The sequence below is a fragment of the Podarcis pityusensis genome (assembly GCF_964106645.2).
Source record: "Podarcis pityusensis genome assembly, chromosome: 8".
Taxonomy (NCBI): Eukaryota; Metazoa; Chordata; class Lepidosauria; order Squamata; family Lacertidae; genus Podarcis; species Podarcis pityusensis.
Window position 1 is genome coordinate 1,190,336 of NC_138033.1, and position 246,620 is coordinate 1,436,955.

Sequence of the window (246,620 nt, forward strand, 5' to 3'; positions counted from 1 at the left end):
CCTATGGCTTCTTTATATAAAGTTTTCTTCTCTACATTAATGAATTGGTAGCCTGCGATTGAATACTAGTTGAAAATATCTATGTACAAGTGAGCAGGGATGAAACTGGACTGCAGATATGAAATATAATTTCAAATGGAACTGTGTGTGTAAAAACAAAAAGGAAAAAGGGAGGGAAGCTCTATTTTACAAAATGTTTACGATGGAAAATTAGAGCTAACTCTTCCCCATCCTGTATTATATACAGACTGAACTGATTAATGCTAAAAGGACTTGGAATTTAATTTAATTGGATAAATGCGCATTTATCTTAGGCCAGACAGAGGGATGTAAGGAATCTGAAAGTTGTGAGGGAGCTGATAAGGTTCATTACTGAGTCATTTGCAATTCTGACAGATCCCTCTCTTTCCCAGGTGTAGAAGAAAAATGGCAAAAACTGATTATTTATTGGGATAGTGTGATTTTTGCAGCTGCTGTTAAAGTTGCCAAACAACGAAGCACAGGACAGAGCGATGGAGAATTTCTGAAACCACAATGGGATATTAGTTCCGCCCAAGGAATGATGGAGAACAGCAACAACCAGGAAAAGATAAAACATTTTACAAGGACAGGAAATAACATCACGAACAGAAAGATTGCCACACACAGGAAGAGTAAGGATATCACTGGAGTGCCTCACTCGTAGTTTTATATATTATTTGATGTTTCCATACGAATGGAAGTCATTAATACTGCAGTTGTTGTATAAAGGATGGTTATCTTGACAGGAGTGTAATTGAAATTAATAAGATTTTGGAATGGAGAAATCAAGAAAATCATCAAACCATTGTAATTTCGTAATTTCACATTGTTATAAGGAGGCTATTATTGGACTGTAATTGTAAACTAATCAAATTACTATCATAAACGTCTCCCCTGCTGAGTACATTTGTGCTCATATAATATAATATATGTATAATATATATATAATATAATATAAACATATAATAATTCTGCAAAAATACATCTCCCCCCCCCCCGAGCTCTGGGCTCCAGGTGTCTCCCCCAAAAGATGTAAAGAACTCAGAGATTAGTTTCAAAACCACGAGAATGTGACAAAACAAGGGAGAAAACACTCCTTCCTCCTTACCCAGAGGCCTCACTCTGGCATCCAACGGAGTCTTCTCTGCCTCAGAAGACTCAAGACCCATTTCTGCCAAAGGATCCTTCCTCTGAAAGAGCAACAAGGATTCAAAACAGAGAATGGGGAGAAGGGTTAGAGAAGGAATGGCAGAGGCAAGCGCTTTCGGGGGACAGAGGTGAAAGCTGCTTCCTGCTTCTGCTAGACTGGTGTCTGGGGTTGGCTGCCAGGACCATGAAACATTGGTCCTCAAGGATCTTCACTGGCTCCCAGAACGTTTCCCAGCACAATTCAAAGTGTTGGTGCTGAACCTTAAAGCCATAAACGGCCTCAAAGGCCCAGTATACCCAAAGGAGCGTCTCCATGAACTGAGGTCCAGTTCCGAGGGTCTTCTGCTGATTCCCTCACTGTGATAAGTGAAGTTACAGGGAACCAGGCAGAAGACCTTCTCCACAGTGGCACCCACCCTGGGGAATGCCCTCCCATCAGGTGAGAAGGAGATAAGAAAATGCATAACTTTTAGAAGACATCTGATGTCTTCTTATGCTTTTATATGTGCTGGAAGGCACCCAGCCACATGGGTGTCATTAACAATAATAATAATAATAATAATATGCTTTCCAAAAAAGGATAGGCCATTAGGAATTGATTTGGGAATACTCTCCCTCCTCTTTGGAGCCCCTTGGGAGGTCTCTCTCACCTGCTGCTCTGCCTGCTTCCTCTCCTCTGCCTGACTCAGGAGGAAACCTTCGGCCAGGGCCACCGCCTGGGAACTGGTCTCCACTCCGCATTCCCTCACCCAGTTCTCCATCTCCAGAGGAAGGACAGCCAGGAACTGCTCCAAGATCACCAGGTCCAACATCTCAGCTTTCGTGTGCCTTTCCGGCTTCAGCCACTGATGGTCAAGGTGGTAGAATTGGCTACAAACCTCTCGGGGTCCTTTGGCCTCCTGGAAGCAGAACTGCCTGAGCTGCTGGCTCTGCACCTCTGAGCAAGGGGTGTCCTCCTCACCTGGGTTCTTCTTCACAGAGTTTTCCCAGAATTCCCCACTGCTCCCCGTTTCCATGGCATGGCCTCTTCCTGCTTCAGGGCCAGCTGAGTCTTGCTCATCCATCTGGGCTCTCCGGAAGTCTCCAAGAGATCGGAAGGAGCCCCTTGGTCCTCTGCCAAGTTCTGTGGGTACTAATGCGAGGTGCAGAAAATCGTATGAATCAAACACACTATTCTGTTGTAAGATGAAGAGGAGAAGAATGTTTCCTGAGGAAGCGTGGCTGAGTCTTGCTAGGAACCAGGGCTGGATTGCACCACAGCTCAGACTCCAAGATGTCTGGGGGGGGGAAGGGGGAGGGAGAAGTCATAACTGTGAATGACAAGTGCGTGTAATCTGGAGCCAAGGCAACAGTGGGGGTCCCTCCCCACAACACTTCATAGTCCAGAGATTCGCCCCAACCCAGCCATCTCTGCTTGGGTGGCTTGGTGAGCAGCAGGGCCCATGTCTAGCTCCAGCCACCATCCCTTGGGGACTTCCTGCTCTGGATCCGAGGGGACGGTGGCAAGGCCCTCTGGGTGGAACTGCCCTGGAGGACGCCTCAGAAACTGGACTTTCCATCAAATAAAGAATTAGGGAGGGAAAATGGCCGACATACAGAGATTTATGAATAGAGAGAGAAGGGAAGCTTCATGGTATTTCCCTCTTAATATACTTCTCCCTCATAATAATGTCCCTCATAATATCCCCTTCTCCCTCATAATAATGTCCCTCTTAATATACTTCTCCCTCACAATTATGTCCCTCTTAATATACTTCTCCCTCATAATTATGTCCCTCTTAATATACTTCTCCCTCATGTCCCTCTTAATATCCTTCTCCCTCATATTTATGTCCCTCTTAATAAACTTCTCCCTCATGTCCCTCTTAATATACTTCTCCCTCATAATTATCTCCCTCTTAATATACTTCTCCCTCATGTCCCTCTTAATATACTTCTCCCTCATAATAATGTCCCTCATAATATCCCCTTCTCCCTCATAATAATGTCCCTCTTAATATACTTCTCCCTCATAATAATGTCCCTCTTAATATACTTCTCCCTCATAATTACGTCCCTCTTAATATACTTCTCCCTCATAATTATGTCCCTCTTAATATACTTCTCTCTCATGTCCCTCTTAATGTACTTCTCCCTCATAATAATGTCCCTCTTAACGTACTTCTCCCTCATAATGTCCCTCTTAATATCCTTCTCCCTCATAATAATGTCACTCTTAATATCCTTCTCCCTCATAATAATGTCCCTCTTAATATACTTCTCCCTCATAATAATGTCCCTCTTAATATACTTCTCCCTCATAATAATGTCCCTCTTAATATACTTCTCCCTCATAATAATGTCCCTCTTAATATACTTCTCCCTCATAATAATGTCCCTCTTAATATACTTCTCCCTGATAATTATGTCCCTCTTAATATACTTCTCCCTCATGTCCCTCTTAATATACTTCTCCCTCATAATTATGTCCCTCTTAATATCCTTCTCCCTCATAATAATGTCCCTCTTAATATACTTCTCCCTCATGTCCCTCTTAATATCCTTCTCCCTCATAATTACGTCCCTCTTAATATACTTCTCCCTCATAATTATGTCCCTCTTAATATACTTCTCTCTCATGTCCCTCTTAATATACTTCTCCCTCATAATTATGTCCCTCTTAATATACTTCTCCCTCATAATAATGTCCCTCTTAATATACTTCTCCCTCATAATTACGTCCCTCTTAATATACTTCTCTCTCATGTCCCTCTTAATATACTTCTCCCTCATGTCCCTCTAAATATCCTTCTCCCTCATAATAATGTCCCTCTTAATATACTTCTCCCTCATAATAATGTCCCTCTTAATATACTTCTCCCTCATAATAATGTCCCTCTTTATATACTTCTCCCTCATAATAATGTTCCTCTTAATATACTTCTCCCTCATAATAATGTCCCCCTTAATATCCTTCTCCCTCATAATTATGTCCCTCTTAATATACTTCTCCCTCATAATTATGTCCCTCTTAATATACTTCTCCCTCATGTCCCTCTTAATATACTTCTCCCTCATAATAATGTCCCTCTTAATATACTTCTCCCTCATAATTATGTCCCTCTTAATATACTTCTCCCTCACAATTATGTCCCTCTTAATATACTTCTCTCTCATAATAATGTCCCTCTTAATATACTTCTCCCTCATGTCCCTCTTAATATACTTCTCCCTCATAATTATGTCCCTCTTAATATCCTTCTCCCTCATGTCCCTCTTAATATACTTCTCCCTCATAATTATGTCCCTCTTAATATCCTTATCCCTCATAATAATGTCCCTCTTAATATACTTCTCCCTCATAATAATGTCCCTCCTAAAATACTTCTCCCTCATAATAATGCCCCTCTTAATATACTTCTCCCTCATAATAATGTCCCCCTTAATATCCTTCTCCCTCATAATTATGTCCCTCTTAATATACTTCTCCCTCATAATTATGTCCCTCTTAATATACTTCTCCCTCATGTCCCTCTTAATATACTTCTCCCTCATAATAATGTCCCTCTTAATATACTTCTCCCTCATAATTATGTCCCTCTTAATATACTTCTCCCTCATAATAATGTCCCTCTTAATATACTTCTTCCTCATAATAATGTCCCTCCTAATATACTTCTCCCTCATAATAATGTCCCTCCTAAAATACTTCTCCCTCATAATAATGTCCCTCTTAATATCCTTCTCCCTCATAATAATGTCCCTCCTAATATACTTCTCCCTCATAATAATGTCCCTCTTAATATACTTCTCCCTCATAATAATGTCCCTCCTAATATACTTCTCCCTCATAATAATGTCCCTCCTAATATACTTCTCCCTCATAATAATGTCCCTCCTAATATACTTCTCCCTCATAATAATGTCCCTCTTAATATACTTCTTCCTCATAATAATGTCCCTCCTAATATACTTCTCCCTCATAATAATGTCCCTCTTAATATACTTCTCCCTCATGTCCCTCTTAATGTCCTTCTTCCTCATAATAATGTCCCTCTTAATATCCTTCTCCCTCATAATAATGTCCCTCCTAATGTCCTTCTCCCTCACAATAATGTCCCTCTTAATATACTTCTCCCTCACAATAATGTCCCTCTTAATGTCCTTCTCCCGCCTCCCTGTCTTCCAGTCCCACCTCCCTGGCCAGGGCCTGAGGTCCCTCTGGCTCCCTCCCGGACCCCCAGCCTCTCTTCCCTCCCCTTCCCGCCTCCCGGGGCAGGGAGTTCCCCAGGCTTCCCCCGAGAGGAGACCCACCAGAGCCCGGCAGGCGAAGGCGAGGCCGGAAGGGACGTCAGAGGGGAGGAGGAGGAGGAGGAGGAGGAGCGGCCCGCCTTCCTTTCCTGTCCTCTCTAGGAAGCCAGCTCGGCTCCCCTTAACCCTTCTCTCTCCAGGCGGAGGAGCACGAGGCGTCGCGCAGGCGCAGAGCTGCCCCTTCCGTGGGGGGGGGGGAGGGAGGAAGCAGGACCCAGAACCCGGACTGGGCGCGTGTGCGTGTGAAGGGGGAACCCGTGTCCGGGAGGAGGAGCCCGTCTCTCTGCCTGGGCCTGCTAAGGGGCGTCTGGGCGGGGGAGCGGGGAGCCTTCCAGGGGGGGCGCAGGGGCCAGATGGGGGACCCGGGGGTGTCTCTTCTCCGGGGGGGCGAGTCTCTCTTGGGGGCCCCTGGGGGGGCTGCGGGGCAGAGAGCCCTGTCCCAGCAAGAGGGGGGCCTGGGGGGGGCTGGAGGGGCAGCTGGAGGGGGGAGACATTGCCAGACATGGCTGGGGGGCCATTCTGTGTTCTCCCATCTGCTGCTTTGTGTCTGTATTTCAGCCATAAATATCCTATGTTCTTCTCTGTTAGTGAAGTCGCCTTTGAAGCAACACAGGAGCAGCCAAGGGGGTTTTCCTAGGAAGCCTTTTATTCCCCTCTGGTGACATTCTTATAAGTTTGTGGGTGCCCAACGCCCATAAAATACCTCATAAATGTTGGAATTGGATTTAGACTTGGGTTGCCAACACCGGGTGCCAGACCCGTGTGGATTAAACGGTGTGTTTGACGCTCCTCATCCTCTGGAATCAGCGTGTCTTCACAGCTCCTTCAACCAGGCAAGGAAGGACGCCTGGATCCAGAATTGGCCCCCACGGTCACTGAGGGCCTCATGGTTGAAACTGTGTTTAGGGAAGACAATCTTACTCGGCTACGAGGGACGCCAGAGAAGAAGGGTTGCCATGTGTCCTCTTTTCCCAGGACACGTCCTCTTTTTCAGGGGTAAAAGTTCTGTCCAGGTGGATTTTTTGGTCAAAATGTCTCTGGCCAGACGTTCTGGAGGAGACATAACTGGGGGTGGAAGACTTGCGTTCCTCTTCTCTTCTCCTGCCCCCCCCCCTCAGCAAAACATCTCACAGCTTCTCTAACCTACATATAGTAGGAGTACTTAAAAGGAGAGTCATCATCGCATCCTCGTTTTTGCTCCTCAAAATCTGCCCACCCTCCCAGAGAAGGGCAACCAAGGAGATGGTCCTCTTCCTTCTGTGACGGCAGGTTGCTCTTGCTCCTTGTCCGCCTTCCAAAATGAAGAGCAGAATCCTAAAGTTGGAAGGGACCCCAAGGTCCATCTAGGCCAGGGGAGGCAACCTAAGGCCCGGGGGCCGGATGCAGCCCAATCGCCTTCTCAATCCGGCCCCCGGACGGTCCGGGAATCAGCGTGTTTTTACATGAGTAGAATGTGTCCTTTTACTTACAATGCATCTCTGGGTTATTTGTGGGGCATAGGAATTCGTTCATTCCCCCCAAAAAATATAGTCCGGCCCCCACAAGGTCTGAGGGATGGTGGACCGGCCCCCGGCTGGAAAAGCTTGCTGACCCCGGATCTAGGGCTGTTTTTAAATGTCCCAACGCTGCCTGGCACTGGTCCCTCCAAATGCTCTTGTCTGGCTGGTCTTTCTTCACCCAGTCATGTCAAGGAGCAGCATGGGGGCTAAAAGGAGGAATAAATGGAGGACAATATCCCACTCCCCCCAGAAAAGCTCTTCTTTCTCTTTCTGTGGAGGGTCTAGGCCCCTCTTGAAGGACCTTTACCTTGCTCCAATCAGGTTGTATATTTCCACCCCTTGGGACGGGACCGAAATATTTGACTTGCCTCATTTTGAAAACTGGCATTTTGAAGCTTGGACCATTCGGCCTGCACACCATCAGCTTTTACAGTGGTACCTCGGGTTAAGTACTTAATTCGCTCTGGAGGTCCATTTGTAACCTGAAACTGTTCTGGGGCCTCCTGAAACTGTTCATGTGCCGCCGGAACATGATTTCTGTTCTCATCCTGAAGCAAAGTTCTTAACCCGAGGTACTATTTCTGGGTTAGCGGAGTCTGTAACCTGAAGCGTCTGTAACCCGAGGTACCACTGTACATACTTTACATTTGCTGAGGCAAAATCTCCACCCCCAACATTGCTTGCGGCAGTTCTGCCCTCGCCTTAATCTCCTCCATTTTGAAAGGAAGCATCTCTTTTTCATGGGCCATCTTGGCCTCCCTGTCTCTTTCTTCTTGGGCTCATCTCTCTCTCTCTCTCTCTCTCTCTCTCTTTCTGCCTGTATCTCTGCTAGATGAAGGGCAGCTGCCATTCTGGCCTCTTCTCTTTCTTTCTCTGCTTCAACCTTAGACAATTCCAATCTTAGCCTCATCATCTCTAATTCAATATATTAGGATTCTCCTCAGACGCAGCAGCTGGGTCATCCTGAGTCTCTTTGGCTTGGCGCTTGCTGGTCATTTTCTGACAGGAATTTTTTCTCTTTTTAATCAAACAACTTCACTCCTTTATTAAACTGGTTGTTCTGTGTCTCTGGGTACGTTTCTGTGTGGGTTTTTACTTCGTATCACGGCTCTTTCCCCCCCGGCACCCTTGGGCCTGCCCTTCAGGGTTGTCGTTTTGAGACCCCACTTCCTCCCTGGGTTTCCAATTATTACTTTTTCTGGAAGGGACTGAGTATTACTGCTCCCCCTGAGTCTCCTTTGATTTCATCTCCCAATGTAGAGACTTCAGTTACTGTTTTCAGCCTAAATGAGCAGGAACCTCTTGGAAACATTGCTCTCAACTGATCAGCTGTTTGAGCTCATCTAACTTTCATCCCATCTGTCCAGAGCTTGGTCAATTCGGCTACCCAATTGGGCCTAAGTCTCTCCTGGTTTCCTTTTAATTTCACGAAAGGCTTTTTGGCTTTGTTCTGCAGTCAGTCCAAAGCGCACTTTCACTCTCTCTTTAAATGTGAGGGAATCAGAGGTTTCATCCTCTCTGAGATCTGAGTATATTTCACTCAAAATTCCACATATCTGTGGACGTAAGTGCAGCACCCAGTTTTCCTCATGAATGTTTAAGTCTGCCAGTCCGCTCAAAACTAAATAGGATCTGTGTGGGTTTTAACTTCATATCCCACCTCTGCCCCAATTAATATGCGAAGACGCAAGGGCTCTTTCCCCCCCGGCAGCCTTGGGCCCGTTCTCTCTCTTAAATATAGTGCACCCACCTCACAGAACACAATTTCCACAAATGCCCTCCAACTACGTCGGATTATCTTGTGGGGGACTTGCGTGAGGTAAAACTTACTAATTGGGAGTCTCAGGCAGGATTTCTTCAAATAAACATTAACGATTTTATTTAACAAGGAAGTTTATGACACGAGTGGATAAAACGTAGGATATTTCAGTTTACAATGGGGGTGGGGGTGGGATGGATGTTTAGTTGGGAATTTGTTTGATTTTAATGGATTTGTAATTTTTATAGTTTTTCATTTGTATTGTTTTTTTTGTTTTCTGGGGTTTTTTATTGTTTTAAGGTCTTATTTTGTTCTTAAGGGGAAGGGTCAGGGCTGCCGGGGAGTGGGTCCCAGCCAACAAAATGGCTGGGGTATGTTCCACAGAGGGGGATGCGCTGGGACAACCGATCTCAGTGATCACGGGTAGGAGGAGGAGTTACGCTAAGACCAGACCATGTCATTACAGAGGAGGCAGGTTTAGTCGTTGTCTGAGGACTATCCCTGCCTCCGGGTCTGGTCCTGTCCGGACGGATACTAGAATCAGCAAGGGATACCCACATAGCCTGAAGGTGCTGCTGTGCAATGCCAGGTCAATGATTCATAAGACCACTGCCATCCATGACTTGATCATGGATGGAGGATTTGACCTGGCTTGTGTAACAGAGACTTGGTTGGGTGAAGCAGATGGGCCTGTTCTTGCCTCTGCTTGTCCACCAGGTTTCTCTTACGCACAGCAACCCAGGCCTTGTGGGCGGGGAGGGGGGGTTGCAGTGATTTTTAGGAAGTCATTAGTTTGCACCAGGCGTCCTATTGGGAAGACCCAGTTCTCTGAGTGCATGTTCTGGAAGTTGGGCAATAGGGGCAGTACAGGATTCCTTTTGGTGTACCGACCTCCCCGCTGCACCAAGGATTCCCTGCCCGAGCTGCTTCAGGTCGTGGCGGATGTCCTCCTGGAGACACCTAGTTTGGTTGTCCTAGGGGATTTTAATATCCATGCCGACACGACCTTACAAGGGGCCGCTCGGGACTTCGTGGAAAGCATGGCCTCCATGGGGCTGTCCCTGAATAAGTTTGGCCCAACCCATAGCCGCGGACATGCCTTGGACCTGGTGTTTACCTCCATGGATGTTGGTGTTCTGACACTAAGTAAAAGCGAAACAAAAGAAGTGCCATGGTCAGACCATTTCCTGGTGCAACTGGACTTCTCCGCGACCCTTCCCCTCTGCAGGGAGGTGGGACCGATTCGGATGGTCCGCCCCCGCCACTTAATGGATCCAAATGGTTTCCAGAGAGTGGTAGGGGATGCTTTATCCCATGTTGATGGCCTTTCAGCTGATTCCCTGGTGGCCTGCTGGAATGCGGAGTTAACCAGGGCTATTGACTGTTTGGCTCCGAAGCGCCCTCTCCGATTGCATGGAGCCCGGACAGCCCCGTGGTTTTCCACGGATCTGAGGGCAATGAAACAATCGTTGAGACGGCTAGAGCGCCGGTGGCGGATGACCCATTCTGAAGCTGACCGGACACAGGTTAGAGCTCAGTGTCGAGCCTACCAAGTGGCGGTAGCGACGGCGAAGAAGGCTTTCTTCGCCGCCTCTATTGCATCTGCAGAAAACAGCAGCAGGAGACTTTTTCAGGTGGTCCGCAATTTAGCGGAACCACCTGCTACATCGGGGCCCAGTACGGGCCACATGATCTGCAATGATTTTGCAAAGTTTTTTGCAGATAAAGTCGCTCAGATTCGGGAAGAGGTAGACGCCACCGTGGGAGCAGGGCCGGGGCGGGAGAGTGCTAGAGTCCTGTCTAGTCAAATTGCGTGGGATCAATTCCAATCTGTTACCTCCGAGGATGTGGACAGGCTGCTTGGACGAGTGAAACCAACCACCTGTCTCCTTGATCCTTGCCCATCCTGGCTTATAAAAGCTAGCCGGGAAGGGCTGGGCGATGGGCTTCGTGGGGTGGTGAATGCTTCCCTCCATGAGGGAGCTTTCCCAGACCCGCTGAAAGAGGCGGTTATTAAACCGCTTCTTAAAAAACCATCTTTAGATGCGGCCACGATGGCCAACTATCGCTCAGTCTCAAATCTTCCATTCTTGGGCAAGGTGATTGAGCGAGTGGTTGCTGAACAACTCCAGGCACGCCTGGAAGAAGCGGACCATTTGGATCCCTTCCAATCGGGATTCAGGCCTCATCACGGGACTGAAACTGCCTTGGTCGCGCTGGTTGATGATCTCCGGCGGGCTAGGGACAAAGGTGAGAGCTGTTTCCTAGTTCTGCTGGATCTCTCAGCGGCGTTTGATACCATCGACCATAACATCCTTCTGGACCGTCTTGAGGGGCTGGGAGCTGGGGGCACTGTCATACAGTGGTTCCGCTCCTTCCTCCTGGGCCGTGTTCAGAAAGTGGTGGTGGGGGATGAGTGTTCAGACCCCTGGGCTCTCACTTGTGGGGTGCCTCAGGGTTCTGTCCTCTCCCCCATGCTTTTCAACATCTACATGCAGCCGCTGGGAGAGATCATCAGGGGGTTTGGGCTGGGTGTTCATCAGTATGCGGATGATACCCAGCTCTACCTCTCTTTCAAATCAGAACCAGTGAAGGCGGTGACGGTCCTGTGTGAGTGTCTGGAGGCGGTTGGAGGATGGATGGCGGCAAACAGATTGAGATTGAATCCTGACAAGACAGAAGTACTGTTTCTGGGGGACAGGAGGCGGGCAGGTGTGGGGGATTCCCTGGTCCTGAATGGGGTAACCGTGCCCCTGAAGGACCAGGTGCGCAGCCTGGGAGTCATTTTAGACTCACAGCTGTCCATGGAGGCACAGGTTAAATCCGTGTCCAGGGCAGCTGTGTACCAGCTCCATCTGGTACGTAGGCTGAGACCCTGTCTGCCCGCGGACTGCCTTGCCAGAGTGGTGCATGCTCTGGTTATCTCCCGCTTGGACTACTGCAATGCGCTCTACGTGGGGCTACCTTTGAAGGTGACCCGGAAACTACAACTAATCCAGAATGCAGCAGCCAGACTGGTGACTGGGAACGGCCACCGAGACCATATAACACCGGTCTTGAAAGACCTACATTGGCTCCCAGTACGTTTCCGAGCACAATTCAAAGTGTTGGTGCTGACCTTTAAAGCCCTAAACGGCCTCGGTCCAGTATACCTGAAGGAGCGTCTCCACCTCCATCGTTCTACCCGGACACTGAGGTCCAGCACCGAGGGCCTTCTGGCGGTTCCCTCACTACGAGAAGCCAAGTTACAGGGAACCAGGCAGAGGGCCTTCTCGGTAGTGGCGCCCTCCCTGTGGAACGCCCTCCCACCAGATGTCAAAGAGAACAACAACTACCAGACTTTTAGAAGACATCTGAAGGCAGCCCTGTTTAGGGAAGCTTTTAATGTTTGATGTATCATTGTATTTTAATATTCTTTTGGAAGCCGCCCAGAGTGGCTGGGGAAACCCAGCCAGATGGGCGGGGTATAAATAATAAATTATTATTATTATTATTATTATTACAATGTTATTTCCCTTCAAGGTTTTCTCAGTTGTTTCTCACGTAATACTTTGGTTCTTAACAAGGTGGCACTTTCTGCCAGTTACCCTACTCCCGAGATACTCCAAGCCAAAGACCCAAGGGATCTCTGGTTTGGGAGTCTTCTCTTCCTAGAAGGATCTCTCCCCTCCTGACTGGGATGAGAGCTCAGCAGCCGGTCTCTTTCCAGCTCCTCCTTCTCCTGGCTCAGCCTCCCAGTTCATTCCTGGCCTGATTTACTCTCCCAGGACACCACACACTGTCCTTCCCACTAAGCTCAGAGACTCCTTTCTCTAGCTGGTGATCTTTTCCTCAGAGTGGATGTTTCCACCCAGAACCAGCTCCTCTCACTCCCCATCTTCCCCACCTCCCTCCAAAGCTCCTAGCCATGGGGTCAAATGGGCCCAGGTCTCCCCACTCCAGGGCTCTTAGTCTCTCCGCTAAACCACATGGGGTGTCTTTGGGTGTAATAATAATAATAATTTATTATTTATACCCCCGCCCATCTGGCTGGGCCTCCCCAGCCACTCTGGGCGGCTTCCAAAAAAATATTAAAATACTGTAATACATCAAATATTTAAAGCTTCCCTAAACAGGGCTGCCTTCAGATGTCTTCTAAAAGTCTGGTAGTTGTTGTTCTCTTTGACATCTGCTGGGAGGGTGTTCTACCACTGAGAAGGCCCTCAGCCAGAAGGCCCTCGGCGCTGGACCTCAGTGTCCGGGTAGAATGATGGGGGCGGAGACGCTCCTTCAGGAACACTGGGCTGAGGCCATTTAGGGCTTTCAAGGTCAGCACCAACACTCTGAATTGTGCTCGGAAACGTACTGGGAGCCAATGTAGGTCTTTCAAGACTGGTGTTATATGGTCTCGGTGGCCGCTCCCAGTCACCGGTCTGGCTGCCACGTTCTGGATTAGTTGTAGTTTCCGAGTCACCTTCAAAGGTAGTCCCACATAGAGTACATTGCAGTAGTCCAAGCAGGAGATAACCAGAGCATGCACCACTCTGGCGAGGCAGTCTGCAGGCAGATAGGGTCTCATCCTGCGTACCAGATGGGACAGAACCCTGAGGCACCCCACAAGTGAGAGCCCAGGGGTCTGAACACTCACCCCCCACCACCACTTTCTGAACACGGCCCAGGAGGAAGGAGCGGAACCACTGTGTGACAGAGCCCCCAGCTCCCAGCCCCTCAAGACGGTCCAGAAGGATGTTATGGTCGATGGTGTCAAAAGCCGCTGAGAGATCCAGCAGAACTAGGACACAGCTCTCACCTTTGTCCCTAGCCCGCCGGAGATCACCAACCAGCGCGACCAAGGCAGTTTCAGTCCCATGATGAGGCCTGAATCCCGACTGGATCTGTATCTGGGAAGGGACTGCAGCAGAGCTGTGAAGTCACTGAGGGGGGAAGAGGAGACAAGAAGAGCAAGCTTTCTCTTGGCTAAAAACCAAACACCCCAGAAGGAGCAGGAAAGGCCCAGAGGGGGAGAGGCTCTGCAAGGACATCTCCCTGGCGGGCCTTTTCCTCGCCAGGCTCTCCGGGCACCAGATAGGCTTTCATTTTAATGCCAAGGACGCCCTGAAAGGACTTAGACCAGTCATGACGTGAAGGAGGTATTGAAGGAATAAATCATAATTTGGGTCAGCTCTCCTCCTCCTCCTGTGCATCTGGCCAGAGCCATGGCTGCTTTCCTGAGGCCTTTCCTCTGCTTCTGCCCCCATGAAGGTTCCCTGATGGGAGGCTGTGGGGGCTGCAGACAGGCCAGCCCTTCAAGAGCAAAAGGGGGCCATCTTGGAGGGGGGTAGGCATAATATTAAGCCTTACTGAGAGCGTCCGAAATCCCCCGATTCTCCTCCGTGACTTCCTTATGGAGGGCTCTCTGGTCAGGATCCAGCAATGCCCATTCCACGTCTGTGAAATAGAAGGCTACATCTTCAAAGCACACTGGACCCTAAAAGAAAAAGGTGAACTGTTACACTTTGTTGTTTTCTGCCTCTTAATTGATGTTCTGTATTAACTGGATTTTTTTCCTGCACATTTTATGGATGCATATTTTGATGTGTTAATGGAATTACCGGTATTCATTGTGTATTTTAATGAGGGGCATTAAGAAACTGGTGTTCTTCAAATCATTCTTCTAATCCTGTGCACAAACATTCCCGTGCGCCTACAGGTGCGCCTTCAAACAAGGAGGAGTTGCCATGTAAATGTGGACGTTTGCACCCATTTGACATACTAGTTGTGCAAAAATACATCTCCCTTTCTCTGGACTCTTGGTCCCCTGTGACTTCTCCAATAAGATGAAAAGAAATCACAGATTAGTTTCAAAATCCACAAAATGTGACGAAACAGAGAAAGAACTCCTTCCTCCTTACCCAGAGGCCTCTCTCTGGAGTCCAAGGGAGTCTTCTCTGCCTCAGAGGAATCCAGACCCATTTCTGCTAACAGATCCTTCCCCTGAAAGAGCAACAAGGATTCAAGAGAGAGTGGGGAGAAGGATTAGAAAAGGAGCAGCAGACGCAAACAATTTAGGGCTGTCCAATATCATTCCTCGGATGCTTTCCAAAAAAGGATGGGCAAATTAGTAGAGAATTGGGGGATACTCTCCCTCCTCTTCTAGAGTTGGCTGCAAATCTCTCGGGGTCCTTTGGCCTCCTGGGAGCAGAACTGCCTGAGCTGCTGGCTCTGCACCTCTGAGCAAAGGGTGTCGTCCTTTCTCACAGTGTTTTCCCAGAATCCCCCACTGCTCTCATGGTGGGCTGCAAGGCCTCTTCCTGCTTCAGGGCCAGCTGAGTCTTGCTCATCCATCTCTGTTCCCAGGAGATCGGAAGGAGTCCCTAGGTCTTCTGCCAAGTTCTGCCTGTCCTAATGAGAGGTGCCAGAGAATCCTGTAAAGCAAATGCATTCTTCTACTACCAGATTGATACACAGTCAGGAGAAGAGAAATGTTCCCTGGGCCAGCATGGATGAGTCTGAATCACAGCCCAGACTCGGAGTTCAAGCACCATATTCCCATATTCTGAAGACAGACTTCTGTCTTTGTTCTGAGGGCAACTCTCTCCCCCTACAGAAGCATGGCTGCCTCCCACTGGGGGGCCTGGAGCCATCGCTAGCCCTCTGCTCCTCCCTGAATTGGCCTCATCCTCTTCTCAAGCCATCTCTTCCTCCTGTGGCAGGGAGTTCCATGGGTCTAACTGCGCACTGGGAGATGGAAGGACTTTGTTTAGCACAGAGGCCAAGTTTTTATTTCTGCCTCCAGATGTTTCCATCTGGCTGCCACCTGGGCTAAGGAACGTGGCTGATTCCTCAACCCCATCAGGGTTCCTTTGCAGGCCCTTTTCTTCCTGACTCAGTGACCCCTCCCCAAAGGAGCAAGACAAGAGTTGCAGACCTCCTGTTACTTGCAGCCTCCCTGGCTTTGCAGAGAGAAGGGGGGCACAACCTCTTAGCCCTGGCTTGGGGATCCCCTTGCAGGAGCTGAGCAGAATCCCCACGGATCCCCATCATGACTCCCTGGCCCTCGTGGCTGTTCTTCTGAGCCCTTGCAAAGCGGAGCTCTCCCTGCTCCCTTCTCTCTCTCTCTCTCTCTCTCAGGAGCCAGGGCCCCAGAGGGGTCTTCTTGGGGGGACCCTCCCCTGCAGCCCTGGGACCCCCCATCTCCCCAAAGCGACTGACCGGATCCCAGAAGGCGCCCCCAGGCAGCACTTGTGGAGCAGAGAGACAAAAGCTCGGATGGGGGCGGAGCTTGTGCTCTGGGGAGCCTCCTCCCTTTATTCCTCTCTAGGAAGCCAGCTGGGTGCCAGGGGGCGTGGCGCAGGTGCAGAGCTGCTCCATGGGGGGGGACTTTGGGGGCCTGGTGAGCTTCTCCCTCCGCGGGGAACAGATTTCTGTACATCTCAAGAGCAACAAGAATATATTCCTTCCCACCCTTTCCTTGAGAAGCCAGAGGAAAACTCTGCAAGGGTTTGGCTCCAGGGTCCCTTGAGAGAGAGTTGGTTCCGACTCTGAGCAAAGAGGAAGGAAAAGGGGGTCCTGCAAGGAGAGGATGAGGCGAAGACCCCCTTTTCTAGGGGTGGGGGAGAGGGATTGGGCTCCCAGGTCAAGAGAGCACCTTGTATCCTGGCACCTTGTATCCTCCCGACACACACTTTGTGGCATCTCCTTTCGGCAAAGGGTCAAAACATAGTTCCAACTTGGGCCAAGGGGAGTCTGGAGATGAGGAGGTTCCTAGCTTTGGAGAGACCTTGAAATTTGATTTTAAATTCATTTTGGATTATATCGAGGACTGTGGGGAGTGGGACTGTGGGGAACAGGTGAGTTGGATGAAGGGTGATGAAGACAATTTTGGGTTGGAATCCCCCAGAGACCTACTCCTCAATGAGAAAGGAAAGAAACTAAGACAGAGACCAACAAAAGACAAGGAAAAGGGCAAGTACAAACAAGATGAAGAAGAATTGCAGAAGGGACATGGAAGAGATTTAAGGGCCTCGGACACAAGGCTTCCAGGTTGATGGACTAGATGGAAGGGACAATAAGGACTGACATGACCCGAGACCAGGAAGAAGAGACGCTGGATGATGATTGGAAGAGAATTTATAATGGAAATTTCTTATTTTAGAATCAGCTAATGAATATTAGGGAAAATGTGGGAATGAAACTATATGACTCTAGCAGAAATGATATCAGGAGCTATGTATATTTGAAATTTAAGATTTAAGTCTTAAGGCACTTAGGGGTAAGATAAGGTTAAATAAATTAAGGTAATCTGAATAACAGAATATGGGGAAAGATGGTAAGGATTTGTTGAGTTAATTATTAGGTTAAATTGTTAAGATAAATTTTATAACAAAAAATGAGAAAGATGGAAAGAATTTGCTGAAATAATTACTAAACTAGAACACAAAAATGGAGGTGTGAGGAGGTCAATGAAACAAGCAAATGGAAATTATGGATATGCAATTTGCGATTTGTGTTTTTCCCCCCTTTTTTTCTTCTTTTTTACTTTTGCTGTATTGTCGTATTGGTTTTCATATTTTGTGCTTTTCTCTTTTTTTATTGTTTTCTTTTTTTGTTTTTTTGCATTGTAGTGTTGTTTTTGATTTTTTCTTTTTCTTGTAATTTCAAAATTCTCAATAAATATTATTTTAAAAAAACAAACAAAAACAAAACATAGTTCCAATTTGAAAACCACCTCCAGGACCAGGCACCCTCAATAAGCTTTGGACTACAACTCCCAACCGGGCCTGCCAGCAGAAGGCAGGGGGGATGGAAACAGCCGTCCAAAAGGTCCGGCCAGCTCCAGAGGCGACCCAAGGCTGCTCTCCAACGGGGCGCTGCTCCAGGCATCTGAGTTGCCCAGTTCAAGCAAGCTGGCGGGACTAAGAACCGGGGTTCCTGAATTGCAGGGGTTGGACTAGATGAGCTTGGAGTGTCCTCTTCCAGGATTCCTCTTCTGGCTGCCAATGCCACGGCTGGAATGTCTCCCAAAACTGCCCCCCCCTTTCACAAGGAGCTCTCCCCCCACCCCCCCGTGTATTAAACTACCCTTTGACTGGCAGCCATCTTCAATCTCCTTGCTGGACAATCTCAATCAAAGATGCATTAGATTCTCTGAAATATACACAGGAGTCCTGTAGTGACTTCATGCTCTTTATTGCAGCTTGTAAAACAGTGATTTAATTGCCCCCCAAACCTCAGGCTTCTATATACATTATTTACACAATCAGTCCCGTCTGATTGGCTGATTCTGCTTCCCTCCTGGAGCCTGATTGGTCTTTTCCTGCAGGCCAATCAGTTGTTGCATTCTAGGATTCTACTTGCCTATTGTTCAAGAATCCAAGCTTAGTACATAACCCCCCTCCCCTCTAAGTTCCCGTTGCGCCCAGAAGGTTAGCATTCGTAGTCGTTGAGGTATGCCGGTCACCTATGTATGCCTTGTGGTCTTGGGTGTCTCTCGGTAGGGGTTCCTGGTTCTGGCTCTTGTTCCAGGGCTGCCGGCTGTGATGGGATCGTTGGGTTGGACGCTGCTCAGCCTCGGTCACTTCTGGACTTCCTAATTCTGCCTCCCTTTCCTGCTCCTCCTGCTCTATGGGCCTCACCCTTCTGCTATCCCCTTGGGATTCCTCTGCCCACCCCTCCTTGCAGTTTCCCCCCAGGAATCATCCGGAAGTTCAATAGTCCCAAGAAGGCTTGGAGTTCTGCCTTACCCTTAGGTGCAGGGGCGTCGCATATAGCCCTCACCTTGTCCCTGATCAGGTGGACTTTAAGACTCCGCCAGGGTGGCGAGGACATGGCTGACCATTGGCACCGGGTATGCATGAGCCATAAGGGCCTTCTTTATGTTACGTTTGTAGTCTACGCAGATGTGGATTGAGCCATTGGGCTTGACGGGTGTGATGATTGGGGTTTCTCGGGGGCATTAGGCACGGGCTAGAGCACTCCTTGCTCCACAAGCCAGTCTAATTCCTCGCCAATGCGGGGTTTTGAGGGCGAACGGGACCTGGTGGGCCTTGAACTTGATGGGTCGTATGGCGGGGTCTAGTTGTAGGCCAACGGAGGGGCGGGGCAGTATATCACCCCAATGCCCCATCGAAAACCTCTGGAAACTTTGCACATGGCATCCACGTCCACGTGGGAGCTGGTGCAGTTCACCCCGGTGATGGCTAGCCCCAATGGCCCAAACCACGCCAACCCCAGTAAGCTAACGTAGCGCCCCTTGGCCACAATCAAGTCCAACTGCCACTTCTGCCCTCGATATTGTACATTGAATGTTCCCACCCCCATCGTGGGGACCTTGCGTTTGTGGAAGTCTCCCGGAGGGTGAATGGGGCTGGCCAAACTTGGAGCCGCCAATGGGACACAATTCCTTAATGTCCATGCCAAGATTATGGACAGGGCTGAGCCTGTATCAAGCTCCAGGCGGCACGGGGCTGCCTCTATCTGTGCCTCGATGTAAATTTTGTCCGCATTAGAATGAGGCAGCTGATATACCTGACAGTCTGTGATCTCCGTCGAGTTGCCTTGGTGTGTCAGACCACAGGGCCTGGGACTCTTGGGTGGGCCATCTGGTTCGAGGCGTCGGGCAGGGCAGTCACGGCACACCCGGGCGATGTGTCCCACTTTTCTGCATTGTCGGCATTCTGCGTTGGGAAATGGCAAATCGTCTGCTTGTGGCTCTCCCCGCAACTTGCACAGTTCCCGTCTTCCGGACGAAGCTGTCGTGGTGGGCATGCAGCTTATGTGCGCTGCTGCACTCAGTGCATGTCCTCCCGGTCGGATTCTGAGTCGTCGGTGAGGTCCTCATGGTGGATCCCAGGTTGGGACGACATGTTTGACTGGAATCCTTGTGCTGACCTCTCGGCAGCTTCAGTTGCTAAAGCCTCCTCTAGGGCAGCCTGGAGCGTCAGGTCCTTCTTGGCGTAGAGGCGCCACTGCAGCTTCTCGTCCCTCAGGCCGCCCACGAAGCAGTCGCCAAGCATGTTCTCCAGCTCTGTGACGTTGCAGAGCCGAGCAGCCTGGCAGAGGGAGGTCACATTCCTGGTTATGGTTTCTCCGGAGACCTGCCGCTTTGCCTAGAAGGCATTTCGATACGCTACCCCTGAGGGTTGTTGCGAGAAGTGCCCCTTCAGCCGTTCTATTATCGTGTCGCAATATTTGTGGGAGCGAGGAGGGCTCAGGCGATCTTGAACGTTTCTTCTCCACAGATGCTGAAGAAGGTTGCCCTCTTCTTGGCTGTGTCTCATGACGTCCTTTGCCTCCAGGAGGAACTGGAAGCGGGTGGTGTATCCTTCCCAGTCTCCTGAGGCTGGGCTGAACGGCATGAAGCGGTTGTCTGTCGCCATTCTGGGTCCTTGGGTCCTGGAGCTGTAGCCTGGATGCGCGATGTGATGCTGTGTTGCCTTGGCAGCTGTGTGCTTTGCGCGGCAGACAGCTCAGCAGGATCCCACCTTCATCGCCAGTGAAATATATTCAGAGTCCTGTAGTGATTTCATGCTCTTTATTGCAGTTTGTAAAACAGTGATTTAATTGCCCCCCAAACCTCAGGCTTTTATATACATTATTTACACAATGAGTCCCGTCTGATTGGCTGTTTCTGTTGGGATCCTGCCAGGGAGACAGAGGCATCAGGCCTCCACGTCGTCTCCAGACGATCTCCGGTCTCCCGTTGGAACAGCATCAGTCAATTAGCGACACGACCCTCAGACGCATTCCAAGACTCATGCACGCCCTTCTCGCAGAGTTTCCACAACGGAAGATTCACCCAGGAGAGCATATTTACAGCTTTATTCAATGTTGGTCAGAACAAAGGAAAAACATGACTGCTTGCATTCATGTCAAGGAAAACAGCCAGAACAAAAGCTATATACAAAACGGAAACTCCCAGTGAGCAGGAAGTAAACAGGCATGTGACGCAAAACAGCCTGTTCCCTTTCTTAAGGAGGAACGGAAATATCCTAACATATTCTGCTTCCCCACTGGAGCCTGATTGGTCTTTTCCTGCAGGCCAATCAGTTGTTGCATTCTAGGATCCTACTTGCCCGCATGCCTTGAGGCCCCAAGATGGGCGGAGGAAGTCCTGGAGGGCAGCTGCTGGCTGGGACTTTGATTGGGGCAGGGTGGGGGCACAGGGAGAGGGAGACAGGAAGACTGGCCAGGGGGTGGCACTGGGGGGATTTATTCACATTGGTTTTCTACCCAAAAAGGACCACCCCGGCTGTGAGGAGGGTGGCACCTCCTCCATGAATTCCTCTTCCACTCCCAGCCTCTCCGCTCAAACCTTTGCTAAAATCCTGCTCTCCTCCCTCCTCTCCGTCTCAGAGGCTGGGCTTTCTGTCTCATCTCAAGAACCGCCAAAGCGCCTGCAATTGCCTCTTATCTTCCACCCAAACCGTCCACATCAATCCTAAGCGTCTCCTGTTCTGATTTCCATTTTTTGTCTTCCAGCTTTTCAGACTTCTCCCTTCCTTCCTTTCATGGAGATATCTAGTGCTTCTGTTTTCTTTGTCAGTGTCTCTACTTTAGTGATCAAATTTGTCTCCATTTCATTATTTTTATCAATTCGGGCTCATAGCTTCTCCAAATTTAACACAGGCCTGGTGTAAACTGTTTTTGAACTGCCATATTCAAAATCTCCCTCTCCCTTGTTCTCAAAGCAGCCTATTTTCCAGCGGCACCTTATCAGTTTGTCAAGGTCACAGAATAACTCTTTCCCAAGAGATCCCGTTTCCTGCATTTTTCCAGCCCTCCCTCTTCCATCCAGCCTGATACCCAACACACATAAGATGTTTAACATAAAATCCAATTTCTTAAATTAAGATTCGAATTAAACAAATAAACCAAATAATTACTTTAAGAGAGGAACCATAAAACAGAAAAAAGAAAGAGGACATAGCAATTTAGATGTCCAGATAAGAGTGGTTGTCTTGCAGGAATTCAATTCTCTTTAAGTGGCTCAGAGTAGAAGAAATATTTTCCTTCAAAGAGAAACGAACTTGTCCATACCTGTCTTGATTTTAGCTTTTTCAGCCAGTCCTTTTAAGAGCTCCAATTCTATTTTTTAAAAGAACTTTGAAAATGAGACCAGACTTTCATAAATCCCTCCGATCACACTCTTGGCACTGAAATAGTTTCTACCCTGTGTGAATTCTCTGATGGGAAATGAGATTGTTGCTTTGACTGAAGCTCTTTCCACATTCCACACACTGATAGGGTTTCTCCCCTGTATGAATCCTCTGATGGGAAGTGAGATGGGAACTATGACTGAAGCTCTTTCCACATTCCATGCACTGATAGGGTTTCTCCCCTGTATGAATTCTACAATGGGAAGTGAAAACCTGGTTTTGACTGAAGCTCTTTCCACACTCCAAGCAGTGATATGGTTTCTCCCCTGTATGTATTCTACGATGGGAAGTGAGACTTTCTTTCCAGGTGAAGCTCTTTCCACATTCCATGCACTGAAAGGGTTTCTCCCCTGTATGAATTCTTTGATGGGAAGTGAGCTTGGCCCTCTGACTGAAGCTCTTTCCACATTCCACGCACTGATAGGGTTTCTCCCCTGTATGAATAATTTGATGGGAAGTGAGATCTGAGCAATTTCTGAATCTCTTTCCACATTCCACGCACTGATAGGGTTTCTCCCCTGTATGAATTCTCTGGTGGGCAATGAGATAGCGTCTGTCAATGAAGCTCTTTCCACATTCCACGCACTGATAGGGTTTCTCCCCTGTATGAATCCTTTGATGGGAAGTGAGCATGGCCCTTTGATTGAAGCTCTTTCCGCATTCCACGCACTGATAGGGTTTCTCCCCTGTATGAATGCTTTGATGGGAAGTGAGATTGGCACTCCGAGTGAAGCTCTTTCCACATTCCACGCACTGAAAGGGTTTTTCCCCTGTATGAATTCTTTGATGTGCAGTGAGATGGGAGCCCTGACTGAAGCTCTTTCCACACTCCAAGCAGTGATAGGGTTTCTCCCCTGTATGAATCCTTTGATGGGAAGTGAGTTGGGAGCTCTGACTGAAGCTCTTTCCACATTCCATGCACTGATAGGGTTTCTCCCCTGTATGAATCCTTTGATGGGAAGTGAGATGGTCCCTCTGAGTGAAGCTCTTTCCACATTCTATGCACTGATAGGGTTTTTCCCCTGTATGAATCATTTGATGGGAAGTGAGATCGTGGCTTTGACTGAAGTTCTTTCCACACTCCAAGCAGTGATAGGGTTTCTCCCCTGTATGAATCCTTTGATGGGAAGTGATTTGGGAGCTCTGACGGAAGCTCTTTCCACACTCCAAGCAGTGATAGGGTTTCTCCCCTGTATGAATCCTTTGATGGGAAATGAGTTGGGAGCTCTGACTGAAGCTCTTTCCACATTCCATGCACTGATAGGGTTTCTCCCCTGTATGAATCCTTTGATGGGAAGTGAGAAGGTCTCTCCGATTGAAGCTCTTTGTACATTCTACGCACTGATAGGGTTTCTCCCCTGTATTAATTCTTTGATGGGAAGTCAGACTTTCTTTCCTGGTGAAGCGCTTTCCACATTCCAAGCACTGATAGGGTTTCTCCCCTGTATGAGTCCTTTGATGGGAAGTGAGTTGGGAGCTCTGATTGAAGCTCTTTCCACATTCCATGCACTGATAGGGTTTCTCCCCTGTATGAATTCTACGATGGGAAGTGAGATCGTTGCTGTTACTGAAGCTCTTTCCACACTCCAAGCAGTGGTAGCGTTTCTTCTCAAGGGGATTTCTTTGATGGGAAATGGAATGGGAGCTCTGACTGAAGCTCTCTCCACAGTCTGAATCCTGATATGGATCCTCCACTGTGTGGATTTCGTTGTAGTCTCCCTTGTTCTTCATTTCCAATTCATCACCACCTGAAACTAAGAGGCAAACGGATTAGAGTCTCGGGAAGAAGTGCAGCCCCAAATTATGGAACAATGCTAATTAATGCTTGGGACAGGGGAAGAACCGAAGGGAGTTAGATGTTACAATGTTCCTTTTGTTCTGTAAAAATGTCTAGTTTTGTATACAAATCAAGTTGAATATTATATGTTTTCTCCCTCTAGTTTTTAAAAGTACAGTTTAACCTGGTAACGTCATTTTTTTCAAATTTAAATATGGATCTGTACTATCTTCATAAATAAAATGTGCTTTCATTATTATTTTAAAGGTTTCCAAAGCGGGAAAGTTCCCTGTTCAAAATTAAGATATACGGTGGTACCTCGGGTTACATACGCTTCAGGTTACATACGCTTCAGGTTACAGACTCTGCTAACCCAGAAATAATGCTTCAGTTTAAGAACTTTGCTTCAGGACAAGAACAGAAATCATGCCCCGGCGGCGCAGTGGCAACAGCAGGAGACCCCATTACCTAAAGTGGTGCTTCAGGTTAAAAACAGTTTCACGTTAAGAAAGGACCTCCGGAACGAATTAAGTTCTTAACCCGAGGTACAACTGTATTTAATATGCTACGTTGTTCAATATGCAGTAATAAATCTAAACAAATTGTAAGAGCTTGAGAAATATTTGGGAACATTGACTCTGGACTGACTTGGTCATAGTCAGCTACCTTGTGGTAGGGGAATGAACTTCTGTGTGCTGAAAAACACATTTTGTATATTGAACAAATGTGTGTAGCAGCTGCCAAATTTAAATTTTTTTAGTGGCTAAAAATTTAATTATGATGTGCATCACCTTAAACCAATTTGGATGTTTTCTTAAATTCTCAACATCACAGAATGCAGCAGAAACTTGTCATTTCAGTATTATTATTATTATTATTATTATTATTATTATTAAAGTTTCCTTACACTGGTATCTCAGGTTACATACGCTTCAGGTTACAGACTCCGCTAACCTAGAAATAGTACCTCAGGTTAAGAACTTTGCTTCAGGATGCGAACAGAAATCGTGCTCTGGCAGTGCAGCGGCAGCAGGAGGCCCCATTAGCTAAAGTGGTGCTTCAGGTTAAGAACAGTTTCAGGTTAAGAACAGACCTCCAGAACGAATTAAGTTCTTAACCCGAAGTACCACTGTACTTAAATGTTACATTTTTGAGAGAAGTTACAGGGGACGAGGCAGGGGGCCTTCTCGATAGGGGAACCCACCCTGTGGAACGCCCTCCCATCAGATGTCAAGGAAATAACTATGCAACTTTTAGAGGACTTCTGAAGGCACCTCTGTATTGGGAAGTTTTTAATGTTTGATGTTTGATTATGTTTTTCTATTTGTTGGAAGTTGCCCAGAGTGGCTGGGGCCACCCAGTCAGATGGGCAGGGTGAAAATAATAAAATTATCATTATTGTTACTACAGGGTTCACTGCCTGAGATTCAAAAAGCCTGTCTCTGTTTTGGGATGGAGTTTGTTTGGTTCAGTCGTGGAATCTGTGCCATCTCCAATGTCAAGCTACTCTCTGGTCAGCCAGAGAGAGACAGAAGCAAGAACAAAGCAGGAAACTTGACTGAAGCTACTTCAACACCCCAAATCACTCTGAATCCTACGTTTAAGGCCTGGGCAGTTCAGACAGCCTGATCATGGTTTTAAACGGCAGAACTGGAGGAAGAATATTCACAGGGAAAACAATCAATAGCCATCCCTCCAAGGTTTGCTGTGGGAGTGTTAACATCCCAGGTGCTGTGGGTGGCGCTGTTGAGCCCCATTGAAATATCAGAGGTTCGTCACATAGAGAGATGTCTTGAATTACAAAACAGATAGGATGAACCAATAGGGAGCCTTACCGAGAGAGTCCAAGATCCCACGATTCTCCTCCATGACTTCCTTATGGAGAGCTCTCTGGTCAGGATCCAGCAACCCCCACTCCTCGTCTGTGAAATGGACAGCTACATCTTCAAAGCACACTGGACCCTAACAGAACAGGAAAAAGGCTGTCCTCTTAGAGAACATTCACTTGGCTCTGTTGTTTTCTACAGCGGCCAGACCCCTCTCTGCCTTCCTCATCCCTCTCTCCTGCTGCAGCTTCTGCCTCGGAGTCTGGGCTGCTCTCTGCCACAGACTCCCTCTGCTCCCTGAGCCCTCTTCCCTCTCCAGCTTCAGACCCCTCCTCCTCCTCCTCCCAGTCGGCTCCCTCTTCTCTGGCTCCTCCCACCATTCCTCTGCATCCAACTGTGTCCAGCCAGTCTGCATCCAAGCAGTCCTTCCCCACAAGGCTCCTTCCCCCTACCTGATCTGGGTCCACAGCTGCTGCCTCCCCTCCACCACCATGAAAAGATGAAGGAGCAGGTCTTGGTGGCATCATTCCGTCACCTGGGAGAGACCAAGGAAAGTGGAAACCGTGAGCGCCTGCTTCTCTCAGAGGTGAAACAGTGCATCTCTATGTACAGATGGGGCTTGTCCAAGTCTCCCCTGCTAGCTTCCGGTTCCACTCTGCTTTATTGGAGGCAGCGGGAGATCGTTGGCAAAGGAAAAACAAGGATGACTGAGGGTAATTCTCCTTGCAAGTTGCCCCCAGGGACAGGGGGGAACGGGCTTCACTCCCAGTTCGTCTTGGTACCAGGCTCTGGCTCCGGCATGGATTGCGAGAGGCAGGGAGGCACTGAGTGCAAAAGCCCTTCGCCTGTGAAAAACCCTCCTTTGCCGCCATTAAGAAGCAGAGGTTCTCCTGTCAATTAGAGCTCAATTTGGACTAATGTACAGGCGTTGCTGGAAGAGATGAGATCATAAAGTGCGGAATTGAACCAGCTGCAAGGTCTTTAAGGTTTGAATTTGGGAATAAACTTCATTTGCTGCAAAAGATGGTTGGTGGGGGGAGGGGAGCCTATGGCTTCTTTATATAAAGTTTTCTTCTCTGCAATTATGATTTGGCAGCCCGCCATTGAATACTAGTTCAAAATATATATGTACAGGTGAGCAGGGATGAAACTGGATTGCAGATATGGAATATAACATCAAATGGATCTGTGTGTGTGAAAACAAAAAGGAAAAAGGGAGGGAAGCTGTATTTTACAAAATGTTTACGATGGAAAATTAGAGGTGACTCTTCCCCATCCTTTATTATATGCAGACTGAACTGATTAATGCTAAAAGGACTTGGAATTTAATTTAATTGGATAAATGCGCATTTATCTTAGGCCAGACAGAGGGGTGTAAGGAATCTAAAAGTTGTGTAGGAGCTGATAAGGTTCATTACTGAGTCATTTGCAGTTCTGACCGATCCCTCTCCTTCCCAGGCAGAGAAGAAAAATGGCAAAAACTGATTATTTATTGGAACAGTGTGATTTTTGCAGCTGCTGTTAAAGTTGCCAAACAACGAAGCACACGACAGAGCGATGGAGAATTTCTGAAACCACAATGGGATATTAGCTCCGCCCAAGGAATGATGGAGAACAGCAACAACCAGGAAAAGACAGACAGAACATTTTACAAGGACAGGAAGAAATATCACGAACAGAAAGATTGCCACACACGGGAAGAGTAAGGATACAGCTGGAGTTGGAAAGAAGCTTATATCACACTCATACCGAAAACAGAGACTGAAAAGACTCAGCTCAAGAACTACCGCCCTATATCATTACTTAATGTGGATTACAAAATCTTTGCAGACATTTTGGCAAAAAGATTGAAAAAAGTATTGGTGGAAGAGATTCATAAGGACCAAGCAGGCTTTCTCCCAGGAAGACATTTGTCAGACAATGTGAGGATTATAATAGATATTATGAAATTATTAGAAGTGAATATAAACACTAAAGCAGTATTGATATTTGTGGACGCGGAGAAAGCTTTTGACAACATTTCTTGGAGTTTTATGAAGGAGAATCTACATGGGATGGGGGTAGGCCAAGGATTTGAGAATGGTATGGGTGCAATATACTCTGAACAAAAGGCAAAGTTAATTGTAAATAATATGGTTAGGGAAGAATTTAAGATAGAAAAAGGGACACGAAAGGGGTGCCCAATTTCCCCATTACTTTTTATATCTGTCCTGGAGGTTTTGCTAAATATGATTAGAAGAGACCAGCTGGTTAAAGGGGTATAGGTCGGAGCTAAACAGTACAAATTGAGGGCCTTTGCAGATGACTTGGTACTTACTTTACAAGAGCCAGACACTAGTACGAAAAGAGTTTTAGAATTAATTCAAACATTTGGTCAAGTTGCAGGATTTAAGCTGAACAAACAAAAAACTAAGGTTTTGGAGAAAAACTTAACAGTTACTGAAAGGGAGCGGTTCCAGAATGAAACAGGATTAACTGTGGCAAAGAAGGTGAAATACTTGGGGATTAATATGACAGCTAAGAATGTGAATTTATTTAAAGATAATTATGAGAAATGCTGGACAGAAGTAAAAAAAGATCTAGAAATATGGTCAAATTTGAAGCTTTCCTTGTTAGGTCGAATTGCTGTTATTAAGATGAATGTTTTGCCCAGAATGTTGTTTTTATTCCAAACATTGCAAATTGTGGACAAGATGGATTGTTTCAAGAGGCAGAAAGACATTTCGAAGTTTGTCTGGCAGGGCAAAAAACCCAGAATAAAATTTAAGATTTTAACAGATGCAAAGGAAAGAGGGGGATTTGCCCTGCCGGACTTAAAACTGTACTATGAATCAGCAGCTTTCTGCTGGTTGAAAGACTGGCTACTTCTTGAGAATACAGATATTTTAGATTTGGAAGGGTTTAACAATGTTTTCGGATGGCATGCATATATATGGTATGACAAGGTGAAAGCTCATAAAGTCTTTAAAAACCACATTGTTAGGAAAGCATTATATAATGTCTGGACTAGATATAAAGATTTGTTGGAAAATAAAACCCCAAGGTGGTTGTCGCCAATGGAGGCTAAAGCCGTGAAAAAGCTTAACATGGAGGCCAAATGGCCAAAATACTGGGAAATTTTGGAACAAGAGGGTGATTAACTGAAATTACAGAGTTATGAGAAATTGAAGCCTAAAGTACGAGATTGGCTCCATTATTATCAATTAATGGAGGTCTACAAACAGGATAGGAAAATTGGCTTCCAGGTGGAGAAATCAAAATTAGAAAGAGAACTGTTAGAACCCAATACTAAGAATTTGTCAAGAATGTATAACTTGCTGCTGAAATGGAATACACAAGATGAAACAGTTAAATCAGCCATGATTAAGTGGGCACAAGACATCAGTCATAATATTATGTTTGCTGACTGGGAACAGTTGTGGACCACTGGTATAAAATTTACGGCATATAATGCCTTAAGAGAGAATATTGTGAAAATGATTTACAGGTGGTACATGACCCCAGTCAAGCTAGCAAAAATCTACCACTTGTCTGATAATAAGTGTTGGAAATGTAAAGAGACTGAAGGTACTTTTTATCACCTTTGGTGGACGTGCCCGAAGATTAAGGCTTTCTGGGAAATAATATATAATGAAATGAAAAAGGTACTTAAATATACCTTCTTTAAGAAACCAGAGGCCTTTCTCTTGGGCATTGTCGGCCAATTGGTGCCAAAGAAAGACAGGACTTTTTTTATGTATGCTACTACAGCAGCAAGAATTCTCATCGCAAAGTATTGGAAGACACAGGATCTACCCACTCTGGAAGAATGGCAGACGAAGGTGATAGACAATACGGGACTGGCTGAAATGACTGGCAGAATCCGAGACCAAGGGAAAGAGACGGTGGAAGAAGATTGGAAGAAATTTAAAATTTATCTTAAGAAATATTGTAAAATCAATGAATGCTAAAATGTTGAGGGTATAGAAATAAGGGGATTACAGCTGTAAAAGGTTAAATAAAAGAAAAGAACAAGGGAAAATTAGATAAACCTAAGGGGGAGGATTTGCTGAAACTAATTCGGAAACTGGGATGCAGAAAGGGGAGGTATGGGGAAGTCGGTGAAGTAAGGTTTAAGAAATAAGGATTTGAAATTATACATGTTTGTTTATGTGTTTGTCTGTCTGTATTGTGTATTGTTTATGTTTATATAAATTGTGGAAAACCAATAATTTTTTTTTATTTTAAAAAAAGGATACAGCTGTAGTGCCTCACTTGTAGCTTTATATATTATTTGATGTTTCCATACGAATGGAAGTCATTAATATTGCAGTTGTTGTATAAAGGATTGTTATCTTGACAGGAGTGTAATTGAAATTAATAAGATTTTGGAATGGAGAAATCAAGAAAATCATCAAACCATCGGTTTTAGCATGCGGGGAGGGGCACCTATATTATATAATTTTGTATAAGATTGGTATTAGTAATTGTATTGTAATTTCGTATTGTTATAAGGAGGCTATTATTGGATTGTAATTGTAAACTAATCAAATTACTATCATAAACGTCTCCCCTGCTGAGAACATTTGTACATTTGTACCCATTTCATATAATAGTTGTGCAAAAATACATCTCTCCCCCCGCTCTGAGCTCCAGGTGTCTTCCCTCAAAAGATGCAAAGAAATCACAGATTAGTTTCAAAACCAAGAGAATGTGACAAAATGGGGGAGAAAACACTCCTTCCTCCTTACCCAGAGGCCTCACTCTGGCGTCCAACGGAGTCTTCTCTGCCTCAGAAGAATCAAGACCCATTTCTGCCAAAAGATGCTTCCTCTGAAAGAGCAACAAGGATTCAAAACAGAGAATGGGGAGAAGGGTTAGAGAAGGAATGGCAGAGGCAAGCGCTTTCGGGGGACAGAGGTGAAAGCTGCTTCCTGCTTCTGCTAGACTGGTGTCTGGGGTTGGCTGCCAGGACCATGAAACATTGGTCCTCAAGGATCTTCACTGGCTCCCAGAACGTTTCCCAGCACAATTCAAAGTGTTGGTGCTGAACCTTAAAGCCCTAAACGGCCTCAAAGGCCCAGTATACCCAAAGGAGCGTCTCCATGAACTGAGGTCCAGTTCCGAGGGTCTTCTGCTGATTCCCTCACTGTGGTAAGTGAAGTTACAGGGAACCAGGCAGAAGACCTTCTCCACAGTGGCCCCCACCCTGGGGAATGCCCTCCCATCAGGTGAGAAGGAGATAAGAAAATGTCTTCTGATGCTTTTATATGTGCTGGAAGGCACCCAGCCACATGAGTGTCATAAATAATAATAATAATAATAATAAGCTTTCCAAAAAAGGATGGACCATTAGGAAATGATTTGGGAATACTCTCCCTCCTCTTTGGAGCCCCTTGGGAGTATCCAGAGGAAAGTCTCTCTCACCTGCTGCTCTGCCTGCTTCCTCTCCTCTGCCTGACTCAGGAGGAAACCTTCGGCCAGGGCCACCGCCTGGGAACTGGTCTCCGCTCCGCATTCCCTCACCCAGTTCTCCATCTCCAGAGGAAGGACAGCCAGAAACTGCTCCAAGATCACCAGGTCCAACATCTCAGCTTTCGTGTGCCTTTCTGGCTTCAGCCACTGATGGCAAAGGTGGTAGAGTTGGCTGCAAACCTCTCGGGGTCCTTTGGCCTCCTGGGAGCAGAACTGCCTGAGCTGCTGGCTCTGCACCTCTGAGCAAGGGGTGTCCTCCTCACCTGGGTTCTTCTTCACAGAGTTTTCCCAGAATTCCCCACTGCTCCCCGTTTCCATGGCACGGCCTCTTCCTGCTTCAGGGCCAGCTGAGTCTTGCTCATCCATCTGGGCTCTCCGGAAGTCTCCAAGAGATCGGAAGGAGCCCCTTGGTCCTCTGCCAAGTTCTGTGGGTACTAATGCGAGGTGCAGAAAATCGTATGAATCAAACACACTATTCTGTTGTAAGATGAAGAGGAGAAGAATGTTTCCTGAGGAAGCGTGGCTGAGTCTTGCTAGGAACCAGGGCTGGATTGCACCACAGCTCAGACTCCAAGCTGTCTGGGGGGGAAAGGGGGAGGGAGAAGTCATAACTGTGAGTGACAAGTGAGTGTAATCTGGAGCCAAGGCAACAGTGGGGGTCCCTCCCCACCCCACTTCATAGTCCAGAGCTTCGCCCCAACCCAGTTATATCTGCTTGGGTGGCTTGGTGAGCAGCAGGGCCCATGTCTAGCTCCAGCCACCGTCCCTTGGGGACTTCCTGCTCTGGATCCGAGGGGACGGTGGCAAGGCCCTCTGGGTGGAACTGCCCTGGAAGACGCCTCAGAAACTGGACTTTCCGTCAAATAAAGAATTATCGAGGGAAAATGGCCGACATACAGAGATTTATGAATAGAGAGAGAAGGGAAGCTTCATGGTATTTCCCTCTTAATATACTTCTCCCTCATAATGTCGTCTCTCTTAATATCCTTCTCCCTCACAATAATGTCCCTCTTAATATACTTCTCCCTCATGTCCCTCTTAATACACTTCTCCCCCATAATTATGTCCCTCTTAATATACTTCTCCCTCACAATAATGTCCCTCTTAATATCCTTCTCCCTCACAATAATGTCCCTCTTAATATCCTTCTCCCTCACAATAATGTCCCTCTTAATATACTTCTCCCTCACAATTATGTCCCTCTTAATATCCTTCTCCCCCATAATTATGTCCCTCTTAATATCCTTCTCCGCCATAATTATGTCCCTCTTAATATCCTTCTCCCTCACAATCATGTCCCTCTTAATGTCCTTCTCCCTCACAATCATGTCCCTCTTAATGTCCTTCTCCCTCACAATCATGTCCCTCTTAATATACTTCTCCCTCACAATCATGTCCCTCTTAATATCCTTCTCCCTCACAATAATGTCCCTCCCAATGTCCTTCTCCCTCCTCCCTGTCTTCCAGTCCCACCTCCCTGGCCAGGGCCTGAGGTCCCTCTGCCTCCCTCCCGGACCCCCAGCCTCTCTTCCCTCCCCTTCCCGCCTCCCGGGGCAGGGAGTTCCCCAGGCTTCCCCCGAGAGGAGACCCACCAGAGCCCGGCAGGCGAAGGCGAGGCCGGAAGGGACGTCAGAGGGGAGGAGGAGGAGGAGCGGCCCGCCTTCCTTTCCTGTCCTCTCTAGGAAGCCAGCTCGGCTCCCCTTAACCCTTCTCTCTCCAGGCGGAGGAGCACGAGGCGTCGCGCAGGCGCAGAGCTGCCCCTTCCGTGGGGGGGGGGGGAGGAAGCAGGACCCAGAACCCGGGACTGGGCGCGTGTGCGTGTGAAGGGAGAACCCGTGTCCGGGAGGAGGAGCCCGTCTCTCTGCCTGGGGCTCCGGGGCTGCGAAGGGGCGTCTGGGCGGGGGAGAGGGGGGTCTTGGGGGGGCCAGATGGGGGACCCGGGGTGTCTCTTCTCCGGGGGGGGGGGCGAGTCTCTCTTGGGGGCCCCTGGGGGGCTGCGGGGCAGAGAGCCCTGTCCCAGCAAGAGGGGGTCCCGGGGGGGCTGGAGGGGGGAGACATTGCCAGACATGGCTGGGGGGGCCATTCTGTGTTGTCCCATCTGCTGCTTTGTGTCTGTATTTCAGCAATGTATGTTCTTGGTGAAGTCGCCTTGGAAGCAACACAGGAGCAGCCAAGGGGGTTTTCCTAGGAAGCCTTTTATTCCCCTCTGGTGACATTGTGTGTTCTGAACACGCTGGCATTCTTATACCCCCAAAATTCCTGCATTCAGTAAGTCTTAGAATTTGGCTTAGACTTGGGTTGCCAGACCCGTGTGGATTAAACGGTGTGTTTGACGCTCCTCATCCTCTGGAATCAGCGTGTCTTCACAGCTCCTTCAACCAGGCGAGGAAGGACGCCTGGATCCAGAATTGGCCCCCACGGTCACTGAGGGCCTCATGGTTGAAACCGTGTTTAGGGGAGACAATCTTACTCGGCTACGAGGGATGCCAGAGAAGAAGGGTTGCCATGTGTCCTCTTTTCCCAGGACACGTCCTCCTTTTCAGGGGTAAAATTTCTGTCCAGGTGGATTTTTTGGTCAAAATGTCTCTGGCCAGACGTTCTGGAGGAGACATAACTGGGGGTGGAAGACTTGCGTTCCTCTTCTCTTCTCCTGCCCCCCCTCAGCAAAACATCTCACAGCTTCTCTAGCCTACATATAGTAGGAGTATTGAAAGTGAGAGTCATCATCGCGTCCTCGTTTTTGCTCCTCAAAATCTGCCCACCCTCCCAGAGAAGGGCAACCAAGGAGATGGTCCTCTTCCTTCTGTGACGGCAGGTTGCTCTTGCTCCTTGTCCGCCTTCCAAAATGAAGAACAGAATCCTAAAGTTGGAAGGGACCCCAAGGTCCATCTAGGCCAGGGGAGGCAACCTAAGGACCAGGGGCCGGATGTGGCCCAATCGCTTTCTCAATCCGGCCCCCGGGAATCAGCGTGTTTTTACATGAGTAGAATGTGTCCTGTTACTTAAAATGCATCTCTGGGTTATTTGTGGGGCATAGGAATTTGTTCATTCCCCCCGCAAAAAACAAATATAGTCCGGCCCCCACAAGGTCTGAGGGACGGTGGACCGGCCCCCAGCTGGAAATGCTTGCTGACCCCGGATCTAGGGCTGTTTTTAAATGTCCCAACGCTGCCTGGCACTGGTCCCTCCAAATGCTCTTGTCTGGCTGGTCTTTCTTCACCCAGTCATGTCAAGGAGCAGCATGGGGGCTAGAAGGAGGAATAAATGGAGGACAATATCCCACTCCCCCCAGAAAAGCTCTTCTTTCTCTTTTTGTGGAGGGTCTAGGCCCCTCTTCAAGGACCTTTACCTTGCTCCAATCAGGATAAATATTTCCACCCCTTGGGACCCAAATATTTGACTTGCCTCGTTTTGAAAACTGGCATTTTGAAGCTTGGACCATTCGGCCTGCACACCATCAGCTTTTCCAGTGGTACCTCGGGTTAAGTACTTAATTCGCTCTGGAGGTCCATTTGTAACCTGAAACTGTTCTGGGGCCTCCTGCTGCCGCCGGAACATGATTTCTGTTCTCATCCTGAAGCAAAGTTCTTAATCCGAGGTACTATTTCTAGGTTAGCGAAGTCTGTAACCTGAAGCGTCTGTAACCCGAGGTACCACTGTACATACTTTATATTTGCTGAGGTAAAATCACCCCCAACATTGCTTGCGGCAGTTCTGCCCTCGCCTTAATCTCCTCCATTTTTAAAGGAAGCATCTCTTTTTCATGGGCCATCTTGGCCTCCCTGTCTCTTTCTTCTTGGGCTCATCTCTCTCTCTCTCAGCCTGTATCTCTGCTAGATGAAGGGCAGCTGCCATTCTGGCCTCTTCTCTTTCTTTCTCTGCTTCAACCTTAGGCAATTCCAATCTTAGCCTCATCATCTCTAATTCAATATATTAGGATTCTCCTCAGACGCAGCAGCTGGGTCATCCTGAGTCTCTTTGGCTTGGCGCTTGCTGGTCATTTTCTGACAGGAATTTTTTCTCTTTTTAATCAAAGAACTTCACTCCTTTATTAAACTGGTTGTTCTGTGTCTCTGGGTACGTTTCTGTGTGGGTTTTAACTTCGTGTCACGGCTCTTCCCCCCCCCCCGGCACCCTTGGGCCTGCCCTTCAGGGTTGTCGTTTTGAGACCCCACTTCCTCCCTGGGTTTCCAATTATTACTTTTTCTGGAAGGGACAGAGTATTACTGCTCCTCCTAAGTCTCCTTTGTCAGTGTTTGTAAAAAGCAAAAAAAAGAAGGAAAGGGTTCTGACCTCCCTTTGTCTCCTCAGTCTCCTTGTCGGCACAAAAAGAGTCCACGAGAATATCCTTGCAGAGTTTTATTCTTAAAAGTCTTTGTGCAAAACACGACTGAATACCTATACACACCAGTACTAACCAACCAACCCAAACACCAGCCTCAGCAACAAACTAACATTTCTCACTTATATATACAACTTGGTGCAGACCGCTGAGTCATGCTGACCCAGCTTTATTCGCATTAAAGAAACAGCGGCCATTTTAGCCGTGACACCCCTTCTGTTTCTTAAATGCGAAAAACCCCAACAGAAACAATACATACATGCATTACATACATAAACCCAGTTTTGTCATCAATTCATTATAGCATGTTGCTGGCAAAGGCTTGGTAAACAAATCAGCACTATTATCTTGTGATTGACAATACTCCAGTTTGATTACCCCATTCTGTACACAATCTCTCACATTCGCATGACGGATAGCAATATGTTTTGATGCGGATTTCATTATTTCCGAGCCCGCTAATGCAATGCACGATTGGCTATCTTCATACACTTGGATAGGCAAGTCTACTTTACAATCTAGATCTTTTAGTATCTGTATAAACCACATGATTTCATTGCATGCTAGCAACAGGCTCCCATATTCTGCCTCACATGATGAGGTCGCAACAAATCCTTGTTTCTTTGACCTCCATCCAATTAGGGAATTGGCAAACATCATAACCATTCCACTTGTAGATTTTCTGGTAGCTACACAGCTTCCCCAGTCCGCATCAACAAATACTTCTAGTTTTTCATCTTGTGTACTAGATATCTTTCAACATACATTTAATGTCCCCTTTAGATATCTGATAAGCCTTTTCAAAGCACACCAATCAGCAGTACTAGGTTTAGATACACGTTGGCTCAGAACATTTGTAGCACATGCAATGTCTGGCCTTGACTACTGGCTTAAATACAACAGTGATCCTATTTTTGAGTGATACAACTCAGGCTGATCAAATTCATCATCACACCGTGTCTTTGGGAAATCTGGTGTCATGGGAGTCTGAACTGGCTTGCAGTTTTCCATGCCAAATTGTTCTATTAAATGAAGAATTTTCTCTTTCTGGCTCAATAGGAAGCTTCCATCTGCTTCCTGCCTTACTTCTACTCCCAAGTAATTGCTTACAGGCCCTAAGGCTTTAAGCTTAAAGCTCTTTTCCAGTTGACTTGTGAGCTTCTGGATCTCATCTGTGGAACTCCCTGCCACAAGCAAATCATCAACAAAGACTAAGAGCATTAGATATTTGTTGCCTGACCCCTTGGTGTACAGGCATGGATCAGCCACTCCTTTTAAAACCAAGTTTTACAAGGGCTTCATTTAAACACTGGTTCCAACACTTTCCACTTTGTTTGAGACCGTAAACAGCCTTTTTCAAACGCCAGACTGCACCATTTTCCCCTTCAAACCCAGGGGGTTGTCTCATTAACACTTCGTGGTCTAAATTTGCATGCAGCTATGCAGCATCAACATCAAAATGGTGCACTGCTAGTTGTCTTACAGCAGCAATGGAAAGCATTAAACGAAAAGTTTCACTCTTTACAGTGGGAGAAAACACTTCATCATAACTCTCCCCTTTAATCTGAGTGAACCCTCTGGCTACCAATCTGGCTCGAAAACGTGGTTCCCCAGATGCAAGGGTTTTCCTTTTGTAAACCCACTTGCATGACACCACTCTGCCACCAGGTGGTGGCATTATGACCTCAAACACTTTGTTACATTTAAAAGAGTCCATTTCTGCTTTCATAGCTTGTTCCCACAAAGCATGTTCCCCAGGGGGTAAGTCTAAGACTTCATTATAACTCTGTGGTTCCACACAACTCACATTGCATACTCTCACTCCTCCTAGGGTCAAACGCTGAGGAGGTACACCCTTGTTTGAACGCTGGGAGCGCCTAGGCACAACTACTTCTTCTTCCCCCCTTATCTCTGGCTCTTCTTCCTCTTCCTCTAGAGAAGTATTATCTATTGCCATGTCTTTTGGGGAAATATGTGCCTCCTCCTCCTCCTGCTCCTGTGTTGCCAATGGCTGAGAAGAAGCCTCTTCTCTTACTTGCAGGGGCAGTAGGCGGTCAGGGTTGGCATGGATCGCAGTCCATCTGTCCTGGTCAGCAAAGTCTGCACTTCGTGACAGAACCACGTGTCCTGGGCGTAGATTGAAACACCACCCTTTGCCATAGGACTGATATCCCACAAACCGCAGTTTCTGCGCTCTAGCGCCCCCTTTCTGGTGCTGAGCTTTGGGGATATTTATATGTGCCCAAGCACCCCAGTTATGGAGCATTGTCCACTCTGGTTCTTTCCCAAACAATACACGATAAGGAATATCTTTTATAGAGCTAGACCAGGTTCTATTAATCAAAAAGTTCGCTGTCAGAAAAGCCTCGCCCCACAGCCTATGGTTGTGGCCCAATCCTGCATCCACTAGCAGGCAGTCCTTTACTGACTGTATTACAGCCCCACGTCTTTCACACAGACCATTTTCAGCAGAGCTATAAGGGTTACTCAAACGGTGAGTGATCCCCTTACGTCGCAACCATGTCCCAAATTGTTTGTTCAGAAATTCTCCACCCCTATCTGTTTGCAACTGCACAACAGGGCGAGCGAAGAGCTTTTCAGCTTGGGCAACCCATTCTCTGAATGTGGGGAAACACTCAGATTTCTGCTTCAACAAAAACAACCAACTAAAACGTGATTTATCATCTATTACCAGAAAAGCATATCTGGCGCCCCCTTTAGTCTTCTGTGGAAAAGGGCCTATCACGTCACAATGGACAAGTTCTAAAACCTCTTTAGATACTCTGTCACTTTTAGAAGCCACAGGCTTCCTCTTAGATTTGGCCATTTTACATACATTGCAATCTAGGAAACAGTTACAGCTATTTACTTTTCGGTTCTTGCACACCTTTTGCATCTCTGAAAGCACACGGAAATTGGCGTGACCCAGTTTTCTGTGCAGTTCATGTACACACCCCTTATGAACTGGCAAATTATCCTGAACCACCTGGGCTGCTTTAACAGGCTTGTCCTGCATTATATATAACCCATTTTCCATCTTTGCATGGCCACATACCTGAGTTCCATTCTTTATCAGACAGCCATCCTGCGTGAACTTAACACTATACCCTGCATTAATCAAACAGCTTACAGACAGTAAACAATAGTCCAAACTGCTGACAAACAGAGTCTCTGGTAGAGTAGTGTTCAAGCACTGCAGGAAACATGTTCCCTGGCCATCAATCTTGCTTCTACGACCATCAGCAAGATAAATTGAGTCTTTTCCATCAGCTGGCTTCTCCAGGGTCTTAAAGTCCTCCCGACTATTGCAGATAATCCTGCTGCTGCCAGAGTCCAGCAACCATGTTCCTCGAGGTATCTTCCTCTCCTCTCGAGAAAATGCAGAAACAAACTGAGCAGAATGCGTGTTCTTCTTCTCTGAAGAGAACCCCTTCTGCTTACGTTTCTGTGTCGATTGCTGTCTCTGCTCCATGTCATCTCCTGGAAGTCTTGCCCTGCATTGACGTTGGAGATGCCCGGGTTGGTTGCATCTATAGCATCTCCTCACCGCCATGGCCAAGTCCAAACCTTGGCGTTGCTCCATTGGCGGATTCTGCTGCTGGCCCCCTCGACTGTAACTCCTCCGCTCTTGGAGTTCAGCCTGTCTATCTGACCTTCTTTCTGCTTCTTCAGTCAATCTGCCAACCACATACTCAAGGGTCAGATCTCGGGGACGCATACTCTCCATGCTGTTAATCACAGGCAACCAGCTTTCAGGCAAACTTGAAAGGATAATGTAGGTTTGGTCAGTCTCATCATAACGCTTACCTCTCTGTTGTAGTTGAAGAAACAGAGATTTCAGTGTTTGAAGATGAGTTGCCAAACTCTCACCTTCTTTCATAACAGTCCTGAACAGCCTTCTGGTCAGAGAAATGATAGTTCCAGCAGTTTCTCTGACATGCATTGCCCTTAATAAATTCCAGCACTCAAACGCTGTGCTAGCATTTGCTACATGCAATAACTGAGAGTTGCTCAAACACAACATAATTTGGGCACGGGCCCTTTCATCTAGCCGTTTTTTCTCAGCAGAGTCCCGTCTCAAAACCTCAGTTTCAACACAGTCCCATAGTCTATCTCCTTAACAACTGCTGCATTTTAATTGACCAACTCAGCCAGTTGCTCTCTGAGAGAAGTTCAAAAGGGATGCCTCCCCCAATATTTACAACTTGGGAAGACTGGAAATCTGCCATCTCTGCTGGTGCTTGCTGAGCCCCTTCTGTGGGGTCTCCAGCAATCTCTCCTGACTCTCTTTAGAGTCCAACTGGATGGTCCTGGCTGGCACTCACCGGCTTCTAGCTGCTGCCTCTGTTGACCATCAGGTCCCGCCTGGCTCTGCAACTGGTGTAGCCACTCTCTGAGTCGCCTACTGTGGTCCTCTAGCAGTTCAAACTGTTCCAGTAGCCGACGCTGAGTGCTTTCCTGATCCTCAGATCCTAGCCGCTCCAGCGTCGCTGCAGACAGTTACAGCTTGCCACCAACTGCTCCAACGCACAGCCACTGGCTCCGTACACCACCAGGACTCACCAGCTCCCTGCTGAGATGCCGCCAGTCGTTTTGCACTCTGCACATGCTCAGAAACACTGGGCCCATAACCTGTCAGTGTTTGTAAAAAGCAAAAAAAAGAAGGAAAGGGTTCTGACCTCCCTTTGTCTCCTCAGTCTCCTTGTCGGCACAAAAAGAGTCCACGAGAATATCCTTGCAGAGTTTTATTCTTAAAAGTCCTTGTGCAAAACACGACTGAATAACTATACACAGCAGCACCAACCAACCCAACCCAAACACCAGCCACAGCCCAAACTAACATTTCTCACTTATATATACAACTTGGTGCAGACCGCTGAGTCATGCTGACCCAGCTTTATTCGCATTAAAGAAACAGCGGCCATTTTAGCCATGACAGGGCCTGCCCTTCAGGGTTGTCGTTTTGAGACCCCACTTCCTCCCTGGGTTTCCAATTATTACTTTTTCTGGAATGGACTGAGTATTACTGCTCCCCCTGAGTCTCCTTTGATTTCATCTCCCAAGGTAGAGACTTCAGTTACTGTTTTCAGCCTGAATGAGCAGGAACCTCTTGGAAACATTGCTCTAAACTGATCAGCTGTTTGAGCTCATCTAACTTTCCTCCCATCTGTCCAGAGCTTGGTCAATTCGGCTACCCAGTTGGGCCTAAGTCTCTCCTGGTTTCCTTTTAATTTCACGAAAGGCTTTTTGGCTTTGTTCTGCAGTCAGTCCAAAGCGCACTTTCACTCTCTCTTTAAATGTGAGGGAATCAGAGGTTTCATCCTCTCTGAGATCTGAGTATATTTCACTCAAAATTCCACATATCTGTAGGCGTAAGTGCAGCATCCAGTTTTCCTAATGAATGTTTAAGTCTGCCAGTCCGCTCAAAACTAAATAGGATCTGTGTGGGTTTTAACTTCCTATCCCACCTCTGCCCCCAATTAATATGCGAAGACGCAAGGGGTCTTTCCCCCCCCCGGCAGCCTTGGGCCTCTTCTCTCTCTTAAATATAGTGCACCCACCTCACAGAACACAATTTCCACAAATGCCCTCCAACTACCTCAGATTATCTTGTGGGGGATTCGCGTGAGGTCGTCGTCATTTAGTCATTTAGTCGTGTCCGCCTCTTCGTGACCCCCTGGACCAGAGCATGCCAGGCCCTCCTGTCTTCCACTGCCTCCCGCAGTTTGGTCAGACTCGTGCTGGTAGCTTCGAGAACACTGTCCCCCCATCTCGTCCTCTGTCGTCCCCTTCTCCTTGTGCCCTCCATCTTTCCCAACATCAGGGTCTTTTCCAGGGAGTCTTCTCTTCTCATGATGTGGCCAAAGTATTGGAGCCCCAGCTTCACGATCTGTCCTTCACGTGAAGTAAAACTTACTAATTGGGAGTCTCAGGCAAGATTTGTTCAAATAAACATTAACAATTTTATTTAACAAGGAAGTTTATGACATGAGTGGATAAAACGTAGGATAGTTCAGTTTACAATGTTATTTCCCTTCAAGGTTTTCTCAGTTGTTTCACACTTAAGACTTTGGCTCTTAACAAGGTGGCACTTTCTGCCAGTTACCCTACTCCCGGGATACTCCAAGCCAAAGACCCAAGGGATCTCTGGTTTGGGAGTCTTCTCTTTCTAGAAGGATCTCTCCCCTCCTGACTGGGATGAGAGCTCAGCAGCGGGTCTCTTTCCAGCTCCTCCTTCTCCTGGCTCAGCCTCCCAGTTCATTCCTGGCCTGATTTACTCTCCCAGGACACCACACACTGTCCTTCCCACTAAGCTCAGAGACTCCTTTCTCTAGCTGGTGATCTTTTCCTCAGAGTGGATGTTTCCACCCAGAACCAGCTCCTCTCACTCCCCATCTTCCCCACCTCCCTCCAAAGCTCCTAGCCATGGGGGGAACTGGGCCCAGGTCTCCCTCCTCCAGCTCCAGGGCTCTTAGTCTCTCCGCTAAACCACATGGGGTGTCTTTGGGTGTAATAATAATAATAATTTATTATTTATACCCCCGCCCATCTGGCTGGGCCTCCCCAGCCACTCTGGGCGGCTTCCAAAAAAATATTAAAATACTATAATACATCAAATATTTAAAGCTTCCCTAAACAGGGCTGCCTTCAGATGTCTTCTAAAAGTCTGGTAGTTGTTGTTCTCTTTGACATCTGCTGGGAGGGTGTTCTACCACTGAGAAGGCCCTCAGCCAGAAGGCCCTCGGCGCTGGACCTGTGTCCGGGTAGAATGATAGGGGTGGAGACACTCCTTCAGTAACACTGGGCTGAGGCCATTTAGGGCTTTCAAGGTCAGCACAAACACTCTGAATTGTGCTCGGAAATGTACTGGGAGCCAATGTAGGCCTTTCAAGACTGGTGTTATATGGTCTCGGTGGCCGCTCCCAGTCACCAGTCTGGCTGCCACATTCTGGATTAGTTGTAGTTTCCGGGTCACCTTCAAAGGTAGTCCCACATAGAGCACATTGCAGTAGTCCAAGCAGGAGATAACCAGAGCATGCACCACTCTGGCGAGGCAGTCTGCAGGCAGATAGGGTCTCATCCTGGTAAACAGCTGCCCTGGACACAGATTTGACCTGTGCCTCCATGGACAGCTGTGAGTCCAAAATGACTCCCAGGCTGCGCACCCGGTCCTTCAGGGGCACAGTTGCCCCATTTAGGACCAGGGAGTCCTCCACACCGGCCCGCCTCCTGTCCCCCCAAAACAGTACTTCTGTCTTGTCAGGATTCAATCTCAATCTGTTAGCCGCCATCCATCCTCCAACCGCCTCCAGACACTCACACAGGACCTTCACCGCCTTCACTGGTTCTGATTTGAAAGAGAGGTAGAGCTGGGTATCATCCGCATACTGATGAACACCCAGCCCAAACCTCCTGATGATCTCTCCCAGCGGCTGCATGTAAATGTTGAAAAGCATGGGGGAGAGGACAGAAACCTGAGGCACCCCACAAGTGAGAGCCCAGGGGTCTGAACACTCATCCCCCACCACCACTTTCTGAACACGGCGCAGGAGGAAGGAGCGGAACCACTGTGTGACAGTGCCCCCAGCTCCCAGCCCCTCAAGACAGTCCAGAAGGATGTTATGGTCGATGGTGTCAAAAGCCGCTGAGAGATCCAGCAGAACTAGGAAACAGCTCTCACCCTTGTCCCTAGCCCGCCGGACATCATCAACCAGTGCGACCAAGGCAGTTTCAGTCCCATGATGAGGCCTGAATCCCGACTGGAAGGGATCCAAATGGTCCGCTTCTTCCAAGCGTGCCTGGAGTTGTTCAGCAACCGCTCGCTCAATCACCTTGCCCAAGAATGGAAGATTTGAGACTGAGCGATAGTTGGCCATCGTGGCCGCATCTAAAGATGGTTTTTTAAGAAGCGGTTTAATAACCGCCTCTTTCAGCGGGTCGGAAAAGGTTCCCTCACGGAGGGAAGCATTCACCACCCCATGAAGCCCATCGCCCAGTCCTTCCCGGCTAGCTTTTATAAGCCAGGATGGGCAAGGATCCAGGAGACAGGTGGTTGGTTTCACTTGTCCAAGCAGCCTGTCCACATCCTCGGAGGTAACCAATTGGAATTGATCCCACGCAATTTGACTAGACAGGACTCTAGCACTCTCCTGCCCCGGCCCTGCTCCCACGGTGGAGTCTACCTCTTCTCGAATCTGAGTGCCTTTATCTGCAAAAAACTTTGCAAAATCATTGCAGGAGATCATGTGGCCCGTACTGGGCCCCGATGTCGCAGGTGGTTCCGCTAAATTGTAAACCACCTGAAAAAGTCTCCTGCTGCTGTTTGAGAGGCAGTGTGGTGTAGTGGTTAAGAGCGGTAGTCTCGTAATCTGGGGAACCGGGTTCGCGTTTCCGCTCCTCCACATGCAGCTGCTGGGTTGTTATGATATGAGTACTACGCAGCTGCGAACAAGCAGTTCGATGTTTACATCACATGATGGGTCTAAGTGTGGGACAGGATGTTCCAGGCGATTCTCAGGGTTATGTACTCTGTGTAATAGGAGACCTTCCTGTTGTTTGTGTCCAGGAGGACTTTCTCAGTTGCTCGGAGGATTCTGAGTGAGCAGACATGTTTTTGTACAGTGTACAGTCAGGAATAAAACAGAGATGAAATAGACCACTTTCTGACTGTTTTCTTTCTCCTGCTGCTATGCAAGGGGGAAGGGGGTGTGCACCTTTCATCAGGGAGGTGTCGCCTATTCAGATCTCCCTGGTCTGCCAGGATGCCAGCCAGGGTAGGTTATCGGCAACAGGCCCCGACAAGCCTGGGAAGAGGAGCCAGCCTTTCCCGAGGGGGCCAGTTTCCAACATGGGTGACCTTGGGCTAGACACACTTCTTTGAAGTCTCTCAGCCCCACTCACCTCACAGAGTGTTTGCTGTGGGGGAGGAAGGGAAAGGAGAATGTTAGCCGCTTTGAGACTCCTTAAAGGAAGTGAAAGGCGGGATATCAAATCCAAACTCCTCCTCTTCTTCTTTCTGCAGATGCAATAGAGGCGGCAAAGAAAGTCTTCTTCACCGTCGCTATCGTCCCTTGGTAGGCTCAACGTAGAGCTCTAACCTGTGTCCGGTCAGATTCGGAATGGGTCATCCACCACCGGCGCTCTAGCTGTCTCAACAATTGTTTCATTGCCCTCAGATCCATGGAAAACCACGGGGCTGTCCGGGCTCCATGCAATCGGAGTGGGCGCTTCGGAGCCAAACAGTCAATAGCCCTGGTTAACTCCACATTCCAGTGGGCCACCAGGGAATCAGCTGAAAGGCCATCAACATGGGGTAAAGCATCCCCTACCACTCTCTGGAAACTATATGGTGGGGGCGGACCATCCAAATCAGTCCCACCTCCCTGCAGAGGGGAAGGGTCACAGAGAAGTCCAATTGCACCAGGAAGTGATCTGACCATGGCACTTCTTTGGTTTCGCTTTTACTTAGTGTCAGATCACCAACATCCATAGAGGTAAACACCAGGTCCAAGGCATGTCCGCGGCTATGGGTTGGGCCAGACTTATTCAGGGACAGCCCCATGGAGGCCATGCTTTCCACGAAGTCCCGAGCGGCCCCTTGTAAGGTCGTGTCGGCATGGATGCTAAAATCCCCTAGGACAACCAAGCTAGGTGTCTCCAGGAGAACATCTGCCACAACCTGAAGCAGCTCAGGCAGGGAATCCTTGATGCAGCGTAGGATATTCTCCTAGATGTAGTGTAGGATATTCTCCTAGGTGCCCCAACCTGCCACTTCCCCTGAGCTTATTGCAGCCTGATGGCAAGAAACAGGCGTGTGTGTCCTGTTTGTTAGCAAGTAAAGCAACACCCTCCCTGGTCGGATGGAGGGACTCGCCTCTTGAATGGTGGAAAGGACCATCCAGCCACGTAGCTGGTCAGGGGCCCAGGCCCCTCCTGAATCTTCTTCTGAGTGTCTCAGGATGGGTGATGAATTTCGGGGAATTGGATTGGCCGGCAGTGCCCCTCTGCATTTGTCCCTGCCCTGCCCCAGCGCATCATGGCACAACAAGGCAAGCTTGTCTTCCCAATGTTCCTGTAAGTGAGGAGAAAATGCTTGCCATTTCTGTTTGCCACTGAGCAGTGCTTTGGAGTCCCAAGACTTTGTTTACATTCCACACATTCCATACTGTTGGAAGTCTCATGGGAGATGGATGGGATGTTAGTGGTTTCCTGTTCCTTTGTTCCTTTGTTGTTCAGTTGCTCTCTGCTCTCACAGAGAGGGGATGTATTTTTCTGTCTGCGTAGCTAGATAATAAAACTCCTAGCAATGTAGCCCAAACCTCTCGTCTCTTCCCTGTGCTGGAAACTCTGCTGAATGGGGAATGTGCCTGGAGCCTTATCTTTTTTTTTTTTTTTAATAATATTTTATTAGGTTTTATCAATAGAAAAGTTTAGAAAAATACAAAGACAAAAAAAATACAAAATTACAAAATACAAACATAGAAGAAGAAGAAGAGAAGAGTTTGGATTTGATATCCCGCCTTTCACTCCCTTTCAGGAGTCTCAAAGCGGCTAACATTCTCCTTTCCCTTCCTCCCCCACAACAAACACTCTGTGAGGTGAGTGGGGCTGAGAGACTTCAGAGAAGTGTGACTGGCCCAAGGTCACCCAGCAGCTGCATGTGGAGGAGCGGAGACGCGAACCCGGTTTCCCAGATTACAAGACTACCGCTCTTAACCACTACACCACGCTACACCACAGAAATTAAACACAAAGAAAGAAAAAGAAAAAACACATATACCGTATTTTTCGTCCTATAGGGCGCACCAGCCCATAGGACGCACCTCGTTTTTTGGGGGGGGAAATGAATTTTAAAAAATTATTCCCCCCCCCAGCCCTGGCTGCTGCCCCAAGCCTTGCGCTCACCTGCCCGAAGCACGGGGCACCCTCCGGAGGGCTCCCCGTGCTTCGGGCGACAGGCTGCCGCCCCAAGCCTCGCGCACCCGGCGGGACCTCCTGCCGGGCGCGCGAGGCTTGCAGACACTCGCCCGAAGCAGGGGGAGCCCTCCGGAGGGCTCCCCGTGCTTCGGGCGACATGCTGCCACCCCAAGCCTCGCGCTCCCGGCGGGACCTCCTGCCGGGCGCGCAAGGCTTGCGGACACTCGCGGGGGCTGCAGGCTGCTGCCCGCAAGCCTTGTGAGCCCGCGGGAACTCCCACCGGGCTTGCAAGGCTTGCGGATAGCTTCCTGAAGCCTGGAGAGCGAGAGGGGTCAGTGCGCACCAATGCCTGTCGCTCTCCAGGCTTCAGCGAAAGCCTGCATTCGCCCCATAGGACGCACACACATTTCCCCTTCATTTTTGGGGCGAAAAATACGGTAAAAGAAAACAAAAACTCCCTCTTTCTTGATTTCTCATCTTTAGTTAACTTATTTTCCTGACTTCCTCACGTCTCCCTTTTTTGTATCCCTTTTAAAAATTGGTTCAGCAAATTCATATTCTATTAGTTTATCTATTATCCATCCCATCTTACATTTTACCTTGTTGCTAGAACCCCTTCAATTCATTTCAATGTCATCAGCTTTCAAAAATTTTACAATATTTCTGCAAATAAGTTTTAAATTTCCTCCAATCTTCTTCCACCAGCTCTTCTCCCTGGTCTCGGATTCTGCCAGTCATTTCCGCCATTTCCATGTAGTCTATTAGTTGCATCTGCCATTCTTCCAAGGTGGGTAGGTCTTGCGTCTTCCAATGCTTTGCAATGAGAATTCTTGCTGCTGCTGTAGCATACATAAAAAAAGTTCTATTCTTCTTTAACACCAATTGGCCAACTATGCCCAGGAGAAAGGCCTCTGGTTTCTTCGGGAAAGTATGTTTAAATACCTTTTTCAGTTCATTATATATCATTTCCCAGAAAGCCTTAATCCTTGGGCACGTCCACCAAAGGTGAAAAAATGTACCTTCAATTTCTTTACATTTCCAACATTTGTTATCGGGCAAGTGATATATTTTTGCAAGCTTGACTGGAGTCATGTACCACCTGTACATCATTTTCATAATATTCTCTCTTAGGGCATTACATGCCGTAAATTTAATCCCGGTGGTCCACAACTTCTCCCAGTCAGCAAACATAATATTATATCCTATATCTTGTGCCCATTTTATCATTGCAGATTTTACCGTTTCTTCCTCAGTATTCCATTTCAACAGCAGATTATACATTCTTGAAAGTATCTTAGCATTGGGTTCTAACAATTCTGTTCCAACTTTGATTTTTCCACCTGGAAACCAATTTTTTTATCCAAGTTATAAACCTCTCTTATTTGAAAATAATGTAACCAGTCTCGCACCTTCTCTTTAAGTTTGTCATAACTCTGCAATTTCAGTTTGTCACCTTCCTGTTCTAAAATTTCCCAATATTTTGGCCATTTAGCCTCCATGTTGAGTTTTTTCAAAGCTTTCGCTTCCATAGGTGATAGCCACCTTGGGGTTTTACTCTCCAGAAAATCTTTGTACCTTGTCCAGACATTAAACAATGCTTTCCTGACAATATGGTTTTTAAATGCCTTATGTGCTTTTACCTTGCCATACCATAGATATGCATGCCACCCAAATATGTTATCATACCCTTCAAGATCCAAAACATCTGTATTCTCAAGAAGTAGCCATTCCTTCAGCCAGCAAAAAGCTGCTGACTCATAATAAAGTTTAAAGTCTGGCAGGGCAAACCCCCCTCTGTCTTTAGCATCAGTAAGAATCTTAAATTTTATTCTGGGCTTTTTGCCCTGCCAGACAAATCTAGATATATCTCTTTGCCACTTCTTGAAACAGTCCATCTTATCAATAATTTGCAATGATTGAAATAAAAATAACATTCTCGGCAATACATTCATCTTAATAACAGCAATTCGACCCAGCAAGGAAAGCTTCAAATTCGTCCAGATTTCTAGATCTTTTTTCACCGTGCCTGGAGCCTTATCGGATGCTCAGGTCGTCAATCATGTTGAGGCGATTCCGGAAGATGAGCTTTATCAGAGGAACTACCAGGGAAGAAGTTCCCTTGAACTCAGTGCAATGAGTTCTGGGCAGACCTGCAGAATTCTCCAGTTCTAGGATTCCACGACACCCCAGATCACTCTCTGTATCTGGGAAGGGACTGCACCAGAGCTGTGAAGTCAAGGAGGGGGAGAAGAGGAGACAAGAAAAGCAAGCTTTCTCTTGGCTAAAAACCAAACACCCCAGAAGGAGCAGGAAAGGCCCAGAGGGGGAGAGGCTCTGCAAGGACATCCCCCTGGCGGGCCTTTTCCTCGCCAGGCTCTCTGGGCACCAGATAGGCTTTCATTTTAATGCCAAGGACATCCTGAAAAGACTTAGACCGGTCATGACGTGAAGGAGGCATTGAGGAAATAAATCATAATTTGGGTCAGCCCTCCTCCTCCTCCTGTGCATCTGGCCAGAGCCATGGCTGCTTTCCTGAGGCCCTTTCTCTGCTTCTGCCCCCATGAAGGTTCCCTGCAGACAGACCAGCCCTTCAAGAGCAAAAGGGGGCCATCTTGGAGGGGGGCAGGCATAATATTAAGCCTTACTGAGAGCGTCCGAGATCCCCCAATTCTCCTCCATGACTTCCTTATGGAGGGCTCTCTGGTCAGGATCCAGCAATGCCCAGTCCACGTCTGTGAAATGGAAGGCTACATCTTCAAAGCACACTGGACCCTAAAAGAAAAAGGTGAACTGTTACACTTTGTTGTTTTCTGCCTCTTAATTGATGTTCTGTATTAACTGGATTCTTTTTCTGTTTTTTTTATAAGATATTTATTCAGATTTTTTTAAAATAGTACAGTAAAAATGAAAAAAATAACAAAAATACAAAATAAAAATGGTTAAAAACACTCAGATTTCCATTACTTATTTTCCTTTAGCTTGTTTCCCGGACCTCCTCATACCTCCCTTTTTTGTATTCCACTTCCATCTGTTGGTTCAGCAAATCCTTACCCTCTTTATTTATCCTAATCTTTGATCTTAAAAATAATAACGTTAAATTTTTACCTATTAATAACCCTTTTTTCATATTCCTTAAAGCATTACAGCTGGAAACCACTTAATTTCTATCCAACATCATTCTAACATTCATTAATTTTACAATATTTCTGTAGATAGTCTTTAAATTTCTTCCAATCTTCTTCCCCCGACTCTTCTCCCTGGTCTCGGATTCTGCCAGTCATTTCTGCCAATCCCATATAGTCCATCACCTTCATCTGCCACTCTTCCAGTGTGGGTAGATCTTGCGTCTTCCAATACTTTGCAATGAGTATTCTTGCTGCTGTTGTAGCATACATAAAAAAAGTTCTGTCCTTCTTTAGCACCAATTGGCTGACAATGCCCAGGAGAAAGGCCTCTGGTTTCTTCAGGAAGGTATATTTAAATACCTTTTTCAGTTCATTATATATCATTTCCCAGAAAGCCTTAATCCTTGGGCACGTCCACCAAAGGTGAAAGAATGTACCTTCAGTTTCTTTACATTTCCAGCATTTATTATCGGGCAAATGATAGATTTTTGCAAGCTTGACTGGGATCATGTACCACCTGTATATCATTTTCATAATATTCTCTCTTAGGGAATTACATGCCGTAAACTTCATACCTGTGGTCCATAACTGTTCCCAGTCAGCAAACATAATATTATGTCCAACATCTTGTGCCAATTTAATCATTGCAGATTTCACCGTTTCATCCTGAGTATTCCATTTCAACAGCAAGTTATACATTCTTGACAAATTCTTAGTTTTGGTTCCGACTCTCTGAGCAAAGAGGAAGGAAAAGGGGGTCCTGCAAGGAGAGGATGAGGGGAAGACCCCCTTTTCTAGGAGTGGGGGAGAGGGATTGGGCTCCCAGGTCAAGAGAGCACCTTGTATCCTGGCCCTGAAAAGACACCCCCCCACACACACACTTTGTGGCATCTCCTTTCGGCAAAGGGTCAAAACATAGTTCCAACTTGAAAACCACCTCCAGGACCAGGCACCCTCAATAGGCTTTGGACTACAACTCCCAACCGGGCCTGTCAGCAGAAGGCAGGGGGGATGGAAACAGCCGTCCAAAAGGTCCAGCCAGTTCCAGAGGCGACCCAAGGCTGCTCTCCAACGGGGCGCTGCTCCAGGCATCTGAGTTGCCCAGTTCAAGGGAGCTGGCGGGACTAAGAACCGGGGTTCCTGAATTGCAGGGGTTGGACTAGATAAGCCTGGAGTGTCCTCTTCCAGGATTCCTCATCTGGCTGCCAATGCCACGGCTGGAATGTCTCCCAAAACTGCCCCCCCTTTCACAAGGAGGTCTCCCCCCCCCCCCGTGTCTTAAACTACCCTTTGACTGGCAACCATCTCCAATCTCCTTGCTGGACAATCCCAACCACAGATGCATTAGATTCGCTGAAATCTACTCAGGAGTCCTGTAGTGATTTCATGCTCTTTATTGAATCTTGTAAAGCAGTGATTTAATTGCACCCCCCCAACCTCAGGCTTTAATCTACATTATTTACACAATTAGTCCCATCTGATTGGCTGATTCTGCTTCCCTCCTGGAGCCTGATTGCTCTTTTCCTGCAGGCCAATCAGTTGTTGCATTCTAGGATCTTACTAGCCTTTTCTTCTAGGATCCAAGCTTAGTACATAACCCCCCTCCCCTCTACGTTCCCGTTGCGCCCAGAAGGTTAGCGTTCGTAGTCGTTGAGGTATGCCGGTCAGCTACGTATGCCTTGTGGTCTTGGGTGTCTCTGTAGGGGTTCCTGCTTCTGGCTCTTGTTCCAGGGCTGCCGGCTGTGACGGGGTCGTTGGGTTGGACGCCGCTGGTCCACTCGGTTGTGGTTCTGGTTCCTGTGGCTGCTCGGCCTCGGTCACTTCTGGACTTCCTAGTTCTGCCTCCCTTACCCGCTCCTCCTGCGGGTTTTCCTTAAAACAGGGTGGGGGGTAGAGAGGGCTTAGTCTTCCAAACAACCCTTTATCCATTAGTTAGTAGACAAGCTTCCCAGTGCAAGGAGAGGAAAGCAGACCTCTGAGCCCAGCCTGCCCCCCACCAAATCTTGCCCGCATGCCTTGAGGCCCCAAGATGGGCGGAGGAAGGCCTGGAGGGCAGCTGCTGGCTGGGACTTTGATTGGGGCAGGGTGGGGGCACAAGGAGAGGGAGACAGGAAGACCGGCCAGGGGGTGGCACTGGGAGGATTTATTCACATTGGTTTTCTACCCAAAAGCCACCATCCCCGGCTGTGAGGAGAGTGGCGCCTCCTCCATGAATTCCTCTTCCACTCCCAGCCACTCCGCTCAAACCTTTGCTAAAATCCTGCTCTCCTCCCTCCTCTCCGTCTCAGAGGCTGGGCTTTCTGTCTCATCTCAAGAACCGCCAAAGCGCCCGCAATTGCCTCTTATCTTCCACCCAAACCGTCCACATCAATCCTAAGCGTCTCCTGTTCTGATTTCCATTTTTTGTCTTCTTTTCCAGCTTTTCAGACTTCTCCTCCCTTCCTTTCATGGAGATATCTAGTGCTTCTGTTTTCTTTGTCAGTGTCTCTACTTTAGTGGTCAAATTTGTCACCATTTAATGATTTTTATCAATTCGGGCTCATAGCTTCTCCAAATTTAACACAGGCCTAGTGTTAACTGTTTTTGAACTGCCATATTCAAAATCTCCCTCTCCCTTGTTCTCAAAGCAGCCTATTTTCCAGCAGCACCTTTTCAGTTTGTCAAGGTCACAGAATAACTCTTTCCCAAGAGATCCTGTTTCCTGCATTTTTCCAGCCCTCCCTCTTCCTTCCAGCCTGATCCCCAACACACATAAGCTGTTTAACATAAAATCCAATTTCTCAAATTAAGATTTCAATTAAACAAATAAACCAAATAATTACTTTAAGAGAGGAACCATAAAAAAGAAAAAAAGAAATAATGTGTCCAAGAGGACATAGCAATTTAGACGTCCAGATAAGAGTGGTTGTCTTGCAGGAATCCAGTTCTCTTTAAGTGGCTCAGAGTAGAAGAAATATGTGAAGGGTTTCAGAACTTACAGGGTTAAGAGTTCTGAGTGACGTCTCACATCTTGAGGCGTGGCTGCTATACACATACGGGAGTGGTTTTCTCTGTGTGTGTTATTCTTGTCCGCTCTGCGAGAGGAGAGATGTGTGCTTTGTCGCCGGGTGTCTGAAGTGGAATTTACGATGTTATGCAACACGATTAAAGGCTGTTGAAGATAAGAGAACGGCTTGCGTGTGTCCTGATTTATTACCCACACACTGCAATCGCTTCTGACCGCTGTGTTCGCTCTGCTAAACCGGCCAAAGAGGCAGGAGGACGTTTGGATCGGCACAGACAGCTTGCAGGCACAGCGAAAGTGTGCCGGGCTCCATTTTGGCCCTCTTGGCCGCCATAGGTTATGGGCAGCTAGCCAAAGCTTTGAAGCTGTTGCAGCGGAGACGTCCCGTGTGTGGGGGAAGCCAGCTGAGAAGACGCTGGAGCCAGCTGGAGCTTTGCTTTCCTTTGAGGCTGAAAGGAGCTCGCTGGGAGGAGAAGCTGATCTGCCGGGAGCCGGAAGGAGCTACTGCTGTTGTTCGTGAGTACGCTCAGCCCCGAGGGAGGAGATGGCAGACAGCCATGAATCATATTCCGTCCCCTTCGAAAAATTAAATGGGCAAAACTGGCAAGAGTGGAGCAGGAAGCTGAAGGCCTGGCTGGTAGCCAAGGGGCTGTGGGAGGCGGTCCAAGGGCCTCCACTACCACCAGCAGCGGCCGGTGCTTCGGCAGCAGAGGTTGCAGCTGCAAACGCTTCGCAGAGAAAAAACCAGAAAGCCCTGGGAGCTATAGTGCTCAGTTTGGAGGGTTCACAGCTACCGTTGGTCGAGGGTCTTGAGACTGCTCAGGAAGCTTATGCAGCGTTAGAGAGAGTGCACCACAGGACCACGGCTGGTGCAAAGATCCACACTACTAGACGCTTGTTTGAGATGAAGTTGCGTCCAGGTGGCAACATCAGACAGCATGTTACTGAGATGCTCTCTGTTTTCAATGAGTTGAGGCTGTTGCAAGTCAACTTTTCAGAGGAGCTGAAAGTTTATATTTTGCTCAGCTCTTTGGACAAAAGTTATGACAATTTGTGTCTAACTTTGGAGTCGATGAGTCCCGCAGATCTTACTCTGCAGTACGTGACAGGACGCTTGGCTGACGAACAGGAACGCCGTGTCAGAGAGGGCCGAGCTGGCACAGGGAGCCCATCCGGTTGCAGAGGGGGGGCCAAGCCAGATGAAAGCTCTGTTCAGGCTTTTTCCACTCGTCGATGTTATGTCTGCAATTCCACCAGTCATTTAAAAAGATCCTGTCCGCAGAGAAGCAGAGAGGCCGGGCAGGATGTCTCCAAGGTCGTTTCCCATGGGAGCCAGTCCAGGAGAGGAGGCCAGCGTGGGAACGCGAAGGGAGGACGTGCCTCAGAGAGTGGAGACAGTTCTTATCATCTTACTGCTTCCATGGCAACCCTAAAGAACAACTCCAGTGAGGGCAGGGTGATGCAATGGGTAGTCGACTCAGGAGCGAGTCATCACCTGATACCAGCGCCACCTGCTGGCGAGCTGCGAAACTGCAGGGCTGTTTCAGCTGGGACAATTGTTGAATTTGCTGATGGGTCACAAAGGCCATTGTCTAACGTGACAAATGTTTATGTTTCCTTTTTACAGGCGGAGCTGGAAGTCTACGTTGTGCCAGAGATGCATTGTTGTCTGTTATCTGTACCTGCTCTTGTAAAGGAAGGGTACAAGGTTTGCTTTGAAAATGATGTCTGTTCCATTTCCAGGGGGGGAGACAACTTGTCAACGTGGAATGCAAGAACAATCTCTTTGTTCTGGAGACACCTCTGGAGGGTGGGGGGAATGCCGGAAGAGCACAGGCGCAGTGTGCTAGTGTTCCCAGTCATGATTCTTGTGTTCACTTATGGCACAAGAGAATGTCGCACAGCAGTTTGGAAGATGTTCAGAAGTTGCCCAGCTGCACTAAGGGTTGCAAACTCAAAGCGTGTGGAAAATCCCTAGAGTGCAAGGCATGCAGAAGGGCAAAGGTACAAAGGTGCAGTTATCCCAGGGTGGAGAGGGTAACCACAAAACCTTTTGAGCTTGTGCACACAGACCTGTTTGGTCCCATGGAGTGTCCGAGTCTGGGAGGGGCCAGGTTTGTGCTGACGCTGACAGACGATTTTAGTCAGAACGGTTGGTCTTTCTCGCTGAAGACGCAGGGCAAGGCGGCGCAACTGATCAAAGATTGGGTTGCGGAGGTGGAACTGAGGTTCTCCACCAAGGTGCAAGGGTTCAAGAGCGACCGTGGGTCAAAGTTTACTGGGTCTGCTCTGAAGGAGTTTTTCAAGCAAAAGGGAATATGTCACAAGGTTTTAAGATTTAAGATAAATTTATTGTCATTGTCCGTATATACACAGTATACACAACAACGAAAATCAAACACCCACCCAAAGACCGGGTTCACATACACATTTGCACGTATCTCCAACACTCTCATCCTATTCAGACATAATCTATAAAAACATATCATACTCCAGAATGTAACATAACCTATTAAAGGCATAACATAACCTAAAAACCTGTCTCATTCCTTCCTACTCCCTGCTTGCTATTTCTTGCAACTGGCCCTGAGATCATTATTTAGTGCAATCAGAGCTCTTGGATAGAAACTATTCAGAAGGCGTGTGGTTCGTGTTTTCATTGTCCTATATCTTCTGCCCGAAGGCAACAGTTCAAAGAAGTTGTGAGCAGGATGGGTGGGATCTCTCAGGATATTGTGTGACTTCTTCAAAGTGCGAGACGTGAAGATCTCATCCAGGGTTGGTAGTTGGAGCCCAATAACATTCTGGGCAATTTTAATTATTCTCTGTAAAGCTTTTTTATCCGTTTCAGAGCTGCTCCCATACCACGATAATATACTATAGGTTAAGACACTCTCGATGGTACTGTGATAATAGGACAGAAGTAGGTGCTGAGATAGATTCAGTCCCCTGAGCATTCTCAGGAAATACAACCTCCCCTGCACCTTCCTCACAACCATATTAATATTTGCAGTCCATGAGAGGTCCTCAGAGATGTAAATGCCCAGGTATTTAAAACTACCAACCCTCTCCACCTCCTCGCCATTTATGTGCAATGGTAAAAATACACTTTTCTTTCTCCTAAAGTCAATTATGAGTTCTTTGGTTTTTTTGGTGTTAAGCATAAGATTGTTTTCTTTACACCATTGAATTAACCCCTGTACTTCTTTCCTATAAGCAGTCTCATCGTTCTCACTAATGAGCCCCACCACTGCTGTATCATCCGCAAATTTGATGATTGTGTTGGACTTATACAGTGGGGTGCAATCAAATGTGTACAGGGAATAGAGAAAGGGACTTAGCACACATCCCTGAGGGGCTCCTGTGCTTAATACTAGAGTAGAAGAATAGTAAGGGCCCATTCTCACTGTCTGCGGCCTATCAGTCAGGAAATTCCTTACCCACAGACAGATCTTCTGATGTATACCCAAATTGGTCATTTTAAGAAATAACCTGTCTGGCAGAATTGTATTGAAGGCAGAACTGTAGTCCACAAACAACAGCCTTGCGTAGGTTCCCTGTCGTTCTAGATGACTCAGTACAGTATGGACAGCGATGGAAATAGCATCATCAGTAGATCTATTTCTTCTGTATGCAAACTGGAACGGGTCTAGAGTGGATGGAAGACCAGCCTTAATATGATCTAGCACCAATCTCTCAAAACATTTCATAACGACAGGTGTTAAGGCTATTGGTCTATAGTCCAATAATAAAGGTATAGTAAAGGTGACGGGTGCTGAGTCTCCTCAGGAGAGAGGCGTGGCAGAGCACAGGAGTAAAACACTGGCTGAAGCTGTCAGGGTTCTACTGTGTGACTCTGGGTTGCCTCAGAGCTTTTGGAGTGAGACGTGGAAAGCTGTCAATTTTACGATGAACAGGTCCTATAACCAAGTTATAGGTGACACACCGTTTTTTCTGTTGCACCGGAAAAAGCCACAGGTGCATTTCTTCCGTGTGTTTGGTTCCAAGGCTTGGGTGCCTATACCAATGGCTCAACGGAAGGTGGTCCGAGGTACCAGAAAATGATCTTCTGTGGGTATGAACCTGCGACAAATGGGTGGAAGTTTGCATACCCAGAAGGTGATCAGACCAAGCTTCTGATCAGTAAGCATGCTGAGTTCTGTGAGCAGGATAGTTGGTCAAGACTCAATGATGGTCCTGACGTTCTCTCAGAGTGTCTGTCTGATTCTGAGGAAGGAGAGGCAGAGCTGAGCCTGTTGCTGAGGACCAAGTCTCTGATGAGGGTCAAGAACAGGGTTGGGTTTCTCCGCAGGCTGTTAAGAGAGAACCCAAGAGTGAGCCTTCGTCTCCTGTTAGCAAAGTCCAGAAGGCCCAAAGACGCAGCAAGTCAGAGGGGGAGTCTTCTGATGTAGAGGACACGCTTGCTGACCTCAGTGGGTCAGGAGGAGCACCTGAGTTTGTGCTCAGACGGTCAACACGCACCACAAAGGGGGTTCCACCTGAGAGGTTTCAGGTCACCAGTGCGTGGGTTGGTTTCGCGCAATGCGATTCTGGGAGGTCTGAAGGGGTTCAACAGTTGCCTGGGACAGATGCCAGAGGGCGGCAAAAGGCAATGGGAGGTGAGTTGAACTCAAAAAGGTCTGTAAATGGGTGTTCACGCTTACCCTCAGGATGCGAGACGAGAGGGGGTGTGAAGGGTTTCAGAACTTACAGGGTTAAGAGTTCTGAGTGACGTCTCACATCTTGAGGCGTGGCTGCTATACACATACAGGAGTGGTTTTCTCTGTGTGTGTTATTCTCGTCCGCTCTGCGAGAGGAGAGATGTGTGCTTTGTCGCCGGGTGTCTGAAGTGGAATTTACGATGTTATGCAACACGATTAAAGGCTGTTGAAGATAAGAGAACAGCTTGCGTGTGTCCTGATTTATTACCCACACACTGCAATCGCTTCTGACCGCTGTGTTCGCTCTGCTAAACCGGCCAAAGAGACAGGAGGACGTTTGGATCGGCACAGACAGCTTGCAGGCGCAGCGAAAGTGTGCCGGGCTCCATTTTGGCCCTCTTGGCCGCCATAAAATATTATCCTTCAAAGAGAAACGAACTTATAGAATCATAGAATCCTAGAGTTGGAATAGACCACAAGGGCCATCGAGTCCAACCCCCTGCCAAGCAGGAAACACCATCAGAACACTCCTGACATATGGTTGTCAAGCCTCTGCTTAAAGACCTCCAAAGAAGGAGACTCCACCACACTCCTTGGCAGCAAATTCCACTGTCGAACAGCTCTTACTGTCAGGAAGTTCTTCCTAATGTTTAGGTGGAATCTTCTTTCTTGTAGTTTGGATCCATTGCTCCGTGTCCGCTTCTCTGGAGCAGCAGAAAACAACCTTTCTCCCCCCTCTATATGACATCCTTTTATATATTTGAACATGGCTATCATATCACCCCTTTGTTAGGATATTTCCGTTCCACCTTAAAAGGGAGCAGGATGTTTGTGTCACAGCCTGCGTATTTCCTGTTTCACAGGATGTTTCTGTTGTGTCTTTGCTTTCGTTTCTCTCTGTGTCGTAGACACTGAAGCAGGCAGTCATGGTTTTCTTTGTTCTGATCAACGCTGAATAAAACTTGTAAATAATGCTCTCCTGAGTGCAACTTTGGCTGTGCATTATCTGCTGATAGACAGTGTGCATCGGCTCTAGATGTTGGGCTATTTCTGGAGCTCATGTCACTAATAGCTGATACTGCGTGACTACGGGAGATCGATGGATTGTCCGGCAGCCGGCTTGGGGGCCATGATGGACTTTATCTCCCTGGCAGTATCCCAACACCCTTAACCTCCTCTTCTCCAGGCTAAACATGCCCAGCTCCCTTAGCCGTTCCTCATAAGGCATCGTTTCCAGGCCTTTGACCATTTTGGTTGCCCTCCTCTGGACACGTTCCAGTTGGTCAGTGTCCTTCTTGAACTGTGGTGCCCAGAACTGGACACAGTACTCCAGGTGAGGTCTGACCAGAGCAGAATACAGTGGCACTATTACTTCCCTTGATCTAGATGCTATACTCCTATTGATGCAGCCCAGAATTGCATTGGCTTTTTTAGCTGCCGCGTCACACTGTTGGCTCATGTCAAGTTTGTGGTCAACCAAGACTCCTAGATCCTTTTCGCATGTACTGCTCTCAAGCCAGGTGTCACCCATCTTGTATTTGTGCCTCTCATTTTTTTTGCCCAAGTGCAATACTTTACATTTCTCCCTGTTAAAGTTCATCTTGTTTGTTTTGGCCCAGTTCTCTAATCTGTCAAGGTCGTTTTGAAGTGTGATCCTGTCCTCTGGGGTGTTAGCCACCTCTCCCAGTTTGCTGTCATCTGCAAATTTGATCAGGATGCCCTTGAGTCCATCATCCAAGTCGTTGATAAAGATGTTGAATAAGACCGGGCCTGTAGGGAAATGGTTGCTTATGCATAAGCGCATGGGCGAAAGTTTATTGCAGGGTTCAAGCAAGAAGCGTTGCTTGGAGTATGAACAGCGCGTGAACAGCTCATGCGATCTCAATGATTGGTCCACGTAGCATAGCCTGATGGTGGCATGATACCCATGTATGGTATTGTCTTTATCTGCCGGCTGATACAATGTTCTATTTTTTCCTTAGAGAGAATTTTTTTTACGGTACAAAATAAATGTTGGGCTGCAGCAGCTCCTGAGACTGTTAGATTCCCTCAATCCATCTTGGCGTGAGACTGATTATTACTGATGACGAGCAGGTTCTCGTCACGGGCCCAAGACAGAACCCTGTGGCACCCCACTAGTCACTCTTCTCCAGCATGAAGAGGAACCATTGATGAGCACCCTTTGGGTTCGGTCAGTCAGCCAGTTACAAATCCACTGAGTAGGTAGCATAGTCAAGACTGCAAACCTGTCTTGATTTTAGCTTCTTCAGGGAGCTCTAAGTCCTTTTAAGAGCTCCAATTGTGTTAAGAACTTTAAAAATGAGACCAAACTTTCATAAATCCCTCCGATCACACTCTTGGCACTGAAATAGTTTCTACCCTGTGTGAATTCTCTGATGGGAAATGAGATTGTTGCTTTGACTGAAGCTCTTTCCTCATTCCACACACAGTTAGGGTTTCTCCCCTGTATGGATTTTGTGATGGGCTGTGAGACTTTCATTCCTGGTGAATCCCTTTCCACATTCCAGACACTGATAGGGTTTCTCCCCTGTATGACTTCTTTGATGGGAAGTGAGAGAGTCGCTCCGACTGAAGGTCTTTCTACATTCCAAGCACTGAAAGGGTTTCTCCCCTGTATGACTTCTTTGATGGGAAGTGAGCTTGGCCCTCTGACTGAAGCTTTTTCCACATTCCAAGCACTGAAAGGGTTTCTCCCCTGTATGAATTCTTTGATGGGAAGTGAGAGAGTCGCTCCGACTGAAGGTCTTTCCACATTCCAAGCACTGAAAGGGTTTCTCCCCTGTATGAATCCTTTGATGGGAAGTGAGCTTGGCACTCTGACTGAAGCTCTTTCCACATTCCAAGCACTGAAAGGGTTTCTCCCCTGTATGAATTCTTTGATGGGAGGTGAGAGAGGAGCTAGCAGTGAAGCTCTTTCCACACTCCAAGCAGTGATAGGGTTTCTCCCCTGTATGAATCCTTTGATGCAAAGTCAGTTCAAAGCTCGTCCTGAAGCTCTTTCCACACTCCACGCACTGATAGGGTTTCTCCCCTGTATGAATCCCTTGATGGGAAGTGAGCTTGGCCCTCTGATTGAAGTTCTTTCCACACTCTAAGCAGTGATAGGGTTTCTCCCCTGTATGAATCCTTTGATGCAAAGTGAGTTCAAAGCTCATCCTGAAGCTTTTTCCACATTCCACGCACTGATAGGGTTTCTCCCCTGTATGAATTCTTTGATGGGAAGTGAGCTTGGCCCTCTGATTGAAGCTCTTTCCACACTCTAAGCACTGATAGGGTTTCTCCCCTGTATGAATCCATTGATGAGAAGTGAGAGAGTCGCTCCGACTGAAGCTCTTTCCACATTCCACGCACTGAAAGCGTTTCTCCCCTGTATGAATTCTTTGATGTGCAGTGAGATGGGAGCCCTGACTGAAGCTCTTTCCACACTCCAAGCAGTGATAGGGTTTCTCCCCTGTATGAATCCTTTGATGCAAAGTGAGTGCAAAGCTCGTCCTGAAGCTCTTTCCACATTCCAAGCACTGAAATGGTTTCTCCCCTGTATGAATTCTTTGATGGGAAGTGAGAGAGGAGCTGTCAGTGAAGCTCTTTCCACATTCCACGCATTGATAGGGTTTCTCCCCTGTATGAATCCTTTGATGGGAAGTGAGATGGGCCCTCAGATTGAAGCTCTTTCCACATTCTACACACTGAAAGGGTTTCTCCCCTGTATGAATCCTTTGATGGGAAGTGAGATGGGCCCTCTGATTGAAGCTCTTTCCACATTCTACACACTGAAAGGGTTTCTCCCCTGTATGAATCCTTTGATGGGAAGTGAGATGGGCACTCCGATTGAAGCTCTTTCCACATTCTACACACTGAAAGGGTTTCTCCCCTGTATGAATTCTACGATGGGAAGTGAGATCGTTGCTGTTACTGAAGCTCTTTCCACATTCCACGCACTGATAGGGTTTCTCCCCTGTATGAATTCTACGATGGGAAGTGAGATCGTTGCTGTTACTGAAGCTCTTTCCACACTCCAAGCAGTGGTAGTGTTTCTTCTCAAGGGGATTTATTTGATGGGAAGTGGAATGGGAGCTCTGACTGAAGCTCTCTCCACAGTCTGAATCCTGATTTGGCTCCTCCACTGTGTGGATTTCGTTGTGGTCTCCCTTGTTCTTCATTTCCAATTCATCACCACCTGAAACTAAGAGGCAAACGGATTAGAGTCTTGGGAAGAAGTGCAGCCCCAAATTATGGAACAATGCTAATTAATGCTTGGGACAGAGGAAGAACTGAAGGGAGTTAGATGTTATAATGTTCCTTTTGTTCTGTAAAATGTCTAGTTTCGTATACAAATCAAGTTGAATATTATATGTTTTCTCTCTCTAGTTTTTAAAAGTACAGCTTAACCTGGTAATGTCATTTTGTTCAAATTTAAATATGGATCTGTACTATCTTCATAAATAAAATGTGCTTTTATTATTACCATATTTTTCGCTCTATTGGACGCACCGGACCACAGGACGCACCTAGTTTTTAGAGGGGGAAATCAAGGGGGGAAATATTATTCCCCCCCAGCTCCAAAGGGCCACGGACACGATGCGCACAGCCTGTCCGCTTCTCCCAGAGCTTCTCGGGGCTGCGGGGGAAGCCCGGGTCCCCCCCCCCAGTCCCAAAGAGCAAAGAAACCAAGACAGCAAGCGGGATCCATAGCCGCACAACCTCTCCAGCCAGGAGCTAAACCTCTCCAGCGTGGCTAAAGAAGGCAAGGCAGCAAGCGCGATCCATCTCGCTCGCTGCCTTGGCCTCCTCTTTAGCCTTGCGCAGCGTCTTTAGCCTTGCGCAATGGGATGGATCGTGCCCGCTGTCCACCAGGGCTGGACTAGATGACTCCTGGGGTTCCCTTCCAACCCTGCAATTCTATGACCATGGAAGGTGTTGGGGGTCTCCACCACTGGAGGCTTTTAAGCAGCGGTTGGGGGACCATCTGCCTGGCGTTCTTTAGCTGTGATTCCTACATTGTGAGGGAGCTGGGCTAGATGACCCTCGGGTGGCCCTCCCAACTCTATACAGTCCTACAATTCTGCGGCAGGAAATACCACAGCCACTTCACACAATGCCCACTCCCAATTTTCATCAGAGAGACATGTGGCTTCAGTGTCTAGGTAGGTACCCCCCTACCTGCCACTCTTCCCCCTACCCCACTTAAGCCGAGGGAATACCTGCCCAGAGAAGCTCCCAGGTGAGGCAAGGGTTAAGATCTACCTCTGGTAAATGGTTTGTATCCCCCCTCTTTCCCTTTTCTCTTCCTCTTCTTTGCTATTTCCTTCTTTTGTGTTTTGTTTAATCTGTTTTTATTGTATACTAAAATAAAAGCTGCAAAGTTTCCTTTTTTATAATATCCCCCCCTTCAAACTAAAATGTTAGATAAAAACACTGATCCAGAGGAAAAGAAGGGGGTGGAGAAAGGATGGAAAAAGAAAAAGAGGTAGAGATAGAGAGATTTTTAAAAAGCTGGCTTCTTTAGCCTTGCACAGCCTCCCGCGGCTGGAGAGGCATGCAAGCTTTTCCCCAGGAGGGAGAAGGGACTGACTGGCCGCGTCAGTCCCTTCTCCCTCCTGGGGAAAAGCCTGCAAGAGCCGCGCAAAGTTTGTGTGTGGCTCTTGGGGGCTTTTCCTGCCTGCCTCCCCCCCTGCATTCGCTCCATAGGACACCCAGACTTTCCCCCTTAGTTTTTAAGACGGAAAAAGTGCGTCCTATGGAGTGAAAAATACGGTATTTAAAAGGTGGCCAAAGCGGGAAAGTTCCCTGTCCAAAATTAAGATATACAGTGTTACCTCGGGTTACATACGCTTCAGGTTACATACGCTTCAGGTTACAGACTCCACTAACATCGGCAGCAGGAGGCCCCATGAGCTAAAGTGGTGCTTCAGGTTAAGAACAGACCTTCAGAACGAATTAAGTTCTTCACCCGAAGTACCACTGTACTTAAATGTTACATTATTGTGAGAAGTTACAGGGGACGAGGAAGGGGGCCTTCTCGATAGGGGCACCCACCCTGTGGAACGCCCCCCCCCATCAGATGTCAAGGAAATAACTATGCAACTTTTAGAAGAATTCTGAAGGCACCTCTGTATTGGGAAGTTTTTAATGTTTGATGTTTGATTATGTTTTTCTATTTGTTGGAAGTTGCCCAGAGTGGCTGGGGCCACCCAGTCAGATGGGCAGGGTGAAAATAATAAAATTATCATTATTGTTACTACAGTGTTCATTGCCTAAGATTCAAAAAGCCTGGCTCTGTTTTGGGATGGAGTTTGTTTAGTTCAGTCGTGGAATCTGTGCCATCTCCAATGCCAAGCGACTCTTTGGTCAACCAGAGAGAGACAGAAGCAAGAACAAAGCAGGAAACTTGACTGAAGCTACTTCAACACCCCAAATCACTCTGAATCCTACGTTTAAGGCCTGGGCAGTTCAGACAGCCTGATCATGGTTTTAAACGGCAGAACTGGAGGAAGAATATTCACAGGGAAAACAATCAATAGCCATCCCTCCAAGGTTTGCTGTGGGAGTGTTAACATCCCAGGTGCTGTGGGTGGCGCTGTTGAGCCCCATTGAAATATCAGAGGTTCGTCACATAGAGAGATGTCTTGAATTACAAAACAGATAGGATGATCCAATAGGGAGCCTTACCGAGAGAGTCCAAGATCCCACGATTCTCCTCCATGACTTCCTTATGGAGAGCTCTCTGGTCAGGATCCAGCAACGCCCACTCCTCGTCTGTGAAATGGACAGCCACATCTTCAAAGCACACTGGACCCTAACAGAACAGGAAAAAGGCTGTCCTCTTAGAGAACATTCACTTGGCTCTGTTGTTTTCTACAGCGGCCAGACCCCTCTCTGCCTTCCTCATCCCTCTCTCCTGCTGCAGCTTCTGCTCGGAGTCTGGGCTGCTCTCTGCCACAGACTCCCTCTGCTCCCTGAGCCCTCTTCCCTCTCCAGCTTCAGACCCCTCCTCCTCCTCCTCCCAGTCGGCTCCCTCTTCTCTGGCTCCTCCCACCATTCCTCTGCATCCAACTGTGTCCAGCCAGTCTGCATCCAAGCAGTCCTTCCCCACAAGGCTCCTTCCCCCTACCTGATCTGGGTCCACAGCTGCTGCCTCCCCTCCACCACCATGAAAAGATGAAGGAGCAGGTCCTGGTGGCATCATTCCGTCACCTGGGAGAGACCAAGGTAAGTGTTAACCGTGAGCGCCTGCTTCTCTCAGAGGTGAAACAGTGCATCTCTATGTACAGATGGGGCTTGTCCAAGTCTCCCCTGCTAGCTTCCGGTTCCACTCTGCTTTATTGGAGGCAGCGGGAGATCGTTGGCAAAGGAAAAACAAGGATGACTGAGGGTAATTCTCCTTGCAAGTTGCCCCCAGGGACAGGGGGGAACGGGCTTCACTCCCAGTTCGTCTTGGTACCAGGCTCCGGCTCCGGCATGGATTGCAAGAGGCAGGGAGGCGCTGAGTGCAAAAGCCCTTGGCCTGCAAAAAACCCTCCTTCGCCGCCATTAAGAACAGAGGTTCTCCTGTCAATTAGAGCTCAATTTGGACTAATGTACAGGCGTTGCTGGAAGAGATGAGATCATAAAGTGCGGAATTGAACCAGCTGCAAGGTCTTTAAGGTTTGAATTTGGGAATAAACTTCATTTGCTGCAAAAGATGGTTGGTGGGGGGAGGGGAGCCTATGGCTTCTTTATATAAAGTTTTCTTCTCTGCAATTATGATTTGGCAGCCCGCCATTGAATACTAGTTCAAAATATATATGTACAGGTGAGCAGGGATGAAACTGGATTGCAGATATGGAATATAACATCAAATGGATCTGTGTGTGTGAAAACAAAAAGGAAAAAGGGAGGGAAGCTGTATTTTACAAAATGTTTACGATGGAAAATTAGAGGTGACTCTTCCCCATCCTTTATTATATGCAGACTGAACTGATTAATGCTAAAAGGACTTGGAATTTAATTTAATTGGATAAATGCGCATTTATCTTAGGCCAGACAGAGGGGTGTAAGGAATCTAAAAGTTGTGTAGGAGCTGATAAGGTTCATTACTGAGTCATTTGCAGTTCTGACCGATCCCTCTCCTTCCCAGGCAGAGAAGAAAAATGGCAAAAACTGATTATTTATTGGAACAGTGTGATTTTTGCAGCTGCTGTTAAAGTTGCCAAACAACGAAGCACACGACAGAGCGATGGAGAATTTCTGAAACCACAATGGGATATTAGCTCCGCCCAAGGAATGATGGAGAACAGCAACAACCAGGAAAAGACAGACAGAACATTTTACAAGGACAGGAAGAAATATCACGAACAGAAAGATTGCCACACACGGGAAGAGTAAGGATACAGCTGGAGTTGGAAAGAAGCTTATATCACACTCATACCGAAAACAGAGACTGAAAAGACTCAGCTCAAGAACTACCGCCCTATATCATTACTTAATGTGAATTACAAAATCTTTGCAGACATTTTGGCAAAAAGATTGAAAAAAGTATTGGTGGAAGAGATTCATAAGGACCAAGCAGGCTTTCTCCCAGGAAGACATTTGTCAGACAATGTGAGGATTATAATAGATATTATGGAATTATTAGAAGTGAATATAAACACTAAAGCAGTATTGATATTTGTGGACGCGGAGAAAGCTTTTGACAACATTTCTTGGAGTTTTATGAAGGAGAATCTACATGGGATGGGGGTAGGCCAAGGATTTGAGAATGGTATGGGTGCAATATACTCTGAACAAAAGGCAAAGTTAATTGTAAATAATATGGTTAGGGAAGAATTTAAGATAGAAAAAGGGACACGAAAGGGGTGCCCAATTTCCCCATTACTTTTTATATCTGTCCTGGAGGTTTTGCTAAATATGATTAGAAGAGACCAGCTGGTTAAAGGGGTATAGGTCGGAGCTAAACAGTACAAATTGAGGGCCTTTGCAGATGACTTGGTACTTACTTTACAAGAGCCAGACACTAGTACGAAAAGAGTTTTAGAATTAATTCAAACATTTGGTCAAGTTGCAGGATTTAAGCTGAACAAACAAAAAACTAAGGTTTTGGAGAAAAACTTAACAGTTACTGAAAGGGAGCGGTTCCAGAATGAAACAGGATTAACTGTGGCAAAGAAGGTGAAATACTTGGGGATTAATATGACAGCTAAGAATGTGAATTTATTTAAAGATAATTATGAGAAATGCTGGACAGAAGTAAAAAAAGATCTAGAAATATGGTCAAATTTGAAGCTTTCCTTGTTAGGTCGAATTGCTGTTATTAAGATGAATGTTTTGCCCAGAATGTTGTTTTTATTCCAAACATTGCAAATTGTGGACAAGATGGATTGTTTCAAGAGGCAGAAAGACATTTCGAAGTTTGTCTGGCAGGGCAAAAAACCCAGAATAAAATTTAAGATTTTAACAGATGCAAAGGAAAGAGGGGGATTTGCCCTGCCGGACTTAAAACTGTACTATGAATCAGCAGCTTTCTGCTGGTTGAAAGACTGGCTACTTCTTGAGAATACAGATATTTTAGATTTGGAAGGGTTTAACAATGTTTTCGGATGGCATGCATATATATGGTATGACAAGGTGAAAGCTCATAAAGTCTTTAAAAACCACATTGTTAGGAAAGCATTATATAATGTCTGGACTAGATATAAAGATTTGTTGGAAAATAAAACCCCAAGGTGGTTGTCGCCAATGGAGGCTAAAGCCGTGAAAAAGCTTAACATGGAGGCCAAATGGCCAAAATACTGGGAAATTTTGGAACAAGAGGGTGATTAACTGAAATTACAGAGTTATGAGAAATTGAAGCCTAAAGTACGAGATTGGCTCCATTATTATCAATTAATGGAGGTCTACAAACAGGATAGGAAAATTGGCTTCCAGGTGGAGAAATCAAAATTAGAAAGAGAACTGTTAGAACCCAATACTAAGAATTTGTCAAGAATGTATAACTTGCTGCTGAAATGGAATACACAAGATGAAACAGTTAAATCAGCCATGATTAAGTGGGCACAAGACATCAGTCATAATATTATGTTTGCTGACTGGGAACAGTTGTGGACCACTGGTATAAAATTTACGGCATATAATGCCTTAAGAGAGAATATTATGAAAATGATTTACAGGTGGTACATGACCCCAGTCAAGCTAGCAAAAATCTACCACTTGTCTGATAATAAGTGTTGGAAATGTAAAGAGACTGAAGGTACTTTTTATCACCTTTGGTGGACGTGCCCGAAGATTAAGGCTTTCTGGGAAATAATATATAATGAAATGAAAAAGGTACTTAAATATACCTTCTTTAAGAAACCAGAGGCCTTTCTCTTGGGCATTGTCGGCCAATTGGTGCCAAAGAAAGACAGGACTTTTTTTATGTATGCTACTACAGCAGCAAGAATTCTCATCGCAAAGTATTGGAAGACACAGGATCTACCCACTCTGGAAGAATGGCAGACGAAGGTGATAGACAATACGGGACTGGCTGAAATGACTGGCAGAATCCGAGACCAAGGGAAAGAGACGGTGGAAGAAGATTGGAAGAAATTTAAAATTTATCTTAAGAAATATTGTAAAATCAATGAATGCTAAAATGTTGAGGGTATAGAAATAAGGGGATTACAGCTGTAAAAGGTTAAATAAAAGAAAAGAACAAGGGGAAATTAGATAAACCTAAGGGGGAGGATTTGCTGAAACTAATTCGGAAACTGGGATGCAGAAAGGGGAGGTATGGGGAAGTCGGTGAAGTAAGGTTTAAGAAATAAGGATTTGAAATTATACATGTTTGTTTATGTGTTTGTCTGTCTGTATTGTGTATTGTTTATGTTTATATAAATTGTGGAAAACCAATAATTTTTTTTTATTTTAAAAAAAGGATACAGCTGTAGTGCCTCACTTGTAGCTTTATATATTATTTGATGTTTCCATACGAATGGAAGTCATTAATATTGCAGTTGTTGTATAAAGGATTGTTATCTTGACAGGAGTGTAATTGAAATTAATAAGATTTTGGAATGGAGAAATCAAGAAAATCATCAAACCATCGGTTTTAGCATGCGGGGAGGGGCACCTATATTATATAATTTTGTATAAGATTGGTATTAGTAATTGTATTGTAATTTCGTATTGTTATAAGGAGGCTATTATTGGATTGTAATTGTAAACTAATCAAATTACTATCATAAACGTCTCCCCTGCTGAGAACATTTGTACATTTGTACCCATTTCATATAATAGTTGTGCAAAAATACATCTCTCCCCCCGCTCTGAGCTCCAGGTGTCTTCCCTCAAAAGATGCAAAGAAATCACAGATTAGTTTCAAAACCAAGAGAATGTGACAAAATGGGGGAGAAAACACTCCTTCCTCCTTACCCAGAGGCCTCACTCTGGCGTCCAACGGAGTCTTCTCTGCCTCAGAAGAATCAAGACCCATTTCTGCCAAAAGATCCTTCCTCTGAAAGAGCAACAAGGATTCAAAACAGAGAATGGGGAGAAGGGTTAGAGAAGGAATGGCAGAGGCAAGCGCTTTCGGGGGACAGAGGTGAAAGCTGCTTCCTGCTTCTGCTAGACTGGTGTCTGGGGTTGGCTGCCAGGACCATGAAACATTGGTCCTCAAGGATCTTCACTGGCTCCCAGAACGTTTCCCAACACAATTCAAAGTGTTGGTGCTGAACCTTAAAGCCCTAAACGGCCTCAAAGGCCCAGTATACCCAAAGGAGCGTCTCCATGAACTGAGGTCCAGTTCCGAGGGTCTTCTGCTGATTCCCTCACTGTGATAAGTGAAGTTACAGGGAACCAGGCAGAAGACCTTCTCCACAGTGGCCCCCACCCTGGGGAATAAGGAGGTGATAAGGAGATAAAAAACTGCATAACCTTTAGAAGACATCTGATGTCTTCTTATGCTTTTATATGTGCTGGAAGGCACCCAGCCACATGGGTGTCATAAATAATAATAATATCTGTTCCTAGATGCTTTCCAAAAAAGGATGGGCCATTAGGAAATGATTTGGGAATACTCTCCCTCCTCTTTGGAGCCCCTTGGGAATATCCAGAAGAAAGTCTCTCTCACCTGCTGCTCTGCCTGCTTCCTCTCCTCTGCCTGACTCAGGAGGAAACCTTCGGCCAGGGCCACCGCCTGGGAACTGGTCTCCGCTCCGCATTCCCTCACCCAGTTCTCCATCTCCAGAGGAAGGACAGCCAGGAACTGCTCCAAGATCACCAGGTCCAACATCTCAGCTTTCGTGTGCCTTTCTGGCTTCAGCCACTGATGGCAAAGGTGGTAGAGTTGGCTGCAAACCTCTCGGGGTCCTTTGGCCTCCTGGGAGCAGAACTGCCTGAGCTGCTGGCTCTGCACCTCTGAGCAAAGGGTGTCCTCCTCACCCAGGATCTTCTGCACGGAGTTTTCCCAGAATTCCCCACTGCTCCCCGTTTCCATGGCATGGCCTCTTCCTGCTTCAGGGCCAGCTGAGTCTTGCTCATCCATCTGGGCTCTCCGGAAGTCTCCAAGAGATCGGAAGGAGCCCCTTGGTCCTCTGCCAAGTTCTGTGGGTACTAATGCGAGGTGCAGAAAATCGTACGAATCAAACACACTATTCTGTTGTAAGATGAAGAGGAGAAGAATGTTTCCTGAGGAAGCGTGGCTGAGTCTTGCTAGGAACCAGGGCTGGATTGCACCACAGCTCAGACTCCAAGCTGTCTGGGGGGGAAAGGGGGAGGGAGAAGTCATAACTGTGAGTGACAAGTGAGTGTAATCTGGAGCCAAGGCAACAGTGGGGGTCCCTCCCCACCCCACTTCATAGTCCAGAGCTTCGCCCCAACCCAGTTATATCTGCTTGGGTGGCTTGGTGAGCAGCAGGGCCCATGTCTAGCTCCAGCCACCGTCCCTTGGGGACTTCCTGCTCTGGATCCGAGGGGACGGTGGCAAGGCCCTCTGGGTGGAACTGCCCTGGAAGACGCCTCAGAAACTGGACATTCCGTCAAATAAAGAATTAGGGAGGGGAAATGGCCGACATACAGAGATTTATGAATAGAGAGAGAAGGGAAGCTTCATGGTATTTCCCTCTTAATATACTTCTCCCTCATAATGTCGTCTCTCTTAATATACTTCACCCTCATAATAATGTCCCCCTTAATATACTTCTCCCTCATGTCCCTCTTAATATCCTCCTCCCTCATAATAATGTCTCTCTTAATATCCTTCTCCCTCACAATAATGTCCCTCTTAATATACTTCTCCCTCATGTCCCTCTTAATACACTTCTCCCCCATAATTATGTCTCTCTTAATATACTTCTCCCTCACAATAATGTCCCTCTTAATATCCTTCTCCCTCACAATAATGTCCCTCTTAATATACTTCTCCCTCACAATTATGTCCCTCTTAATATCCTTCTCCCCCATAATTATGTCCCTCTTAATATACTTCTCCCTCACAATTATGTCCCTCTTAATATCCTTCTCCCCCATAATTATGTCCCTCTTAATATACTTCTCCCTCATAATTATGTCCCTCTTAATATACTTCTCCCCCATAATTATGTCCCTCTTAATATCCTTCTCCCTCACAATAATGTCCCTCCCAATGTCCTTCTCCCTCCTCCCTGTCTTCCAGTCCCACCTCCCTGGCCAGGGCCTGAGGTCCCTCTGCCTCCCTCCCGGACCCCCAGCCTCTCTTCCCTCCCCTTCCCGCCTCCCGGGGCAGGGAGTTCCCCAGGCTTCCCCCGAGAGGAGACCCACCAGAGCCCGGCAGGCGAAGGCGAGGCCGGAAGGGACGTCAGAGGGGAGGAGGAGGAGGAGCGGCCCGCCTTCCTTTCCTGTCCTCTCTAGGAAGCCAGCTCGGCTCCACTTAACCCTTCTCTCTCCAGGCGGAGGAGCACGAGGCGTCGCGCAGGCGCAGAGCTGCCCCTTCCGTGGGGGGGAGGGAGGAAGCAGGACCCAGAACCCGGACTGGGCGCGTGTGCGTGTGAAGGGGGAACCCGTGTCCGGGAGGAGGAGCCCGTCTCTCTGCCTGGGGCTCCGGGGCTGCGCAGGGGCGTCTGGGCGGGGGAGAGGGAGGTCTTTGGGGGGGCCAGATGGGGGACCCGGGGTGTCTCTTCTCCGGGGGGGCGAGTCTCTCTTGGAGGCCCCTGGGGGGCTGCGGGGCAGAGAGCCCTGTCCCAGCAAGAGGGGGTCTCGGGGGGGGGGGCGGAGGGGCAGCTGGAGGGGGGAGACATTGCCAGACATGGCTGGGGGGGGGGCATTCTGTGTTGTCCCATCTGCTGCTTTGTGTCTGTATTTCAGCCATAAATGTATGTTCTTGGTGAAGTCGCCTTGGAAGCAACACAGGAGCAGCCAAGGGGGTTTTCCTAGGAAGCCTTTTATTCCCCTCTGGTGACATTGTGTGTTCTGAACACGCTGGCTGAAATATACTCAGAGTCGCAAAGTGATTTCATGCTCTTTATTCAGCTCATAGTGGTGAGGAGGAATGAATGAATGTCCCCTCACAGTATCTGCTTTATATACATTATTTACACAATGGGCTGCACATGATTGGCTAATTCTGGAATTCTACTGTAAGCCAATCAGGTTGTGGATTCACTTCTATCTGGAGCAGGATTGGGTGGTTCCTGCCAACCAATCATACTGCTGCATTGTTCTAGGACCAATCAGACTGCTGCCTTTTGGATCCTATTGTTCTAGGACCAATCAGACTGCTACAGTTTGGATCCTATTCAACTCAGTACATAACACCCCTCCCCTCTAAGTTCCAGTCCTGCCCGGGAGGTCGCATTCATAGTCCTCAAGGTATGCCGGCGGCCTACGTGTGCGTTGTGGCCTGGGGTGTTCCCTGGTCCGGGCTCCGGGTTCTGGCTCGTGTTCCAAGGATGCTGGCTGTGATGCGGCTGTTTGGTCTGGTGCAACCGGCTCGCTCAGTCGTGGTTCTGGTTCCGGTGTCCTTTCGGCCTCACGGGTCCTCTCTGTATTTACTGATTCTGCCTCTCCTGCTGGCCCCTCCTGCTCTATGGGCCTCACTGCCCCGCTGTTCCCTTGGGACTCCTCTGACCTGTCCTCCTCCTGGTTTTCTCCCGGGAATCGTCGCCGTATCTGGTCGCAGTGGCGGCGCCAGCATTGCCCCCCATCCGTTAGCACCTCGTACGACACGGGGCCAGTGACCCTGGTGATTGTGGCGGGTACCCATGCTGGGCCTGCCCCAAAATTCTTTGCGTACACTGGGTCCTGGGCCTCGAAGGTCCGGGGGTTCCTGCCTTCCCCCACCACTACCTCATCCTGAGCTCTATCGGGGTGAAGGCGGTCCAATCTGATTGCAAGGCGCCGACCCATTAGTAGCTCAGCGGGGCTCCGGCCAGTCGTTGAGCTGGGGGTGCTGTGCTGTGCTAGAAGGAATGTGGCAAGGCGGTACTCCCAGTCCCCTTGCGTCATGCGGCGAAGGGTGTCCTTGGTGGTCCGCACCATGCGTTCTGCTTGGCCATTGGTGGCAGGGTGGAACGGCGCCGAACGGATGTGGCGGATGGCGTTCTGCGCTGTGAAGGTTTGGAATTCTCCTGACGTAAATGCAGTCCCGTTGTCTGAGACGAGAGTGTCAGGGAGCCCGTGGGTTGCAAACAGCCTGCGTAGTACCCGGATGGCTGCGGACGTGGAAGTGGACGGTACCAGTGCGACTTCCAGCCATTTGGTGTAGGAGTCCACCACTATGAAGAATGTTTTCCCCTGAAAGGGGCCAGCGAAATCCACATGCAGGCGTGACCATGGTGCTCGGGCGGACTCCCAGGACTGGACTGGGGCCCTTGGGGGATCTGGGCGGGATTCTTGGCAGGCCTGGCAGTGTTTGACCCAGGCCTCTATCTCTCCATCGATCCCCGGCCACCACACATAACTCCTGGCAAGGGCCTTCATTCTTACTACCCCTGGATGTGTCTCGTGTAGGGCTGTGAGGACCCTTTTGCAGAGGGGCTGGGGAACAACGACTCTGCTTCCCCATAACAGGCACCCCTTGTGGGCCGACAGTTCATGTTTGCGGGTTGTGTAGCCGGCGAATTCTGGCCCGGGGCTGCTGCTGGGCCATCCCCTCCACACCCAGTCCAGGACCCGGGAGATGACCCTATCTTTCTTGGAATGGTGTGCAACTTCTTGTGCCTGAATGGGGCGGTCGGGAAGCAGCTCCAGGCTCATAACCTCTTGTGCAGGTGCTGGGTCAGGGCCTGTTTCCGGTAGTGGTAGCCTGCTGAGGGCGTCCGCATGGCCCATCGCCTTCCCAGGTCGGTGAATCAGTGCATACTGGTAGCTGGCAAGGAAAATTGACCACCTGAGGACGCGAGGAGACAGCACTTGGGGGGTCTGCTTTTCGGGGGCAAACAAGCCAAGCAACGGCTTGTGGTCAGTCACCACGGTGAAGGGCCGCCCGTACAAGAAATCATGGAATTTTTTTACTCCCTTTACGATTGCCAGACCCTCCTTGTCGATTTGCGAGTAGTTCCGCTCGGTTGTGTTGAGTGTCTGGGAAAAGTACGCCACCGGTACCTCTCTTCCATCCGGGAGTTGGTGCCCCAGGACAGCTCCAATGCCATAGGGTGAGGCGTCGCATGCTAGCACCACCGGCAGCCTCTCGTCGAAGTGTGCCAAGACCGAGTTTGAGACAAGCAAGTCCTTGACTGCCTGGAATGCGGCCTCCTGGCGCTGGCCCCACACCCAAGGGGCCCGCTTGTCCAGGAGTCTGTGTAGGGGCTCCGCTACCGCCGCCTTGTGGGGAAGGAAGGAATGGTAAAAGTTCAATAGTCCCAAGAAGGCCTGAAGTTCAGTCTTGCTCTTGGGCGCTGGGGCATCACAAATGGCCCGTACCTTGTCCCCAGTCGGGTGGACCCCTTCTGCGTCCACCATAAATCCCAGAAAGTCCACCTGAGGCACTCCTAGTAGACATTTTTCCCGCTTCACCTTGAGACCCGCCGTCTGGAAACGGTGCAGAACGGTGCGGAGGCGGTCCTCAAACTCCTCTGGTGTGGGGCCGGCAATCAACACATCATCGAAGAAGGGGGTGACGCCAGGAATCCCTTTAAGGAGAGAGTCCATTATATTCTGGAATATGCCTGGTGCCACGCTGACACCGAATTGCAGCCGCTTTACCCTGAACGCTCCTCTGTGCGTCACAATCGTCTGTGCCTCTGCTGTGGCCTCATCTACTGGCAGCTGTTGATATGCTTGGGCCAAGTCCAGCTTGCCAAAAATTTTCGACCCAGCCAGGGTGGCAAGGACATGGCTGACCACTGGCACTGGGTATGCGTGGGCCGTGAGGGCCTTGTTTATGGTACATTTGTAGTCTGCGCAGATGCGGACCGAACCATTAGGCTTGACGGGTGTGACGATTGGGGTTTCCCAGGGAGCATTAGGCACCGGCTCCAGCACTCCTTGCTCTACGAGTCGGTCCAATTCCTCGTCTATACGGGGTTTCAAGGCGAACGGGACCCGGCGGGCCTTGAGCCTGACCGGTCGTACTGCGGGGTCAAGCTGTAGCGCAATGGGGGGGCCCGTATACTGTCCCAATTTCCCATCGAAAACCCCTGGAAATTCCTTGCATATGGCGTCCACGTCCACTTGTAAGCTAGTGTGGTTCACCCCGGTGACAGCTAGCCCCAGTGGTCCAAACCATGCCAATCCCAGTAAGCTAATGTAGGGGCCCTTGACCACAAGCAAGTCCAGTTGCCGCGTCCGCCCTCGGTATTGCACCCTGAAGGTCCCCACCCCCATTGTGGGGACCTTACGTTTCTGGAAGTCCCGGAGGGTGAATGGGGCCGGCCTGAGTTTGGGACCCCCAGTGGGACACAGTTTCCTTAAGGTCCTTGCCGAGATTATGGATAGAGTTGAACCCGTGTCAAGCTCCATGCGGCATGGGGCCCCCTCTATCTGTACCTCAACATAAATTTTCTCTACGTTGGGGTGGGGCAACTGGTATACCTGGAAGTCCGTGAGCTCCGTCGAGTTGCCTTGGTGCGTTGGGCCCCGGGACCTGGGGCTCTTGGATTGGTCATCTGATGCCTGGTGTCGGGTGGGCCGAGCCCGACACACCCGGGCGATGTGTCCCGATTTTCTGCACTGCCTGCACTCTGCGTTGCGGAAACGGCAGGTCCTCCTCTCGTGACTCTCCCCGCAGCTTGCGCAGTTCCCTCCTTCTCGTCGAGGCAGCTGTGGTCTGTGCGCTGCTTGAGTGCGCTGCTGTACTCGGTGCACCTCCTCCCTGTCGGATCCTGAGTCGTCGGTGAGGTCTTCATGGTGGACCCTCGGTTGGGATGGCAGGCTCGGCCGTGCCTCTTGGGTCGACCTCTCGGCAGCTTCTGTTGCCAGGGCCTCCTCCAGAGCGACCTGGAACGTTAGGTCCTTCTTAGCGTAGAGGCGTCGTTGCAGCTTCTCATCCTTCAGGCCACCGACGAGGCAGTCACGAAGCATGTTCTCCAGCTCTGAGAAGTTGCAGAACCGGGCGGCTTGGCGGAGAGAGGTCACAAACCCAGTTATGGTTTCCCCAGGGGCTTGCCGCTTTGCGTAGAAGGCATTTCGACGAGCCACCACTGAGGGCTGCGGCGAAAAGTGCCCCTTCAGCTGTTCCATTATTGTTTTGTAAGGAACAGTAGCGACGTCTTCAGGCGCAAGGAGAGCCCGGGCGATTTCAAACGTCTCCTCTCCGCAGACGCTGAAGAATATCGCCCTCTTCTTGGCGTCTTCTTCGTCGGTGACCCCTTTGGCTTCTAGGAGGAAGGTGAAACGGGAGGCGTACGCTTCCCAGTCTCCAGATGCTGGGTTGAATGGCGAGAAGCTGCTGTTGGCTGCCATTCTGAGTTCCTTGTGCCCCGGAGCTGAAGCCTGGATACACGGTGCGAGGCAGCGGTGCGGCAGTTGGCGGTGCTGCGGTGCTGTGTGTGGCAGTCAGCTCAGCGGGATCCCATCCTCGTCGCCAGTGAAATATACTCATGGTCGCAAAGTGATTTCATGCTCTTTATTCAGCTCATAGTGGTGAGGAGGAATGAATGAATGTCCCCTCACAGTATCTGCTTTATATACATTATTTACACAATGGGCTGCACATGATTGGCTAATTCTGGAATTCTACTGTAAGCCAATCAGGTTGTGGATTCACTTCTATCTGGAGCAGGATTGGGTGGTTCCTGCCAACCAATCATACTGCTGCATTGTTCTAGGACCAATCAGACTGCTGCCTTTTGGATCCTATTGTTCTAGGACCAATCAGACTGCTACAGTTTGGATCCTATTCAACTCAGTACATAACACTGGCATTCTTATACCCCCAAAATTCCTGCATTCAGTAAGTCTTAGAATTTGGCTTAGACTTGGGTTGCCAGACCCGTGTGGGTTAAATGGTGTGTTTGACGCTCCTCATCCTCTGGAATCAGCATGTCTTCACAGCTCCTTCAACCAGGCAAGGAAGGACGCCTGGATCCAGAATTGGCCCCCACGGTCACTGAGGGCCTCATGGTTGAAACCGTGTTTAGGGGAGACAATCTTACTCGGCTACGAGGGATGCCAGAGAAGAAGGGTTGCCATGTGTCCTCTTTTCCCAGGACACGTCCTCCTTTTCAGGGGTAAAATTTCTGTCCAGGTGGATTTTTTGGTCAAAATGTCTCTGGCCAGACGTTCTGGAGGAGACATAACTGGGGGTGGAAGACTTGCGTTCCTCTTCTCTTCTCCTGCCCCCCCTCAGCAAAACATCTCACAGCTTCTCTAGCCTACATATAGTAGGAGTATTGAAAGTGAGAGTCATCATCGCGTCCTCGTTTTTGCTCCTCACAATCTGCCCACCCTCCCAGAGAAGGGCAACCAAGGAGATGAAGACTCCATCCTCTTCCTTCTGTGACGGCAGGTTGCTCTTGCTCCTTGTCCGCCTTCCAAAATGAAGAACAGAATCCTAAAGTTGGAAGGGACCCCAAGGTCCATCTAGGCCAGGGGAGGCAACCTAAGGCCCGGGGGCCGGATGTGGCCCAATCGCCTTCTCAATCCGGCCCCCGGGAATCAGCGTGTTTTTACATGAGTAGAATGTGTCCTTTTACTTAAAATGCATCTCTGGGTTATTTGTGGGGCATAGGAATTTGTTCATTCCCCCCCCCCAATATAGTCCGGCCCCCCACAAGGTCTGAGGGACGGTGGACCGGCCCCCGGCTGGAAAAGCTTGCTGACCCCGGATCTAGGGCTGTTTTTAAATGTCCCAACGCTGCCTGGCACTGGTCCCTCCAAATGCTCTTGTCTGGCTGGTCTTTCTTCACCCAGTCATGTCAAGGAGCAGCATGGGGGCTAGAAGGAGGAATAAATGGAGGACAATATCCCACTCCCCCCAGAAAAGCTCTTCTTTCTCTTTTTGTGGAGGGTCTAGGCCCCTCTTCAAGGACCTTTACCTTGCTCCAATCAGGATAAATATTTCCACCCCTTGGGACCCAAATATTTGACTTGCCTCGTTTTGAAAACTGGCATTTTGAAGCTTGGACCATTCGGCCTGCACACCATCAGCTTTTCCAGTGGTACCTCGGGTTAAGTACTTAATTCGCTCTGGAGGTCCATTTGTAACCTGAAACTGTTCTGGGGCCTCCTGCTGCCGCCGGAACATGATTTCTGTTCTCATCCTGAAGCAAAGTTCTTAATCCGAGGTACTATTTCTAGGTTAGCGAAGTCTGTAACCTGAAGCGTCTGTAACCCGAGGTACCACTGTACATACTTTATATTTGCTGAGGTAAAATCACCCCCAACATTGCTTGCGGCAGTTCTGCCCTCGCCTTAATCTCCTCCATTTTTAAAGGAAGCATCTCTTTTTCATGGGCCATCTTGGCCTCCCTGTCTCTTTCTTCTTGGGCTCATCTCTCTCTCTCTCAGCCTGTATCTCTGCTAGATGAAGGGCAGCTGCCATTCTGGCCTCTTCTCTTTCTTTCTCTGCTTCAACCTTAGACAATTCCAATCTTAGCCTCATCATCTCTAATTCAATATATTAGGATTCTCCTCAGACGCAGCAGCTGGGTCATCCTGAGTCTCTTTGTCTTGGCGCTTGCTGGTCATTTTCTGACAGGAATTTTTTCTCTTTTTAATCAAAGAACTTCACTCCTTTATTAAACTGGTTGTTCTGTGTCTCTGGGTACGTTTCTGTGTGGGTTTTAACTTCGTGTCACGGCTCTTCCCCCCCCCCCGGCACCCTTGGGCCTGCCCTTCAGGGTTGTCGTTTTGAGACCCCACTTCCTCCCTGGGTTTCCAATTATTACTTTTTCTGGAAGGGACAGAGTATTACTGCTCCTCCTAAGTCTCCTTTGTCAGTGTTTGTAAAAAGCAAAAAAAAGAAGGAAAGGGTTCTGACCTCCCTTTGTCTCCTCAGTCTCCTTGTCGGCACAAAAAGAGTCCACGAGAATATCCTTGCAGAGTTTTATTCTTAAAAGTCTTTGTGCAAAACACGACTGAATACCTATACACACCAGCACTAACCAACCAACCCAACCTCCAGCCTCAGCAACAAACTAACATTTCTCACTTATATATACAACTTGGTGCAGACCGCTGAGTCATGCTGACCCAGCTTTATTCGCATTAAAGAAACAGCGGCCATTTTAGCCGTGACACCCCTTCTGTTTCTTAAATGCGAAAAACCCCAACAGAAACAATACATACATGCATTACATACATAAACCCAGTTTTGTCATCAATTCATTATAGCATGTTGCTGGCAAAGGCTTGGTAAACAAATCAGCACTATTATCTTGTGATTGACAATACTCCAGTTTGATTACCCCATTCTGTACACAATCTCTCACATTCGCATGACGGATAGCAATATGTTTTGATGCGGATTTCATTATTTCCTAGCCCGCTAATGCAATGCACGATTGGCTATCTTCATACACTTGGATAGGCAAGTCTACTTTACAATCTAGATCTTTTAGTATCTGTATAAACCACATGATTTCATTGCATGCTAGCAACAGGCTCCCATATTCTGCCTCACATGATGAGGTCGCAACAAATCCTTGTTTCTTTGACCTCCATCCAATTAGGGAATTGGCAAACATCATAACCATTCCACTTGTAGATTTTCTGGTAGCTACACAGCTTCCCCAGTCCGCATCAACAAATACTTCTAGTTTTTCATCTTGTGTACTAGATATCTTTCAACATACATTTAATGTCCCCTTTAGATATCTGATAAGCCTTTTCAAAGCACACCAATCAGCAGTACTAGGTTTAGATACACGTTGGCTCAGAACATTTGTAGCACATGCAATGTCTGGCCTTGACTACTGGCTTAAATACAACAGTGATCCTATTTTTGAGTGATACAACTCAGGCTGATCAAATTCATCATCACACCGTGTCTTTGGGAAATCTGGTGTCATGGGAGTCTGAACTGGCTTGCAGTTTTCCATGCCAAATTGTTCTATTAAATGAAGAATTTTCTCTTTCTGGCTCAATAGGAAGCTTCCATCTGCTTCCTGCCTTACTTCTACTCCCAAGTAATTGCTTACAGGCCCTAAGGCTTTAAGCTTAAAGCTCTTTTCCAGTTGACTTGTGAGCTTCTGGATCTCATCTGTGGAACTCCCTGCCACAAGCAAATCATCAACAAAGACTAAGAGCATTAGATATTTGTTGCCTGACCCCTTGGTGTACAGGCATGGATCAGCCACTCCTTTTAAAACCAAGTTTTACAAGGGCTTCATTTAAACACTGGTTCCAACACTTTCCACTTTGTTTGAGACCGTAAACAGCCTTTTTCAAACGCCAGACTGCACCATTTTCCCCTTCAAACCCAGGGGGTTGTCTCATTAACACTTCGTGGTCTAAATTTGCATGCAGCTATGCAGCATCAACATCAAAATGGTGCACTGCTAGTTGTCTTACAGCAGCAATGGAAAGCATTAAACGAAAAGTTTCACTCTTTACAGTGGGAGAAAACACTTCATCATAACTCTCCCCTTTAATCTGAGTGAACCCTCTGGCTACCAATCTGGCTCGAAAACGTGGTTCCCCAGATGCAAGGGTTTTCCTTTTGTAAACCCACTTGCATGACACCACTCTGCCACCAGGTGGTGGCATTATGACCTCAAACACTTTGTTACATTTAAAAGAGTCCATTTCTGCTTTCATAGCTTGTTCCCACAAAGCATGTTCCCCAGGGGGTAAGTCTAAGACTTCATTATAACTCTGTGGTTCCACACAACTCACATTGCATACTCTCACTCCTCCTAGGGTCAAACGCTGAGGAGGTACACCCTTGTTTGAACGCTGGGAGCGCCTAGGCACAACTACTTCTTCTTCCCCCCTTATCTCTGGCTCTTCTTCCTCTTCCTCTAGAGAAGTATTATCTATTGCCATGTCTTTTGGGGAAATATGTGCCTCCTCCTCCTCCTGCTCCTGTGTTGCCAATGGCTGAGAAGAAGCCTCTTCTCTTACTTGCAGGGGCAGTAGGCGGTCAGGGTTGGCATGGATCGCAGTCCATCTGTCCTGGTCAGCAAAGTCTGCACTTCGTGACAGAACCACGTGTCCTGGGCGTAGATTGAAACACCACCCTTTGCCATAGGACTGATATCCCACAAACCGCAGTTTCTGCGCTCTAGCGCCCCCTTTCTGGTGCTGAGCTTTGGGGATATTTATATGTGCCCAAGCACCCCAGTTATGGAGCATTGTCCACTCTGGTTCTTTCCCAAACAATACACGATAAGGAATATCTTTTATAGAGCTAGACCAGGTTCTATTAATCAAAAAGTTCGCTGTCAGAAAAGCCTCGCCCCACAGCCTATGGTTGTGGCCCAATCCTGCATCCACTAGCAGGCAGTCCTTTACTGACTGTATTACAGCCCCACGTCTTTCACACAGACCATTTTCAGCAGAGCTATAAGGGTTACTCAAACGGTGAGTGATCCCCTTACGTCGCAACCATGTCCCAAATTGTTTGTTCAGAAATTCTCCACCCCTATCTGTTTGCAACTGCACAACAGGGCGAGCGAAGAGCTTTTCAGCTTGGGCAACCCATTCTCTGAATGTGGGGAAACACTCAGATTTCTGCTTCAACAAAAACAACCAACTAAAACGTGATTTATCATCTATTACCAGAAAAGCATATCTGGCGCCCCCTTTAGTCTTCTGTGGAAAAGGGCCTATCACGTCACAATGGACAAGTTCTAAAACCTCTTTAGATACTCTGTCACTTTTAGAAGCCACAGGCTTCCTCTTAGATTTGGCCATTTTACATACATTGCAATCTAGGAAACAGTTACAGCTATTTACTTTTCGGTTCTTGCACACCTTTTGCATCTCTGAAAGCACACGGAAATTGGCGTGACCCAGTTTTCTGTGCAGTTCATGTACACACCCCTTATGAACTGGCAAATTATCCTGAACCACCTGGGCTGCTTTAACAGGCTTGTCCTGCATTATATATAACCCATTTTCCATCTTTGCATGGCCACATACCTGAGTTCCATTCTTTATCAGACAGCCATCCTGCGTGAACTTAACACTATACCCTGCATTAATCAAACAGCTTACAGACAGTAAACAATAGTCCAAACTGCTGACAAACAGAGTCTCTGGTAGAGTAGTGTTCAAGCACTGCAGGAAACATGTTCCCTGGCCATCAATCTTGCTTCTACGACCATCAGCAAGATAAATTGAGTCTTTTCCATCAGCTGGCTTCTCCAGGGTCTTAAAGTCCTCCCGACTATTGCAGATAATCCTGCTGCTGCCAGAGTCCAGCAACCATGTTCCTCGAGGTATCTTCCTCTCCTCTCGAGAAAATGCAGAAACAAACTGAGCAGAATGCGTGTTCTTCTTCTCTGAAGAGAACCCCTTCTGCTTACGTTTCTGTGTCGATTGCTGTCTCTGCTCCATGTCATCTCCTGGAAGTCTTGCCCTGCATTGACGTTGGAGATGCCCGGGTTGGTTGCATCTATAGCATCTCCTCACCGCCATGGCCAAGTCCAAACCTTGGCGTTGCTCCATTGGCGGATTCTGCTGCTGGCCCCCTCGACTGTAACTCCTCCGCTCTTGGAGTTCAGCCTGTCTATCTGACCTTCTTTCTGCTTCTTCAGTCAATCTGCCAACCACATACTCAAGGGTCAGATCTCGGGGACGCATACTCTCCATGCTGTTAATCACAGGCAACCAGCTTTCAGGCAAACTTGAAAGGATAATGTAGGTTTGGTCAGTCTCATCATAACGCTTACCTCTCTGTTGTAGTTGAAGAAACAGAGATTTCAGTGTTTGAAGATGAGTTGCCAAACTCTCACCTTCTTTCATAACAGTCCTGAACAGCCTTCTGGTCAGAGAAATGATAGTTCCAGCAGTTTCTCTGACATGCATTGCCCTTAATAAATTCCAGCACTCAAACGCTGTGCTAGCATTTGCTACATGCAATAACTGAGAGTTGCTCAAACACAACATAATTTGGGCACGGGCCCTTTCATCTAGCCGTTTTTTCTCAGCAGAGTCCCGTCTCAAAACCTCAGTTTCAACACAGTCCCATAGTCTATCTCCTTAACAACTGCTGCATTTTAATTGACCAACTCAGCCAGTTGCTCTCTGAGAGAAGTTCAAAAGGGATGCCTCCCCCAATATTTACAACTTGGGAAGACTGGAAATCTGCCATCTCTGCTGGTGCTTGCTGAGCCCCTTCTGTGGGGTCTCCAGCAATCTCTCCTGACTCTCTTTAGAGTCCAACTGGATGGTCCTGGCTGGCACTCACCGGCTTCTAGCTGCTGCCTCTGTTGACCCTCAGGTCCCGCCTGGCTCTGCAACTGGTGTAGCCACTCTCTGAGTCGCCTACTGTGGTCCTCTAGCAGTTCAAACTGTTCCAGTAGCCGACGCTGAGTGCTTTCCTGATCCTCAGATCCTAGCCGCTCCAGCGTCGCTGCAGACAGTTACAGCTTGCCACCAACTGCTCCAACGCACAGCCACTGGCTCCGTACACCACCAGGACTCACCAGCTCCCTGCTGAGATGCCGCCAGTCGTTTTGCACTCTGCACATGCTCAGAAACACTGGGCCCATAACCTGTCAGTGTTTGTAAAAAGCAAAAAAAAGAAGGAAAGGGTTCTGACCTCCCTTTGTCTCCTCAGTCTCCTTGTCGGCACAAAAAGAGTCCACGAGAATATCCTTGCAGAGTTTTATTCTTAAAAGTCCTTGTGCAAAACACGACTGAATAACTATACACAGCAGCACCAACCAACCCAACCCAAACACCAGCCACAGCCCAAACTAACATTTCTCACTTATATATACAACTTGGTGCAGACCGCTGAGTCATGCTGACCCAGCTTTATTCGCATTAAAGAAACAGCGGCCATTTTAGCCATGACAGGGCCTGCCCTTCAGGGTTGTCATTTTGAGACCCCACTTCCTCCCTGGGTTTCCAATTATTACTTTTTCTGGAATGGACTGAGTATTACTGCTCCCCCTGAGTCTCCTTTGATTTCATCTCCCAAGGTAGAGACTTCAGTTACTGTTTTCAGCCTGAATGAGCAGGAACCTCTTGGAAACATTGCTCTAAACTGATCAGCTGTTTGAGCTCATCTAACTTTCCTCCCATCTGTCCAGAGCTTGGTCAATTCGGCTACCCAGTTGGGCCTAAGTCTCTCCTGGTTTCCTTTTAATTTCACGAAAGGCTTTTTGGCTTTGTTCTGCAGTCAGTCCAAAGCGCACTTTCACTCTCTCTTTAAATGTGAGGGAATCAGAGGTTTCATCCTCTCTGAGATCTGAGTATATTTCACTCAAAATTCCACATATCTGTAGGCGTAAGTGCAGCATCCAGTTTTCCTAATGAATGTTTAAGTCTGCCAGTCCGCTCAAAACTAAATAGGATCTGTGTGGGTTTTAACTTCCTATCCCACCTCTGCCCCCAATTAATATGCGAAGACGCAAGGGGTCTTTCCCCCCCCCGGCAGCCTTGGGCCTCTTCTCTCTCTTAAATATAGTGCACCCACCTCACAGAACACAATTTCCACAAATGCCCTCCAACTACCTCAGATTATCTTGTGGGGGATTCGCGTGAGGTCGTCGTCATTTAGTCATTTAGTCGTGTCCGCCTCTTCGTGACCCCCTGGACCAGAGCATGCCAGGCCCTCCTGTCTTCCACTGCCTCCCGCAGTTTGGTCAGACTCGTGCTGGTAGCTTCGAGAACACTGTCCCCCCATCTCGTCCTCTGTCGTCCCCTTCTCCTTGTGCCCTCCATCTTTCCCAACATCAGGGTCTTTTCCAGGGAGTCTTCTCTTCTCATGATGTGGCCAAAGTATTGGAGCCCCAGCTTCACGATCTGTCCTTCACGTGAAGTAAAACTTACTAATTGGGAGTCTCAGGCAAGATTTGTTCAAATAAACATTAACAATTTTATTTAACAAGGAAGTTTATGACATGAGTGGATAAAACGTAGGATAGTTCAGTTTACAATGTTATTTCCCTTCAAGGTTTTCTCAGTTGTTTCACACTTAAGACTTTGGCTCTTAACAAGGTGGCACTTTCTGCCAGTTACCCTACTCCCGAGGTACTCCTAGCCAAAGACCCAAGGGATCTCTGGTTTGGGAGTCTTCTCTTTCTAGAAGGATCTCTCCCCTCCTGACTGGGATGAGAGCTCAGCAGCGGGTCTCTTTCCAGCTCCTCCTTCTCCTGGCTCAGCCTCCCAGTTCATTCCTGGCCTGATTTACTCTCCCAGGACACCACACACTGTCCTTCCCACTAAGCTCAGAGACTCCTTTCTCTAGCTGGTGATCTTTTCCTCAGAGTGGATGTTTCCACCCAGAACCAGCTCCTCTCACTCCCCATCTTCCCCACCTCCCTCCAAAGCTCCTAGCCATGGGGTCAAATGGGCCCAGGTCTCCCCACTCCAGGGCTCTTAGTCTCTCCGCTAAACCACATGGGGTGTCTTTGGGTGTAATAATAATAATAATTTATTATTTATACCCCCGCCCATCTGGCTGGGCCTCCCCAGCCACTCTGGGCGGCTTCCAAAAAAATATTAAAATACTATAATACATCAAATATTTAAAGCTTCTCTAAACAGGGCTGCCTTCAGATGTCTTCTAAAAGTCTGGTAGTTGTTGTTCTCTTTGACATCTGCTGGGAGGGTGTTCTACCACTGAGAAGGCCCTCAGCCAGAAGGCCCTCGGCGCTGGACCTGTGTCCGGGTAGAATGATAGGGGTGGAGACACTCCTTCAGGAACACTGGGCTGAGGCCATTTAGGGCTTTCAAGGTCAGCACAAACACTCTGAATTGTGCTCGGAAATGTACTGGGAGCCAATGAAGGCCTTTCAAGACTGGTGTTATATGGTCTCGGTGGCCGCTCCCAGTCACCAGTCTGGCTGCCACATTCTGGATTAGTTGTAGTTTCCGGGTCACCTTCAAAGGTAGTCCCACATAGAGCACATTGCAGTAGTCCAAGCAGGAGATAACCAGAGCATGCACCACTCTGGCGAGGCAGTCTGCAGGCAGATAGGGTCTCATCCTGGTAAACAGCTGCCCTGGACACAGATTTGACCTGTGCCTCCATGGACAGCTGTGAGTCCAAAATGACTCCCAGGCTGCGCACCCGGTCCTTCAGGGGCACAGTTGCCCCATTTAGGACCAGGGAGTCCTCCACACCGGCCCGCCTCCTGTCCCCCCAAAACAGTACTTCTGTCTTGTCAGGATTCAATCTCAATCTGTTAGCCGCCATCCATCCTCCAACCGCCTCCAGACACTCACACAGGACCTTCACCGCCTTCACTGGTTCTGATTTGAAAGAGAGGTAGAGCTGGGTATCATCCGCATACTGATGAACACCCAGCCCAAACCTCCTGATGATCTCTCCCAGCGGCTGCATGTAAATGTTGAAAAGCATGGGGGAGAGGACAGAAACCTGAGGCACCCCACAAGTGAGAGCCCAGGGGTCTGAACACTCATCCCCCACCACCACTTTCTGAACACGGCGCAGGAGGAAGGAGCGGAACCACTGTGTGACAGTGCCCCCAGCTCCCAGCCCCTCAAGACAGTCCAGAAGGATGTTATGGTCGATGGTGTCAAAAGCCGCTGAGAGATCCAGCAGAACTAGGAAACAGCTCTCACCCTTGTCCCTAGCCCGCCGGACATCATCAACCAGTGCGACCAAGGCAGTTTCAGTCCCATGATGAGGCCTGAATCCCGACTGGAAGGGATCCAAATGGTCCGCTTCTTCCAAGCGTGCCTGGAGTTGTTCAGCAACCGCTCGCTCAATCACCTTGCCCAAGAATGGAAGATTTGAGACTGAGCGATAGTTGGCCATCGTGGCCGCATCTAAAGATGGTTTTTTAAGAAGCGGTTTAATAACCGCCTCTTTCAGCGGGTCGGAAAAGGTTCCCTCACGGAGGGAAGCATTCACCACCCCATGAAGCCCATCGCCCAGTCCTTCCCGGCTAGCTTTTATAAGCCAGGATGGGCAAGGATCCAGGAGACAGGTGGTTGGTTTCACTTGTCCAAGCAGCCTGTCCACATCCTCGGAGGTAACCAATTGGAATTGATCCCACGCAATTTGACTAGACAGGACTCTAGCACTCTCCTGCCCCGGCCCTGCTCCCACGGTGGAGTCTACCTCTTCTCGAATCTGAGTGACTTTATCTGCAAAAAACTTTGCAAAATCATTGCAGGAGATCATGTGGCCCGTACTGGGCCCCGATGTCGCAGGTGGTTCCGCTAAATTGTAAACCACCTGAAAAAGTCTCCTGCTGCTGTTTGAGAGGCAGTGTGGTGTAGTGGTTAAGAGCGGTAGTCTCGTAATCTGGGGAACCGGGTTCGCGTTTCCGCTCCTCCACATGCAGCTGCTGGGTTGTTATGATATGAGTACTACGCAGCTGCGAACAAGCAGTTCGATGTTTACATCACATGATGGGTCTAAGTGTGGGACAGGATGTTCCAGGCGATTCTCAGGGTTATGTACTCTGTGTAATAGGAGACCTTCCTGTTGTTTGTGTCCAGGAGGACTTTCTCAGTTGCTCGGAGGATTCTGAGTGAGCAGACATGTTTTTGTACAGTGTACAGTCAGGAATAAAACAGAGATGAAATAGACCACTTTCTGACTGTTTTCTTTCTCCTGCTGCTATGCAAGGGGGAAGGGGGTGTGCACCTTTCATCAGGGAGGTGTCGCCTATTCAGATCTCCCTGGTCTGCCAGGATGCCAGCCAGGGTAGGTTATCGGCAACAGGCCCCGACAAGCCTGGGAAGAGGAGCCAGCCTTTCCCGAGGGGGCCAGTTTCCAACATGGGTGACCTTGGGCTAGACACACTTCTTTGAAGTCTCTCAGCCCCACTCACCTCACAGAGTGTTTGCTGTGGGGGAGGAAGGGAAAGGAGAATGTTAGCCGCTTTGAGACTCCTTAAAGGAAGTGAAAGGCGGGATATCAAATCCAAACTCCTCCTCTTCTTCTTTCTGCAGATGCAATAGAGGCGGCAAAGAAAGTCTTCTTCACCGTCGCTATCGTCCCTTGGTAGGCTCAACGTAGAGCTCTAACCTGTGTCCGGTCAGATTCGGAATGGGTCATCCACCACCGGCGCTCTAGCTGTCTCAACAATTGTTTCATTGCCCTCAGATCCATGGAAAACCACGGGGCTGTCCGGGCTCCATGCAATCGGAGTGGGCGCTTCGGAGCCAAACAGTCAATAGCCCTGGTTAACTCCACATTCCAGTGGGCCACCAGGGAATCAGCTGAAAGGCCATCAACATGGGGTAAAGCATCCCCTACCACTCTCTGGAAACTATATGGATCCATTAAGTGGTGGGGGCGGACCATCCAAATCAGTCCCACCTCCCTGCAGAGGGGAAGGGTCACAGAGAAGTCCAATTGCACCAGGAAGTGATCTGACCATGGCACTTCTTTGGTTTCGCTTTTACTTAGTGTCAGATCACCAACATCCATAGAGGTAAACACCAGGTCCAAGGCATGTCTGCGGCTATGGGTTGGGCCAGACTTATTCAGGGACAGCCCCATGGAGGCCATGCTTTCCACGAAGTCCCGAGCGGCCCCTTGTAAGGTCGTGTCGGCATGGATGCTAAAATCCCCTAGGACAACCAAGCTAGGTGTCTCCAGGAGAACATCTGCCACAACCTGAAGCAGCTCAGGCAGGGAATCCTTGATGCAGCGTAGGATATTCTCCTAGATGTAGTGTAGGATATTCTCCTAGGTGCCCCAACCTGCCACTTCCCCTGAGCTTATTGCAGCCTGATGGCAAGAAACAGGCGTGTGTGTCCTGTTTGTTAGCAAGTAAAGCAACACCCTCCCTGGTCGGATGGAGGGACTCGCCTCTTGAATGGTGGAAAGGACCATCCAGCCACGTAGCTGGTCAGGGGCCCAGGCCCCTCCTGAATCTTCTTCTGAGTGTCTCAGGATGGGTGATGAATTTCGGGGAATTGGATTGGCCGGCAGTGCCCCTCTGCATTTGTCCCTGCCCTGCCCCAGCGCATCATGGCACAACAAGGCAAGCTTGTCTTCCCAATGTTCCTGTAAGTGAGGAGAAAATGCTTGCCATTTCTGTTTGCCACTGAGCAGTGCTTTGGAGTCCCAAGACTTTGTTTACATTCCACACATTCCATACTGTTGGAAGTCTCATGGGAGATGGATGGGATGTTAGTGGTTTCCTGTTCCTTTGTTCCTTTGTTGTTCAGTTGCTCTCTGCTCTCACAGAGAGGGGATGTATTTTTCTGTCTGCGTAGCTAGATAATAAAACTCCTAGCAATGTAGCCCAAACCTCTCGTCTCTTCCCTGTGCTGGAAACTCTGCTGAATGGGGAATGTGCCTGGAGCCTTATCTTTTTTTTTTTTTTAATAATATTTTATTAGGTTTTATCAATAGAAAAGTTTAGAAAAATACAAAGACAAAAAAAATACAAAATTACAAAATACAAACATACAGAAATTAAACACAAAGAAAGAAAAAGAAAAAACACATATACCGTATTTTTCGTCCTATAGGGCGCACCAGCCCATAGGATGCACCTCGTTTTTTGGGGGGGGAAATGAATTTTAAAAAATTATTCCCCCCCCCAGCCCTGGCTGCTGCCCCAAGCCTTGCGCTCACCTGCCCGAAGCACGGGGCACCCTCCGGAGGGCTCCCCGTGCTTCGGGTGACAGGCTGCTGCCCCAAGCCTCGCGCACCCGGCGGGACCTCCTGCCGGGCGCGCGAGGCTTGCAGACACTCGCCCGAAGCAGGGGGAGCCCTCCGGAGGGCTCCCCGTGCTTCGGGCGACATGCTGCCACCCCAAGCCTCGCGCTCCCGGCGGGACCTCCTGCCGGGCGCGCAAGGCTTGCGGACACTCGCGGGGGCTGCAGGCTGCTGCCCGCAAGCCTTGTGAGCCCGCGGGAACTCCCACCGGGCTTGCAAGGCTTGCGGATAGCTTCCTGAAGCCTGGAGAGCGAGAGGGGTCAGTGCGCACCGATGCCTGTCGCTCTCCAGGCTTCAGCGAAAGCCTGCATTCGCCCCATAGGACGCACACACATTTCCCCTTCATTTTTGGGGCGAAAAATACGGTAAAAGAAAACAAAAACTCCCTCTTTCTTGATTTCTCATCTTTAGTTAACTTATTTTCCTGACTTCCTCACGTCTCCCTTTTTTGTATCCCTTTTAAAAATTGGTTCAGCAAATTCATATTCTATTAGTTTATCTATTATCCATCCCATCTTACATTTTACCTTGTTGCTAGAACCCCTTCAATTCATTTCAATGTCATCAGCTTTCAAAAATTTTACAATATTTCTGCAAATAAGTTTTAAATTTCCTCCAATCTTCTTCCACCAGCTCTTCTCCCTGGTCTCGGATTCTGCCAGTCATTTCCGCCATTTCCATGTAGTCTATTAGTTGCATCTGCCATTCTTCCAAGGTGGGTAGGTCTTGCGTCTTCCAATGCTTTGCAATGAGAATTCTTGCTGCTGCTGTAGCATACATAAAAAAAGTTCTATTCTTCTTTAACACCAATTGGCCAACTATGCCCAGGAGAAAGGCCTCTGGTTTCTTCGGGAAAGTATATTTAAATACCTTTTTCAGTTCATTATATATCATTTCCCAGAAAGCCTTAATCCTTGGGCACGTCCACCAAAGGTGAAAAAATGTACCTTCAATTTCTTTACATTTCCAACATTTGTTATCGGGCAAGTGATATATTTTTGCAAGCTTGACTGGAGTCATGTACCACCTGTACATCATTTTCATAATATTCTCTCTTAGGGCATTACATGCCGTAAATTTAATCCCGGTGGTCCACAACTTCTCCCAGTCAGCAAACATAATATTATATCCTATATCTTGTGCCCATTTTATCATTGCAGATTTTACCGTTTCTTCCTCAGTATTCCATTTCAACAGCAGATTATACATTCTTGAAAGTATCTTAGCATTGGGTTCTAACAATTCTGTTTCTAACTTTGATTTTTCCACCTGGAAACCAATTTTTTTATCCAAGTTATAAACCTCTCTTATTTGAAAATAATGTAACCAGTCTCGCACCTTCTCTTTAAGTTTGTCATAACTCTGCAATTTCAGTTTGTCACCTTCCTGTTCTAAAATTTCCCAATATTTTGGCCATTTAGCCTCCATGTTGAGTTTTTTCAAAGCTTTCGCTTCCATAGGTGATAGCCACCTTGGGGTTTTACTCTCCAGAAAATCTTTGTACCTTGTCCAGACATTAAACAATGCTTTCCTGACAATATGGTTTTTAAATGCCTTATGTGCTTTTACCTTGCCATACCATAGATATGCATGCCACCCAAATATGTTATCATACCCTTCAAGATCCAAAACATCTGTATTCTCAAGAAGTAGCCATTCCTTCAGCCAGCAAAAAGCTGCTGACTCATAATAAAGTTTAAAGTCTGGCAGGGCAAACCCCCCTCTGTCTTTAGCATCAGTAAGAATCTTAAATTTTATTCTGGGCTTTTTGCCCTGCCAGACAAATCTAGATATATCTCTTTGCCACTTCTTGAAACAGTCCATCTTATCAATAATTTGCAATGATAGAAATAAAAATAACATTCTCGGCAATACATTCATCTTAATAACAGCAATTCGACCCAGCAAGGAAAGCTTCAAATTCGTCCAGATTTCTAGATCTTTTTTCACCGTGCCTGGAGCCTTATCGGATGCTCAGGTCGTCAATCATGTTGAGGTGATTCCGGAAGATGAGCTTTATCAGAGGAACTACCAGGGAAGAAGTTCCCTTGAACTCAGTGCAATGAGTTCTGGGCAGACCTGCAGAATTCTCCAGTTCTAGGATTCCACGACACCCCAGATCACTCTCTGTATCTGGGAAGGGACTGCACCAGAGCTGTGAAGTCAAGGAGGGGGAGAAGAGGAGACAAGAAGAGCAAGCTTTCTCTTGGCTAAAAACCAAACACCCCAGAAGGAGCAGGAAAGGCCCAGAGGGGGAGAGGCTCTGCAAGGACATCCCCCTGGCGGGCCTTTTCCTCGCCAGGCTCTCTGGGCACCAGATAGGCTTTCATTTTAATGCCAAGGACATCCTGAAAAGACTTAGACCGGTCATGACGTGAAGGAGGCATTGAGGAAATAAATCATAATTTGGGTCAGCCCTCCTCCTCCTCCTGTGCATCTGGCCAGAGCCATGGCTGCTTTCCTGAGGCCCTTTCTCTGCTTCTGCCCCCATGAAGGTTCCCTGCAGACAGACCAGCCCTTCAAGAGCAAAAGGGGGCCATCTTGGAGGGGGGCAGGCATAATATTAAGCCTTACTGAGAGCATCCGAGATCCCCCAATTCTCCTCCATGACTTCCTTATGGAGGGCTCTCTGGTCAGGATCCAGCAATGCCCAGTCCACGTCTGTGAAATGGAAGGCTACATCTTCAAAGCACACTGGACCCTAAAAGAAAAAGGTGAACTGTTACACTTTGTTGTTTTCTGCCTCTTAATTGATGTTCTGTATTAACTGGATTCTTTTTCTGTTTTTTTTATAAGATATTTATTCAGATTTTTTTAAAATAGTACAGTAAAAATGAAAAAAATAACAAAAATACAAAATAAAAATGGTTAAAAACACTCAGATTTCCATTACTTATTTTCCTTTAGCTTGTTTCCCGGACCTCCTCATACCTCCCTTTTTTGTATTCCACTTCCATCTGTTGGTTCAGCAAATCCTTACCCTCTTTATTTATCCTAATCTTTGATCTTAAAAATAATAACGTTAAATTTTTACCTATTAATAACCCTTTCTTCATATTCCTTAAAGCATTACAGCTGGAAACCACTTAATTTCTATCCAACATCATTCTAACATTCATTAATTTTACAATATTTCTGTAGATAGTCTTTAAATTTCTTCCAATCTTCTTCCCCCGACTCTTCTCCCTGGTCTCGGATTCTGCCAGTCATTTCTGCCAATCCCATATACTCCATCACCTTCATCTGCCACTCTTCCAGTGTGGGTAGATCTTGCGTCTTCCAATACTTTGCAATGAGTATTCTTGCTGCTGTTGTAGCATACATAAAAAAAGTTCTGTCCTTCTTTAGCACCAATTGGCTGACAATGCCCAGGAGAAAGGCCTCTGGTTTCTTCAGGAAGGTATATTTAAATACCTTTTTCAGTTCATTATATATCGTTTCCCAGAAAGCCTTAATCCTTGGGCACGTCCACCAAAGGTGAAAGAATGTACCTTCAGTTTCTTTACATTTCCAGCATTTATTATCGGGCAAATGATAGATTTTTGCAAGCTTGACTGGGATCATGTACCACCTGTATATCATTTTCATAATATTCTCTCTTAGGGAATTACATGCCGTAAACTTCATACCTGTGGTCCATAACTGTTCCCAGTCAGCAAACATAATATTATGTCCAACATCTTGTGCCAATTTAATCATTGCAGATTTCACCGTTTCATCCTGAGTATTCCATTTCAACAGCAAGTTATACATTCTTGACAAAGTCTTAGTTTTGGTTCCGACTCTCTGAGCAAAGAGGAAGGAAAAGGGGGTCCTGCAAGGAGAGGATGAGGGGAAGACCCCCTTTTCTAGGGGTGGGGGAGAGGGATTGGGCTCCCAGGTCAAGAGAGCACCTTGTATCCTGGCCCTGAAAAGACACCCCCCCCCACACACACACTTTGTGGCATCTCCTTTCGGCAAAGGGTCAAAACATAGTTCCAACTTGAAAACCACCTCCAGGACCAGGCACCCTCAATAGGCTTTGGACTACAACTCCCAACCGGGCCTGTCAGCAGAAGGCAGGGGGGATGGAAACAGCCGTCCAAAAGGTCCAGCCAGCTCCAGAGGCGACCCAAGGCTGCTCTCCAACGGGGCGCTGCTCCAGGCATCTGAGTTGCCCAGTTCAAGGAAGCTGGCGGGACTAAGAACCGGGGTTCCTGAATTGCAGGGGTTGGACTAGATGAGCCTGGAGTGTCCTCTTCCAGGATTCCTCATCTGGCTGCCAATGCCACGGCTGGAATGTCTCCCAAAACTGCCCCCCCTTTCACATGGAGGTCTCCCCCCCCCCCTGCGTCTTAAACTACCCTTTGACTGGCAACCATCTCCAATCTCCTTGCTGGACAATCCCAACCACAGACGCATTAGATTCGCTGAAATGTACTCAGGAGTCCTGTAGTGATTTCATGCTCTTTATTGAATCTTGTAAAGCAGTGATTTAATTGCACACACACCCCAACCTCAGGCTTTAATCTACATTATTTACACAATTAGTCCCATCTGATTGGCTGATTCTGCTTCCCTCCTGGAGCCTGATTGCTCTTTTCCTGCAGGCCAATCAGTTGTTGCATTCTAGGATCTTACTAGCCTTTTCTTCTAGGATCCAAGCTTAGTACATAACCCCCCTCCCTTCTACGTTCCCGTTGCGCCCAGAAGGTTAGCGTTCGTAGTCGTTGAGGTATGCCGGTCACCTACGTATGCCTTGTGGTCTTGGGTGCCTCAGTAGGGGTTCCTGGTTCTGGCTCTTGTTCCAGGGCTGCCGGCTGTGACGGGGTCGTAGGGTTGGACGCCGCTGGTCCACTCGGTTGTGGTTCTGGTTCCTGTGGCTGCTCGGCCTCGGTCACTTCTGGACTTTCTAGTTCTGCCTCCCTTACCCGCTCCTCCTGCGGGTTTTCCTTAAAACAGGGTGGGGAGTTGAGAGGGCTTAGTCTTCCAAACAACCCTTTATCCATTAGTTAGTAGACAAGCTTCCCAGTGCAAGGAGAGGAAAGCAGACCTCTGAGCCCAGCCTGGCCCCCCACCAAATCTTGCCCGCATGCCTTGAGGCCCCAAGATGTGCGGAGGAAGGCCTGGAGGGCAGCTGCGGGCTGGGACTTTGATTGGGGCAGGGTGGGGGCACAAGGAGAGGGAGACAGGAAGACCGGCCAGGGGGTGGCACTGGGAGGATTTATTCACATTGGTTTTCTACCCAAAAACCACCCCCCCGGCTGTGAGGAGGGTGGCGCCTCCTCCATGAATTCCTCTTCCACTCCCAGCCACTCCGCTCAAACCTTTGCTAAAATCCTGCTCTCCTCCCTCCTCTCCGTCTCAGAGGCTGGGCTTTCTGTCTCATCTCAAGAACCGCCAAAGCGCCCGCAATTGCCTCTTATCTTCCACCCAAACCGTCCACATCAATCCTAAGCGTCTCCTGTTCTGATTTCCATTTTTTGTCTTCTTTTCCAGCTTTTCAGACTTCTCCTCCCTTCCTTTCATGGAGATATCTAGTGCTTCTGTTTTCTTTGTCAGTGTCTCTACTTTAGTGGTCAAATTTGTCACCATTTAATGATTTTTATCAATTCGGGCTCATAGCTTCTCCAAATTTAACACAGGCCTAGTGTTAACTGTTTTTGAACTGCCATATTCAAAATCTCCCTCTCCCTTGTTCTCAAAGCAGCCTATTTTCCAGCAGCACCTTTTCAGTTTGTCAAGGTCACAGAATAACTCTTTCCCAAGAGATCCTGTTTCCTGCATTTTTCCAGCCCTCCCTCTTCCTTCCAGCCTGATCCCCAACACACATAAGCTGTTTAACATAAAATCCAATTTCTTAAATTAAGATTCGAATTAAACAAATGAACCAAATAATTACTTTAAGAGAGGAACCATAAAAAAGAAAAAAAGAAATAATGTGTCCAAGAGGACATAGCAATTTAGACGTCCAGATAAGAGTGGTTGTCTTGCAGGAATCCAGTTCTCTTTACGTGGCTCAGAGTAGAAGAAATATGTGAAGGGTTTCAGAACTTACAGGGTTAAGAGTTCTGAGTGACGTCTCACATCTTGAGGCGTGGCTGCTATACACATACGGGAGTGGTTTTCTCTGTGTGTGTTATTCTTGTCCGCTCTGCGAGAGGAGAGATGTGTGCTTTGTCGCCGGGTGTCTGAAGTGGAATTTACGATGTTATGCAACACGATTAAAGGCTGTTGAAGATAAGAGAACGGCTTGCGTGTGTCCTGATTTATTACCCACACACTGCAATCGCTTCTGACCGCTGTGTTCGCTCTGCTAAACCGGCCAAAGAGGCAGGAGGACGTTTGGATCGGCACAGACAGCTTGCAGGCACAGCGAAAGTGTGCCGGGCTCCATTTTGGCCCTCTTGGCCGCCATAGGTTATGGGCAGCTAGCCAAAGCTTTGAAGCTGTTGCAGCGGAGACGTCCCGTGTGTGGGGAAAGCCAGCTGAGAAGACGCTGGAGCCAGCTGGAGCTTTGCTTTCCTTTGAGGCTGAAAGGAGCTCGCTGGGAGGAGAAGCTGATCTGCCGGGAGCCGGAAGGAGCTACTGCTGTTGTTCGTGAGTACGCTCAGCCCCGAGGGAGGAGATGGCAGACAGCCATGAATCATATTCCGTCCCCTTCGAAAAATTAAATGGGCAAAACTGGCAAGAGTGGAGCAGGAAGCTGAAGGCCTGGCTGGTAGCCAAGGGGCTGTGGGAGGCGGTCCAAGGGCCTCCACTACCACCAGCAGCGGCCGGTGCTTCGGCAGCAGAGGTTGCAGCTGCAAACGCTTCGCAGAGAAAAAACCAGAAAGCCCTGGGAGCTATAGTGCTCAGTTTGGAGGGTTCACAGCTACCGTTGGTCGAGGGTCTTGAGACTGCTCAGGAAGCTTATGCAGCGTTAGAGAGAGTGCACCACAGGACCACGGCTGGTGCAAAGATCCACACTACTAGACGCTTGTTTGAGATGAAGTTGCGTCCAGGTGGCAACATCAGACAGCATGTTACTGAGATGCTCTCTGTTTTCAATGAGTTGAGGCTGTTGCAAGTCAACTTTTCAGAGGAGCTGAAAGTTTATATTTTGCTCAGCTCTTTGGACAAAAGTTATGACAATTTGTGTCTAACTTTGGAGTCGATGAGTCCCGCAGATCTTACTCTGCAGTACGTGACAGGACGCTTGGCTGACGAACAGGAACGCCGTGTCAGAGAGGGCCGAGCTGGCACAGGGAGCCCATCCGGTTGCAGAGGGGGGGCCAAGCCAGATGAAAGCTCTGTTCAGGCTTTTTCCACTCGTCGATGTTATGTCTGCAATTCCACCAGTCATTTAAAAAGATCCTGTCCGCAGAGAAGCAGAGAGGCCGGGCAGGATGTCTCCAAGGTCGTTTCCCATGGGAGCCAGTCCAGGAGAGGAGGCCAGCGTGGGAACGCGAAGGGAGGACGTGCCTCAGAGAGTGGAGACAGTTCTTATCATCTTACTGCTTCCATGGCAACCCTAAAGAACAACTCCAGTGAGGGCAGGGTGATGCAATGGGTAGTCGACTCAGGAGCGAGTCATCACCTGATACCAGCGCCACCTGCTGGCGAGCTGCGAAACTGCAGGGCTGTTTCAGCTGGGACAATTGTTGAATTTGCTGATGGGTCACAAAGGCCATTGTCTAACGTGACAAATGTTTATGTTTCCTTTTTACAGGCGGAGCTGGAAGTCTACCTTGTGCCAGAGATGCATTGTTGTCTGTTATCTGTACCTGCTCTTGTAAAGGAAGGGTACAAGGTTTGCTTTGAAAATGATGTCTGTTCCATTTCCAGGGGGGGAGACAACTTGTCAACGTGGAATGCAAGAACAATCTCTTTGTTCTGGAGACACCTCTGGAGGGTGGGGGGAATGCCGGAAGAGCACAGGCGCAGTGTGCTAGTGTTCCCAGTCATGATTCTTGTGTTCACTTATGGCACAAGAGAATGTCGCACAGCAGTTTGGAAGATGTTCAGAAGTTGCCCAGCTGCACTAAGGGTTGCAAACTCAAAGCGTGTGGAAAATCCCTAGAGTGCAAGGCATGCAGAAGGGCAAAGGTACAAAGGTGCAGTTATCCCAGGGTGGAGAGGGTAACCACAAAACCTTTTGAGCTTGTGCACACAGACCTGTTTGGTCCCATGGAGTGTCCGAGTCTGGGAGGGGCCAGGTTTGTGCTGACGCTGACAGACGATTTTAGTCAGAACGGTTGGTCTTTCTCGCTGAAGACGCAGGGCGAGGCGGCGCAACTGATCAAAGATTGGGTTGCGGAGGTGGAACTGAGGTTCTCCACCAAGGTGCAAGGGTTCAAGAGCGACCGTGGGTCAAAGTTTACTGGGTCTGCTCTGAAGGAGTTTTTCAAGCAAAAGGGAATATGTCACAAGGTGACGGGTGCTGAGTCTCCTCAGGAGAGAGGCGTGGCAGAGCACAGGAGTAAAACACTGGCTGAAGCTGTCAGGGTTCTACTGTGTGACTCTGGGTTGCCTCAGAGCTTTTGGAGTGAGACGTGGAAAGCTGTCAATTTTACGATGAACAGGTCCTATAACCAAGTTATAGGTGACACACCGTTTTTTCTGTTGCACCGGAAAAAGCCACAGGTGCATTTCTTCCGTGTGTTTGGTTCCAAGGCTTGCGTGCCTATACCAACGGCTCAACGGAAGGTGGTCCGAGGTACCAGAAAATGATCTTCTGTGGGTATGAACCTGCGACAAATGGGTGGAAGTTTGCATACCCAGAAGGTGATCAGACCAAGCTTCTGATCAGTAAGCATGCTGAGTTCTGTGAGCAGGATAGTTGGTCAAGACTCAATGATGGTCCTGACGTTCTCTCAGAGTGTCTGTCTGATTCTGAGGAAGGAGAGGCAGAGCTGAGCCTGTTGCTGAGGACCAAGTCTCTGATGAGGGTCAAGAACAGGGTTGGGTTTCTCCGCAGGCTGTTAAGAGAGAACCCAAGAGTGAGCCTTCGTCTCCTGTTAGCAAAGTCCAGAAGGCCCGAAGACGCAGCAAGTCAGAGGGGGAGTCTTCTGATGTAGAGGACACGCTTGCTGACCTCAGTGGGTCAGGAGGAGCACCTGAGTTTGTGCTCAGACGGTCAACACGCGCCACAAAGGGGGTTCCACCTGAGAGGTTTCAGGTCACCAGTGCGTGGGTTGGTTTCGCGCAATGCGATTCTGGGAGGTCTGAAGGGGTTCAACAGTTGCCTGGGACAGATGCCAGAGGGCGGCAAAAGGCAATGGGAGGTGAGTTGAACTCAAAAAGGTCTGTAAATGGGTGTTCACGCTTACCCTCAGGATGCGAGACGAGAGGGGGTGTGAAGGGTTTCAGAACTTACAGGGTTAAGAGTTCTGAGTGACGTCTCACATCTTGAGGCGTGGCTGCTATACACATACAGGAGTGGTTTTCTCTGTGTGTGTTATTCTCGTCCGCTCTGCGAGAGGAGAGATGTGTGCTTTGTCGCCGGGTGTCTGAAGTGGAATTTACGATGTTATGCAACACGATTAAAGGCTGTTGAAGATAAGAGAACAGCTTGCGTGTGTCCTGATTTATTACCCACGCACTGCAATCGCTTCTGACCGCTGTGTTCGCTCTGCTAAACCGGCCAAAGAGACAGGAGGACGTTTGGATCGGCACAGACAGCTTGCAGGCGCAGCGAAAGTGTGCCGGGCTCCATTTTGGTCCTCTTGGCCGCCATAAAATATTATCCTTCAAAGAGAAACGAACTTATAGAATCATAGACTCCTAGAGTTGGAATAGACCACAAGGGCCATCGAGTCCAACCCCCTGCCAAGCAGGAAACACCATCAGAACACTCCTGACATATGGTTGTCAAGCCTCTGCTTAAAGACCTCCAAAGAAGGAGACTCCACCACACTCCTTGGCAGCAAATTCCACTGTCAAACAGCTCTTACTGTCAGGAAGTTCTTCCTAATGTTTAGGTGGAATCTTCTTTCTTGTAGTTTGGATCCATTGCTCCGTGTCCGCTTCTCTGGAGCAGCAGAAAACAACCTTTCTCCTTCCTCTATGTGACATCCTTTTATATATTTGAACATGGCTATCATATCACCCCTTAACCTCCTCTTCTCCAGGCTAAACATGCCCAGCTCCCTTAGCCGTTCCTCATAAGGCATCGTTTCCAGGCCTTTGACCATTTTGGTTGCCCTCCTCTGGACACGTTCCAGTTGGTCAGTGTCCTTCTTGAACTGTGGTGCCCAGAACTGGACACAGTACTCCAGGTGAGGTCTGACCAGAGCAGAATACAGTGGCACTATTACTTCCCTTGATCTAGATGCTATACTCCTATTGATGCAGCCCAGAATTGCATTGGCTTTTTTAGCTGCAGCGTCACACTGTTGGCTCATGTCAAGTTTGTGGTCAACCAAGACTCCTAGATCCTTTTCGCATGTACTGCTCTCAAGCCAGGTGTCACCCATCTTGTATTTGTGCCTCTCATTTTTTTTGCCCAAGTGCAATACTTTACATTTCTCCCTGTTAAAGTTCATCTTGTTTGTTTTGGCCCAGTTCTCTAATCTGTCAAGGTCGTTTTGAAGTGTGATCCTGTCCTCTGGGGTGTTAGCCACCTCTCCCAGTTTGCTGTCATCTGCAAATTTGATCAGGATGCCCTTGAGTCCATCATCCAAGTCGTTGATAAAGATGTTGAATAAGACCGGGCCTGTAGGGAAATGGTTGCTTATGCATAAGCGCATGGGCGAAAGTTTATTGCAGGGTTCAAGCAAGAAGCGTTGCTTGGAGTATGAACAGCGCGTGAACAGCTCATGCGATCTCAATGATTGGTCCACCTAGCATAGCCTGATGGTGGCATGATACCCATGTATGGTATTGTCTTTATCTGCCGGCTGATACAATGTTCTATTTTTTCCTTAGAGAGAATATTTTTTTACGGTACAAAATAAATGTTGGGCTGCAGCAGCTCCTGAGGCTGTTAGATTCCCTCAATCCATCTTGGCGTGAGACTGATTATTACTGATGACGAGCAGGTTCTCGTCATTTGGTGCCCCGTGTGTTTGATTCCGGACTTCGCGACGCTACAAACCTCTCAGCACTCACCTCGCCCGGCAAGGGTTTCAGGCGCCTCTCATCCTCTGTGGATCCTGGTGAGTACTCCCTCTCTTTTTTTTCTTTTTCACTTCTCTCGCTATCATGGGGCAATCTCTTTCTGCACCGCAGAAGAAATTTTTTGATGAACTTAAATTTCTCCTGGCCAGTAACAACCTTGTTGTTCTGGATGCCGCTCTTAAGGCACTTATAGAGGCTCTGGACACTCACTGCCCCTGGTACCCCCAGGATGGCACTTGGGACCTAAAAGACTGGGAAAAGATAGGACATTTTTTCCACAACCATCCTCAAATTGATGTCAAAGTTTTGCATGCCTGGTGTAGTCTACAAAGCTATGTCGAGCTTAACTCCTGCAAATATCCTCCTAGCTGCCACATCAGCTGTTTTACCTATCTTCCCGGCTCTTCCTTCGTCTTTGCATCCCACGTTGCCTTCTTCGGAACCACCGGTTTATGTACCTCCTAAACCGCCGGATCTCTCTCCTTCGGCTCCTCCTGTCCCACCACCGCCTCCTCCACCTCCTTCGTTTTCTACACCACCCACTACCACTCCTCTTCAAGAATCTCTCCGTGCCGCTGCTCCGTTGCTGGCTTTTGATTCTGCTACCCCAAATCTTTTTCCTGTCCTTGTTCCTGCCGCTCCGGCAGGTGGGCCACCTCGGCATGAACAGTTCGATTTGAGATTTATAAAGGAACTGTATTTCTCTGTCCGGGACAATGGCTTGCAGTCCCCTTATACCCTGGGACTTTTCGGTACCCTTCTCCAACAAGATCTAATCCCAGAGGACATTAAGTTGTTGGCCCACACAGTAATGCAGCCTCATCAAATGATTTTGTTTGTACAAGCCTGGCACTGGGCTTGTCAACGTCGCATTGACGGTATTCGCAATAATCTCAACAACGCTGCGCAGGCTGCTCACCAAGCCGCGATTGCCGCTGCTGGCGCTGGGGCTGCACCCCCAGCCCCTGTTATGTTGACCCAAACTGATGTTCTTGATGGGTTAACGGGTGGGGGCAATTTTCTTACTATTGCCCAACAGTTGGCCCTTGATCCTATGTATTGGGCAGCCAGCACCGCCGCCGCCCAAGAGGCTTTGTCCTCGGTTCCTGATGACAAAAACGAGCGCGGTGGCCGTTGGGGCAGCGTCAGACAGGGCCCTACAGAGCCTTATGGACAATTTGTCGATCGCTTGTATAACACCCTTAAGTGGCAAGTTCAGGACGTGGCAGCCCAAGAAGTGATTGTCCGCCAGCTTGCGTTTGATAATGCCAATGAGGACTGTAAGCAAGCACTGCGCCCTTTGATGACAACTCCCAATATAGCCATTGCAGATATGCTTAAAGCCTGCCAATCGGTGGGGACTGAGACACATAAAGCTCGCCTGCTAGCCACGGCTTTGTCCTCCACCGTGTCCCAGAATCCTGCCAAGGATAAAACCTGTTTTGGATGTGGCAAAGTGGGCCATTTTCATGCGCAGTGCAGATCAACCACACAGCAACGTCGCCCTAGCACAAAGTGCCCCATTTGCAAGAAGGGTTTCCACTGGGCCAACCAGTGCCGCTCCTCAGCAAAAGCAGCAAAACCAGCGAAACCAGCCGACGGGAAACCGGCAGTCGGGCCCACCCCGGGCCCAGGCTCAACAATAGGGGATCCAGCGCATTCTCCGGTCATCCCACCTCCGGCTTTACCGCACCTCTTTTTAACTCAGGACTTACGCCTGCCAGTCCCCTATGTGCCGCAACAAGTTCGAGTGTCAGTAGGGGCTGGTTTTTCTTCTTCAGCACAGTGCCTTGTTTTTCCATTGTCAGAGGTCTTACGGCAAGGGGTCCACCTTGTTCCAGATGTTTTACATGGGTTACAACAAAATGACCCCTATGTGACTGTATTCTCTGATCGCCCGGTGCATCTGCGATCTGGCTCTCCTGTAGGAAAAATCATATGCGTCCCGGGGTCAGCCCAGAACCATGACCCTCTCGTTGCCGCTACTTTTTCAGTCACGGAGGAGCGACCAAAGATCCAGATGACCTTTGGGGGCCGCACGATTGACGGCGTTCTGGATACCAGCGCTGATTGCTCCGTGATCGCCTCCAAGGATTGGCCCCCTGCTTGGCCCACCGAACCAGCTTCTACTGTTGTCGGCGTTGGAGGCTCCGCCTCGGCCCGCCGCAGCAGGAACCCTATTTTGATCCAAGGCTCACAAGGTTTTGAGATGACCATCTTACCACTGGTTCTGGACATCCCTGTCTCCCTTTGGGGGCGAGATCTGCTTGCCGCAGCGGATACCACCATTTCTACAAATTTATGCTGAGGGCCGCCCCTGCCATGCCCCAGACTGCGCTTTCTTTGTTGGACGACTGACACCCCCGTGTGGGTAGATCAGTGGCCCTTGCCTAAAGAAAAGCTTGCAGTGGCGGCCCAGCTAATTGCAGAACAACTCGAACTGGGGCACATCGAACCTTCTACCAGCCCGTGGAATACACCCATTTTTGTCATCAAGAAGAAGGCCTCTGGCAAATGGCGCTTCCTTCAGGATCTCCGAATGAGCAAAATGCAATGAGCAAATGCAACCAATGGGGACCTTACAACCTGGCATTCCGAATCCTAATATGTTGCCACAAGACCATCAGCTTGCAGTCATCAATCTCAAGGATTGTTTTTTCTCTATCCCTTTGGCGTCACAGGACAGACAACGGTTTGCTTTCACATTACCTGTCCTAAATAATTCTCAACCCACTCAACGCTTTCAATGGGTTGTCTTACCTCAAGGAATGCGGAACTCTCCAACTTTGTGCCAATATTTTGTGGACAAGGCACTTCAGCCGTTCCGCGAGCGCCACCCAGCGGTCATTTGCTATCATTACATGGATGATATTTTGCTCTCAGCACTGCATGTCTCTGACGAGCTTCTCAAGGATTTAACCCATGCTATGATGAAGGCAGGGCTGACAGTAGCTAAAGAAAAAATTCAGCGGACCCTGCCTATTATGTATTTAGGACACAAGTTGACTGCAGCTGCTGCCATTCCAGTTGCGCCTCAACTACAGTTCCCTGATCATCTTAAATTGGTGGATTTACAACAATTTCTTGGACAGCTGAATTGGATAAAGAGTTACTTGGACCTGCCCACCTCCACTCTGTCTCCACTATTTTCTGCCCTTAAAGGACATAAGGATCCAGCAGACAAGGTCACAGTTACCCCTGCAATGGAAGAGGCTCTAACAACCGTGAACAACCATCTCCGCAGATGTATGGTGGACAGGATCCCTTCTCTTTCCATGGCAGTTATCACTTGCAGTGTTTGCCACCCCACTCCTTCCAACGGCCATATTGTACACCACTGGCCGGAAGCCTGGGACTGTGTCTATTGTGGAATGGCTTCATTTGTCTCATACTCCCCCGCGTAATGTATATGCTACACCCAATAGCGTCATGGATCTTGTTGCCAGGGGCAGACATTGAGCCCTGGCTCTCTCCAGACTGGACTTATTATCAGTCTATCTACCCTTCTCTCAGGAAGAATTTATGCATTTGATGATGACAGTCGTTTGTACTCAAATAACTTTTGCTGATTTTGGGGGGGAAATTGTTCACAATCCTCCCAGAGACCCTCGTCTATCTTTCCTTACAGGGCTGAGATATGTCCTCCGAACTGCTTTATCCCCCTTGCCCCTGCCCTCCGCCCTCACGGTTTTTACCGATGGCACCAAGTCCAGAGGGGTGGTGGTGTGGGAAGAGGAGGGGGATTGGAAAAGTTTGTACACTCCTGGGCAGTCCTCAGCACAACGTGCTGAGTTGGCAGCTGTAATTTTAGCTTTCCAACAGTTTGCTGATATCCCTTTCAATCTCATTGTGGATACTCAGTATGTATATAATCTGTTGAATGTGTTACCGCTGTCGTATATTACTCCTGCTATTGATGATAATTTGTTTACATTGTTCTCCACTTTGCAGGGCTTGGTACAAGCCAGAATTTGTCAGTTTTATGTAGCACATCTTAGATCACATACTGGTCACCCTGGCTATTTGGCAGAAGGTAATGACTGGGCAGATCAAGCTTTGAAGGATGGCATCTTTTCTTTATTTTCTGACCCATTTGAGAGTCATTCAGTATTTCATCAAAATGCTAAGGTGTTAGCTAAATCCTTTTCATTACCTATTTCTCAAGCTCGAGACATTGTGTCACAGCGCGCTGTGTGCTCTAAATCACCCACAGTCATCCCTTATGATGCAGTCAACCCTAGAGGTCTGCATCCCCTGGCAATTTGGCAAATGGATGTCACCCACACGCCATCTTTGGCTCCATTTTCTAAAGTACATCTCACTGTGGACACTGCCTCTGGCTTTATTTGGGCCACTCCCCTAAAAGGAGACCACTCGTCATGTTATTCAACATTTGACGCGTTGTTTTGCTGTTATGGGAAAACCCCATACTTTAAAGACTGATAATGGTCCTGCATATGTTTCTCAGGCCTTTTCCACATTTTGCTCTCTGTGGGATATAAGGTTGATTCATGGTATCCCTTTTAATTCTACAGGACAAGCAATCGTTGAGCGTGCCCACTTGACTTTTAAGACCCTTCTCAACAAGCAATTGGGAGGCCGCTCGGCTACTGTTTCTGAAATACCTAATATTGTACATCAAGTGTTGTTTACCTTAAATCATCTGTTGTACCCTCATAATAGGAATTTTACGCCTGCTGAACTTCACTTTAGGAAGGAAGAAGTGTTGCAGCGCCCTTTAGTGTCTTACAGGTTGCTTCCAGATCCGCAGTGGAAGGGTCCAACTTCTTTGATTTCCTGGGGTCGCGGATTCGCTGCCATTGACGTGGACGGAGAAACACGATGGGCTCCAGCCCGGTGCGTTCGACCTTGGCGCTCTTCTGTTGCCTCGTCTTCGGCCAAGGAGACACCAGCGCCTTGAAACCGTATTTTACGCTGTCTGCCAGTGATGACCTCCCACCTGACCTCAACCCGCATTGCAGTTGGAGACATCGCCACATTGATGCGTCCTGGATAGAGTCACCTTCCACAGCTGTTCCAGTGTTTCACGGCACGTTGAAAGGCCATCTTCGTCCCTACCGCATTGGCCCCCCTTCCCCCTGGGAAGCCACCGTGACTACCAATTACCATTACAGTGGTGCCTCGCAAGACGAAATTAATTCGTTCCGCAAGTTTTTTCTTCTTGCGAGTTTTTCGTCTTGCGAAGCACGGTTTCCCATAGGAATGCATTGAAAATCAATTAATGCGTTCCTATGGAAACCGCTTGCCAGGCTGGCGGTGCGGAGAAGGGCTTTTCTCCCCACCGCAAGCCTTCAGGACAGGTACGGGAACAGAGGGGAAGGGGCGCAGCGCTTGGCAGGGGGTTGGACTCGATGGCCCTTGTGGTCTCTTCCAACTCTATGATTCTATGATTCTATGATTCCTCTGTTCCCGGGGCTTGCGGTGGGAGGAGGGTTTTTCCTCCCCACCGCCAACATTCAGAACAGCATTCTGAATGTTGGCGGTGGGAAGGAAAACCCTCCTCCCACCGCAAGTCTTCAGGACAGCCTTCTGAAGGCTGGCGGTGGGGCGGAGAGCCCTCCTCCTGCCGCCAGCCTTCGGAGCAGCCTTCCGAAGGCTGGCGGTGGGGCAGAGAGCCCTCCTCCCGCCGCCAGCCTTCGGAGCAGCCTTCCAAAGGCTGGCGGTGGGGCAGAGAGCCCTCCTCCCGCCGCCAGCCTTCGGAGCATCCTTCCGAAGCCTGGCGGCGGGAGGAGGTCTTTCCGCCCCACCGCCAGGCTTTGGAGCAGGCTTCCGAAGGCTGGCGGCGGGAGGAGGTCTTTCCGCCCCACCGCCAGGCTTTGGAGCAGGCTTCCGAAGGCTGGCGGCGGGAGGAGGTCTCTCCGCCCCACCGCCAGCCTTCGGAGGAGGTCCGAGGACAGTGGGGAAGACGCGCTGCGCTTCCCCGCTGTCCCGGAGATTTCCCTATGGGCTTTCGTCTTGCGAAGGAAGCCCATAGGGAAATTCGTTTTGCGAAGCGCCTCCAAAACGGAAAACCCTTTCGTCTAGCGGGTTTTCCGTCTTGCGAGGCGTTCGTCTTGCGGGGTACCACTGTATAGTTTTGCCGCCTCTTGTTTGGGAAATGAGCCTGGCTTTGAAGGATGCCCTCGCCGGACTGGCATCGCTTGGGTTTTGCCCCCCAATAGCGGTCATTCCATCTGCGCCATCACGTTTCATTGGGTTTGGACTTTTGGCTCGGCAGTACAAGGAGCAGTAAATGAGGCCGATTTACAGCAAATGGGCTCCTGTGTCTGCAAAAATGGTTGTGTGGCTTCTTCTGGATTGTGGTTTTTACATGCCAATAATCGAGCCACGAAATATCATGCAGGTTGCTCGGAAGCGGCCATTGGAGTGATTTACCATTCTCATCCTTATTGCCTCCCCAAGCAACCAGTATGGCATCGTCCCGATTGGCCACACAATTCTACTTCACACGGGTGGAGCCCCTCTGTGGACACTGTGAAGCGCCGCCTTCGTCGTGCTGCTCCTTTGCAGAAGGCCCGGAAGCCTGAACCTTATGATCAGATTTGGAGTAATAATACCTATGTTAGGGACATAAATCATTTTGCTTCTATACTTAATCTTTCTGAATGTTGGGTGTGTATGCATATACCTCCTCAATCAAAGAGGTCTGGCATATTATTGCATGGTATTCCAGTAAATGATTCATATAAGATTAGTAATAATATGAAGGATAATCGTACAAGTTCACCCCCTGTGTTTTTGTTGCTTGTAGAAGTAGCGTCTCATTGTTTTCGTTTCAATCATAATAGTAGTAAATTTTAAGGTCATTATCCATATTGTAATTGGACCTATGAGTATATTAATGGGTCTTCTTGTTTTCTTAATGTTACCGCTATGAGTAGCAGGCCAAGAGTTTTAGTTAATAATGTCACAACCAACATGACTTATGAACAAGAGGCTGCGTGTAGAGATTTTTATGTTTGGTTGGATTGGATGAAGAAGAGCAGCAAATCTACATGTTTCCTTCAATCTGATTTATGGTTATTCTGTGGCACAAGAGCCTACAAAGAAATCCCCTTTGCTTTTTCTGGAACTTGCACTTTAGGAGTAGTCATACCCCTGGTGTATAAAATGGACAAGCTCCCAGCGGTCCGTTTGCGTAACAGAAGGGAAGTACAATCACCTGTTTCTCGATATATAGGGACAGCCATCTCTAGGTCCCTTATGCCCTCTTTAGGTGTAGCCATGAATTACCGTGATCTGCATAGATTGGCAAACTGGACCGAGGCTTTGTTTAATTCTACCATCTTGGCCTTAAAAACAATTAACAAAGAAATGTCAGTAATAAGAGATGTAGCTCTTCAAAATCGTTATGCCTTAGATGTAATCCTTGCCTCCAAAGGTGGAGTTTGTGCCTTGATTCATTCTCATTGTTGTATGTATATATCTGATCAATTGGCCAATATTTCTGCTACTATTGATTATATGGAACAAATGATAGCCCATAATCCTTTGAATCCACCCGAAGGTTTTGGTTGTCTTCTTGGTTACCTAATAGAGCATGGTTAAGAAAACTTTTGCTAATTGGAATTTTGCTTGTTGTAGGATTCATTGTGTTGTGCTGCTGCATTCAATGCCTGCCCTCTTTGTTTGCCCAATGTACTACGTGGTGGTACAAACCACGACCCGCCACAGGGATGACGAGAGGAATTTATGTTGCAAAATATAAGCGTTTAGGCAATGAGATAAATGATTCTGATTAGGTTTTGTTAAATTTTTTACTTTTCATAAAACAAATAAGAAAAGAGGGCATGTAGGGAAATGGTTGCTTATGCATAAGCGCATGGGCGAAAGTTTATTGCAGGGTTCAAGCAAGAAGCGTTGCTTGGAGTATGAACAGCGCGTGAACAGCTCATGCGATCTCAATGATTGGTCCACGTAGCATAGCCTGATGGTGGCATGATACCCATGTATGGTATTGTCTTTATCTGCCGGCTGATACAATGTTCTATTTTTTCCTTAGAGAGAATTTTTTTTACGGTACAAAATAAATGTTGGGCTGCAGCAGCTCCTGAGACTGTTAGATTCCCTCAATCCATCTTGGCGTGAGACTGATTATTACTGATGACGAGCAGGTTCTCGTCACGGGCCCAAGACAGAACCCTGTGGCACCCCACTAGTCACTCTTCTCCAGCATGAAGAGGAACCACTGATGAGCACCCTTTGGGTTCGGTCAGTCAGCCAGTTACAAATCCACTGAGTAGGTAGCATAGTCAAGACTGCAAACCTGTCTTGATTTTAGCTTCTTCAGGGAGCTCTAAGTCCTTTTAAGAGCTCCAATTGTGTTAAGAACTTTAAAAATGAGACCAAACTTTCATAAATCCCTCCGATCACACTCTTGGCACTGAAATAGTTTCTACCCTGTGTGAATTCTCTGATGGGAAATGAGATTGTTGCTTTGACTGAAGCTCTTTCCACATTCCACGCACTGTTAGGGTTTCTCCCGTGTGGATTTTGTGATGGGCTGTGAGACTTTCTTTCCTGGTGAAGCTCTTTCCACATTCCACGCACTGATAGGGTTTCTCCCCTGTATGAATCATTTGATGGGAAGTGAGCTTGGCCCTCCGACTGAAGCTTTTTCCACATTCTAAGCACTGAAAGGGTTTCTCTCCTGTATGAATCCTTTGATGGGAGGTGAGAGAGGAGCTAGAGCTGAAGCTTTTTCCACACTCCAAGCAGTGATAGGGTTTCTCCCCTGTATGAATCCTTTGATGGGATGTGAGTTCAGACCTTGTCCTGAAGCTTTTTCCACAATCCAAGCAGTGATATGGTTTCTCCCCTGTATGAATTCTACGATGGGAAGTGAGATTGTACCTGTGACTGAAGCTCTTTCCACACTCCAAGCAGTGATAGGGTTTCTCCCCTGTATGAATCCTTTGATGTAAAGTCAGTTCAAAGCTCGTCCTGAAGCTTTTTCCACATTCCACACACTGATAGGGTTTCTCCCCTGTATGAATTCTTTGATGGGATGTGAGATGGGCCCTCTGATTGAAGCTGTTTCCACATTCTACGCACTGACAGGGTTTATCCCCTGTATGATTTCTTTGATGGGAAGTGAGAGAGGAGCTATCAGTGAAGCTCTTTCCACATTCCACGCACTGATAGGGTTTCTCCCCTGTATGAATCCTTTGATGGGAAGTGAGATGGGAGCTCTGACTGAAGCTCTTTCCACACTCCAAGCAGTGATAGGGTTTCTCCCCTGTATGAATCCTTTGATGCAAAGTCAGTTCAAAGCTCGTCCTGAATCTCTTTCCACATTCCACGCACTGATAGGGTTTCTCCCCTGTATGAATCCCTTGATGGGAAGTGAGATTGGCACTCTGAGTGAAGCTCTTTCCACACTCCAAGCAGTGATAGGGTTTCTCCCCTGTATGAATCCTTTGATGCAAAGTCAGTTCAAAGCTCGTCCTGAAGCTCTTTCCACATTCCACGCACTGATAGGGTTTCTCCCCTGTATGAATCCTTTGATGGGAAGTGAAATTGGCACTCCGAGTGAAGCTTTTTCCACATTCCACGCACTGAAAGGGTTTCTCCCCTGTATGGATCCTTTGATGGGAAGTGAGATGGGCCCTCTGATTGAAGCTCTTTCCACATTCTACGCACTGAAAGGGTTTCTCCCCTGTATGATTTCTTTGATGGGAACTGAGAGAGGAGCTAGCAGTGAAGCTCTTTCCACACTCCAAGCACTGATAGGGTTTCTCCCCTGTATGAATCCTTTGATGGGAAGTGAGAGAGGAGCTAGCAGTGAAGCTCTTTCCACACTCCAAGCAGTGATAGGGTTTCTCCCCTGTATGAATCCTTTGATGCAAAGTCAGTTCAAAGCTCGTCCTGAAGCTCTTTCCACATTCCATGCATTGATAGGGTTTCTCCCCTGTATGAATTCTTTGATGGGAAGTGAGATGGGAGCTCTGACTGAAGTTTTTTCCACATTCTAAGCACTGATAGGGTTTCTCTCCTGTATGGATTCTACGATGGGAAGTAAGATCGTGGCTGTGACTGAAGTTCTTTCCACATTCCAGGCACTGATAGGGTTTCTCCCCTGTATGAATCCTTTGATGGGAAGTGAGATGGGCCCTCTGTTTGAAGCTCTTTCCACATTCTACGCACTGAAACGGTTTCTCTGCTGTATGATTTCTTTGATGGGAAGTGAGTTCAAATCTCGTCCTGAAGCTTTTTCCACATTCCATGCACTGATAGGGTTTCTCCCCTGTATGAATCCTTTGGTGGGACGTGAGCTTGGCCCTCTGATTGAAGTTCTTTCCACATTCCAAGCACTGATAGTGTTTCTTCTCATGGGGATTTCTTTGATGGGAAGTGGCATGGGATCTCTGACTGAAGCTCTCTCCACAGTCTGAATCCGGATATGGCTCCTCCACTGTGTGGATTTCGTTGTGGTCTCCCTTGTTCTTCATTTCCAATTCATCACCACCTGAAACTAAGAGGCAAACGGATTAGAGTCTCGGGAAGAAGTGCAGCCCCAAATTATGGAACAATGCTGATTAATGCTTGGGACAGAGGAAGAACTGAAGGGAGTTAGATATTATAATGTTCCTTTTGTTCTACAAAATGTCTAGTTTCGTATACAAATCAAGTTGAATATTATATGTTTTCTCTCTCTAGTTTTGAAAAGTACAGGTTAACCTGGTAATGTCATTTTGTTCAAATTTAAATATGGATCTATACTATCTTCATAAATAAAATGTGCTTTTTTTATTACCACATTTTTCGCTCTATTGGACGCACCAGACCACAGGACGCACCTAGTTTTTAGAGGGGGAAATCTAGGGGGAAAATATTATTCCCCCCCATCCCCAAAGAGCCACGGACACGATGCGCACAGCCTGTCCGCTTCTCCCAGAGCTTCTCGGGGCTGCGGGGGAAGGGTTCCCCCCCCAGTCCCAAAGAGCAAAGAAACCAAGACAGCAAGCGGGATCCATAGCCGCGCAACCTCTCCAGCCAGGAGCTAAACCTCTCCAGCATGGCTAAAGAAGACAAGGCAGCAAGCGCGATCCATCCCGCTCGCTGCCTTGGCCTTCTCTTTAGCTTGCGCAGCATCTTTAGCCTTGCGCAATGGGATGGATCGTGCCCGCTGTCCACCAGGGCTGGACTAGATGACTCCTGGGGTTCCCTTCCAACCCTGCAATTCTATGACCATGGAAGGTGTTGGGGGTCTCCACCACTGGAGGCTTTTAAGCAGCGGTCGGGGGACCATCTGCCTGGTGTTCTTTAGCTGTGATTCCTACATTGTGAGGGGGCTGGGCTAGAAGACCCTCGGGTGGCCCTCCCAACTCTATACAGTCCTACAATTCTGCGGCAGGAGATCCACAGCCACTTCACACAATGCCCACTCCCAATTTTCATCAGAGAGACATGTGGCTTCAGTGTCTAGGTAGCTACCCCCCTACCTGCCACTCTTCCCCCACCCCACTTAAGCCGAGGGAATACCTGCCCAGAGAAGCTCCCAGGTGAGGCAAGGGTTAAGATCTACCTCTGGTAAATGGCTTTGTATCCCCCCCTCTTTCCCTTTTCTCTTCCTCTTCTATGCTATTTCCTTCTTTTGTGTTTTGTTTAATCTGTTTTTATTGTATACTAAAATAAAAGCTGCAAAGTTTCCTTTTTTATAATATCCCCCCCTCCAAACTAAAATGTTAGATAAAAACACTGATCCAGAGGAAAAGAAGGGGGTGGAGAAAGGATGGAAAAAGAAAAAGAGGTAGAGATAGAGAGATTTTTAAAAAGTTGGCTTCTTTAGCCTTGCACAGCCTCCCGCGGCTGGAGAGGCGCGCAAGGCTAAAGAGGATGGATTGCGCTCACTGACCTGGCTTCCTCTTTAGCCTTGCGCAGCCTTCCCCCCGGCTGGAGAGGTTGCGCAAGGCTTTTCCCCAGGAGGGAGAAGGGACTGACTGGCCGCGTCAGTCCCTTCTCCCTCCTGGGGAAAAGCCCGCAAGACCCGCGCGAAGCTTGTGTGTGGCTCTTGGGGGCTTTTCCTGCCTGTCTCCCCCCCGCATTTGCTCCATAGGACACCCAGACTTTCCCCCTTAGTTTTTAAGACGGAAAAAGTGCGTCCTATGGAGCGAAAAATACAGTATTTAAAAGGTGGCCAAAGCGGGAAAGTTCCCTGTCCAAAATTTAAGATATACAGTGGTGCCTCGCAAGACGAAATTAATCCGTTCCGCGAGTCTCTTCGTCTTGCGGTTTTTTCGTCTTGCGAAGCATGGCTATTAGCGGCTTAGCGGCTATTAACGGCTTAGCGGCTATTAGCGGCTTAGCGGCTATTAACGGCTTCGCGGCTAAGCGGCTATTAGCGGCTTAGCGGCTATTAATGGCTTCGCGGCTTAAAGAAAAAGGAAACAAACTCGCAAGAACTCGCAAGACGTTTCGTCTTGCGAAGCAAGCCCATAGGGAAATTTGTCTTGTGGAACGACTCAAAAAACGGAAAACCCTTTCGTCTAGCGAGTTTTTCGTCTTGCAAGGCATTCGTCTTGCGGGGCACCACTGTACACTGTATGTTACCTCGGGTTACATACGCTTCAGGTTAACTACGCTTCAGGTTACAGACTTCACTAACAGCAGCAGCAGGAGGCTCCATGAGCTAAAGTGGTGCTTCAGGTTAAGAACAGTTTCAGGTTAAGAACAGACATTCAGAACAAATTAAGTTCTTAACCCGAAGTACCACTGTACTTAAATGTTACATTATTGTGAGAAGTTACAGGGGACGAGGCAGGGGGCCTTCTCGATAGGGGAACCCACCCTGTGGAACGCCCTCCCATCAGATGCCAAGGAAATAACTATGCAACTTTTAGAGGACTTCTGAAGGCACCTCTGTATTGGGAAGTTTTTAATGTTTGATGTTTTATTATGTTTTTCTATTTGTTGGAAGTTGCCCAGAGTGGCTGGGGCAACCCAGTCAGATGGGCAAGGTAAAAATAATAAAATTATCATTATTGTTACTACAGTGTTCACTGCCTGAGATTCAAAAAGCCTGGCTCTGTTTTGGGATGGAGTTTGTTTAGTTCAGTCGTGGAATCTGTGCCATCTCCAATGCCAAGCGACTCTTTGGTCAACCAGAGAGAGACAGAAAAAAGAACAAAAGCAGGAAACTTGACTGAAGCTAATTCAACATCCCAAATCACTCTGAAGCCTACATTTAAGAAGGCCTGGGCAGTTCAGACAGCCTGATCGTGGTTTTAAACTGCAGAACTGGAGGAAGAATATTCACAGGGAAAACAATCAATAGCCATCCATCCAAGGTTTGCTGTGGGAGTGTTAACATCCCAGGTGCTGTGGGTGGCGCTGTTGAGCCCCATTGAAATATCAGAGGTTCGTCACATAGAGAGATGTCTTGATTTACAAAACAGATAGGATGATCCAATAGGGAGCCTTACCGAGAGAGTCCAAGATCCCACGATTCTCCTCCATGACTTCCTTATGGAGAGCTCTCTGGTCAGGATCCAGCAACGCCCACTCCTCGTCTGTGAAATGGACAGCCACATCTTCAAAGCACACTGGACCCTAACAGAACAGGAAAAAGGCTGTCCTCTTAGAGAACATTCACTTGGCTCTGTTGTTTTCTACAGCGGCCAGACCCCTCTCTGCCTTCCTCATCCCTCTCTCCTGCTGCAGCTTCTGCCTCGGAGTCTGGGCTGCTCTCTGCCACAGACTCCCTCTGCTCCCTGAGCCCTCTTCCCTCTCCAGCTTCAGACCCCTCCTCCTCCTCCTCCCAGTCGGCTCCCTCTTCTCTGGCTCCTCCCACCATTCCTCTGCATCCAACTGTGTCCAGCCAGTCTGCATCCAAGCAGTCCTTCCCCACAAGGCTCCTTCCCCCTACCTGATCTGGGTCCACAGCTGCTGCCTCCCCTCCACCACCATGAAAAGATGAAGGAGCAGGTCTTGGTGGCATCATTCCGTCACCTGGGAGAGACCAAGGTAAATGGAAACCGTGAGCGCCTGCTTCTCTCAGAGGTGAAACAGTGCATCTCTCAGTACAGATGGGGCTTGTGCAAGTCTCCCCTGCTAGCTTCCGGTTCCGCTCTGCCTTAATGGAGGCAGCGGGAGATCGTTGGCAAAGGAAAAACAAGGATGACTGAGGGTAATTCTCCTTGCAAGTTTCCCCCAGGGACAGGGGACAACGGGCTTCACTCGCAGTTCGTCTTGGTACCAGGCTCCGGCTCCGGCATGGATTGCAAGAGGCAGGGAGGCGCTGAGTGCAAAAGCCCTTGGCCTGCAAAACACCCTCCTTCGCCGCCATTAAGAACAGAGGTTCTCCTGTCAATTAGAGCTCAATTTGGACTAATGTACAGGCGTTGCTGGAAGAGATGAGATCATAAAGTGCGGAATTGAACCAGCTGCAAGGTCTTTAAGGTTTGAATTTGGGAATAAACTTCATTTGCTGCAAAAGACAGTGAGTGGGGGGAGGGGAGCCTATGGCTTCTTTATATAAAGTTTTCTTCTCTACACTAATGAATTGGCAGCCTGCGATTGAATACTAGTTGAAAATATCTATGTACCGGTGAGCAGGGAAGAAACTGGATTACAGATATGGAATATAACATCAAATGGAACTGTGTGTGTAAAAACAAAAAGGAAAAAGGGAGGGAAGCTCTATTTTGCAAAATGTTTACGATGGAAAATTAGAGCTGACTCTTCCCCATCCTTTATTATATACAGACTGAACTGATTAATGCTAAAAGGACTTGGAATTTAATTGGATAAAAGCACATTTATCTAAGGCCAGACAGAGGGGTGTAAGGAATCTGAAAGTTGTGTAGGAGCTGATAAGGTTCATTACTGAGTCATTTGCAGTTTGACGGATCCCTCTCCTTCCCAGGCAGAGAAGAAAAATGGCAAAAACTGATTATTTATTGGGATGGTGTGATTTTTGCAGCTGCTGTTAAAGTTGCCAAACAACGAAGCACAGGACAGAGCGATGGAGAATTCCTGAAACCACAATGGGATATTAGCTCCGCCCAAGGAATAATGGAGAACAGCAACAACCAGGAAAAGATAGACAGAACATTTTACAAGGACAGGAAGAAACATCACCAACAGAAAGATTGCCACACACGGGAAGAATAATGATACAGCTGGAGTGCCTCACTTGCTGCTGCTGCACCGTGAGTGTTGGGGAAGGCCGCTCCCTCCTCAGGCTACTTCCACCTGGCCTAGGGGGCGGGGCCCAGACTCACCTTCGCCACAGCTTTAAGGACACTGGTGCTTTTGCAGCAAATGTTAAAAATGTTTTTATATATTTTAAAGTGTTTTAAAGGTGTTTTTACTTTTTACTTGGTTGTACCACCGTGAACAGTGGTTTTTATTTATGTATTTTTATTTTGTTCCATTTTATTTTGGTTTGGTGTTGGATATTGAGTGGGGTGGGGATTGGTTTTGTTTAGGTATAATTGTTTTTGGTTTGTTTTGTTTTTCTATTTCATAAATGGAAGCTAGTATTAGGCTTGGGATTGCAACCGTGGAGGGGCGAGGGAGGTATGGCGGTGGGGACAGATGTTATAGGCGAAGGGGATCGAGATACGGATATGCTCGTACCCCTTCCAATCTGCGCCCCATCCCGAGGGACGAGGGTAGGGTGAGCAAGGATTACTCACCTCCGTCACTGGTGCTGTGCAAGGCCAGGTCTATAGGCAACAAAACCGCCACCCTGCAAGATTTCTTTACCTCGCAGGCAGTCAACCTGGCTTGTGTGATGGAGACCTGGGTGCACGAAGGGGAAACAGTTACCTTACGAGAGATGGCGCCCCCGGGTTTCTCCGTCCTCCACCAGTTGCGGGCTGTGGGCCGGGGGGCATTATTAATCCGGGAAGATTGTTCTTTCAGGGCTCTACCATCCCCATCGATCCCCGGCATTGAATGTGTTGGCCTAGCGTGGGGCTCCGAGGTGAGCTTGGCTGTCTGGCTGGTGTACCGGCCACCTCGCGCACCAGCAGCCACCCTGTCAGGCCTGCTGGAGGCGGTGGCCAGCTGGGCCTTGGCGTTCCCTAACCTATTGATATTGGGGGACTTCAACTTCCACGCTGATGCCACTCCCTCCTCACAGGCTCTGGACCTGGTGTCTTCCACTAGGGCTCTCCCAGTTTGTTTCGGGCCCCACACATCAAGCAGGCCACACGCTGGATTTGATCTTTGGCGTCGGTATAAATGTGATCATGTCTCCTTCGATGAAGGTGCCATGGTCTGATCACTATGCTCTGAAAGCCAGGACTGACTTTCCACCCCCACCCTGCTTAGGTGGCGAGCCGATTTGGGCTCACCTGCAGAGGCTGATGGACTCTGATAGATTCCGCCAAGCCTTGTGGGACCTTGCTCCCCCTGGCGACTCATTGACTGAGCTTGTTGAGGGCTGGAATATCCAGCTACTGGGAGCCATCGATGAGATCGCACCTAAGCGCCCTCTGCGACCCCGCAGAAACCGGGCTCCCTGGTTTACCGAGGAGCTCTGGAAAATGAAGCGGGACCTCAGGCGGCAAGAACGAGTATGGCGGGGTGCCCGTGACGGAGCCTCAAGAACATCTTATAGGGTTTTTATGAAAACCTATGAGATGGCAGTGAAGGCCGCTAAGAAGTCTTACTTCTCGGCCTCCATTGCATCCGCTAGCTCTCGCCCGGCGCAATTATTTAGTATAATTAGGTCTTTAACGTCCCTTGAAGGACAGCCAAATTTAAATAACAATTTGACACACAGCTGTGAGGCATTTGCGAGCTTTTTTGCGGAGAATTTGCATTACCAAAGAACTCTGGAAATTGAAGACTCCTTCGTGGAGATCTTTAAGGATATACCGAAGCATATTTTAGATGTAAGAACCTACTACAAAGACCTGGTTGTTTTACTGAGAAGGAACAAAATACTCTTCAGGTGGGAATTTCCCCAAGGCCTATCCTTCAAATATAAAGGAAGGAAAATAAGAATAAAGACAGTGAGTGACAAAGACAAGTTTTTGAGAGACCACGAAGAAGATCTTCAGAAGTGGAATCTGGAGAGGAGCTAAACCCATCAGGAAAAGGAATATTGGACATAGTAAATTTATCATTTGGACTGAAACCACCGACAGAAGAAGATCTACTTGGAGCAGTAGGAGGAGAAAGTAAATAATTTCATCATGGCTCTGCAACTGTTAAGTTGGAATTGTAACGGTTTGAACCTTCCCCGAAAGAGAAAAAATGTTTTTCACATATTGAAAAAAGAACAATTGGACTTGATCTGTTTACAAGAAACATGTGATGAGGTTACATAGAAAATTACTTATTAACAAAAGATTAGGACAAGAATTCATCTCATCTGATAAAGTAAAAAAAAGAGGAGTGGTGATTTATGCAAAGGAAAAATTGCTACCGAAATTGATCTTTAAAGATGAACAAGGAAGATTTTTGGCAATTGAAATTCAAGTTCAAGGAGAAAAATTTTTGATTGTAGGAATTTATGCACCGAATGAGGGGAAATCTGATTTTTTTAAGAAGTTGCTGTCAGTATCTCAGCTCACAGTCAGAGGTAAACTGGCCTCCCCCAGGCAATTGAGCTGGATACTTGATGACCTCTCCGCTGCGTCTCCCGGCAGGCAAGGTCATAAACCCGGCGATTCTCCTCATCAGTCAGACGTGAGGAAAACACACCCTCTGCTTCACTCTGCTTCTCTCCCTCCCTGCATTCTCCCCAGGGAGGGGAAATGAGACAGACAGGAGTTCTATTTACATGTTTTATTCCTGTCATTCAGCAGTACATAGAAATGCGACTGCACCCTTCAGTCTCCATCAGAAGAGTCACAACTCCACCCCTGTACTTCCAGCACAGGTCATATGACACTCTGAGCTAACATCCGGTGCTCAGTACAGAGAATAGACTTCCACTTTTCTCCAAGAGTACATCTGCAAACCACAACATCCTGTTTTGCATTCCAGCCATCTGGAGCTGGCTTTTGCCTTGCTGCTTTTTCCCAACAGTTGCATGAGACCTTATTGGACTATTTGGATTACAATCTAATTTTGATGGGAGATATGAATGGAGTAGTATCTACAAATATGGATAAAGCACAAAGACAGGTAGTCTCTAAAGATGGAAGATTACCAAAGACTTTCTTTGAAATGACTGAAAACATGGACTTGATTGACATTTGGAGAACAAAGAACCCTCTTGAGAGAGAGGGAACTTTCTTCTCTGAAACTAAAATGACATGGACTAGAATTGACCAAATATGGGTTACTAGAGGGATGGCACCAAAGATAAAGAAAGTGGAAATCTGCCCAAAAACGTGCTCCGACCATAATGCTGTAAGGATGGAGATGAAGTTAACAACAGCTGGTTCCTTCAGATGGAGGATGAATGACACCTTATTTAGAGATGAAGAAGTATACAAAAAGGCCCAAAAAACTTTGAGAGACTATTTTGAAATAAATATAAAGACTAACGTTGAAAAAAGAGTAATCTGGGATGCAAGTAAAGCTGTTATGCGAGGATTCTTGATACAACAAAATGCAATAAAGAAGAGAAGCCAAAATGAGAAAAAGGACAAGATTTTGGAAAAGATAAAAGAAGGGGAAAAGAAATTAAGATCCAAACCAAAGTCCCAAGAGATTTTGAGAGAAATTAAGTTATACCAGACACAATATATGGAATTAATGAATCAAGAAATAGAATGGAAAATCAAACAAATGAGACAAAAGACATTTGAATCAGCGGATAAATGTGGCTAACTATTGGCTTGGCAAATCAAGAAAAGACAAAAATTAAACACGGCTACAAATTTAGAAGTGGAAGAAAAGAACATCTATAACCCAAATGAAATTAGAAACTGCTTCCAGAGATATTTTAAACAACTATATTCACAAGGGCCGTAGAAAGAATTGGACATAGACGAATTTCTTAAGAAACATGGATTACAAAAAATTTCTCATCAAAGCAAAATAGCTTTGAACCAGAAAATAACTGAACAGGAGATAGAAGGTGCCATTCAGAACATGCAACTGGGCAAATCTCCAGGACCGGATGGGCTGACTTCTAGATACTACAAAGCTTTGAAGGAGTGGTTATTACAACCTTTGAAGGAAGTCTGCAATGAAATTTTAGAGGGGAAAAAGGCACCAGAATCGTGGAAAGAAGCTTATATTACACTCATACCGAAAACAGAGACTGAAAAGACTCAGCTTAAGAACTACCGCCCTATAACGTTACTTAATGTGGATTACAAAATCTTTGCTGACATTTTGGCTAAAAGGCTGAAGAAAGTATTGATGGAAGAGATTCATAAGGACCAAGCAGGCTTTCTAAACCCAGGAAGACATTTGGCAGACAATGTGAGGAATATAATAGATGTTTTGGAAAAACTAGAAGTGAATATAAACACCAAAGCAGTATTGATATTTGTGGATGCGGAGAAAGCTTTTGACAACATTTCTTGGAGTTTTATGAAGAAGAATCTACATGGGATGGGGGTAGGCCAAGGATTTGAGAATGGTATGGGTGCAATATATTCTGAACAAAAGGCTAAGCTAATTGTAAATAATGTGGTCACGGAAGAATTTAAAATAGAAAAAGGGACACGACAGGGGTGCCCAATTTCCCCATTGCTTTTTATATCGGTCCTGGAGGTCCTGCTAAACATGATTAGAAGGGATCAGCTGGTTAAAGGGGTACAGGTCGGAGCTAAACAGTACAAACTGAGAGCATTTGCAGATGACTTGGTACTTACATTACAAGAGCCAGACTCTAGTACTAAAAGAGTTTTAGAACTAATTCAAGAGTTTGGTCAAGTCGCAGGATTCAAACTCAACAAACTAAAAACTAAGGTATTAGAGAAAAATTTAACAGCTACTGAAAGCGAGAGGTTCCAGAATGAAACAGGTTTAACTGTGGTTAAGAAAGTGAAATACTTGGGGATTAACATGACAGCTAAAAATGTGAACTTATTTAAAGATAATTATGAGAAATGCTGGGCAGAAGTAAAAAAAGATTTAGAAATATGGTCAAATTTGAAGCTTTCACTGCTAGGCCGCATTGCTGTGATCAAAATGAATGTACTGCCTAGAATGTTGTTTTTGTTTCAAACATTGCAAATTGTGGACAAGATGGATTGTTTCAAGAAGTGGCAGAAAGATATCTCGAAATTTGTCTGGTAGGGCTAGAAACCTAGAATAAAATTTAAGATTTTAACTGATGCAAAGGAAAGGGGGGGGGGGATTTGCACTGCCAGACTTTAAACTTTACTATGAATCAGCAGCCTTCTGCTGGTTGAAAGACTGGCTGCTTCTTGAGAACACAGACATTTTGGACCTAGAAGGTTTTAATAACATTTTTGGGTGGCATGCATATTTATGGTACGACAAGGTTAAAGCTCACAAAGCTTTTAAAAATCACATTGTCAGGAAAGCATTATATAATGTCTGGATTAAATATAAAGATCTGTTGGAAAATAAAACCCCAAGGTGGTTGTCGCCAATGGAGGCAAAGGCTGTGACAAAACTCAATATGGAGGCCAAATGGCCGAAATATTGGAAAATTTTGGAACAGGAAGGGTCTTATTCAACATCTTTATCAACGACTTGGATGATGGACTCAAGGGCATCCTGATCTAATTTGCAGATGACACCAAACTGGGAGGGGTGGCTAACACCCCAGAGGACAGGATCACACTTCAAAATGACCTTGACAGATTAGAGAACTGGGCAAAAACAAACAAGATGAATTTTAACAGGGAGAAATGTAAAGTATTGCACTTGGGCAAAAAAAATGAGAGGCACAAATACAAGATGGGGACACCTGGCTTGAGAGCAGTACATGTGAAAAGGATCTAGGAGTCTTGGTTTCAAACTGGATAAAAAAATAGGATTCCAGGTGGAGAAATCGAAATTAGAGACAGAACTGCTTGAGCCAAAGACTAAAGTACTTTCGAGAATGTATAACTTGCTGCTTAAATGGAATACTCAGGATGAGACAGTCAAATCAGCCATGATAAAATGGGCTCAGGATATTGGGTATAACATTATGGTTGAGGACTGGGAAAGGTTATGGACCACCGGAATGAAATTCACGGCATGTAATGCCCTGAAGGAAAATATTATGAAAATGATATATAGGTGGTACATGACCCCAGTCAAGCTTGCAAAAATATATCACCTGTCTGATAATAAATGTTGGAAATGTAAGGAGGCTGAAGGGACATTCTTTCACCTCTGGTGGACTTGTCCAAGAGTGAAAGCCTTCTGGGAAATGATCTACAATGAGTTAAAAAAGGTATTTAAGTATACCTTTCCCAAGAAACCGGAGGCCTTCCTCTTGGGCATTGTTGGCCAGAAAGTGTTAAAGAAGGATAGAACTTTTTTTATGTATGCAACTACAGCAGCAAGAATACTCATCGCAAAACATTGGAAGACACAAGATTTACCCACACTGGAAGAGTGGCAGACACAATTGATGGACTACATGGAACTGGCTGAAATGACTGGCAGAATCCGAGATTTGGGAGAAGAAACAATTGAAGAGGACTGGAAAAAAATTAAGGACTATTTACAAAAACACTATAAGTTGTATGAATGTTAAGAATTTGCACGATTTGGAAATTTTAGCTTCAGCAATTAGATTTGGTGAAACAGGAAACCTAGTTATAAGTAAGAAAAGGTTGAAATTTAAAGTAATATTATGTTTAAATTTAAGGTACAAGTAATTGATAAAAAGTACTCTAAATCTAGAAATACAATATCTGAAAGGTACAAATAAGGCATGAAACAAGGTAATAATTTGCTGATATTTTTATTGTAAAGAATGCAGGGTGAGGGAGATGCGGGGAAGTCCAGTTGGTTGTATAAAAATGCTTTTGGAAAGTTGTATTTCTTCTTTCTTCTTTCTTTATTTCTTTTATTCCTTTCTTATATTTCTTTTTATATTTCTTGTATTCTGTGTATATCGTTGACTTTGTATCTGAAAAATGTAATAATTTTTTTTAAAAAATATATATATATATATAGGAGTCTTGGTTGACCACAAACTTGACATGAGCCAACAGTGTGACGCGGCAGCTAAAAAAGCCAATGCAATTCTGGGCTGCATCAATAGGAGTATAGCATCTAGATCAAGGGAAGTAATAGTGCCACTGTATTCTGCTCTGGTCAGACCTCACCTGGAGTACTGTGTCCAGTTCTGGGCACCACAATTCAAGAAGACACTGACAAACTGGAGCGTGTCCGGAGGAGGGCAACCAAAATGGTCAAAGGCCTGGAAACGATGCCTTATGAGGAACGGCTAAGGGAGCTGGGCATATTTAGCCTGGAGAAGAGGAGGTTAAGGGGTGATATGATAGCCATGTTCAAATATATAAAAGGATGTCATATAGAGGAGGGAGAAAGGTTGTTTTCTGCTGCTCTAGAGAAGCGGACACGGAGCAATGGATCCAAACTACAAGAAAGAAGATTCCACCTGAACATTAGGAAGAACTTCCTGACAGTAAGAGCTGTTCGACAGTGGAATTTGCTGCCAAGGAGTGTGGTGGAGTCTCCTTCTTTGGAGGTCTTTAAGCAGAGGCTTGACAACCATATGTCAGGAGTGCTCTGATGGTGTTTCCTGCTTGGCAGGGGGTTGGACTCGATGGCCCTTGTGGTCTCTTCCAACTCTAGGATTCTATGATTCTATAAACTGAAATTGCAGAGTTTTGAGAAATTAAAAGTTAAAGTGCGAGATTGGCTTCATTATTATCAAATAATGGAGGTTTACAAGTTGGACAGGAAAATTGGCTTCCAGGTGGAAAAATCAAAATTAGAAACAGAACTGTTAGAACCCAATACTAAGAACTTGTCAAGAATGTATAACTTGCTGTTGAAATGGAATACACAAGATGAAACAGTGAAATCAGCCATGATAAAGTGGGCACAAGATATTGGTCATAACATTATGTTTGCTGACAGTTGTGGACCACCGGTATGAAATTTACGGCATGTAATGCCTTAAAGGAAAATATTATGAAAACGATTTATAGGTGGTACATGACTCCAGTCAAGCTTGCAAAAATTTACCACTTGTCTGATAATAAATATTGAAAATGTAAAGAAACTGAAGGTACATTCTTTCACCTTTGGTGGACGTGCCCAAGGATTAAGGCTTTCTGGGAAATGATATATAATGAAATGAAAAAGGTATTTAAATATCCCTTCCTTAAGAAACCAGAGGACTTTCTTCTGGGCATTGTCGGCCAATTGGTGCCAAAGAAAGACAGAACATTCTTTATGTATGCTACAACAGCAGCAAGAATACTCATCGCAAAGTATTGGAAGACACAAGACCTACCCACCTTGGAAGAATGGCAGATGAAGGTGATTGACTACATGGGATTGGCAGAAATGACTGGCAGAATCCGAGACCAGGGAAAAGAGACGGCGGAAGAAGATTGGAAGAATTTTAAGAACTATCTTAAGAAACATTGTAAAATTAATGAGTGTTAAAATGATGCGGCTTTAGAAAGTAAGTGGATTACAGCTGTAAAGATTAAGTTAAAAGAAAAGAAAGGTTAACAATTAGATAAAATTAAGGGTGAGGATTTGCTGAACTAAATATTTAAAATTGGAATGCAGAAAGGGGAAGTATGAGGAGGTCGGTGAAGTAAGTTTTAAGAAAATAAGGATTTGAAATTATACCTGTTTTTTCTTGTTTGTGTTTGTTTGTATTGTTGTGTTTGATTATATAATTTGTGAAACTTTAATAAATATCTTATAAAAAAAAGAGGAAAGCCCACCACCTGTCCTCTTGACCTGTGCCCGTCTTGGCTGATTAGAGCGTGTCCAGACGAGGTGCGGGCCCCTCTGGGGGATATCATCAATTTGTCCCTTGGCACCTGGATATTCCCAGGGGAACTGAAGAAGGCAGTGGTGTGCCCGCTCTTAAAGAAAACACCATTAGGGGGGACTTCCGGGTTAGCGCCATCGGCAATGTCAGAGCTCCTGGGACTGAGAGGAACCCGCTCCGCGAGAATCGGCTCTTGCCGCCGCGGCGAAGGCGGGGACCCCTTAAAAATCCCAGGTGGAGGAAGCCTGGGAACGTGGGATTCGGCGGGCACCAAGAGGGCCTCCCCTACTTGCGGGGAAACCCATTTTGGGGCTCCGGAGCGAAGTGGGGTGAGCGGCGCGGTGCTTCAAACTGATTGCTACTTTCACGGAGTGAAGCCGCACAGCTGTTGCCGGAGAGCGCTGACTCTTTCCTGTGGACAATTGGATTTAAAAGTAACTACCCGTGAGTAAAGTGAAGAATTGGAGTTTTAAAAGTTGAATTTGGCAACGAACGGGGGGAGGCTTAAAACAGGAAGTCCGCCTTCCTCTTTTGTAAATAGTTGGAAGCAAAGAGGCTTAAGCTAAAGCCTTGGAAAGTTTTTCTTAAACGCCTAAATTTCCAGGATTAAAAATTAGTGAACCCCCCCCCCCTTGGAAGCAGGGGAAGAGGGGGAAGTTTGGACAATATTTGACTCCAAAAGAGAGGGAAAGAAGCTAAATTTCCATCGCTCAGAACCTGGGAACGGGCTGCCATTAAGATTGTTTTTTTCGGAAATATTTCATATATTAAAAAAAGAACAACTGGACATTATTTGCCTACAGGAAACACATGTGACAAGGCTCCACAGAAAAGTGTTAATAAATAAAAGATTGGGCCAGGAATTTATATCGTCGGACAAAGTTAAGAAGAGAGGTGTGGTGATATATGCGAAAGAGAGCCTGTCACCTAAATTCTTATTTAAAGATGAACATGGAAGAATTTTGGCAATTGAGATACAACATCAAGGAGAGAAATTGTTGATATTAGGAATCTATGCACCTAATGAAGGGAAATCGGAATTTTACAAGAAGCTGCAGGAGACAATGCTGGATTATCTGGACTACAACAACATCATAATGATGGGAGATATGAATGGGGTCGTATCAACTAACATGGACAAGTCACAAAGTCAAAACGTTACAAAAGACGGCAGACTACCTAAAACCTTTTTTGAAATGACAGACAATATGGATTTGATTGACATCTGGAGGACAAAGAACCCACTAGGAAGAGAGGGAACATTCTTTTCTGAAGCCCAACTGACCTGGACAAGAATCGACCAAATATGGATATCTAGAGGCCTGGCACCTAAGGTCAGAAAAGTGGAAATCTGCCCAAAGACCTGCTCCGACCATAATGCAGTAAAGATGGATATGACACTACTACCAACTGGATCCTTTAGATAGAAGATGAATGACAATTTGTTCAGAGATCAGGAAATTACCAAGAAGGCCCAAAAAGTCTTGAAGGATTACTTTGAGATAAATATGAATACTACGGTGGAAAAAAGAATCGTCTGGGACGCAAGTAAAGCCGTAATGAGGGGATTCTTGATACAACAGAATGCAGTAAAGAAAAGAACACAAAATGAGAAAAAAGATAAGATCTTGGATAAAATAAAAGAATTAGAGAAGAAGTTGAGACTGAATCCGAAGTCACAGCCAACTCTGAGAGAAATTAAACTTTATCAAACACAATATTCTAAACTGATAAACCAGGAAATTGAATGGAAGGTTAAATTAATGAAACAAAAAACGTTTGAGTCGGCGAATAAATGTGGAAAACTGCTAGCTTGGCAGTTGAAGAGAAGACAAAGATTAAATACGGTTACAAACTTAGAGGTTGAAGGAAAAAACATTCAGAATCCGGTGGACATTAGAAAGTGTTTCCAGAGATATTTCAAAAAACTATACACCCAAGGGCCGCAAGACGAAGTTGAGATTAAACAATTTTTGGCAAAAAATGGACTATCTAAATTGTCACAAGAAAATAGGACAATCCTGAATTCTAAAATAACACGACAGGAGATTGAACAAGCCATTCAGAACACGCAACTGGGCAAATCTCCAGGGCCAGATGGGCTGACCTCCAAGTACTATAAGACATTAAAAGACTATTTGATACAACCTTTGATGGAGGTCAGCAATGAAATTATGGAGGGGAAGAGGGCTCCGGAGTCGTGGAAGGAAGCGTTTATCACATTAATACCAAAGTCGGAAGCTGAAAAGACACAACTTAAGAACTACCGTCCCATCTCCCTTCTAAATGTGGATTACAAAATATTTGCAGACATTTTGGCAAGTAGATTTAAAAAAGTTTTAAATGAAGTAATCCATAAGGACCAGGCAGGCTTTCTCCCAGGTAGACATTTGTTTGCTAATACAAGGAACATTATTGACATTTTGGAACTTTTGCAAACAGATATAAATACAAAAGCAGTTTTAATCTTTATAGATGCGGAGAAGGCCTTTGACAACATCTCCTGGAAATTTATGATGGGAAATTTAAAAGAGATGGGAGTGGGACGGGGTTTTGAGAATGGGATTGAGGCGATATATTCAGAACAGAAAGCTAAACTGATAGTTAATAATGTGGTTACAGAAGAGTTTAAAATTGAAAAAGGAACACGACAAGGTTGCCCTATCTCCCCTTTGTTATTCATCTCGGTTCTGGAAGTGCTATTGAATATGATTAGAGAGGATCGGTTGGTGGAAGGAATTCAGGTCGGACAGAAACAATATAAATTAAAAGCTTTTGCAGATGACCTGGTTTTGACCTTGCAGAAGCCAGAGCCTAGTACGAAAAGAGTATTACAACTGATTAATGACTTTGGTCGGGTCGCTGGATTTAAATTAAATAAACAGAAAACTAAGGTTTTGGGAAAAAATTTGACAGATACAGAGTCAGAACGGTTTCAGAAAGAGACGGAACTTAATGTGGTTAAAAAAGTAAAATACCTAGGGGTAAACATAACAGCAAAAAATCTAAGTCTATTTAAGGACAATTATGAAAAATGCTGGGCAGAAATTAAGAGAGACTTAGATAGTTGGTCAAAATTGAAACTTTCTTTGTTAGGCCGAATTGCTGCTATCAAGATGAATGTATTGCCAAGGATGTTGTTTTTATTTCAAACACTTCAGGTTTTGGACAAGACGGAGTGCTTTCAGAAGTGGCAGAGAGATATTTCTAAGTTTGTCTGGCAGGGCAAAAAGCCCAGAATTAAGTTTAAGATATTAACTGATGCAAAACAAAGAGGGGGCTTTGCCCTGCCAGATTTAAAGTTGTATTATGAAGCCGCAGCGTTCTGCTGGCTAAAAGACTGGCTACTTCTTGAAAACACTGATGTGTTGGATTTGGAAGGGTTTAACAATGCTTTTGGATGGCATGCATATTTATGGTATGACAAGGTTAAAGCAAATAAGGCCTTTAAGAACCATATTGTCAGAAAATCACTGTTTAATGTCTGGACAAAATATAAAGACTTGCTGGAAAATAAAACCCCAAGGTGGCTTTCACCTTTGGAAGCTAAGGCCCGAAAAAGACCCAATATGGAGGCTAAATGGCCAAAATATTGGGAAATACTAGAAAAAGATGGAGACAACTGGAAATTGCAGAGCTTGGAGAAAATGAAGGATAAAGTGCGAGACTGGTTACATTACGCTCAGATTAAAGAAGTTTTTAAAAATGACAAGAAACTAGGGTTCCAGGTGGAGAAATCGAAACTAGAAATAGAATTGTTAGAACCAAAGACCAAGGTACTTTCAAGGATGTATAACTTGCTGTTAAAATGGAATACACAAGATGAAACGGTTAAATCGGCTATGATAAGGTGGGCACAGGACATTGGGTATAATATCATGTTTGAGGACTGGGAAAGGTTGTGGAGTACTGGATTGAAATTTACTGCATGTAACGCTTTGAAAGAAAATGTAATGAAAATGATATATAGATGGTATATGACCCCAGTCAAACTTGCAAAAATTTACCACCTGACTGACAATAAGTGTTGGAAATGTAAAGAGTGTGAGGGAACATTCTTCCACCTCTGGTGGACTTGCCCTAAAGTGAAGGCGTTCTGGGAAATGATTTATAATGAACTGAAAAAGGTATTTAAATATACCTTCACTAAGAAACCAGAGGCCTTTCTTTTGGGTATTGTCGGCCAAGGGGTGGTAAAGAAGGACCAGACATTTTTTATGTATGCAACAACAGCAGCAAGGATACTACTCGCAAAGCATTGGAAAGCTCAAGATCTACCCACACTGGAAGAATGGCAGATGCAACTGATAGATTACATGGAACTGGCTGAGATGACCGGCAGAATTCGTGACCTGGGAGAAGAGAGGACTGAGGAGGATTGGAAGAAATTTAAGAATTATTTACAAAAATATTGCAGCTTGAGTGAATGCTAAACAGGATGCTAGATCAAAATAACTGAGCACCACTAATTTAGATGATTTTAAGAAAATAAGTAAGACTGTGAAAATATAACTCTTTTTGAGAACTAGAAGATTATGAAACATAGAAGGGATATAAGAATGTAAATAAGATAATAAATTGCTGGCAAAATGTTATAACGATGAAAGTGGGAGCGGGAGATGTGAGGAAGTCCAAAGAAAATGTGAAATCATGTTAAGATATATGTTACATTGTTTATTATGTTTATTTCTATTGTAAAACCCAATAAACTTCTATAAAAAAAAAAAGATTGTTTTTTTCGGAGCTCTGCATAGACTGTGAATAGACCGTCCATTTGACAGCTAGTGAAACAAGAGTGATACGTTGTTTCAATTACCCTCTTCTGATTTAAAAGGGACTAAAAGGAGTAAAACAAACTGAGTAATACTAGCTGAGATTTGATATTAAATAACTGGTGCAATTGTGACTTAAAAAAAAAAAGAAGGCTACACTATGGACTAACATAATATAAATAGTAACTATTTCCCTCTAGAGGAGGACTTTGAAATTGCTACAAGGAGTGGAATTTTCCAACTCTAAAGATAAGATTCTGGGACTGTGGAATTGACCTTGAAGGGCTTAAGTGTTATGGCAGATGGAAAAGAAAAAATAGACCCGCCAATCCAAGACAAAACAACAAGGTCTGGGAAGTCTTGGCGAAGAGCTTCTACATCTGGCCCTCCGGCATCATCTACGGCTGTAACAACGCATTCTAAACCAAAAGGAATGATTGCAGAAGAGGCTCTGGCATTTGCTCTAAGCAAAATAAAGGAATCATTGGAACAAATGAATAAAAAATTGGATCAAAATACACAAAGTATAAATAGTTTGGGACAAAAAGTTAATTCTAATACAGAAGCTATTGAGAAATTGATTCAGGAGTCTAATTCAACTCGACAGATTGCAGAGGAAGCTAAGGAAAAGGTTGTTGCTGTGGAATTGAAGTTAACTCAACTGGAAACAGAGAGAGTTCCAGACCTGCAGAAGCAACTTGAGGACCATAAGTTGGCGCTTTCTATGATTGAGCTCAAAGAGAAACAGACAAACTTGAGGATTAGAGGTGTACCTGAATTGGAAAAAGATTCTTTGATAGACTATCTTACGGAGGAATTTGCAGACCATTGGGACTTGGATTTGGGAAAAGTGGAGTTCAAAATTGTGAGGGCCTTTAGACTTGGAAGAGGAGGGAAGAAGGAGAAGAACAGAATAAGAGACTGTTTGATTACCCTCCGATCTAAAGAAGAGAGGGACAAAATTTTGGGCTGGCATTACGACAAGACCTTGGTAATACATCAGTCAAGAGTGGAAATATTTAAAGATATTCCAAAACATCTTCTGGACCTTAGGTCCAACTCTGGAGATTTGGTTGCTCTGTTGAGAAGGAACAAAATTATCTTCAGGTGGGAATTCCCTCAAGGCCTTTCAGTTTCAAAGGAAGGAAAATAAAAATAAGATCAGTAGAAGATAAAATAAAGTTTCTGCTTAATTACGAAGAAGACCTACAGAAGGGAATTGGAAAAGACCCAACAGCATTGGACAGAAGATCACCAGATACAGGATTAGGGCAAAGAGCATTGGAGAGAAGATCACCAACCAGGGGAACGTTGGACATATCGACATTATCTTTTGGATTGGACCCCCCAGTGAACGTGCCAACACCACTACCAACAGAAGAGGAGCAAGCTTTGGGGGCAGTTGGGGGGGTATCAAAGTAACCACATGATGGTGCTGCAGGTCTTGAGCTGGAATGTAAATGGACTGAACAGCCCTGAAAAAAGGCGGAGTGTATTTCATTTATTGAAAAAAGAGCATTTGGACTTGATTTGTCTACAAGAAACACATGTGACAAGGTCACACAGGAAGTTATTGAATAACAAAAGATTAGGCCAAGAATTTATCTCTTCGGATAAAGTTTTAAAAAGAGGAGTGGTCCTCTATGCAAAGGAGAGTCTATCACCAAAATTTATATTTAAAGATGATCAAGGAAGATTTGTTGCAATTGAAATTCAAACGTAAGGAGAAAAATTCCTGAGAATACAGTGGTGCCTCGCAAGACGAAAATAATCCGTTCCGCGAGTCTCTTCGTCTAGCGATTTTTTGTCTTGCGAAGCAACCCTATTAGCGGCTTAGCGGCTATTAAAGGCTTAGCGGCTAAAAGGCTATTAGCAGCTTAGCGGCTTAGAAAAAGGGGGGAGCGAAAAAAATTGCAAGACTTGCAAGACGTTTTCGTCTTGCGAAGCAAGCCCATAGGGAAATTTGTCTTGCGAAGCAACTCAAAAACGGAAAACCCTTTCGTCTAGCGGGCATTCGTCTTGCGGGGCACCACTGTAGGTATTTACACACCAAATGAAGGAAAATCGGAATTCTTTAAAAAGTTACATGAGACCCTGATGGATTACATGGACTACAATATGATTTTGATGGGAGACATGAATGGCATAGTGTCTACAAATATGGATAAGGATATGGATAGTTACCAAAGATGGAAGACTACCAAAAACTTTTTTTGATATGACTGAAAATATGGACTTAAGTTGATATTTGGAGAACGAAGAACCCTCTGGGAAGAGAGGGAACTTTCTTCTCCGAGGCTAAAATGACATGGACAAGAATTGACCAAATTTGGGTAACTAGAGGACTGGTTCCGAAGACTAGTAAAGTGGAAATCTGCCCCAAGACCTGCTCCGACCATAATGCCGTGAAGATGGAAATGAAATTGACGCCAATTGGTTCCTTTAGATGGAGAATGAATGATACTTTCTTTAGGAATGAAGAATTCACTAAGAAGGCCCAAAAAACTTTGAGAGACTATTTTGAGATAAATATGAACACTACTGTGGAAAAAAGAGTAATCTGGGATGCAAGTAAAGCTGTCATGAGAGGATTTTTGATACAACAGAATGCAATTAAAAAGAGAATGCAAAATGAGAAAAAAGACAAAATCTTGGAAAAAATAAAGGAAGGAGAGAAGAAATTGAGGGTGAAACCAAAGTCGCAGGAGATTTTGAAAGAGATAAAGTTATATCAAGTACAATATATGAAAATGATGAATCAGGAAATAGAATGGAAGATTAAACAGATGAGACAAAAGACATTTGAATTGGCAAATAAGTGTGGAAAACTGTTGGCTTGGCAAATGAAAAAAAGACAAAAATTTAATACCATTATGTCAGGGGCTCAGGGACAGAGGCACAGGGGAGAGAGGAGATGGAGAGTGAAGGGGAAGGATCTGAGGGCAGCATAGGGGAGTATGACAGTGACCCGAGAGATTCCACGAGCTTCTCCAGCGAATCAGAAGATTCCCAGAAGGAGGTGCCGATGGTCAGGGCAAGGGGGGTCCCAGGGGGGACACACCAGAAACGGGGCCAGCGGGGACTCCCAAAGCAGCAGCTGGAGATCAGGACCAGCTTCCCCACCAGAGCATAGTGGGGGGGAAGAGTCCCAGGTGTCAGGGCCAGCGTCTCCTCCAGCAGGGAGAGAAGATGAGTCGGGACTGACCACGCCTCTGTCGGAGAGTGGGGGAACGGAGGGGAGGTCAGTTCCAGCTAGCCTCCCCGAAGGGGGAAGCAGTGACAGGAGCAGCGTAACGGTCAGGAGGAAGGTTGCCGGCTGGGCGCGCGCGCCAAGTTCGAATGTACAGGCGCGCGGGACAGCAGAAAACCCGGATGGGGAACCAGGTCCTAAAGCCCGCCGGAGGCAGGGGGAAGACTCAGGGGACTCAGCGTCAGAAGAGTCTAGGAAGGGCGAGACCCCAGCTGACAGGCGGACCCAGAGGAAGAAAGAGCAAAGGAAGAGGTGGAGCAAGGCTAGAGTCTTAAACTGGTGTCTGGGGGGAGGAGATTCAGACGGAGCTTCGGCGGTCTAGAGCTTCAGACGTAGAGCTGCACGCTGCTGATGTGAAAGACAAACTGAACTTCAATAAAGACTTTTGTATATAACAACGAACTGGCGTTGGTCCTTTGTGAGCTGGGACCTCGGGCAGCTCTGACAGTAAGCTCCGTCTCCAAAAAAAATTTTTTTTTTTGCGAGCTCACGAAGATAGGCAAAGATGACTACGGAGGAGAAGGTGACAGAACTGCAAGAAGCAGTCACGAGGCTTTACGCAGAAGTAGCAACCTCCAGAAAGAGAGAAGAGGAAACAGAAGCGCGCTGCCGAGATCTGCAAACCAGGTGGGAACGTTTGGGCAAAGAGGGGCTGCCAGGACCCAAGCCGGAGGGAGTTGGCCTCGGGAAAAGGGGGGGCAGCATCGTAGCCCACTTCGACGGGAACCTGCAGCAGTATCCCAACTTCAGAGCAGACATAGTTTTCGCACTCAATTTGCTTCGGAAGGACTTTAGAGATGAGGAGGAGAAAGTAGGGTTCATAATAACTCATCTGCATGGGGAAGCTAAATCGTGGCTGCGCAATTTATGGCGCGAAAATGATCCCGCCCTCCAAGATTCAACTGCATTTATCGAGGCTATGGACTCTTGTTTTAAATCAACGGTGGATGTGGATGTGGCCAGGAGGGAAATGCATGGGCTGAAGCAGGGCAAAGCCACGGTGAGACAACATCACTCCCGCTTTTTTGCATTAGTTAATGTGCTGGGCTGGGAGAAGGACTCTGCTGCCGTAAGGGATCTGTTCTGGGAGGGGCTGAATGGGGCCGTGAAAGATGAGCTGGCGAGGGGGGAGAGACCCAACAGTACCACAGAAGTCGTCCAGAGAGCGCTGGCGGTAGGGGTGCGCCTGGAGGAACGCCCTTGGAGCAGGGATGAGGGACGTATGGCACGCACACCAGCCAGAACTCCCTTCCTACCCCGAGAGACAGGGCGCGCGCAATCCACGCCTCCACTGGGGGGGGGGAGAAGAGCCGATGGAGATAGGTGGTGCTAGGGCTCAGACAGCGACCAGAGCCCAAACACCAGGAGCAGTCAAGACGAAGGCTCCTAGAGGGAGCAGGAAGTGTTATATCTGTGACAGTGCACAGCACATGGCCAAAGAGTGTCCCCGGAGGATCCAGAAGCACACTGCAGCCTCAGTAACAGTAAGAGGAGCAGTTCAGCAGGGGGAACAGCTACAGGGAAACGACGAAGCCTGGTTGGAGGCAGAGGCACTGGGGCCCAGCCAGGCGAGTCAGTGAAGCAGTCCCCAGAGATTTTGCAGCCCACAGACCCCCTCCCACCCAAACCAGTGGTGCAACTCACCGCATCGCTACAGCTGCCCAATGGACTCACCCTGGAAGTCCCTATTACCATTGACTCTGGTAGTAATGCAGACTTTGTAGGAGTGGACTTCATCAAGCTACATCGCATAGCGCTCCTACCAGCCACGATGCCCCTAAACGTTGTCACGGTCGATGGCAGAGAGCTACTGGGTGGACAGGTGGTACAGCAAACGCCGCCTATGGTACTGCAAATTGGAAATCACCGCGAAGTCATCAGCTTCAACGTCACCCACCTGTCGGACACGCCCATAGTGTTGGGCATGCGTTGGCTGGATAGGCACAGCCCGGCATTAGCATGGTACCAGCGGCAATTGACCTTCTGCTCCTCCTACTGCGCAGAACACTGCATCCGGACCAGCCAGGAAGAGGAGGGGCGAGAGGATGAACTGCAGCTACACCTAGGCATGGTGCAGGCGGTACCCAACAAGTACAAGGCGTTTTTGGAGGTCTTCTGCGAGAAGGAAGCGGACAAGCTGCCTCCCCACAGGCCTTACGACTGCGCGGTTGACCTCCTACCGGGGGCGACGCTGCCGACTGGAAAACTGTATTCCATGTCTGAAGACGAACTGCAAGAACTCAGGGAGTTCATAGATCACAACTTGAAGCGGGGATTCATCCAAGAATCCAAAGCAGTGGGGGGCAGTCCCGTGTTTTTCGTGAAGAAGAAAGACACGCCCCAACGAAGATTGGTAGTTGATTACAGGATCATAAATTCCAGGACAAAGCCCACAGCATTCCCCATGCCCAAGATCGACGACCTGCTCGCGACGGTGAGGAAGGGACGAATCTTCACCAAGTTGGATCTACGAGGGGCGTACCACCTTATACGCATGCGGGAGGGTGATGAGTGGAAGACGGCCATGTTTACGCCTTTAGGCACCTATGAATATAGAGTTATGCCGTTTGGTCTGCAAAATGGCTCCCATTGTTTCCAAGCCTTCATGCACCACGTGTTAGCGGGCCTCCTCTACAAGAAGTGCGTATGCTTCCTAGACGACATCCTGATCTTCTCGGAATCGCAGGAGGCTCACGAGGGAGACGTCAAGGAGGTCCTGCAGAGACTACGGGAGCACAGACTGTACGCCAAACTGGAGAAGTGCCAGTTCGACGTGACGGAGGTGGATTTCCTGGGCTACAAGCTGTCCGACAAGGGACTCGCCATGGACAGCACCAAGGTCCGCTCGGTGTTGGACTGGAAGAGCCCGCGCAATCGGAAAGAGGTCCAGAAGTTCGTCGGCTTCGCCAACTTTTATCGCAAGTTCATCAAGGGGTTCGCGAAGGAGACGGCGGCCATCACGGACACCCTCAGCTCCAAGAGGAAGAAGTTCACCTGGACGGACCAGGCGGAACAGTCTTTTCGGAGACTCAAGCGTCTCTTCGCGTCCGAAGAACAGCTGCTACACGTAAACCCCAGCAAACCAATGAGGGTTGAAACGGACGCCTCAGACAGAGCGGTGGGGGCGGTCCTGTTGCAGCGAGATCCGCAAGGGAACTGGAGGCCCTGAGCATTCTACTCCAGGAAACTCAGCAAGTCGGAACAGAACTACACCATCTGGGACAGGGAGTTGCTGGCCATTCATGCAGCCTTCAAGGCGTGGCGGCACTTCCTCATCGGAGCCAGACACACTGTGCAGGTCTGCACGGACCATAAGAACCTGGAGTACTGGCGCACGGCGCGGTTCCTGAACCAGAGACACATCCGCTGGGCGGAGTTCTTTGCGGATTTCGACTTCCGGATAGAATACATCCCGGGAGACAACAACGTCATGGCAGATGCACTATCCAGGAAACCGCAGTATCTCGAGAAAGCAGCACCGGTGGCGGCCAAACACATTTTCGCACCGAAAGCGTGGGCATGCGCTTCAGCCACAGTGGACCTGGACGCAGTGCGTCGAGCGCTGCAGACGGACTCGTTCGCACAATCCAAGATGGAGGAGGTGCGAAGAGGCACAGCGAAGGACGACGAGTTCCAGATACGCGACGGGCTGCTCACCCGCAAAGGGGCTCTCTACGTGCCGGGATACGACCTCCACGCGAAAGTCCTGCAGCAGTTACACGACGCGCCCAGTGCGGGGCACTTCGGCAAGGACAAGACGGCGGAATTAGTGGCCAGAGACTTTTGGTGGCCCCAGATGAGGGGAGAAGTCGCGGATTACGTCTCTAGGTGTGACACATGCCAAAGGGCCAAACCAGTGCACAGGAAGCCGGCGGGACTGCTGGAACCGCTACAGACGCCGCTCAAACCGTGGGAGAGAGTGGCCCTGGACTTTGTCACAGATCTGCCCAGCTCGCGAGGCAAAACAGCGGTACTCGTGGTCGTAGACCTGTTCACCAAGATGGCGCACTTCATTCCTTGCGCGAAGGTGGCCACAGCGGAACAGACCGCCAAGCTGTTCATAGACCACGTGTTCAAAGTTCACGGCTTACCACGGTCCATCCTGTCCGACCGGGGTCGCCAATTCATCTCGAGCTTCTGGCAGAAGCTGCTGGGCATCCTGAACGTCAAGATCAACTTAGCGTCGGCACGACACCCGCAAACCAACGGACAAGCGGAGAGGGTCAACGCCATCATGCAGCAGTACCTGCGATGCTACGCGAATCAACAGCCCTCGACCTGGGTGGACTACCTACCGCTGGCCGAGTTTGCCTACAACAACACGAAGCACGGGTCTACAGGGGTGACACCGTTCTTCGCCAACAATGGGAGGCATCCCCGAACCTTCCCGGGTTTAGAGACGAAGGGGGAGGGGGAGCCAGGGGGAGCAGAGCACTTGGCAGCAGAGTTACAGGAGGTCCACGAGCAACTCCATAGGCACTTGGAACTAGCAAAACATGCCTACAAAATGCAGGCAGACAGGCACAGGAGAGTCGGGGAAGACATCCAGGTGGGGGACTGGGTCTGGTTAGCGGCCCAGGCAGTGCCGGGCAGAACGTTGGCTAAGAAGAAGCTCAGACACAAGCAGCTAGGGCCTTACCAAGTCGAAGCACAAATCAATCCAGTGGCCTTCCGGTTGACACTCCCGGAGGGCTCCAGAATGAACCCAGTCTTTCATAGGTCGGTGCTCACACCCTACAAGGAACCCCACAGGTTTCAGGCGCCAGGGACCGCACCACACCCACTCAGAAAATCGCCAACGGGGGAGGAGTCACCGAGGGCGGCGCCACTTAACGAGGTCACAGAGATTTTAGACTCGAGATGGGGGGAAGAGGGAGTTGAATATCTCCTCGCCAGGGAAGGTACCCCGGCCAGCGCCAACAGGTGGGTACCGGACTATGCCTTGGAGGAGCACTACCTCAAAGACGAGTTCCATGCACTCTTCCCGCACAGACCTATGCCGGCAGATTATTTCGACGACTGGCTTTTCACACCCACACTTTCAGCCAGCACGTTCCAGGGGTTCTCATCAGCTGAGGAAACGGCGCCAGAAACAAGCTCCCCAGAGGGATCACTCTCGGGGTTTGGCACAGACCGCTCTTATTGGTGGGACACTCAACCGGAGGTGGGGTGGAGCAGGGAACTGCTAAGGGGGCCCTTACACGCAGCATCACCCGAGGTAACAGGAGGAGGGATGGACATGGACGTGTTGGGGGAGGATCCTGGGTTCGAGCACGAATGCAGAGAGATGAAAGCAGAGGAGATCGACGTCGACGAGCCCATTACAGACTGGCCGGATCCAGCTGGCCGGCTGCACACCAGGGGGAACGAACGGTATCCAGCACTCACCCCCACAGCACTGGAGCACCCGGAACCCGCACCCGAAGAGAGGGAGGGGGGAAGGGGGGGCTTCGAGGGGGGGATGGATGTCAGGGGCTCAGGGACAGAGGCACAGGGGAGAGAGGAGATGGAGAGCGAAGGGGAAGGATCTGAGGGCAGCATAGGGGAGTATGACAGTGACCCGGGAGATTCCATGAGCTTCTCCAGCGAATCAGAAGATTCCCAGAAGGAGGCGCCGATGGTCAGGGCAAGGGGGGTCCCAGGGGGGACACACCAGAAACAGGGGGCCAGCGGGGACTCCCAAAGCAGCAGCTGGAGATCAGGACCAGCTTCCCCACCAGAGCATAGTGGGGGGGAAGAGTCCCAGGTGTCAGGGCCAGCGTCTCCTCCAGCAGGGAGAGATGAGTCGGGACTGACCACGCCTCTGTCGGAGAGTGGGGGAATGGAGGGGAGGTCAGTTCCAGCTAGCCTCCCCGAAGGGGGAAGCAGTGACAGGAGCAGCGTAACGGTCAGGAGGAAGGTTGCCGGCTGGGCGCGCGCGCCAAGTTCGAATGTACAGGTGCGCGGGACAGCAGAAAACCCGGATGGGGAACCAGGTCCTAAAGCCCGCCGGAGGCAGGGGGAAGACTCAGGGGACTCAGCGTCAGAAGAGTCTAGGAAGGGCGAGACCCCAGCTGACAGGCGGACCCAGAGGAGGAAAGAGCAAAGGAAGAGGTGGAGCAAGGCTAGAGTCTTAAACTGGTGTCTGGGGGGAGGAGATTCAGACGGAGCTTCGGCGGTCTAGAGCTTCAGACGTAGAGCTGCACGCTGCTGATGTAAAAGACAAACTGAACTTCAATAAAGACTTTTGTATATAACAACGAACTGGCGTTGGTCCTTTGTGAGCTGGGACCTCGGGCAGCTCTGACACATTACGAATTTGGAAGTGGAAGGAAAGAACATACAGAATCCAGTGGAAATTAGAAAGTGCTTCCAGAGGTATTTTAAACAATTATATACACAGGAGAAGCAGAAAGAAATGGATATTGATAAATTTTTGAAAATGAATGGACTACAAAAAATTTCCCAAGAAAATAAATTAATGCTGAATTACAAAATAACGGAACAGGAAGTAGAAGGGGCCATTCAGAACATGCAATTAGGTAAATCTCCAGGACCGGATGGACTGACTTCTAGATATTACAGATCTTTGAAAGAATGGTTAATACAACCTTTAAAGGAAACTCCTCACGGATCTAAGAGAAAGAGGGGGCTTTGCAGTTCCGAACTTAAGGCTATACTACGAGGCTGCTTGCCTCTGTTGGATAAAGGATTGGGCAATCTTGAAAAATACAGATTTGTTAGATTTGGAGGGGTTTAACATTAGATTTGGCTGGCATGCCTATTTGTGGCATGACAAGGGAAAAGTTCATAAAGAGTTCTCTAACCATATTATTAGAGGTCCGTTAATTGAAGTTTGGAACAGGAACAAAAAGCTCATTGAAAAAGATACCCCCTGGTGGCTTTCACCAATTGACATTTTAACAACTAAAAAATTAAATCTAGAGGGTGAAAGATGGACATATGAAGATCTTTTAGTTAAGTCAGAAAGGGGGTGGAAAATTAGACCATATGAAGAGTTAAAGGACAAATTAGTTGGTTGGTTACAATTTCACCAAATTAGTGCGCTGTGGTATGACCATAAAAAAACAGGGATGAGTGAAAAAAAGTCCAGATACCAGGTGGAAATCCTAGAAAGCAATACTAAACTTCTTTCCAAAATGTATAATCAATTGCTGGACTGGGAAACTAAAGATGAAAAGGTGAAGGGTGTCATGGTCAAATGGTCTAGAGACTTGGGGTATAACCTGGAACATGACAGATGGGTGAAACTTTGGAGGAGTGGTATGAAGTTCACGGCCTGTGCTACTCTCCGAGAAAACTTAGAAAAAATGATGTATCGTTGGTACATCACCCCGGCAAAACTGGGGAAGATGTACAAGACCGGGGATAGCACATGCTGGAAATGTAAAACTATAGAAGGTAATTTTTTCCACATGTGGTGGACTTGTGATGAGGTGAAAAGATTTTGGGGACAAATTTATGATGAATTAAAGAAAATATTGAAATACACTTTCCCAAAAAAACCTGAAGCGTTCCTCTTAGGTATGATCGGAGAGGAGATCAAAAGCGAAGATCAAACATTCTTTCAATACGCAACGGTGGCGGCTAGGATCCTGTTAGCGCAAAACTGGAAAACCCCTAATATCCCCACGGTTAGAGAATGGCGGACGAAATTATTTGAGTATATAGAGTTAGCGAGATTGACACAGAGGATCAGGCATCAAAAAAATGTAAAACTAAAGAATGATTGGAATAATTTTTTAAGTTATATTGAAGGTAATTTGGGAATTAAAAAAATAACAGTGGACGGAATTTAAAACCTGCGATGTATAGAGTTATTATAATACAACTGCAGAATGGTTATAAGTTTATCTAACCTAAATCGAGATGGAAGGAAGCCAATGTGTAACGTCTGTAAGTTTGTTTCTGTGATGTTAATATGTGTTAATCTGATATCTATTTTCTATTCTTTTTCTTTTCTATTTTTTTCTATTTCTTTATTTTTACCTTTTAAATGTCTGTATGTCTTGGCTGATGTAGTTTGCAAGAATTTAATAAAATTTATTAAAAAAAAAAAAGCATACATCACGCTTATACCGAAAACAGAGACTGAAAAGACGCAGCTTAAGAACTACCGCCCCATATCACTGCTCAATGTGGATTATAAAATCTTTGCAGACATTTTGGCTAAAAGATTAAAAAAGGTGTTAACAGAAGAAATCCATAAAGATCAAGCGGGCTTTCTCCCGGGCAGACACTTGTCTGACAATACGAGGAATATAATTAATATCTTAGAAAAACTACAAGTGAAGATTAACACTAAAGCAGTTTTGATATTTGTGGACGTGGAGAAAGCCTTTGACAACATTTCCTGGAGTTTTATGAAGAAGAATTTATCGGGGATGGGGGTTGGTCAAGGTTTTGGAAACGGTATAGGTGCAATTTACTCAGAACAAAAGGCTAAATTAATTGTGAACAATGTAGTGACGGAAGAATTTAAGATTGAGAAAGGAACATGACAAGGTTGCCCAATCTCTCCATTGCTTTTTATATCGGTCCTGGAGGTCTTGTTAAATATGATTAGAAGGGACCAATTGGTAAAAGGTATACAAGTGGGAGCCAAACAGTACAAATTGAAAGCATTTCATGATGATTTGGTATTGACTTTACAGGAGCCAGAATCAAGCACTAAAAGAGTACTGGAACTGATTCAAGAATTTGGTCAGGTAGCAGGTTTCAAGTTGAACAAGACGAAAACTAAGGTTTTAGAGAAAAATCTAACTGAGATTGAGAGAGATAAGTTTCAGAAGGAGACAGGATTAACATTGGTTAAGAAAGTGAAATATTTAGGGGTTAACATGACTGCTAAGAACGTGAATTTATTTAAGGATAACTATGAAAAATGTTGGACTGAAGTGAAAAAGGATTTAGAAATATGGTCAAATTTGAAGTTATCGTTGTTAGGCCGAATTGCTGTGATAAAAATGAATGCATTGCCAAGAATGCTGTTTTTGTTTCAAACATTGCAAATTTTGGACAAAATGGACTGTTTCAAGAAGTGGCAGAGAGATATCTCTAGATTTGTCTGGCGGGGCAAGAAGCCTCGTATAAAATTTAAGATATTAACAGATGCTAAAGAAAGAGGTGGATTTGCCCTGCCAGACCTTCAACTTTATTATGAATCAGCTGCATTTTGCTGGCTGAGAGAATGGATGCTTCTTGAAAACACGGATCTGTTGGATTTGGAAGGTTTCAACAATGTATTTGGTTGGCATGCATATCTGTGGTATGACAAGGTTAAAGCACACAAAGCGTTCAAAAACCATATTGTCAGAAAAGCATTGTTTAATGTTTGGATAAGATATAAGGACTTGTTAGAAAATAAAACCCCAAGATGGTTGTCACCAATGGAAGCAAAGGCTCAGAAAAAACTCAATATGGAGGCCAAATGGCTGAAGTATTGGGAAATCTTGGAACAAGAGGGTGACAGATTAAAATTGCAGAGCTTTGAAAAATTAAAAAACAGAGTACGAGATTGGCTCCATTACTATCAAATAATGGATGCATATAATTTGGACAAAAAATTAGGCTTCCAAGTGGAAAAATCAAAATTGGAAACAGAATTGTTAGACCCGAAAGTTAAGAATTTGTCAAGAATGTATAACTTGCTGTTGAAATTGGAATACTCAAGATGAAATCGTGAAATCTGCTATGATTAAATGGGCACAATATGTTGGACATAATATTATGATGGCTGACTGGGAACAGTTATGGACCACAGGAATGAAATTTACGGCATGTAATGCCTTAAAAGAGAATTTAATGAAAATGATCTGCAGGTGGTACATAACACCAGTCAAGCTTGCAAAAATCTACCATCTGCCCGACAATAAATGTTGGAAATGTAATGAAACTGAAGGTACATTTTTTCACCTTTGGTGGATATGCCCAAAGATTAAGGCATTCTGGGAGATGATCTATAATGAAATGAAAAAGGTATTTAAATATACCTTCCTGAAGAAACCAAAGGCCTTTCTCCTGGGCATGGTCGGCCAATTGGTGTCAAGGAAAGATAGGATTTTTTTTATGTACGCCACAACAGCAGCAAGAATACTTATTGCAAAGATCTACCCACCAGGGAAGAATGGCAGATGAAGCTGATGGACTACATGGAACTGGCGGAAATGACTGGCAGAATTCGAGACCAGGGAGAAGAGTCAGTGGAAGAAGATTGGAAAAAATTCAAAGTATATTTACAGAAACATTGCAAAATTAATGAATGTTAGAAGGATGCTGGAATGAAGTTATATGGCTTTAGCAGAAATGTAATAAAAAATTAAGTAAAAGCTGATTGTTAATGGACCAAAAAGAAAAATGTAAGGTTAGACTGTTAAGATAATAATAATAATAATAATAATAATAATAATAATAATAATTTATTATTTATACCCCGCCCATCTGGCTGGGCCTCCCCAGCCACTCTGGGCGGCTTCCATAAAACCAAAAATACAGTAAAATCACACGTTAAAAACTTCCCTGAACGGGGCTGCCTTAAGATGTCTTCTGAATGTCAGGTAGTTGTTTATCACTTTGACATCTGCTGGAAGGGCGTTCCACAGGGCAGGCGCCACTACCGAGAAGGCCCTCTGCCTGGTTCCCTGTAGCTTTGCTTCTCGCAATGAGGGAACCGCCAGAAGGCCCTCGGCGCTGGACCTCAGCGTCCGGGCAGAATGATGGGGGTGGAGACGCTCCTTCAGGTATACTGGACCGAGGCCGTTTAGGGCTTTCAAGGTCAGCACCAACACTTTGAATTGTGCTCAGAAACGTACTGGGAGCCAATGTAGGTCTTTCAAGACCGGTGTTATATGGTCTCGGCGGCCGCCCCCAGTCACCAGTCTAGCTGCCGCATTCTGGATTAGTTGTAGTTTCCGAGTCACCTTCAAAGGTAGCCCCACGTAGAGTGCATTACAGTAGTCCAAGCGGGAGATAACCAGAGCATGCACCACTCTGGCGAGACAGTCCGCAGGCAGATAGGGTCTCAGCCTACGTACCAGATGGAGCTGGTAAACAGCTGCCCTGGACACAGATTTGACCTGTGCCTCCATGGACAGCTGTGAGTCCAAAATGACTCCCAGGCTGCGCACCTGGTCCTTCAGGGGCACAGTTACCCCATTCAGGACCAGGGAATCCTCCACACCTGCCCGCCTCCTGTCCCCCAAAAACAGTACTTCTGTCTTGTCAGGATTCAATCTCAATCTGTTAGCCGCCATCCATCCTCCAACCGCCTCCAGACACTCACGCAGGACCTTCACCGCCTTCACTGGTTCTGATTTAAAAGAGAGGTAGAGCTGGGTATCATCGGCATACTGATGAACACCAAGCCCAAACCTCTTGATGATCTCTCCCAGCGGCTGCATGTAAATGTTGAAAAGCATGGGGGAGAGGATAGAACCCTGAGGCACCCCACAAGTGAGAGCCCAGGGGTCTGAACACTCATCCCCCACCACCACTTTCTGAACACGGCCCAGGAGGAAGGAGCGGAACCACTGTATGACAGTGCCCCCAGCTCCCAGCCCCTCAAGACGGTCCAGAAGGATGTTATGGTCGATGGTATCAAACGCCGCTGAGAGATCCAGCAGAACTAGGAAACAGCTCTCACCTTTGTCCCTAGCCCGCCGGATATCATCAACCAGTGCGACCAAGGCAGTTTCAGTCCCATGATGAGGCCTGAATCCCGACTGGAAGGGATCCAAATGGTCCGCTTCTTCCAGGCGTGCCTGGAGTTGTTCGACAACCGCTCGCTCAATCACCTTGCCCAGGAATGGAAGATTTGAGACTGGGCGATAATTGGCCATCGTGGCCACATCTAAAGATGGTTTTTTAAGAAGCGGTTTAATAACCGCCTCTTTCAGTGGGTCTGGGAAGGCTCCCTCATGGAGGGAAGCATTCACCACCCCACGAAGCCCATCGCCCAGTCCTTCCCGGCTAGCTTTTATAAGCCAGGATGGGCAAGGATCCAGGAGACAGGTGGTTGGTTTCACTCGTCCAAGCAGCCTGTCCACATCCTCGGAGGTAACAGATTGGAATTGATCCCACTCAACTTGACTAGACAGAACTCTAGCACTCTCCCGCCCCGGTCCTGCTCCCACGGTGGAGTCTACTTCTTCCCGAATCTGAGCGATTTTATCTGCAAAAAACTTTGCAAAATCATTGCAGGAGAACATGTGGCCCGTACTGGGCCCCGATGTTGCAGGTGGTTCCGCTAAATTGTGAACCACCTGAAAAAGTCTCCTGCTGCTGTTTTCTGCAGATGCAATAGAGGCGGTGAAGAAATTCTTCTTCGCCGTCGCTATCGCCACTTGGTAGGCTCGACGTTGAGCTCTAACCTGTGTCCGGTCAGATTCGGAATGAGTTATCCGCCACCGGCGCTCTAGCCGTCTCAACGATTGTTTCATTGCCCTCAGATCCGTGGAAAACCACGGGGCTGTCCGGGCTCCATGCAATCGGAGAGGGCGCTTCGGAGCCAAACAGTCAATAGCCCTGGTTAACTCCACATTCCAGCGGGCCACCAGGGAATCGGCTGAAAGGCCATCAACATGGGATAAAGCATCCCCTACCACTCTCTGGAAACCATTTGGATCCATTAAGTGGCGGGGGCGGACCATCCGAATTGGTCCCACCTCCCTGCAGAGGGGATGGGTCGCAGAGAAGTCCAGTTGCACCAGGAAGTGATCTGACCATGGCACTTCTTTCGTTTCACTTTTACTTAGTGTCAGATCACCAACATCCATAGAGGTAAACACCAGGTCCAAGGCATGTCCACGGCTATGGGTTGGGCCAGACTTATTCAGGGACAGCCCCATGGAGGCCATGCTTTCCACGAAGTCCCGAGCGGCCCCTTGTAAGGTCGTGTCGGCATGGATGTTAAAATCCCCTAGGACGACCAAGCTAGGTGTCTCCAGGAGAACATCCTCCACGACCTGAAGCAGCTCGGGCAGGGAATCCTTGGTGCAGCGGGGAGGTCGGTACACCAAAAGCAATCCTGTACTGCCCCTATTGCCCAACTTCCAGAACATGCACTCAGAAAACTGGGTCTTCCCAATAGGACGCCTGGTGCAAACTAGTGACTTCCTAAAAATCACTGCAACCCCCCCTCCCCGCCCACATGACCTGGGTTGCTGTGCGTAAGAGAAACCTGGTGGACAAGCAGCGGCAAGGACAGGCCCATCTGCTTCATCCAACCAAGTCTCTGTTACACATGTCAGGTCAAGTCCTCCATCCATGATCACGTCATGGATGGCAGTGGTCTTATGACTCATTGACCTTGAGGAGATTTCACCCCTCCCATACACAAGAATCTCCTGATCATCTCCTGATGGTCTCTGCTGACTCTCCAGAGAGAAGGAGGCGTGTCCTGCCTATCTACTTATTCTGCCCAGCAACATATCTGTGTGTGTGTGAGAGAGAGAGTCAGTCAGTCAGTCAGTGTATCGGAGAGAGTGAGAGTGTTGGAGATCCTAGAGATTAGGTTGCTGCTAAGAGCAGCTGCAGACTCTCAGTGTAGCATTGATTTATGCTTAGAATATTCAGCTCTGTATATAGCTTTGTATCATAGTTGTAGTTATAGAATAAAAGGAAGATATTTTACAGAGCTGCTCTCCGAGTGGTTTATACTCTGCAAGACTCTGCAAAACTCTGCTGCGCAACGACTGTATTATTGAGACAGTGAATCCGGTGCTCTCAGCTCTAAGCTGTGAGTCCACAGCACTGTGACCTGTTCCTGTGAGAAAGGAGGTCTCTGGCGGTGCTACCCAGCTCGCCTAGCCCAGTCGGGGTTGAGGTGCATGAGTCCAGTTGGTGCACTGGCTCTCTAGGGCGATGCTGACATCGGTTATGGGCCCAGTCGTTGTTCCAGTCGTCTGACCTGACGTTGTTCCAGTCATCCCAGGCGTCCCAGGCGTCCCAGTCGCCAGAGGTTTCTGTTGCTGATTGCCGGACGGTGGAACGGACGCTGCATGCTGGACTGATTTGCGGTGCCCAGAAGCAGAGCTGTTTTGGAGCAGAGTGTTCAAGCTGCCGCTGTTGCTCTTGCTGCTGCTTGATTTATGGAGGTATGTTGCTGACTGCCAAAGGAAGAAGATAGCATCCCTGTTTGCCTGTTAATTGCGCTCTGAGTGGGAGAGAGAGTGGCTGAGGGAGTCAAGGCTTTATCTGTGTTGCACGAGGGAAGTGTCTTGCTCTAAGTAATAGCAGACATGGCCTGTGCACATTCTGGCCAGATGGCTCTGTCCTTTCCTCTCCTCACGCCTGAAACCTATGCAGTTTGGCAAGTAAAGATGAAAGCGCTTTTACAGAGGGAAAAGCTATTTCACACGATAGAAGATGACCCTCCAGATAAGGATGATGATGATTGGGCTGAGTGGCATGCTGCAGATATGAAAGCCCGAGGGACAATTGTTTTGAGTGTTTCAGACCACTTGCTGGTGAACTTAGAGGGTCAAGAGACTGCACAAGCTGTTTGGCATAAGTTGAGAGATATGCATCTTAGACAAAATGCTGGTTCCAGTGTGATTTTCTTTAAGAAGCTGTGCAGGCTGCAGTTGGAGAAAGGTGGTGATTTGCCTAGCCATCTATCTCAATTAAAGCGTCTCAGACAAGACCTTGTTCAGCGAGACCTGGCTATTTCAGAGGCTGTATTTGCAATGCTGATGATCAATAGCCTAGATGAGTCTTATGATGGAGTGGCTGCCCAGATTTCCACAATGCCTTCTGACCGGCTAACAGAAGATTATGTGTCTAGCGTGCTCTTGAATGAGTGGGATCGCAGACAGGCTGTTAAAGAAAGCCGGGACTGTGCTGTTAAAAATATGCTTGAAAATGTGCCTGAGTCTTCAGCAGGGGAAAGTGAAAGTGAAACTGCTGCTGTTAAAGCTTTGAAATTGAAGTGGTGCTTTTCGTGTGGAGCACAAGGCCATTTGAGTTTCCAGTGTAAGAAGTCTTCAAAGAAGAAGGGAAACTTCAGAGGCAGAGGGGGAGGAGGACGAAATCCCCATGCACCTGCTACTTCAAAGGCCTTGATCTCTCGCTGTTCCAGTCAACGTGGGCGGAGTTTCTTCGTGGTCGACTCTGGCTGTTCAAACCACGTGGCCAAAGATAAGAATCTCTTTGTTCAGCTTGAGAAGCAAGAGAAAGAAATTCATCAAGCAGATGGGACAGTTCTCACGAGTATGGCTCAGGGAACTGTGTTCTTAAAGAGCCTGAATGCAACTATTAAGAATGTCCTGTATGCGCCTGATATTCAGGACAATTTGTTGAGTGTTTCCCAGCTTGATCGTCAAGGGTTTAAGGTGGTGTTTGCTAAATCTCGCTGTGAAATTCTTAGAGATGGCAAGCTCATTCTGTATGCAAAATGTGTAAATGGATTGTACCAATTGCCTTTTGTTTCAGGTACAGGCACTGCAGAAGCTACTGAGAAAAAGTGTTGCAATTTAACTGTAGATAAGAATGAGAAGTTGCATGACCAATGTATTCATTATTACCATCGCGTTTATGGTCATTTGAATTTCCAGGCTGTGGCAAAAATGCCTGATATGGTTCAGGGTATGAAGTTGAAAGAATGTCCCTACCACATGAAATGTGTTTCTTGTGCTGAGAGTAAGGCAAGACAAGCTCCCAAAGGTACAGAGTCTGGGAGAGAGGCCAAGAAACCATATGAAGTCATTCATGCAGACTTAGTGGGGCCTCTAGCGCTCTCTAGAGGCAATTCAAGGTTTTTCATGGTTCTGATAGACTCCTATTCGAAATATGTTTGGGTCTATATGCTGCAGAAAAAGGCTGAAGCCTTTACCAAGTTTCGCCAGTTTTGTAAATGGCTCAGAAATGTACATAATGAGAATGTACGTTTTCTTTTCACAGACAAGGGTGGAGAGTTTTGTTCAGAAGAGTTTGAGAGTTTTCTTTCTGAACAGGGCATTGAGCATAGGACAGCCACGCCCAGATCACCCTGGCAGAATGGTTTATGCGAGAGAGTAAACCAGATCCTGCAGCAAGGAATCAGAACGCTGTTACATGATTCGGGGCTACCCAATCCTTTTTGGGCCGAAGCTCTTTCGTTTTTCTGTCATGTGTATAACAGGAGATACCAGTCTAGTATAAATTGCACCCCATATGAGATGCTTCACGGAAGAAAGCCATGTGTAAAGCATTTTAAAATTTTTGGTTCGGAGGTTTGGGTGCACACCTCGCAGGGTGACAAACTGAGCAAGCGTGGAGAACATGGTGTTTTCCTAGGATATGAGAAAGGGTCTTATCGTGTTCTGATCACAGACACGAAAACCATAAGGCTGACCAGGAGTATTGATGACAATCCACAATGGGACAGAGTTGGCGTTTTTCAGTGCCATCCCATTTGTGATGATGGTGCAAAAGGGGCAAAGAAAGTTAAGAGGGAGGCAAGTGTTGTTGGTGATGATAATCCTGATGCCCATGTAGTTCCAGATGATGGCACAGATTATCAGAGCCCAAAAGCCTCAGGTGAGTCTGACGCTGACTCAGACTTAGCAGCTTCATATACTTTAGCTCCCCATTCTCCCAAAGAGGAGGAAGCACCAGAACAAGAGGATCAAAGAGTTCTGCGCAGGTCCGAGAGAACAACCAAGGGTGTACCACCGAAAAGGTTTTCTGAAGAGTTTGCAAAGACTGCGGTCACGAGCAACTCTGGTGGGGTTTTTAAACCAGGCATGAAGTGTGCTGAGAGTAATAGCACAAAACGCTGTATTTATTTCCTTACCTGATATTTGAAGGAAAGCGTGTATTTGAGTTCTGAAAAGTGGTTTGTTCAAATCTGCCTAATTAGAAATGTCAACTTGCATTTGAGAGGAAGAAATGTGTGTGAAGATTTTTCTAGAAGCTGCTTATTCAATGGTATTGTAAAAGTGTTTTATATGCCGGGAAGAGAGATACCTGCAGATATGTTAACCAAGGTTGTAAACAGAGAACAACTTTTGGAGTGTATGTGCAAATTGCAGTTATGTTAAAGATTCTTGAAATGGTCGGATGAAATGGGGGAGGATGAGGAGATTTCACCCCTCCCATACACAAGAATCTCCTGATCATCTCCTGATGGTCTCTGCTGACTCTCCAGAGAGAAGGAGGCGTGTCCTGCCTATCTACTTATTCTGCCCAGCAACATATCTGTGTGTGTGTGAGAGAGAGAGTCAGTCAGTCAGTGTATCGGAGAGAGTGAGAGTGTTGGAGATCCTAGAGATTAGGTTGCTGCTAAGAGCAGCTGCAGACTCTCAGTGTAGCATTGATTTATGCTTAGAATATTCAGCTCTGTATATAGCTTTGTATCATAGTTGTAGTTATAGAATAAAAGATATTTTACAGAGCTGCTCTCCGAGTGGTTTATACTCTGCAAGACTCTGCAAAACTCTGCTGCGCAACGACTGTATTATTGAGACAGTGAATCCGGTGCTCTCAGCTCTAAGCTGTGAGTCCACAGCACTGTGACCTGTTCCTGTGAGAAAGGTCTCTGGCGGTGCTACCCAGCTCGCCTAGCCCAGTCGGGGTTGAGGTGCATGAGTCCAGTTGGTGCACTGGCTCTCTAGGGCGATGCTGACAGACCTGGCATTGCACAGCAGCACCTTCAGGCTATGTGGGTATACCTTGCTGATTCTAGTATCCGTCCGGACAGGACCAGACCTGGAGGCAGGAATAGTCCTCAGACAACGACTAAACCTGCCTCCTCTGTAATGACATGGTCTGGTCTTAGCGTAACTCCTCCTCCTACCCGTGATCACTGAGATCAGTTGTCCCAGTGCATCCCCCCGTGTGGAACATGCCCCAGCCATTTTGTGGGCTGGGGCCCACTCCCCGGCAGCCCTGACCCCTCCCCCTAAGAACAAAAGAACACCTTAAACAAACAAACAAAACCAATAAAACAATACAAACAAACAAACAAAAACACAAAAAGTAAAAATTACAAAAACATCAAAATAATAAAAAATAATAATTCCCCAAACCCAACCACACATCCATCCCACCCCCACCCCCCACATACAAAAAATCCAAAGAAATTGTTTTTAAAAACATTTTAAAAACACTCTGTGCCCCTCCGGCAATAACAACTGTCCTAGTGAGGCCTGTCAGGCCCCGCCCTGGGCCAGGTGGTAAGTGGCAGGAAGGAGCAGGGCCCTCAGGCACTCACTCAGGGGAGTCTTCCTGGGCAGCAGGCCGCAAGCAGCACGCAGTCCTTATGAGGCTTCAGGCCCCGCCCCAGGCCAGATGGTAAGTGGCAAGAGCAGGGCCCTCAGGCACTCACTCAGGGGAGTCTTCCTGGGCAGCAGGCCGCAAGCAGCACGCAGTCCTTATGAGGCTTCAGGCCCCACCCCAGGCCAGATGGTAAGTGGCAGGAAGGAGCAGGGCCCTCAAGCACTCACTCAGGGGAGTCCTCCTGGGCAGCAGGCCGCAAGCAGCACGCAGTCCTTATGAGGCTTCAGGCCCCGCCCCAGGCCAGACGGTAAGTGGCAGGAAGGAGCAGGGCCCTCAAGCACTCACTCAGGGGAGTCCTCCTGGGCAGCAGGCCGCAAGCAGCTCACAGTTCTTATGAGGCTTCAGGCCCCGCCCCAGGCCAGATGGTAAGTGGCAGGAAGGAGCAGGGCCCTCAAGCACTCACTCAGGGGAGTCTTCCTGGGCAGCAGGCCGCAAGCAGCACCCAGTCCTTATGAGGCTTCAGGCCCCACCCCAGGCCAGATGGTAAGTGGCAAGAACAGGGCCCTCAAGCACTCACTCAGGGGAGTCCTCCTGGGCAGCAGGCAGCAAGCCGCACGCAGCCCTTATGAGGCTTCAGGCCCCGCCCCAGGCCAGATGGTAAGTGGCAAGAGCAGGGCCCTCAGGCACTCACTCAGGGGAGTCTTTCTGGGCAGATAAATTATAGAACAAAAGTTGAGAAAGATGGAAAGAATTTGCGGGAACAATTATCGTATTTTTTGCACCATAACACTCACTTTTTTCCTCCTAGAAAGTAAGGGGAAATGTCTGTGCGTCTTATGGAGCGAATGCCTGCGGGTGGCGGGGGGGGGTCTGCTGCAGTCGTGAGCAGAGGATCCATGGTTCCCCTTCCTTCCCTCCTCCGTGGTTACGAAGCATGGATCCACATGGATCCTCAGGATTTTTGCATTGGGCTACTCCAAACTCACTGTCAAACTCACTGTCAGATCACGTCTGTGGCCACAGCATGAACCACAAAAATCATATATCCACTATTTCATTCAGAATATTTTTTTTCTTGTTTTCTTCCTCTAAAAACTATAAAAAAATTCCTTCCTGTAGCACCTTAAAGACCAACTAAGTTAGTTCTTGGTATAAGCTTTTGTGTGCATGCACACGAAAGCTTATACCAAGAACTAACTTAGTTGGTCTTTAAGGTGCTACAGGAAGGAATTTTTTTATTTTGACTATGGCAGACCAACACGGCTACCTATCTGTATCTCAAAACTATGTGCGTGTTATGGTCTGGTGTGTGTTATAGAGCGAAAAATACGGTAATTGAACTAGAATACAAAAAAGGGAGGTGTGAGGAGGTCGATGAAACAAGTAAACGAAAGGTAAAGATATGGAATATTGGATGTGTGTTTTTAATGTTATTGTTCTTTTTTACTGTATTGTTGTATTTTTTCTTTCTTTCTATGTATTGTAATGTAATGTTTGTCTTGTTAATTTTTTTGTTGTTTTCTTCCTTTTTCTTTTTTCTGTAATTTTTAAACCACTAATAAATAGCTTTTTAAAAAATATATAAAGAAAACATCATTAGATCCCTTAGATCTATCCGATTACCGCCCGGTTTCGAATCTTCCATTCCTGGGTAAGGTGATTGAGAGAGCGGTTGCTGAACAGCTTGGCAGGTTTCTGGATGAAACATCGGCTCTGGATCCATTCCAGTCTGGCTTCCGTGCTGGTCATGGGACCGAGACGGCTCTGGTCGCCCTAACAGAAGATCTCCGCAGGCAGCTGGATCGAGGCAGGTCGGGGCTGCTGATTCTTCTAGACCTATCAGCAGCCTTCGACATGGTCGATCACGAACTCCTGGACCACCGCCTTGCCGACATGGGGATCCAGGGCACAGTCCTTCAATGGCTGCACTCGTTTCTCTCCGGTCGGGGACAGAGGGTGGCGTTTGGGGGGGAACTGTCATCGCGTCACTCCTTGGTGTGTGGAGTGCCTCAGGGTGCAATACTCTCCCCGATGCTTTTCAACATCTTTATGCGCCCCCTCGCCCAGCTTGTCCAGAGTTTTGGGCTGGGTTGCCATCAGTATGCCGATGACACCCAACTATCTGTTGATGGATGGCCATCCTGACTCGGCCCCAGACACACTGACCAGATGTTTGGAAGCTGTGGCTGGACGGTTACGTGGGAGCCAGTTGAAGCTAAATCCTTCGAAGACAGAGGTCCTCTGGTTGGGACGGGACGATATGGGATTGAGGGGGCAACTCCCATCTCTTGCGGGGGTGCAATTAGTGCCAGCACCGTCCGTTAAAAGTTTGGGTGTAATCTTCGATACCTCCCTCTCTATGGAGGAGCAGATTACAGCTATAACAAAGGCGGCATTTTTTCATCTCTGCCAAGCTAAGCAGTTGGCTCCTTATCTCTCTCGCCCTGACCTAGCCACTGTGATCCACGCGACGGTCACCTCCAGACTGGATTATTGTAACTCGCTCTACGTGGGGCTGCCCTTGAGACTGACCCAGAAACTCCAGCGGGTGCAGAATGCCGCGGCGAGACTCCTTATGCGGTCTTCGCTCCAAGATCACATTCATCCGGTACTATACCAGCTGCACTGGCTCCTGGTGGAGTACAGGATCAGGTTTAAGGTGCTGGTTTTAACCTTTAAAGCCCTATACGGCCATCAATTTGATTTTACAGTGGTACCCCGCAAGACGAACGCCTCGCAAGACGGAAAACCCGCTAGACGAAAGGGTTTTCTGTTTTGGAGGCGCTTCGCAAAACGAATTTCCCTATGGGCTTGCTTCGCAAGACGACAGCCCATAGGGAAATCTCAGGGACAACGGGGAAGCGCAGCGCGTCTTCCCCACTGTCCTCGGACCTCCTCCGAAGCCTGGCGGCGGGGCGGGGACACCTCCTCCCGCCGCCGCCGGGCTTCGGAAGGCTGCTCCGAAGCCGGGCGGTGGGGCGGGAACACCTCCACCCGCCGCCGGGCTTCGGAAGGCTCCTCCGAAGCCGGGCGGCGGGGCGGGAACACCTCCCGCCGCCGCCCGGCTTCGGAACGGTGCTCCGAAGCCGGGCGGGGGGGAGGGAACACCTCCCGCCGCCGCCCGGCTTCGGAACGGTGCTCCGAAGCCGGGCGGGGGGGAGGGAACACCTCCCGCCGCCGCCCGGCTTCGGAACGGTGCTCCGAAGCCGGGCGGCGGGGCGGGAACACCTTCTGAAGGCGGGCGGGGGGCGAAAGTCTTTGCTCCCCCCTGCCTGCCTGTCCCGGAGGGCTTTTGAAGGCAGGGGGGGAGCAAAGACTTTCGCCCCCCGCCCGCCTTCAGAAGAGGTCCAGGACCTCTTCTGAAGGCTGGCGGGGGGCAAAAGTCTTTGTCCCCCCTGCCTGCCTTCCCAGGGGTTTTTAAATCGCCCCGGACAGCGGAGAAGTCCTCCGCTGTCCCGGGGCGATTTTAAAATGCCGCCCGCCAGCATTTTAAGATCGCCCGGACGGCGGAGAAGTCCTCCGCTGTCCCGGGGTTTTTTAAAATGCTGGGGGTGGGAAGAAAAGCCCTTGTTCCCCCCCCCCCCCAGCCTTCAGAAGAGGTCCGGGGACAGACTGTCCCCGGACCTGGTCTGAAGGCGGTTTCCCTAGGAACGCATTAATTGATTTTCAATGCATTCCTATGGGAAACCGTGCATCGCAAGACGAAAAACTCGCAAGACGAAGAGACTTGCGGAACGAATTAATTTCGTCTTGCGAGGCACCACTGTAATTAATTTTTAGAATGAGATGTTTTTAGAATGTTGGATTATTTGATTGTTGTTAGCCGCCCTGAGCCCGGATTCGGCTGGGGAGGGTGGGATATAAATAAAATTTATTATTACTATTATTATTATTATTATTACTGAGAGATTTTACTTTCTTGGGCTCCATGATCACTGCAGATGGTGACAGCAGTCACGAAATTAAAAGACGCCTGCTTCTTGGGATAAAGGCAATGACAAACCTAGACAGCATCCTAAAAAGCAGAGACATCACCTTCCCAACAAAGGTCCATATAGTTAAAGCTCTGGTTTTCCCAGTAGTGATGTATGGAAGTGAGAGCTGGACCATAAAGAAGGCTGATTGCCGAAGAATGGATGCTTTTGAATTCTGGTGCTGGAGGAGACTCTTGAGAGTCCCATGGACTGCAATAAGATCAAACCTCTCCATTCTGAAGGAAATCAGCCCTGAGTGCTCACTGGAAGGACAGATCCTGAAGCTGAGGCTCCAAGACTTTGGCCACCTCATGAGAAGAGAAGACTCCCTGGAAAAGACCCTGATGTTGGGAAAGATGGAGGGCACAAGGAGAAGGGGACGACAGAGGACCAGATGGTGGGACAGTGTTCTCGAAGCTACCAGCATGAGTCTGACCAAACTGCGGGAGGCAGTGGAAGACAGGAGGGCCTGGCGTGCTCTGGTCCAGGGGGTCACGAAGAGGCGGACACGAATAAACAACTCAACAACAACAAATATTATTTGATGTTTCAATACGAATGGAAGTCATTAATACTGCAGCTGTCGTATAAAGGATTGTTATCTTGACAGGAGAGTAATTGAAATTAATAAGATTTTGGAATGCAGAAATCAAGAAAATCATCAAACCATCAGTTTTAGCATGCGGGGGAGGGGCACCTATATTATATAATTTGGTATCTTAAAGATTGGTATTACTAATTGTATTGTAATTTCGCATTGTTATAATGAGGCCATTATTGAACTGTAATTGTAATCTAATCAACTTACTATCGTAAATGTCTCCCCTGCTGAGTACATTTGGACATTTGTACCCATTTCATATAATAGTTGTGCAAAAATACATCTCCCCCCCCCCCCGAGCTCTGGGCTCCAGGTGTCTTCCCCCAAAAGATGTAAAGAACTCACAATTAGTTTAAAAACCAAGAGAATGTGACAAAACGGGGGAGAAAACACTCCTTCCTCCTTACCCAGAGGCCTCACTCTGGCGTCCAACGGAGTCTTCTCTGCCTCAGAAGAATCAAGACCCATTTCTGCCAAAAGATCCTTCCTCTGAAAGAGCAGCAAGGATTCAAAACAGAGAATGGGGAGAAGGGTTAGAGAAGGAATGGCAGAGGCAAGCGCTTTCGGGGGACAGAGGTGAAAGCTGCTTCCTGCTTCTGCTAGACTGGTGTCTGGGGTTGGCTGCCAGGACCATGAAACATTGGTCCTCAAGGATCTTCACTGGCTCCCAGAACGTTTCCCAGCACAATTCAAAGCCCTAAACGGCCTCAAAGGCCCAGTATACCCAAAGGAGCGTCTCCATGAACTGAGGTCCAGTTCCGAGGGTCTTCTGCTGATTCCCTCACTGTGATAAGTGAAGTTACAGGGAACCAGGCAGAAGACCTTCTCCACAGTGGCCCCCACCCTGGGGAATGCCCTCCCATCAGGTGATAAGGAGATAAAAAACTGCATAACCTTTAGAAGACATCTGATGTCTTCTTATGCTTTTATATGTGCTGGAGGGCACCCAGCCACATGGGTGTCATCATTAATAATAATAATAATAATAATAATAATAATAATAATATGCTTTCCAAAAAAGGATGGGCCATTAGGAAATGATTTGGGAATACTCTCCCTCCTCTTTGGAGCCCCTTGGGAGATCCAGAAGAAAGTCTCTCTCACCTGCTGCTCTGCCTGCTTCCTCTCCTCTGCCTGACTCAGGAGGAAACCTTCGGCCAGGGCCACCGCCTGGGAACTGGTCTCCGCTCCGCATTCCCTCACCCAGCTCTCCATCTCCAGAGGAAGGACAGCCAGGAACTGCTCCAAGATCACCAGGTCCAGCATCTCAGCTTTCGTGTGCCTTTCTGGCTTCAGCCACTGATGGTCAAGGTGGTAGAGTTGGCTGCAAACCTCTCGGGGTCCTTTGGCCTCCTGGAAGCAGAACTGCCTGAGCTGCTGGCTCTGCACCTCTGAGCAAAGGGTGTTCTCCTCATCCAGGATCTTCTTCACAGAGTTTTCCCAGAATCCCCCACTGCTCCCCGTTTCCATGGCATGGCCTCTTCCTGCTTCAGGGCCAGCTGAGTCTTGCTCATCCATCTGGGCTCTCCAGAAGTCTCCAAGAGATCGGAAGGAGCCCCTTGGTCCTCTGCCAAGTTCTACTGCAAGGTGCAGAAAATCCTACGAATCAAACACACTATTCTATTATAAGAGCAATACACAGCCAAGAGAAGAAGAATGTTCCCTGAGGAAGCATGGGTGAGTCTTCCTAGGAACCAGGGCTGGATTGCCACCGTCCCTGTTGTTGTTTAGTCGTGTCCGCCTCTTTGTGACCCCTGGACCAAAGCACGCCAGGCCCTCCTGTCATCCACTGCCTCCCGCAGTTTAGTCAAACAAATAAAGAATTAGGGAGGGGAAATGCCTGACATACAGAGATTTATGAATAGAGAGAGAAGCTAAAACGTTTTCAAGGAGGACAGTTTGTAAGCAGAGGTATTCCTGTCCTTCTCCTTCGTGGTCTTTCCCTCTTAATATCCTTCTCCCTCATAATAATGTCTCTCTTAATATACTTCTCCCTCATGTCCCTCTTAATATCCTTCTCCCTCACAATAATGTCCCTCTTAATATCCTTCTCCCTCACAATTATGTCCCTCTTAATATACTTCTCCCTCATAATAATGTCTCTCTTAATATACTTCTCCCTCATGTCCCTCTTAATATACTTCTCCCTCATAATAATGTCCCTCTTAATATCCTTCTCCCTCACAATAATGTCCCTCTTAATATCCTTCTCCCTCATAATAATGTCCCTCTTAATATCCTTCTCCCTCATAATTATGTCCCTCTTAATATACTTCTCCCTCATAATAATGTCCCTCTTAATATCCTTCTCCCTCACAATAATGTCCCTCTTAATATACTTCTCCCTCATAATAATGTCCCTCCGAATGTCCTTCTCCCTCCTCCCTGTCTTCCAGTCCCACCTCCCTGGCCAGGGCCTGAGGTCCCTCTGCCTCCCTCCCGGACCCCCAGCCTCTCTTCCCTCCCCTTCCCGCCTCCCGGGGCAGGGAGTTCCCCAGGCTTCCCCCGAGAGGAGACCCACCAGAGCCCGGCCGGCGAAGGCGAGGCCGGAAGGGACGTCAGAGGGGAGGAGGGGGAGGAGCGGCCCGCCTTCCTTTCCTGTCCTCTCTAGGAAGCCAGCTCGGCGCCTCTTAACCCTTCTCTCTCCCGGCGGAGGAGCCCGGGGCGTCAAGCGGGCGGAGAGGAGGAGGCAGGGAAGAAGCAGGACCCAGAACCCGGGACTGGGCGCGTGTGCGTGTGAAGACTCTTTGGCTTGGCGCTTGCTGGTCATTTTCTGACAGGAATTTTTTCTCTTTTTAATCAAACAACTTCACTCCTTTATTAAACTGGTTGTTCTGTGTCTCTGGGTACGTTTCTGTGTGGGTTTTTACTTCGTATCACGGCTCTTTCCCCCCCGGCACCCTTGGGCCTGCCCTTCAGGGTTGTCGTTTTGAGACCCCACTTCCTCCCTGGGTTTTCAATTATTACTTTTTCTGGAAGGGACTGAGTATTACTGCTCCCCCTGAGTCTCCTTTGATTTCATCTCCCAATGTAGAGACTTCAGTTACTGTTTTCAGCCTAAATGAGCAGGAACCTCTTGGAAACATTGCTCTCAACTGATCAGCTGTTTGAGCTCATCTAACTTTCCTCCCATCTGTCCAGAGCTTGGTCAATTCGGCTACCCAGTTGGGCCTAAGTCTCTCCTGGTTTCCTTTTAATTTCACGAAAGGCTTTTTGGCTTTGTTCTGCAGTCAGTCCAAAGCGCACTTTCACTCTCTCTTTAAATGTGAGGGAATCAGAGGTTTCATCCTCTCTGAGATCTGAGTATATTTCACTCAAAATTCCACATATCTGTGGGCGTAAGTGCAGCACCCAGTTTTCCTCATGAATGTTTAAGTCTGCCAGTCCGCTCAAAACTAAATAGGATCTGTGTGGGTTTTAACTTCCTATTGTAGCCTTATGAGGCTTTGCCCTCGGGTGGGAAAAATATTGCGCCTGGGAAAGGGAAGTGGGAGTCAACAGACACTCAAGGAATAGTTTCGGAGAAAAAGGTTTTATTTCTACCATCCATGAACTGGTAGAAGGAGCAAGTGTGATAAGTCACAAAAAGCATGCACGAAATTCAGAGTCCTGTGCACAAGCATATATACCCCTTTCCAGTTCCCTCCCCCTTTCTCCTCCCTCAGGAGTTCCTCTGAGCATGAACAGAAAGCTGTCTTGGGACTATTGTGGACTCTTGGCAGGAAAGGGGGTGAGGGGGTTTTCAGAGTGTTCCCGCTGTTCATTCTTGTGCTTTGGCATGGTTCCCAGAGAGAAAGCAAGTTGCAATGTGGTTCTGAGAAAGGCCTGAGAAGACAATGGGCTCTACCTGTTCTCTACCTTGTTGCAATCTTTTTAGTTACAGCAAGCGGAATGTTTCTGATGCTTAGCTGCTGAGAAAATGATTTTGAAAAGCTTTGAGAAGCTTTGAGCCTGCTTGGGGGGCTGGGTGACTTTGGGCCTAGGTGAGGTCACCTGTCCTCACCTTCCTTCATTCCCCCCTCTTAATCTTTGGACAGCCTTCTTCAAGGCTCGTCCCAAAATGGGCCACTATCCTTTCCACTGATGCTGTCCCCAAATGTGGGAGCTGGGAGCTGCCTCCTGCAATTGTTGCTAGGTCAGCTGAACATCTCCTTTGACGGGGTGCAGACACACGTCTGTGAGCAGAGACACTACCTTCCCCTTCTGAAACCCACATTGCAGCCAGAAAAAGTTCCTGGCGTGGACTCAGGTGTAACAGTTTGGGCTTGGAAGGTACATGTCAGATTGAAAAGCTTTGAGAAGCTTTGAGCCTGCTTGGGGGGGGTGACTTTGGGCCTAGGTGAGGTCACCTGTCCTCACCTTCCTTCACTATCCCACCTCTGCCCCCAATTACTATGCGAAGACGCAAGGGCTCTTTCCCCCCCCCGGCAGCCTTGGGCCCGTTCTCTCTCTTAAATATAGTGCACCCACCTCACAGAACACAATTTCCACAAATGCCCTCCAACTACCTCAGATTATCTTGTGGGGGACTCGTGTGAGGTCGTCGTCATTTAGTCATTTAGTCGTGTGCGACCAGGGGCGCCGACTTATAAAAAATATTGGGGGAGCCCGCGAAAGCTCATGAATAATAAATAAGCTCATGAATATGCAGATAAAGTGGCGCCGCCTCCTCGTGAGCGAATAGGGGAGAGCGTGCTGCGCCTATTAATCAGCTCCGAAGGAAATTGGGTGGAGCTTTTGCTCGGGAGGGAGGGCAGGAGGCATGCAGCCCGACCCTGTGCATTTTGGGCTGGGGGAGGGGCGGCGGTGGCGCTCTGCTGGAGGGGCGCCCGAGATTATTGGGGGGGCGGAGCCCCCCAAACGAATTTTTGAGGGGGCTCGGGCCCCCTCAGGCCCCATGGAGTCGGCGCCTATGTGTGCGACTCTTCGTGACCCCCTGGACCAGAGCACGCCAGGCCCTCCTGTCTTCCACTGCCTCCCGCAGTTTGCTCAAACTCATGTTGGTAGCTTCGCGAACTCGTCCTCTGCCGTCCCCTTCTCCTTGTGCCCTCCATCTTTCCCAACATCAGGGTCTTTTCCAGGGAGTCTTCTCTTCTCCTGAGGTGGCCAAAGGATTGGAGCCTCAGCTTCACAATCTGTCCTTCGCGTGAAGTAAAACTTACTAATTGGGAGTCTCAGGCAAGATTTCTTCAAATAAACATTAACAATTTTATTTAACAAGGAAGTTTATGACATGAGTGGATAAAACGTAGGATAGTTCAGTTTACAATGTTATTTCCCTTCAAGGTTTTCTCAGTTGTTTCACACTTAAGACTTTGGCTCTTAACAAGGTGGCACTTTCTGCCAGTTACCCTACTCCCGAGGTATTCCAAGCCAAAGACCCAAGGGATCTCTGGTTTGGGAGTCTTCTCTTTCTAGAAGGATCTCTCCCCTCCTGACTGGGATGAGAGCTCAGCAGCCGGTCTCTTTCCATAAGATATTTATTGCATTTTTTTTTAAACAACATACAAACCACCAAACATATAAAATGCCCTCGCCATACAGACAAAAAAAGTCAAATCAAGATTAGAGAATAAACAAAAAATAAAAGAAAAATACATATAAAATACAGTTGTTCAACAGTCATATTTTCATGATCTTTGGACTTCCTCACATCACCCTTCCCTGCGTTCTCAATCACATAGTTATAAACAGCAATTTATTACCTTATTTCAGTTCTTATCTTATAGATCTCAGATATAATGTCCCAGATTTTAAATAACTGTCATAGACAAGTTACAGATAGGTAGCCGTGTTGGTCTGCCATAGTCAAAATAAAAAAAATCCTTCCAGTAGCACCTTTAAGACCAACTAAGTTAGTTCTTGGTATGAGCTTTCGTGTGCAAGCACACTTCTTCTGAAGAAGTGTGCTTGCACACGAAAGCTCATACCAAGAACTAACTTAGTTGGTCTTAAAGGTGCTACTGGAAGGATTTTTTTTATTTTGTCATAGACAAGACTGCTTAGTTTAAACATAGTATTGTTTCAAATTTCATCATTTCTTTAAACCTCACTTATTCTCATATATCTTACAGCCAAGTTACTGCTGCCCTGTTACTTTCAATCGTGCATTCTCCTAACATTCATACAGTTTATAGTGTTTTTGTAAATAATCTTTAAATTTTTTCCAGTCCTCTTCCACCGTCTCTTCTCCCAGGTCCAGCAGCCGGTCTCTTTCCAGCTCCTCCTTCTCCTGGCTCAGCCTCCCAGTTCATTCCTGGCCTGATTTACTCTCCCAGGACACCACACACTGTCCTTCCCACTAAGCTCAGAGACTCCTTTCTCTAGCTGGTGATCTTTTCCTCAGAGTGGATGCTTCCACCCAGAACCAGCTCCTCTCACTCCCCATCTTCCCCACCTCCCTCCAAAGCTCCTAGCCATGGGGGGAACTGGGCCCAGGTCTCCCTCCTCCAGCTCCAGGGCTCTTAGCCTGTCCGCTAAACCACATGGGGCGTCTTTGGGTGTAGGATATTCTCCTAGGTGCCCCAACCTGCCACTTCCCCTGAGCTTCTTGCAGCCTGATGCCAACAAACAGGCGTGTGTGTTCTGCTTGTTGGCAAGTAAAGCAACACCCGTCCCTGGTCGGGATGGAGGGACTCACCTCTGGAATGGAGGAAATGACCATCCAGCCATGTAGCTGGTCAGGGGCCCAGGCCCCTCCTGAATCTTCTTCTGAGGGTCTCAGGATGGGTGATGGATTGGCAGGCAGTGCCCCTCTGCATTTGTCCCTGCCCTGCCCCAGCGCATCATGGCACTCAGAAGCCACTCCTGAGAGGACCTGTTCTCCTCCCCAGCCTCCCTTTGATTCCATGGGCCTTTCAGAGTGGGACCTCCCTTTTCCCCACTGTCTCTCTAGGACACCTGGCTCACAACAAGGCCAGCTTGTCTTCCCAATGTTCCTGTAGGTGAGGAGAAAATGCTTGCCATTTCTGTTTGCCACTGAGCAGTGCTTTGGAGTCCCAAGACTCTGTTTACATTCCACACATTCCATACTGTTGGAAGTCTCACGGGAGACGGATTCCTGTTCCTTTGTTCCTTTGTTGTTCAGTTGCTCTCTGCTCTCACAGAGAGAGGATGTACCGTATTTTTCGCACCATAGGACGCACTTTTTCCCTCCTAAAATGCAACGGAAAATGTGTGTGCGTCCTATGGAGCGAATGCGGGGGGGGAGGCAGGCGGGAAAAGCCCCCAAGAGCCGCACACAAGCTCTGTGTGCTCTTGCGGGCTTTTCCACAGGAGGGAGAAGGGACTGACTGGCCGCATCAGTCCCTTCTCCCACCTCCCAGAAAAGCCAGGAGAAGCCGCGATCTCTTTAAAGGGGTTGCGCGGCTTCTGCGGGCTTTTGCGAGAGGTGAGGGAATCCCCCCACCGCCCAGTAAAGCCAGGAAAGCCCTGCGCAGCGTCTCCCGGCAAGGAGAGGCTGCACGGGGCTAAAGGGGAAGCCAAAACAGTGAGCGGGATCCATCCTGCTCACTGCCTTGGCTTGTGCCATAGCCGCGCGCAACCCCTCCGGCAAAGAGAGGCTGCCCGGGGCTATGGATTCTTTAGCCCTGGGCAGCATCTCCTGGCAAGGAGAGGCTGCACAGGGCTATAAAGGGGAAGCCAAAACAGCGAGCGGGATCCATCCCGCTCGCTGCCTTGGCTTCCTCCATAGCTGCGCGCAACCCCTCCGGCAACGAGAGGCTGCATGGGGCTATGGATTCTTTAGCCCCACGCAGCCTCTCCCGGGAGGGAGAGGCTGCACGGGGCTAAAGAGGAAGCCAAAACAGCGAGCGGGATCCGTCCTGCTCGCTGCCTTGGCTTGTGCCATAGCCGCGCGCAACCCCTCCGGCAGGGAGAGGTTGTGCGCAGCCTGTACGCTGCTCTTTGGGGCTGGGGGGGGAGAATATTTTTTTCTTGATTCCCCCCCTAAAAAGTGGGTGCGCCCTATGGTGCGAAAAATACGGTATTTTTCTGTCTGCGTAGCTAGATAATAAAACTCCTAGCAATGTAGCCCAAACCTCTCGTCTCTTCCCTGTGCTGGAAACTCTGCTGAATGGGGAATGTGCATGGAGCCTTATCAGAGGCTCAGGTCGTCAATCACGTTGAGGCGATTCCGGAAGATGAGCTTTATCAGCTCGGTCGAACGGAGATCCCCAGAGGATCTACCAGGGAAGAAGTTCCCTTGAACTCAGTGCAATGAGTTCTGGGCAGACCTGCAGAATTCTCCAGTTCTAGGATTCCACGACACCCCAGATCACTCTCTGTATCTGGGAAGGGACTGCAGCAGAGCTGTGAAGTCAAGGAGGGGGAGAAGAGGAGACAAGAAGAGCAAGCTTTCTCTTGGCTAAAAACCAAACACCCCAGAAGGAGCAGGAAAGGCCCAGAGGGGGAGAGGCTCTGCAAGGACATCCCCCTGGCGGGCCTTTTCCCCGCCAGGCTCTCCGGGCACCAGATAGGCTTTCATTTTGATGCCAAGGATGCCCTGAAAGGACTTAGACCAGTCATGACGTGAAGGAGGTATTGAAGGAATAAATCATAATTTGGGTCAGCCACCGGCCATAGCAATAAAACAACAATACAATATACAAAGAAAAATAAATAAAAAGTTATAGAATATACTTTTAAGGGTTCTGAGTCAATAGTCAAAAGGTGGATCTTATTCTAATTGCCCCAGCTAAAAACCTTGCAACCTTGGCTCATCTTGATCTGCCAAGAGAAAGGACACTGTGAAGAAGATATTAAAAAGCTTGGCCAAGGACTTGCAAGTCACAGCTCTGGGTACGTAGTAGGAATTCCTATTGGGCACCAGATGTGGCAAAGAACCCCGCTGCAAACTTCACCCTCATATTATTTAAAGTCTCCTAAAATTAAATCTGTATACAGCCACCACTACTACAGTTTACCTCCAATGTGAATTATTTGATGGGAAGCAAGACAGGCCCTGTGACTGAAGCTCTTTCCACACTCTTGGCATTAAAAGCGTTCTGAATTCTGTGATGGGTTGTGAGACGGGTGCGCTGGGTGAATTTCTTTCCACAATCCAAGCAGTGATAGGGTTTCTCTCCTGGATAAATTCTTTAGTGGCCAATGAGCTGACGTCTCACTGAATTTCTTTCCACATTCCAAGCACTGATAAGGTTTCTCCCCTGTATGAATTCTCTGATGGGAAGTGAGATTGTGGCTGTGACTGAATTTCTTTCCACACTCCAAGCAGTCATAGGGTTTCTCCTCTGAATGAATTCTCTGATGGGAAGTGAAACGGTCCCTCCAAAAATGAAGGGGAAATGTGTGTGCGCTCTATGGAGAGAATGCAGGCTTTCGTTGAAGCCTGGAGAGCGAGGGGGTCGGTGCGCACCGTCCCCTCTCACTCTCCAGGCTTCAGGAAGCTATCCACAAGGCTTGGGAGCTCAGCGGAAGTGCCCGACGGGCTCCCAAGGCTTGCGGATAGCAGCCTGCATCCCGAAGCCTGGGGCACGCTGCGCTGCACACCCCGGGCTTCGGGCAAATATACGCAAGCCTGGGGAGCCCGGCGGGAACTCCGATGGCTTTCAGATAGCAGCCTCCAATCCCAACCTGGTTTGGAGGCTGGTGGTAGGGAAAGCAGCACTCCTCCCCCCCAGCCCCAAAGAGCAGGTCAAAAGGAACCCAAAGCCTCCAGAGGCTTCGGGTGAACGCACCTTGAACGCACAGAACGCACCTTGACTTAGAGGGGGAGAACAAGAAATTTTTTCCCCCCTGTTCTCCCCCTCCTATGGTCCAGTGCGTCCAATAGAGCGAAAAATACGGTATTCTTTGTGTATTTTAATGAAGGGCATTAAGAAACTGGTGTTCTTCAAATCATTCTTCTAATCCTGTGCACAAACATTCCCGTTTGCCACATGGAAGGATCCCTTCTTCTGTCCCTCTGTGCTGTTCTTGCCGGGTGGGGAGTGTTGGGATCCCAGAATGCTGTGTGAGATAGTAAGTCTGCAGGCTTGAGTCTGCTAGCTGATGCAACTGGCTGATGCAATCGGCCTGCAATACTTTCTATGCAAGTGCAGGGTCAGAATGATGTGGGTCAGAATAATGTGCTGTCAATTGATTGGCTGTCCTTGGTTTGAAAGGGAAACCTGTCCAGCAGTAAAGGTGGTGGTGCAGAGGAGTGTGGTCAGAGTGAGAGAGTCTTCCTCTTTGCCTTAAGGTGCAGCCAGGTACTCGGTTTGACTGTATGAACTGCTCCTGTATTATAGCCTGTAGATATTTGTATATATAGAGCTCACAATAAATATACTGCACTGAATAACCTGGAACTTTAGCATTTCTGCTAAAGCGCAGCAAAGATTTCGCGACAGGGAGGACCCTCCTGAAGCCCAATAGACATCTCCAAGGTGCGCAGGGGAATGAGAGGGGGAAAGCCCCATTGTGGGACTGATGGGGTGAATCCTGGCCACTCTTTGGTATGGTGTGTGAACTGCTTAGAAGCCTATTTGAGCCTTCAACCCTCCTTCCTTGGCGGTTCCTCCCACCATTCCTCTGTGTCCACCAGCCCATGACATCCTCTCTCCCCACATGGCTCCTTCCTCCTACCTGCTCTGGGTCCACAGGGGCAGCTTCCCCTCCGCCACCAAGAAAAGATGGACAAGCAGGTCTTGCTGGCCTCGTTACGTCTCCTGCGAGAGAAGAAGGTAAGTGGGAAGCCAAGAGCGCATGCTTCACTCCGAAGGAAAACTACAGGTGCGACTTCAAACAAGTAGGAGTTGCCACCTAAATATGGGCGTTTGTACCAATTTCACATACTAGTTGTGCAAAAATACATCTCCCTTTCTCTGGGCTCTTGGCCCCTGTGACTCCCCCCCCCCCCCAAAGATTAAACAAATTCATAGATTAGTTTCAAAATCCACATAATGTGACCTGTAATGGTTGGGGAAAGGAGCAATGCAGCAGCGAGCTGCAGCTGGCTGGAAAGCAAAACAGGAAGGAAATGTTTGGGACTGTACCGTGGGAACAAAGGGACAGTCTATTCACTGTGCTGAGCACCGGATTTAGATCAGAGTGTAATTTGACCTGTACAGGAAGTACAGGAGGTGGAGTTTTGTCTCTCTGCTGTTGGATTTTGGAGAGAGCAGACGCGTTTCTCTGTAATGCTGCAAGGACAGAAATAAAGGCATGTAAATACATTTCTGTCTATCTCTTTCCCCTCCCTGGGGGGAGCAGGGAGCAGGAAAGAGTGGTGTGTTCTTCTCACGCTTGAGGAGGATCGCCGATCGTGACCTGGCCTGTATCCTGCCGGGAGTGCAGACAGGGAGGTCAACCAGGAGATCAAGCCGGGTGCCTGGAGAGTGGCCAGTTTCTCCTGATAAGGCTCAGATTTCCTGACAGTTACTCGTGCGTAAACTTTCCCGTTTGAAAGCTTGGCTGCATAGGTTAAACCGTCTTGACTGCACAGCCCATCTCAGCGTGGCTGCCTCAGTCACTAGCAGAATCTGTCTGTGGGCGTTTCTTAAACCTTTGCCAGCATAAAAGCTGTTTGACACCCAATCGTCTCCGCCTCTCATTGCGCAGAAGTCTCCTGCGCAGGGAGGGCGTGGGTAGTGGAGGACCAGAGCTCTCCTCACTGACTTCCAAGGAAGAATCCCGGAGCCCTTCCACCTCTTCTCCCATTTGCTCTCCTGGATCCTTGGTGTTACGCTGATTTCCTTACCCCTCTATCAAGCTACGTCTCCCCCTTGTGCTGGTACCTTCCCCTGCAGAATCGGAGAGCCTCTCCTTCTCCTGTTGCTCTGATGTCAGTTCCCTGACATCCACCTCCCCTCCAGGACCCCCACCCCACCCCCTGCTCGACCAGTAGAATCGATTTCTCTCTCTTCTTTGGCCGACGAGACGGGGAAACCCCGGAAGGAACTGTCACCATCCTCAGTGGATTCGAAACCCTCTTCCCACCTGCTTTGGTTCCCACCCATGGGGTGAACCTCCCAGTCCGCTTCTTCCTCGGATTCTGAAAACCCCTCGAAACTCTCTTCATCATCTGTGGTTCCAAATTGTTCCTCCCAGAACCTCTCTAAGGGTTTGGGCTTGTCCGGGAACCAGTGGTGGAATACTTCCACCATATACCTGTCATCGACGGCTTCCGCTGGAACCCACGTGTTTTCTGACTCGGGCTCCCCTTCCCAAGCCACCAAGTACTCCACCTGACGACCTCGCCACCTCGAATCTATTATTTCCGTAGCCGAGCGCTGGTGTTCCCTTTCTTCTACTTGCGGTTGTGGGGGGACTCCTACCTCTCGCCCCGGGAATTCCCGCCCCTCCCTGTGTGCTGAGAGCAATGACCTGTGGAACACAGGGTGTATTTTCATACTGTCAGGCAACTTGAGCTTGAATGCTACGGGGTTTACCTGTTGTGTTACCTCAAATGGCCCCAGCCGTCGGGGCTTCAACTTCTTGCACCCCCCTTTAAAGGGTAACCCTTGGGTGGACAACCACACCCTGTCCCCCACCCGTATGGTTTCCCCTTCCCAGCAGTGCTTGTCTGCCTGCTTCTTGTAAACAGCCTTGGCCCTCTCTAAGTTCATCTTAAGTTGCTGGTGTAGGGCTTCCATTTCTTCCACGAACTGCTCCGCCGCGGGTACACTCCAGTTTTGCTCCTCACCCCCCGGGAAGGCTCTGGGATGGCACCCATAATTGCCCATAAACGGACTCATTCCCATGGACATGTGTTCAGCGTTATTGTACGCAAATTCAGCCAGCGCTAGTTTCTCTACCCAATCGTTCTGCCTCTCACTGATGTAGCAGCGTAAGTATTGCTGGAGTATACTATTTGCCCTTTCCGCCTGCCCATTGGTCTCTGGGTGCCTTGCTGTCGAGAACCCCACCTCGACTTGCAGCAAGCTCATAAGCTTCCTCCAGAACCGGGAAGTAAATTGTTTTCCGCGGTCGGAGATAACCCTCAAGGGGGCGCCATGCAACCTGAAAATGTGCTCTACGAACAATCGTGCCGTCTCTTCCACCGTCACCGCATGTGAACAGGCTATGAAATGGCACATTTTGGTCAGTAAGTCGACTACTACCATGACCGCTGTTTTCCCCCGTGATTTGGGCAAATCAGTCATAAAATCAATGGACACCACCTCCTAGGGTTTGCTCAGTGTGGGTAAGGGTTCCAGTAAGCCTGCTGGTACCGTCCGCTCCCCTTTTGCCCTTTGGCAGTGGTCGCACCCTCGTACATGTTCCCGTACATCCTCCCTCACCCGTGGCCACCAGAACTGTCTGGTGACCAGCATCATCGTTTTGTGCTGTCCAAAGTGCCCCGCTGTGGGGTTGTCGTGTAGTTGTTTGAGTACCCTTTCCCTTAGGGCTTCCCCCGGTACATACATAGCCCCTCTATAGTACAACACCCCTTCTTTCTCCTCAAACCCTTCTGGTGCCTCCCTCCCATCTCGTAGCTCCCTGATTTTAGTTCGTGCGAATTCATCATTCCTAGTAAGCCCTGCCAGTTCTCTTTTCCCCACTAGAGTTCCCCCCCACACCCATCGGTCCTCAGGTATGATGTGTCGTGTCTCCGGCGGCCCCTCTCCTTCGAAGTACTCTGGGTTCCGCGAGAGAGCGTCCGCTCTCACGTTTTCCTCTCCGGGCACATACTGGATTTCGAAAGAAAACTTGGAGAACTCCTGTGCCCAGCGAATCTGTCTCTGGTTGAGTACGCGTGCAGTCCTCCAGTACTCTAGGTTCTTGTGATCGGTGCACACCTGGATTCTGTGTTGCGCCCCTATCAGTAGATGACGCCTCAATCAAGCTACGTCTCCCCCTTGTGCTGGTACCTTCCCCTGCAGAATCGGAGAGCCTCTCCTCCTGTTGCTCTGATGTCAGTTTCCTGACATGACCAGAGTTTTCCCAGAATCCCCCACTGCTCCCATGGTGAGTTGCAAGGCCTCTTCCTGCTTCAGGGCCAGCTGAGTCTTCCTCATCCATCTCTGTTCCCAAGAGATCGGAAGGAGTCCCTAGGTCTTCTGCCAAGTTCTGCCTGTCCTACTGAGAGGTGACAGAGAATCCTGTAAAGCAAATGCATTCTTCTACTACCAGATTGATACACAGTCAGGAGAAGAGAAATGTTCCCTGGGCAAGCATGGATGAGTCTAAATCACAGCCCAGACTCAAGAGTTCAAGCACTATATTCCCATATTCGTAAGGCAGACTTCTGTCTTTGTTCTGAGGGCAACTCTCTCCCCCTTCAGAAGCATGGCTGCCTCCCACTGGGGGGGCCTGGAGCCATCGCTAGCCCTCTGCTCCTCCCTGAATGGGCCTCATCCTCTTCTCAAGCCATCTCTTCCTCCTGTGGGAGGGAGTCCTCAGGAGGACCTCATTTCCCCCCCCTTATTCCCTGTGCTCTCTAGGAATGCAGCTCAGTTCCTTTTAACCCTTGCAAGGTGGAGCAAACCAAGCTCACAGTCTCTCTCTCACTCTTCCAGAAATGGCAGCAGAGCTCAGTGGGTAGAGCATGAGTCTCTTTGATCTCAGGCCCCTGGGTTCAAGCCCCAGGCTGGGCAGAAGATTCCTGGCTGGCTGGGGGTGGGCTAGATGACTTTGGGGGTCCCTCATCATGACTCCCTGGCCCTCGTGGCTGTTCCTCTGAGCCCTTGCAAAGCGGAGCTCGCCCTGCTCCCTTCTCTCTCTCAGGAGCCAGGGCCCCAGAGGGGTCTTCTTGGGGGGACCCTCCCCTGCAGCCCTGGGACCCCCATCTCCCCAAGGCAACTCACCGGATGCCAGAAGGCGCCCCCAGGCAGCACTTGTGGAGCAGAGAGACAAAAGCCCAGATGGGGGCGGAGCTTGTGCTCTGGGGAGCCTCCTCCCTTTATTCCTCTCTAGGAAGCCAGCTGGGTGCCCCTTAACCCTTTTGCTGGTCAGTCTTTCCCTGCGGAGGAGCCCCAGGCGTGGCGCAGGCGCAGAGCTGCTCCATTGGGGGACTTTGGGGGCCTGGCGAGCTTCTCCCTCCGCGGGGAACAGATTTCTGTACATCTCAAGAACAACAATAATGTATTCCTTCCCACCCTTTGCTTGAGAAGTAAAACTCTGCAAGGGTTTGGCTCCAGGGTCCCTTGAGAGTTGGTTTCGACTCTCTGAGCAAAGAGGAAGGAAAAGGGGGTCCTGCAAGGAGAGGATGAGGGGAAGACCCCCTTTTCTAGGGGTGGGGGAGAGGGATTGGGCTCCCGGGTCAAGAGAGCACCTTGTATCCTGGCACTGAAAAGACACCCTCCCGACACACACACACTTTGTGGCATCTCCTTTTGGCAAAGGGTCAAAACATAGTTCCAACTTGAAAACCACCTCCAGGACCAGGCACCCTCAATGGGCTTTGCACTACAACTCCCAACTGGGCCTGCCAGCAGAAGGCAGGGGGGATGGAAACAGCCGTCCAAAAGGTCCGGCCAGCTCCAGAGGCGACCCAAGGCTGCTCTCCAACGGGGCGCTGCTCCAGGCATCTGAGTTGCCCAGTTCAAGGGAGCTGGCGGGACTAAGAACCGGGGTTCCTGAATTGCAGGGGTTGGACTAGATGAGCCTGGAGTGTCCTCTTCCAGGATTCCTCTTCTGGCTGCCAATGCCACGGCTGGAATGTCTCCCAAAACTGCCCCCCCTTTCACAAGGAGCTCTCTCTCCCCCCCCCCCCGTCTTAAACTACCCTTTGACTGGCAACCATCTCCAATCTCCTTGCTGGACAATCCCAACCAAAGATGCATTATATTCTCTGAAATATACTCGGAGTCCTGTAGTGATTTCATGCTCTTTATTGCAGCTTGTAAAACAGTGATTTAATCCCCCCCAACCTCAATCTTTTATCTACATTATTTACACAATTAGTCCTGGCTGATTGGCTGATTCGGCTTCCCTCCTGGAGCCTGATTGGTCTTTTCCTGCAAGCCAATCAGTTGTTGCATTCTAGGATCCTACTTGCCATTTGTTCTAGGATCCAAGCTTAGTACATAACCCCCCCTCCCCTGTACGTTCCCGTTGCGCCCAGAAGGTTAGCATTCCTAGTCGTTGAGGTATGCCAGTCACCTATGTATGCCTTGTGGTCTTGGGTGTCTCTTGGTAGGGGTTCCTGGTTCTGGCTCTTGTTCCAGGGCTGCTGGCTGTGACAGGGCCATTGGGTTGGATGCTGCTGGTCCACTCGGTTGTGGTTTTGGTTCCTGTGGCTGCTCAGCCTCGGTCACTTCTGGACTTCCTAGTTCTGCCTTCCTTACCCGCTCCTCCTCTATGGGCCTCACCCTTCTGCTATCCCCTTGGGATCCTTCTGTCCAGCCCTCCTTGCCGTTTCCCCCCAGGAATCATCCGGAAGTTCAATAGTCCCAAGAAGGCTTGGAGTTCTGCCTTACCCTTAGGTGCAGGGGCGTCACAAATAGTCCTCACCTTGTCCCCAGTCAGGCGGACTCCGTCTGCGTCTACTGTAAATCCTAGAAAATCCACCTGTTGCACTCCTAGGAGGCACTTTTCCTGCTTCACCTTGAGGCTGGCCGTCTGGAAACGGTGCAGAACGGTGCGGAGCCGGTCCCCAAACTCCCCCAGCGTGGCCCCAGTGATCAACACATCATCAAAGAAGGGGGTGACGGCGGGAATTCCTTTGAGGACAGAGTCCATTAGATTTTGGAATATCCCTGGGGCCACGCGGACGCCAAGTTGCAGCCACTTGACACGGAACGCGCCCCTGTGTATTACAATCGTCTGTGCCTCCACAGTGGCCTCGTCCACTGGCAACTGCTGATAGGTCTGGGCCAGGGCCAGCTTGCCAATAATCTTAGACGCCGCCAGGGTGGGAAGGACATGGCTGACCATTGGCACTGGTTATGCATGAGCCGTAAGAGCCTTGTTTATGGTAAACTCTGCACGTGGCGTCCATGTCCACGTGGGAGCTGGTGCAGTTCACCCCGGTGATGGCTAACCCCAGTGGCCCAAACCACACCAACCCCAGTAAGCTAACCTTGAGTTTGTGGAAGTCTCCCAGAGGGTGAATGGGGCTGGCCAAACTTGGAGCTGCCACTGGGAAACAATTTCCTTAATGTCCATGCCAAGATTATGGACAGGGTTGAGCTTGTATCAAGCTCCAGGCGGCATGTAACATGTAATTTTTTTCCGCATTAGAATGAGGCAGCTGGTATACCTGACAGTCTGTGATCTTTTGCCTTGGTGTGTCAGACCACGGGGCCTGGGGCTCTTGGGTCGGCCACCTGGTTTGAGGCGTCGGGCAGGGCCATTCAGTTGTTGCATTCTAGGATCCTTCTTGCCTATTGTTCTAGGATCCAAGCTTAGAACATAACATTCTCCTTCCTCCATGTCCCGAATTCTTAAATAGGCTTTATTTCAAAACAGGGTGGGGGGTAGAGATGGCTTAGTCTTCCAAACAACCCTTTATCCATTAGTTAGTAGACAAGCTTCCCAGTGCAAGGATAGGAAAGCAGACCTCTGAGCCCAGCCTGGCCCCCCACCAAATCTTGCCCGCATGCCTTGAGGCCCCAAGATGGGCAGAGGAAGGCCTGGAGGGGCAACTGCTGGCTGGGACTTTGATTGGGGCAGGGTGGGGGCACAGGGAGAGGGAGACAGGAAGACCAGCCAGGGGGTGGCACTGGGGGGATTTATTCACATTGGTTTTCTACCCAAAAACCACCACCTTCTTTTCCAGCTTTTCAGACTTCTCCTCCCTTCCTTTCATGGAGACATCTAGTGCTTCTATTTCCTTTGTCAGTGTCTCTGTTTAAGTGGTCAAATTTGTCACCATTTAATGATTTTTATCAATTCGGGCTCATAGCTTCTCCAAATTTAACACAGGCCTGGTGTTAACTGTTTTTGAATTGCCATAGTCAAAATCTCCCTCTCCCTTGTTCTCAAAGCAGCCTATTTTCCAGCAGCACCTTTTCAGTTTGTCAAGGTCACAGAATAACTCTTTCCCAAGAGATCCTGTTTCCTGCATTTTTCCAGCCCTCCCTCTTCCTTCCAGCCTGATCCCCAACACACATAAGCTGTTTAACATAAAATCCAATTTCTCAAATTAAGATTCGAATTAAACAAATGAACCAAATAATTACTTTAAGAGAGGAACCATAAAAAAGAAAAAAAGAATGTGTTTAAGAGCACATAGCAATTTAGGTGTCCAGATAAGAGTGGTTGTCTTGCAGGAATCCAATTCTCTTTAAGTGGCTCAGAGTAGAAGAAATATTTTTCTTCAAAGAGAAAAGAACTTGTCAAAACCTGTCTTGATTTTAGCTTTTTCAGCCAGCTCTAAGTACCTTTAAGAGCTCCAATTCTATTTTTAAAAAGAACTTTAAAAATGAGACCAGACTTTCATAAATCCCTCCGATCACACTCTTGGCATTTAAATGGTTTCTGCCCTGTAAGAATTCTCTAATGGGAAGTGAGTTGGGAGCTCTGACGGAAGCTCTTTCCACATTCTAGGCACTGATAGGGTTCTCCCCTGTATGAATTCTTTGATGGGAAGTGAAACTGTCCTTTTGACTGAAGCTCTTTCCATATTCCACGCACTGATAGGGTTCTCCCCTGTATGAATCCTTCCCCCCACCAAAAAAATAATTTTTATTAACAGGCCAATCAAATCACATTAATTGCAAATCACATTAATTCCAAATTACACAGCCAAATTTTTAATTTTTTTGTTCGGGGTACCCATGCTTCGAGCTCAGAAAGGGATCCAAACATCTCTCTTGCTGCTGCTTTAATGTTCACAGTTCTGTATTCACATTTCTGTTCAATCTTCACTTTGTTATTTTCCTCATCTTCTTGTTGTTATTATCATATATTCCTTTTTGTGATCTCTGATAGTCTCCACAAGCGGGTTGAAAACAAACGTTGTTATATCCTGTGTGGATTTTGCACTCCTCCAAGAGCCATATCAAGAAAGACAGACGCCATTTCCGCACCTCCGTACAAAGCATTCCCAAAGTCTGTCCGTTAACTTCCACAGGCCAGCCAGTCTTCCTAAATTTTCTCAGGGGGCCCTGCCAGGTCAAACTCACAGTCCGATATAATAACAAACCATGGTCCTCCTCCCCCTCGATCTTCCTGTGGCCGGGCCTGCCGTAACAAATCTCTTTTTATAACTGCATCACAAAGAGCTTCCATTCCTTTCCTGATGTTCCCACTAGCCATGTCTTTGATTAGTAATTTATTTCCACGCAGTTCTTAATCATCCTGCTTGTAATCAGTAATTGCAACGGTTCTTTCTTGGGGGGAGGGTTATCGGGTACTCACATAAGATAAAAAGAAAAGTTTTTTCCTCCCCCCTTTTCAGCCCCGCTCCGACATACCAATCCTTTGATGAATCTTCTTCTTGATTTATTGTTGAATCCAGACCGTCGCTCCACTTCACAGAGATCACTTTAATTAGCAGTCTTAACTCCCGATCTTCGCTCAAAATATGTGCATTTGCTTCTTTCTAATTGTTTATTTTGAGCTCCTGCAACCAAGCGTGCAATCAGAGACAGCGTCCGGGAGAGCCGACCCACACGGGTGCTGTGCGCCTAGTGCCCTCACCCCCTTCTTTCGGATCAGGGAGTGATTTATGGCAACCGCAGGCAAGGACAGTGTTCCCCATTCCCTTGGGGTAACAAGGAAGGCTGCATACTCCCATATCAGCCTCTTAATTTCCTCATGTGAGACGGAGAGATGGTATTGTCGGCCATCTTCCAATGAGCCCCTAGAGGCCCCCTCTCCCCTGTATGAATCTGTTGATGGGAAGTGAGATGGGCCCTCTGATTAAAGCTCTTTCCACATTCCACGCACTGATAGGGTTTCTCCCCTGTATGAATCCTTTGATGGGAAGTGAGATGGGCACTCCGATTGAAGCTCTTTCCACATTCCATGCACTGATAGGGTTTTTCCCCTGTATGAATTCTTTGATGTGAAGTGAAACTGTGCTTTCTAATGAAGCTCTTTCCACATTCCACGCACTGATAGGGTTTTTCCCCTGTATGAATTCTTTGATGGGCAGTGAGATGGGAGCCCTGACTAAAGCTCTTTCCACATTCCATGCACTGATATGGTTGCTCCCCTGTATGAATTCTACGGTGGGCAGTGAGATTGTACCTGTGACTGAAGCTCTTTCCACATTCCACACACTGAAAGGGTTTCTCCCCTGTATGAATTCTACGATGGGAAGTGAAACTGCGGTTTTGACTGAAGCTCTTTCCACATTCCATGCACTGATAGGGTTTTTCCCCTGTATGAATTCGACGATGGGAAGTGAGATCGTGGCTGTGACTGAAGCTCTTTCCACACTCCAAGCAGAGATATGGTTTCTCCCCTGTATGAATTCTACGATGGGAAGTGAGATTGTGGCTGTGACTGAAGCTCTTTCCACACTCCAAGCAGAGATATGGTTTCTCCCCTGTATGAATTCTACGATGGGAAGTGAGATTGTGGCTGTGACTGAAGCTCTTTCCACATTCCACGCACTGATATGGTTTCTCCCCTGTATGAATTCTTTGATGGGACGTGAAACTGCGGTTTTGACTGAAGCTCTTTCCGCATTCCACGCACTGATAGGGTTTCTCCCCTGTATGGATCCTTTGATGGGAAGTGAGATGGGCACTCTGATTGAAGCTCTTTCCACATTCCACGCACTGATAGGGTTTCTCCCCTGTATGAATCCTTTGATGGGAAGTGAGCTTGGCCCTGTGATTGAAACTCTTTCCACATTCCACGCACGGATAGGGTTTCTCCCCTGTATGAATCCTTTGATGAGAAGACAGCTTTGCCCTCTGATTGAAACTCTTTCCACATTCCAAACACTGATAGGGTTTCTCCCCTGTATGAATCCTTTGATGGGAAGTGAGATGGGCACTCCGATTGAAGCTCTTTCCACATTCCACGCACTGATACGGTTTTTCCCCTGTATGAATTCTTTGATGGGCAGTGAGATGGGAGACCTGACTGAAGCTCTTTCCACATTCCAGGCACTGATATGGTTGCTCCCCTGTATGAATTCTACGGTGGGCAGTGAGACTGTACCTGTGACTGAAGCTCTTTCCACATTCCAAGCACTGAAAGGGTTTCTCCCCTGTATGAATTCTTTGATGGGAGGTGAGAGAGGAGCTATCAGTGAAGCTCTTTCCACATTCCACGCACTGATAGGGTTTCTCCCCTGTATGAATTCTACGATGGGAAGTGAGATCGTGGCTGTGACTGAAGCTCTTTCCACACTCCAAGCAGAGATATGGTTTCTCCCCTGTATGAATTCTACGATGGGAAGTGAGATTGTGCTTGTGACTGAAGCTCTTTCCACACTCCAAGCAGTGATATGGTTTCTCCCCTGTATGAATTCTACGATGGGAAGTGAGATGGGCACTCCGAGTGAAGTTCTTTCCACATTCCAAGCACTGATAGGGTTTCTTCTCAAGGGGATTTCTTTGATGGGAAGTGGAATGGGAGCTCTGACTGAAGCCCTCTCCACAGTCTGAATCCTGATATGGCTCCTCCACTGTGTGGATTTTGTTGTCGTCTCCCTTGTTCTTCATTTCCAATTCATCACGACCTGAAACTAAGAGTCAAACGGATTAGAGTCTCAGGAAGAAGTGCAGCCCCAAATTACGGAACAATGCTAATTAATGCTTGGGACAGAGAAAGAACTGAAGGTAGTTAGATGTTATAATGTTCCTTTTGTTCTGTAAAAATGTCTAGTTTCGTATACAAATCAAGTTGAATATTATATGTTTTCTCTCTTTAGTTTTTAAAAGTACAGCTTAACCTGGTAATGTCATTTTGTTCAAATTTAAATATGGATCTGTACTATCTTCATAAATAAAATGTGCTTTTATTATTATTTAAAAGGTGGCCAAAGTGGGAAAGTTCCCTGTCCAAAATTAAGATATACAGTGGTACCTCGGGTTACATACGCTTCAGGTTACATACGCTTCAGGTTACATACGCTTCAGGTTACATACGCTTCAGTTTACAGACTCTGCTAACCCAGAAATAATGCTTCAGTTTAAGAACTCTGCTTCAGGATAAGTACAGAAATCATGCCCCGGCGGCGCAGCGGCAGCAGGAGGCCCCATTAGCTAAAGTGGTGTTTCTGGTTAAAAAAAGTTTCATGTTAAGAACGGACCTCCGGAATGAATTAAGTACTTAACCCGAGGTACAACTGTATTCAATATGCTAAGTTGTTCAATATACAGTAATAAATCTAAACAAATTTTAAGAGCTTGAGAAATATTTGGGAACATTGACTCTGGACTGACTTGGTCATAGTCAGCTACCTTGTGGTGGGCGATGTAAGAGTAGGGGAATAAAAATGGCAAACGTGAACTTCTGTGTGCTGAAAAACACTTTTTGTATATTGAACAAATGTGTGTAGCAGCTGCCAAATTTAAATTTCTTTAGTGGCTAAAAATTTAATGATGATGTGCATCACCTTAAACCAATTTGGATGTGTTCTTAAATTCTCGACATCACAGAATACAGCAGAAACTTGTCATATCAGTATTATTATTATTAAAGTTTCCTTACAGTGGTACCTCAGGTTACATATGCTTCAGGTTACAGACTCCGCTAACCTAAAAATAGTACCTCGGCTTAAGAACTTTGCTTCAGGATGAGAACAGAAATCGTGCTCTGGCAGTGCAGCGGCAGCAGGAGGCCCCATTAGCTAAAGTGGCGCTTCAGGTTAAGAACAGTTTCAGGTTAAGAACGGACCTCCGGAACGAATTAAGTTCTTAACCCGAAGTACCACTGTACTTAAATGTTACATTATTGTGAGAAGTTACAGGGGACGAGGCAGGGGGCCTTCTCGATAGGGGAACCCACCCTGTGGAACGCCCTCCCATCAGATGCCAAGGAAAGAACTATGCAACTTTTAGAGGACTTCTGAAGGCACCTCTGTATTGGGAAGTTTTTAATGTTTGATGTTTTATTATGTTTTTCTATTTGTTGGAAGTTGCCCAGAGTGGCCACCCAGTCAGATGGGCAAGGTAAAAATAATAAAATTACCATTATTGTTACTACAGTGTTCACTGCCTGAGATTCAAAAAGCCTGGCTCTGTTTTGGGATGGAGTTTGTTTGGTTCAGTCGTGGAATCTGTGCCATCTCCAATGCCAAGCGACTCTTTGGTCAACCAGAGAGAGACAGAAAAAAGAACAAAAGCAGGAAACTTGACTGAAGCTAATTCAACATCCCAAATCACTCTGAAGCCTACATTTAAGAAGGCCTGGGCAGTTCAGACAGCCTGATTGTGGTTTTAAACGGCAGAACTGGAGGAAGAATATTCACAGGGAAAACAATCAATAGCCATCCCTCCAAGGTTTGCTGTGGGAGTGTTAACATCCCAGGTGCTGTGGGTGGCGCTGTTGAGCCCCATTGAAATATCAGAGGTTCGTCACATAGAGAGATGTCTTGAATTACAAAACAGATAGGATGATCCAATAGGGAGCCTTACCGAGAGAGTCCAAGATCCCACGATTCTCCTCCATGACTTCCTTATGGAGAGCTCTCTGGTCAGGATCCAGCAACGCCCACTCCTCGTCTGTGAAATGGACAGCTACATCTTCAAAGCACACTGGACCCTAACAGAACAGGAAAAAGGCTGTCGTCTTAGAGAACATTCACTTGGCTCTGTTGTTTTCTACAGCGGCCAGACCCCTCTCTGCCTTCCTCATCCCTCTCTCCTGCTGCAGCTTCTGCCTCGGAGTCTGGGCTGCTCTCTGCCACAGACTCCCTCTGCTCCCTGAGCCCTCTTCCCTCTCCAGCTTCAGACCCCTCCTCCTCCTCCTCCTCCCAGTCGGCTCCCTCTTCTCTGGCTCCTCCCACCATTCCTCTGCATCCAACTGTGTCCAGCCAGTCTGCATCCAAGCAGTCCTTCCCCACAAGGCTCCTTCCCCCTACCTGATCTGGGTCCACAGCTGCTGCCTCCCCTCCACCACCATGAAAAGATGAAGGAGCAGGTCTTGGTGGCATCATTCCGTCACCTGGGAGAGACCAAGGTAAGTGGAAACCGTGAGCGCCTGCTTCTTTCAGATGTGAAACAGTGCATCTCTCAGTACAGATGGGGCTTGTCCAAGTCTCCCCTGCTAGCTTCCGGTTCCGCTCTGCTTTAATGGAGGCAGCGGGAGATCAGTGGCAATGGAAAAACAAGGATGACAGGGTAATTCTCCTTGCAAGTTTTCCCCAGGGACAGGGGGGAACGGGCTTCACTCCCAGTTCGTCTCGGTACCACGTTCCGGCTCCGGCATGGATTGCGAGAGGCAGGGAGGCGCTGAGTGCAAAAGCCCTTTGCCTGCCGAAAACCCTCCTTCGCTGCCATTAAGAAGCAGAGGTTCTCCTGCCAATTAGAGCTCAATTTGGACTAATGTACAGGCGTTGCTGGAAGAGATGAGATCATAAACTGTAGAACTGAACCAGCTGCAGTAAACGTCTCCCCTGCTGAGTACATTTGTACATTTGTACCCATTTCATATAATAGTTGTGCAAAAATACATCTCTCCCCCCGCTCTGAGCTCCAGGTGTCTTCCCTCAAAAGATGCAAAGAAATCACAGATTAGTTTCAAAACCAAGAGAATGCGACAAAACGGGGGAGAAAACACTCCTTCCTCCTTACCCAGAGGCCTCACTCTGGCATCCAACGGAGTCTTCTCTGCCTCAGAAGAATCAAGACCCATTTCTGCCAAAAGATCCTTCCTCTGAAAGAGCAACAAGGATTCAAAACAGAGAATGGGGAGAAGGGTTAGAGAAGGAATGGCAGAGGCAAGCGCTTTCGGGGGACAGAGGTGAAAGCTGCTTCCTGCTTCTGCTAGACTGGTGTCTGGGGTTGGTTGCCAGGACCATGAAACATTGGTCCTCAAGGATCTTCACTGGCTCCCAGAACGTTTCCCAGCACAATTCAAAGCCCTAAACGCCCTCAAAGGCCCAGTATACCCAAAGGAGCGTCTCCATGAACTGAGGTCCAGTTCCGAGGGTCTTCTGCTGATTCCCTCACTGTGGTAAGTGAAGTTACAGGGAACCAGGCAGAAGACCTTCTCCACAGTGGCCCCCACCCTGGGGAATGCCCTCCCATCAGGTGAGAAGGAGATAAGAAAATGCATAACTTTTAGAAGACATCTGATGTCTTCTTATGCTTTTATATGTGCTGGAAGGCACCCAGCCACATGGGTGTCATTAATAATAATATGAAGAAGAAGAAGAAGACGACGAAGGGGGGGGGGGGGGGAGGAGATCTGTTCCTACATGCTTTCCAAAAAAGGATGGGCCATTAGGAATTGATTTGGGAATACTCTCCCTCCTCTTAGGAGCCCCTTGGGAGTATCCAGAGGAATGTCTCTCTCACCTGCTGCTCTGTCTGCTTCCTCTCCTCTGCCTGACTCAGGAGGAAACCTTCGGCCAGGGCCACCGCCTGGGAACTGGTCTCCACTCCGCATTCCCTCACCCAGATCTCCATCTCCTCTGGAAGGACAGCCAGGAACTGCTCCAAGATCACCAGGTCCAGCATCTGAGCTTTCGTGTGCCTTTCTGGCTTCAGCCACTGATGGTCAAGATGGTAGAACTGGCTGCAAACCTCTCGGGGTCCTTTGGCCTCCTGGTAGCAGAACTGCCTGAGCTGCTGGCTCTGCACCTCTGAGCAAAGGCTGTCCTCCTCACCCAGGATCTTCTGCACGGAATTTTCCCTGAATCCCCCACTGCTCCCCGTTTCCATGGCATGGCCTCTTCCTGCTTCAGGGCCAGCTGAGTCTTGCTCATCCATCTGGGCTCTCCGGAAGTCTCCAAGAGATTGGAAGGAGCCCCTTGGTCCTCTGCCAAGTTCTGTGGGTACTAATGTGAGGTGCAGAAAATCGTATGAATCAAACACACTATTCTATTGTAAGATGAAGAGGAGAAGAATGTTTCCTGAGGAAGCGTGGCTGAGTCTTGCTAGGAACCAGGGCTGGATTGCACCACAGCTCAGACTCCAAGCTGTCTGGGGGGAAAGGGGGAGGGAGAAGTCATAACTGTGAGTGACAAGTGAGTGTAATCTGGAGCCAAGGCAACAGTGGGGGTCCCTCCCCACCCCACTTCATAGTCCAGAGCTTCACCCCAACCCAGCCATATCTGCTTGGGTGGCTTGGTTAGCAGCAGGGCCCATGTCTAGCTCCAGCCACCGTCCCTTGGGGACTTCCTGCTCTGGATCCGAGGGGACGGTGGCAAGGCCCTCTGGCTGGAACTGCCCTGGAAGACGCCTCAGAAACTGGACTTTCCGTCAAATAAAGAATTGTTGTTGTTTAGTCCTGAGCGCCTCTTCGTGACCCCCTGGACCAGAGCACGCCAGGCCCTCCTGTCATTTACTGCCTCCCGCAGTTGGGTCAAACAAATAAAGAATTAGGGAGGGAAATGGCCGATATACGGAAATGTATTAATAGGGAGAGAAGGGAAGCTAAAGCGTTTGCAAGGAGGACGGTTTGTAAGCAGAGGTATTCCTGTCCTTCTCCTTCGTGGTCTTTCCCTCTTAATGTCCTTCTCCCTCCTCCCTGTCTTCCAGTCCCACCTCCCTGGCCAGGGCCTGAGGTCCCTCTGGCTCCCTCCCGGACCCCCAGCCTCTCTTCCCTCCCCTTCCCGCCTCCCGGGGCAGGGAGTTCCCCAGGCTTCCCCCGAGAGGAGACCCACCAGAGCCCGGCAGGCGAAGGCGAGGCCGGAAGGGACGTCAGAAGGGGGGAGGAGGAGGAGCGGCCCGCCTTCCTTTCCTGTCCTGTCTAGGAAGCCAGCTCGGCGCCCCTTAACCCTTCTCTCTCCCGGCGGAGGAGCCCGGGGCGTGGCGCAGGCGCAGAGCTGCTCCCTCTGAGGGGAAGAGGCCGCACTTGGGCCCGCAATGGGGGAGAGGGGGGTCTTGGGGGGGCAGATGGGGGCGTCTCTCTTGGGGGCTTCTGGGGGGGCTGCGGGGCAGTGAGCCCTGTCCCAGAAAAAGGGGGTCCTGGGGGGGCCTGGCAGGGTGCGGGGCCCCGGGCCGAGAGGAGGGCGCGTGTGCGTGGGAAGGGGGAACCCGTGTCCCGGAGGAGGAGCCCCTCTCTCTGCCTGGGGCTGCGAAGGGGCGGGGGAGCGGGGAGCCTTCCAGGGGGGGCGCAGGGGCCAGATGGGGGACCCGGGGGTGTCTCTCTTGGGGGCTCCTGGGGGGTTGCGGGGCAGAGCCGTGTCCCAGCAAGAGGGGGGCCTGGGAGGGTGCGGGGCCCCGGGCCGAGAGGAGGGCGCGTGTCCGTGGGAAGGGGGAACCCGTGTCCCGGAGGAGGAGCCCCTCTCTCTGCCTGGGGCTGCGGGGGAGAACCATGTCTCTGGCACCTGGAGCCCCTGGAGAAAAAAGGGGGGTGGAAATGCCACGGACAACGAAATCACTCAGCGTCCCTTGTATATCAAGCAGCAGGAAAGGACCACACAAAAAGTCCACAGATGAAGTTTTATTCAAACCCAGAAGAGAAAAAGCAGCACTAAGTGCAGTGTCTCAAAGATGCAGCGTAACATCTTTACCTTAGAAAAAGTAATTAAACGTAACAGTCGGCAAAGAGGCAGTTAAATGGAATTTTTCAGTGGCAAGGGGGACAAGGAAGCCCATCACAGCAGGCCTGCGGTGTTAGAAATCAGGAGAAGAGATTTCTGTACATCTCAAGAGCAACAAGAATGTATTCCTTCCCACCCTTTGCTTGAGAAGTAAAACTCTGCAAGGGTTTGGCTCCAGGGTCCCTTGAGAGAGAGTTGGTTCCGAGTCCCTGAGCAAAGAGGAAGGAAAAGGGGGTCCTGCAAGGAGAGGATGAGGGGAAGACCCCCTTTTCTAGGGGTCCCTCCAAATGCTCTTGTCTGGCTGGTCTTTCTTCACCCAGTCATGTCAAGGAGCAGCATGGGGGCTAAAAGGAGGAATAAATCGAGGACAATATCCCACTCAGAAAAGCTCTTATTTCTCTTTTTGTGGAGGGTCTAGGCCTGGCTTTTTGAAGCTTGGACCGTTCGGCCTGCACACCATCACCTTTTATAGTGGTACCTCAGGTTAAGTACTTAATTTGTTCTGGAGATCCGTTCGTAACGTGAAACTGTTCTTAACCTGAGGTACCACTTTAGCTAATGGGGCCTCCCGCTGCCGCCGGAGATCGATTTCTGTTCTCATCCTGAAGCAAAGTTCTTAACCCGAGATACTATTTCTGGGTTAGCGGAGTCTGTAACCTGAAGCGTCTGTAACCCGAGGCACCACTGTACATACTTTACATTTGCTGAGGTAAAATCTCCACCCCCAACATTGCTTGTGGCAGTTCTGCCCTCGCCTTAATCTCCTCCATTTTGAAAGGAAACATCTCTTTTTCATGGGCCATCTTGGCCTCCCTGTCTCTTTCTTCTTGGACTCCTCTCTCTCTCTCTCTCTCTCTCTCTCTCTCTCTCTCTCTCTCCCTGTATCTCTGCTAGATGAAGGGCAGCTGCCATTCTGGCCTCTTCTCTTTCTTTCTCTGCTTCAACCTTAGACAATTCCAATCTTAGCCTGATCGTCTCTAACTCAATATATTAGGATTCTCCTCAGACGCAGCAGCTGGGTCATCCTGAGTCTCTTTGCCTTGGCACTTGCTGGTCATTTTCTGACAGGAATTTTTTCTCTTTTTAATCAAAGAACTTCACTCCTTTATTAAACTGGTTGTTCTGTGTCTCTGGGTACGTTTCTGTGTGGGTTTTTACTTCGTATCACGACTCTTTCCCCCCCGGCACCCTTGGGCCTGCCCTTCAGGGTTGTCGTTTTGAGACCCCACTTCCTCCCTGGGTTTCCAATTATTACTTTTTCTGGAAGGGACTGAGTATTACTGCTCCCCCTAAGTCTCCTTTGATTTCATCGCCCAAGGTAGAGACTTCAGTTCCTGTTTTCAGCCTAAATGAGCAGGAACCTCTTGGAAACATTGCTCTAAACTGATCAGCTGTTTGAGCTCATCTAACTTTCCTCCCATCTGTCCAGAGCTTGGTCAATTCGGCTACCCAGTTGGGCCTAAGTCTCTCCTGGTTTCCTTTTAATTTCACGAAAGGCTTTTTGGCTTTGTTCTGCAGTCAGTCCAAAGCACACTTTCACTCTCTCTTTAAATGTGAGGGAATCAGAGGTTTCATCCTCTCTGAGATCTGAGTATATTTCACTCAAAATTCCACATATCTGTGGGCATATGTGCAGCATCCAGTTTTCCTCATGCATCTTTAAGTCTACCAGTCGGCTCAAAACTAAATAGGATCTGTGTGGGTTTTAACTTCCTATCCCACCTCTGCCCCCAATTAATATGCGACAACGCAAGGGCTCTTCCCCTCCCCCCCGGCAGCCTTGGGCCCGTTCTCTCTCTTAAATATAGTGCACCCACCTCACAGAACACAATTTCCACAGATGCCCTCCAACTACCTCAGATTATCTTGTGGGGGACTTGCGTGAGGTAAAACTCACTAACTGGGAGTCTCAAGCAAGAATTGTGCAAATAACCATTAACAATTTTATTTAACAAGGAAGTTTATGACATGAGTGGATAAAACTTAGGATGCTTCAGTTTACAATGTTATTTCTCTTCAAGGTTGTCTCAGTTGTTTCACACTTAAGACTTTGGCTCTTAACAAGGTGGCACTTTCTGCAAGTTACCCTACTCCCAAGGTTGTTGTTGTTTATAGTCATTTAGTCGTGTCCGCCTCTTCGTGACCCCCTGGACCAGAGCATGCCAGGCCCTCCTGTCTTCCACTGCCTCCCGCAGTTTGGTCAGACTCATGTTTGTAGCTTCAAGAACAGTGTCCAACCATCTCGTCCTCCGTCCTCTGTCGTCCCCTTCTCCTTGTGCCCTCCATCTTCCCCAACATCAGGGTCTTTTCCAGTGAGTCTTCTCATGAGGTGGCCAAAGTATTGGAGCCTCAGCTTCACGATCTGTCCTTCCAGTGAGCACTCAGGGCTGATTTCCTTCAGAATGGATGCATTTGATCTTCTTGCAGTCCATGGGACTCTCCAGAGTCTCCTCCAGCACCAGAATTCAAAAGCATCCATTCTTCGGCAATCAGCCTTCTTTATGGTCCAGCTCTCACTTCCATACATCACCATGGAAAACCATGGCTTTAACTATACAGACCATTATTGGCAAGGTGATGTCTCTGCTTCTTAAGATGCTGTCTAGGTTTGTCAATGCTTTTCTCCCAAGAAGCAGGCATCTTTTAATTTCGTGACTGCTGTCACCATCTGCAGTGATCATGGAGCCCAAGAAAGTAAAATTTCTCACTGCCTCCATTTCTTCCCCTTCTATTTGCCAGGAGGTGATGGGCCCAGTGGCCGTTTTTTTGATGTTGAGCTTCAGACCATATTTTGCGCTCTCCTCTTTCACCCTCATTAAAAGGTTCTTTAATTCCTCCTCACTTTCTGCCATCAATGTTATGTCATCTGCATATTTGAGGTTGTTGATATTTCTCCCGGCAATCTTCCGGCTTGGGTTTCATCCAGCCCAGCCTTTCGCATGATGAATTCTGCATATAAGTTAAATAAGCAGGGGGACAATATACAGCCTTGTCGTACTCCTTTCCCAATGTTGAACCAATCAGTTGTTCCATATCCAGTTCTAACTGTAGCTTCTTGTCCCACATAGAGATTTCTCAGGAGACAGATGAGGTGATCAGGCACTCCCATTTCTTTAAGAACTTGCCATAGTTTGCTGTGGTCGACACAGTCAAAGGCTTTTGCATAGTCAATGAAGCAGAAGTAGATGCTTTTCTGGAACTCTCTAGCTTTCTCCGTAATCCAGCGCGTGTTTGCAATTTGGTCTCTGGTTCCTCTGCCTCTTCTAAATCCAGCTTGCACTTCTGGGAATTCTCGGTCCACATACTGCTTGAGCCTTCCTTGTAGAATTTTAAGCATAACCTTGCTAGCGTGTGAAATGAGTGCAACTGTGCGGTAGTTGGAGCATTCTTTGGCACTGCCCTTCTTTGGGATTGGGATGTAGACTGATCTTCTCCAATCCTCTGGCCACTGCTGAGTTTTCCAAACTTGCTGGCATATTGAGTGTAGCACCTTAACAGCATCATCGTTTAAAATTTTAAATAGTTCAGCTGGAATATCATCACTTCCACTGGCCTTTTTATTAGCAATGCTTTCTAAGGCCCATTTGACTTCACTCTCCAGGATGTCTGGCTCAAGGTCAGCAACCACACTACCTGGGGTGTACGAGACATCCATATCTTTCTGGTATAATTCCTCTGTGTATTCTTGCCCCCTCTTCTTGATGTCTTCTGCTTCTGTTAGGTCCTTACCACTTTTGTCCTTTATTATGGTAATCTTTGTACGACATGTTCCTTTCATATCTCCAATTTACTTGAGCAGATCTCTGGTTTTTCCCATTCTATTGTTTTCCTCTATTTCTTTGCATTGCTCATTTAAGAAGGCCTTCTTGTCTCTCCTTGCTATTTTTTGGAAATCTGCATTCAATTTCCTGTATCTTTCACTATCTCCCTCGCATTTTGCTTGCCTTCTCTCCCCCGCTATTTGTAAGGCCTCGTGGGACAGCCACTTTGCTTTCTTACATTTCCTTTTCATTGGGATGGTTTTAGTTGCTGCCTCCTAACGAGCCTCCGTCCATAGTTCTTCAGGCACTCTGTCCACCAAATCTAAATCCTTAAACCTGTTCCTCACTTCCACTGTGTATTCATAAGGGATTTGACTTAGATTGTATCTAACCGGTCCAGTGGTTTTTCCTACTTTCTTCAGTTTAAGCTTTCTTCAATTTAAGCTTTCTTCAGTTTAAGTTTAAGACAAGGTACTCCAAGCAAAAGACCCAAGGGATCTCTGGTTTTGGAGTCTTCTCTTTCTAGAAGGATCTCTCTGACTGAGCTGCTGGCTCTGCACCTCTGAGCAGAGGGTGTCCTCCTGACCCAGGTTCTTCCTCACAGTGTTTTCCCAGAATCCCCCACTGCTCCTATGTTGGATGGCATGGCCTCTTCCTGCTTCAGGGCCAGCTGAGTCTTCCTCATCCATTTCTGTTCTCTGGACACCTCCAGGAGATCGGAAGGAGTCCCTAGGTCTTCTGCCAAGTTCTGCCTGTCCTAATGAGAGGTGACAGAGAATCCTGTAAAGCAAATGCATTCTTCTACTACAAGATTGATACACAGTCAGGAGAAGGGAAATGTTCCCTGGGCCAGCATGGATGAGTCTGAATCACAGCCCAGACTTGGAGTTCAAGCACTATATTCCCATGTTCTCAAGACAGACTTCTGTCTTTGTTCTGAGGGCAACTCTCTCCCCCTTCAGAAGCATGGCTGACTCCAACTGGGGGGCCTGGAGCCATCGCTAGCCCTCTGCTCCTCCCTGAATGGGCCTCATCCTCTTCTCAAGCCATCTCTTCCTCCTGTGGCAGGGAGTTCCATGGGTCTAACTGTGCACTGCGAGATGGAAGGACTTTGTTTAGCACAGAGGCCAAGTTTTTATTTCTGCCTCCAGATGTTTCCATCTGGCTGCCACCTGGGCTAAGGAACGTGGCTGATTCCTCAATCCCATCAGGGTTCCTTTGCAGGCCCTTTTCTTTCTGACTCAGTGACCCCTCCCCAAAGGAGCAAGACAAGAATTGCAGACCTCCTGTTACTTGCAGCCTCCCTGGCTTTGCAGAGAGAAGGGGGGCAGAACCTCTTAGCCCTGGCTTGGGGATACCCTTGCAGGAGCTGAGCAGAATCCCCACGGATCCCCATCATGACTCCCTGGCCCTCGTGGCTGTTCTTCTGAGCCCTTGCAAAGCGGAGCTCGCCCTGCTCCCTTCTCTCTCTCTCTCTCTCTCTCAGGAGCCAGGGCTCCTCCCCTGGCTCCTGAGAGAGAGGGGACCCTCCCCTGCAGCCCTGGGACCCCCCCATCTCCCCAAGGCCACTCACCGGATCCCAGAAGGCGCCCCCAGGCAGCACTTGTGGAGCAGAGAGACAAAAGCCTGGATGGGGGCAGAGCTTGTGCTCTGGGGAGCCTCCTCCCTTTATTCCTCTCTAGGAAGCCAGCTGGGTGCCACTTAACCCTTTTGCTGGTCCCTCTCTCCCTGCGGGGACCTTGGGGGCCTGGCAAGCTTCTCCCTCCGCGGGGAACAGATTTCTGTACATCTCAAGAGCAACAAGAATGTATTCCTTCCCACCCTTTGCTTGAGAAGTAAAACTCTGCAAGTGTTTGGCTCCAGGGTCCCTTGAGAGAGAGTTGGTTCCAACTCTGAGCAAAGAGGAAGGAAAAGGGGGTCCTGCAAGGAGAGGATGAGGGGAAGACCCCCTTTTCTAGGGGTGGGGGAGAGGGATTGGGCTCCCAGGTCAAGAGAGCACCTTGTATCCTGGCACTGAAAAGACACCCTCCCAACACACACTTTGTGGCATCTCCTTTTGGCAAAGGGTCAAAACATAGTTCCAAGTTGAAAACCACCTCCAGGAACACCTCTCCTCAATGGGCTTTGCACTACAACTCCCAACTGGGCCTGCCAGCAGAAGGCAGGGGGGATGGAAACAGCCGTCCAAAAGGTCCAGCCAGCTCCAGAGGCGACCCAAGGCTGCTCTCCAATGGGGCACTGCTTCAGTCATCTGAGTTGCCCAGTTCAAGGGAGCTGGCGGGACTAAGAACCGGGGTTCCTGAATTGCAGGGGTTGGACTAGATGAGCCTGGAGTGTCCTCTTCCAGGATTCCTCTTCTGGCTGCCAATGCCACGGCTGGAATGTCTCCCAAAACTGCCCCCCCCTTTCACAAAGAGCTCTCCCCGCCCCCGCCCCCCTGTGTCTTAAACTACCCTTTGACTGGCAACCATCTCTAATCTCCTTGCTGGACAATTCCAACCAAAGATGCTTTAGATTCTCTGAAATCTACTCAGGAGTCCTGTAGTGATTTCATGCTCTTTATTGCAGCTTGTAAAACAGTGATTTAATTGCACCCCCCCAACCTGAGGCTGTTATATACATTATTTACACAATTAGTCCCGTCTGATTGGCTGATTCTGCTTCCTTCCTGGAGCCTGAATGCTCTTTTCCTGCAAGCCAATCAGTTGTTGCATTCTAGGATCCTACTTGCCTTTTGTTCTAGGATCCAAGCTTAGTACATAACCCCCCCTCCCCTCGAAGTTCCCATTGCGCCCAGAAGGTTAGCATTCCTAGTCGTTGAGGTATGCCGGTCACCTATGTATGCCTTGTGGTCTTGGGTGTCTCTCAGTAGGGGTTCCTGGTTCTGGCTCTTGTTCCAGGGCTGCCGGCTGTGACGGGGTCGTAGGGTTGGACGCCGCTGGTCCACTCGGTTGTGGTTCTGGTTCCTGTGGCTGCTTGGCCTCGGTCACTTCTGGACTTCCTAGTTCTGCCTCCCTTACCCGCTCCTCCTGCGGGTTTTCCTCAAAACAGGGTGGGGGGTAGAGATGGCTTAGTCTTCCAAACAACCCTTTATCCATTAGTTAGTAGACAAGCTTCCCAGTGCAAGGAGAGGAAAGCAGACCTCTGAGCCCAGCCTGGCCCCCCACCAAATTCTGCCCGCATGCCTTGAGGCCCCAAGATGGGCGGAGGAAGGCCTGGAGGGCAGCTGCTGGCTGGGACTTTGATTGGGGTAGGGTGGGGCACAGGGAGAGGGAGACAGGAAGACCGGCCAGGGGGTGGCACTGGGGGGATTTATTCACATTGGTTTTCTACCCAAAAACCACCACCCCCGGCTGTTAGGAGGGTGGTGCCTCCTCCATGAATTCCTCTTCCACTCCCAGCCACTCTGCTCAAACCTTTGCTAAAATCCTGCTCTCCTCCCTCCTCTCCGTCTCAGAGGCTGGGCTTTCTGTCTCATCTCAAGAACCGCCAAAGCGCCCGCAATTGCCTCTTATCTCCCACCCAAACCGTCCACATCAATCCTAAGCGTCTCCTGTTCTGATTTCCATTTTTTGTCTTCCAGCTTTTCAGACTTCTCCCTTCCTTTCTTGGAGATACCTAGTGCTTCTGTTTTCTTTGTCAGTGTCTCTACTTTAGTGGTCAAATTTTTTTATTTTTTTTTAAATGATATTTATTAGAGTTTCACATGAAAAAACATCTTAATAATAATAATAATAATAAAAGGAATTTTAAAAATGGAAAGAGAAAACACCATACAAAGTACAAAATACAAAAAGAAAAAAGAAAAAACAGTTAAAAACAATTCCATCTTTTCATGACAACTTTTACATTTACTTATTTCCCGGACCTCCTCATACCTCCCTCTTTTGTATTCCAGTTCAATTTGTTTGTCCAGCAATTCCTTTCCCTCCTTTTTAATCCCATCCTTAATCTTAATATAATATAAAATTAAATTTTAATCTAATAAAAACCAATTTTCCATTTCTTTTGACTTTTTTTGTCCTAATCCTTACTCTTAATCTATATATAACTTTAAAGCCTGTACAGCTAGAAGCCACTTAATTTCAATCCAACATCACTCTAACATTCTTTAATTTTGCAATATTTCTGTAAATAGTCTTTAAATTTCTTCCAATCTTCTTCCACCGACTCTTCTCCCTGGTCACGGATTCTACCAGTCATTTCCGCCAATTCCATATAGTCCATCAATTTCATCTGCCATTCCTCCAGTGTGGGTAGCTCTTGTATCTTCCAATACTTTGCGATAAGTATTCTTGCTGCTGTTGTGGCATACATAAAGAAAGTTCTATCCTTTTTTAACACCGATTGGCTGACTATGCCCAGGAGAAAGGCCTCTGGTTTCTTCAAGAAGGTATATTTAAATACCTTTTTTAATTTATTATATATCATTTCCCAGAAAGTCTTAATCTTTGGGCACGTCCACCAAAGGTGAAAAAATGTACCTTCAATTTCCTTAGACTTCCAACATTTATTATCAGGCAAATGGTAGATTTTTGCAAGCTTGACTGGGGTTATGTACCACCTGTATATCATTTTCATAATATTCTCTCTTAGGGCATTACATGCCGTAAATTTCATACCTGTGGTCCATAACTGTTCCCAGTCAGCGAACATAATGTTGTGTCCAACGTCTTGTGCCCATTTAATCATAGCAGATTTCACCGTTTCATCCTGAGTTTCAGCAGCAAGTTATACATTCTTGACAAATTCTTAGTTTTGGGTTCTAACAGTTCTGTTTCTAATTTTGATTTTTCCACCTGGAAGCCAATTTTCTTGTCCAAATTAAATGCCTCCATTATCTGATAATAATGAAGCCAGTCTCGCACTTTGTTTTTTAGTTTTTCAAAACTCTGCAATTTCAATCTGTCTCCATCTTGTTCCAAAATTTCCCAATATTTCGGCCATTTGACCTCCATATTGAGCTTTTTCAAGGCTTTCGCTTCCATTGGTGACAGCCACCTTGGAGTTTTGTTTTCCAATAAATCCTTGTATCTTATCCAAACATTAAACAATGCTTTCCTGACAATATGGTTTTTAAATGCTTTATGCGCTTTGACCTTGTCATACCACAGATATGCATGCCATCCAAACACATTATTAAAACCTTCTAGATCCAAAATGTCAGTGTTTTCAAGAAGCAGCCATTCTTTCAACCAGCAGAAAGCTGCTGATTCATAGTAAAGTTTAAGGTCTGGCAGGGCAAATCCACCTCTATCCTTTGCATCTGTTAGTATTTTAAATTTTATTCTGGGCTTCTTGCCCTGCCAGACAAATCTAGAAATATCTTTCTGCCACCTCTTGAAACAGTCCATTTTGTCCACAATTTGCAATGTTTGAAACAAAAACAACATTCTATGCAATACATTCATTTTTACAGCAGCAATACGACCCAGCAGTGAAAGCTTCAAGTTTGACCAAATTTCTAAGTCTTTTTTCACTTCAGCCCAACATCTTTCATAGTTATCTTTGAATAAGTTCCCATTTTTTGCTGTCAAGTTAATCCCCAGATATTTAAGTTTCTTGACCACTGTTAAACCTGTCTCATTCTGAAACCTCTCTCTCTCTCTATTGGTGTTAAATTTTTCTCTAAGACCTTAGTTTTTACTTTATTCAATTTAAATCCTGCAACTTGACCAAATTCTTGAATCAGTTCTAAAACCCTTTTGGTACTAGATTCTGGCTCCTGTAACGTCAGTACTAAATCATCTGCAAATGCTCTCAATTTGTACTGTTTAGCTCCGACCTGTATCCCTTTAACCAACTGGTCCCTTCTAATCATGTTCAGCAAAACCTCCAGGACCGAAATAAAAAGTAGTGGGGAAATTGGGCAACCTTGTTATGTCCCTTTTTCTATTTTAAGTTCTTCCGTCACCACATTATTTACAATTAATTTAGCCTTTTGTTCTGAATAAATTGCACTTATACCATTTTCAAAGCCTTGGCCTACCCCCATACCCTGTAGGTTCTTCTTCATAAAGCTCCAAGAAATATTGTCAAAAGCTTTCTCCGCATCCACAAATATCAAAACTGCTTTAGTATTTATATTCACTTCTAGTTTTCCCAGAATATCAATTATATTCCTCAAGTTGTCAGACAAATGTCTTCCTGGGAGAAAGCCTGCTTGATCTTTATGAATCTCTTCCATCAACACTTTTTTAAAACTCTTAGCCAAAATGTCTGCAAAAATTTTGTAATCCACATTGAGTAATGATATGGGGCGGTAGTTCTTAAGCTGTGTCTTTTCAGTCTCTGTTTTCGGTACAAGTGTAATATATGCTTCTTTCCACGACTCTGGTGCTCTTTTCCCCTCCATTATTTCATTACAGACCTCTTTCAAAGGTTGTATTAACCATTCTTTCAAGGATCTGTAATATGTAGAAGTCAATCCATCCGGTCCTGGAGACTTACCCAACTGCATATTTTGGATGGCACCTTCTATCTCCTGTTCAGTTATTTTATAGTTCAACATTAGTTTATTTTCTTGAGAGATTTTTTGTAATCCATTTGTTTGCAAAAATTGATCTATATCAGTTTCTTTCAGTGGCCCTTGTGTATATAGTTGTTTAAAGTATCTCTGGAAGAAATTTCTAATCTCAGCTGGGTTCTGTATATTCCTTCCTTCCACTTCTAAATTCGTAACTGTATTTAATTTTTGTCTTTTTTTCATTTGCCAAGCCAACAGTTTCCCACATTTGTTAGCCGACTCAAATGTCTTTTGTCTCATTTGTTTAATTTTCCATTCTATTTCCTGATTCATCATTTTCATATATTGTACTTGATGTAACTTTAATTCTCTCAAAATCTCTTGAGATTTTGGATTTGTTCTCAATCTTTTTTCACTTTCCTTTATTTTCTCCAATATCTTATCCTTCTTCTCATTTTTTTTTTAATTATTTTTTATTAAAGTTTTGAACAACAAAGAAACAAAAAAGAACATACACCATATATATAACAAAAACACACAAAAAAAGCAAAATTCAACAATAAAAGAGCAAAAAACATAACAATTAAAAACAATATCTCTTTTCCATTTCCGTTTTTTAGTTACTTATTTTCTGGACTTCCTCATACCTCCCTTTTTTGTATTCCAATCCAAATTATTTGTCCAGCAATTTCTTTTCCACTTTTTTAATCCCAATCTTTAGCTTTAATAAAATATTAAAATATATAACTTCAACTTCTTTAAACCTGATCTTTTGTCTTAGTATCATATAATGTTAATATTTTTCCTCTTAATATCAAATTTCCATTTCTTTAAACATCTTCAATCCTAATCTTTAATCTTAGTCTATCATTAACTTTAACCTGTACAGCTGGAAACCGCTTATTTTCAGTCCAACATCACTCTAACATTCTTTAATTTTGCAATATTTCTGAAGATAGTCTTTGAATTTCTTCCAATCTTCCTCCATCGACTCTTCTCCCTGGTCACGGATTCTACCAGTCATTTCCGCCAATTCCATATAGTCCATAAGTTTCATCTGCCATTCCTCCAGCGTGGGAAGTTCTTGTGTCTTCCAATACTTTGCGATGAGTATTCTTGCTGCTGTTGTTGCATACATAAAGAAAGTTCTATCCTTTTTTAACACCATTTGGCCGACTATGCCCAGGAGAAAGGCCTCTGGTTTCTTAGGGAAGGTATACTTAAATACCTTTTTCAATTCATTATATATCATTTCCCAGAAAGCCTTAATCTTTGGGCACGTCCACCAAAGGTGAAAAAATGTACCTTCAGTTTCTTTACATTTCCAACATTTGTTATCGGGCAAGTGATAGATTTTTGCAAGCTTGACTGGGGTTATGTACCACCTGTATATCATTTTCATAACATTCTCTCTTAAGGCATTACATGCCGTAAATTTCATACCTGTGGTCCATAACTGTTCCCAGTCAGCAAACATAATGTTATGTCCAATGTCCTGTGCCCATTTAATCATAGCCGATTTTACCGTTTCATCCTGAGTATTCCATTTCAGCAGCAAGTTGTACATTCTTGACAAATTCTTAGTTTTGGGTTCTAACAATTCTGTTTCTAATTTGGATCTTTCCACCTGGAAGCCAATTTTCCTGTCCAATTTGAATGCCTCCATTATCTGATAATAATGAAGCCAGTCTCGCACTTTGTTTTTTAGTTTTTCAAAACTCTGCAATTTCAGTCTATCTCCGTCTTGTTCCAAAATTTCCCAATATTTCGGCCATTTGACCTCCATATTGAGCTTTTTCAAGGCTTTCGCTTCCATTGGTGACAGCCACCTTGGGGTTTTGTTTTCTAGCAAATCCTTATATCTTAACCAAACATTAAATAGCGCTTTCCTGACAATGTGGTTTCTAAATGCTTTATGTGCTTTGACCTTATCATACCATAGATATGCATGCCATCCAAATACATTATTAAAACCTTCCAAATCCAAAATGTCAGTGTTTTCAAGAAGTAGCCATTCTTTCAACCAGCAAAAAGCTGCTGATTCATAATAAAGTTTGAGGTCTGGCAGGGCAAATCCACCTCTTTCCTTTGCATCTGTTAGTATTTTAAATTTTATTCTAGGCTTCTTGCCCTGCCAGACAAATTTAGAAATATCTTTCTGCCACCTCTTGAAACAATCCATTTTGTCCACAATCTGCAACGTTTGGAACAAAAACAACATTCTAGGCAATACATTCATTTTTATCGCAACAATACGGCCCAGCAGTGAAAGCTTCAAATTTGACCAAATTTCTAAACTCATTTTTAATTCTCTTCTTTACTGCGTTCTGTTGTATCAGGAACCCTCTCATAACCACTTTACTTGCGTCCCAGATTACTCTTTTTTCCACATTGGTGCTCAAATTTATCTCAAAATAGTCTCTCAAGGTTTTTTGGGCCTTCTTAAGCACTTCTTCATCTCTAAATAAGGTGTCATTCATCCTCCATCTAAAGGAGCCAGTTGGTGTTAGTTTCATTTCCATCTTGACAGCATTATGGTCGGAGCAAGTTTTCAGGCAGGTTTCCACCTTTCTTGTCTTTGGTGCCATTCCTCTAGTTATCCATATTTGGTCAATTCTTGTCCATGTCATTTTCGCTTCAGAAAAGAAGGTTCCCTCTTTAGCCATGGGGTGTCTTGTTCTCCAGATATCAACTAAGTCCAAGTTGTCTGTCATCCCAAAAACGGTTTTAGGTAGTCTACCATCCTTGGTGACTACAGGTCTTTGTGCCTTGTCCATATGTGTAGATACCACTCCATTCATGTCTCCCATCAAAATCATGTTGTAATCCAGGTAGTCCATCAAAGTCTCATGCAACTTCTTAAAAAAATCAGATTTCCCTTCATTTGGTGCGTAAATTCCTACTATCAAAAATTTTTCTCCTTGTGTTTGAATTTCAATTGCCACAAATCTTCCTTGGTCATCTTTAAAAATAAATTTCAGTGATAGTCTGTCCTTTGCATAAATCACAACCCCTCTTTTTTTAACTTTCTTTGTCAGTGTCTCTACTTTAGTGGTCAAATTTGTCACCATTTAATGATTTTTATCAATTCGGGCTAATAGCTTCTCCAAATTTAACACAGGCCTGGTGTTAACTGTTTTTGAACTCCCATATTCAAAATCTCCCTCTCCCTTGTTCTCAAAGCAGCCTATTTTCCAGCAGCACCTTATCAGTTTGTCAAGGTCACAGAATAACTCTTTCCTAAGAGATCCTGTTTCCTGCATTTTTCCAGCCCTCCCTCTTCCTTCCAGCCTGATACCCAACACACATAAGCTGTTTAACATAAAATCCAATTTCTCAAATTAAGATTCGAATTAAACAAATAAACCAAATAATTACTTTAAGAGAGGAACCATAAAACAGAAAAAAAGAATGTGTTCAAGAGGACAAAGCAATTTTGGTGTCCAGATAAGAGTGGTTGTCTTGCAGGAATCCAATTCTCTTTAAGTGGCTCAGAGTAGAAGAAATATTTTCCTTCAAAGAGAAACGAACTTGTCCAAACCTGTCTTGATTTTAGCTTTTCCAACCAACTCTAAGTCCTTTTAAGAGCTCCAATTGTGTTAAGAACTTTAAAAATGAGACCAGACTTTCATAAATCCCTCCGATCACACTCTTGGCACTGAAATAGTTTCTACCCTGTGTGAATTCTCTGATGGGAAATGAGATTGTTGCTTTGACTGAAGCTCTTTCCTCATTCCACGCACTGTTAGGGTTTCTCCCCAGTATGGATTTTGTGATGGGCTGTGAGACTTTCTTTCCTGGTGAAGCTCTTTCCACATTCCAGACACTGATAGGGGTTTTCCCCTGTATGAATTCTTTGATGGGAAGTGAAACTTATTTTCCAGGTGAAGCTCTTTCCACATTCCACGCACTGATAGGGTTTCTCCCCTGTATGAATCCTTTGATGGGAAGTGAGTTTAGCACTATTAATGAATCCCTTTCCACATTCCACACACTGATATGGTTTCTCCCCTGTATGAATTCTTTGATGGGAAGTGAGTTCAGAGCTTGTCCTGAAGCTCTTTCCACATTCCAAGCACTGATAGGGTTTCTCCCCTGTATGAATCCTTTGATGGGAAGTGAAACTGTGCTTTCTAATGAAGCTCTTTCCACATTCCACGCACTGAAAGGGTTTCTCCCCTGTATGAATTCTTTGATGTGAAGTGAAACTTTGCTTTCTAATGAAGCTCTTTCCACATTCCACGCACTGAAAGGGTTTCTCCCCTGTATGAATCCTTTGATGGGAAGTGAGTTCGGAGCGCATCCTGAAGCTTTTTCCACACTCCAAGCAGTGATATGGTTTTTCCCTTGTATGAATTCTACGATGGCAAGTGAGATCGTGGCTGCGACTGATGCTCTTTCCACAATCCAAGCAGTGATATGGTTTCTCCCCTGTATGAATTCTACGATGGGAAGTGAGATTGTACCTGTGACTGAAGTTCTTTCCACACTCCAAGCAGTGATAGGGTTTCTCCCCTGTATGAATCCTTTGATGGGAAGTGAGTTCAAAGCTCGTCCTGAAGCTTTTTCCACATTCCACGCACTGATAGGGTTTCTCCCCTGTATGAATCCTTTGATGGGAAGTGAGATTGGCACTCCGAGTGAAGCTCTTTCCACATTCCACGCACTGATACGGTTTCTCCCCTGTATGAATTCTTTGATGGGAGGTGAGAGAGGAGCTATCAGTGAAGCTCTTTCCACACTCCAAGCAGTGATAGGGTTTCTCCCCTGTATGAATCCTTTGATGTGAAGTGAGCTTGGGCTTCTGATTGAAGCTCTTTCCACATTCCACACACTGAAAGGGTTTCTCCCCTGTATGAATCCTTTGATGGGAAGTGAGATTAGCACTCCGAGTGAAGCTCTTTCCACATTCCACGCACTGAAAGGGTTTCTCCCCTGTATGAATTCTTTGATGGGAAGTGAGCTTGGCCCTCTGATTGAAGTTCTTTCCACATTCCAAGCACTGATAGTGTTCCTTCTCAAGGGGATTTCTTTGATGGGAAGTGGAATGGGAGCTCTGACTGAAGCTCTCTCCACAGTCTGAATCCTGACATGGCTCCTCCACTGTGTGGATTTCGTTGTGGTCTCCCTTGTTCTTCATTTCCAATTCATCACCACCTGAAACTAAGAGGCAAACGGATTAGAGTCTCGGGAAGAAGTGCAGTCCCAAATTATGGAACAATGCTAATTAATGCTTGGGAGAGGCGACGAACTGAAGGGAGTTAGATGTTATAATGTTCCTTTTGTTCTGTAAAAATGTCTAGTTTCGTATACAAATCAAGTTGAATATTATATTTTCTAGTTTTGCAAAGTACAGCTTAACCTGGTAATGTCATTTTGTTCAAATTTAAATATGGATCTGTACTATCTTCATAAATAAAATGTGCTTTACTCACCTCCGTCACTGGTGCTGTGCAATGCCAGGTCTATAGGCAATAAAACCGCCACCCTGCGAGATTTCTTTATCTCGCAGGGGGTCGACCTGGCTTGTGTGACGGAGACTTGGGTGCGCGAAGGGGCAACTGTTACCTTACGAGAGATGGCACCCCCGGGTTTCTCCGTCCTCCACCAGTCGCGGACTGTGGGCCGGGGGGGGAGGGGTGGCATTATTAATCTGGGAAGATTGTCCTTTCAGGGCTCTACCATCGCCATCGATCCCCGGCATTGAATGTGTTGGCCTAGTGTGGGGCTCCGAGGTGAGCTTGGCTGTCTGGCTGGTGTACCGGCCACCTAGCGCACCAGCAGCCACCCTGTCAGGCCTGCTGGAGGCGGTGGCCGGCTGGGCCTTGGAGTTCCCTAACCTATTGGTATTGGGGGACTTTAACATCCATGCTGATGCCACTCCCTCCTCACAGGCTCTGGACCTGGTGTCTTCCATGGCGACACTTGGGCTCTCCCAGTTTGTTTCGGGCCCAACACATCAAGCAGGCCACACACTGGATTTGATCTTTGGCGTCGGTATAGATGTGATCATGTCTCCTTCGATGAAGGTGCCATGGTCTGATCACTACGCTCTGAAAGCCAGGATTGACTTTCCACCCCCACCCTGCTTAGGTGGCGAGCCGATTTGGGCTCGCCCGCAGAGGCTGATGGACCCTGATAGATTCCGCCAAGCCTTGCGGGACCTTGCTCCCCCTGGCGGCTCATTGACTGAGCTTGTTGAGGGCTGGAATACCCAGCTCCTGGCAGCCATAGATGAGATCGCACCTAAGCGCCCTCTGCGACCCCACAGAAACCCGGCTCCCTGGTTTACCGAGGAGCTCCAGAAAATGAAGCGGGACCTCAGACGGCTAGAGCGAGTATGGCGGGGTGCCCGTGACGGAGCCTCAAGAACATCTTATAGGGCTTTTATGAAAACCTACGAGATGGCGGTGAAGGCTGCTAAGAAGTCATACTTCTCGGCCTCCATTGCATCCGCCAGCTCTCGCCCGGCGCAATTATTTAGTATAATCAGGTCTTTAATGTCCCTTGAGGGACAGCCAAATTTAAATAACAATTTGACACACAGCTGTGAGGCATTTGCGAGCGTTTTTGCGGAGAAGGTCTTGTTGCTCTGCCATGTCCTCCCGGCCAATTTGGATACAATAAAGGTACTGGAGGCCCCTCGACTGTCCTCGGGTCCAGTATTGGCCCACTTCGACCGGATATCCCCAGCCGATGTGGACAGACTCCTCCGAGCTGGAAAGCCCACCACCTGTCCTCTCGACCCGTGCCTGTCTTGGCTGATTAGCGCGTGTCCAGACGAGGTGCGAGCCCTCCTGGGGGATATCATCAATTTGTCCCTTGGCACGGGGACATTCCCAGGGGAACTGAAGGAGGCAGTGGTGCGCCCGCTCTTAAAGAAAACATCATTAGATCCTTTAGATCTATCCAATTACCGCCCGGTTTCGAATCTTCCATTCCTGGGCAAGGTGATTGAGAGAGCGGTTGCTGAACAGCTTGGTGGTTTTCTGGATGAAACATCGGCTCTGGATCCATTCCAGTCCGGCTTCCGCGCTGGTCATGGGACCGAGACGGCTCTGGTTGCCCTAACAGATGATCTTCGTAGACAGCTGGATTGAGTCGGGTCGGGGCTGCTGATTCTTCTAGATCTGACAGCAGCTTTTGACATGGTCGATCACGAACTTCTGGACCACCGCCTTGCCGACATGGGGATCCAGGGCACAGTCCTTCAATGGCTGTGCTCGTTTCTCTCTGGTCGGTGACAGAGGGTGGCACTTGGGGGGGAATTGTCATCGCGCCACTCCTTGGTGTGTGGAGTACTTTAGGGTGCGATACTCTCCCCGATGCTTTTCAACATCTTTATGCGCCCCCTCGCCCAGCTTGTTCGGAGTTTTGGGCTGGGTTGGCATCAGTATGCCGATGACACCCAACTCTTATCTGTTGATGGATGGCCATCCTGACTCGGCCCCAGACACACTGACCAGATGTTTGGAAACTGTGGCTGGATGGTTACATGGGAGCCGGTTGAAGCTAAATCCTTCAAAGATAGAGGTCCTGTGGCTGGGACGGGGCGATATGGGATGGGGGGGGGCAACTCCCATCTCTTGTGGGGGTGCAATTAGTGCCAGCACCGTCCGTTAAGAGTTTGGGTGTAATCTTCGATACCTCCCTCTCTATGGAGGCGCAGATTACAGCTATAACAAAGGCGGCATTTTTTCATCTCCGCCAAGCTAAGCAGTTGACTCCTTATCTCTCTCACCCTGACCTAGCCACTGTGATCCACGCGACGGTCACCTCCAGACTGGATTATTGTAACTCGCTCTACGTGGGGCTGCCCTTGAGACTGACCCAGAAACTCTTAACATCTGGAAAGCGGTCTCCCCTCCGGATTGCAGAAGAGGAGGGGGGAAGCTTTGAACTGTATTCATCTGCAAAAAAAAGGGGGGAAAGGAAGCTAAAATCCGCTGCCTAAAACCTGGGAACAGACTGCCCCTAGACAAGGAATGTCGTTCAGTGGAAAGCCTATCGGTAAGCAGTAGACTTTGACAGCTAACTCTGCAAAAGAGATACAGTGTTTCTGGACCTCTCCTGGTTCTAAAGTTCTAAAGTAACTGTTTAAGTGCAATTGAAACTGTTGTTTTTAGGTGAATTGGGGGACTTATAAGGACTATTTTTGTTTTTAAAAGTTGCAAGCTCTGGCTGTTACTGTGTCCTCTAGGGGGAGGAGGTTTGACATTGCTACAATAACAAGAGGAAAATTCCATTCCAAAATAAACTTTCAACCGTGGGATTGGCCTTGAATTCTCATGAGAGTGTTATGGCAGATGGGAGAGGAAAGTTAGAGCTGGCGCAGGAAAAAACTACTAGGTCTGGCAGACACTATCGGACAGACATTGCGCAGCAGCGAAGGGCTTCAACATCTGGAGCATCTGGAACATCAGGGGCTGCTCCTTCACAGGTCAAACCAAAAGTTATGTCGTCCGAAGACGTTCTGGCACATGCACTTGGAAAAATTAATGAATCTTTGGAAAATTTAGCTAAGCAGGTAGCTGAGACAAATAAACAAGTAGCTGAAGCATCAGTTAAAATTGACCTGAATACAACAAGCATAAATAATTTGGGACAGAAGGTGAATACCAATACAGAATCTATTGAAAAATTATTACAGGAATCTGCTTCAACCCGAAAGATAGCTGAAGAAGCAAAAGATATAGCAACTGCTACTCAAGAGAAGTTACCACCGGTATACAAGCAATTGGAAGACCACGGTTTGACACTGTCTATGATTGAATTGAAAGAGAAACAAAGAAATTTAAGAATCAGGGCTGTACCAGAACGTGAGAAAGACAATTTGGCTGAATTTCTTACACAGGAATTCACAGATTTTTGGCAACAGGACTTGGGGAAGGAAGAATTTAAGATAGTGAGTGCATTTAGACTTGGAAGAGGACAAAGGAGGAACAAGGTGAGGGACTGCTTGATTACTCTTCAAACAAAAGAGGAGAGAGGGTCTGCACTATCGAAAGACTTTGGAAATTGACGACTCAAGTGTGGAGATATTTAAGGACATTCCAAAACATCTTTTGGACTTAAGGTTTAACTACAGAGACCTAGTTGCCCTGTTGAGAAGAAATAGAATTCTCTTTAGGTGGGAATTTCCTCAAGGCCTATCCTTCAAATACAAAGGAAGAAAGATAAAAATAAGATCAGTCAACGATAAAGATAGGTTTTTGAAAGATCATGAAAAAGATCTACAGAAAGAAGTGGAATCCGGAGAAGAGCCAAAAGCACTGGAAAAAGGAATACTAGACATATTAAAATTATCCTTTGGATTGCACGGCCCAGAGAAAGAGACACCATCGACAGAACAAGAACAGACACTTGGCGCAGTTGGAGGTAAAGCGAAGTAACCCCATCATGGCTCTGCAACTGTTAAGTTGGAATTATAATGGTTTGAACTCTCCTCGAAAGAGAAAAAGTGTATTTCATCTATCAAAAAAGGAACAATTGGACTTGATTCGTTTACAAGAAACACATATAACAAGGCTACACAGGAAACTACTGATTAATAAAAGATTGGGACAGGAGTTTATCTCATCTGATAAAGTAAAAAAAAGAGGAGTTGTGATATACGCAAAGGAGAGATTATTACCGAAATTAATTTTTAAAGACGAACAAGGCAGATTTTTGGCAATTGAAATTCAAGTTCAAGGAGATAAATTTTTGATTGTAGGAATATATGCACCGAATGAGGGGAAATCTGAATTCTTTAAAAAGTTGCATGAGACTTTATTGGACTATCTGGATTACAATTTGATTCTGATGGGGGATATGAATGGAGTAGTATCAACAAATATGGACAAGGCACAAAGACAGGTAGTTACTAAGGATGGTAGACTACCAAAAACATTTTTTGAGATGACAGACAATATGGACTGAGTGGACATTTGGAGAGTAAAGAACCCCCTGGGAAGAGAGGGAACCTTCTTTTCTGAAGCCAAGATGACATGGACTAGAATTGACCAAATATGGGTAACTAGAGGAATGGCACCAAAGATAAAGAAAGTGGAAATCTGCCCAAAAACTTGCTCCGACCATAACGCTGTAAGGATGGAGATGAAACAAATATCAACTGGCTCCTTCAGATGGAGGATGAATGACACCTTATTCAGAGATGAAGAAGTCTACAAAAAGGCCCAAAAAACTTGGAGAGATTATTTTGCAATAAATATGAACACTACTGTAGAAAAAAGAGTAATCTGGGACGCAAGCAAAGCTGTTATGAGAGGGTTTCTGATACAACAGAATGCAATAAAGAAGAGAAGTCAAAATGAGAAGAAAGATAAAATTTTGGAGAAAATAAAATAAAGTGAGAAGAAATTGAGAGCAAAACCAAAGTCGCAGGAGATTTTGAGAGAGATAAAATTATATCAAGTACAATATATGGAAATGATGAATCAGGAAATAGAATGGAAAATTAAACAAATGAGACAAAAAACATTTGAATCAGCTAACAAATGTGGGAAATTGCTGGCCTGGCAAATGAAAAAAAGACAAAAATTAAATACTATTACAAACCTAGAAGTGGAAGGAAAGAATATACACAACCCAATTGAGATTAGAAACTGTTTCCAGAGGTACTTTAAACAATTATACACACAAGGGCCACAGAAAGAAATGGATATAGACCGATTTTTGAATACAAATGGATTACAAAAAATCTCTCAAGAAAGCAAATTAATGTTGAACTACAAAATATCTGAACAGGAAGTAGAAGGTGCCATTCAAAACATGCAATTGGGCAAATCTCCAGGACCGGATGGGCTGACTTCTAGATACTATAGATCTTTGAAAGAGTGGTTAGTACAACCTTTGAAGGAAGTCTGCAATGAAATATTGGAAGGGAAAAGGGCACCAGAGTCGTGGAAAGAGGCGTACATTACACTTATACCAAAAACAGAGACTGAAAAGACTCAGCTTAAGAACTACCGCCCTATATCGTTACTTAATGTGGATTACAAAATTTTTGCAGACATTTTGGCCAAGAGATTGATAAAGTATTGATGGAAGAGATTCATAAAGACCAAGCGGGCTTTCTCCCGGGAAGACACTTGTCTGATAATTTGAGGAATATAATTGATATTTTGGAAAAATTAGAAGTGAATATAAATACTAAAGCAGTTCTGATATTTGTGGATGCAGAGAAAGCCTTTGACAACATCTCTTGGAGTTTTATGAAGAAGAACCTACAGGGGATGGGGGTAGGCCAAGGTTTTGAAAATGGTATAGGTGCAATATACTCTGAACAAAAGGCTAAATTAATTGTAAATAATGTGGTGACGGAAGAATTTAAGATAGAAAAAGGGACACGACAGGGGTGCCCAATCTCCCCACTGCTTTTTATATCGGTCCTGGAGGTTCTGCTGAATATGATTAGAAGGGACCGGTTGGTTAAAGGCATACAGGTCGGAGCCAAACAGTACAAACTGAGAGCATTTGCAGATGACTTAGTATTGACGTTACAGGAGTCAGAATCTAGTACTAAAAGGGTTTTAGAACTAATTCAAGAATTTGGTCAAGTGGCAGGATTTAAACTGAACAAGTTACAAACTAAGGTTTTAGAGAAAAATTTAACACCGATTGAAAGAGAGAGGTTTCAGAATGAGACAGGTTTGACTGTGGTTAAGAAAGTGAAATACCTGGGTGTGATAAGTATGAGTTACTCGTGCGTAAACTGGTGCCTCTCTAGGCTAATTTGCCTTGTTAAACCTTTCTGACTGCACAGCCCTTTCTAATTGTGACTGCCTCAGTCGCTGGCAGAATCCGTCAGTGGGCGTTTCTTGAACCTCTTCCAACATAAAAGTTGTTTGACACCCAGTCTCCTCCTCCTCTCACTGCGCGGGAGTCTTCTGCGCAGGGAGGGCGTGGGTAGCGGAGGACCTGTCCCCTCCTCACTGAGTTCCAGTGAAGAGTCCTGGAGCCCTCTCTCCGATTCCCCCATCTGCCCCCCTTTATCCCTGGTGTTGCGCTTAAATGCTTCCCCCTCTACTGAGCTGTTTCTCCCCCTGCTGCTGGGTCCTTCTCCAGCATCATCTAGGAGCCTCCCCTTCGCCTCTCGCTCCGATATCAGTTCCCTGACATCCACCTCCCCCCCAGAATCCCCTCCACCCCTGGACCGACCTGTGGGATCAACTTCGTCCGCTTCGTCAGCCGACGAGGTGGGGAACCCCCGGAAGGAACTGTCACCATCTTCTGTGGATTCGAAACCTGCTTCCCACCCGCTCTTACACCTGCCAACGGGGTGGTCCTCCCAGTCTGATTCTTCTTCCTCCGAAACCTCTCCTCCCTCCTCCTCGGAGTCAGAAAATCCCTCAAAAACCTCTTCATCATCTGTGGTTCCAAATTGCTCCTCCCAGAATCTCTCCAGGGGTTTGGGTTTGTCCGGGAACCGGCGGTGGAATACCTCCACCAGATACCTGTCCTCGAAGGCTTCCGTGGGAACCCACGTGTTTTCGGGCCCGGGTTCCCCCTCCCACACTACCAAATACTCCACCCGGCGCCCTCGCCACCTTGAGTCCAGTATTTCCGTGGCCCTGTGATGGTGTTCCCTTTCTTCTACCTGCGGGTGTGTGGTGACTTCTCCCTCTTGCCCCTGGAATTCCCGCCCCTCCCTATGCGGTGAGAGCAGGGACCTGTGGAACACCGGGTGTATTTTCATGCTGTCGGGCAACTTGAGCTTAAATGCCACGGGGTTTACCTGCTGTGTTACCTCGAATGGCCCCAGCCGTCTGGGCTGCAACGTCTTGCACCCCCCTTTGAAGGGTAACCCTTGGGTGGACAACCACATCTGGTCCCCCACCCGTATGGTCTCCCCTTCCCTGCGGTGCTTGTCTGCCTGCCTCTTGTAAGTTTCCTTGGCCCGCTCCAAGTTCATCTTAAGTTGCTGATGCAGGGCCTCCATTTCTTCCACAAACTGCTCTGCAGCGGGTACGCTCCAGTTTTCCTCCCCACTCCCCAGGAAGGCCCTGGGATGACACCCATAATTGGCCATGAACGGGCTCATTCCCGTGGACACGTGTTCCGCGTTGTTGTACGTGAATTCAGCCAGCGCCAGTTTTTCTACCCAATCGTTCTGCCTCTCGCTGACATAGCAGCGTAGGTATTGCTGGAGTATACTGTTTGCTCTTTCTGCTTGCCCGTTGGTCTCTGGGTGTCTCGCCGTCGAGAAACCCACCTCCACCTGCAGCAAGCTCATGAGCTTCCTCCAGAACCGGGAAGTAAATTGTTTCCCACGGTCGGAGATAACCCTCAAGGGGGCGCCAAGCAGCCGGAATATGTGCTCCACAAACAACCGGGCTGTTTCCTCTGCCGTTACAGCATGTGAGCAAGCTATAAAATGGCACATTTTTGTCAGTAGGTCGACCACTACCATGACCGCTGTCTTTCCCCGGGACTTGGGCAAATCTGTCATAAAATCAATGGATACCACCTCCCAGGGTTTTCCCGGCGTGGGTAAGGATTCCAGTAATCCTGCGGGGGCAGCCCGCTCCCCCTTTGCCCTTTGGCAGCGGTCGCACCCCCGTACATATTCCCGTACATCCTCCCTCACCCTGGGCCACCAGAACTGCCTGGTCACGAGCATCATGGTTTTGTGCTGTCCAAAGTGCCCTGCTGTGGGGTTGTCGTGGAGTTGTTTGAGTACCTTTCCCCTCAGGGTCTCCCCCGGTACATACAGCGCTCCCCTATAGTACAGTACCCCTTCCTTCTCCTCAAACCCTTCTTGGGTCCCTCTTCCGTCTCGTAGTTCCCGGATTTTAGTTTGCGCGAACACGTCATTTCTGGTCAGCCCGGCTAGTTCTCGTTTCCCCACCAAAGTTCCCCCACACACCCATCGGTCCTCTGGGATCACGTGTCGTTTCTCCGGCGGCCCCTCTCCTTCCAGGTACTCCGGTTTACGCGAGAGAGCGTCTGCTCTTACGTTTTCCTCTCCGGGCACGTATCGGATTTCAAAGAAAAACTTGGAGAACTCCTGTGCCCATCGAATCTGTCTCTGGTTGAGTACTCGTGCGGTCCTCCAGTACTCCAAGTTTTTGTGATCTGTGCAATCCTGGATCTGTTGTTGCGCCCCTATCAGTAGATGACGCCAACGACGAAAGGCCGCGTAGATCGCCAGCAGTTCGCGGTCATACACTGTATAGTTTTGCTCCGACTTGCTCAGTTTTCTCGAGAAAAAGGCACACGGTTTCCATTCCTGCTTGCCCCTCCCTGGCTGCAAAAGGACCGCCCCTACGGCTCTGTCGGACGCGTCGGTCTCTAGCCTCAGGGGTTTCTCCAGATCTATGTGCAGGAGTTGCTCTTCCGATTCGAACACCTTCTTCAGTTTTTCAAAGGATTGCTGGGCCTCTTCTGTCCACACAAACTTCTTTTTGCTACTGAGACAATCCGTGATGGGCGCTGTCAAGTGGGCGAAGTTCTTGATGAACTTCCTGTAGAAGTTGCTGAACCCTAGGAACCTCTGTACATCCTTCCGTGTTTTGGGAGCCTTCCACTCCAGCACTGCCTGCACCTTGCTTGGGTCCATCGCTAAGCCTTTGTCAGACAACTTGCACCCCAGAAACTCGACTTCTCTGGCGTGAAACTGACATTTCTCCAGCTTGACCCACAACTGGTGCTTCTGCAGTCGTTGTAACACTTCCCTGACGTCTCTAACATGTTGCTCCTCATTGTCCGAATAGATTAAGACGTCGTCCAAGAAGGCTACGCAGTTCTTGTACAGCAGAGACCCCAACACGTGGTGCATGAAAGCTTGAAAACAGGCGGAGCCCGACTGTAATCCAAAAGGCATAACTAAGTACTCAAAGGCACCTAGGGGTGTGAACATTGTGGTCTTCCATTCGTCCCCCTCCCTCATCCTGATCAAATTGTATGCGCCCCTGAGGTCCAGCTTGGTAAAAATTTTGCCTTTCCTCACTCGCGTTAAAATGTCGTCAATCCTGGGCATTGGGAAGGTCACGGGTTCTGACACCAAATTGACAGCCCTATAGTCCACTACGAGCCTGGGTTTATTTGTGTCCTTTTTGTCCACAAAGAACACCGGACTGCCCCCCACCGCCTTTGATTCTCTTATGAAGCCTCTTTTCAGGTTCTTGTCCATAAATTCTCGCAACTCCTTCATCTCCCTGTCAGACATGGCATACAGCTTACCCACTGGCAGCTGAGCCCCCAGAAGCAAGTTGATCTGGCAGTCAAAGGGCCTATGGGGTGGCAGTCTATCTGCCTCCTTCTCGCTGAAGACCTCCCTCAGATCTGCGTATTGCGGCGGCACCTCCCCTTTCCGCTCCACAGCCATCCCAGCCACCCTGGCCACAGTCATTCTTGGGGCTTCCCCCCCTAGACAGTGTTCCAGGCAGTAAGCTGACCCAAAGGTGACTGTCCTCTGATGCCACGCCACCACTGGATCATGTTGTGCTAGCCAGCTCATCCCTAATATTATTGGGGGCCCTGCTAGTGAGGCGACGTGAAAGGCGATGGTCTCCGAGTGCCTGGACACCCTCATTCTCATTGGTGGGGTCTGGTGTGTCACTTCCCCTCCTAGAAGCTCCCTGCCATCAATGGTGGTCACTTGCAAGGGAAAATCCAAAGGCAGTAAGTGGAGCTGGTGCTCTAATGCAAAGTCTTTGCTGAAGAAATTACATGAGCTGCCTGAATCCAGCATCCCTTTCACCTTGACTGGGTGTCCGTTCGGGAGTTCTAGCACCACGTCGATGGCTATTGCCATCTTGGGGGGGTCTGGTTGGGGCACTTTTACTGGTGGCTGGCCTGGCTGCTGTGCCCCTTGATTGGCAGCCAAGCGTTCCCGTTTCCCTGTTCCTGTTCCTTTACCACCTCCTCCTCACCCCCTGCGGCTCCCACCATTCCTTGCCAGGCCTTTCTTTGAGGGCAGGCTCTGGCAAAATGTCCCGGCCGCTGGCAAAGGAAACACTTCTTGGTTTTCCAATCCTTTCCCTCCTTTTTGTGCCCTTCGCTGGCGCTTGAAACTTCCCGTGCGCGTGCCCCATCTATTTCCATTGGCTCTGCTGGCGGGGAAGGCTGCCTTGGTATTTCAGGAATGCGGTAGTCATGGCAATGTTGCTCTCTCCCTTCCCACCTCTCCTGGGCCCGCGCTTCCTGCCGCACGCCAATCGCAAGCACAGCCTTGGTCAGCTGATCCATCCCCTGTGGGCGGGGTGCGCGGGAAAGTTCATCCTTAACCGTTGGGGACAACCCCTCCTCGAATAACATTTGTATGGGTTCGGAGTCCAGTTGCCACCCGAGGCGGTGAACTATCATGGCAAAGCGCGACCAGTAGTCCCTAACTGACTGGCTCCCCTGTTTACAGTTCATCAGTTCCCGCTTTGTCACACTTTGTTGTACATCACTGGAAAACATTGCGTCCATTGCCTGGAAGAATTTCCTCAAGTCCTGCATGGCGGCATTCTGCGTCGTCATAAAGGACCTGACCCATTCCCTGGCCCCATCTTGCAGGTGACCCACGATATATGCCACCCGCGCCGCATCGTCTTCAAAACCGTCATGCTGCAGTTCCAATGCGTACTCTATTTCCGTTCGGAACGCACTATATTCCTGCGGCTTCCCCCCAAATTTGTGCACCTTGCTTGCTTCCTTCTTTGCTATGGGGGTGGGCCTGACCTGTGCATCATGAGACCGCCTTTCGTCCAGCCGCGCCGTCAGAATGGCCACATGCTGCTCCAACTCTCGGTTCCTCTCCACCAGCGTTTGCCCTCCAGCTGCTCCCCCCTGGGTGCTTGCTTCTCCGGGTTTGCTCATGATGCTGCCTGCCAGCTGCTGCGCATGAGCAACTTTCAGGGACTGATGGATTGCTGTGATGAGTATGAGTTACTCGTGCGTAAACTGGTGCCTCTCTAGGCTAATTTGCCTTGTTAAACCTTTCTGACTGCACAGCCCTTTCTAATTGTGACTGCCTCAGTCGCTGGCAGAATCCGTCAGTGGGCGTTTCTTGAACCTCTTCCAACATAAAAGTTGTTTGACACCCAGTCTCCTCCTCCTCTCACTGCGCGGGAGTCTTCTGCGCAGGGAGGGCGTGGGTAGCGGAGGACCTGTCCCCTCCTCACTGAGTTCCAGTGAAGAGTCCTGGAGCCCTCTCTCCGATTCCCCCATCTGCCCCCCTTTATCCCTGGTGTTGCGCTTAAATGCTTCCCCCTCTACTGAGCTGTTTCTCCCCCTGCTGCTGGGTCCTTCTCCAGCATCATCTAGGAGCCTCCCCTTCGCCTCTCGCTCCGATGTCAGTTCCCTGACACTGGGGATTAATATGACAGCTAAAAATGGGAACTTATTTAAAGATAATTATGAAAAATGTTGGACGGAAGTGAAAAAAGATTTAGAAACTTGGTCAAATTTGAAGCTTTAACTGTTGGGTCGTATTGCTGTGATAAAAATGAATGTATTGCCTAGAATGCTGTTTTTGTTTCAAACATTGCAAATTGTGGACAAGATGGATTGTTTCAAGAAGTGGCAGAGAGATATTTCTAGATTTGTCTGCCAGGGCAAGAAGCCCAGAATAAAATTTAAGATATTAACTGATGCAAAGGAAAGGGGTGGATTTGCCCTGCCAGACTTTAAACTTTACTATGAATCAGCAGCTTTTTGCTGGTTGAAAGAATGGCTACTTCTTGAAAACACAGACATTTTGGACCTAGAAGGTTTTAACAATGTATTTGGATGGCATGCATATCTGTGGTATGACAAGGTCAAAGCGCATAAAGCATTTAAAAACCATATTGTCAGGAAAGCATTGTTTAATGTTTGGATAAGATACAAGGATTTATTGGAAAACAAAACCCCAAGGTGGCTGTCACTGATGGAAGCGAAAGCTCTGAAAAGGCTCAATATGGAGGCCAAATGGCCAAAATATTGGGAAATTTTGGAACAAGATGGAGATACACTGAAACTGCAGAGTTTCGAGAAACTAAAAAATAAAGTGTGAGACTGGCTTCATTATTATCAGATAATGGAGGCATATAATTTGGACAAGAAAATTGGCTTCTAGGTGGAAAAATCAAAATTAGAAACAGAACTGTTAGAACCTAAAACTAAGATTTTGTCAAAGATGTATAACTTGCTGTTGAAATGGAATACTCAGGATGAAACGGTGAAATCTGCTATGATTAAATGGGCACAAGATGTTGGACATAACATAATGATGGCTGACTGGGAACAGTTGTGGACCACAGGTATGAAGTTTACGGCATGCAACGCTTTAAGAGAGAATATTATGAAAATGATATACAGGTGGTACATGACCCCAGTCAAGCTTGCAAAAATTTATCACTTGCCCGATAACAAATGTTGGAAATGTAAAGAAACTGAAGGTACATTCTTTCACCTTTGGTGGACGTGCCCAAGGATTAAGGCTTTCTGGGAAATGATCTATAATGAACTGAAAAAGGTATTTAAATATACCTTCTTGAAGAAACCAGAGGCCTTTCTGCTGGGCATAGTCGGCCAATTGGTGCCAAAGAAGGATAGAACCTTTTTTATGTATGCCACAACAGCAGCAAGAATACTCATTGCAAAGTATTAGAAGACACAAGATCTACCCACTCTGGAAGAATGGCAGATGAAGCTGATGGACTATATGGAACTGGCAGAAATGACTGTCAGAATCCGAGACCAGGGAGAAGAGTCGGTGGAAGAAGAGTGGAAGAAATTCAAAGATTATCTATAGAAATATTGTAAAATTAATGAATGTTAGAATGATGTTGGATAGAAATTAAGTGGTTTCCAGCTGTAATGCTTTAAGGGAATATGAAAAAAGGGTTATAAATAGGTAAAAATCTAATGCTATTATTTTTAAAATCAAGGATTAGGATAATTAAAGAGGGTAAGGATTTGCTGAACCAACAGATTGAAGTGGAATACAAAAAAGGGAAGTATGAGGAAGTCCGGGAAACAAGCTAAAGGAAAATAAGTAATGGAAAATCTGGGTGTTTTTAACCATTTTTATTTTGTATTTTTGTTATTTTTTTCACTTTTATTGTAATATTTTAAAAAATCTTAATAAATATCTTATATATATATAAAAAAAGAGCAGACCTAAGGAACGAATTAAGTTCTTAACCCGAAGTACCACTGTACTTAAATGTTACATTTTTGTGAGAAGTTACAGGGGACGAGGCAGGGGGCCTTCTCGATAGGGGAACCCACCCTGTGGAACGCCCTCCCATCAGATGTCAAGGAAATAACTATGCAACTTTTAGAGGACTTCTGAAGGCACCTCTGTATTGGGAAGTTTTTAATGTTTGATGTTTGATTATGTTTTTCTATTTGTTGGCTGGGGCCACCCATTCAGATGGGCAGGGTGAAAATAATAAAATTATCATTATTGTTACTACAGGGTTCACTGCCTGAGATTCAAAAAGCCTGGCTCTGTTTTGGGATGGAGTTTGTTTGGTTCAGTCGTGGAATCTGTGCCATCTCCAATGTCAAGTGACTCTTTGGTCAACCAGAGAGAGACAGAAGCAAGAACAAAAGCAGGAAACTTGACTGAAGCTACTTCAACACCTCAAATCACTCTGAATCCTACATTTAAGAAGGCCTGGGCAGTTCAGACAGCCTGATCATGGTTTTAAATGGCAGAACTGGAGGAAGAATATGCACAGGGAAAACAATCAATAGCCATCCATCCAAGGTTTGCTGTGGGAGTGTTAACATCCCAGGTGCTGTGGGTGGCGCTGTTGAGCCCCATTGAAATATCAGAGGTTCGTCACGTAGAGAGATGTCTTGAATTACAAAACAGATAGGATGATCCAATAGGGAGCCTTACCAAGAGAGTCCAAGATCCCACGATTCTCCTCCATGACTTCCTTATGGAGAGCTCTCTGGTCAGGATCCAGCAACGCCCACTCCTCATCTGTGAAATGGACAGCCACATCTTCAAAGCACACTGGACCCTAATAGAAAAGTTAAAAGGCTGTCCTCTTAGAGAACATTCACTTGGCTCTGTTGTTTTCTACATCAGCCAGACCCCTCTCTGCCTTCCTCATCCCTCTCTCCTGCTGCAGCTTCTGCCTCGGAGTCTGGGCTGCTCTCTGCCACAGACTCCCTCTGCTCCCTGAGCCCTCTTCCCTCTCCAGCTTCAGACCCCTCCTCCTCCTCCTCCCAGTCGGCTCCTCTTCTCTGGCTCCTCCCACCATTCCTCTGCATCCAACTGTGTCCAGCCAGTCTGCATCCAAGCAGTCCTTCCCCACAAGGCTCCTTCCCCCTACCTGATCTGGGTCCACAGCTGCTGCCTCCCCTCCACCACCATGAAAAGATGAAGGAGCAGGTCTTGGTGGCATCATTCCGTCACCTGGGAGAGACCAAGGAAAGTGGGAAACTGTAAGTGCATCTCTAAGTACAGATGGGGCTTGTCCAAGTCTCCCCTACTAGCTTCCGGTTCCGCTACATCCACTGCGTTCCCTTCATCTACCAGGCTTGTAATTCTGTCAAAAAACGAGATCAGGTTAGTCTGACATGACTTATTTTTCAGAAATCCATGCTGACTATTGGTGATCTAAGGACTATTGGTGATCTAAGATTTAAGGACACTGGTGCTGCTGCAGCAAATGTTAAAAATGTTTTTATATATTTTAAAGTGTTTTAAAGGTGTTTTTACTTTTTACTTGGTTGTACCACCGTGAACAGTGGTTTTTATTTATGTATTTTTATTTTGTTCCATTTTATTTTGGTTTGGGGTTGGATATTGAGTGGGGTGGGGATTGGTTTTGTTTAGGTATAATTGTTTTTGGTTTGTTTTGTTTTTCTATTTTGTAAATGGAGGCTAGTATGAGGCTTGGGATTGCTACCGTAGAGGGGCGAGGGAGGTATGGCAGTGGGGACAGATGCTATAGGCCAGGGGTCTGCAACCTTTAAGACAAATAGAGCCACTTGGACCCGTATCCGAAGAAAAAAAAACTGGGAGCCGCAAAACTCGTCATTATAAAAATAACTTTTTTGTCACTTTGTTTTATTATTTATTTGTTTGACCCCTCAGAATTACTCCTCCTCATAGAAATAAATGCTAAATTAACCTTTTTGTGTGTGTGCGTTCTTCACTCCGCTTCAAAACAGTGACCAGCGTACATGCCCCCTTTCAATGCAGTGACCAGCGTACATGCCCCTTACAATGTAGCAGGCGGGCGGGAAGGTGACGTCGGGACTGTGCGTGACTAACGCACGCACCGCCCCGTGCGACGTCACAGCCAGTACAGCGCCCGCCACAGTGGGGAGTGTCGGGGCGCACAATGCGCCTCCTCCCCTCGCTAGTATCCATCCGCCCCAGAGCCGCGGCAAAGGTAAAAGAGCCACATGCGGCTCCGGAGCCGCGGGTTGCAGACCCCTGCCTTAGATCTATCCAATTACCGCCCGGTTTCGAATCTTCCATTCCTGGGTAAGGTGATTGAGAGAGCGGTTGCTGAACAGCTTGGCAGGTTTCTGAATGAAACATCGGCTCTGGATCCATTCCAGTCCGGCTTCCATGCTGGTCATGGGACCGAGACGGCTCTGGTCGCCCTAACAGATGATCTCCAAAGGCGGCATTTTTCCATCTCCGCCAAGCTAAGCAGTTGGCTCCTTACCTCTCTCACCCCGACCTAGCCACTGTGATCCATGCGATGGTCACCTCCAGACTGGATTATTGTAACTCGCTCTACGTGGGGCGGCCCTTGAGACTGACCCAGAAACTCCAGCGGGTGCAGAATGCCGCGGCGAGACTCCTTACGGGGTCTTCGCTGCGAGATCACATTCACCCGGTGCTATACCAGCTGCACTGGCTCCCGGTGGAGTACAGGATCAGGTTTAAGGTGCTGGTTTTAACCTTTAAAGCCCTATACAGCCTAGGACCCTCGTACCTACGGGACTGCCTCTCCTGGTATGTCCCACAGAGGACCTTACGGTCTTAAAACAAGAACATCTTGGAGATCCTGGGCCACAGGGAAGTTAGGCTGTCCTCAAGCAGAGCCAGGGCTTTTTCGGCTATGGCCCTGATCCGGTGGAACGCTCTGTCACAAGGGACTAGGGCCCTGCGGGGCCTGCAAGACAGAGCTGTTCCACCAGGCCTTTGGTCAGGGCGCAGCCTGACTCCCTCCTCTAGCAATCTGCACAGAATTTTGCTTAACGGTTGCCATCAATTTGATTTTAATTAATTTTTAGAATGAGATGTTTTTAGAATGTTGGATTATTTGATTGTTGTTAGCCGCCCTGAGCCTGGCTTCGGCTGGGGAGGGTGGGATATAAATAAAATTTATTATTATTATTATTATTATTAGTGAGAGATTTTACTTTCTTGGGCTCCATGATCACTGCAGATGGTGACAGCAGTCACGAAATTAAAAGACGCCTGCTTCTTGGGAGGAAAGCAATGACAAACCTAGACAGCGTCTTAAAAAGTAGAGACATCACCTTGCCAACAAAGGTCCGTATAGTGAAAGCTCTGGTTTTCCCAGTAGTGATGTATGGAAGTGAGAGCTGGACCATAAAGAAGGCTGATCGCCGAAGAATTGATGCTTTTGAATTCTGGTGCTGGAGGAGACTCTTGAGAGTCCCATGGACTGCAAGAAGATCAGACCTCTCCATTCTGAAGGAAATCAGCCCTGAGTGCTCACTGGAAGGACAGATCCTGAAGCTGAGGCTCCAAGACTTTGGCCACCTCATGAGAAGAGAAGAGTCCCTGGAAAAGACCCTGATGTTGGGAAAGATGGAGGGCACAAGGAGAAGGGGACGACAGAGGACGAGATGGTGGGACAGTGTTCTCGAAGCTACCAGCATGAGGTTGACCAAACTGTGGGAGGCAGTGGAAGACAGGAGTGCCTGGCGTGCTCTGGTCCAGGGGGACACGAAGAGGCGGACACGACTAAACAACAACAAATATTATTTGATGTTTCAATACGAATGGAAGTCATTAATACTGCAGCTGTTGTATAAAGGATTGTTATCTTGACAGGAGTGTAATTGAAATTAATAAGATTTTGGAATGCAGAAATCAAGAAAATCACCAAACATCGGTTTTAGCATGCGGGGGGGGGGGGACCTATATTATATAATTTGATATCTTAAAGATTGGTATTACTAATTGTATTGTAATTTCGCATTGTTATAATGAGGCTATTATAGAACTGTAATTGTAAACTAATCAAATTACTATCGTAAACGTCTCCCCTGCTGAGTACATTTGGACATTTGTACCCATTTCATATAATAGTTGTGCAAAAATACATCCCCCCCCCCCGAGCTCTGGACTCCAGTTGTCTTCCCCCAAAAGATGTAAAGTACTCCGAGATTAGTTTCAAAACCAAGAGAATGTGACAAAACGGGGGAGAAAACACTCTTTCCTCCTTACTCAGAGGCCTCACTCTGGCGTCCAACGGAGTCTTCTCTGCCTCAGAAGAATCAAGACCCATTTCTGCCAAAAGATCCTTCCTCTGAAAGAGAAACAAGGATTCAAAACAGAGAATGGGGAGAAGGGTTAGAGAAGGAATGGCAGAGGCAAGCGCTTTCGGGGGACAGAGGTGAAAGCTGCTTCCTGCTTCTGCTAGACTGGTGTCTGGGGTTGGCTGCCAGGACCATGAAACATTGGTCCTCAAGGATCTTCACTGGCTCCCAGAACGTTTCCCAGCACAATTCAAAGTGTTGGCCTCAAAGGCCCAGTATACCCAAAGGAGCGTCTCCATGAACTGAGGTCCAGTTCCGAGGGTCTTCTGCTGATTCCCTCACTGTGATAAGTGAAGTTACAGGGAACCAGGCAGAAGACCTTCTCCACAGTGGCCCCCACCCTGGGGAATAAGGAGGTGATAAGGAGATAAAAAACTGCATAGCTTTTAGAAGACATCTGATGTCTTCTTATGCTTTTATATGTGCTGGAAGGCACCCAGCCACATGGGTGTCATTAATAATAATAATATCTGTTCCTAGATGCTTTCCAAAAAAGGATGGGCCATTAGGAAATGATTTGGGAATACTCTCCCTCCTCTTTGGAGCCCCTTGGGAGTATCCAGAGGAAGGTCTCTCTCACCTGCTGCTCTGTCTGCTTCCTCTCCTCTGCCTGACTCAGGAGGAAACCTTCGGCCAGGGCCACCGCCTGGGAACTGGTCTCCACTCCGCATTGCCTCACCCAGTTCTCCATCTCCAGAGGAAGGACAGCCAGGAACTGCTCCAAGATCACCAGGTCCAGCATCTCAGCTTTCGTGTGCCTTTCTGGCTTCAGCCATTGACAGCAAAGGTGGTAGAGTCGGCTGCAAACCTCTCGGGGTCCTTTGGCCTCCTGGAAGCAGAACTGCCTGAGCTGCTGGCTCTGCACCTCTGAGCAAGGGGTGTCCTCCTCACCCAGTTCCTTCTTCACAGAGTTTTCCCAGAATCCCCCACTGTTCCCAGTTTCCATGGCACGGCCTCTTCCTGCTTCAGGGCCAGCCGAGTCTTGCTCATCCATCTGGGCTCTCCGGAAGTCTCCAAGAGATCGGAAGGAGCCCCTTGGTCCTCTGCCAAGTTCTAGTGCAAGGTGCAGCAAATCCTACGAATCAAACACACTATTCTATTGTAAGATCAATACACAGCCAAGAGAAGAAGAATGTTCCCTGAGGAAGCATGGATGAGCTTTAGCAGAAATGATATAAGGAACTAAGTACAAATAGATTATTAATGTATTGAAGGAAAAAAATAAGGTTAGAACATGTTAAGATAAATTACAGGACAGAAAACAGAGGAAGATGGAAAGGAATTGCTGAAACAGTTAATTGAAGTGGAATACAAAAAGGGAGGTGTGAGGAGGTCGTTGAAACAAGTGAATGAAAGATAAGATATTGAAATTATTGGATGTGTTTTAAATTGTTTTTGTTTTGTTTTGTTAATTCAATGTTTTAGTGTTAGTGTTATGTAGTGTCTTTGTTTTTGTATTGTATTGTATTGTATAATTCTTTTTTTTTTCTTTTGTACTCTCTAAACTGTTAATAAATATTATTATAAAAAAAAAGGAAGCATGGATGAGTCTTCCTAGGAACCAGGGCTGGATTGCCACCGTCCCTGTTGTTGTTGTTGTTTAGTCCTTTAGTCGTGTCCACCTCTTTGTGACCCCCTGGACCAGAGCACGCCAGGCACTCCTGTCATTCACTGCCTCACGCAGTTTAGTCAAACAAATAAAGAATTAGGGAGGGAAAATGCCCGACATACAGAGATTTATGAATAGAGAGAAAAGCTAAAGCTTTTCTCCCTCATGTCCCTAATAATATACTTCTCCCTCATAATTATGTCCCTCTTAATATACTTCTCCCTCATAATAATCTCCCTCTTAATATACTTCTCCCTCATAATAATGTCCCTCTTAATATACTTCTCCCTCATAATAATGTCCCTCTTAATATACTTCTCCCTCATAATAATGTCCCTCTTAATATACTTCTCCCTCACAATCATGTCCCTCTTAATGTCCTTCTCCCTCCTCCCTGTCTTCCAGTCCCACCTCCCTGGCCAGGGCCTGAGGTCCCTCTGGCTCCCTCCCGGACCCCCAGCCTCTCTTCCCTCCCCTTCCCGCCTCCCTGGGCAGGGAGTTCCCCAGGCTTCCCCCGAGAGGAGACCCACCAGAGCCCGGCAGGCGAAGGCGAGGCCGGAAGGGACGTCAGAGGGGAGGAGGAGGAGGAGCGGCCCGCCTTCCTTTCCTGTCCTCTCTAGGAAGCCAGCTCGGCGCCTCTTAACCCTTCTCTCTCCCGGCGGAGGAGCCCGGGGCGTCGCGCAGGCGCAGAGGTGCCCCTTCCGAGGGGAGGGGGGAGGGAGGAAGCAGGACCCAGAACCGGGACTGGGCGCGTGTGCGTGTGAAGGGGGAACCCGTGTCCGGGAGGAGGAGCCCGTCTCTCTGCCTGGGCCTGCTAAGGGGCGTCTGGGCGGGGGAGCGGGGAGCCTTCCAGGGGGGGGGCGCAGGGGCCAGATGGGGGACCCGGGGGTGTCTCTTCTCCGGGGGGGCGAGTCTCTCTTGGGGGCCCCTGGGGGGGGCTGCGGGGCAGAGAGCCCTGTCCCAGCAAGAGGGGGTCCGGGGGGGGGGCGGAGGGGCAGCTGGAGGGGGGAGACATTGCCAGACATGGCTGGGGGGGGGCCATTCTGTGTTGTCCCATCTGCTGCTTTGTGTCTGTATTTCAGCCATAAATATCCCATGTTCTTCTCTGTTAGTGAAGTCGCCTTTGAAGCAACACAGGAGCAGCCAAGGGGGTTTTCCTAGGAAGCCTTTTATTCCCCTCTGGTGACATTGTTATAAGTTTGTGGGTGCCCAACCCCCGCAAAATACATCATAAATGTTGGAATTGGATTTAGACTTGGGTTGCCAGCACCGGGTGCCAGACCCGTGTGGATGAAACGGTGTGTTTGACGCTCCTCATCCTCTGGAATCAGCGTGTCTTCACAGCTCCTTCAACCAGGCAAGGAAGGACGCCTGGATCCAGAATTGGCCCCCACGGTCACTGAGGGCCTCATGGTTGAAACCGTGTTTAGGGAAGACAATCTTACTCGGCTACGAGGGATGCCAGAGAAGAAGGGTTGCCATGTGTCCTCTTTTCCCAGGACACGTCCTCTTTTTCAGGGGTAAAAGTTCTGTCCAGGTGGATTTTTTGGTCAAAATGTCTCTGGCCAGACGTTCTGGAGGAGAAATAACTGGGGGTGGAAGACTTGCGTTCCTCTTCTCTTCTCCTGCCCCCCCCCTCAGCAAAACATCTCACAGCTTCTCTAGCCTACATATAGTAGGAGTACTTAAAAGGAGAGTCATCATCACATCCTCGTTTTTGCTCCTCAAAATCTGCCCACCCTCCCAGAGAAGGGCAACCAAGGAGATGGTCCTCTTCCTTCTGTGACGGCAGGTTGCTCTTGCTCCTTGTCCGCCTTCCAAATGAAGAACAGAATCCTAAAGTTGGAAGGGATCCCAAGGTCCATCTAGGCCAGGGGAGGCAACCTAAGGCCCGGGGGCCGGATGTGGCCGGATGTGGCCAATCACCACCTCAATCCGGCCCAGGACAGTCCAGGAATCAGCGTGTTTTTACATGAGTAGAATGTGTCCCTTTACTTAAAATGCATCTCTGGGTTATTTGTGGGGCATAGGAATTCGTTCATTCCCCCCCCCCAAAAATATAGTCCGGCCCCCCACAAGGTCTGAGGGACGGTGGACCGGCCCCTGGCTGGAAATGCTTGCTGACCCCGGATCTAGGGCTGTTTTTAAATGTCCCAACGCTGCCTGGCACTGGTCCCTCCAAATGCTCTTGTCTGGCTGGTCTTTCTTCACCCAGTCATGTCAAGGAGCAGCATGGGGGCTAAAAGGAGGAATAAATGGAGGACGATATCCCACTCCCCCCAGAAAAGCTCTTCTTTCTCTTTCTGTGGAGGGTCTAGGCCCCTCTTGAAGGACCTTTACCTTGCTCCAATCAGGATAAATATTTCCACCCCTTGGGACGGGACCGAAATAGTTTACTTGCCTCATAGCAAACTGGCATTTTGAAGCTTTGACCATTAGGCCTGCACACCATCAGCTTTTACAGTGGTACCTCGGGTTAAGTACTTAATTCGCTCTGGAGGTCCATTTGTAACCTGAAACTGTTCTGGGGCCTCCTGAAACTGTTCATGTGCCGCCGGAACATGATTTCTGTTCTCATCCTGAAGCAAAGTTCTTAACCCGACGTACTATTTCTGGGTTAGCGGAGTCTGTAACCTGAAGCGTCTGTAACCCGAGGTACCACTGTACATACTTTACATTTGCTGAGGTAAAATCTCCACCCCCAACATTGCTTGCGGCAGTTCTGCCCTCGCCTTAATCTCCTCCATTTTGAAAGGAAGCATCTCTTTTTCATGGGCCATCTTGGCCTCCCTGTCTCTTTCTTCTTGGGCTCATCTCTCTCTCTCTCAGCCTGTATCTCTGCTAGATGAAGGGCAGCTGCCATTCTGGCCTCTTCTCTTTCTTTCTCTGCTTCAACCTTAGACAATTCCAATCTTAGCCTCATCATCTCTAATTCAATATATTAGGATTCTCCTCAGACGCAGCAGCTGGGTCATCCTGAGTCTCTTTGGCTTGGCGCTTGCTGGTCATTTTCTGACAGGAATTTTTTCTCTTTTTAATCAAATAACTTCACTCCTTTATTAAACTGGTTGTTCTGTGTCTCTGGGTACGTTTCTGTGTGGGTTTTTACTTCGTATCACGGCTCTTTTCCCCCCGGCACCCTTGGGCCTGCCCTTCAGGGTTGTCGTTTTGAGACCCCACTTCCTCCCTGGGTTTCCAATTATTACTTTTTCTGGAAGGGACTGAGTATTACTGCTCCCCCTAAGTCTCCTTTGATTTCATCTCCCAAGGTAGAGACTTCAGTTCCTGTTTTCAGCCTAAATGAGCAGGAACCTCTTGGAAACATTGCTCTCAACTGATCAGCTGTTTGAGCTCATCTAACTTGCCTCCCATCTGTCCAGAGTTTTGTCAATTCGGCTACCCAGTTGGGCCTAAGTCTCTCCTGGTTTCCTTTTAATTTCACGAAAGGCTTTTTGGCTTTGTTCTGCAGTCAGTCCAAAGCGCACTTTCACTCTCTCTTTAAATGTGAGGGAATCAGAGGTTTCATCCTCTCTGAGATCTGAGTATATTTCACTCAAAATTCCACATATCTGTGGGCGTAAGTGCAGCACCCAGTTTTCCTCATGAATGTTTAAGTCTGCCAGTCCGCTCAAAACTAAATAGGATCTGTGTGGGTTTTAACTTCATATCCCACCTCTGCCCTCAATTAATATGCGACGACGCAGGGGCTCTCCCCCCCCCCCAGCAGCCTTGGACCCGTCTTCTCTCTTAAATATAGTGCACCCACCTCACAGAACACAATTTCCACAGATGCCCTCCAACTACCTCAGATTATCTTGTGGGGGACTTGCGTGAGGTAAAACTTACTAATTGGGAGTCTCAGGCAGGATTTCTTCAAATAAACATTAACGATTTTATTTAACAAGGAAGTTTATGACACGAGTGGATAAAACGTAGGATATTTCAGTTTACAATGTTATTTCCCTTCAAGGTTTTCTCAGTTGTTTCTCACGTAATACTTTGGTTCTTAACAAGGTGGCACTTTCTGCCAGTTACCCTACTCCCGAGGTATTCCAAGCCAAAGACCCAAGGGATCTCTGGTTTGGGAGTCTTCTCTTTCTAGAAGGATCTCTCCCCTCCTGACTGGGATGAGAGCTCAGCAGCCGGTCTCTTTCCAGCTCCTCCTTCTCCTGGCTCAGCCTCCCAGTTCATTCCTGGCCTGATTTACTCTCCCAGGACACCACACACTGTCCTTCCCACTAAGCTCAGAGACTCCTTTCTCTAGCTGGTGATCTTTTCCTCAGAGTGGATGTTTCCACCCAGAACCAGCTCCTCTCACTCCCCATCTTCCCCTCCTCCCTCCAAAGCTCCTAGCCATGGGGTCAGATGGGCCCAGGTCTCCCCACTCCAGGGCTCTTAGTCCGTCCGCTAAACCACAGTTAGGGCGGGTGTAGGATATTCTCCTAGGTGCCCCAACCTGCCACTTCCCCTGAGCTTCTTGCAGCCTGATGCCAACAGTGACCCCTCCCCAAAGGAGCAAGAGAAGAGTTGCAGACCTCCTGTTACTTGCAGCCTCCCTGGCTTTGCAGAGAGAAGGGGGGCAGAACCTCTTAGCCCTGGCTTGGGGATCCCCTTGCAGGAGCTGAGCAGAATCCCCACGGATCCGTCCCCTGCAACCCTGGGACACCCGCCCCACTTCTCCCCAATGCACCCTAGGGCAGAAAAGAGAGGAAACTCACCAGATGCCAGAAGGGAAACTGAGGCAGCTCCAGCAGGAAATGAAAGCCCCCTCCCCCTCTTGCAGGGAGGATCCTGGGAAGGAGGGAGGGGCATTTGCTCAGGAGGACCTCATTCCCCCCCTTATTCCCTGTCCTTTCTAGGAATCCAGCTCAGTTCCTTTTAACCCTTGCAAGGTGGAGCAAACCAAGCTCACAGTCTCTCTCTCACTCTTCCAGAAATGGCAGCAGAGCTCAGTGGGTAGAGCATGAGTCTCTTTGATCTCAGGCCCCTGGGTTCGAGCCCCAGGCAGGGCAGAAGATTCCTGGCTGGCTGGGGATGGGCTAGATGACTTTGGGGGTCCCTCATCATGACTCCCTGGCCCTCGTGGCTGTTCTTCTGAGCCCTTGCAAAGCGGAGCTCGCCCTGCTCCCTTCTCTCTCTCTCTCAGGAGCCAGGGCCCCAGAGGGGTCTTCTTGGGGGGACCCTCCCCTGCAGCCCTGGGACCCCCCATCTCCCCAAGGCCACTCACCGGATCCCAGAAGGCGCCCCCAGGCAGCACTTGTGGAGCAGAGAGACAAAAGCCTGGATGGGGGCAGAGCTTGTGCTCTGGGGAGCTTCCTCCCTTTATTCCTCTCTAGGAAGCCAGCTGGGTGCCACTTAACCCTTTTGCTGGTCCCTCTCTCCCTGCGGGGACCTTGGGGGCCTGGCAAGCTTCTCCCTCCGCGGGGAACAGATTTCTGTACATCTCAAGAGCAACAAGAATGTATTCCTTCCCACCCTTTGCTTGAGAAGTAAAACTCTGCAAGTGTTTGGCTCCAGGGTCCCTTGAGAGAGAGTTGGTTCCGAGTCCCTGAGCAAAGAGGAAGGAAAAGGGGGTCCTGTAAGGAGAGGATGAGGAGAAGACCCCCTTTTCTAGGGGTGGGGGAGAGGTATTGGGCTCCAAGGTCAAGAGAGCACCTTGTATCCTGGCACTGAAAAGACACCCCCCCCACACACACACACTTTGTGGCATCTCCTTTCGGCAAAGGGTCAAAACATAGTTCCAACTTGAAAACCACCTCCAGGACCAGGCACCCTCAATGGGCTTTGGACTACAACTCCCAACCGGGCCTGCCAGCAGAAGGCAGGGTGGATGGAAACAGCCGTCCAAAAGGTCCAGCCAGCTCCAGAGGCGACCCAAGGCTGCTCTCCAATGGGGCGCTGCTCCAGGCATCCGAGTTGCCCAGTTCAAGGGAGCTGGCGGGACTAAGAACCGGGGTTCCTGAATTGCAGGGGTTGGACTAGATGAGGCTGGAGTGTCCTCTTCCAGGATTCCTCTTCTGGCTGCCAATGCCATGGCTGGAATGTCTCCCAAAACTGCCCCCCCCCCTTCACAAGGAGCTCTCCCCCCCCCCCCCGTGTCTTAAACTACCCTTTCACTGGCAACCATCTCCAATCTCCTTCCTGGACAATCCCAACCAAAGATGCTTTAGATTCTCTAAATCTACTCAGGAGTCCCATTGTGATTTCATGCTCTTTATTGCAGCTTGTAAAACAGTGATTTAATTGCACCCCCCCCCCAACCTCAGGCTTTTATCTACATTATTTACACAATTAGTTCTGTCTGATTGGCCGATTCTGCTTCCCTCCTGGAGCCTGATTGCTCTTTTCCTGCAAGCCAATCAGTTGTTGCATTCTAGGATCCTACTAGCCTTTTCTTCTAGGATCCAATCCCAGGGCCAGATGAACTGCATCCAAGAGTATTAAAAGAACTGGCAGATGTGATCTCAGAACCACTGGCAGTCATCTTTGAGAATTCCTGGAGAACAGGCGAAGTCCCGGCAGACTGGAGGAGGGCAAATGTTGTCCCTATTTTCAAAAAGGGGAAAAGAGAGGACCCAAACAATTACCGCCCAGTCAGTCTGACATCAATACCAGGGAAGATTCTGGAGCAGATCATTAAGCAAACAGTCTGTGAGCACCTAGAAAGGAATGCTGTGATCACCAATAGTCAGCATGGATTTCTGAAAAATAAGTCATGTCAGACTAACCTGATCTCGTTTTTTGACAGAATTACAAGCCTGGTAGATGAAGGGAACGCAGTGGATGTAGCCTACCTTGATTTCAGCAAGGCATTTGACACGGTGCCCCATGATATTCTTGTAAAGAAGCTGGTAAAATGCGGTCTTGACTATGCTACCACTCAGTGGATTTGTAACTGGCTGACTGACCGACTCCAAAGGGTGCTCATCAATGGTTCCTCTTCATCCTGGAGAAGAGTGACTAGTGGGGTGCCACAGGGTTCTGTCTTGGGCCCGGTCTTATTCAACATCTTTATCAACGACTTGGATGATGGACTCAAGGGCATCCTGATCAAATTTGCAGATGACACCAAACTGGGAGGGGTGGCTAACACCCCAGAGGACAGGATCACACTTCAAAACGACCTTGACAGATTAGAGAACTGGGCCAAAACAAGCAAGATGAATTTTAACAGGGAGAAATGTAAAGTATTGCACTTGGGCAAAAAAAATGAGAGGCACAAATACAAGATGGGGGACACCTGGCTTGAGAGCAGTACATGTGAAAAGGATCTAGGAGTCTTGGTTGACCACAAACTTGACATGAGCCAACAGTGTGACGCGGCAGCTAAAAAAGCCAATGCAATTCTGGGCTGCATCAATAGGAGTATAGCATCTAGATCAAGGGAAGTAATAGTGCCACTGTATTCTGCTGTGGTCAGACCTCACCTGGAGTACTGTGTCCAGTTCTGGGCACCACAGTTCAAGAAGGACACTGACCAACTGGAACGTGTCCAGAGGAGGGCAACCAAAATGGTCAAAGGCCTGGAAACGATGTCTTATGAGGAACGGCTAAGGGAGCTGGGCATGTTTAGCCTGGAGAAGAGGAGGTTAAGGGGTGATATGATAGCCATGTTCCAATATATAAAAGGATGTCACATAGAGGAGGGAGAAAGGTTGTTTTCTGCTGCTCCAGAGAAGCGGACACGGAGCAATGGATCCAAACTACAAGAAAGAAGATTCCACCTAAACATTAGGAAGAACTTCCTGACAGTAAGAGCTGTTCGACAGTGGAATTTGCTGCCAAGGAGTGTGGTGGAGTCTCCTTTTTTGGAGGTCTTTAAGCAGAGGCTTGACAACCATATGTCAGGAGTGCTCTGATGGTGTTTCCTGCTTGGCAGGGGGTTGGACTCGATGGCCCTTGTGGTCTCTTCCAACTCTATGATTCTATGATTCTAAGCTTAGTACATAACCCCCCTCCCCTTCTAATTGAAGGTACTTTCTTTCACCTTTGGTGGACGTGCCCAAGGATTAAGGCTTTCTGGGAAATGATATATAATGAACTGAAAAGGGTATTTAAATATACCTTCCTGAAGAAACCAGAGGCCTTCCTCCTGGGCATAGTTGACCGATCGGTGTTAAAGAAGGATAGAACTTTTTTTATGTACGCTACAGCAGCAGCAAGAATTCTTATAGCAAAACATTGGAAGACAGAAGATCTACCCACCGTGGAAGACTGGCAGATGCAACTAATTGACTACATGGAGATGGCGGAGATGACTGGCAGAATCCGAGACCAGGGAGAAGAGCAAGTGGAAGAAGATTGGGGAAAATTTAAAATCTATTTGCAGAAATATTGTAAAATTTCTGAATGTTGATGACTTTGAAATGAACTGTGGGGGTTCTAGCAACAAGATAAAATTTTAGATTAAACCAACAACAGATAAATTAATGGCTAAGAATTTGCTGAACCAACTTTCAAAAGGGATACAAGAACGGGGGATGTGAGGAAGCCAGGAAAATATGTGAATTTAAGATATAAAACTAAGAAAGAGGGAATTCTTGTGTTTTTCCCATCTGTGTTTTTTCTTTTTTATTATTAGTTTTTTAATGTATTTTTGTATTTTTGGTGTTTAATGTTTGTATTGTTGTATTTTGTAGTATGTATCTTGTATTTTTATATCTCTTTTGTTTTTGTCTTTGTATTTTTTCTTTTATACTGTGCATTGTTAAAACTTAATAAAAAAATTTACAGGGAAAAAAAATCGATTCTCTGAAATCTACTCAGGAGTCCTGTAGTGATTTCATGCTCTTTATTGCAGCTTGTAAAACAGTGATTTAATTGCACCCCCCCAACCTCAGGCTTTTATCTACATTATTTACACAATCAGTCCCATCTGATTGGCTGATTCTGCTTCCCTCCTGGAGCCTGATTGGTCTTTTCCTGCAGGCCAATCAGTTGTTGCATTCTAGGATCCTACTAGCCTTTTCTTCTAGGATCCAAGCTTAGTACATAACCCCCCTCCCCTCTACGTTCCCGTTGCGCCCAGGAGGTTAGCATTCCTAGTCGTTGAAGTATCCCGGTCAGCTACGTATGCCTTGTGGTCTTGGGTGTCTCAGTAGGGGTTCCTGGTTCTGGCTCTTGTTCCAGAGCTGCCGGTTGTGACGGGGTCGTTGGGTTGGACGCCGCTGGTCCACTCGGTTGTGGTTCTGGTTCCTGTGGCTGCTCAGCCTCGGTCACTTCTGGACTTCCTAGTTCTGCCTCCCTTACCTGCTCCTCCTGCGGGTTTTCCTTAAAACAGGATGGGGGGTTGAGAGGGCTTAGTCTTCCAAACAACCCTTTATCCATTAGTTAGTAGACTAGCTTCCCAGTGCAAGGAGAGGAAAGCAGACCTCTGAGCCCAGCCTGGCCCCCCACCAAATCTTGCCCGCATGCCCTGAGGCCCCATGATGGGCGGAGGAAGGCCTGGAGGGCAGCTGCTGGCTGGGACTTTGATTGGGGCAGGGTGGGGGCACACGGAGAGGGAGACCGGAAGACCGGCCTGGGGGTTTCACTGGGGGGATTTATTCACATTGGTTTTCTACCCAAAAGGCACCAACCCCGGCTGTGAGGAGGGTGGCGCCTCCTCCATGAATTCCTCTTCCACTCCCAGCCACTCCGCTCTAACCTTTGCTAAAATCCTGCTCTCCTCCCTCCTCTCCGTCTCAGAGGCTGGGCTTTCTGTCTCATCTCAAGAACCGCCAAAGCGCCCGCAATTGCCTCTTATCTTCCACCCAAACCGTCCACATCAATCCTAAGCATCTCCTGTTCTGATTTCCATTTTTTGTCTTCTTTTCCAGCTTTTCAGACTTCTCTTCCCTTCCTTTCATGGAGACATCTAGTGCTTCTGTTTTCTTTGACAGTGTCTCTACTTTAGTGGTCAAATTTGTCTCCATTTCATGATTTTTATCAATTCGGGCTCATAGCTTCTCCAAATTTAACACAGGCCTAAGTGTTAACTGTTTTTGAACTGCCATATTCAAAATCTCCCTCTCCCTTGTTCTCAAAGCAGCCTATTTTCCAGCAGCATCTTTTCAGTTTGTCAAGATCACAGAATAACTCTTTCCCAAGAGATCCTGTTTCCTGCATTTTTCCAGCCCTCCCTCTTCCTTCCAGCCTGATACTCAACACACATAAGCTGTTTAACATAAAATCCAATTTCTCAAATTAAGATTCGAATTAAACAAATGAACCAAATAATTACTTTAAGAGAGGAACCATAAAAAAGAAAAAAAGAAATAATGTGTCCAAGAGGACATAGCAATTTAGACGTCCAGATAAGAGTGGTTGTCTTGCAGGAATCCAGTTCTCTTTAAGTGGCTCAGAGTAGAAATATTTTTCTTCAAAGAGAAAAGAACTTGTCAAAACCTGTCTTGATTTTAGCTTTTTCAGCCAGCTCTAAGTACCTTTAAGAGCTCCAATTCTATTTTTAAAAAGAACTTTAAAAATGAGACCAGACTTTCATAAATCCCTCCGATCACACTCTTGGCATTTAAATGGTTTCTGCCCTGTAAGAATTCTCTAATGGGAAGTGAGTTGGGAGCTCTGATGGAAGCTCTTTCCACATTCCAGGCACTGATAGGGTTCTCCCCTGTATGAATTCTTTGATGGGAAGTGAAACTGCGGTTTTGACTGAAGCTCTTTCCATATTCCACGCACTGATAGGGTTCTCCCCTGTATGAAGCCTTCCCCCCCCCCACAAAAAAATGATTTTTATTAACAGGCCAATCAAATCACATTAATTCCAAATCACATTAATTCCAAATCACACAGCCAAATTTTTAAATTTTTTGTTGGGGGTACCCATGCTTCGAGCTCAGAAAGGGATCCAAACATCTCTCTTGCTGCTGCTTTAATGTACACAGTTCTGTATTCACATTTCTGTTCAATCTTCACTTTGTTATTTTCTTCATCTTCTTGTTATTATCATATATTCCTTTTTGTGATCTCTGATAGTCTCCACAAGCGAGCTGAAAACAAACGTTGTTATATCCTGTGTGGATTTTGCACTCCTCCAAGAGCCATATCAAGAAAGACAGACGCCATTTCCGCACCTCCGTACAAAGCATTCCCAAAGTCTGTCTGTTAACTTCCACAGGCCAGCCAGTCTTCCTCAATTTTCTCAGGGGGCCCTGCCAGGTCAAACTCACAGTCCGATATAATAACAAACCATGGTCCTCCTCCCCCTCGATCTTCCTGTGGCCGGGCCTGCCGTAACAAATCTCTTTTTATAACTGCGTCACAAAGAGCTTCCATTCCTTTCCTGATGTTCCCACAAGCCATCTTTGATTAGTAATTTATTTCCACGCAGTTCTTAATCATCCTGCTTGTAATCAGTAATTGCAACGGTTCTTTCTTGAGGGGAGGGTTATCGGGTACTCACATAAGATAAAAAAGAAAAGTTTTTTCCTCCCCCCTTTTCAGCCCCGCTCCGACATACCAATCCTTTGATGAATCTTCTTGATTTATTGTTGAATCCAGCCCGTCGCTCCACTTCACAGAGATCACGTTAATTAGCAGTCTAAACTCCCGATCTTCGCTCAAAATATGTGCATTGCCCCTTTCTAATTGTTTATTTTGAGCTCCTGCAACCAGGCGTGCAATCAGAGACAGTGTCTGGGAGAGCCGTGCCACACAAGGGCTGTGTGCCTAGTGCCCTCACCCCCTTCTTTCGGATCAGGGGGTGATTTATGGCAACCACAGGCAAGGGCAGTGTTCCCCATTCCCTTGGGGTAACAAGGGAGGCTGCATACTCCCATATCAGCCTCTTAATTTCCTCGTGTGAGATGGAGAGATGGTATTGTCGGCCATCTTCCAATGAGCCCCTAGCGGCCCCCTCTTCCCTGTATGAATCCTTTGATGGGAAGTGAGATGGGCCCTCTGATTAAAGCTCTTTCCACATTCCAAGCACTGATAGGGTTTCTCCCCTGTATGAATCCTTTGATGGGAAGTGAGATGGGCACTCCGATTGAAGCTCTTTCCACATTCCATGCACTGATAGGGTTTTTCCCCTGTATGAATTCTTTGATGTGAAGTGAAACTGTGCTTTCTAATGAAGCTCTTTCCACATTCCATGCATTGATAGGGTTTTTCCCCTGTATGAATTCTTTGATGGGCAGTGAGATGGGAGCCCTGACTGAAGCTCTTTCCACATTCCATGCACTGATATGGTTGCTCCCCTGTATGAATTCTACGGTGGGCAGTGAAATTGTACCTGTGACTGAAGCTCTTTCCACATTCCACGCACTGAAAGGGTTTCTCCCCTGTATGAATTCTACGATGGGAAGTGAAACTGCGGTTTTGACTGAAGCTCTTTCCACATTCCATGCACTGATAAGGTTTTTCCCCTGTATGAATTCTACGATGGGAAGTGAGATCATGGCTGTGACTGAAGCTCTTTCCACACTCCAAGCAGAGATATGGTTTCTCCCCTGTATGAATTCTACGATGGGAAGTGAGATTGTGGCTGTGACTGAAGCTCTTTCCACACTCCAAACAGTGATATGGTTTCTCCCCTGTATGAATTCTACGATGGGAAGTGAGATCGTGGCCGTGACTGAAGCTCTTTCCACACTCCAAGCAGAGATAGGGTTTCTCCCCTGTATGAATTCTATGATGGGAAGTGAGATTGTGGCTGTGACTGAAGCTCTTTCCACACTCAAAGCAGTGATAGGGTTTCTCCCCTGTATGAATTCTACGATGGGAAGTGAGATTGTGGCTGTGACTGAAGCTCTTTCCACACTCCAAGCAGTGATAGGGTTTCTCCCCTGTATGAATTCTACGATGGGAAGTGAGATGGGCACTCCGAGTGAAGCTCTTTCCACATTCCAAACACTGATAGTGTTTCTTCTCAAGGGGATTTCTTTGATGGGAAGTGGAATGGGAGCTCTGACTGAAGCTCTCTCCACAGTCTGAATCCTGATTTGGCTCCTCCACTGTGTGGATTTCATTGTGGTCTCCCTTGTTCTTCATTTCCAATTCATCACCACCTGAAACTAAGAGGCAAACGGATTAGAGTCTCGGGAAGAAGTGCAGTCTCAAATTATGGAACAATGCTAATTAATGCTTGGGACAGGGGAAGAACCGAATGGAGTTAGATGTTATAATGTTCCTTTTGTTATGTAAAAATGTCTAGTTTTGTATACAAATCAAGTTTAATATTATGTTTTCTCTCTCTACTTTTTTAAAGTACAGTTTAACCTGGTAACGTCATTTTGTTCAAATTTAAATATGGATCTGTACTATCTTCATAAATAAAATGTGCTTTTATTATTATCGAAATGGTGGCCAAAGTGGGAAAGTTCCCTGTCCAAAATTAAGATATACAGTGGTACCTCGGTTTATATACACTTCAGGTTACATACGCTTCAGGTTACAGACTCTGCTAACCCAGAAATAATGCTTCAGTTTAAGAACTTTGCTTCAGGATAAGAACAGAAATCATACCCTGGCAGCGCGGCGGCAGCAGGAGACCCCATTAGCTAAAGTGGTGCTTCAGGTTAAAAACAGTTTCAGGTGAAGAACGGACCTCCGGAACTAATTAAGTACTTAACCCGAGGTACGACTGTATTCAGTATGCTAAGTTGTTCAATATGCAGTAATAAATCTAAACAAATTGTAAGAGCTGGAGAAATATTTGGGAACATTGACTCTGGACTGACTTGGTCATAGTCAGCTGCCTTGTGGTGGGCGATGTAAGAGTAGCGGAATGAACTTCTGTGTGCTGAAAAACACATTTTGTATATTGAACAAATGTGTGTAGCAGCTACCAAATTTAAATTTCTTTAGTGGCTAAACATTTAATGATGATGTGCATCACCTTAAACCAATTTGGATGTTTTCTTAAATTCTCAACATCGCAGAATGCAGCAGAAACATGTAATATCAGTATTATTATTATTATTCAAGTTTCCTTATAGTGCTACCTCAGGTTATATATGCTTCAGGTTACAGACACCGCTAACCTAGAAATGGTACCTCGGGTTAATAATAACAATAATAATAATTTTTATTTATACCCACTCGCCCCGCCAATGCCATGCTCGGAGCGGCTTACAAGCAATAATAAAAACAAGTTGAATAATTACAACTTAAAAACAAAAATAAAATACAACATTAAAATATTGAAACATTAACATATTAAAATGTAGCCTCATTGCAGGAGGAGAAGGAGAAGAAAAAAGAAAGAGAGGGAGGGAGGGAAACAAATTGGCTCCAAGCCAAAGGCCAGGCAGAACAACCCTGTCTTACAGGCCCTGCGGAAAGAAATCAGATCCTGCAGGGCCCTGGTCTCATGAGGCAGAGCATTCCACCAGGCCGGAGCCAGAGTTGAAAAGGCCCTGGCTCTGGTTGAAGCCAATCTAACTTCCTTAGGGCCCGGGACCTCTAGGGTGTTGCTATTTAAGGACCCTGAGGCTCTCCGTGGGGCATACCAGGAGAGGCGGTCCCGTAGCTACGAGGGTCCTAGGCTGTGAAGGGCTTTAAAGGTCAAAACCAGCACCTTGAACCTGACCCTGTACTCCACCGGGAGCCAGTGCAGCTTGAAAAGCACTGGGTGAATATGCTCCCATGGCAGAGACCCCGTGAGGAGCCTCGCTGCAGCATTCTGCACCCGCTGGAGTTTCTGGGACAGTTTCAAGGGCAGCCCCGCGTAGAGCGAATTACAGTAGTCAAGCCTGGAGATGACCGTCGCATGGATCACTGTGGTCAGGGCAGGGCAGGAAAGGTAAGGGACCAACTGCTTGATGCGGCGAAGGTGGAAAAACGTTGCCTTGGCTGTTGCTGTAACTTGCGCCTCCATGGAAAGGGAGGTGTCAAGGATTACACCCAAACTCTTAACGGAAGGCAATGGCACTAATTGGACCCCCGCAATAGAACTTTGCTTCCGAATGAGAACAGAAATCGTGCTCTGGCAGCGCAGCGGCAGCAGGAGACCCTATTAGCTAAAGTGGTGCTTCAGGTTAAAAACAGTTTCAGGTTAAGAACAGACCTCCAGAACGAATTAAGTTCTTCACCCGAAGTACCACTGTACTTAAATGTTACATTATTGTGAGAAGTTACAGGGGACGAGGCAGGGGGCCTTCTCAGTAGGGGAACCCACCCTGTGGAACGCCCCCCCCCATCAGATGTCAAGGAAATAACTGTGCAACTTTTAGAGGACTTCTGAAGGCACCTGTGTATTGGGAAGTTTTTAATGTTTGATGTTTTATTATGGTTTTCTATTTGTTGGAAGTTGCCCAGAGTGGCTGGGGCCACCCAGTCAGATGGGCAGGGTGAAAATAATAAAATTATCATTATTGTTACTACAGGGTTCACTGCCTGAGATTCAAAAAGCCTGGCTCTTTTCTGGGATGGAGTTTGTTTGGTTCAGTCGTGGAATCTGTCAAGCAACTCTTTGGTCAAAAATCACTCTGAATCCTACATTTAAGGTGGCCTGGGCAGTTCAGACAGCCTGATCATGGTTTTAAACCACAGAACTGAAAGAATATTCACAGGGAAAACAATCAATAGCCATCCATCCAAGGTTTGCTGTGGGAGTGTTAACATCCCAGGTGCTGTGGGTGGCGCTGTTGAGCCCCATTGAAATATCAGAGGTTCGTCACATAGAGAGATGTCTTGAATTACAAAACAGATAGGATGATCCAAAAGGGAGCCTTACCGAGAGAGTCCAAGATCCCACGATTCTCCTCCATGACTTCCTTATGGAGAGCTCTCTGGTCAGGATCCAGCAACGCCCACTCCTCGTCTGTGAAATGGACAGCTACATCTTCAAAGCACACTGGACCCTAACAGAAAAGGAAAAAGGTTGTCCTCTTAGAGAACATTCACTTGGCTCTGTTGTTTTCTACAGCGGCCAGACCCCTCTCTGCCTTCCTCATCCCTCTCTCCTGCTGCAGCTTCTGCTCGGAGTCTGGGCTGCTCTCTGCCACAGACTCCCTCTGCTCCCTGAGCCCTCTTCCCTCTCCAGCTTCAGACCCCTCCTCCTCCTCCTCCCAGTCACCTCCCTCTTCTCTGGCTCCTCCCACCATTCCTCTGCATCCAACTGTGTCCAGCCAGTCTGCATCCAAGCAGTCCTTCCCCACAAGGCTCCTTCCCCCTACCTGATCTGGGTCCACAGCTGCTGCCTCCCCTCCACCACCATGAAAAGATGAAGGAGCAGGTCTTGGTGGCATCATTCCGTCACCTGGGAGAGACCAAGGTAAGTGGAAACCGTGAGCGCCTGCTTCTCTCAGAGGTGAAACAGTGCATCTCTCAGTACAGATGGGGCTTCGTCCAAGTCTCCCCTGCTAGCTTCCGGTTCCGCTTGGCCTTAATGGAGGCAGCGGGAGATCGTTGGCAAAGGAAAAACAAGGATGACTGAGGGTAATTCTCCTTGCAAGTTTCCCCCAGGGACAGGGGGGAACGGGCTTCACTCCCAGTTCGTCTCGGTACCATGTTCCGGCTCCAGCATGGATTGCGAGAGGCAGGGAGGCGCTGAGTGCAAAAGCCCTTGGCCTGCCGAAAACCCTCCTTCGCCACCATTAAGAAGCAGAGGTTCTCCTGCCAATTAGAGCTCAATTTGGACTAATGTACAGGCGTTGCTGGAAGAGATGAGATCATAAACTGTGGAACTGAACCAGCTGCAGTAAAAGTCTCCCCTGCTGAGTACATTTGGACTCATTTGTACCCATTTCATATAATAGTTGTGCAAAAATACATCTCCCCCCCCCCCCGAGCTCTGGGCTCCAGGTGTCTTCCCCCAAAAGATGTAAAGAACTCACAGATTAGTTTCAAAACCAAGAGAATGTGACAAAACGGGGGAGAAAACACTCCTTCCTCCTTACCTAGAGGCCTCACTCTGGCGTCCAACGGAGTCTTCTCTGCCTCAGAAGAATCAAGACCCATTTCTGCCAAAAGATCCTTCCTCTGAAAGAGCAGCAAGGATTCAAAACAGAGAATGGGGAGAAGGGTTAGAGAAGGAATGGCAGAGGCAAGCGCTTTCAGGGGACAGAGGTGAAAGCTGTTTCCTGCTTCTGCTAGACTGGTGTCTGGGGTTGGCTGCCAGGACCATGAAACATTGGTCCTCAAGGATCTTCACTGGCTCCCAGAACGTTTCCCAGCACAATTCAAAGTGTTGGGCTCTTACGAAAAGAGTTCTAGAATTGATTCATGAGTTTGGTCGGGTGGCGGGATTTAAATTAAACAAGCAGAAAACCAAGGTTTTGGGGAAAAATTTGACACCTTTGGAATCAGAAAGGTTTCAGAAAGAGACAGATTTAAATGTGGTTAAAAAGGTGAAATACCTAGGGGTTAACTTGACTGCCAAAAATTTGAATTTATTTAAAGATAATTACGTAAAATGTTGGTCAGAAATCAAAAAGGATTTAGAAACTTGGTCAAGATTGAAACTTTCCCTGTTGGGCCGAATTGCTGCTATAAAGATGAATGTGTTGCCAAAAATGTTGTTTTTGTTTCAAACCCTACAGATTGTGGACAGAGTGGAATGTTTTGGAAAGTGGCAGAGAGATATTTCTAAGTTCGTCTGGCAGGGCAAAAAGCCCAGAATAAAATTTAAAATACTAACTGATGCAAAGGAAAGAGGGGGGTTTGCCCTGCCGGACTTAAGGTTATATTATGAAGCTGCAGCTTTCTGCTGGATGAAAGATTGGTTACTTTTAGAGAACACTGATGTCCTGGATCTGGAAGGGTTCAATAATGCTTTTGGATGGCATGCTTATTTGTGGTACGACAAGGTAAAGGTTCATAAAGCGTTCAAGAACCATATTGTCAGGAAAGCAATATTTAATGTCTGGACAAAATACAAAGACTTATTAGAAAATAAGACCCCAAGGTGGTTATCACCAATGGAAGCTAAGGCTCGGAAAAGACTCAATATGGAGGCCGTATGGCCGAAATATTGGGAAATAATAGAAAAGGTAGGAGACACTTGGAGGTTGCAGAGTTTGGAGAAATTAAAGGACAAGGTGCGAGATTGGTTACATTACGCCCAGATTAAGGAGGTTTTTAACTTGGATAAAAAGATAGGATTCCAGGTGGAAAAATCAAAATTAGAAACAGAATTGTTAGAACCAAAGACTAAGGTACTTTCAAGAATGTATAACTTGCTGTTAAAATGGAATACTCAGGATGAAATAGTTAAATCAGCCATGATAAAATGGGCTCAGGACATTGGGTACAACATTATGTTTGACGACTGGGAACGGTTATGGACCACCGGTGTGAAGTTCACGGCATGTAACGCCTTGAAAGAAAATATTATGAAAATGATATACAGGTGGTACATGACCCCAGTCAAGCTTGCAAAAATATACCATTTGCATGACAATAAATGTTGGAAATGTAAGGAGACTGAAGGGACATTCTTTCACCTCTGGTGGACCTGTCCAAAAGTGAAGGCCTTCTGGGAAATGATCTATAATGAGTTAAAAAAGGTATTTAAGTATACCTTCCCCAAGAAACCAGAAGCCTTCCTCTTGGGCATTGTCGGCCAAAAGGTGTTAAAGAAGGATAGAACTTTTTTTATGTATGCAACAACAGCAGCAAGAATACTCATCGCAAAACACTGGAAGACACAAGATTTGCCCACACTGGAAGAATGGCAGACGCAACTGATAGACTATATGGAGTTGGCCGAAATGACTGGCAGAATTCGAGATTTGGGAGAAGAGACAATGGAAGAGGACTGGAAAAAATTTAAGGACTATCTACAAAAACAGCACAAACTGTATGAATGTTAAGAAACTGCACGATTGAAAAGAACATGGTACCAGCAACTTAGCTGAAAGACATATGAGACTAAGTGATGTCAGGAGGAGCACCTGAGTTTGTGCTCAGACGGTCCACACGCGCCACAAAGGGGGTTCCACCTGAGAGGTTCCAGGTCACCAGTGCGTGGGTTGGTTTCACACAGTGCGAATCTGGGAGTTTTGAAGGGGTTCAACAGTTGCCTGGGACAGATGCCAGAAGGGGGCAAAAGGCAATAGGAGGTGAGTTGAACTCAAAGAGGTCTGTAAATGGGTGTTCACAGTTTCCCTCAGGATGCGAGACGAGAGGGGGTGTGAAGGTTTCAGAACTTACAGGGTTAACAGTTCTGAGTGACGTTCTGAATGACGTCTCACATCATGAGGCGTGGTTATGTTTCACATACGGGAACCTTACTGTGTGTGTGTGTCAGTCTTCTTTCTGTTCTGTTCGGAGGAGGAGAGATGTGTGCGTTGTCGCCAGGTGTTTGAAGCTGATTTTACGATGTTATGCTACACGATTAAAGACTGTTGGAGATAAGAGGACAGCCTGCATGTGTTCTGATTTATTACCCACACACTGCAACTGCTTCTACCGCTGTGTACATTATGCTAAAAACGGCCAAAGAGGCTGGAGGACGTTTTCGATCGGCACAGACAGCTCGCAGCCGCAGCGGAAGTGTGCCGGGCTCCATTTGGCCGCCATAATCTCTTCACATACCCAAAGGAGCGTCTCCATGAACTGAGGTCCAGTTCCGAGGGTCTTCTGCTGATTCCCTCTCTGTGATAAGTGAAGTTACAGTGAACCAGGCAGAAGACCTTCTCCACAGTGGCCCCCACCCTGGGGAATGCCCTCTCATCAGGTGATAAGGAGATAAGAAAATGCATAACTTTTGGAAGACACCTGATATCTTCTTATGCTTTTATATGTGCTGGAAGGCACCCAGCCACATGGGTGTGGTATGAAGAAGAAGAAGAAGAAGAAGAAGAAGAAGAAGAAGAAGAAGAAGAAGAAGATCTCTTCCTAGATGCTTTCCAAAAAAGGATGGGCCATTACTCTCCCTCCTCTTTGGAGCCCCTTGGGAGTATCCAGAGGAAGGTCTCTCTCACCTGCTGCTCTGTCTGCTTCCTCTCCTCTGCCTGACTCAGGAGGAAACCTTCGGCCAGGGCCACCGCCTGGGAACTGGTCTCCGCTCCGCATTTCCTCACCCAGCTCTCCATCTCCAGAGGAAGGACAGCCAGGAACTGCTCCAAGATCACCAGGTCCAGCATCTCAGCTTTCGTGTGCCTTTCTGGCTTCAGCCACTGATGGTCAAGGTGGTAGAGTTGGCTGCAAACCTCTCGGGGTCCTTTGGCCTCCTGGTAGCAGAACTGCCTGAGCTGCTGGCTCTGCACCTCTGAGCAAGGGGTGTCCTCCTCACCCAGGATCTTCTTCACAGAGTTTTCCCAGAATTCCGCACTGCTTCCTGTTTCCATGGCATTGCCTCTTCCTGCTTCAGGGCCAGCTGAGTCTTGCTCATCCATCTGGGCTCTCCGGAAGTCTCCAAGAGATCGGAAGGAGCCCCTTGGTCCTCTGCCAAGTTCTAGTGCAAGGTGCATCAAATCCTACAAATCAAACACATTCTTCTATTGTAAGATCAAAGCACAGCCAAGAGAAGAAGAATGTTCCCTGAGCAAGTGTAGGGAGAGGAGGAGGAGGGAGAAGTCATAACTGTGAGTGACAAGTGAGTGTAATCTGGAGCCAAGGCAACGGTGGGGGTCCCTCCCCACCCCACTGCATAGTCCAGAGCTTCGCCCAAACCCAGCCATATCTACTTGGGTGGCTTGGTGAGCAGAGGGCCCATGTCTAGCTCCAGCCACCGTCCCTTGGGGACTTCCTGCTCTGGATCCGAGGGGACGGTGGCAAGGCCCTCTGGGTGGAACTGCCCTGGAAGACGCCTCGGAAACTGGACTTTCCGTCAAATAAAGTATTAGGGAGGGGAAATGGCCGACATACAGAGATTTGTTAACAGAGGGAGAAGGGAAGGGTCATCTTCATGGTATTTCCCTCTTAATATACTTCTCCCTCATAATTATGTCCCTCTTAATATCCTTCTCCTTCATAATTATGTCCTTCTTAATATACTTCTCCCCCATAATTATGTCCCTCTTAATATACTTCTCCCTCATAATTATGTCCCTCTTAATATACTTCTCCCTCATAATTATGTCCCTCTTAATATACTTCTCCCTCATAATAATGTCCCTCTTAATATACTTCTCCCTCATAATAATGTCCCTCTTAATATCCTTCTCCCTCATAATAATGTCCCTCTTAATATACTTCTCCCTCATAATAATGTCCCTCTTAATATACTTCTTCCTCATGTCCCTCTTAATATCCTTCTCCCTCGCAATAATGTCCCTCTTAATATCCTTCTCCCTCACAATTATGTCCCTCTTAATATCCTTCTCCCTCATAATAATGTCCCTCTTAATGTCCTTCTCCCTCATAATAATGTCCCTCTTAATATACTTCTCCCTCATAATAATGTCCCTCTTAATATACTTCTCCCTCATATTAATGTCCCTCTTAACATACTTCTCCCTCATAATAATCTTCCTCTTAATATACTTCTTCCTCATGTCCCTCTTAATATCCTTCTCCCTCACAATAATGTCCCTCTTAATATCCTTCTCCCTCATAATAATGTCCTTCTTAATATCCTTCTCCCTCATAATAATGTCCCTCTTAATATCCTTCTCCCTCATAATAATGTCCCTCTTAATATACTTCTCCCTCATAATAATGTCCCTCTTAATATACTTCTTCCTCATGTCCCTCTTAATATCCTTCTCCCTCACAATAATGTCCCTCTTAATATCCTTCTCCCTCATAATAATGTCCCTCTTAATATCCTTCTCCCTCATAATAATGTCCCTCTTAATATACTTCTCCCTCACAATTATGTCCCTCTTAATATACTTCTCCCTCATAATTATGTCCCTCTTAACATACTTCTCCCTCACAATTATGTCCCTCTTAATATACTTCTCCCTCATAATTATGTCCCTCTTAATATACTTCTCCCTCATAATAATGTCCCTCTTAACATACTTCTCCCTCACAATTATGTCCCTCTTAATATCCTTCTCCCTCACAATTATGTCCCTCTTAATATACTTCTCCCTCATAATAATCTTCCTCTTAATATACTTTTCCCTCATGTCCCTCTTAATATCCTTCGCCCTCAGAATAATGTCCCTCTTAATATACTTCTCCCTCATAATAATGTCCCTCTTAATATACTTCTCCCTCACAATTATGTCCCTCTTAATATACTTCTCCCTCATAATAATGTCCCTCTTAATATAATTCTCCCTCACAATTATGTCCCTCTTAATATACTTCTCCCTCACAATTATGTCCCTCTTAATATCCTTCTCCCTCATAATAATGTCCCTTTTAATATCCTTCTCCCTCATAATTATGTCCCTCTTAATATACTTCTCCCTCATATTAATGTCCCTCTTAATATCCTTCTCCCTCATAATAATGTCCCTCTTAATATACTTCTCCCTCATGTCCCTCTTAATATACTTCTCCCTCACAATTATGTCCCTCTTAATATACTTCTCCCTCATAATTATGTCCCTCTTAATATACTTCTCCCTCATAATAATCTCCCTCTTAATATACTTCTTCCTCATGTCCCTCTTAATATCCTTCTCCCTCACAATAATGTCCCTCTTAATATCCTTCTCCCTCATAATTATGTCCCTCTTAATATACTTCTCCCTCATATTAATGTCCCTCTTAATATCCTTCTCCCTCATAATAATGTCCCTCTTAATATACTTCTCCCTCATGTCCCTCTTAATATACTTCTCCCTCATAATTATGTCCCTCTTAATATCCTTCTCCCTCACAATAATGTCCCTCTTAATATCCTTCTCCCTCACAATAATGTCCCTCTTAATATCCTTCTCCCTCACAATAATGTCCCTCTTAATATCCTTCTCCCTCACAATAATGTCCCTCTTAATATCCTTCTCCCTCATAATTATGTCCCTCTTAATATACTTCTCCCTCATATTAATGTCCCTCTTAATATCCTTCTCCCTCATAATAATGTCCCTCTTAATATACTTCTCCCTCATGTCCCTCTTAATATCCTTCTCCCTCATAATTATGTCCCTCCTAATATCCTTCTCCCCCATAATGTTGTCCCTCTTAATATACTTCTCCCTCACAATTATGTCCCTCCTAATGTCCTTCTCCTTCATAATAATGTCCCTCTTAATATCCTTCTCCCTCATAATAATGTCCCTCTTAATATCCTTCTCCTTCATAATAATGTCCCTCTTAATATACTTTTCCCTCATAATAATGTCCCTCTTAATATACTTCTCCCTCATAATTATGTCCCTCTTAATATACTTCTCCCTCATAATTATGTCCCTCTTAATATACTTCTCCCTCATAATTATGTCCCTCTTAATATCCTTCTCCCTCATAATAATGTCCCTCTTAATATCCTTCTCCCTCATAATTATGTCCCTCTTAATATCCTTCTCCCTCACAATTATGTCCCTCCGAATGTCCTTCTCCCTCCTCACTGTCTTCCAGTCCCACCTCCCTGGCCAGGGCCTGAGGTCCCTCTGGCTCCCTCCCGGACCCCCAGCCTCTCTTCCCTCCCCTTCCCGCCTCCCTGGGCAGGGAGTTCCCCAGGCTTCCCCCGAGAGGAGACCCACCAGAGCCCGGCAGGCGAAGGCGAGGCCGGAAGGGACCTCAGAGGGGAGGAGGAGGAGCGGCCCGCCTTCCTTTCCTGTCCTGTCTAGGAAGCCAGCTCGGCGCCCCTTAACCCTTTTCTCTCCCTGCGGAGGAGCCTGGGGCGTCGCGCAGGCGCAGAGCTGCCCCTTCCGGGGGGGGGGAGGGAGGAAGCAGGACCCAGAACCCGGGACTGGGCGCGTGTGCGTGTGAAGGGGGAACCCGTGTCCGGGAGGAGGAGCCCGTCTCTCTGCCCGGGGCTGCGCAGGGGCGTCTGGGCAGGGGAGAGGGGAGCCTTCCGGGGGGGCGCAGGGGCCAGATGGGGGACCCGGGGGTGTCTCTTCTCCGGGAGGGGCGAGTCCCGCCTGGCCCTCTTGGGGGCCCCTGGGGGGCTGCGGGGCAGAGAGCCCTGTCCCAGCAAGAGGGGGTCCCGGGGGGGCTGGAGGGGGGAGACATTGCCAGACATGGCTGGGGGGGCCATTCTGTGTTGTCCCATCTGCTGCTTTGTGTCTGTATTTCAGCCATAAATGTATGTTCTTGGTGAAGTCGCCTTGGAAGCAACACAGGAGCAGCCAAGGGGGTTTCCCTAGGAAGCCTTTTATTCCCCTCTGGTGACATTGTGTGTTCTGAACACGCTGGCATTCTTATACCCCCAAAATTCCTGCATTCAGTAAGTCTTAGAATTTGGCTTAGACTTGGGTTGCCAGACCCGTGTGGATGAAACGGTGTGTTTGACGCTCCTCATCCTCTGGAATCAGCGTGTCTTCACAGCTCCTTCAACCAGGCAAGTTTGCCATGAAGTGAGAGGCTGGGGTCATGGGCTGTTCAGAGAAGAAAGGGACTCGGTAGGAGAGGCCAAGGTGAGAGGGCCCTCTTCCTCGGCAGGTGAAGCAAGGTGAGCTGCAGAGCTTAGGAGTTATGGGATGGAGAAGCAGCAGGCAGAGCAGGATGGTTGAGGTTTGTTTGAATCCACAGCTGCGGCTCTGGGAGAAACAAGAACCTCTAGGAGTGTCAGTGCTGTAAAGCCCACAATCTCCATGCTCAGGCTGCAGATACATATCAATAAACCAGATATCATGAAGACACCAGGGACTTCTCTGTGCCTCATTCCAAAAGGAAACACGAACCCTGAGTGACCACCTTAAATCCTTGGAGAGATTGGGATGGATGCAACAACAGAGAGAGAGAGAGAGAGAGAGAGAGAGAGAGAGAGAGAGAGTTGTTCATTTGCTGAATTGGATTGTTTCAACCTGGAAACAAAACATCGCAGCTTCTCTAGCCTACATATAGTAGGAGTATTGAAAGTGAGAGTCATCATCGCGTCCTCGTTTTTGCTCCTCACAATCTGCCCACCCTCCCAGAGAAGGGCAACCAAGGAGATGAAGACTCCGTCCTCTTCCTTCTGTGACGGCAGGTTGCTCTTGCTCCTTGTCCGCCTTCCAAAATGAAGAGCAGAATCCTAAAGTTGGAAGGGACCCCAAGGTCCATCTAGGCCAGGGGAGGCAACCTAAGGCCCGGGGGCCGGATGCAGCCCAATCGCCTTCTCAATCCGGCCCCCGGACGGTCCGGGAATCAGCGTGTTTTTACATGAGTAGAATGTGTCCTTTTACTTAAAATGCATCTCTGGGTTATTTGTGGGGCATAGGAATTCATTCATTCCCCCCCAAAAATATAGTCCGGCCCCCCACATGGTCTGAGGGACGGTGGACCGGCCCCCGGCTGGAAAAGCTTGCTGACCCCGGATCTAGGGCTGTTTTTAAATGTCCCAACGCTGCCTGGCACTGGTCCCTCCAAATGCTCTTGTCTGGCTGGTCTTTCTTCTCCCAGTCATGTCAAGGAGCAGCATGGGGGCTAAAAGGAGGAATAAATGGAGGACAATATCCCACTCCCCCCAGAAAAGCTCTTCTTTCTCTTTTTGTGGAGGGTCTAGGCCCCTCTTGAAGGACCTTTGCCTTGCTCCAATCAGGATAAATATTTCCACCCCTTGGGACCCAAATATTTGACTTGCCTCATTTTGAAAACTGGTGATACGGAAGGGGGGGGGCATGTATTCTTCGCCTCCTTCTTCGCTACAATATATCCATTTATTTCCAATTGTCAATGTCAAAAGGGACTAAAATCTATAAAATTCATAGAAAATCAACGTGCCAATTTGCTCACAACCCCCATGACACCTCCCCTGTCCTCCATAATCCCTCAAGCAAGGTGTCAAGACCCTAATCCTGTCAAATCGCTCTGCCAAGCCCTTCCTCCGGGCAATGCCAGATGGCAGACTACGCGTACATGGACCATTGTCTTCTCAGGATGTGCTTATCTGCGCATATCTCCAGCTCTGCATATTCCCCCCTCCCTCCTCCATATGTTAATCCGGTGTAACCCAACCTCTTCCTAATGTATTCGTGATGTAATCTGTGTAACCCAACCTCTTCTTAATGTATTCATGATGTAACTGGGATGTATTTTGCACTGTATTCTGGGACATGGAGGGAAATTTCAAAAGTTCATGTCACCCCTTTCTCGCTGTTCAATCTCGCCTTGAACCTGTTGCACAATAAACTTGGATCTTCTGCAGTTTGCTCCTGTCTCCGGCTGAGCTCATTTTCTTCCGCAGGGACCCGCGGACCTAGTCCGACGAGCTGGGTGGCAGAGTAGCCCCGCACCCAGATTTTAGCCGTAACACTGGCATTTTGAAGCTTGGACCATTAGGCCTGCACACCATCACCTTTTACATACTTTACATTTGCTGAGGCAAAATCTCCACCCCCAACATTGCTTGCGGCAGTTCTGCCCTTGCCTTAATCTCCTCCATTTTGAAAGGAAGCATCTCTTTTTCATGGGCCATCTTGGCCTCCCTGTCTCTTTCTTCTTGGGCTCATCTCTCTCTCTCTCTCTCTCTCTCTCTCTCTCTCTCTCTCTTTCTGCCTGTATCTCTGCTAGATGAAGGGCAGCTGCCATTCTGGCCTCTTCTCTTTCTTTCTCTGCTTCAACCTTAGACAATTCCAATCTTAGCCTCATCATCTCTAATTCAATATATTAGGATTCTCCTCAGACGCAGCAGCTGGGTCATCCTGAGTCTCTTTGGCTTGGCGCTTGCTGGTCATTTTCTGACAGGAATTTTTTCTCTTTTTAGTCAAATAACTTCACTCCTTTATTAAACTGGTTGTTCTGTGTCTCTGGGTACGTTTCTGTGTGGGTTTTTACTTCGTATCCCGGCTCTTCCCCCCCCCCCCCGGCACCCTTGGGCCCGCCCTTCAGGGTTGTCATTTTGAGACCCCACTTCCTCCCTGGGTTACTTTTTCTGGAAGGGACTGAGTATTACTGCTCCCCCTAAGTCTGTGGAGAGACATGTTTTGTTGCAGCTGGGGCAGATGAAGGAGTCTGGTTGTGTTGCTGCAGATGCACTTAACCTCAAGGTCATGGCTTTGAGCCCCACATTGGGCAAAATATTCTTCCATTGCAGGGGGTTGGGCTAGATGACCCTCTTGGTCCCTTCCAACTCTACGATTCTGGGATTGATGTAGCATCTCTTCACACAAGAGACTCAAGCTACATTTTCTATAGCCACCCTACTAGCCCTGACAAAACTCTGTTGCTTTCTTTTATGGATCCAATGGCTTTTAGATGCAACTGGAACTTTTGCTGTTGTTAAAGCGCTTAAATCTTGATGGCTAAAATGACATATAGAATTTGAGGTACGAAAAGGTACAAAGTTCGAAGAAGAGTGGGGTAAATTTGTGGTATATATAAGAAATAACTAGAAGTTTAAAAACTACGGCAGGGTTAACATAAATCCTGTGATGTATATAGAAGGTCAATAAGAATCTACAAGAGAAGATATGTTTTAAGAAAACCAGCGCAGGGAAGGAAGGAAGTCGCGGCGTGAATATACGCAATGTAAATAAGATAACACAAAATGTTGATTGTAAAAGATTGTTTTGTTTGTTGTCTGTGGAAAATTTAATAAAAAAGCATTAAAAAAAAAAATCTTGATGGTCTTTCATTTCAGGAATGCCTCTGTATGCCAACAAGTTATTTATGGCGTTGAAAGAGATCGATGATACCGTGTCGGAGGGGGAGAGGGGCTCAGGGCTCTATGAATGCCACAACACGCAGGGCTATCCATAAACAGTGTTTATGGAAGTCAATCTTACTCGGCTACGAGGGATCGCCAAAGAAGAAGATTCCTGCGCCACCTCCCTGCAAAAATTCTGATATGTGTACATTAACTTGATGAAGGCAGCTGGATGATGAAGGCAGGATTACAAAGGAATAGGCAAATAGCTTCACATAGCAGGTAAACCTTCCTTGGCAGCTTCTAGACATATGCGTAGGCTTTTCCCAGGAATCTTACATCTGAAAAGGCAGCACTTGCCAAATAAATCTACTCTCTTCCAAGGAAAAGACCTGCTTTCTCAGCAAAGTGTGAATGCTGTCAGTGGGCCAAACATCCCTAATGATATTTCAGCAAGCTTTGGGACCTGTAGAGAGGACACTATTATCTCTTTTCCAGACGGGCCACGTGAAACCAGGTGTTAAGTAAGTGAAGGCTACACATGCTTCCATTTCCTTCTGACTTTAGGGGTGCTCAAGAAACTGTTGAGGTTTAATCACCGAATCAAATGCAGCTGGCTCACAGTTGGATGCTACCAGGATACTGATGGCACTGCACCTAAACTTCACACTACGTTACCAAGAATTTTGTTTTTTTCGTAGATAAGATCCTTTCTCGTAAATTTGATTGATCCTTAGTGAATTCAGCAGATCTAAGGCTCATGCGCCATACCCCCAACATCTTTCTTTGGCAATCCCTTGTAGCTGCGTAAGATTGTCTTCCATGAACTTGGCCTTAACAGTGAGTCTGTAAGTGACTGTGGAGGCCAATTCTGGATCCACACGTCCTTCCACAGTGGGGACATTGGTTTCCGGGCAGGAGTTGATCCTGGTGTGGATTTGCCAAACACCCTTCCTCTTAGCACTGTTTCTTCCTGACTTCGAAAGACTTCAAAGCCCATCACACCTTTGGTCAAGGCTGTTCTCCAACTGGAGCACTTGCAGGCCAGTGTTTCCCAGTTATTGGTGTTTATACTACTTTTAAAAGATTTGCCTTGAGACAATCTTTAAACCTCTTTTGTTGACCACCAGCATTACGCCTTCCATTTTTAAGTTCGGAATAGAGTAGTTGCTTTGGAAGACGATCGTCAGGCATCCGCACAACATGACCAGTCCAACCAAGTTGATGTTGAAGAATCATCGCTTCAACACTGGTGATCTTTGCTTCTCCCAGTACACTGGTATTAGTTCGCCTGTCTTCCCAAGTGATGTGTAGAATTTTTTCGGAGACCTCATTGACAGAATCTTTTGAGGAGTTGGAGATGGCGTTTGTAAGTGGTCCATGTTTCACAAGCATACAGTAAGGTTGGTAGTACAATAGCTTTGTAAACAAGCATTTTGGTTTCCCTGTGAATGTCCCAGTCCTCAAA

General features: G+C 47.4%; 8 protein-coding genes and 2 long non-coding RNA genes across 10 annotated transcripts in view; 1 reads left to right on the forward strand and 9 right to left on the reverse strand.

Annotated features, from left to right (window-relative positions):
• Positions 1–405, reverse strand: part of LOC308484169 (uncharacterized protein) — a 136,319-nt gene extending 135,914 nt beyond the window's left edge. The window contains exon 1 of the mRNA XM_081018861.1: positions 1–405. This exon is cut by the window's left edge and continues 593 nt beyond it. The gene's annotated coding sequence lies outside the window, so the exon portion shown is untranslated.
• LOC308484345 (zinc finger protein 213-like) overlaps positions 1–5,485 on the reverse strand; it is a 144,493-nt gene extending 139,008 nt beyond the window's left edge. Inside the window, exons 1-2 of the mRNA XM_081019221.1 lie at positions 5,464–5,485; positions 1,821–2,447 (exon numbers count right to left, since the gene is read on the reverse strand). Coding sequence (XP_080875347.1) covers positions 1,821–2,234 — 414 coding nt within the window. The 5' untranslated portion in view covers positions 2,235–2,447; positions 5,464–5,485. The remainder of the gene's footprint in view (positions 1–1,820; positions 2,448–5,463) is intronic.
• Positions 5,486–17,869: 12,384 nt separating this feature from the next.
• LOC308484120 (uncharacterized protein) lies at positions 17,870–32,572 on the reverse strand. Its single transcript, XM_081018702.1, has 6 exons — positions 32,504–32,572; positions 30,864–31,490; positions 30,188–30,269; positions 25,910–25,992; positions 25,467–25,593; positions 17,870–23,608 (listed from the first exon to the last, which is right to left on the reverse strand). Exons 2-6 carry the CDS (start codon positions 31,275–31,277, stop codon positions 21,864–21,866), a joined length of 2,451 nt encoding a protein of 816 aa, XP_080874828.1. The 5' UTR covers positions 31,278–31,490; positions 32,504–32,572; the 3' UTR covers positions 17,870–21,863.
• LOC308484119 (uncharacterized protein) lies at positions 17,870–70,802 on the reverse strand. The gene is made up of 7 exons (XM_081018701.1): positions 70,734–70,802; positions 69,067–69,693; positions 68,370–68,451; positions 64,093–64,175; positions 63,651–63,777; positions 59,207–61,164; positions 17,870–21,735 (listed from the first exon to the last, which is right to left on the reverse strand). Exons 2-6 carry the CDS (start codon positions 69,478–69,480, stop codon positions 59,411–59,413), a joined length of 2,460 nt encoding a protein of 819 aa, XP_080874827.1. The 5' UTR covers positions 69,481–69,693; positions 70,734–70,802; the 3' UTR covers positions 17,870–21,735; positions 59,207–59,410.
• Positions 70,803–93,809: 23,007 nt separating this feature from the next.
• Positions 93,810–189,760, reverse strand: LOC308484549. Its single transcript, XR_013989967.1, has 3 exons — positions 189,392–189,760; positions 171,055–172,430; positions 93,810–94,037 (listed from the first exon to the last, which is right to left on the reverse strand). It is a non-coding gene; the product is annotated as an uncharacterized lncRNA (long non-coding RNA).
• LOC308484117 (uncharacterized protein) lies at positions 107,084–157,534 on the reverse strand. Its single transcript, XM_081018697.1, has 6 exons — positions 157,344–157,534; positions 155,927–156,421; positions 155,230–155,311; positions 114,086–114,168; positions 113,643–113,769; positions 107,084–110,692 (listed from the first exon to the last, which is right to left on the reverse strand). The coding sequence occupies exons 2-6, from the start codon at positions 156,338–156,340 to the stop codon at positions 108,588–108,590; spliced, it is 2,811 nt and encodes a 936-aa protein (XP_080874823.1). The 5' UTR covers positions 156,341–156,421; positions 157,344–157,534; the 3' UTR covers positions 107,084–108,587.
• LOC308484107 (uncharacterized protein) lies at positions 172,845–181,475 on the reverse strand. Its single transcript, XM_081018678.1, has 6 exons — positions 181,446–181,475; positions 180,136–180,617; positions 179,410–179,491; positions 178,698–178,780; positions 178,252–178,378; positions 172,845–176,357 (listed from the first exon to the last, which is right to left on the reverse strand). Exons 2-6 carry the CDS (start codon positions 180,547–180,549, stop codon positions 174,451–174,453), a joined length of 2,613 nt encoding a protein of 870 aa, XP_080874804.1. The 5' UTR covers positions 180,550–180,617; positions 181,446–181,475; the 3' UTR covers positions 172,845–174,450.
• Positions 182,204–189,504, forward strand: LOC308484596. Its single transcript, XR_013990025.1, has 2 exons — positions 182,204–182,525; positions 187,986–189,504. It is a non-coding gene; the product is annotated as an uncharacterized lncRNA (long non-coding RNA).
• Positions 189,761–195,916: 6,156 nt separating the features above from the next.
• Positions 195,917–241,146, reverse strand: LOC308484141 (uncharacterized protein). The gene is made up of 6 exons (XM_081018767.1): positions 241,125–241,146; positions 237,501–237,995; positions 234,474–234,555; positions 233,751–233,833; positions 233,309–233,435; positions 195,917–197,717 (listed from the first exon to the last, which is right to left on the reverse strand). The coding sequence occupies exons 2-6, from the start codon at positions 237,987–237,989 to the stop codon at positions 196,300–196,302; spliced, it is 2,199 nt and encodes a 732-aa protein (XP_080874893.1). The 5' UTR covers positions 237,990–237,995; positions 241,125–241,146; the 3' UTR covers positions 195,917–196,299.
• On the reverse strand, positions 212,976–223,788 carry LOC308484475 (zinc finger and SCAN domain-containing protein 32-like). The gene is made up of 4 exons (XM_081019466.1): positions 222,860–223,788; positions 216,604–217,098; positions 215,932–216,013; positions 212,976–213,037 (listed from the first exon to the last, which is right to left on the reverse strand). The coding sequence occupies exons 2-4, from the start codon at positions 217,015–217,017 to the stop codon at positions 213,021–213,023; spliced, it is 513 nt and encodes a 170-aa protein (XP_080875592.1). The 5' UTR covers positions 217,018–217,098; positions 222,860–223,788; the 3' UTR covers positions 212,976–213,020.
• Positions 241,147–246,620: the final 5,474 nt, after the last annotated feature.

Bases quoted from the DNA above. Each gene is read 5' to 3' on its own strand.
- LOC308484117 (XM_081018697.1), bottom strand. From the start codon at position 156,340: ATGGATGAGCAAGACTCAGCTGGCCCTGAAGCAGGAAGAGGCCATGCC. The intron at 155,312-155,926 runs GTGAGAGAGACT...CTGCTCTTTCAG, and splicing joins GGAAGCAGGCAGAGCAGCAG to AGGAAGGATCTTTTGGCAGA. The intron at 110,693-113,642 runs GTAAGGCTCCCT...TTTGCCTCTTAG, and splicing joins TGGGATCTTGGACTCTCTCG to TTTCAGGTGGTGATGAATTG.
- LOC308484107 (XM_081018678.1), bottom strand. From the start codon at position 180,549: ATGGATGAGCAAGACTCAGCTGGCCCTGAAGCAGGAAGAGGCCATGCC. The intron at 179,492-180,135 runs GTGAGAGAGACA...TTGCTCTTTCAG, and splicing joins GGAAGCAGACAGAGCAGCAG to AGGAAGGATCTTTTGGCAGA. The intron at 176,358-178,251 runs GTAAGGCTCCCT...TTTGACTCTTAG, and splicing joins TGGGATCTTGGACTCTCTCG to TTTCAGGTCGTGATGAATTG.
- LOC308484119 (XM_081018701.1), bottom strand. From the start codon at position 69,480: ATGGATGAGCAAGACTCAGCTGGCCCTGAAGCAGGAAGAGGCCATGCC. The intron at 64,176-68,369 runs GTAAGGAGGAAG...GGTCTCTCCCAG, and splicing joins CGCCAGAGTGAGGCCTCTGG to GTGACGGAATGATGCCACCA. The intron at 61,165-63,650 runs GTAAGGCTCCCT...TTTGCCTCTTAG, and splicing joins TGGGATCTTGGACTCTCTCG to TTTCAGGTGGTGATGAATTG.
- LOC308484475 (XM_081019466.1), bottom strand. From the start codon at position 217,017: ATGGATGAGCAAGACTCGGCTGGCCCTGAAGCAGGAAGAGGCCGTGCC. The intron at 216,014-216,603 runs GTGAGAGAGACC...TTTCTCTTTCAG, and splicing joins GGAAGCAGACAGAGCAGCAG to AGGAAGGATCTTTTGGCAGA.
- LOC308484120 (XM_081018702.1), bottom strand. From the start codon at position 31,277: ATGGATGAGCAAGACTCAGCTGGCCCTGAAGCAGGAAGAGGCCGTGCC. The intron at 30,270-30,863 runs GTGAGAGAGACT...TTGCTCTTTCAG, and splicing joins GGAAGCAGGCAGAGCAGCAG to AGGAAGCATCTTTTGGCAGA. The intron at 23,609-25,466 runs GTAAGGCTCCCT...TTTGCCTCTTAG, and splicing joins TGGGATCTTGGACTCTCTCG to TTTCAGGTGGTGATGAATTG.
- LOC308484141 (XM_081018767.1), bottom strand. From the start codon at position 237,989: ATGCACCTTGCACTAGAACTTGGCAGAGGACCAAGGGGCTCCTTCCGA. The intron at 233,436-233,750 runs GTAGGGGGAAGG...CTTTTCTGTTAG, and splicing joins CAGCTGTGGACCCAGATCAG to GGTCCAGTGTGCTTTGAAGA. The intron at 197,718-233,308 runs GTAAGGCTCCCT...TTTGCCTCTTAG, and splicing joins TGGGATCTTGGACTCTCTCG to TTTCAGGTGGTGATGAATTG.